Consider the following 220,961-nt stretch of genomic DNA (forward strand, 5'->3'; position numbering starts at 1 on the left):
GTTTGTTTCGGCTCATCTGGGAAACACCTGTCTGAGTTTCTTTAACTCAAGCTAGTCTTGTTACAGGACAGACTACTAAGAGGGTTTTTGTCCTTGCTTAGAGTGAAATAGGTTCAAATTTTCCTTTGTTGACTTCCTCTCATGACTTTGTTTTCAATAATAATGGGAGTCGTTTTTCTGTATCCAGGTTCACCTACTACTCTGTGATGATGTGCAGATTATCTGAGTGTGGAATAGTAATGTTTGTGTTTATCATAATAGTGCTGATTTTCTTACAGTTAGGAAAGAAAAAAGAGGAAGTCAAGGTTTGTGCTGGGCATCCTGTTTTAGTGCCTGATTTCCCAAATTATTCTGCATATTTGGTTGGCACTGTGTCTGAATATACTCAAAATATTTGCAAAATATTAACTGACATAAAATAACTAATGATTTATTCTAGACAACCTGTTTGCTCATTTCACAGGTATCTAAAAGAATAAACAAGTTTTTTGGTAGTTTTTTGTTCCTATTGTGTCAGGAAATAGAATAAAAGAAAAAAGAAACTTTTAGACTATTTCAATGCCAAATGTGTAAATAAAGAAAAGACTTGGTTTATAACATCTGAAGAAATTTTCTTTCTAATCTAGAAAGTCTTATTTAATCAAATTCAAATTTATTCCAATTTTATTTTGAAAAAACCCCACAACATTGAAGAAAAGACCTTTGTTTAGACACTTGAATTCAGATTGGAATAAAATATTCTTAGTTGTAATATCAGTTTTGTAATGTTGGCATAAAATATGATATCCCCCCCCCCCCTTTAAATTCAGTTGGAAGTCAAGCTTGCACTGTCAAGACAAATTCACTACCAAATATTGCAATCTTCTTTGTACTTTTCACCCAATTTTGTCAATTTTTTAGGTTCTTGTTAACGAAGAAAACTATTGCCTGAAACCGTGAAAATGAAATTTAAATTCAGAGGTGGAGTGATTGAGAAAGCTTGGCAGGCTTGTTATTCTTATTTAAGGTGGCAATAATTATATGCAACTTCAGCCACATAAAAATCTAAATCCCAAATGAATCCCTTTTTATTGCCATTTTCAGGGGACTACTTATCTCCTGCCTTCTGAGATGAATTGTTTTCAGAAAGTGCCTGTATTGGTCTGTTGATGTAACAAAAGTGTAGATAAAAGTTATCATCCAAAAAAAATATGCCTTCATGTTTATGAAGCCTAATGTAGGCAAGACTGCAGCACTCTATAATATGCTAAATTTAATTTGATGTGGTAACATGGGTGATAACGGTGAAGAAACATAACTTTCAATGCAGCTTGCAAGCCTGTGAGGAGCCATGGAGAGGTACTCAGGTTTCTGGCCTACTCAGAAGCCCTTGTTCTCATGATCTTCGCTGGGACGGTTATTAGTGCTAGCTTAAATCAAAGCTGTGGCTGTCTCCTTACTTCAGGTGTATGAAATATGTATTTGGGAGAAAGGATTTTTGAGAGGCTATCTGACGAGAAATTTTTGAAGTACACATTAATCCAAATATAGGTTTACAGAGTATTGTTTTGTATACAATTTTGATGAGCTTGCTTGTGTATTTAAATTGCAAAAATGTTAGTAAAACTGAACTTTAAACATATATTTAAAGAAAGGAATTGATAATCCTACATGACTTATGGGGTAAATGAAGAAAGATTCTGCCATCTCTTAAAGAGTGTTATGGTGAGTGATAACCTTAGAAATATACCTAGGGAAAATGAAAGGCTTGAAAAGAAATTTTGTATTCTGAAATTTTCTCTGATTCTCAGTATTTATCTATGAAAGAAGTGCTGTGACATAAATGCATAAAGAGGTTTTCTTCAGGATAGGGGAAAAACAAATTGACACAGGAATCACAATAAGAGGGATACCCAGCCATGAAATAACCAAAAGGAAGTAAAGAAAAAAAATTTTTAATAAATATTTATATAAAATCTCTAACTGTTTAAATAGGAGACATTAAGCAGTCAAGGAGGCAGGAGGGACATTGGCCTCAAAAGTTTTTGAATGATAAATCTAACATGCAGAGGAAAAAATTCTTTTTTTCTTTTCTTTTTCTTTTTTTTTTTTTTTAGCTTATTATTCCTGACAAACTGAAGGTCAAAGTAGAGACAGGGATAAATTACTCTGACAGGACAGTGACACGGTAAGAACTTTAATTTTCTTGCCCTGCATGGACAAAAAAATCGATAAGAAAATGAAAACTGTACAAATAATAGTTCACAGCATATAATTAAAATTTTGCCCCGAAACTTTGGCTCATGGGGTGCTTTATTCACATCTAAGAGTAGCAAAGAGTAGTGTGATGCTGCTTGAGGCACCCTACCTAGTGTTTGCATAGGAGGAACATGTGTCTGATGTCATTGGTTGCTAAACATGAAGAGCATGTGGACCTCTTTTTTTTGCATTAGCTCTGGTGTGTTATTTGAGGAATTTTGGTCATACTTAAATTTTTATTTTTACTTAGAAAGTAAAGAAGATTATTGTCTGCTGCTATCCAGCCTGGACAAAGGAATTGCCCTAATGCTTGTGGGGGTGAGGTATCCTGATAATGATGCTGCAGCATGTCATGGGTATAGCAGGGAAGAGTGGCCACTGCTATTGGTACAGGTAGGTTGTCTCAATGACTGGATAAAAGTATGCTTAAGCAACACTACTGACACCATTCTAAAGGCTTATCACAGAGCAGAAGCTGTCTTGAGACAAGCGTTGAACAAATGAGGCTGAATGCTATCCACATGCTAAAGATCGATGAGAAAGACACAAACTGTAAATCATCCCACTTTATGAAAAGTGTTTTTGGTTTTGTTTTTTTTTTTAAACACTTACTGTCCAAGGTGTTTGCTTTTTGTGGGAAAGGTTTTTCAATATATGTAACTACCTTTTCTCAGGGAAGAACAGCCACCATTAATACAAGCTTCTGCCAAAAAAATTTCTATGCCACTGAAAGCATTAAGATGATGTCTTCAGCTTCCCATATTTTTCCTCCTTGCCCTAACATGGTTATCACTTTGTTGGAAATTGGCAAAATGTAGTATATGCAGAGACTCATCTTTTCTCACTATTTTTTCTGATGCTTATATGTCAAACACTTAGACATGCTCTGTTACCAGAGTAAGGACCAGGTTCTGTATATGACCTCTATAATTCTAGCCCCAGACTTGACTCTCATGAAGCCAGTTCTCCAGGTACGATGATGATTGCACTTGATTGCATCCAAGAGTAGCAAGACCTTCTTAGTCTTATCTTGAAATGCTGCACAAGACCATTATGCAAGTTTGGCAGAATAAGTTAAATTGTTGAGGGTAATACAAAAAGAGTATGGGGCAAAAACAGCTGTGTGGTGAAAGGTGAGCCATGAGATTAGATATTGTTTGGACAAAATCAATAGAGTAATGTTATTGGAAAGAGGTGGAACCTTTTCTGGCTGTCAAGATGCCTGTTATAGCCATGTGGGAATTGTCTGGCACTGTTTTAGTACTTAATATGGTTTCATACAGCTTTATACATGAATGTGTATGAACAACAGAAATTAAAATAATGCACAGGAGGGCAATCAGAAAGATTCTGTAATGAGACTAGCTGAGTCTGGCATTCTCTGTACTTAATGAAAATTAAACTAAGAGAAGACTTGGACAGTAGAGATGGCTACCTGTAGGTAGCTATGGGTTTACCAGGGAGGAGGAAAGCCTGTCGTTTTCTACTTCTTTCCACAGATCACTTTCAAGGTTTGCAGTTGGCCGAGTTGTTTAATACTGAGGACATGTTTCTATCTTTGCCAAAATGAAATATAAAACTGTGGGAAGGAAAAGGTGTCCCAACAGTTCTCTGTGAAGAAATGCTGAAAGCTAATGTGTGCTCAGGAGGCAGGAAAGGATATTTCAGACAGCTTTTTAAAGGATTGATAATTTGCAGTAAACAATAATAGAACCATGTAGTGTTCTGTATTCAGAAAACCCCTTGCAAGTTTACTTGAAAAGAGAAATAGAAAAACCACTACACATCTTCAGGAGCAAAGCTGAAACTGTGAATAGTTCTGTATTACCCTTTAGGATGAGAGGCATATCTCTACTGTTGCAACTTTGCTATGGTCTCTCCAGTATCACATGCATTTTGCTATTTAAGAACACAAGGGAAATTGAAATAATATGATGTCATCAAGAATGCTTTTAGTCTTGTTAGTATTTCCCTTTCTATATATTGCAGATAACATCTTCTGTAAGGATGCTTGCTTCACAATACTGTGCTGTAGTTTAAATTGTGGTTAACTGCTGTAGGTTTCAGGAAAGGGACTTATGGGTAAGCTTCTGCATCTGCGATGCCTCCATGAGCAGAGATACTTTGGGGTCCATTTTATGACTCTTCAGAGTAGTAAGACTAATATTTCCTCAGATTGTCTTAAGAGCTTAACAGGTGCTAATTGTAATCTTGGTTTCATGAAGTCATTTTTTTGATTATACTGTTGGGAGGTACAAACTGGTAAGTTAAATTAGGAACTTTGTCACCATTTACTTTTCTTACTTGTCTGTTGGTGTCTGTGAGGAGCACATGGACATGTTTTGCTGTTATTCCATAGCTGTCCCCCCAAAATGTATGGAGAATAGATATGATATCATGTAGATAATCCATGGCATGTTCCTGGAATCTTGACCAGGGCATTATATTCTTTGTTCAAAAAGCTTTAAAGGTTTGGAGACCTTAAATTGTAACTGGTGATTACAAATGCTTGTAAACAAACAAAAATCAATCCAGCTTCTAATTGCCATTCTTTTGCAGGGAATGTGCCAAGGATGATGTTTTATTACAGGTAGAAGTTCAAACTATATGACTGTCATGGTTTCAGCCCAGCCGGTAACAAAGGACCATGCAGCCGCTCGCTCACTCCTCCGGCTCCCCCTCCAGTGGGATGGGGAGGAGAATCAGAAAGGAGAAAAGAAAACAAAAAGGGAACCATGTGGGTTGAGATAAGGACAATTTACTGGGACAACGCAAAACGAGAAGCTACAACAGCAGCAACGGTACTAATAAAAGAGTATACAAAACTAGTGATGCACAGTGCAACTGCTCACCACCTGGAACCTCACGCTCTGCCACTTCCCCCAGTGAAAGCCAAGCGCACCCCCCAGCCCGCTCCCCAGTTGTATAGTGAGCATGATGTCACATGGTATGGAATAGCTCCTTGGCTAGTTCAGCTGTCCCGGCTGTGCCCCCTCCCAGGTTCCTGTGAAAATTAACTCTATCCCAGCTGAACCCAGGACAATGACATAACAGTATTTTTTGTTTCACTTTTTCATGAAGAAAAAAAAATCACTAGAATGATCTGTGTATGAGCAAACTGCACAGGATTTGTCCATATGCTTTAGTGCTTTAGTCATCCTTTAAAGTATGCTATATTATTACTAAAGCTGGTGCAATCTGTTAGTATTGTGGAATTTTTTTCTTTTTTTACACACCCTATTGCACATTCTCTTTCCGTCTCAGACCTTGATGATGCTTCTCTCAGTAAGCCTATTTCATTGCCTGTGCTTTGGGAGGATCCTAGAAAGCTTCTGATATTTAGTGCAGTTCCAGCCTCTTCAATGCTCTTGAAACACCTTATGTTTGAAATTCTGTATGTTGTATCTTCTTTTAGGGCAGCTTTGAAGATACTGTGCCCCTTCTAGAGGGCCACTGCATCTTTTGGGCCTGGCACTTGGATATAGGGCTGGGAAAACAATAATTTTGCTGCACTGCAGGCTGTCCTGACGCTGCAGGAAGTTCTTCAGAAACTTTGCCCTAGATGGTAAAGAAGCATGATGGTTTTTTATCTTACAGACTGCTAGTAATGCTCGAAATGCCTCACTTAATCATCCTTTGGGTTTTCACTGAGACTTTGGTTTTCCTTTGCTTGGAGCAGCTGCCCATGAATCTCACTGAATTGGCACCACACAGCATGCTGCAATTGCTTTTGCAGGGCTGCCAATGCTCCAGCATGTGCCAAGCTTGCACCATGCCTCTTGAAAAGCACAAGAACATATTTCCAGGTTCTGTTTCCTACTGCATTTCTTTCAGTAAATAGGTAAGCTTTTCCCCAGAGCCTTACACCAGTGAGATCCATACTTTTTCCAGGCTAATGTCCAGGCATCAAAACTTGTTATCAGCTACAGCTATTCAGCATCAACCTTAGTGTGCCACACCTCTCTTCTCGAGACAAGTCTACTGTTCCCCTGCCATCCCATGGATTCTTTGCCTCCCCCATCTTAAAAGCCAAAACTGTCTTTGTTTCTCTGACTGTAATCTCTTGAATTATTTCACTCTTCCTGTTTTCCTGTGAACACATTTGTCTTTAGTGACTGTATTTCTTTATAACTGTTTCCTTATTGTTGCCTTGTATTTTAAGAGATGCCTTCATCATTATGAAGAGAGAAATTTTAGTGATAGGGGCCTCGTTGTCTACAAGATGAGACATAACAAACTAAAGCAACTAGAAACTGAATTCAGACAAATCTGGATTAGAAATTAGAAGCCACTTATTTATTATACTAGTAGGAATAGTTAACTATTAAAAATGCTTACAAAGGGGTTGTAGTGGATTTTCAGTGAGAATCTTAAAATCAGTATGGAGTAGTATTTGAAAAGTCTATAAAGTTTTTGTCTTCCTTCCTGAAACTCATCTTATTTTTTCCTGTTCAGGAGACAGTAAGACATCCTCCTTAATTAAAACAAGAATTGTTTTACATAGGTTAGGTATTGCCTTCTATACTGGACTAGCTAGGCTCCTTACTGTAATGAAGCAGAAGTCTTCCCCCCCTTCCCCCATTGCATAGCTCATTAGTATGATTCAGTATCAACTGTCTCTCACATTGGATCTTTATAGATTCTGCAGCAATCAATATATTGACAAATATACTTGATAAAAGCATTTAGATATTTGTCTATAAAGTTTGTAGACAATTTTTATAGAATAATTGTTTATAAATAAAAATAAGTATAAATAAGTATCTCTTTATTTAGACCACCTACAATATTAATCAGTTAGATGTTAGTGATCTCAAATCTCTATCTCCAATACATGCTCACACTGGCTTACCAGAGCAAGACAAGAGGGAAAAGACAGTAGGTTCAAAAAAGTGCTACCTTCTCCAGTTCATTGTTAGCCTGGGAGAATGAAGGACTCCTTTGTGTTGATGTTTGCTGGCATTAAGGTGGAACATTGGAAACTCAGTAACTGGAATGATATGGTTCAGCTAATGACAAAGGCTACTTTGTAAGGGTTTTTTTTCTTTAATAGCTCCTGAACTCTGTCATATGTTTTATGAAAACAGGAATTATGCAAGAATACATCTAGTGCCAAATCCATACTTATTAAAAAGTGCTTGATAGTCAAACAGATACATTTTAAAGGTCAGTTGGCTAGAATACACTCTAACATTTTTGTTGTCAAGTGACTTGAACAATGTTTTTTTAAAGGAGGAAAAGAATTAGTGCTGTTCCATTGCAACATCTAAAAAGGTTACACTATTCATCCCATATAAATACCCAGAAGCATATTAACACTGCTGATCTTGCATAGTTTTGGTTTTTTTTTTAAAGACCAGGTAATGCCAATGAAAAAAGCTACTATTGTGTACCAGAAATGGTATTTCCAGAGGGACTTCCAATCCTATTCATTATATCGTGAGATATCTGTAAAGGCAATCTCTTCTTTATCTGGATATAGCTTGAAGGGCCATTTTCTTGAATATGAAAAATGGACAGTCATGCAAAATTTTACATTGGACATAGGATAACTTTATTGATATTTATATATCTTGAAGTACTTACTTTGAATATGTAATAGCAAATCACAAAACAGTGATCAGTTTGTTGCCTTTTAATTTCAGTACATGTCCACTGGTTCTGGTTTTTTTGAGACAAAAATGTTTTCTGTTTTCCAAAGAGAGTTTATGTCACAATTTCTCTTAATCACTTTTTGTATGTAGGGTTCTCAGCACCTCTAAACACTTCAGTAATCCTTTCCCATTTCCCATTTATGCTCTATCCTCTTGGATACTGAATGACCAGAATCAAAGAGATGAGAAAATAAAGTGGTACTGTAACTTTCAGTTCTTACTCTGTTCTTTTCCAAAGGCAACTTAATATTCTTTCAGACCCTTACAGCTTATACATTTTGTGCCAATTATTCCATTAAGTTGTCACAATGTTAGCTTTTTAGGATACACAGATGTGATCGTGAGCTGGTTTTGTTTCCTGTCTGGCTGAACCTACAAAATGCAATTGGCACAGTAACATACCGCTCTCCATTGGGATGAAATGATTTGCTTGCTTTCCTTGCAGGGAAAATATGCTGGGAGGTCCTTGTGGGTTCTTTGCAAGCGCTTACCTGTGGCTTGTAATATACTGCATGGGCAATGCGGTCCCCAGTGAACCATCAACCACTTTGAACTCTAATATGAAATTAATCTGATAATTTGGATACTTTTCACAAATTACCACAAAATTTAATCTGATTCAGCAGTATCTATCAGAGTTTGCTCTGTAAATGTAGCTTTCTTAGAAACATAGAACAGTGAATTAAATTTCTTTTTTTTGGAAACTGTATATTTCAAAAATGGTCATAGTATTTACATTTTTTAAATATATGGCTTTGTTCCTGTTAGCTCAGGGGGTGGACACTGGTTGCCTAAGGCTACTCATTTGTCACTTCTTGACTAGTCAAACAAATCCATGTGACATGTGAATCTGTTTAAAAAATCTAGATCATACAGTTTTTCTGTGTGATTTCTATAGATTTCTTTTCTATGTGCTTTTTATAACCTGACCTTTCTTATATACCCCTTCCACTCCATCCCTCCCCACTGCCCTCTCATCCCCAGGATCTAGAAATGGTTTGTTAGTGACATAACTAAAATGACTGAAAAGCTACAGACTACTACTATATGCAACTTGATGTGTCTAGTCAACATAAATAATTATCTGGCTATTTACAAGTATTGTTCTGTTTCTGTACTAATGTTTGCAGCTTCATGGAAAGAAAACTGAAGAAATAATTAGTAGATGACAGAACATTAAGGCATTTCTCAGAATTGATTGGAAACATTTTGATTTTTTAAGAGCAAAAAATATAAATGCCTGAAGACAGGAAGGATATGTTGCTAGGCTTTTGAACATGTGTTCCAAATGTCAGTAGCTTTCATTGTGGCAGACAGTGGATTAAAAAGTATTATAAGTTCTGCACTTAATTTAAATGTTCAGTTTGATTGGTTATGTTAGTAAGGAGTCTTTTTACCTAGTCCCACAGATACTGTGGGTACTGTAGCTGAAGTGCTTGAGTCACTGCCTAAGGGTAGTTGAGTGGCATTCTGCGTAATGTATCCATTTATTTTTAAGTCTATAGTACTATTCTGTTTTCTCTTGCTACTGTACAAAACAGGCCACAGAAAGATCGTTGAGCATTTCAGTGATTACTGAAATTGATGTTTTGGTAGTATAATTAACATTCATAGAATACTATGAACGTTTCTCCTCATATTAAGACTGTAGGAATTACAGTAGCCTATATTATTTCTGTGTCTCTGTGTATGTAGCATAATGTTTCCTCTGTTAGGAGAAAAGATAAAGAATCAGTCTTTTGGTAACAAGACCATATGGCTGCTGCTTAGCTTATGTGCATAATCTTCAGGATATGTTACTCGCAGTTGCTTCATATAGTTCTCCAGTGTGGTGGGTTGACTTCGGCTAGATGCCAGGTGTCTACCAAGCTGCTCTATCAACTCACCCTCCTCAAATGGACTGGGGGAGAGAAAATATAATGAAAGGCTCATAGGTTGAGGTGAGGACAGGGAGATCACTCACCAGTTACTGTCATGGGCAAAACACTCATCTTGGGGAAATTAATTTATTTTCTAACCAATCAGAGTAGCATAAAGAAAAATAAAACCAAACCTTAAAACACCCTCCCCCCCCCTCTCCCTTCTTCCCAGGATCAACTCCACTCCTGGTTTTCTCTACCTCCTACCCCCCAGCAGCACAGGGGGACGGGTAATGGGGGTTGTGGTCAGTTCATCACACGTTGTCTCTGCCACTCCTTCCTCCTCAGGGGGAGGACTCCTCACTCTTCTGCTCCAGTGTGGGGTCCCTCCCACAGGAGACAGGGCTTCATGAACTTCTCCAAAGTAAGTCCTTCCCACAGGCTGTAGTTCTTCATGAACTACTCTGGCGTGTGTCCCTTCCACGGGCTGCAGTCCTTCAGGCACAGACTGCTCCAGCGTGGGTCCCCCATGGGGTCACAAGTCCTGCCAGAAAACCTGCTCCAGCGTGGGCTTCCCAGGGGGTCACAGCCTCCTTCAGGCATCCACCTGCTCCGATGTGGACCTCCCTGGGCTGCAGGGGGACAACCTGCCTCACCATGGTCTTCCCCACAGGCTGCAAGGGAATCTCTGCTCCAGCACCTGGAGCACCTCCTCCCCGTCCTTCTTCACTGACCTTGGTGTCTGCAGTGTTGTTTCTCTTATATATTCTCACTCCTCTCTCCCGGCTACAATTGCCCAGTCTTTTTCCCCCTTCTTAAATCTATTATCCTAGAGGCGCTACCACCATTGCTGATGAGCTCGGCCTTGGCCAGCAGTGGGTCCAGCTTGGAGCCATCTGGCAATGGCTTTATCAATCATAGGGGAAGCTTCTAGCAGCTTCTCACAGAAGCCACACCTGTAGCCACCTCCTGCTACCAAAACCTTGCCACACAAACCCAATACATCCAGAAATTTTAGGTCACCTAAAAGACTGCTTTAAGGCTTTGGCTTGTTTGCAACTTTACATGGGGTCTGATGTCTAGGCTGTTGCTCCTCGCCATTCACTGACTAAATATCTGTATGTGAATGACAGCTGCAGGACTCTGTTGAACTGCTTTTAAATCTTGGGCACTTGGTTTGACTCCGAAATATATTTTCAGCTTGGAGGTCAGGTCATTTTACATTGCCAATACAAAATTTATTGGCTACATCATTCTCAATTCCTTAGATATGTAGTGGGTTGAGAGGAATGTCTCAGTATGGAATGATTTAAAAAAAAATTCCAAAATTTTATTAGTATTGTGATAACTTATGAAAATAAAGATTTCTTCCTCTTCTCCAGCTGTTACAATACTGCAAGGAAAAATAACATCATTAAATTAGAATGCATACTTTGTCTTCTAGAATGTTTGATCTTTGCTTCAGAGATCTGGCACAGCATAATAAGCAACAATTTCATAGGAATTTGTCTCAAGCACATGAAGCGAAGAGATGTGCATAAGGAAATGGTAACAGTTCCAAACATGTCTTTTTTTTTTTTTTTTTTTTTTTTTGAGTGTGGTGGGTTGACCCTGGCTGGACGCCAGGTGCCCACCAAAGCCATTCTATCTCTCCCCCTCCTCAGCTGGACAGGGGAGAGAAAATATAACAAAGAGCTTGTGGGTCGAGATAAGGACAGGAGAGATCACTCACCAATTACCGTCATGGGCAAAACAGACTCAGCTTGGGGAAAATTAACTCAATCTATTACAAATCAACCAGAGTAGGGTAATGAGAAATAAAACCAAATCTCAGAACACCTTCCCTCCACCCCTCCCTTCTTCCCAGGGACAACTTCACTCCCAGATTCTCTGCCAACCGCCCCTAGTGGCACAAGGGGATGGGGAATAGGGTTTACGGTCAGTTCATCACACGTTATTTTCTGCCGCTTCATCCTCCTCAGGGGGAGGACTTATTGCACTCTTCCCCTGCTCCAGTGTGGGGTGCCTCCCACAGGAGACAGTCCTCCATGAACTTCTCCAACGTGGGTCCTTCCCACGGGCTGCAGTTCTTCACTAACTGCTGCAGCATGGGTCCTTTCCATGGCATACAGTCCTTCAGGAGCACACTGCTCCAGCGTGGGTCCCCCATGGGGTCATAAGTCCTGCCAGAAAACCTGCTCCGTGGGCTCCTCTCCACAGATTCGCAGGTTCTGCCAGGAGCCTGCTCCAGCATGGGCTTCCCATGGGGTCACAGCCTCCTTCGGGAACCCACCTGCTCCAGCGTGGGGTCCTCCACAGGCTGCAGGTGGATATCTGCTCCACTGTGGACCTCCCTGGGCTTCAGGGGGACAGCCTGCCTCACCATGGTCTTCACCACGGGCTGCAGGGGAATCTCTGCTCTGGCGCCTGGAGCACCTCCTCCCTGTCCTTCTTCACTGACCTTGGTGTCCGCAGGGCTGTTTCTCTTACACGTTCTCATTCCTCTCTCCAGCTGCCATTTCCGTCTGTCCCAACTTTTTCTCCCTTCTTAAAAATGTTATCACAGAGGCATTATCACTATCGCTGATTGGCTCGGCCTTGCCTGGCGGCGGGTCCGCCTTAGAGCCGGCTGGTATTGGCTCTCTTGAACACAGGGGAAGCTTCCAGCAGCTTCTTACAGAAGCCACCCCTGTAACCCCCCGGCTACCAAAACCTTGCCACACAAAGCCAATACATTGAGGAAGAAAAACTATTTACATATATTTACCTAGAAGAAAGAACTTGCAATGGAGATGCCATCTTAAACAGGTCAGCTGGATATATGGTCTTAAAGACCAAAGAATTATTTTAAGTGGCAGTTGATTCTTAAAAAAACACCTTAGGTTTTTTTAATGAATGTGTGTGAATTTATGGTCTTAAATTGAGTTGAATGCCTTGCATTAATTATGTGAAAATGAAAGGGTTTTCATCATGTGTCTCAACTTGTTTACTCTTTAACTTCCAATAACAGAGTCTGAACTAGTAATTTTTTCACTCATCCCACCATATAAAGGTCAAACTGGTGCCTGCTCTTTTGGTGTCTGCTGCCAAGTAGCTTATCATGCATTTGGATGTGAAATGGGGTTAAATGTTTAGCACCAGACTTAGACAACAGTTTCCCTTACTGCTAAAGCTTCAAATTTCGTTTAGGGCCTGATTACACAGGTGCCCTGAAGAATAATTTCTCCCTCTCAACCTGTGCTCAAATGCAAAGGTCAAGTTCTCATTGTATGTGACAATAAAACAAAACTAGTCATTATTCTGTCTCTCAAATGGGATGAACAGATTTCAGTTCCAACAATGACATAAGTAAATCTCAGAGAATATAACACTTTTCCAAGAGTTCAGCAAGTGCACTGTCTCTAAAAATGAACAACACCGAATCCAGGAATTTAATAATTTTTGATGAATTTAATAAACTTTAAAAATGAAGCTGTTCACATGGATGGTTGAAAAGCTGATAACATGAGGAAGACAATTATTAAGCCTACTCCATTGCCTGCCAAAGCAACTTATGCTAACAGGAAAAAATAATAAAAGTACTGAAAATTAATAACTACTAAAAGATCAGATTCAGCAACAATATTAACAATAATGATGTAGCTTTAAAATTACTTAATCCAGGCTTAAAAAGGGAAATAAATGGAATTACTGAAAGTGACCTTCAACTGGAAAGAAAAGTCCTTGTGTCCATGACTCATAATTCTGGTCTTCTAGTATACACAGAAAATTCTTAGACATACAGTGCAGTAAGAGGCTTTTCTGTTATTTCATTACTATAGGAGAAGGTGGAAGCTGTCCCCCTCTGAGATAAGGGGAAGAGAATGAGAATGGACAATGCTAGGAACCTCTTTCAGTTCTGCACAGAGTCCAACTCTGAGAGGTGACAGTTTTGTGACAGGTAGGACACTTGCTGTCAGTATAGGATATGTAGCAATTTACTGTCAAAAGAATATTATGACAGTGTAGAAGTTGGTGGTGTAGCCATACAGAGAATATTGGAAGGGTTTCCACATGAGAAATGAATAAACAGAACAGAAATCTTCAGCCCAGAGAATAGATGATGGAGGGGTAAAATTGATGTCTACACTATAATGAGAGAGAAAGAAGAATAGGGAACAATTATTCGTTGCATTTTCAAATACAAAAACTTGGAATCATCAAATGAACCTAAGGGGAGGTATCATGTTTGGAACTAAAGGATGTGGTTTTTATAGGCGTAGTTAAGCTGTGGACTTCTTTCTAGCAGATTGCTATAAATGCTGAAGGCTTAAGTGGGTTCAAAATGTGGCTGGATGAATTAATGGAAGGATTAATTGGGAGTTAATATAAGCCATGATGCCAACTTTGGTTCAGTGCATTGCTAATCCACAGCTTGCTGAGGTTTGCAAGTGCACTCTGGAGAGGTGTTTTTTACATATTTAGTCTTTCATTGGCATTGTCTGCTTGCTAGTGTGAGAGAGGATCCCAGACTCTATCAACCTTAGGTTTGACATGTGTGGCCATTCTTACCACATGGTTGTCCGTTGCTAGTGATGTTTCAGTGCAATGCAATTTCAAAGCCCTTACCTTCTCTAGTATAGAATAGACTAGACTATTTCAGTTGGAAGGGAGCTACAATGGTCATCTAGTCCAACTGCCTGACCGATTCAGGGCTGGCCAAAAGATAAAGTACGTTGTTAAGGGCATTGGCCAAATGCCTCTTAAACACTGACAGGCATGGGGCATCGACCACCTCTCCAGGAAGACTGTTCCAGTGTTTGACCACCCTCTCAGTAAAGAAATGCTTCCTAATGTCCAGTCTGAACCTTCCCTGGCACAGCTTTGAACCATTCCTATGCATCCTGTGACTGCCTAGCAGTCCCTCTCCACTTGCCCTCCTCGGGAAGCTGCAGAGAGCAATGAGGTCCCCCCTCAGCCTCCTTCTCTCCAAACTAGACAAGCCCGAAGTCCTCAGTTGCTCCTTACAGGACATGCCTTCCAGCTCTTTCACCAGCTTTGTTGCCCTCCTCTGGATCCATTCAAGGACTCAACATACTTCTTAAATTATGGGGCCCAGAACTGTACACGGAGTATTCAAGGTGATGATATTTATGAATTTATTAGAACTTGTTTATGAAGATAGAAAGATATGGCCTCTCTTTGGAACAAGGGTAAGAGGACACAGGATGTTCAAGTGTCCTCTCCAAACATTTTGTATTTTGTATAGAGTGGAAAACCTCTGAAGAAAAGGCTGTGGATGATGTATGTCTTGAGAGTGGATAGACTGTGACTTTAGAGAAGGATGAATTGGGCAGAAACATGGCTTAAACCATAACTCAGCTTCCAGGCTATTGCTTGCTATGAGATGAGCTACAGAGAAGAGAGGGTGAAAGCAAGAGCCAGCATGGTTTTCCCTGTCACAGGCTTTACAATTTGTTTGTGGTCTAGAGATGACACTGACAGTTCTTAAAAAACTATTTCATGTTCTTAAACAATTTCAGTTGGCATTTTGCAACCAAAAATGTGACCTGCCTTGCTTATAACTTGATTGCTTAATATTTCCCACCAGAAAGAAAACTCTTCCTCTTAAATCTCTTGTGCCCTTGTTCACAACAGTTGTTTGAGAAAAAGAATACCAGGACTGAAAGAACTGGTTTGTTTAGGGATTTTTTTTCTCTATGCAGTCAAATCCTATCTAGGTCTAGCTGAGCTACCCAAAGTATTAAATTGGCAGATTTTTTTCTGAGAAGAAGGAAAAAGGCAATATGCTAAAATAACTGCATGTATGAACTCAGCTGAGCTCACACTGCTGCTGCCAGAGTGACAGCTGCTGCTTCACTAAGAACATCTGAGATTGCCAGAGGGGGTGAGAGAGAAAATCGGGGCAAGAGTCCAGCCCTGCACAGATCCATCGCTACCATTGAACTTGTGGGGCTCCCAAAAAAGGTAAAGTGTACGCTGGGGTTTTTTTGCCTCTTCTCCCTTGTGATTGTAACTTTAATTTCTTCCTGACAGCTATGAACTTTTCCCTTCCCTCTCCCAGTGACTTGGTGGGGGGTCTCACAAAGTGCTTGGAGTTTTTTCTGGTGTTAATATCACTCTGCATGTATTTCCCGACTCATGGAACCTCTGGGAATTGCACTAGGCAGGAAACATGCTGCGTAAATCTTCTCCACTCTGTTTTGTACCTGATTCTATTTATAGGAGACCAAGATGCAACAAATAGTTTGGATATTTCTACTTTTCCCAACTGGGAGCAATAAAAGAAAAACCTGATGCTCCCAGGCTAGGATAGGGAGAGAGATAATGGGAGGGTTCATCCTTCAGTACTCATTCTCGCTCCTAGAGAGCCAGTGTTTGGTCCCAGTGATGCATCTGTGCCAGCAGGCTACCAAGTTCCTGGGCTTGTCAGTAATGTCTTTAGATGGTAGCTGTGTGCTTTAGTGCTTAGTCTGCTGTGTGGGTGGACAACTATCAGCTCCTCCCAGCCATCACTGAAGGTTTAGAGTGGCAGGTATAATGTATACTGTTTTTCTCAGTATAAACCTAGGAAGCTACATACATATCACCTTTCTTCCCCTCAAGAAAAGCCTCCCCTGCAAATCCTGTGCAAAATATTACACTGTTTCTGAAATCTAGTATTCAGAAGTTGGAAATGCCAGGTTGTATAGTTTTATAACTAGTTTCTCACGCAGTTGCTATCTGTTCTCAAAGGACTCCAAACTTCCTTGCTGCTGGGTCTGAATGCATCAATTTTTGTGTGCAACTGTAGAGCTGTCATTTTTAAACTTTCTAGTGCCTAGGTGCTCAATGCAAGCAAGTTCTTCTAATACAATCAGACTTTTCTGGGAGCAAGAAAATGGAAGCATTGTAGGGCTTCCCCAGCTCAGTATTTACTAGGTTTATTGACAGGGCTGCAAACACATTGGGTCTGCTAGCTGCTGAACTTCAGATGGCTGCTTTCTTAGCTGATCTGGCATGTGTCTGAGCATAAGATTTATTATTCTTTTAAAGACATGCTGTCTTAGGCTCTTGGAGACAGTTTCATCATACCTGACCAGATGTTAGCAGTTACTATGGAGAAAAGGAGCCCCTTCTTATGAAAATTAGTTCTCTGGATCATGGAGTTTCTCTTCCATCTCTTCATGTGAATTTCTTACCTCTGTGGGAGAGAGAATATGTGCAAGTGAAAGCATTTTTTTTTATATGTTTGTCTCCTGTGATCCCCTCCCTTGGATTAAGCTTCCTGTGTATCTGCGAAAGTCTATAAATTCTTCTATAGCTCTCTAGTTACTGAGACTCATAATGATGTCCCCATATCTTCTGCTGTTTCTGGAATAATTCTATTACCCTTCTCCCTTCATGGACCAGCCAGTGTGGGTGGACTGATTTCCCTTGGCTTCAGCATCTCCTTAGTCTAAATGCGACTCTGCTTTCCAGAGGACCAGTGAGACTTAACAATCTTTCATCATTGTTGGTCTGGGATATAGGTAATACAACTTTGAGAACATAAAGTTGATTCCATGTATGCAGGATGCTCAGTCATACAGTGGCAGTTTATATAACCTCACTGTATCATAGGTAGTCTATAAGCTGTAACTCGTTGCAGTAAATAGTTATGAAGATGGGTATCTGGTGGCTTAAATCCTGGAGTAAGGCTTGGAAGACTGGATTCCATTCCAGAGTCAGTTATCATGGGAAAAGCTCATTAATATTGTGTCTTGCTTGGCATGTGTTAAACTGAGAGGAATTCTACACTCTCATATTTTTTAATAAGTGCTGTATAGAGTGTGGGTTTTTCCTTTCTTTGTATGTGAAATGCATTCTAGATCTCAGTCAAACACTCCAGGCTTTATTAAAAGGCAAAGGATGCTAATAATAAAGCCTATCTTTTTTCTCCCCCCCCCCCTTTTTTTTTTCTTTTTTCCTGTTTTGTTTTGGTTTTGTTTTGGTTTGTTTTGGTTTGTTTTGTTTTGATGGTGGTTGGCATGTCTTCCACTAAGCATCCCATATAGCTCACTTTCAAATTTGGGATGCTGGGCTGAATTAATTTTCAGTCTGACTTAGTGCAACTGTTCTGTTAACAAAATCAATAATAGGTAGTTTTCTAGCTACTGAAATAAGAATATTTACCAATTTATCAAGTTGGCTTAGAAGTTCTTTGGGGTCTTGAAGCATCTCCATCCTGAGCACAATACAAGCACATGCATATAATACAGCATAATTTTGTGTGGGCTTACGTACTAAGGTGTGCAAATAACACAGTCAGGCTGTACAACACTGTTCTCCCTCCATGCAGAACTGATTAGCTACGAAAATAGCTTATAATGTTTTTATATTGAAGTTGTCAGTTAGCTGTGCATCTAGTAGTGAGTTTAGCACTGTCTGAGCTTGTTCATGTGCATGTGAACTAGCAGAACAGATGAATCCTTGGGTTCCTAAATGAATATATGTATATAGGATTTTTTTATCACCCCCCCCCCCAAAAAAAAAAAATCTGCTATGCATACATTGTGTTTCTTCAGCTTGGTTTCTGTAGCCACATAATGTAACCTCAACTAAGGGTTGTTCTTGTTTACTGTAAACAGGAGTTTCACATACTTTTACATATTGTTTTGCTGAAGAATTATATACCTACACGCTGGATGAGGTCCTTCTGCTTTTGATGTAGGATGTGTATTCATGAATCACATGTTCCATTCCTTGCATATTTTCCATGTTTCTTTGTGCACTGTTCAAAAGATTTCCTTCACAAAACTATCATACAGAGTACAATTATCTTTTACGATCTGGTATTTGTTGGCATTGCTGCTGTATAAAATAAAATCAGCATCTGGAGACATGAACACTTGTTTATTAAACTATTGTATGTTTGTTTATACCTCAAGTCATTCAACACGTAGTGCTTCTTTCCTAATATTATCAGAGAAACCTCATTCTTCATGTAATGTTCACTAGCGGATTATACCTGCTGATTAATCAGAGGAGTAAACAGTCAGAATTTCTCTTGTAGCCTGCCTGAGCATCTCTACTTCCATTGTTCATATCTGCTATTTTCAATGCTGTTCTAGTGTGTAGAATTTCCCTGCTGTTTTTAGAGCTGGATTTGATAGCAATATGCCTTTCTTTCCATATATTTTGTGTGTGTGTGTTGCAAGGGGTGATTTTGTAGTGCTGCTTATACTGTTAGTCCATACAGAGAAATGGGTAACAATCACCTCTGTATGAACTTCATGGATTGCAAGTAATACTAGGAAAGCTAAACACAAATACATTCTGCAGGATCAAGTAAATCTGCAGATGTTTCTGTTCATATATATATATGGTCATCTACAAGACACTCTTGGAACTGCAGGAATAAAGGAATGTGAAACCTTAAGGATGAGCAGCATAATCCACAATGGGGTTGAAAGTGTGTTGAGAAAATTGAAATATATTGGAATGTTACTTAATCTTGCATTCTTCTTTTGGACAACCTAATTGCCACTGACAAGAGTTAGCCCTTTTTTCACAGGTCCCAACTTAGCTAAGGAGAGATGAGGAAGGAAGTGCCCCCATTAGCACTTTCCCATAGAGCCAGCTGCAACTACCAAGTTGTCTCACTCATATGTAGGCTACGCCTGCCTCTTCCAATCAGTTAAACATTCACAGTCTACTATGCCCAGACACTTTCATGTATGAAAATGGGATTCCCCTTCAATCTGCCAGAAAGACTAACCTCCAGGCAGATAACTGCTGAAGTTCCTGCTTGATATGTTTTCCTTTTAAGCTGTATGCTATAGTGTTTAAAAAGCTTTCCACTAACAAAAGTATTTCAAATATTGACAAAGAGAAATCATCTGGGGGTGAACCATTTTAAAAAACCTCTGACTGGCAGAGGAATGCATTACTTTTAAGGTTGCTGACTTTATTAGTAGATGTGAAGTTGATAGCAATGTGGCAGACACAGAAACACAATAAATCAGGGAGTTCTGAAAGAGTGCCTAGTACAAAAAGAACAAATTACATGCAGAAAACTCCTATTATGGAGATGAATAATTTAACAAGATAGAAGAAAAATGAAATGCCAAGGATATGATATCTTAAGTACTGAAGGATTAATTGTATTGCTTTACTTCAGACATTCTAGTTATTCAGTGAAGGCTTTTCTTAACTGCTGATTTTGTTTCAGTAAATTACTTGGTTTTAAATTTAACTACAATAAACTGGCAATGGGATACTGTCCAGACTTATACAGCAAATAAAGGAATGGTACCAATTTATTATGGTACTGCAGTGGATTTTGTTTCCAAACATTGAATATGGGTGTCAGGCTATGTATAACTTCTGCACTAGTGGAAATAGTAGGAGTTAATGCTCTTTGTGATCTTGAGAAGGAAAACCAGAGACTGCCGCTGTTTGAGGGTATAGCTGAGAGTTGTGGTAGGTTTCTTTGTTGAAAGAACTAGAGCTAGCACCTTCACATTTTAATTGGGAAAGTCATAAAAAGAAGCAAAAGGTGTAAGTCATTGTATTTCTTTCTAGTATTTGTCAAATAGAATAGGGGCTGGTGACAAGGTTGCCAATATAGGATATAGGTAACTGAAGATTTTTGTGTTTTCAGATTTCTAGGTTAAATTTTATAATATTACCCCTTTTAAAACATATTTTTATATTTTATTTTTATGTATGCTATCACTTCTATTTGCCCCTTTGGTTAGCAAATGCTCTTCTTTGGAGGTGGCTGCTCTTCAGTCATTGCGGAGTTGAAGAATCTTTGAATAAAGTTATTCCTTTTATTTGTTGCTCAGAAATCGGTGGGACATTAAGAATTTCTTCTAATTAATGGAAACAAGGTAACTGAACATAACTTTGAGTATCTGTTATAAACTGTTGATTTTCAGCACATTGAGTTTTTTTTCTTTTTGCATAGTAATTTTCATTAAGAGCCATTTAAAAGGATGCAGTGCTGAAGTAGCTCATGATTACTACATGTAGTGACAGACTGGAGACCTGGGGAGGAGACTGCTTAGGTATGCAAAAAGCCCTGATTCATGAGATTAAAGGCTTCTGTTTCTCTAATTCAAGTAATAATACCCAGCAGGACAAGGTGGTCCAGATGGTCATCTGCAGCTACTAACTGTCTTCTGGGAAAGTATCTAAAGCTGCAAAATATCTGTAGAAGCTGTTGAATGTGGGTGTCATGACAGCAAATACCAAAGCAGGTTTTATGAAATACATTTTGCCAAGGGGATAGCAGAAATGATTAAGGCATAGATTACAAGAGGAAGGAGAAAAAGGAAGGTGTGTGAAGAATAACCATATGTCAAAATGTTTTAAAGATAAAGCAACCAAACCTACGTGATTTTCTTCCTTGTAAAATTCATGCTAAGTCACCCCACAGTATCTATGTTTTCATTCAATACTACTAGGATTTCTGTATAAACAGGCTAACAGCTCTTTTCAAAAACTGTAGCTTTCTTATGTATTAAAGTTTGTTTCTTACTTCTTATTTGAGTAAATAGAAATTTATCAACACGGAGAATTCAGTGGACATGTTTACAGGAAGATAGTTCTGTAAGGTCAAAATTTCTTACCTTGCCAGATTCCTGTGTATTTTTCACTACATGAAACTATAAATTTTATTTTATGAATTTTTATAAAATAAAGCAGAATTAAGAATAAAATGTTTTCTGTTAGTCTGAAGCACTTCAGAAGTGTTATTTAGCAGAAAACATCAAAGCACTGTTAGTTTCAAATTGGTCAAACCCACATTTCAAAACCATGGAATTTCCCAGGAAGGACAACTTTGGCTCCATATGCTCTAGTGTGTAAATCCTCGTCTGCTCCAGATTGTTTAAAGTGTTTCTTTTTTGGTCATTAATTGAAGACACACTTTCTTGTCCTCCTCTCATCTCTCTGATAAGTGATGGCCTTTTAAATCTTAAACCCTAGGACCATGCAGATGGCTTTCCAAGAAGGGCTGCTCATTAATGCACTGAACAGCCACCTGTGATCTGAAAAAGATATATCTTACTCTAATAAGATTTTATGGAAGGGTGTTTCACATTAAGCAGACACATTATATTTAAATTAAGAGTAGGAGAGCACTGAAACAATTGCATAGGAAATATAAATCCAGTTCGTGTAGCTTTCTGTCAGTAATGTGAAAAAAACCACTACTAAGGAGGATCGTGGTCTTCTGAAATCTTTTAGCTGATGCTACCAATGTTTCAGTGTAGTACTAGCCATCTGACTACAATGGAAAATTTTCCTGTTGATTGAAATTTATTCTGTTGTTTCAACAGCAAATCTGTGATTTTTCTTTCTTTTTTTTTTTCTCTCCTTGTTACATGCTTCCCTCTCTTTACACACAAGACAATCCTAGATAAGCAGATTAATATGTGGGATAGCTCCTCTTCATTGTTCTCTGCAGCACTTCCAGCTTTTCATAGCCAGTTGGACTTGTTAGGAGGAGCTAAGCGATTGGTTGTTTCCTGGGCTCTGTTTCATAAATTATAGCCCAGCATGCACGAGCATGATTCCTACAGTTGCAGTAATCCAGAGGCCTGTCAGTTCCTGACTTTATGCATGTTTATTCCTACTTATTTTCTAGTGTTGCACTGGAATTTCCTGTCTTAGATAGTTTGCAATTGCATCTTCAGGACTCTGTGAGTAATTTTGACTTTTTCTGCTCTGTTAATTACATACCATAATCAAGAATGCTTGTGTTTAGGAAGTAGTTCACTAGCAGCTAACATTTGAGATTCTGTGCTGTGTGAGATCAGGTACATTTAACTTTGTGGCTCTTCTCTTACTAGGGTTAAAATAGCTTCATAATGTTGCATGTGGTCAGTGCATTTGGGGTTCATTCATTTCTGAAACGGGCTGTGTTTGATCCCTATATTTTTTGTTCTTCTATAATAAAATATAGTGATGCTGCATTACATCTCATTTGTGCCTAATCAAGACATGTGGCATGTCTTACGTTTTCATACAATTTGTATATTGCATACTAGCAATTGTGGTAGAACTATTGAAGAAATGCACACAATTCTCAGCTTGCAGTATAATAAAGAACCCTCACTCCTTTCACACTCTCCCCCTGCATCTTCTCTAAATAAGAACAGGCATACCAGTAAAAAGCAGGAGAGTGTTAACGTCTAGTATTATAAACAACTGCAAAGATTAACTAACACCCTCTCCCCCCTGCCCCCCTTTTTTTATGGTGTTATGATGCTTTTCTTGATTTGTAGAGGTTGTTTTTATAGCAAGCGAAATGCCAGCAGGTGAGAGTTCACACGTTTATAAACAAATTCTACTTACAGTGAATTAGAAGCCAGTGGGAAATGCTGTTCACGATCTGCGGTTTAATCAGATGGAGTTATCACAGTGACTCCCTTGTTGGTTTCCTGAGATTGTCAGGTGTTACCTCTGCACAACTCTGGTTTAAAACAATAGAGCAGCCGATTGAAATCAGAAATTAGAAAGCTATTAAGCTAGTGCTCTACACCTCTCTAGTAAATGCTACAAGGTCATATTCATTGCTATAAATGCATTAGTTCATGCAAAGAACTTTCCACATTGCTTGTTTTTCCACTGGAAACATCGTTTCATTGTGTGGTGTAATTAAGCTAGCATTTGTGGGTAAATAGCTTGGGTTATACTAAGAAGTACATACTTTCTGCTAGCAGGATATAAGCCTGTGCTGTTTCTTATTAGCTTTCCTTCTTGAAGCCATATCTTTTCAGATGGATTTGTGTGAGTAAATGATTTTAAAATATGTTCTTCAGACAGCCGACTTGGTCTTTCTAATGAATATTATAGATTCTGGGGACATAAAATGTCCTTGTAAAACTTGTGTAAAAATCTTTTTTCGCTAGCAAAGAAATTATATTTTGAACCTGTAACAGAAAATAGAAATGTAATTTTAGCAATATTGCTGCTTGGATGTCTTACGTTGTAATGCATAGAACCATGCAAAATTAAAGTGACCATCACAAACTGAAGGTCAATAGTATGGTGATACCATCTAAAATATTTTTGTTAGATGTGGGTCAGCAAGGTAAACTGTTTAATTCCTCTAAATGGCTTTATGAAGTTAAGCAAAAAAGGGTTTTGCTCACACAGGTAATACCTGAGATAACTTTCGCTGGCTTTATCTTAGTGGTCAGGTATAGTAAATAGGTACACTATTATATATCTGATATAAAACCTAAAGCACAATGAAATCAATTTGACTGAGATGCTATGAATTAAGCGAGGCAGTGAATTATAGAATAAACTGTTAATTTCTATGATATTTCAGAAATAAGAAATCCAAAGTAGTTCTCTTTGATGTGAAAAGCTGGTTTCAGCATAGTTTCTCTGACATATGCGAAGCTCAAGGAAATAACTTGGTGAGACATTAAACTTGGAGAATATGGTATTGTGGTCTGAACAGCCATGTGACTTGTCATGTCTCATTTGAATGAAAGTTATCTCTGCTGTGATAATTTTTTTTAATCTAATCAGGTTATTTAGCTCTGAACGATGCTACTTTACTTTTCCTGTGCTGAACAACAAAGAGAGACTATGGAAAAAAACTTGCAAGTTTAAGTGAGTTTCTTCTGGCACTGTGTTTGCTGTGATCCTAAGGGGAGTAATGTGGAAAATTGGTCCTGTGCTGTAGCTGAGTACATGCACTGTTTCAATACTGTTAATACCAAGTTGCCAGGAACTGAAACTGTATTGATACAGAATTCTATAGGTGATATTTGGAATCTAACATACCGCAAGCAGTGCCTACAGGCTGGATCAAAGTCCTGTTGTGCTGGATGCTGTTCAAACAAGTAGTAAAAGGCAGTCCCTGCCCTTATGAGATTATAAACTAAACAGGATGGTAGGCACAGGATGGAAATATGCACAATTTAAACATAAAGTGGGCAAGTCAGAGCAGGTCAGCAGCCAAAGAAGGAATGAAATCCTGGAATATATCTGTAATATAATATTTTATTAGAGATATCTGTAGCAAAAAGCTATGGCAGTGAAGGTCCACATTAGGATACCTGTTTGATACCAGAAGCAGTATAGGTACATTGTGCCAAGGCTAATTAGGGCAGAATTAGCTTGCAGTGAGCATTTTACTGCTTCTTGTACACATGCTCCCCTAATTCATAGTTCAGTGCCTCCTTGGCTATGCTGATGCTACTTGAAAGAAACTTTTTGTCTCCTATTATGTTAAATAGCTATTCCAATATTTTACATCCACTTTAGGAAGTCTCTATAGGTGGTTTTTTCAGAACTCTTTGAAAAGGTTTTTCCAATTGTTTAGCAGACTCTTGGATTTGCATCCTTGTTTAAAACATACCAGAGGCTTTTCTCTAAAATGCAAGGGAGCTTAACCTTGCAGGGAAGACAGCCCATGTTACAGCTTTTATATAGCACCTACCTTGAGTCCTGCTGGCTGAGTTGTATGTATTGGTGTTTGGACAAAGCAGATAAAATTAATGTGTGACCGTCTGCTTAAGTGTAAGATTGATATGAAGAAATGCTTTATATAATTAGGAAGAGCTTATAAAAAGAACTAAAATTCCCTTTAAACTTGAATGTATGATGCTTTGCTAGTGAATTTTCAGTGTCAGTTCAGGTATCCATGTCAGCAACATAATTTATATAAAAACTGCAACATGTTTTGCAAAATATTTTTGTAAACATTTTGCTTGCAAATATTGAAACTATGTCTGCTCAGTACAGCACCAGAGTACTGGCTGCAGGTGTGTCCTGCTTTGTACCCATGTTATAGTCTCTTGATGAGCAGTTAATTGTAAGCCATTTGCAGCCGGTAAGAAGCATTTCTTCCATTGGTATCTCTGTGTGCCAGTTGTCTGAAGGAACCCCCATCCCAAAATACTAAGCAAAAAAAATGGGGGGGACACTCACAAAAAATTGTGCCCACCTTAGCTGCTGGACACATCTTAAGCCTGTACAAGAGGTGGGTTCTTCATGCAGACAACAGACAGGACTGGTCTTACAAAACCCAAAAAAGGTACAAGCATTGCTCAGTAGCCCATGCTTTTGCTTCTGCTAATAATTCATGGCAGCCCTGGGAATTAAGTACAGGTCAAAATTAGTAGAGGATCTGACAGGGCCTTCTGTTGCTGTTGCAATGTAATATTATTTGAAAAATGACATCAAGTCACTTTGAGTGTCGCACTGCTTATCTTGGAAATAAATATTTCCATATGCCTCAGTTTTACAGATCTAAAATACTTTGGCTTCACAGAAGATGTATCAATGTGACTGCATTGTTATGGTTTTATTTTATAATTTTTCATACAAAAAATATAGAACTTGTAAACTCTAAATTTCTGGTTATAAGAAAAGAAAAAGAATTTCACTTAGCCTAAGGTATACTGAACTTTCTTTTCTCTCATTTACAGTGGTCAGTTTAAATTTCTGAATTAACTGTGGACTATATAAAGATTATTCTGAAGCTTGAAAAATAAATAACTAGATTAAGATCAACAAAATTTTTTTTTTCTCCTGTTTAAATAGGAGGAGTTTTGCTTTCTTCCTGCTTGATCTTTAAAACAGCCTTGGGAAAAAACCAAAAAAAGTGTCATCACATCAGTACAATAAAGTATTGTATCTTCTTAAACCAGCATAAACATGTATCTGTGATATCTTTGTGTTCTGGTAGATCACTCAGCAGATTGAAAGGTGTGGAGTGTGGGGGGCAGAGAGAGAGATGAAAGAAAGAAATCTAGAAGAAAAAACAAGTGAGTTCCAATCACATTTGGAGATAGGAGGAAACCAAACGGAATAAGTGGAAATATTGAAGCTAAAATTAGCTGTTCAAATTAGTATCTTCAAAGTATGTTGAAAATGTTGGTTTATAATTTTAAACAAAGTGTGTGATGCAATTTGGCCCGGAGGGGAAAAGAAAAAGCCTCCAAGTGATATTATTAATGAAGCAGCTTTTGGCTTGCTTGTGTAATTTTGCCTTTGCAGTTACTTTCTGTAAATAGTTGTGCAATGAATGTACTGATATTAAAATGTATTTCAGAGATGCATGTGTGGATGTTTATAGCAGGTGAGCATTTATACTCGTATTTATGTGGAAAAGGCCTTAAGCAAAACCGGAACTGGTTGTTTACATGTATTTGCATTCTCAGGATCAAGGACAGGATTGCTTTGGTTTTGTTGTGTCAGGATTCGAATTTTGTGCATCTGAAAAAGTAGTATTCTGTTCCTGCATTCCAGCTTGCTTTCCTTGAATGAAAGTATAGTTACCCAAAGTGTAATACAGATGTATTTACATTTTCAGGCAGTTACACAAATATTCTCCCCAAGTAGCAAAGCTCCTGGCTTGTGCACAGAGAACACGCTGTTCCTTCAGGGGCTTCCTGGAACTTGCTGTTCTCTGTATGAGAAATAATGGTGTCTTTTGTATTAAATAATTTGCCAGCAAGTTTTACATGTCACAGTGATTTTTAGAGCTAGCAAAGCTCAGCCTTATTATAGCCTAGAATCTGAATTACAGCCCATGGATAGTCTATTAGCTTTCTTGATACATCATTTATCTCTCCAGTTCTGCCAAACAAATGCAGACCAAAACTTTTTGAATTTTCATGGTTGGAGGCTCTCAAGTAAGGACTGCAAGTATATAATTTGTAGGTTGCCAAACTAAAAAATGAAATTATTCCAATTCAGTAATGGATTTGAAAAGATGATAAAGGGAGAGAAACAGCTGTTTGTGTATTATCTGTATGGATGTAATGTGTGGATGACAAATATTTTCTTTGTGCTTGATAAGTGTCTGGAAGTGGTCTGAGGGCAAGTTAGGAGCTGAAGTGGAAGAAGGTGGAAGGTGGCTTTATGGCCTGTGACAGAAAAGGCTCTAGATGGACTAAAGGGACTCTGTTTGCTGTGTAAACCAAGCTGGCAAAGCTTGGAAGCTGTTTTATACTGTTTCACTGGAAAACCAGAATTTTGAGAACGTAAAGGATGTACATGTCATGAAATGTGATTAATCAAATCTATGTTTGTCTGTGGTTGTAGTTATCCCAAACAGCTCTCCTATATCTTAAGGTTTCTGGTTACTGTTAAAAAAAAATTGCAGTTGACTGCAGTACATGAATGTCTGACATAGTAGGGGAGAGGAATACAGATGATCTTGCAATGCTGAATTTCAATATGTGACTCAACGAGTTTCCAGTGATAGCTGTATTTCCCCTAGGGTCCAACATTTTTGCAAATGCAATTAAAAATAAAAAAAGATTTTGCTCATTCTATCTTAGAATTTTGAAAACGTAGGCCCTTACTTAGCATTAAGCTCCTTAATGTAGTTATTTTTACAGCATTAAAAAAAAAAGGTGTTTTACATGTGATTTTTATGATGATATACCCCCAAAACAGAGTTAATGTGTGGTTGTACATGTATAAAAATTTACATGCACAATTTAAAGTTGAATTTTGATGATGCTGATTTTCTGTCCTGTTTTTAAATCTTAAATATAAGATTTCATTCCATCTGAATAAAAACATTTTGAATTTTGTTTTAAAATCAACACTTAACAGTTAAGAAGTTGAAATGTAGTCTGTCTATTCTTTATCTTACTATCTAGGGATCTCATCCTCCATAAGCTCTTTCAGATCTGGGCATTGATATGAAGCGTAGTTTTGTTAATTTACAGCCAAAGAGTCTGCATTAATTTCTATCTTTCTGTCTCTTCTTTCCTGCCTCATGAGTAAAGTGATATAGAAGGGAAGATATATTTGCATGAGAATATGTTTTCTACTTTCTTTACTCTCAGTAATAAATATACCAACATAAATTTACTGTGGTGAGTAGATATTTATGTGTACAAACCATAATTTACACAGAGAAGAGCTATAAAATGCAAATTATACTTGAAACCACTCTTAAAAATTAAATCCAGTGCTGGATTTTTAATATTTGCACTTTTCAGAATCTGAATACTGTATGCAACTTCTGGACTCAGCTCATACAGAGGTTTGAACATCTGTGGCTCATCCATTTAAACAGATGGTAAGATCTGTGATGTCCCAGGCATTTGCAGTGCAATGTGGTGTCTGGCACAAATGTGTTTGTACATCCACCTATCTTTGACCATTAAAAAGACTGGCCTTGCTCCAGACTTTTGGTATATGCAATTTCTAGCAGTGTGCTGCCCTTGGACTTCAGGGATATAAAATCTGTTATTTGCTTCTATTATCTCCATATGGGTGCTTCCTATCAAGATATCTAATTATGAAGAGAGGGGAAGTTGTTAATCACTAACCTTTTTTATAATAGATTCCCATATAGTGGATATAGCACAGCATGTGTGTATACAGTAAACAAAACAATTAGCTGAGACCTGAAAAGACTGGTTATCAATGTGCTGTGCATTTAATTAAAATTAAAAAGTATAGAACCATCTACCTAATGCCCCACTAATCAACAATGGGGGTGTGTGTGTTATTTAAACATAAATCTTTCTGTTTGAAAAACATCTGTTGCTCTGAATAATCTGTTCAAGTTTATTTTGGATGAAGACAGCTACTCCTGATGACAAAACAAAGTTTGAGAACATAAACCCCAGTCATTACAGCCATTTCCTGAAGCCTTCTCACAGAAATAACACTAAGGCCCTTTATTCAAACATTCAGATTGAATTGCTTTGTTGTGTGCCTAGCTGTGGGAATACTGATGTATAGGATAACCTATGGGAAGAGGTAGTCATAATGCTGGTGTTCCCCCAAAAGTGCAATATGGACTCATCGAATGGCAGTCTTGTAGTAATATTTCTGTGAAAGAGGAATAATGAAAGATAGCATTTAAAATCCACAAGAAATGTAGCACTAGAAAGGAGCTACATCAGTGTAATAGGTTTATATGGCCTTTTATGTCTAGGTTTGGAGTGCAATTGGAAAATACAGCAATAGTAGAAAGGAAAAAAAGGCAGTTTTCTGTAGGGCGTTTAGCAACATTTGTTGGCGTACTTGGTAAGGTGGGAAAAAAATATGGTATGAAATAACCCTTTCAGGAGCCTTTAGTTGAAAAGCCAGGAAATGTCTTCTTTTGCAATGCATTGGACTGAGAGATTTGAAGGTGATGCTTTATGGCTTGAAGACTTGATTTTTCTGCAGGTCTTACACTAGCTTCTTTCTGAAATGCTACACTTACGTGCTGTTTTAAGGAAAGCAGAATTGCTTACTTTCGGATATCATTTCCTCTAGCTTCAGCTACTGACTCTTAATTCTATCTCTTAGTAAGTCTTACCACAGATTAAGAGGAAAATATCACCTTCAAAGTCTGTTAATAATGTGTGATAAAATCATTACAAATACTTCCCAGTCCTGGCTAAGATTCTAAGGTTTTTAATATAATCCCTGGTTTTAGATATTCTTGATCCGTCTAAACTAAATGGAACATTACTTCAAAAATTCCTCTCTTCATTGAGGATGCTTTTCATCCTCAGAAGGTTTTCATGGCTCATTGCAGTTTCCACTTTCAGAGATATTAAACAATTTACCATGTGTGTTGTATTAGTGTTAAGATAGCCTGTTTACTATGTGTGTTGTATTAGTGTTAAGATAGCCTGTTCTGGAAAGAACACATTTATTTTCTTCTGTACTTATTCTCCCTGGAATCTGCTCTTTCATGATCTTTCCTGACCACAGTTTGCTACAAGCTGACCACTAAAAGTTGTAACTGTACTTTCCTGATGGTAAGCAAAGTCTGTGTTGTTGTGATTTTTTTTTTTTTATTATTATTTTTAAACTGGTAGCTGTGTGCAAGACTGCAGTGTTGGAATCCTTAATAATGCAGAGATGAAGTTCACTATGAACTTGAGGGTATGCACCCACCCATGTTATGTAGCTCTAGGTCCCACGGCCCTAAAGCAGTTCAGACTTTATTTATTTATTTATTTATCTATCTATCTATCCACCCCCACATTCACCACCCTGGGGCAAAGTATCCAAAATGATGTTGAAATTATGCTTTCTTGCAGAAAATTTCCTGCAGGTGAAATTTTCATAGTATGAAACATGATACATCCAGTATGCTTCCGAGTCGGGCATGGTGGCGGTATTTAAGGGTAGAAAGCTAGCTTGGGACAGTGAAGGGTAGAGGGAGACAAACCTAGTGAAACTCTGTCTCTTCTTCCTACTGGGAACAGCCCCCACAATGTGCTACCCTTCAAGACTGTGCCAGCTAGCACACGTTGTCCCCCTGCGCTAGCTGGCACAGCCAGTACTGTCCCAAGAAACATGTTTGCAGTTCCCGTGGGGGAACAGTGGTGCAGGGTTCAAGCTTGCACCCCAGCCATGCTTTGTTTGGCTTTCAGGGGTACAGATCTATCCGCTGTGTTTACTCATTGTGCTACCGCTTCATCTTTTGTCTGGATAACTTCTCAGCCTGCTTCCTACACTGGCTGACCAGCTTGCTCGTTGGCTCTTTGCTTGCTGGGGAGGGCAGGTCCTCCCAAACCAACAGCCCTCCAGTTGCGTAATGAAGGGCAGCTCCCCGAAGAAAACCCTACAGGTGAGAGGAATTCCTTTCCCCAGAGCAGGGATTGCATGTGCTGTACCCCCCTCGGGATGTACGCTGCCTGGGGCACCTGCTGTGTACTTTGCACAGGGACTTGTATGTGCGGGCTGTGATGGCTTTGGGCACAGTCTGCAACCAACCTGAGTGATCCCAGGGTCGTGGCTCTGGACCAACCCCCTTTCCTGCTTCAGTTGCCTTACTCACAAATGCTCTGGGAGTTTTGTGCAGAAAGACTTAAGAAAACTTTGAGTTAAAAACACTGAATTGAGGCTTTGTCATGGGAAGCTGTATCTGGGCTCATCGAGGTGTTTATGATATATCAAGATAGCACAAAGGAACAGCACAAGCCATTTTAAAGTATACAAGAAGTTAAGCTAATGGATTTCAGTGGAATTACCTGCTTGAAACCAGACACTAATGTAGTCCCTTGCTGTCTTTGGTTAGTGATACATTTCAGACACCTAGAGTGAAAAGTTTAAAAAATGCAACTTTTCTCCACTTTTGTAGCTTGCGCTATTTTTATATTAAAGCCTGTAGTTTTTGCTGTTTGTCACAGGGATAATCCATGGGCAGTGCAGTGTGCAGGGATTTTTTTGAGCACTTTGTATTTGCTTAGTTTTTTATTGATTTACTTTACACCATCATATGTCTGACTATCCAATACTACACATGTACTTTAATTCTCCTGTGGGGAAAAAAAAAAATATCATGCTGCTTCAGGGAATTGGTTCATATGTGCATAAAATCAAAATTCCAAAATCTGCATTGATGGTTCCTTAGTAATCTGAAATAAGACAATTATGTTGCTTGAGAGAGTTAATCCATGGACAGGCTGTGAAAATTTAAATGCACACACACCTACACATACACACACTGCAACACCCTGCCCTGATATATAACCAGGTGAAATAAATCTGGCCCTGAAGCTATGATTGAATAATTGAAATTTACAGGTGCCACTTTGTGCACAAAGTCTTGCTGACACACATGCTAAATATTTTAAAGTGTCCTATACTCTGTGATGATCAGCTATGCACTAATGACTGAATTAAAGGACAGCTGAATTGAGAGGCAAATCATGTAATTACAATAGAATGACAATCTATAGTAATTTATTGGTTTTATTGTTATTCCTCTTTTTTCCCTAGTTGCTACTTAAACTCATTTTCTCATCATTCAGATTTGTAAGTGATCAACTGTCAGACAGTAATTTTGGAATTCAATTACGCTTTTATTAATAAAATTCAGTGAAATAGCTTATATAAGACCATATAAATCATCAAATTGCAAATAGCCTATTTTAAAAGCAGCATAGTGCTAAATGCATTTATAATATTAATCCATTAATGAAATTACATTTTAACTTGATAATTCTAAAAGCCCTAGATTTGAACAAAGCCAATTCCATGGCAAGACTTCACATGGCACTAGATTTGAAGAAAGCAGAAATATAAACCATCATTGAATTGTGACATGTTGTGCAGCTGGTCCCCACCGATTTCACTTTGAAATCAAAATTCAGGTCACAGAAAACATGTAACTGTAGCAAAATCTTAGGACTGCTGCTGCCAGTTACTCCTGTGCAGATGATTCAGCAAGAAAAAGGGAATGGATGTGGACAGTGGTTTCAGCTGCGTTTGCTGCCTTGGGCCAGTCCCTTTTAGGGACAGTAGAATTCTGGGTTCATTTTCAGGTTTTCTGGGGGATTATTTTTCAGCCTGGAGAAAAGAAGGCTCGGGGGAGACCTTATTGCTGCCTTTCGATATATAAAGGTGGCTTAAAAGAAAGATAGGGAGAGACTTTTTACCAGGGCCTGTAGTGACAGGACCAGGGGCAATGGTTTTAAACTGAAAGAGGGTAGGTTTAGACTGGATATAAGGAAGAAATTCTTTACCATGAGGGTGGTGAGGCACTGGAAGAGGTTGCCCAGAGAGGCTGTGGATGCCGCATCCCTGGAAGTGTTCAAGGCCAGGTTGGATGGGGCTTTGAGCAACCTGATCTAGTGGAAGGTGTCCCTGCCCATGGCAGGGGGGTTGGAACTAGATGATCTTTAAGGTCCTTGTCAACCCAAACCATTCTGAGATTCTATGATTAGAATCTGGTAGTTATAGCTGTCTCTGTGTCTCCACATATCTCTTCTCTTCCTGTACACTAATCCAGTCCTCACCTTTGGCAGCCTCTCCTATATTTTTCTGTGCCCACCTATGGTAGCTTTTCCTCTCTCCTAGCTAACTAGCCATATTGATTCCTGTTCCTACTTACTTTCCTCTGTTTTTCCTAACCTGTTAACCTCTCTGTCTCAGTCTTCCCCTTTTCTATCCAGATACTTTCACTCCCTGATATATTGCCATGGTTACTTATGCCTTAGTACTAGACTCGTGTAAAATCAGAATCAGTCTTGTAATAGTGAGGAGAGTTGTGGCACTTAAGGAAGCCTGTACTTGCTTTGTATTTGGGATGTCAGTCCATTATGACTCTCTGGCTGTAGACATGTCAATTGTTTATCCTTTTCAGTCTCCATGTACTCCACCATAACGTGATACCTGCAAGACATGAGACAGGACAGAATAGGATTGGTTGATCCAAGTCTTCTGAAAACTCAGCTGCAGAACTCGGCCCTGTAGTGCATGTGTCAGATGATTATTTTTTTCTCTTCCTCTCAGAGGTTTTATTATTTAGGAATATTTACAGGGATGGCTGAAAGCACATCCTTGGTGTGCTTCATTTATGCAAATTTTCCTTTCATTACCTTCTCCAGATTCACTGAACTCTGTGGCTAACTTGTGTCCCAAAAATTCAGTTGGAAGTAAATATCTGTTAAGGGAAATTTCACTCCGAACAAATGAAGTTTGGCAAAATTTATCAGTAGCTGAAAATAGGTTCATATGAGAAGAAGGGTAAAGGAATTTTATTTGAGAGGTGTAGCTGGAGGGTGGTTAACAGTCCTTATCCCACGAGCCTTGTGCGGTTGTATCCAGAAGGATGACAAGACAGGCATTGGTCTCTTCAGAGGGAAGCAGGGAAGGGGAGCTCCTGGTGCTGCTCAATGACACGATGGGGTTAGGCTAGGTAGTGGCCAGCTTCACAGTGATGAGCCATGGCAGCTGTGTCAGTATTTGCTGCCTTGCTTTATCCTGTAGCTGGGAGCTGATTTACACAGTCGCCCCTAAACCAGAACAGGCATGTGTTTGTTGTCGTCTGACAAAGCATATCTGTGTACCAGCATTAGCCTGGCTGGAGATGCAACTGACCATCTGGACCCTGAATTTCTAAAGGATTCTTTCCAAATCAGGCTTAGCATTCCCTTCTGCTCCATATTCATCTGGTTTTAATTCCGTTTCTTGGGAAATATGTTGCTGATACGTACAGGGTACAGGGCAGATTCTATACACCAGGAAATTTTTCACCTTTTGTACAAAGCCATTTTAGAGGGCAAATTGATATTATTTTTAATCTAAATGTTATTTTTAAGATTTGCTAGACAAGCTCAAATAAAAACATGGTTTTCCCAACTCAGATGTAAATTGAAAAGCATTTTTAAAAGCTTTGCACAAGATTTTCAGAGGAAATGGAAATATTAAATTCAGGTTTATGGCTTTAATTTCTCACAGCAAATTTTTTAAGGCAGTTTTGCAAATGTTATGTAAATTTTTATGTTATATAAATTATGTACATTTTATGTTAAGTACCACTAGTTTGATACTTGAATTAGTTTTGGTAAAAAAACACTAAGAAAAACTCCAAGATAATACTTTCTACTTCCTGCTTCAATACTGAGTGGATGGTGAAAGGAAACTGTACAGATAGTTTGGTTAAATGAAGACAAAGATAGTTCCTTAGATCCAGCCTCTCCTTTCCAAAGAAAAGTCAGGAATTAATCTCCCTCTTGAAATGTACGCCAGAGCTGCTGAAAGATATATTTTAAAGTGCATAGGGTTTTTTCAGCTGCTTAAGAGATCATCAGTTTTGTTGAACTGACCAATGCTTATGACACTATAAAGTTGTATCTGCAACTTAAAATTGGAAAATGTTTTAATCATATTCTATACCTAGCAATCCTCTTTTTCCTTTTAGTTACAATAGAGAGAATCACAGAGTAGTTGAGGCTGGATGGCACTTCTGGAGATCGTTTAGCCCAACTCCTTGCTCAAAGCATGGTCAACCCAAGCAGGTTGCCCAGGACCATGTCCAGTCAGGTAGCTCCTGTAATGTTTCTGAATACTTTATTTAATTTCTTTCACTATTTTTCTATTATCAAAGCATTTTAGCCATTTAAGTCAAGCAACATATGAAAGTGCCTATCATAGTCTGTTTGCGTAGGATAGACTCCCTTTGGTGGAAAAATATTTTTCCAGAAGATTTTTCCCTAAAAAACTTGTCCCTCTTTCACATAAGGAACACAAAAAGCTCTCAGGCTATGGAAACAGGCAAGTTTGAAAATTCTTTTAAAAGTAAATTTGAAAAAACAGAAGTGCCTCAGGGCTCACCCAGTTATCACAAACACACTGTCCCGAGAACAGCATTATGTCTACAAAATAGACAAGGTGATTTACAACAAATGACAGGGGGTCTTGACTCAGGCCAGCAAAAACTGGGGCAAACAGGAAAGAAAAAGAATGTGTATCCAAGTTTATCCCCAAACAGTTTGCAGATTAAAGGTTATTTTTATTAAGGCATGTACCTGTAGAAGGAGCAGACTTGCTATTTGTTAACAAAAAGACAAAAGCTCTGCAGATCTTTGTATGTATTTCTATCATAAAAATACACATTGCCATATTGAGAAGAATGCAGTGGCAAATACTTGGATATTTACCTATGGTGGAGTGTGAGTACTGCCTACCCCAGTTTGTTCTTTACTTGGCTTCTTCTTCCTTTATTGAATGTTTGTGTATTGCACAGATGTTGGCATTTCTAACTTTCAGATTAATCTCAATGTGCCCTTTGTCTAGATATTTGACTATGCGAAAGAATGGGGATCTAAAGGTAGGGATGCGTGGAATAAATCTCTTGTACAGTAGCAGGTAATCTAAATATATTAAAATATTCTTTATGTGATTACATTAAAAGTTACGGGTATTTAGAATCTGCTGTAGAGTAAAATAGGAAATCAAATTAAGGACTTTATTGAGCACGATGATCTTTCCAGATGTTTCTTTGTCATGAAAAGGACTCAATTGTTGGGAGCAAATCACTGTCCTGCAGGAATGCCTCATATCATCAGGTAGTCTCCTCTGAAGCCTGTGAGTTAATCCATAAATACTTGGTACTGTCTGTGCCCCAGCTGTGTTTTGCCAGAACGTTTTGCAGGAATTTTATGTGAGACCACTTGTGTTACCAGTGGGTGAAGAGCTAATGCCACAAGATGGAAAATGAAATAAATGTACTCTGTGGTGAGGTCAGCTCCTCAAAATGAAGAACAGCCTTTTTGTGACGGCCACATGCTAGGCAGTGTTTGGAAATCCTATATTGCAGGGATAAAGCGTAATTGACAGTGCATGATGCAAATGTGATTATAAAGAGGTGATTCTTCTGTTGACTGAGAACTGAATGTGGTTTTCGGGCTGTAAAATGCGACTAAAATGGCAATAGGTCCAGAAAGGAGAGCAATAGTCTATTTCTGAGAAAAGACTAGGATTACTCTGAGTACACACAGCAGCACTATATGTTGTACACATGCTATAGCTACGTGTATGGGGGCTTCTTCTGATGCTGTCCCTAAAGACTGTGTACAAGTAATTGTGATAAATTGCCAAAGGTGAGCACTTCAAGGTAGTGCTGCAGAGAGATCCACAAGAATATGTCAGTCATAACCTAAATAAATCTTGCAAGTAATAGTGTAAATCTGGTAGTAGAGAATACCCAATGCAATACATTCAAACTGGATAAGAGTATCTGTGAAGATGAAAGACACAGCATAAAGAAATGTAGGGATGCTTAGCCTGTAAGCAGAAGTTAATGATACAGGAAAAACTTTCAGAAAACAGTCAGTAAGCAAGAAACTGAGTATGACTTTCCAGAGTGCAGAAAAGACCCTGCAAATGCAATTCAGACTTCAAGTAGCATGTCTAGAGGTACAGTATGATGAAGCTGAGAGCAAATAACTCCTTTAAATATACCCCTGATGCGAAAAAACTTTATTTGTTTGCTTACTTGTTTGGGTTTTTCTTCTTCTTTTGACCAAGTCAGTGTGAGAAAATTAGAGGAAGCATAGAGTGAAAACAAAAATAGTCTCAAACTAATTGCACGCTAGAAATCAAAGATGACTCATAAGCTAATGGCAGCAATTCAGTTGCCAGTTTCAACATTTTTGAAGAAGGGATGACATTTGCACTAAAATATAGCTGTGGATTTTGTTGACCAAAAATGAGGATGAGGAACTTTGAGCAGTGGGAACTTGTGAGTTACTGTGTACAGTCTGTGTTCTCTGACTTTGCATTTCTTAGTTTAGCTACAGTTCATCCAGGAAATTTTATTATGAGTGGGGATGCCTGCCAAGATGGTGCCATGTAGGGTTAAACAAGAGAGCCTGGTATATAAAGCTGCTCAAGGAGAAGGGTTTGTGTTCTCTAATGTTTCATGTTGATTTATTTTCTCGGCTGGGGAAGTTTTTTAAACTTGGCTTCAGCTAAGTACCGACGGATGACTTCAAGCGCCTAAACATGGGCACCCACATAAGAAAATTTTAGGCTATCTTTTGGACACTTTAAGTTACCTGAAGATGAAAATTATGCAGGGAATTTATGCTCCTGTTTCCTTTGAAAAACCTATTAGTTGCCTATTTACACAGTTAGGTGCCTAGCTAAATTTTAAATGTGTTTTTATTATGACAGACATAATGGCTATGTATGTTGGGAAAAGACATGCAAGAAGCTGGATAGGAAAGGTGCACTTAAATTGAAGATGTTTATCTTCCTGACAGTTCAAGGTTTTTGTTATGCACCTTTCACAGGAAAATCCCTGAAATTTATTAATAATGCATCTTTAAGTGTGTCTGGCTTAGCTGGCATTGCTCACTGACTTTTTAGTATAACAGACATGAATAAGAACAGTTCAAGTAAACTTGGTAATCTGCAGAGAAAATTTGAAAAATATTAATTTACTTTCATGAGGTATCCTTCACATTCATTAGCCATATATTTATATGGCATGCAAATATCAATAACAAAATAATTTCTAACATGTAGCTGGCAAATTTACACTTATGCCTTGCCTCACAGTAACTTAAAATTACTGTTTTTCAGGGAATATGCTCAGGCTGTTTATAACCAAGTATGACCAATCTCACAAATTGATAGAATGTGTCTTCCAGACAACAAAGCATAATCTTATACTGTCAGTAGAAAATTAAAAAGGAAACCACTATTAAGAGGGAAAAAAATTTAATTAAAAAAAAATGAAATCTTTCTGAACAGAAAAGATTTATATTTATGACATAATCAACAAAAATAAGACTGTTCACTTACAAGGTTTGCTTCATTTAAGGTTACCTTGTGACTTGCAAGCAACTAATCTTCTTTAAGTGTCCTGTCCACATATCTATTTTATTAGTCCTAAGTTAACAAGGTAATTTGAGGTACACCGTGGTTAAATTATTTGACTGAGTTAACAAAATAACTTTGATTTATACAATACTCACTGGTTGTATATTTTAGGCTTCTTGAGGTTGTCTAGCAAAACAGTATTTGAGTCCTGTTGTATCTTTGTATTGTCATTTGAGGCCAATACTTGGGAAAATAAGCAAGCACACCCATATGGCATTAGAGTTCAGACTGGTTTCTCTCCCTTCATCCATACCAGGAGCGCAGGTCTTCTCTTTGCTCCCAGGTATAGCTGGGCATAAAACTGGTAGTGCAGCCAAAAAGTTCCCTTCTGTTCTAGGGGAGTCATATAGTAACATGACAATACCCAAAGGTTAAGGTGGACTAAATGAGATTGGTTATATTGAAATACAGTGGTAGAGATAAATCTGTGATACAAACTCGATGCACATAGAAGCACAACGTTTTTAAATGATAAAGAAATAAGAGCAAATGCAATCTTCTGGTGCAATGTAGAAAAATAGAAATCTGCATTTCTAATCTTAGATACTAGTAAGTTTTTCTCTCTCATGTCATCATTGCTTATGTCAATAGTGTCCTTTATTCACTGTAAAGCAGGCCAGGAAAAGATTTCAGATACTTTGTCAGTCTGATGTTATAAATATGTTTATTTGCTTTTACTACCTCTCCTGAGAGTAGTTTTGATCCTTATGACTTAAAATACACCATGGTTAGGGATTTTGTACTTTTCTGTCTGGTAAGTCCAGTGCAGACTGTACACGGCATTTGCAGGCATCTGATAAGAATCAAGGGAGATGCAGGATAGAAGACTGCTTTATTTAGAAGCTGTACATAAAAGGAAATGCCCTAAGAAAGTTGTTTAGTTGGAACAACATTTGTAAAGGGAAACACATTAGCTCATTTAAGAAAAGCACAAACCCTGAAAATATACATGTGTAGACACAGACATAGAAGCATGATTTTTAATTATGATCTCTCACATTGCCCATTTAAAAACTTGTATAAACTCACTTTTTTGCTTTAAACAGCATCCTTTCAGAAGCTAATGTTTAGTAGTCACAAATATCATTGTGAACACCTTCGATATCAATATAACCTCTTCCAATGCTGGTGGGTAAAAACAGGATTCTGTTTTAATTTGAACTGATTTATGTGAAGTGGCATGGCCCATGTACATGTGTGGGAATGCAGTAACGAAAGTTCCTGCTTCGATGTGATTCTGGTTTGGGGGAGTTTCTGGCATTCTGACTTCCAAGTCCAGTGTTCTTTAGGCCTGGAATGGCCACAGGGCAGAGTCCTGCAGTGGAAGCTGCAGACACTGAATTTGGCTTTCCAGTGGGGCTGAAGAAAAGGCTTTTTGCTGTCCTTCTCAATGCAGAATTGCAGTTTGGTTTTGTTACAGTCAGTTTCCAAGGCTTTTGTTCCACTGTGGTCAAACAATTCCTGGGTAAATTTTGCCTGGGTCTTGTATTATTTGACCCCTCTGCCTGAGCTGATTAGTTCTTGCCCCATTAGGCAGAGTTCAGGCAGAACTGCAGCCCTTTTCTCAGAACATCATTATCCATCTCTCTGGAAGGTTATGCGATTCATGAAGATGGTCATGACATGCTTCCATCCACCCCCACGGTGTCTACTGGGTAGTAAGGAGCTGTGGAGTTTGACAAATGATATAAATATATATCTTAAAGCAAAGCAGCTGTTCAGTTTCCTCCTCCCCCCTCACTGTGCAGCTCTGGGAGTGCAGTATTCCCATTGCTGTACTCCCACACTTCAGTTTTCAGTATCGTCTTGACCTCCAGTCCTCTCTTCTAAGGGTTAGTTTTTACTGTTTCTTTCTTATCTGGCGAAAAACATCAGCTGATGGCCTACTTCAGAACAGGCAAGAAGGGCAGTTGCCTCCCTTTTCCATGATGAGAGCAGGCACGTGATGGACATGGAAAGCAACCTGTAGTTCTTCAACGTGTCATCATGTGGTTAATATATTCCAGGCCAGCAGGAGACAAGCTGACCCTACTTAGAGAGCCTCTGAGACACTGTAGCACATTAGCATGCCCCTGTTGGCACGTGTCAGGTGGATTTTACTGGCTTGGGCACTGTCCTGTGAGCACGTGCAGGTACCTGTTGTCAAAGCTCCTGTCATGGGGAGCGCAGGGCAAGTTAACATAGAGTGATTTGCACCTCCTCATGGTACACAGATGCCCATCATTCCTCCAGAGTCTTTCTTAGGAAAAAAGTAATTATCTAGCTGCACTGGTTGTGAAAAAGCATTCAGAAACAAGGAGTGTGTAACCAACACAGAGATGTTTACAGGAGCCCATAAGGAATATGTAGTAGGATACTGTGATCTGTTTGGCCGTAAATATTTAACATCTCCCAAACTGTCTAGTGATTTGAGCACATATTCCTCATTTCCCATTTCCCCCACCCCACGTTGGTATTCTTTTTATCCTTTCAAGGACAAATTATGGGAAGCAAGTAGCATATAGCTTATCCTGATGTATTTATAAAGCAAGTGCTCTTCACTTCAGGAAGCACAGGGAATGGATACCAATAGGCAGTGGTCTGTATAGGCCCACTATATAGAAGTCCAGCATGTCTTCATTGTGTGTTGCTGTAATTAGCACATCTACTACTAAGCCTGTTTGGAGTATGGCTTTGTAACACTGTGTACACAAGCTCAGTTTGACTACAGGATCTGGGCAACACAGTGAATCGCTTCTTTGCCATTTCTGGTCTCAGTTTCCTCTGTGTGCTTGAGTGTTCCTGGGGATTCGCCTGCATGTTTTTTTGCAAGTTCTCTCTACCAAGGTTTTTCCTGGCTGCTCCTTTGGCTCCTTCCTGTGTGCTAGCTTCCTTCCAGCTTTGCTGGGATTCAAAGCTCCTGCTTACTAAGAATCATGTACCTCAATACCTTCCTGATTTTCTTAGTATTTTAGCCTTTAAAGCCACTTGTGTTAGCTGGGTTATTTTCCATTTGGGAATTTTCCATTCCTCTGACCCCGCCTCTTCTTCTTACCAACAAAATAGAGCAGAACAGGTTTCACCAAGATTAGACTTATATTTTACTTTAGGCCAAGAGTGTTTGTGTGCTAAGGGTCTTTAACAGTTGCCTGATTTGGAGTAGATATGCATAGGCTAGCATCCTTGTCTCCTAAATTCCGGGAATGTTTCTGGGAAAACACAGTCTTGAGAACAAGTAGGTAGAAATTACTCAGAATTGCTACATGAAGTCATCACTTTTTCGTAAACTCAATTCACATACTCCCATGCCTTTTGCATCTTTTTCTGTTCAAGGAGTTAAATTCAAGTAAACCAGTATTCTCCAGAAACTTTAAATATCACAAAAGTGAGCCACTGTAAAGAAATCTTAGAGAAAGTAAAACAATTGTCTTGTATATGTGTAAGTAAACGGTTTGGCATTTTGCTTCAGCAGCTCACATGAGCCAGAGTTAGTTTAGGTGCTCTGGGCAAGGATTATGTTGCTGTCTTCAGTCTGACCTGTGGCCACCCTTAGGTGGCTTTGGGAATGAATGCAAGTGAGCAGCAGTGTTTAGAAGCCTTTCTTCTAATTTCTACCATTACTTATTAAAGCCCCATTAGATGCATGTTTCTTTCCCATGTTCTGGAGAGCAAGGGGAGATCCTTAATGCTTGGTATACTGGTACGGGCATAATATTTGCAGCTTCCCTCAGCAGTGTATTTTGGCACAATAAGGACTTGAACTGGGTGGGATCTTGGTTTATATCTGCAAATCCACAGTTAGAAAAAAAATCGTATCTGTCCCACTATCTAATGAAAACAATACATTTCAGTGTTCTCAGTGAAACAAACTCTGGAAACTCATTTCAGCTGACATGAGATGTTTTGTTTCCATTTTGACGGTCATTCTGTGTTCTCTAAAACTAAAACATGAAGAATTCTGTTGAAATGGCAGATAGAAATGTTCCTTTTTTAAAAAGGTCAAAGCAATTCTTCAGCTATATCAAAATGTTTTTTATCTTTGTAAGTGCCTTTTTGAAGCAAACTTACTTTGAAATGAATAAATTTCCACATAGCCATTTTTCCTTGATAAAATATCTCATTGGAAAATTTTTAACTGTCTTTAGCTAGTACCTGGAGAAATGCTTCAGTAGTAGCTCATATTTCTTGGGCCTCTGGGTGAAAGCTGTTTTCAGCTCTCCCCACATTCTCCTCCGGTTTGTACTCCTGGTTCTTTCAGTAATAAGAATAATAAAGGTTTTTTTCTTCAGGTTCAGATTTTGATGCAGTTGTATGATGTGTTGCCAACAGTTTCATCCAGTCTGGGCTGAGACCTACAAGGACCCCAGGTGGGGTGTCCTCTGCACAAAACAGCGAAGCATGTCTGCCAGACAAGCACAACCACAGGCTGCGTGGATAACCAAGAAATTTTCTGTACAGCAGCAAACACAGCCAGAAGTTGAGAAACAAGGTTGGCAGGGGTCTTATGGCATTTTGATGAAGTGCAGAAGAAAAGCCAAGAATGATTGTTAAGCCTGGTGCCAAAGCAAGAAAAAGGCTTAGCCCCATGCACAAGAGGAAAGCGTAGGGTTAATTTGTAAATGGGTTGCCTATAAGAACAGTTTGTAGTGAAATTCACCATCTAAGCTGAGGATTTGAGGCGCATTCTGCAAAAGTGAGGAAACTGAGGCATGACAGCATCCAGTTTGGAAAAGTACTGTGATTCTTAATATCGAAGTCTCTTGGTGGAAATACACAGCAGGAAATGCAGGGAAAAAGGAACAGTAAAAATGGAACTGAGAGTAGTTATATGAAGATTCTGGAAAAAATAAAAAGACCTTTGGATAGGATGTTTTCTAATAGTCATTACATTAAGAGGTGAAGAAACTCTAAAAGAAACATAGTGATCTTAGCTTAATATTGCTAGTCTGGAATGCCAGGCCTGCAGGTCTCTCATTCCCTTATTTCTGAGTGATTGATTCTAATTCTTTTGATCAGCTGGAGTATCTCTAGTAGATGATTCAATTTGCCATGGTATAGTAGTAGAAGTAATAACTGTATCTATAAATATTTCTCATATTTAATTGAATTTGGAAATTACGGACATGGCTCTCTACAACTTTAAATTGGTAGTGTTAAAATGTAGCTGCAGATGTAACCTTAAATGTCTGGTTTGAAATTGCTTCATTATATGACTGAAAGGAACACACAGAGAAATGGCAGATGAAATTAATGCATATGAACAATCACCCCCACACATACTGATTCCCTATTTTAATTTCACTTTTCCTATGTGCTGATGAGATAGTCACTTTGTTTTGATGATCCTTGAAAGCTCATTAAGAACATTCATTAAGCTTCACAATATGCAGTGAAGTATAGCTGCTGCTGTTACATGCAGGGTACAGTTCAATAACCTTTTCAGACGACAACAATTTGATGGCAATCAGGAGTAGTACCCCAGAGACTGAATTACCAAAACATGATATAGATAAAAACAAACATCAGGATGTTTGGTGTCAGGCTGATGTATTGTCTGGGCTGGCAAGACTATCATATTTTAAGATGCTGAGAGTTAAACTTTGTCACAAAGGGATAGGAAACCAAATGAAAAGTACTGACGCTTCAGTTGTACTTGTGTGGATTGGTTAGTTTAATATTCTTCCCTGTTTTGGGTTTGTGTGGTGGCGTTTTGGTAGTGGGGGAGGGGCTGCAGGGGTGGCTCCTGTGAGAAGCTGCTAGAAGCTGCCCCAGCTACAAGTTGGACCTGCCTCTGCCAAGGCTGAACCCATCAGCAACGGTGGTAGTGCTCTGGGAGAACAGATTTAAGAAGGGAAGGCTGCAGTGGGGGAGGAAATTGGAATGTGAGAGAAACCCCTCTGGCAGACAGCAAGGTCAGTGAAGAAGGAGGGAGAGGAGGGGATGCCCCTGCAGCCCGTGGTGAGACGGCAGGCTGTGTCCCCCCAGCCCATGGAGGGGAGCGGGGGAGCAGATGCCCACCTGCAGCCTGGGGAGGACCCCATGCCAGAGCAGGGGGATGTCCCCGAAGATGCCCGTGACTCCATGGGAAAGCCCGCGCTGGAGCAGTCTGTGACTGAAGGACTGCAGCCTGTGGAAAGGACCCATGCCAGAGAAGTTTGTGAAGGACTGTCTCCTGTGGTAGGGACCCCACGCTGGAGCAGGGGAAGAGTGTGAGGAGTCCTCCTCCTGAGGAGTGGACAAGAGGCCTCATGGTGCTTGGCTGCTGGCTGGGTTTAAACCACGACATTCCCTCTCCTGCTGATTCTTTCCCATTACTTGAGTTCCTTTATGCATTTATTCTTTTATCAAGGTCTAAATTTTTTTTAACTACATTGTTTTCTGTCCCCTACTTCTCTCTCCTGGGAGGAAATCTTTCAGGCCCTTCTCTAATCTCTGCCCCAACTTCCTGAATTTCTAGTGACTTGTGGCACATCACTGCTGCCAGTGTCCTCAGATCCTTCCTGTGAGACTTGGGGTCTGTTGCATGGGACTGAAAATGTCTGCCTTGGGATAAAATGTTGCATTTCAATATATGACAGCTCATAAAACACTTGGAAAACAATAGGAGTAGGAGTTCACAAGCAGCTTCAGCTCTGCTGAGGGATGAAGCTCGTACAAAATTCTGTTAGAGTGAATTTCCTTGTTCCTGTGTGGAGGAAAAGCACGCTCATCCCTACATGAGGAATGTAAAACTTTCTGTAAAATATTAGCTGAGAATTAGCATCTGCAACTTTTCTTGCCCACAACAGATCCTTTCCTGTTTGCTTAATCTTGTCTCCCAGTCCATTGCTATCACTTTCTCACAAGGCATCAGTCTCTTTTCCCCATGATACTCACTCTGCTGTGGGAAATGTCCTCCTTTTGGTAGTTTCTATCCTTTTTCGGCACATTCTGCAACTGAGATGGTTCCTGTCTCTGCCATCCTTTACCATCCCTGCTCCCTCCCTCCCCCAAATGTGCTCACAGCTGTTTGCTTTCTCTGTTGCACATTTGGTTCTCTGACTCAGGTATCAATAAAACACCCTGCCATGGATGAATGAGAGCAAAACTGAGAAGTCTCTCAAAACGATTGCTTCTTAAGTGCTGCTTGCTTCATCATACCTATCTATCTCATCTGAAGGGTGTGAGAGCCTTGGTAAGGTTTTGAAGGGTGCATGGAGATTTGGGCAGTCCAGTGAGCCAGTGAGGAAGTCAGGAGGCAAAGGCGTTGGGACATGCTGTCTATTGTAGCCTAGAGGGACTCAGTGGGAGATTGTTCAGTTACTGTCCTTGGGCTGGGCAAGGAAGAAGGAAGTCCCCTCCTCCGTCGTCAACCCCGTGTCATCAGAACAGGGAATTGAATGAAATGGAGCCTTAAACAGGGATGTGGCCAAGTCCTACTCAGCATCAGCTGGGCACACAGTTTGCTGAGTCTTCTAGCTAAACTATGAGAAATGTCCCTTTCTGGCAGTAATGAGTAGAGGCCTAAAACATCAGTTAAGTTTTTTCTCTGATTTAGCCTTGCAGATCAGCTATTTGTTAATTGGGGTGGGTATATCTCACAGAATTGTTGCTGGGGCTAGGTTTCAGCTTTGAGCCAGCAGTGCACAGAACCTGAGGGCAAGTGAGTCACCCAAGGAAGAGGGAGCTGTTTCAGAGCTGGGCTTGAGCAGTTTAGGAGGAGATCATCACAGAAGTTCTGTATCGGAAGGGAGGAAACGGTTTCCTTAAGCCTTAACCTGAACAGACAAGCGGCATGATGCTACAAGCATTATTTTGAATATTATCAGACATTATCCAAGAGTACAGTGAATTAAAATGTTCCTGTGTTGCTGTGAATCAATGAATTAGAAAAAAACAATTATTTGGATTTCTTTGCAAGCATAATACTGATATTTAGTTGCTGCTAATTCATTTTTCAATTTGGACTAATAGGCATTTAACTTTTTAAAAAATTTAATCAGTCCCAGTTACAATGAAACTAACTTTTCTCAATTGTCAAAACAGGTTTAAAATTTTGGGTACTCAGCATGGCTTTTCAGGAGAATGAGAGATCATCAGAGTAACTTAAATTGGAAGTGAAACTGGGAAAATAAGGCTTTCCACCTTACAGAGAATTCCAGTATTCAACATGTTTATTATTTGGGAATACTCTGTTTCAGCTTCAGAACAATCCAAGACTTTAATATTGGGTCAATTCCATTTAAACCAGATTTTCCTGGCTGTTTGAGTTATTGTTTGGGTTTCCAGTTATTAGACTGCATCTTTATATGACCCCTACCTTGATATGGCCATTCTTTAATATAGCATGACAGTGTCAGAGAGGATTATGTTGCACCACAGAAGACACCATCCAGCAGAGAAGCCTGATTTGTCCCAGCTAGGCTAATCTAGCAAAATGAAGTATAACTTCAGTAAGCAATTCAGATGCCTGAATCTCTTCGAAATGCCTGTAGTGGCAAAGGTCAAAGGCCCATCTTTCCCCGTTATCCCTTCTCAGTTTTGGTGGGATAGGATGATTTTGGCGGAGAAGGATGTAGAAACAGAGCAAGCAGAGACAGTGCCTCCCCATAATGTTCTCCTAACTTCCAATGAACTCCAGGGTGTCCCTATGCTGAAATAGGTGTGGGATTTCCTGAACTGGGTGTGGTTTCCATGTGGGTAGGAGTCATACAGGTCAATTATTTGTATGAAAATATAAGCTTTGTCTTATCCACCTTGGTATAAACTTTGTCTTATCCACCTCCTTCACTGAAAGCACATCTTCTGCAGGCAACGAATCAGAAATTCAGTTTAATATTGGACTGTTTTAAAGAGAAATGTTCTGTGTCTTTGCAGTTGTTCAAAACATGCTGTGTTAGTTCAAGAACATCAGAACTAAATACCTATTTTCAGCTTCCCCCCCCCCCCCTTTTTTTTTTTAAAGTTGAATTTTGTGCTGGATGGCAACAGAAAGTCTGGTTTTGCAGCAATTGCATATTCTGAAAGAAGATCTCCCTTAAGGAAAATCTTTAGCTATCTCCCATCCTGTCCTTGGAAACACATTAAAAAAAGAGATGTTAGTGATTTTTCAATAGCCAATGCAAAGCTTCAAATAATAAATCAATAATCCTTTAGCAAGATCGAAGTAATTTGTTCTTTGCTAGGCTGGTTTGTCACAAACTGTTAGGAGGATTTATTTCCCTTTGGGACCATGACACTGCTGCCATGACAACAGTTATTCACAAAGCCAGATTCATCCCATGATATGTAAAATTATGGAAACTGTCTAGGATGTTACTGAGTATTATATCTTTTTTTCTTTTGTTAGTAATTTAACTTGGTGGGTGGATAATAATAGTAACACATTTTCAAAGCTTTCAGATGTCTATTTTGAGACTTTCTGTCCCATATGGAGGCTTTCTTACAGAAAGGTCCAAATCTAATACAAAACATGTTTTGCACATGATAAGCCCTTGGTAACATGCAACAGCATTAGCAGAGGCCCAGGTAATTCAACCAGATTGGTTTACATATGTGATCTTCATAGCTATATTTTATGACTCAAGGTCATCTTCTTTTACATTTTGGGCAGAAAGGGAATGTTAGCACGGTTCATTCACTACCATATGCTTGTTCTCAGACTATATAACAAATAGAGTCTATTTCCTAGGCATTACAAGGGGCTTTCAGCAGTAGAGAAATTTGTTTTGAGCTCAGGAAGCATTAAACCAGTTCTCATCCAAATTTTCTTTTTGTAGGAGAAATATTGCAAGTTTCAGGGCAAGCCTGATATCAGGTCGATAAGTAATGGTGGTTTTCTCAGCCCTTGCCATCAGATGTCTAACTTGTCAATGCAGAATTTGCATGATTCCCTTGCATTTCATCAGTTTTCATCTTCCATTTGATAATTTTTTTCCAAAAAGGAGGAGTAAGAGTTGGCATTCTTGGGACTATTTCTTAAGTAATTTAAAAAATAAAGCAAAGCAAAAAACCCCCTTCCCATTTCCAAAGACTTTTATAAGGATTAATTGAACCTACCAGTGACTTGTGCAGGGTAGACAAGTTGCAGCAACTGAATTATGGATTTTGTACTCTCCAGTTCCCACATATTGTCTGCCACAGTCATACGGAGAATCTTTAACTTTTTCCTTCCTCTATTCTTTATCAGGCTGTTTGGGGTCTGAGCAGGTAGCCGAGTGTAGGTTTGGGAGTGGTTATTTAGATGGTGGTAACACATGTTCCTGCACATCAGCTCTTCCTTACTGATGAGGGGAAAGACTCAGCTGAATGGTATTTTTTTTAAGCAAGGTGGTTTGGCCCATGTGCTATCAGTTAGACTACATCCAAATCAAACTAGTATTTGTGCTCTCTTGCTGCTCTGCTCAAAATCTCCCAATGGTACTTCAACAGGCTGCTGTTTGGACTGCGTGCTGCATGCCTGGGTTTTTAAACTCCCTCTGGTTTTTGGATCAGGCCCATAGCTATCGAACCTACAGTGACCACAGTCCCCTTGTCTTCTGCGAGTAGAGTCTGTCACATCCCTTCCTGAATTGGGACCTTCTGATTCAGTGGCAGTGACTGCTGTGCTATTCCTGAAAGATATCTCTATGAGGATAGGTGGTCCCACTGAGGTTGTTCTGGTGTGTGGTTTCAAGAACAGAAGATTGTTAAATCGAATCCAGACTTTGGACTGAAGAACAGTGATTCATTTTAGACACTTTAGATTTGTTTTAGATTGGGTAAAGCAGCAACATACATGTCTGCCATTCCTGGTAGCTTGTTAGTTCTTACTTCTGTGTGCCCTTTGGACTTTGAATCAGGATCCTTTCAAATTTTCAGGTCTCCCTTGGTGTGCTGAGCATCTCTAAATCATGTAATCCTTCTTTGACATCCTCAGTCCCTGAAATTTCCTCTTTTTATCCTCCATTTTTCTGGGTCCTCTTTCTATTTCCTAAATATGTAGACTTCAACCCTTCCAGGAAAATTCTACTTCTCTCCTCCCTCTGCTCCTTCCTGTCCTTACAGACAAGGCAGAACAAACCTGGTTTCATAGATTCCAGGTTTTCTGTTTTCCTGTGTTGTGGCCATCCCAATGGTAACCATTAGGACTGACCCTCTCTTCTCTCCATCTCGTAAAAATTTGCAGTCTCTGGTACCAGGTAGCAAAATTGTATATGTTATGCTATTGGCATTCAGTATTGCAATAATTTCCTTAAATCAACAAGATTTAATAAGCTTTTGTGAGATAAATTGCACAATCATTCTGGAGATCACAAAAAAAAGACCCTGGCTTTCATGTCAGTGCTTAGACCATATGATTCATCCCATTTTTTCTTAAATGCTTGCTGTGTCCTGACTTCTGCTTCCATGTATTGAAAGCTTCCCTTATGGGGTCATGCTGACAGTAAACTACTATGACATCTTCCATAATGCAGGGCTAGGATTGCTCTCAGTGAGAATTCCTGGACAGAAATCTGTCGCTATGTAGTGTGAATGCAATTGAAAACCAGTCTCAAATCTGAGTTGCAATTTTTTTTTTTTTTACTGTTAAAAACTTGTTTATGACTTTTGTACCTGACCCATTTTCTTGGATAACTGTACTCCTTTCTGTGCCTGACAGGTTGTCTTAAAGTGATTTTGATCTAACCTCTCTGTACACTGCCTGTGGTAGCACAGCAATCCATCATGACCCTCATCCTTTACAAAGCTGGCACAGCACTGGCAGCAGTAAAGGTTAGTGTTGAGACTTGCCTGCTGAAGAGGACAAAGTTGGACTTGCTGTTGGGAGTATAATTAAGTAATATTAAATAAAATACCCCCCCCCCAAATATTGTGTGCATGTATGACACTGTGCCCTTGTTCCCTTGCTGTATCTTTTGTACCATTTTCCCCCTTTACTTTGGAAGGGGTAAAAAAGGTTTATACTTCATTTAAATAAAAATTATTTTGCTACATTAGAAACTTTGGGGAAGTTCCCATTTTTCAACCAATTCTAGGTATAGCTAAATTCTTTGCTTGCTCAGTTACCATAACAACTTGGGATGGGACCTTTCTTTCTCAAATCCTTGACCTTGCTTCTTGTGGTATGTTCTAGCATAAGCCTGCATTTTCCATTGTGTGCACAAGCAGTTTTCTGACATTTTTGACTGGCTGAGTGAGCTGAAACTCTGGCAGCTGAGTTTAGGAGTACAGGGGCAGTGGATACAGACGGCTAACAACCTTTTTGCTTTACTGCAACACATAATGGTAATATAACTCAGCCTTCACTTGTTTGCATCTTTTCTAGGGGACCTTATTTGAATTCATTAATTTGCATTGAGCAGTGAATATTAAGCGTTGCCACTACTTAATACATGAAAAGTTGCCTTGTGTAAGCTCCATTTCTGTACTACTTAACTTTCAGCTGGGATTTTTTTTGCCTGCAGTATTGTCCATGTCTATTGTCTTCACATTACTAACATGAAAAGGCAGAGAACTGTTTTGTTTTTATTAAACTTTGTTAAAGAAGGAACTATTGTAAGAATTATTATTGATGGAAGAGAAATTGGATAAATAATAAAGGAATAAAAGAGTTTTAAAAACCTTTTTTTTTTTCCTCCCATCTGGACATAGCATTGTAATGATTTTGAGGCAAGAAAGAGAGAATACTTCTAAAACTCAGGAAAAATATGGAGTATAAAAATTTCACCCACACATAGCTGCAGGTATATTTTTGCTGGATTATGCATCAGTCCTATGATGTGGTACACACAGCTGCTTAAACTGAAGATAAGATGCAACTTGTCCTGAGCTAAGGTTAAGATCTTTGCCCATTGAAGTACCATTTGGGGTGTGTATCAAAACCCTGTGCTGATTGCTTAGATATTAAATACCAACAGTTTGTTATGACCATTCAAGCATACAGAAATTATTCTTCAGTTCAGTGCAAATGTGGGAAGGGTAAAAGTTTGTGATATTTCTTTCCAAGATAATGTTCTCTTGTGGTACAACTCTTTGCAATATGAGGCCAGAAGGACACTTCAGAGTGCAAACTCATTAGAGATCTGAAACTTAAATAATTTAATTTATAAATTGAAAACTTTGTTTTGCAGGGTTGTTAAATTGGAAGGGTCAATGATCACCAGATTAATTTGGCTTAAAAGGAAAAAAAGGAATCCTAGAACAGTGAAAGTAGCATAGAAGTAAAGCTGTACTCAGTTCCACTGGTTGATGTGCAATGGCTCTGATATATATGTTTCAGAAAATGTACAGGATCCTGTTTGCTTTTGAATTTAGCTTGGTAAGGACTGTGTTTTGTACTTCATCTCTGGTTTTTGTTTTCATCCAGTAGACCAATAAGTATGCTTTATAGATCAAAACACAGGAGCTGTCTGAAATGCAACATGAAATATGCCAATACTTGTATTAATGGATTTTTTACTGTGTTTCATGAGCCATCTTTAGTTGCTTTCTTTCATTAAGAAGTTTTATCGCCTAAGAGTTTATCACATTAAGAGTTTTATCACCTAAAAGGTGATAAAGGGATAACTCATAGGCATTTATGTGTGTTATCACTAATATAAAGTCCTTAGCATTGATAACGCTGTTTTGATTTCAATATGCAAACTGTTTTTACCATGTAGAATAGCAGCTTCTCCCTGTATCGTAGTTTTCATAGTACATTAAGTTGTGAAACAACTTTTTATTTTCCCACAACTGCTCAATTTTTCCTCTTATTTTTCATGATTTTTGGGAAAGCCCCAAATTACCCACTTATTATGCTAACTCATTTCAAGGTTTTATACTTACTTATGCTGTGTTTTTGTTTATGATTTTCTTCTCTGAATTGAGCACATTTGTACAAAATAGTTATTTTTGAAAATGTGTGCTGTCTGTGTGCTTGTTCTGTAAGTCAGCCAGTTTGAGGGAGAATTAATGTAAAAGTTGAATCAGAGCTGACAAACTCCAATTCCAAGTACTTCTCTCCGTTGCCTATTTCTGGGAATTTATTTTTTTTATCTACAAAGTAAAGCTATCCTGATGCCTGTCTAAAATTGGACAGTCACTCAAATACAAATACTGCTGAACATTTTAGTTGGGAAGATAGATTTATTAATCTCTAAATATTTTATTAAAAATGTTTTAATTGGATGGATGATTTTAAATTGTATTACTTTCATTACGCACTTCATCATAGCAATGGATTTCATTACCAGTTCACAGTGAAAAGTAGGTGCACAAGGGATGCATTAACCAAATTATGTGTGTAGGGAAGGTGTGTGCATTTTCTTTAAGAGAAAATAAAAGCTTGTAAACTGCCAGAGGAAATGAATTTATTTAATTCCCCATTTTTTTTTTAATTTAAGTCTCAGCTCAGATTCCCTTAAACATTTGAGTTGCTAAGATGCTGGTGTGTATTGGATTTTGAAAGAATAACATGGAAGATAGTCTGGGGAAAGTCCTTGTCCCAGATTGGTTATCTTCAGCTGCTCAGCTTGACAGAACCACATACAGCTTCAGAGCCATCAGAGTAACAAGTTTAATGAATAAGTAAATTTTTCTAATAGAACAGCTTTTTCCTCCTGGTGTTGGCTTCCCAGCTGCCACCTCTGTGTTACACCAAAGTCACTAAACAGCATCTGTCAGCCCAACTGTCTGCCACGTGCATCACACTGAACTCTTTGAAAATTATGTATAACAAGGAATTACTACTCTCAAGATTACTAGAGCAGCATGGAAGGTTTTTTCTGATGCTGAATTTATGTAATTTGTATAATTTTACAATTCAACAGCTGGATATAGAAACCTTCAAGCAATTCTGTTTGGAGGTAATTTTTTGACTACTCTCTTTTGTGTACATCCCATTCTTGTTTTCATGAAACAGCTTGTTACTGCTACTTATTCCTCTAAAAGAAATACTGTTTTGCTTTGGATCATTAGAATGGTAAGAGGGCAAAACAGCAGGAACAAATGAAATTCAGGCAATTCTGCTTAAGAAAAGAGGAAAAATGAATGAAAAATTTGTTAATCAACATGCAGTTAGCACATTCAGGTTGCAGAAGAAGCTTATGTTGAATACAAGGCACGTAGGACAAGGACTTGCTCAGGTGGAGTGACCACCTTCTTCTATTTTCATGACTTCAGGCTTGGCCTAAGCATAGTGCAATACTGGATGGCTCTTGGACTACTTGACAGGTGATTGCTTTTCTTCTGCTTGTCTGCCTTGGTTAAATGCACCTGTGGTTCACAGTCCTCCTGGCATAGTCCTGAGGATCAATGGTCAGGGGAACATGGGTATCTAGGACGTGCAAAAATTCTCTATTAGGTGCTTCTTAGTCACTAAAGATTACATTAAATATTTCTATTCTAGTGCAAATGGTTGTGAGGGATCAAGAGTTTAAATAAAAGAGCCATGAGGCACACACAGATGGATACAAACACAGCAGGCATAGTACAGGCAAATTGAAATGATTCTTAGATGTATCTGTAGTGTGTATTCCTTCCTGAGCATGCATTATTTGGGCTTCTGTCATTATTCTGCTGCTCGATGAAGAATTGCTGCTTGTGCTATTAAATTTGGTAGTTTAATTCCATGGTTTATGAAGGAGTGAGCAAAAAAGCAAATATGGTTTCATTTTAAGGTACTTTATTCATTGTTGGATGAATGTAATGAAGTGGAAGCTAATCCAATTAGGGATAGTGAAGTTATATTTTGAAACTGTCCCTGTTCAGCCTCTCAGTTTGTGTAGAATTTATTTATGACAGAAGTGGAAAAACTTCAGCTTTAGACTTGAAACATTTTATGAGGTGTCACCTCTTTAATGATAATGTCAACTTCTGAGGGAGAAAAAATCTTCCTTATATGTTCTCGAGTTTTAGTGGTGCAAGTGTATGGGTCACTGCTCCTTATACATATTCAGTTTTGAGCTCACTGCAAAAAATCAGATTAGTCCAACTGATTCTGAAAGGTGCTTTTGTGGAATCTGTTAAGAACTCCAGGGACAAAAATAGTCAATATTAATTTTTTCTGCTGTTCCCTTTTTATATTACTTTTTAACCATTTGTGCCTTCTCTTTTCTCTCCTGTGTCAGTGGTGCTACCTGTTAACCATAAATGTCTTGGTCACCCTAAAGCTACACCGAGTGCTGTTTTTGCCATTTGATGATGGCCTGAAGTGGATGCTTACAGAAGAGTATAAGAGGGCATGTATGGAACAATGCTTTCTCTGACACAGCCTCACAGCTTCTGGCATGGTGATATGCATTGCAAATTAAACTAGTGGTTTGAATTCCAAGTATCTGCTTTGTTTTGGGTTAATTCCAGAATGCCCAAACAAGGAAAATAACAAATGAATACATTTTTTCCAATTCTAAATATGAAAACAGTCTCCACCTCTTGATAAGTAAAGTATTGCTGCTTTGCAGGCACTATGAGGAAGTCCTTTAAATGTTGTCAATATCCTTTCACTTAATAGTTTGTTTCAGGAAGGTATTATCCTCAGGTGAACATAGGATTTTGCAATAAAAATGAACAACAAATGTAAATCTTTTTTTTTTTTTAATAGTAAAATGTGAGTTATGTTAGTGTTTCATGGGTTGCAGAATAACTTCCTAGGTGCTTCGTGTGATTAAAGTTTGGAATGCAGTATGAACAATGAGGTCTTTATTTCTGCTGGATGAAAATAAAGTTATTTGTTATACTATACCTATTAAAATATGGAATTTCATGCTGCTTATTAAGTAGTATCTGAGCTCATGCTACTTTTTCAGCACTTATATTTAGAATACAGTTAAACATATACAGTTTTGAGCTTTAGTATACATATTTCTTCACAAGACTTACAAGAAAACAACTAAGATGGACTGTGGATTTACAGTTTGATGAAATAATCTGTGTTCCAAACAGGTACGATAACAGCAATTGCTGAGACATGCTGCCGTAGTAGTATGCCTGTGGCATCTCGTCAATGGAAGGCAGTGTAATTGTTTTACATGTGTCCTAAAATTGTTCTTTCAATGTCATCGTTGTGGGCATATTTACTTGAAAATCAACAAAATTCCTGCTAAGGGCTGGAGTCCTTGTAGTGAATAGCCACAGGTCTGTTTTTTTCCATATGGATTTGTTAGTAGTTGGCTTAAAAATTGGTCCTGAAATCCGTGTATGTAGTATAAATGTACATGTTCTCATTTTTCATATACTTTTCTGTATCTCTGTAACAGCTTGGTTTGTCTGGACAAGTAGCGTGGATTATCTAAGCTTCATGATAAGCTTGCCTGCCCTTTGTGTAAACCTGATATTTAAATCGGGGATTTTGGTGATCAACTTTAACAAAGAATTCAGATGGCTAATCTCATAAAGAACTGTAAGATTCAGTGCCTAATTCCCCAGTTCTCTTTTTTTTATATAACTTCTAAGTCTCTGGTCCACCCATAAGTCTTTGGCAAAGAAACAGATTTTAAAGGGGTTTGTAATTTGATTGGAGTTCAGTCCTTCGTCTTCACTGCTCTTGAATGAAAACCAGTTTGTCTTTGTGCCTTTTACCTAATTTGTGTCAACTATAAAACCAGAGGGTGAGAAACTGGATTAAGGTGTTCTACACATTTCTCAGAGGCCACCAAACAGCTTTTATTTGATAGTGTAAAGGATGTGAAAAACTATGCAGAATTAGACCCTAAAGCCAAGTGATATATAACAAAATTGTCTTATTATGTGACCAATCATTTATCCATCTAGTTCTGCACTAAAAACAAACAACTCCCTCCTTGTCCCCAAAAAAGGATGACAATATAATTGCACAAGGAAAAAAGAGGTAGGACTGCAACTGGTATGTTCACACATACTAGCATTTAATATTGATTTGCTTTTAGCTGTCCTGCTATCACTTTATATGTCCAAGCTGTTTTAGTATTTATATTTACATACTTTTACTAAATTGTTATTTAAAGCAAATATTTAGTCTTCTATTTTTGAAGAAGGGTTAAGCTAAATTAAAATCATGGCTTGTTTTCTGAGACTCCTCGTTTAATTACTGCTGCATGTGAATATGGTAACCTTCCTCAGGCAGCTGATAGCTAATGTCATGGTAAAGCAGTCCTGAATTTTAATGAATGCCTCAGCATTGGAGTTTCAAGTCTACTGATGTTCCTCTTGTTTATCTAACCTGAAATTTGTCACACAAAAAAGTAAGCTGTAGGACATAGTTATCCTGGGGGAGATGATGTGGAATGAGAAACTTGCATGTGGCTGTGGTTTATGATGATGGTTTTCTGCCACAAACACAGGGTCTGTCCCAGTTTGCTACTGGCTGGCATGAGGGTTTCTCTGTGCCAGCAGGTGTGGCTCAGTAATTGCTGAAACCAACAGGAAACCTCCCAAATGAGTGGCAAGCCTATTTGTGTGAGAACTATTCAAACAGAGGAAGATAAATTTTAAGTGTCTATTTCTAAGCTGAAGTAAGTGCTCCAGAAGTAGTATTTCTGTACTTTAAAAGCAATACTCAGTGGGTGGCATCAAATCCTTCTCCTCCACAGGAGAACTTCAGTGGCAGCAATAACTCTGCTGTTTCCTCACTCTAATTTATCATTGTATCTTTGCTTTGCTGTTGAGAGGCTGCTGAAGTGGATCTACTTTCTTATCGCTCACAGTAAGTCCACATTTCTGCGATTTTGTGGACAAGCTGGGATTGGGCATAGTTTTGTGCTGTTAATACTTGCCTGAGGAAGTGCTGTCGAGACCATACTTTTATTTTTCCATAGCTGTTGACAGTGGAGGATTAAGAAGTCCTCCAAATGGTTTCTACCACCTGAGGATTCATCGTTTTCTTTTCCTGTAGAGAAGGCAAGTGTGCTCAGCAATAGGGGAGAACACAGAACTCAGGGCATCTCCTCATGTACTTTCAATGTTGAATGTATTTGACTAAATGCTCTAAAAAATGCTGAGAAGGAAATCCTAGTAGTCTATACTTCTGCTGAAAACAGTGAAGGATACTAACTGAATAACATAATCAAAGTTCATGCAGTAGGGCCTTCAGCCTGATGTCAGCCTACCACAAGCTGTTGCATGCTCCTTTAACAACCAACCTATAACAGACGCAAGCAATTAAATGTTACAGAGCGCTGAAATAGCAGCTGTTGTACTTCTACAAAATGGAGCATAAGGGTCCCAAAGTGAAAACAACTGTAGGTAAGGTAGCAAAATGTAGGTAGTATTGCTTTATATTTGATTGAATGAGAATTGCACAATTGCCTGCAGTTACAGTCACTTGGGTGAGGTGGGAAGAAAGTGCAGGCATTTCCCACTTCATTAAGACATCTCTGTGGTAGCAAAGTTAGCCTTGCTAACATGAGATAACAGAAGCAGGTGGAAGTCCCTTTTATTCCTAAAAGATTTTATAACTCATATGAAAATTTCTTCTGTATCTCAATTTTAGAGTTTACATGTGTTACCAATGATTTTATGTAATCTGTGACTATTCTGCTGTAATATAAAATAACTCAGTTAAACTAAGCTGATTCAGCATATCCAGGAGTTGTCTAGCTGGCACAGTGCTTCAGTATGTTTACTGTCATTGAAATGACTTTCAGCGCTTGTTTAAAATCTATGCTCCTATCTCTTCTTTCATCCCCTTTTTCCTGTCTTTTCATTAATATTTTCATGCTTTAAATGTGGGCTTGTTAGCTTGTTGATTGCAGGCCTTGTTTGCTTGCTCAGTGTTTGATGTCTGCAGCACTGTAGTGTTTCTGTATCCATTAGATCAAAAGTATTAAATATTGCCTATGAATACTGATTGGAAATATGCAGTGTCAAGTGCCCTCTTGACTTTTACAAAATCTGTGCTACTGTTCCTGAATATTCACTGTGATAACTATACCAGTCACTTGCTATTTTCTTCAGCTTTTTGCCTTTGATTAGCACGTATATTTTGCTACATTTAAAGAAAGTGTTCTGTATTGATATCATTACCTGGGCTGTGTATTTCCGAAGTATGTGGAAAAATGTATTGTTGGGGAATTTACAAAATTAAAAAGTGAGATGAGACTTTTTGGTAGCTTCACTGCAGTGCAGCCTCATTTTGGCTACAATTATTTTGAATTGTTATTAAATAAGTATATAAAACTCACAAAGGGTGTATTCCTTTTAAAAAATTACATGGCAGGTCAATAGAAAGAGAGAAAGTGACTTTTTGTTAACCATAGTATATGTCCAGAATGTTTCAGTATGTCATTACATCTTCTTTATTCAGTCTCTGTGGTGAACTTCCTACATTTGTATTGGAAAATGTCTCCAAAATCTTGACACTCTTTAAAATAAGTAACTACTTGGTGAAAAAGACTAAAGAACCCCAAGGGATTTTTGGCTCATTGTTGGAACTTCCAAAAGTCATGGCTGGACATTGTTTTGCTTTCTGGAAATGGCAGTATTTACTTTTACCAGAAAAAGCGTGGCTAGTTTTAAAGGTAATGATGTGAGGGAAGCAGGGAACTCGGGGGATGGGGTGGAGGGAACATGTTAGTTTCCAGGCAGCTAACATTCAAAGAAGTGACAAAGTCTGCAGAATAAACATAAATTTTGGGGGAGAAGAAGTGTAGTCTAGCATATAGACTTTAGAAAGTTATTGGTAACATCTTAGCTTTCTTGTGAGATGGTTTAGGTAAGTCAGTGTGAAGTTTTTCACTTTTTGGAAAAGCCAGTGAAGAAGAGAATGGCACCAATTCCAACTCGCTTCTCCTCAATGTGAAGAAGTCATCTTTCAGCCAATCTTTGCTGAGAAAATGGAGAAAGTACTAAGGTCTCTGAAATCAGAAAAGGCTGCAACTTTGAAAAGAAATGCTATTGATCCAGAAAATGCAGCTACAGTTGTATAGCTAACTATTAAAGAGCATTCCTTCTTGTTACCTGTTGTCCTACACCATTTCCAAGTTATTTTCACATTGACTGGTTGCAGAGTGAGCTCTTTCTGCCAGTGTCTGGCACCTGTGTTAGAAAACACCTTGCAAAAGAATGGTAAGTTTTGAAATTGACAATAAAATGAGATTTGTTGTCTACTCCTGACCAAGATGCCAAGAAGAATATTTCTATGGATTCTCCTGGTCATAGTAATTGAGACAAAACTGTATTTTGAGACAAACAATATTAAATAATGCAAAATAAGTTGAAAATGAGAAGGAACCACACAGTTGCATTTTGCCATGGTGCTTTAATTCTTGTCACATATTTATGAGTAACTTGTCCTCATAATTTTAAAGCCATTCAGGCATGGAGATGAGTAATGGATTTCTAAAAGATTGAAGATGGTAAACTGTCACATGGCAGCCACAATAAACTGTTGAAAACCTGGATACTTGTAACCTTTGATCATTTTTAATGGTGACAGCTTAGCATCTTATGTGGAAAATAATTAGTATGAATCTTTTGCAGTCAGGTGCCTAGCATCTGAATTTCTCCTCTTTGGTGAAACAAATGTTAGCTCTTCTTAAATGATTCCTTCAAGGAGAGTCTTAATTGGAATAAAGCACATTCATGGTCCTCTGCCCTACTGAACCAGACAGCAAGTTATCTGAGATTTCTCTTTTTATCTGCTCAGGAAGAAGACTTGCTGCTTCTTGGCTGCCTTCTCTGGCAGATTTGGGCTGAAATATGTCTCTTAATGATTGCAATATGCTAAGCTTTTGATAACTTGACTTGTCGTAACAGTTGATGAAAGAGCTGTGAATGGACACAAACCCATTAAAATAAGAAATGAGCTGTTTCATGAGCAAGCATGTATTTTCAGACAAGAAGTGCTGGAAATTGAAGGAAAATCTTTAAAAATGCCACAGATTTATCAGCTGCCTATCTGATAAATATGAAAGTAGCCTTCCTGGTATTTCTGAATAGTAAGAGTTGCCCAGATAAAGCTGGAAGTTTTTCACAGAACACTTTAAAATGGCTGCTTCTTAGAAGATATTTCAGTAGCTTCTTTTTACATTCTTTTTTTGGCTGGGTACAGAGAAATGCAAACCTTAATCTTGAATTTCTGAAACTGAAAATTTGTTGTTTTCTACTCATTCTTTTTCCTCCTGCTTATTTATCCATTGTGTTTTTCCATGCCAAGATAAAACAAAAATATAAGTGGAGAAAGACAGAGAAGCAGGAAAAACAGAAGTAGAGAATCCAATCTCCTGGATTATTTCCAACCTTTGAAAGAGTGAAAAGACCCATAACTGGTCTAATGAGGCAGCCCAGGCTGAGCAGCTGTAGAGCCCTGGTGGTGAAGATTTGGAAGGAGCTGTGTGCTTTCTCACTTTCATTCCAGTCTTGCTCCTTTGAGACCTCATGGATTCTTTGTTCTTCTCCTTTTTGTTAATAAATGCCCATTCTGATGAAATTTTTGTGTGTATGGGTATGGAGGATCTCAAATTTGGGGGAAAAAAATTCTGAGTATACCTAATGTTGTATTCATCTAAGAAGTGCATGTGATTGAAATAGACTCACTTTCTCGCTTGGCCTTTCTGATAATGAGCTAGCAGGTTGGTGAATGTCTGATTAGTTAATTGTTGCATAGGGATAATTCTCTGTTTGTGCCTGGCTGGCTTGCTTATAATTCTGTAGATAGAAAGAGACTTAGTCAGGTCAAAAATAGAAATACACCAGATCCTATGTTTTCTATATAAAACATAGTGTTTGGCCAGTGGTTAGGATGACTCTTTACTAATGTCACTGTTTGGGCCTGGATTTTTATTCATTTAATGTTGTTTTATCTCTCCTTTGTCTTTTTTTTTTTTTTTAAAGCCTCTAATTTATTTTTTCCTTTGTTATACAAAGGTGAAATAACATGCATTGTTTATAGTAATATTCATAGGATCATAGAATCATAGCATCATTTATGTTGGAAAAGACCTTCAAGATCATCGAGTACAGCCGTCAACCATGCCCACTAAACCATGTCCTGACGTGCCTTCCTTGTCTATGCGCTTTTTGAATACCTCCAGGGATGGTGAGTCCACCACTGCCCTGGGCAGCCTGGTCCAGTGCCTGACAACCCTCTCAGTAAAGAAATTTCTTCTAATACCCAACCTAAACCTCCCCTGCTGCAACTTGAGGCCATTTCCTCTCATCCTATCACTAGTTACTTGATAGAAGAGACCAACACCCACCTCACTACAACCCCCTTTCAGGTAGTTGTAGAGAGCGATAAGGTGTCCCCTCAGCCTCCTCTTCTCCAGACTAAACAACCCCAGTTCCCTTAGCTGCTCCTCATAGGACTTGTGCTCCAGGCCCCTCACCAACTTGGTTGCCCTTCTCTGGACATGCTCCAGCACCTCAATATCTTTCCTGTAGTGAGGGGCCCAAAACTGAACACAGTACTCGAGGTGCGGCCTCACCAGTGCCGAGTACAGGGGGACGACCACCTCCCTGTTCCTGCTGGCCACACTATTTCTGATGCAGGCCAGGATGCCGTTGGCCTTCTTGGCCACCTGGGCACACTGCTGGCTCATATTCAGCCGGCTGTCAACCAGCACGCCCAGGTCCTTTTCCGCTGGGCAGCTTTCCAGCCACTCTTCCCCCAGCCTGTAGCGCTGCATGGGGTTGCTGTGACTGAAGTGCAGGACCCGGCACTTGGCCTTGTTGAACTTCATATGATTGGCCTCGGCCCATCGATCCAGCCTGTCCAGATCCCTCTGTAGAGCCTTCCTACCCTCAAGCAGATCAACCCTCCCTCCCAACTTGGTGTTGTCAGCAAACTTGCTGAGGGTGCACTGGATCCCCTCGTCCAGATCATTGATAAAGATATTAAAGAGAACTGGCTCCAAAATTAAGCCCTGGGGAACACCACTTGTGACCCGCTGCCACCTGGATTTAACTCCATTCATCATAACCCTTTGGGCTCGTCCATCCAGCCAGTTTTTTACCCAGTGAAGAGTACGCTTGTCCAAGCCATGAGACGCCAGCTTCTCAAGGAGTATGCCATGAGAGACAGTGTCAAAGGCCTTGCTGAAGTCCAGGTAGACAACATCCACAGCCTTTCCCTCATCTACTAGGCAGGTCACCTGGTCATAGAAGGAGATCAGGTCGGTCAAGCAGGACCGGCCTTTCATGAACCCATGCTGGCTGGGCCTGATCCCCTGGCTGTCCTGCACATGCTGTGTGAACACGCTCAAGATTAACTGTTCCATAATCTTCCCAGGTACTGAGGTCAGGCTGACAGGCCTGTAGTTTACCAGATCCTCCCTCTGACCCTTCTTGTTAATTGGTGTCACATTGGCAAGCCTCCAGTCATCTGGGACCTCCTCCGTTGACCAGTATTGCTGATAAATGATGGAGAGTGGCTTGGCAAGCACCTCTGCCAGCTCCCTCAGTACTCAGTATTCATCTCTGGAAGCATATTTGCTTACAGACCATACATCTTTCTATATAAGTCCACTCAAAACCCTAATAAACACCTTTTTGCCTATGAACTCATCTGTTATTAAGGGGAAAAGAAATTTACTCCAACGAATGAGAGTAAATAACCAAAATAAGGGGGAGAGTGTTGTGTCTGCCTATAATGAGGGCTGTTTTGTTGGAATATCTTTATAAAGAGCAGTGATCTGTTCCTCCTTAGTCCCAAAATAGCTATGCATTTAGGAGTATACTCTTATAGGGGATTTAATACCAATTCTCCACATATTTTTTTGAAGAAAAACTAAGAACTTGCAGAAGTGCTCAGCTGCCTTTTACAGCAGCCTTTCCTGGCATCTAACTTAAGGTGAGGCATAGGGTATGCTCTGGATGAGATGACATACTAAGACAGAACAGACCATGGCTCTGTTATTGCTGATTTATTTTCTGTGGTGTAGTATGGCAGAAACCACCAAGAAAATTAAAGCTCCCTATGCAACCCCATGTACTGTCAAAGCTAAGCTTCTAGTGAGCTTCTCTGTCTGTAGGCTGAGAGGTTTGTAGACTGCAAATGCACACCCTTGGATCCAGTTATGCCAGCTGAAGACATCCCTTATGTGTTGCTCATCATCCTGTCTCCTGTACTGACCTACACGTCTGCTGCTGAATGAAGGGATTTTAAAACTGCTGCTTATATTCCTTCAGGCAAAGTCAGGTGAGAAAGATTAAACACCTGATGAAAGTAGTTCAAGTTATCTTAGTTGGCCTGGATTGTGCAAGTGCCCCATAACCCATCCCTTCCACTGACAAAGCCATTGGGATGTTGTGTTAGACGGATGGTAAAAAACAGCTGAGGGACAGGTAATACCTTCAGTTAGTACAGATATTTGCTAAGCTGGATGTTGATTCATTAGGAAACATTTAATGTTTCTTTAGGTTTATAGCATTTTCAACTTGTACTGTGTTCACATCTGGAGGGTATAATGTGTAATTTATGCTTACAAGTGCCATTTTGGGTATCTGCTTCAAGGTCCGTTTTAAATTGCCCCCCCCCCCCCCCAAAAAAAACCCCCAAACCTAACAAGTTGACACAACAGGCAATAATAGGAAGCAGTCCTTAATTTCTACAACATTGCCTTGCACAAATTTCACCATGCATTCTTGCTTGTCAATTCTCCACCCAATTCTGTTTTCTGGCATTTTTTTGCTGCTACTGTATTGATCCTATTCTGATTCTTAAACTATATAACTAGGATATTCATACTTTCAAAGAGTTCTGTCTTTGAACCCAGCTATGTCCATGTATCTCTGAAACATGAGCACCCCAATTTCATGCAGCTCTTACTATGTTAGGTTTTTGACACACCAGCCTTGTTTAGGAGACCGGCCCACTGCTTGTGATCATAGAATCATTGAATGGTTTGGGTCGGAAGACACCTTTAAAGGTCATCTCGTCCAACCCCCCTGCAATGAGCAGGGACATCTTCAACCAGATCAGGTTGCTCAGAGCCCTGTCCAACCTGACCTTGAATGTTTTGAGGGATGGAGCATCTACCACAATTCTGGGCAACCTGTTCCAGTGTTTCACCTCCCTCATCACAAAATATTTCTTCTGTCTATCTAACCTGAATCTACCCTTTTTCAGTTTAAAACCATTACCCATTGTTCTATTGCAACAGGCTCTACTAAAAAGTCTGTACCCATCTTTCTTGTAAGCCCCCTTTATGTACTGAAAGGCCACAATAAGGTCTTCTTGGACCCTTCCCTTCTCCAGGCTAAACAACCCTAACTCTCTCAGCCTTTCCTCCTAGGAGAGGTGTTCCATCCCTCTGATCATTTTTGTGGCCCTCCTCTGGACCTGCTCCAACAGGTCCATGTCTTTCCTGTACTGAGGACCCCAGAGCTGGATGCAGTACTCTAGGTGGGGTCTCACCAGAGCAGAGTAGAGGGGCAGAATCACCTCCCTTGACCTGCTGGCCACACTTCTTTTGATGCAGACCAGGATATGGTTGGCTCTCTGGGCTGCTGTTGTAGTTTAACCCCAGCCAGCAACTAAGTACCACACAGCTGCTCGCTTATTCCCCCCCTCACCCAGTGGGATAGGGGAGAGAATTGGAAAAAAAGTAAAACTCATGGGTTGAGATAAAGACAGTTTAATAGGACAGAAAGGAAGAAAATAATAATGATGATAATAATAAAAGAATTGGAATATACAAAACAAGTGATGCACAATGCAATTGTTCACCACTCGCCAAAAGATGCCCAGTTAGTTCCTGAGCAGCGATCTGCCACGTCTGGCCAACTGCCCCCATTTTATATACTAGACATGATGTCAAATGGTATGGAATAGCCCTTTGACCAGTTTGGGTCAGCTGTCCTGGCTGTGTCCCCTCCCAGATTCTTGTGCCGCTCCAGCCTTCTTGCTGGCTGGGCACGAGAAGCTGAAAGATCCTTGACTTAGTACAAACACCACTTAACAACAACTAAACACATCAGTGTGTTATCAACATTATTCTCATATTAAACCCAAAACATAACACTATGTCAGCTACTAGAAAGAAAATTAACTCTGTCCCAGCTGAAACCAGGACAGCTGCGAATGCACATTGATGGCTCATGTCCAGCTTTTCATCCACCAGTACCCCCAAGCCCTTCTCTGCAGGGCTGCTCTCAAGCCCTTCATCCCCCAGCCTGTACTGGTACTGGGGGTTGCCCTGACCCAGGTGCAGGACCTTGCACTTGGCCTTGTTGAACCTCCTGAAGTTCACATGGGCCCACTTCTCGAGCTTGTCCAGGTCCCTCTGGATGGCATCCTGTCCCTCAGGCATGTCAACCGCACCACTCAGCTTGGTGTCATCTGCAAACTTGCTGAGGGTGCACTAGATCCCAATGCGTGTCTATGGCATTGATGAAGACATTAAACAGTCCTGGTCCCAATATGGACCCCCGAGGGACACCACTTGTCACCGATCTCCATCTGGGCATTGAGCTGTTGACTGTTACACTCCGGATGCAACCATCCAGCCAATTCCTCATCCACCAAACAGTTCATCCATCAAATCCGTATCTCTCCAATTTGAAGAGAAGGATGTTGTGGGTGACCATGTCAAAGGCCTTACAGAAGTCCAGATAGATGACATTTGTAGCTGTTCCCTTGTCCACCGATGTAGTGACTCCATCACAGAACGCTTCTAGGTTGGTCAGGAAAGACTTGCCGTTGGTGAAGCCATGCTGGCTGCCTCGAATCACCTCCCTGTCCTCCATGTGCCTTAGCATAGCTTCTAGGAGGGTCTGTTCCATGGTCTTGCCGGGCACAGTGGTGAAGCTGACAGGTTGGTTGTTCCCAGGGTCCTCCTTTCTGCCCTTTTTAAAAATGAGTGCAATGTTCACCTTTTTCCAGTCACTGGGGACTTCACCTGACTGCCATGACTTTTCAAATATCATGGAGAGTGGCTTGGTAACTACATCAGCCAATTCCCTCAGGACTCTGGGATGCAATGATGGCTGTTGCTATTCAGCATAGTGTCTTTCAAACTCAGTCAAGCAGCTGCTTGTCCATGACCATTTCCTCTTCCTCTTAGAAATGTGATGGAGACTTGTGGAATAAAGGAGGCAAGGAGGGGAAATACTCTTTAAAAAGGCTTTTAATGTATAAAATGTACCCCTCAATATAGTGTCATTCACTGGACTGTTTGGGCTGTATGTTTTGTTTGCGAATGCCTTACCTAATTAGCAAGGATTTTCTGGCACAGTCTGAAAATACTAGCAACTGTAACAATTTTTACAAGGTTTTCAACATGCATTTGCAAGCAACAAGCACTTAATGCTGCTTAAATTACTAGTTAAACCACGTTTCTTTCTTTCTGAAGTGTCAAGGAAAAAAGATACTGCTTGAGGGGACCCATTTCTGACAATCACTGCCACCAATGAGTCAGTCTCTTAACACCAGATGGAGCTGCCGTTATGCAACCCCATGTGTCTATAGGTGAATGAAGGAGTAATCAGAACTCCTGTCCTGCAGGCCTCAAGGCAGGTGCCAGCTTGTCTGATGCATTCAGGCAGCCCTTTGGAAATGCTCTATCATGTGTAACAGCCATTTGCTTGCTACAGGAGTGGCGGTATTTAAAAAAAGTGTTTTCCCTCTAAATTGTTTTAAATTATATTGCTATAACTTGAAAAAAAAATAATCGAAGCTAGTTCAGAGTTTATTTTAGTGGGGGGAGGAGGGGGGAATCACTTTTCTCCTCCACCTTCCTCTCCTTTAAGAAAAAGAAATTTAGAAAGCTCTGGCTGTCATTCTCTATGCTTTTAGTGCAGAGTGGGGGTGGAAGTAAACAGCTGTTCTGAAGGGTAGAGGGGAATGGCCTTGCAATCTGAAACTGGTGGCTGAAGTGACAAAGCATTATAATAGTGCTGCATCTGTTACCTCCTGTCATGAAGACATAGAATTCCTGTTATGAACTCAGTTTTTTGTGTTCAGATAGGAAAACTAGCTCTGCTTCTGTGTGTCTCCAAGAAGCTGGAGGAAGAGGTTACACTTCTAGTTAAGGTGACAACCTTCGTTTTTCCTGGCTCAAGCCCAAATAATCTCTATGCAGGGTCTCATTTGGTGTGTGTAACTAAGGTTGGTATGACTCTCAAACTATTATTTTTCACAAACCACTTAACTTTGAGATTGTAAATACTATTATTTTTATGACAATTAACAGGGTAGCTGGACTATGGCAAAAATAATAATGTAAAAAGCTGCTATCTAAAGTGATTTTAATGTCCTAGGCCAAAGTTTGGATTTACTTTTGTGCCATCTCAGTGTGCCTAGATCATGATTCAGTTTAATTTTGTCAGACTGTCAGAAATCATGTTTTATTGAGTGTACTCCCAGGTGAAGGTGACTGAAGCAGCAGCAAATATCTGAGGAAACAGGCAGCTGGCAACAAGACCTGCTTCTTCCTCTATGTGGCTTTCTGGGCATGGAGAGGAGAGGTGGCTAGCACCAGGGTCCCTCTGTCTTAGCAGGTCACTAAGCCTTCTGCATCACGGAAATCCATTACACGTACTGATTCCTATCTAGTCCCTGAAAAACTCCTTAACTGAGGAACTGAAGCAACAGCAGTGGTAAAATTTTTTCATTTTAACAGTTGGGTGTAACCTATTTAAATGCTATGTGACCTTCATGTAAGTGAATCTTACCACTAAAATCCATGTCTCTGCTAGTATAAAAGGCTATCCCCCATTTCTTTAACCTGAAACTGATGACTGAATTTGATATGAATTCACAGATAATATTGATGCTACTGAAGGTTTTGCTGTTCACTGAAACTTGCTATTCACTGAAAGATTTCTCTTAGCCATGATGGTGAAGGTCACAAATCTTAACGTCAGAGCCTTGCAGATTGGAAATCCTACTATAAATGGATTTGTTTGTTCTTTCTAGTTCTCTTTTGCCTGGATTTGTTCTCTTTGGCTGTCACTGTGTTACTCAGATTTGAAAACATTCAAATTCAGAAGGAGCCTTAGACACCAGTTGGAAGTGGTTTCTACTTTGCACTGACATTTCTTTAGAGGTCAACCAATTCTTCCAAATACCCACGGATCTCTGAAAAGATGGTACAATTTCCTACTTTCCATTTATAGCTGCAAAACTGTGACATACATTGGTCTTGGGTTTTGTTATAGTGTAGGTATCTCTTCACTACTCCTCAACTGATAGATTCAAGAAAGAGCTAGAAGTAGAGACCTGTTTTAAGGGCAAGACTCTCACATCGTCTATAGTTATCTATGTAGAGTGCGTGTGTATTTGTCAGTGTCTGGTAGATAGAATTGTATTAGCTGGATGAATAGAAAGGAGTCATTGTTATAAATGCTTTCAGGTTGTGTCTATGTACCTTGCCTTATCAAGTCATTTTTAATACACTTGTTCCATAGTAGAGCTATTGAACTTGGTGCACTGTTTAGGGGATAGTAGCTCTTTATTTATTTGATTCAAAATCAACAGAAGCTTTGCTATGAAAGTATTAACGAACAATCCATTTCCTGAATAAGTTTTAGATTTTTCACTGGAGTCAACAACATTCAGTGTATTTTTGCTCACTTATTACTGTGGCTATGGGAGCAGTCAGCAACAAAATGTTTTTACTTGAGCCTTTCAACCTTTTAACTTGGCAGAATGGGATATAAAACCTTTACTATGATGGTGAGTGTCATGACCCAGACTGGACAGACCAGGGAGTCGTGTTTAATTCAAAATTCCCTCGGGCTAAATTAAGGTGAAATGACACCAAATGATCAGTTAAAGATTTTATTTATGACAGAAGCAAACTGAACTGGGGAGGCATGGTAGTAGGTGGCAGGGTTTCTCACAACAGGAATTGGCATAAGACTACTTCTGTAAACCATGTAACCGTATACATCAATTCAGGGAATAAGGAGATCCCTCCCATTGAGTCACGAGGTTCAGAGCAGACCCCCTTGCTTTCCAGACTCCTCCTCAGAGAAGGGTCTAGGGGCGGCTGAGTCTACTCTTAGTCTCAGACTTGGTCAATGGTTTATATCTTGAAACGGTTGAGGTGTAGGGATTGTGGAAAAGGAAAAGGAGAGAGAGAAAAAGGGAGAGAGAAAGATTTCACCTGTCCTGGGTGCAGCGTTGGTTCAGTCAGCCGAGGGGTCCAGTCAGCCGAGGGGTCCAGTCCCGGTGGGCTTGCGCACCCGGGGCTTCAGTTTGTGTCCTTTTATTATCCTTGCCCCTCCTTTGGGTGGGCACTCGAACTCGTCAGGTTAATGAGCAGTTTTAGAGCCTCTGGGATTGGGGTCGTTTGTGGAGTAACTTCTCCTTCCCTGCAGACACGGCCATTGTTTGATCTTTGTATCAGAACAACTTATCAGAACAGGGAGCTGCGCACCCTCCAGCGTGCCCTCCCCCTCCTGTTGCTGATGTCTGAGCTGATGGGCTTTTCACCTGAGTTCCTTGCTGTGCAGGGTTTGTCTTTAAGCAGAACTTGCCCCACCACAATGTTTGAGACATTAACTCTTTAGTCCCTCACAGTGAGTCAGATCAATAATATGCACATGTGACAGAAAAGGTGGCTCATACCATGTGAACTGCAAGGACGTTTGTAAGTCCGTGGATGGTTTTTAGCATATTCACTTTAACTCCATTAGCAACAGCAAAAGTGTGTAGTCTGTTGTGTTCTCCATCTGCACTCTACTGAGCCTGTAGTGGCAGAACAAAAGATTGCAAATTTCAGTGTCTACGTTTGCTGGGGAGATTTAACACACTTCAGAAATGATCTCCACAGGGTGTGTGTGCTTTTACATATAACCCTTCATTTCTACTAGGTGGAAATTGGAATTTAGTCTGAGCTTGAACTGCTCTATATTTCTCGGTTGCCTATTTCAAGTTATCTTTTTTCTTTTGACCACCCACGAGGCCTCTGGTGGTTTCTCTCTGGCAACTCCCTGCTGCTCCAAGGCACTCCAGGCTGTTATGTAGCAGACAGATATTGGCAGAGCGTGGGTGTAGAGCAGCAAGTGTGCTAATCAGCTGTGTGGCCTTTGTTATGTCAGAAGTGCCCTGTGCCCCCAAACACACATCCTGAAGTGTCCTAATCCAAAAAGAAAACAGAATATTTGGTGCAAGGGCAAGGAAGAAAGGAACATCTGGAAACACCATAATGAGCAATGTACTTTACTAAAATAGACTTCTATGAAAAAAACTCATCTAAGTAGAGTCTCTTCAGATATGCAGACTCTCTTCTTCCAGGGCTTTCCCTCACACCAGACAGCTAAAATGCTCAGAAAGCAAATGTGGCTTATATTAACATATCGTGTTTTTTCAAGAGTGAAAGAAGACTTGTTATCAGATAATCAGCTAATTCTCATACCAGAGATGTAATGAAGTTGGTGTGATCTGCATCATATTGAGGATGTGTGATTAAAATTCTGTTCTTATAAAGAATTGTATCAGATGATAGAAGCACGTATGTGAGTGCTCAAAGTCCAGGACAAAGCACCAAAAATGTACCAGTTGTGTTTCATAACTGAAGAGTCTGTGTTCCTTTTTGCTCTGTTTAAAGACATGTCTTTTCAATTCACCACAACTGTATACCCTATTTTCTACATATTTTCCTGTTGTGTAGGAAATAAAAAGTGATTACAGAAATTTCAGAGGAACTTCTAATCAGGGCAGAAATGGCTCAGCAAAAGATCATGCAATATACAGTTGTATAAAAACATCAGTTTCTTTAATACAACCTGATTCAATAGCTACAGAAAATCATTGCCATCTTAAAACTACTTGCAGGCCATGTTGAAATGAGTTGACAGTTTTACATTTCTGCTTTGCAGGTCTCTGTACTGAAAGCAGCAGTCTTCCAGCTGTTACCTTTGCTAACTATTTAATGAAAGACTAAGGACGGAATATGGAAGTGTCAATCTGTAGTCCCATGTGTACAAAAATACAGGTTTTCTTTTCAATGACTTTGGATATATGGCAACACCGCAGTGGATCTGAACCATTAATGGCATGTTTTACATGGACTGTGAATAGGACCCTTGACAGGATGAACATCTCTTAAGTATAGCTGGCATTCAGAGAACAAAAAAGCTAAATTTGTAATGTCTTTTTGGCACAAGAGCTTCTGGATAGACCTCAACCAACCACAAAGGCACGTAAATGAATAGCAACACAGCATACTCTGGAAAAGTGTAGGATACCATTTTTGACAAAGACGTCTGGAGTTTACCTGCCTCAGTAAAGGAGGCCAGCTTTCCTTCAGATGAAATAAATACTAATGGAGCTGCTAGCAGCTCCATTCACCCTCTGCTTGAAGCTATGGGGCCATTCCCTCACCGAAAAGTCTCTTTAAGCATCTCAGGTTTATCTGTAGTCAAATTTAGTAGCATGTATCATCAATGGGTATGGTGTGGGGAATGTTGCAGAAAGCTGCTAACAGCTGAACTGTGGCTGTTTCCCCAATGTCGCACCACAGATAAATCCAGAGCAGCCAAGCACATACATCACTAAAAAACTTCCTCTTTTTCAAAAGGTACGGCATTAGTACTACATAACGCAGGTTGCCAGGAGCAAAGCTTCAGTGGTAGAAACTGCAGGTGATTGGTGCAGCAGAGTTGCAAAGACTCTGTGGAGAGTGGCAGATTGTGCTGGCCTAGGTACTTCATTGCAAATATTTATTTAATTTTTTTTAATCCTCGTAATGAAAGATAAAGCCATTTCACGCAACACCCTCCAGAATAGTAATTTTTGTTGATTAAAACCAGGAAACTCCTCCCATACTTCTTGCAAGTTTTCCTGTAACAGAGATTGAAGATGGTAGCTCCTACTTAACTATCTCTGGCAACACTGGAGCAGCCTGGTGTATAAGTGATTCTGCAGGCTTAGCCTTGAATAGATTTTTGGACTGTGAATGCAAGATTCCTGTTAGCCTATCCATCCAGGACACTAAAGTCTGGGGTACTTTGTACACTGTGATCTATATTTAATTTGTTTATCTTTTCTGTTGCTGTTTCAGTCCTGAGTGTTTCAAAGCATAAAAACATAAAGTTCCTACTGGGAAAGTAATGGTGAAATGAAAGGTCAAACCTTTTAGTACAGTGGCAGGTAAACATGGAGTTTTGGCTGCCACCTTTAAACTTGTGGTAGATGTTATTTACGTTGTTAGGTACTCTGCTTCATCTCCACTTTCACTCTTTTCTGAGGCAGTTTTAGACTAGAAGGTATTCAAGGTATTTTAGTTATAACTGCTCCCTCTTGTGCTTACACTGCTCTGCTCTCTTCCACTGCATGGTCAGACAGGTTAGTCTCCTGGATATTGTACTGAAATGGAAGAGAAGCACTCAGGTGGACAGAGATTGGTGTGGGTGATTAAATGTCAGATGATGTGAATCAACATCCAGAGAACAGCATATATAGGCAATTCAGCCTCCCCAAGGACAGCTGACTCACTTCTGATGCCCTGCTCATCAGAAGGTTGGATTGAAAGCCAAGGCTGTTTGAACAGTCTGTGAGTTATGGCTAATGCTTGGACTGTAACAAGGAGGCTCTAATTAAGTGTGCAAACCCAGCCTGTTCCTGCGCAGCTCTGCTCAGCTGGCAGCCTCTTGGCAGGCCTTTGCTGAGTGAATTGCAGTGAGCTGTTTGAAAAATGAAGGGATGCTGTATGGAATGAAGGGTTAAATGCTGACTGTGTATGAACTAGAAAGAGTCTTCAGGTGCAGGCAGTAGAGTGGGAAGTGAGTGAACTGAAGCAATGGAATATGCAACACTCGGGAATTATGGGATGGTACCAGCCCATTATCTCAGTGCAACTCAATTGCATCTTCACTTAGCTAACATACTTAGCTGCCTCTTTGCTGAAAAGTGGATCATTTGGAGCTTGTATAACAGCAAAATATGGACTTTAACTTCTATCTACACTTGCGGAGGCTCAAAGAGCATATTCAATATACACATGATTATAATGCAAGCTTTAAGGACTGTTGCTATAACCAGTGTAGGAGCAGACGACCAGCCTTGAGTGTCAAAATAACCCTTAGCAGTCTCAGGAGCAAGGAAGCTATTACCACTTACTTAGAATCATAGAATCATAGAATCATTTCGGTTGGAAAAGACCTTCAAGATCATCAAGTCCAACCATTAACCATGCCCCCTAAACCATGCCCTGGAGTACCCTGTCCACTCGCTTTTTGAATATCTCCAGGGATGGTGACTCAACCACTTCCCTGGGCAGCCCATTCCAATGTTTGACAACCCTCTCAGTAAAAAAATTTTTCCTAATATCTAACCTAAATCTCCCTTGCCTCAACTTGAGGCCATTTCCTCTTGTCCTATCTCCAGCCACCTGACAGAAGAGACCAACACCCACCTCACTACAACCTCCTTTCAGGTAGCTGTAGAGAGCGATAAGGTCTCCCCTCAGCCTCCTCTTTTCTAGACTGAACAACCCCAGTTCCCTTAGCTGCTCCTCATAAGACTTGTACTCAAGGCCCCTCACCAACTTGGTTGCCCTTCTCTGGACACGCTCAAGCAGCTCAATGTCTTTCCTGTAGTGAGGGGCCCAAAACTGAACACAGTACTCGAGGTGCGGCCTCACCAGTGCCGAGTAAAGGGGAACAACCACCTCCCTGTTCCTGCTGGCCACACTGTTCCTGATACAGGCTAGGATGCCATTGGCCTTCTTGGCCACCTGGGCACACTGCTGGCTCATATTCAGCCGGCTGTCAACCAGCGCGCCCAGGTCTTTCTCTGCCGGGCAGCTTTCCAGCCACTCTTCCCCCAGCCTGTAGCGCTGCATGGGGTTGCCGTGACCTAAGTGCAGGACCCAGCACTTGGCCGTGTTAAACTTCATACAATTGGCCTCAGCCCATCGATCCAGCCTGTCCAGATCTCTCTGTAGAGCCTTCTTCTAGAGTACTTCAGAGGACAGAGTGCAGCAAGGATGCATGGGCTTAGCTGAGCGGTAGGAATGGAGTCACCTGGAAGTGACATAGTGTGGTTGGCTTTTTTGGTTGGGGTCATGACCCCCCGTCCCCCTGTCCCCCTCCTTTAGAGACAGGTTAAAGGACACCTCATTAGCTTGTAGCTGCTAAGAACAGTCATTTCAGCTTGCAGGTTGAGCTTTGCACAGTTAAGTTGTGGACCAGGGGAAGACAGGATAAATTTCAATATATTGTCCTTGCTTTTCAACTACTTTCTTGAGAGACTCTGCAATTGTATGTAATTGGGAGGTGAATAGAAACAACCCCCTTGTGTGTTAAGGTTGAACATGGTTCATTTCTCTCTCTGAATCTGTACTTAACACGTAGGGAACTTTATGTACTGGAGGTTGCACTGGGCAGTCACCTGCCCAGGATTTGACTAGCTCACAGCATTATGGTGGAGTCACTGGGCTGGAAGAGAATTTGTTGGCTTGTGCTGCTGCCCCATGGCACAGTTAAATATACCTATATTTCCACTCAAGGGAGATTTTTTTTAGGAGCCCTCCAAAGAAGGATGCCATGGTGTTTCCAAGCACTGTATCCCACTACATTGCATTCTGTGCTTAACTAAGTTGCCTTAGTATCAGATCTTTATCTTTCTTACTGAAATAAAGGCATTCAATTCAGTGCTCCAAAAATGGTCATAGTCTTGCAAAGAAGACATTCAACTATTTAAATTCCATTTATTTTAAACATTATTTGTGTTAAATATTGAGAGAAGAGTCTTGAAGTTACTTGTGAATCATTCACTGTTTTGATTGGTGATTTCCTTAGCAAGTTTGAATTATGCAACACTACAAAAGCCTTTTTTGCTTATGTCTATCAAATTTTGATGGATTTTTTTTTTATCCATAAATCAGTGTTTGGGAGTTTGGCCTTTTGTAACTGGAATTTAGGGTCCAGATAAACCAAAAGAAAATACATGGGTACAAAAGGCACTCTTGTTATTCCTGCTGCACAGAGGTGTTGAGTAGAGATAAGTGTCCCAGTTATTGTTCTGCTATTTAGATGATCATGGTAATGTCAGTGGACATGGCTGCTGTGGAAACCATTTTCCTTCTTTCCATTCTCTTTCTAATACCATATTTGTGAATCAATTCACTAATTCAACTGAAAATTAATTTGAATTGATGTATTCTGAATTCATTTAGAAGCCACAGTTATGCACACAAAATAGTATTTTACCAGCAATTGTCTTCAAGAACTGTAAAGAACTGTGCAAAGTCCTCAAATCTCTCTCTCAATTTTTTTTTTTTTAAATTGGGCTAAATGGATTTACAATTTGACAGTGCCAGAGATTCAGGATGTGAATTACTACCAAAACCTGTTGAGATCTTTGACTTACTTAGTAATTAACTTGATAGGATTATGAACCAAAACTTTTGAGATTTTTGATCTGCAAGTTTGTAAGAGAAACTGTTGAAAAAGGAATAAGCATGCCAGCAATAGTGGAAATATTTGTCTCAGTTTTTCACTGCTAGGTCCCTACACCGTTTTTGCATTTGGTTCTTTTCTGTCTTTTTTTATTGGTTAATTGTGCATTTTCCATGAAAGTAGGCTCATATCCTTTAATGTATTACATTACAGTTGTATTATATCATCCTTCCTTTCCACCCCCATGGTATTTTAAGCATAAGTGGGTAGGTACTTTTGCCTCTGAGGCAGGTACACAGCACAAAATTCATGTATAAATTTAACAATGTGAGTAAGTTACTGGCATTTTCAGCATTGCTTGCTTTCTCACATGGAATCATTACTTTTGATGTGTGATTTTTCACTTTTGTTTCCACTCTTAATGATACCCTGTCTTAAAGGTATATGTATCTGCTGCTCTTCATACTAATAACTCGTAGATGAAAGCTACAGCAGGGACATCATTGCTCTGGTAGCTCTGCGTTTCATTCTATTTTACATAGCAAAGTGACTCATTAACAGCAAATGTTGCTTTTATTAGACTGTGTAAACCAGAATATTTAAAACTATCTTTCACTTTTAGTCTGTCAGCAGATAAAAAGTTAGATCATGAAATTAGTGCTGCCATGTCTGTAGCATATCATATTAACATTTAAAAGAAAATTACTTATTTAACTCAAGTAAATAAGAAAACAAAGTAAAAGTAAAACCCAAATGTGTTTTCTAGATTCCTGTCCACTTTATATTACATTTTATTAAATGTGTTCTGCTTCTCTGTGGTTATTGCATACAAGCAATTGGATCTTTCTTCAAGTACACCTGACAGGGGAAAGAAAAGAAATTTCAAAAAGCACAACTAGTTCTGTTTCCCCAGGTGTGGTCTACAAAATTGTTGTACAAGTGCTACTTTGAAAACTGTGGTTTTTTACAATGTAGTTCAACTAATCTCACCTGTATGTTCTGTTTTTCAGTATGGTCTGTTTTTAGTAAGGTACAAATCTAGGTTTAAAAGAAAATGTTCCCCATATCTGTCTTCTTGGTCCATTCGTCAAATGGAAGAAGTGGTGCAGCATTTTTGAGCGCTAATGTCATTGCCAGAACTGTTCTTGCATTTGATGCATAGAAAAGTTCAAGCAATAAATAGCTCAATAAATGATTTATGATATCCTAGGAATATTGAGTTATACTAAAAAAGTCTGAATCTCAGCTGGACATCTGGCTAAAAATTCTGAAAATATGCCATGCCCATTTTTTGGAAGTAACTAGTATCCCAGGAGACAAGTTTTTTTATCAATAGAGTCCCACAGACACCTACAGACTGAAACAGGCAATTCCTGAAACTTCAAAAAGTGCTTATTCCTGCAAAACCTATTGAAATCAATGGAAGACACGCCTTGAAATTTTCAAAGCTCTCACTAGGTAATTTTTGCAACTGGCAAGTCTTTGAATATCTTTGATGTTAAAGTTTCACTCTTTTACTTGATGTGTATGTAATAACAGGCAGATAAATTAGAAATTCAAGGTAACTTTTTTTTTTAAAGGGGAACTTATTTAAGAGATGTAATAAAATTAGATAGTATTAAGATTGTGGTACTGGTGGACATTTAACAAAGCCACCAGAGAAATGACTATGCCTTTGTTTTTTTGCAAATGCTTATTACATAGCTGTTTAAAATCACTTGATAAAATGTCAGTGTTCTTTAAGGTCACTGCAGTCACTTCCAAGTGTGATGTCATGATTCATAGCATCTTGAGTAATGGTGTGTGAAAAAAGACTTTGCTTATATAAATGGAGGTAGGTGGTAAGATATAGTTCTTATTTCTGGACGAATGAGTACCTGAAATGTGCTTGGCTTTTTAAATTGTCAGAAGAAATAACCTCTCATCTTTATTTTTACTAGAAAACCAACTGCGCACTGACCAAAAGGGAATAGTGTATGATACTAATTTTATGGGGCAGAGAACATGGGGGGGGGGAGTATTTCTGCAGAAGTTTTGTTTTTAACAGATCAAACAAATGCATATGAAAATAGAGCAAAATTTTAATGCATTCTGTTTTAATGGAAACCCATCAAAAGCTCTGGCTAGCAATATTCAAAGTTGTAAGGGACCAGTGTTACTGGGGGGAGGTTGGTTTCCCTTTGTCTAAATATAACACAAGTTTCCTGTGTGTAAGCATAACCCATTGGGTAGTGAAAACTACCACACCCCATTTTAAGTATGTCTGATGCTGAAGCCCAGGTTAGACATCCAACCTTCCTACACAGCTGCAGAAAGGTAAGATGCTAAAGCCAGCTGAGAGCTCATCTGCCCCATCCCACCTTAGCCATCTTTTCCCTGTGCAGCAATTTTACTAGCCTGTCAGATGCATCAAGAGATCAGGCTGCAAACCAAAGCACTGCAATGATCTAGGTTAAAGCAGCCCTCTGCAAAAACATGGAGGAGGGGGGAGAGGAATCTTTAATCATTTCAGCAATCTGGTTTGAATTGTTGTCATGATGGTTCTGCTGTGTTAGCATAGCTGTGTGGAGAGAAACCCCAGTGACACACAGCTGGAAAGGTGGAGATAGGAGACCTTTAAAACTCCTTTCCTGTGGAAGCCAAAGTGTCTGGTATGTCCACCCTCTGACACTCTGTATGGGTCACTGAAAAAGCCAGTGGCTATATTGGTACCTTACATCGCTCAGTTATATCCCTCAGTCAGATACATGAAATAAAACAGTATGAATACTCTCTGTGCTACTGTTTTTTAATTACAAGAACAAGCTATATACAATAACACAGGAAATGAGGAATTTGTAATGCAAAACTTATTGCCCATTAATTCCTAGTCTTTGTGAAGATATTATAGAACACTTTAAAACTGAAAGAATTTATTAGATAGAAATAATGGCGACGTGTTGTCGTGGTTTAAGCCCAGCCACCAACTAAGCACCACGAGGCCGCTCACTCACTCCTCCGCCCTGGTGGGATGGGGAGGAGAAAATAAAAAGAAAAGCTTGTGGGTTGAGACAAGGACAGGGAGGGATCACTCACCAATTACGGTCACGGGCGAAAGACAGACTCAACTTGAGGAAAAAACAAAATTGATTTAATTTACTACCACTGAAATCAAAACAAGGATAATGGGAAGTAAAACTAAATCTTAAAAGCACCTTCCCCGTACCCTTTCCTCCTTCCCGGGCTCAACTCCACTCCTGATTTTCTCTACCTCCTACCCCTCAGCGGTGCAGGGGAACAGGGAATGGGGGTTGGGGTCAGTTCATGACACCTTGTCTCTGCCACTCCTTCCTCCACAGGGAGAGGACTCCTCACTCGTCCCCTGCTTCAGCGTGGGGTCCCTCCCACAGGAGACAGTCCTCCATGAACTTCTCCAAAGTGAGTCCTTCCCACTGGCTGCAGTTCATCATGAACTGCTCCAGCGTGGGTCCCCCATGGGGACACAAGTCCTGCCAGAAAACCTGCTCCAGCGTGGGCTCATCTCTCCACGGGGCCACAGGTCCTGCCAGGAGCCTGCTCCAGTGTGGGCTTCCCATGGGGTCACAGCCTCCTTCATGCATGTCCCTGCTCCAGCGTGGGGTCCTCCCTGGGCTGCAGGTGGATAACTGCTCCCCCGTGGACCTCCCTGGGCTGCAGGGGGACAGCCTGCCTCACCATGGTCTTCCCCATGGGCTGCAGGGGAATCCCTGCTCTGGCACCTGGAGCACCTCCTTCCCCTCCTTCTTCACTGACCTGGGTGTCTGCAGGGTTGTTCCTCTCACATATTCTCACTCCTGTCTCCAGCTGCAATTGCACAGGTTTTTTTTCCCCTTCTTAAATATTTTATCCCAGAGGCACTACCACTGTCCCTGACGGGCTCGGCCTTGGCCAGTGGCGGGTCTGTCTTGGAGCCGGGGAAGCTTCTAGCAGCTTCTCACAGGAGCCACCCCTGCAGCCCATCCCCAGCTACCAAAACCCCACCACAAAACCCCAATACATACGTATTTTTGCTTTTCTCCAGTTTAGACATCATAAGGTTTTTCCTTTCATGCCTATTTTTGTGTAATTGTTATATGATAAAATGAAAGGTTTTGAAAAAGCTAGATATTTTGAAAACCTAAAATGAGGTGTTACACATACTTTCAACACAAAATAAGTTGGGAAAGATATTAATAAAAGGCAGTAATTTTGCCAAGGGAAGACTTGCTCTTTCATCAGCTGCTCCACTGCTTAGCTCAGGCTAACTCTGCTCATGTTTTTCAATTCACCCAAGGAATAAGACAAATCTTAGACATGATTATGCTAAACCTATTCTGCTCAGATTCCTATCCTTGCAGAGAAGAATGAATAAAGAATTAAACGGAAGGCTTCTGGAATCATAGCATTGATTTTCATGAAAAACCAATATGATATCTGTCTTTATATTTAAATTATCCCCGTTTTTCTAAGAGGGAAACAAAAAGGTTAGGGCATTGTTACATAGCAGTTTTCTCACAAACTTTGAACAAAGTATTAAATTGCTGAGGTTCTGTAAAAAAGAAGGAAAACTGGAGATAAACCTTCAGTAATAGAGAAGCCCTGTTGTTCTTTTCAAGTGTCATTGTAATATATGGTGATCGAAATCTCTCTTCTCTTGCTAGCACAAACAGATTTAGAATTCTGTCTTCCTTCATAATTGTTTATTAAGGGATTCCTCTTTAGCCACTTTAGACATGTAATAGGGAATAAAAGGAATTGTGAAGATATTGCTGGTTTTGTCTGATCCCACAATTTTCCACTTAAACATTGAACTGGCTCTGACACCTTAGCAGGTGCATTTGCATTTGGCTTTATTCACTACCGGTTTACTATGCTATTTGTGAAGGCATTAGAATGAAAATAATTGCAAATTCAATTCCAACTCAAACATTTTCATCTCTGGCTGAACCTGGCTTTGCCTTTTGTTCATCTGTAGCAATTGTTGCTGCATTGTCTAGACTCAATTTACATTTTAATTGAGTTTTAAACCTTCTTAACAGATGATGATGTACCAAGAGATTGTGCAACCATTTCACTAATGGAGAGAAAACCACTTTTTACAATTTTTTTTAATATGGGAGATTCAGCCATAAGGAAAAATATGTTGCCAACAGAACAGAAGCTAAACTTTGATAGTATTTTGACGTGAAACAGACTATACTAGAAGAATCACAGGAGCCAGATGGTAAAAGTGATATTTCCCATAACTGCCAGCATTAGAAATCCAAGCACTAGTACCAGCTCTATAGCTACAGGACATACTTATTCCAAAGTCAGCTGAATTGCAAATGGAAAGGTAGTCTGAGTATTTAAATTTCCTTTTAAAATTAAAATTTCACTTACGTTACTCTTTCTGAAGTTTTAGTGTCATAACTGCCATAGATACAAAATAGCAACATTTAAGCTACCTAAAAGAGAAATTTTTCCTCTCTTTTCTTCATGGCACTCTGCTAGGCAACTGAAAACAGAAGTTTTAATGTTCACTTCATAGCTCTACAGGTGTTTCTTTTATGGGGAGAGTATGGGAAGAACATAATGAAATCTTTCATTATTTTGTTTCCACTGATAACCAGTTTGTATTTGTTCCTTTTTGGTAACTGACTAATTGCTTTGTACTTAGGTAAAAAGGAATTAACACCAAGCAATATTATTTAGAAGAGAAGATGTATTTTGTTTTCCTAGAATTCATGACTCAGTATACGAATACTGAATGCATTTGTAAGTGAAGAACCTCTATTCTCATTCTGACAATGTTCTTATTTCAAGTATCTGTCACTTTATCTAGTCAAATATGAACCAGACAAATGTGATCTTGCACCATTAAGGTTAAAAAAGTGCTTGATGCACTTTAGAAAGTTTAAAAATTCCAGATGAATGAAAAGCCTAAAGGAAAATGTAATACTTAAAATGAACTCTGTAATATTATAGGGCCTACTTTCTCTCATGCTTTAAAGCTACTATTCCCATAATTTCACTGATTTCTTTTGTCACCTTCTTTTAGGCATTGTATTTGAATTTTTTAAGGTGGTGATCTAATCCTTTTGTATCATCATGCTGTGTATGATGTGGGATTCAATAAATTTGAAGATAAAATTATTTCAGCATAGAGAGTGAAGTCAGAAATAATTCAAGGACCTTTTGAAATCAGTTATAGTTTTGCCTGTCTATTTAATAGATAAAACTTTACTTGTGATTTACTAGTGATATGTTAAGGGGTGGAGAGGGGAGGCAGGAAAGATAAGATTGATTGATAGATTGATTAATTGGTTGATTTTATTCCTTGTAAGTGTAATCCCCTGCAATGTATCTCCTGTATACTTAAGTATGTCATCCTATTGTAACTTTTTCACTGCAATTTCTGGAACTGTCTAGTTTGTTACTTCCAAACAAATGAGAAGACCGAAGTTTTAATGCCATTTTGGAAAATTAACTCTACCTGATGGTAATAGTCCTATGAATGCCATTTAAGCACAGAATATATATAAATAATTTTTGTAAAATATTCTGTATTTTTATACTTTAGTGAAGGACCAGTAGTTCTGAAATGGGAAACTAAAGAAGCTTGCATCAGTATAGCTTCAGTGTTTTAGCTGAGGCAGTTTACAAACTTAGCAAGATAGCAAATTTATTCTTGTGCTACACATTTATAAATTGAAGTACAGAGAAAAATTTTACTTTCTTTTGTACTCTCTCTAATACAGAGAAATGCCAGGGATTAATTCAGTTTCCTAAAATCCAGTTTTGACTACAGCAACAAACCAAGCTGCTTTCTAATTTTACAGTTAGAGTAGTTGCTAAGCCATCCTAAACTCATGGGCAGAGTCTGATTCAATTCTGTTGTTTTAATGAAATGCTGCTTATAATAGAAAATATAAGAAAAATCAGCTGCAATGTGATCAGCATTTTGTAATGTCCTCACTCATTAATCTTCTAAAGCAACATAACTGCATTAGAAAGATAAAATTAAGACGTATATTTTTCTTTCACTGTGTTACTGTGTTCCTTTCTAGCTCAGCTAACTCTCCTGCATAGATGTTATTTGTTTGCACGATCTAAATCAGATCTCACTCAATACCTAGATAATGTGCTGAAAGGAAAAATATATGCTTTAGTGAAGAAGTGAACCTGGAGGCATAAATAAAAGTGCTGATATCCTAGTGAGCTTCTTGGTTGTACTATTCCTGGCAAAGAGATGTTCTGTTTGAGATGTCTCTCCAATCTGTTCTTAAAGCTGCATCTCCCAGTCACTGCCTTCTATTGTCTTAGAATTTTACCTGATGCAAGCCATATCCTTCTGCCTGGGCCAAGAAAAACTCCTCAGCTGTTAGGTGGTAGCTGGTTCCTCTAATCCTACTGTTCTGTGCATGAGAACATGCGAAGTTAAGTAACTGTCCTTGGCGGTATGAGTTGCTTTCCAGAAGAACATTTTAGTTTGTTCCTCTGGGTCTCCTGGCAAAAACTTAAGAGTTTTTAGAGATGCAAGTTTTGCTAAGAGCTCTTAGAGAGTGGATTTCAGGTCAGCTGTTAATAACCAACAAATCTTACTGCCTTTTAAAGCACATTTACTGGGCTAATGATTCTACAGAATATAAGGGTTATTGTGAAGTTTGGTCTGGAGTTTATAAAATATTTACATTTATTGATTAAAAGTTGCAGCTGTACAATGAGTAGAAGCTTGTATCCATACTAAATAGCAGCAGTACTAAAAGGTAAAGACGTGAGCATTATGTATTTGCAATATGCATTGTGTATGAACAACATACTTTTAAATGCTAGAAGGGACCATTAGGGTCATATAATTGGACCCTCATAACACGAACTCTAGTAGTCCACAGTAAGCCTTGCACTGGACCCAGAACATACAGAAAGTCATCCAGCCTGGAATAAAAACTTCAACTAACATAAAATCAAATGTGTCACTTAATAAATATTCTAATGGTTACTTAACCTTCTTGTAGTTATTACTTGTATTTATCTAATGTCAGTTGTATCCTTCAACTGGTTAGGTTCCCTAACACATCTCTAAACATAGATTCAGTAGCAACACTCTTATGTTAAGCATGATGAGAAGATGGGAGTAGGGTTAAAATATAAGTAAGGAACAAAGGAGTCAGCTGGTAGTCAGCTCAGGCACACTGCATCACAGCAGTGCTTTGTGCTTAAGTGGTCTGCTTAAATTTAAACACTTTTTTCTGCTTTAAAAAGGTTGCTGACTTGCTGAAGAGTATCTATTTAGATTCAGGGAGTCAATTCTTCCCAGTTCTCCCTAATATGAGAAGATTGCTTTGAGTACCACTTAGGTGTCCCAACAGATACACAGCAGTGGAATGCAAATTTAGTTTGGAATATCGAGTGTACAGTTAAATCATATAGTCTATGCATAGCTGATCTGAATAAACCTCCTTTGCACATTTTCTGGGGCTGAAGTTGATAGTCAAGATGGTGAGTGCCTCCAGCTAGCATTGACTCATTTGCCTTTCCAAACACCTGGTGACTTTTGCACTACCTACTCTGAAGAATCTTGACTATTAGCCTTTGGAACACAGTTTACTAACTCACATTTAAATATGATGCATTTGCCAGCTTGTGTAGCACACCAGAAATAAAGAAGGCATTTACTATTGTTCTGAGGCTCTCACTCCAAAGCACAAGGTCAGCAACTGTACTAATGTTTTCTTTCGACAAAAAGGAAGAAATTTTTTACAATGAGGGTGGTGAAACACTGGAACAGGTTGCCCAGAATGGTGGTGGATGCCCCATCCCTCGAAACATTCAAGGTCAGGTTGGACAGGGCTCTGAGCAACCTGATCTAGTTGAAGATGTCCCTGCTCATTGCAGGGGGTTTGCACAAGATGACCTTTAAAGGTCTCTTCCGACCCAAGCCATTCTATGATGCTATGATTCTATGGAAGTGGTTCCTAAATAGGCATTAATAAATGAGGGAAAGTTTTAAAAACTTCAATAAATAATGCTTATACCAATTCAAAAAGTGGAGACTGAGCTTCAGGAAAAAAGGCAGAGGAAGCCTCAACAATCATTTCCTTTCTTGTTTCATATGTGCAGTTGTTTTGTTTTGTTTTTACCACCTTGCCTAGCTGTTACAGCTGGTGGTACTTCTGTGGTAACTGGTCCAGCCTGATACAGTATGCTTCACTAGAAAAACAGGGAGGTGTTCAGATATTCCCAATTCATAAATAAAAGTTAAATAGTTCATATAGCATTTTTCTTTTGAAATGTAGCTGCCTGTAAAGCATGGGTAATCATGGATGAAGACTTTTCAAAGGGAAAGGCTTGTTACTTTACCTTGGAGCACAATAATTTTTGCTTTTACAAGACTGGCCTGGGAACAGTGCTCTAAATCCAAACACTACCCTCTTAGTTAAATTATTAACTGGAGGGCTGTCTGTCCTCCACTTTCCTCTTTTGCCTCTTGCTGTTTCAGGTATTCTTTTCAGTTCCTTCAAGTACTTATTTTTGTTGGAAAAAGTTTTACTCAAATAGCAAAGGCATTAGGAGTAAAGCTATTTTTCTACAAAAAATGAATGTCTTTTTATATCTTTATAGGCTACTTGACTAACCCTCCCTTTCAGGATGCCAGGCCATTTATGGCTCTTGGTTTAAAATGAGACATTTCTGTAAATGAAGAGAAGACAGCTCAAATGATAAGGCAGAAACCTCTCAGTTTTTCTTGGTTGTAGATTCTATCTCATTTCCCACAGTCCCCAGCTTTTCATTTTTTCCCAGTGTTTCCCTGAAAAGGTATGGGTTCACTGTGTTAGTATCTGGGTCATTTGATCATTCCATGAACTTAAAAACCAGTATGATACATGGATTCCTGTTGTGCTTTTGAATAGTCATTACTATGAGCTGAAGCTGCCATTTATTTTGCAATATTGAACAACGCAGTTGGCTTCTTTATCAATTAACCATACTATCAATGCTAACACTTATATTATGATAATGGGTAAAGACCTGGGAGCAGACTAGAGATTGAAAATGGATAAAATGAGGTGTTAGGAACACCAAGGGATTTCTTCAAATGATATTCTTAAACACTAATAAAACTGTAGCTGTGTATGCTTCTCATCTACAGGTGGTAGTGCCCAACGTAGAATGAAGACCACATTTTGTCTGTGCTTATCTGTGAGTATACTAAGGTTACTGATTGAGGTCACTGGGTTTTTTTTATGTAGACTTTCTCAAATAATATTTCTTTCCCAGATTTTGATGGAAATAATACAAGCAGTGTCCTTCTAGTCTCAAGAATCCATGGTAAATTGCAATGGAGTTCTATTAATAATTAGCCTGCTGATTTCTCTTTTTATGGGGAACTCTGTGATTTCAGGTAGAATTTCCAATTTATTTGGATGATGTGAGAGTTTATTTTAGCTGTGCAGTGAATATTCTCAATTTAGTTATTTATTTAATTTCTTCTAAGGAAGAATAATAGGCACAACATTTTATAACTATGAGATGTAGCTTGTATAAAGGATAGCTCTGCTATCTTAACTAGTTTTGTAACCATTCTAGGTGGTATCTAAGCAATTTGGCTATGTCTGGTTGGCTGCATACAAAATGTTTTAGTGTTATGTGGCAAGTGGTAACCCTATCATTTTAGGAACAGTCTTAAACTGGAAAATGTTGCAGGCCTTTATAGTGTCATCCTTTCACGAGCAAGACTTAAATGGAAGGCAGAGAATGAACACCTACACAGCTGCTTTACATGTTTATTTCCAAAAATACTTTTTAAAATCTGTCAATGCCTTAAGAATTCACATTCTGTTTGAGTTTAAGCTGCACTTTACTTGACGCTTTGTCAATACACTGATACTGTTTGGGAGTCATCTTATTTTTCTCAGCTGAAAACTCAATTGCCTTTTAAATGATTTTATAGTTGGCATGAAATGTTCCATGAAGCACAGGAATGAAAATGAGTGCAAACATTTCATGCTTTAATGGTTGCAACTGCAGTCCGTGCAGCAGTCTGGAGCTTCAAAAATAACCTGTGACTAATCACTATGTGACCAGATCATTGTACTCTGAGATCCCCAGTGAGACTGTTTGTGAGATACCCTGACATACGTCTTGCTGGTTTACCAAGTGAGAATTTGTGGTTTGTTTCTATATGCACAGTGGTGTGCAGTGTTTTTTATTGCTGAAAGAGGCCCTAAAAGTGTCAGTAAGGGATGTGGGGAGCAGTGCAGTGAACCTCTCATTGTGGGACTGCACAGAGGGATGGGAACAAAGAACAGGGAAGGACGGTAGCTCCTGTGACCCTTCCCTTTCTCTTTATCTTCTGCCAAATATATTGCATTTTGGGGGAGGAAGGAGGTGAATGGAAACCTGTCAGGCTTGCAATAAATATACTGTGTTTTACTGTTATTTTTCAATAGTCCTTTTGATTTTTATTAAACATGTTTTAAACTGCTCTGTGATTACATGTCAAGTCAGAGTTCTTTAGTTTCACACAAATAGAATTAAACCCTTTTTTCTTTAATCAGTCAACTGCTTGCTTTTTTCCTGTGTATTGTGACAGCATATTGAAGAAAAATTAGAAAAATATAATAGATTTTGGTTGAGCATGGCACCTTCCAAAAATGATGTAACCCTTAAACTGAGTGTTGCCCTTTAAAAAATAGAATGATTTATGCCTGATATAAAAGGTTGCTGCTTAAAACTTTCTAATAAATGACACTTATCATGCTAGTGATGAGTCAGTCAATTTTTGTTTTTTCTTGGGAGGTCATGTTGTTGTATAATTTGAGTCTTTCAGTTTAAGCCTGTCAAAGCTAAATTTAATCGTAGAGTTGCTGAAATACATTTTTCCTACAGTCCTTCTGTAGATCATTTGCAAACCTGGCTTGTGTGTGTTTTAGTCTCCTACTAATGAAAGGAAAAGAAGCAGCACTAGCAGCAAGGAGAATGACTGCTCCCATGTTTGGGTCATGGACTCCAAGGCTTCATTTTGCTCTGTCTGTGATGGAAACTCTGCAGTCAAAGGCCACCTATTCTGGAGTACTGATGTGAGGAAGTCTCTGTCACTTTGTCCTTTTTCTGACTTGACCCATTTCTCAGAATCTCTCTCCAACCTGTGCTGTTTCCTTCCAGTTCTCGAGCTTCTACATCTCTTCAGCTGCATGTACAGATGAGAAATCTCACCATCACTGTTCAACTTTTTTGCTGGTAGGAGACTTTCTGTATACTTAACCTGCTGCACAAGCAGGTTTCACTGCTTACAGTATCAATCAGGTAACACAAACTTGCTCTGCAGCTAAGTAATGGGCAAAACAGGAGAAGAAAATAGAAGACTAAGGTTTTTGTGCTTAGCCCAAGGTCCATGATAGACATTTCTGACAATTATTCATTTTTAAGAAGTTACTGACTTGTGTAGGAAATCTAACTGCTTTTCAAGTAGTGCCTTTAGTACTGTCCTAATACAAAGTTACAGAAGAATTCAGAGCTTTTACTGCATCAATAAAAGTATTATTTTTAGATGACAGAAGTGTGAAACTGAGAGACATAAACTCTCTGGTTAGGTGTTTTGCATTTATCTCTACTCTTAGAATGAAAAATTCTTGCTTTTCAGGCCTTGGCTCATGTAACTTGCGGCTGCTTTGTGTAGAAGTACTTGGAGAATGCTCTAGATACAGGACATATTACATTCATGTATTGTGAGATGTTTTTTCTTTGATAAGTTCAATATAAGACAATTCTGCCTATAAAATAATTTCTCAGCCGTGTAAGATTTTCTTACTAAAACAACTCAGGTCTGATCCTTTATTTATTTATTTGCAGTGTTTGGACTCTTGCTATAACTGACTATCTTACACAGCTCTAAAAAGGAGGGCCAATGATTTAAGCTTGAAGGTCATGTCCCAAAAATAAAATGGGGAAAAAACATAAAGGAATATCAACTTTGAACCTGGTGCTATAGAATAAAATTCAAATAGATAATAAGCAGTTGTATTATCCTATTAATTATTTGAATATAAATGGATTTTCACAAAGGAGAGGTATACCTTTTTTATGCCACTGTTTAGGTAGATTCCAATGGCATAACAAAATTACCACCCCTTTAAAACAGTTATGAGCTCTGATAGAAAATCAGCAGCCATATGAACTTATTTTTTCAAAATAGCCTCTAGGATTGGATTTATAAAAAGGCCAATGCTAGAATAACCTTCCTACTCAATTGATCTTTCAATTTGCGGGTCGTGCAAACTGTTACTGGAGTGCTGTGTTGAGTTATGGAGACTGAAGTTCAAGAATGATGAAAAATTAGAAAATGCTCAGGCAATATGACTTGTAATGAAAGGACTCAAGGAGGTCAATCAAACTGATTAGAGAGGTCTGAAAGTCAGACAGGATTAAATGGCTGAACATTGAAGCAAGACAAATTCAGATGATTGAGGAGCATTATTTCTTTTTTTAAATTTGAGTGTAGTCAATCACAGAACTAGTTGTTAAGATTGCCATGGAGTCTTCATAGTAGCAACATTTTTAATCAACCTTGGATGTTTCAAGAATACAACTTCTCATTCAAATGATAATTAAATCTGGGCAATCATTTAGTCTGGATTATGCAGGCAATCAATCTGATCACAGTGATTATTTCAAATTTTGCAATTGATGTAAGCCATTTTAAATTAGAAGTAGAGAAAGGGGGAATATATTGGAGTGCTGTTAGAAGATTTCATGTGTATAAAATTTTTTTATAGTCTTGGATAGACTTTCCAATTAAGTGCATAGGGTTGATGCTGAAACCATTTTGAAATTTTTGTTACATTGCACCACATATTCTTTTAATAAAAGAACCTCTAAGGTTTGCAAGGGTTTTTGAGTGCACAGGTTTAAGATAGTGCAGTATTTTCTGCTCTTTGGAGGTAAATGAAAAGCAGTTTGCTTCAGAAGTTCTTGCTTGCTTGCTGACATTTAGTAAGGCTGTGAGCAATTAATCTAAAAACATATTGAGCCATATATGTCACCCATATTAGCTGCTCTCTACTGTGGGACATGAGTGTTCATGTGGTCATATGTTAACACTCAACAACTGTTTTTCAAAATAAAAGTGTGATTTTGGCATTTATCCAAAGTTAGAATTTCTCATACTGATTTATACTCAAATTTATCAGCAAACCAAACAGAGCAGAATGAAGACTCAGTTTGACAGGTTTCATGTTAGAAAGGAGAACTTTTTCTTTTGTAATTCTTCAGTCACAATGTATTGTGTGGTTTGGGGTTTTTCTTTTGTCTGCTGTCTTAATTGGTTCACAAGGTGCTCAATATTTTATAGGCCTGCACTGCTTTGTTGGTCTTCTAAGGATGCATACAACCATAAAGGGGTTTTTTTGTGTGTGTGATCTTGCAGGTGCGTTTCACCTATTTCTGTCAGCATAAGAGTTCCATTTCCACTCATTAACTTGGTATTGTTCTTTTATTTTCTGGTTTTGATCTGTCTGCTCTTACAGCTACAAGTAAATGTTTAACAACTTCAGTATTAGTTTCTGAATTGTTGGCTTATTTTTGTCACCACCCCTTGAAATTTACCAAGCTGAGAGAAACAGATAGGCTTTCCTATTTGCTTTTGATAGACTCCATCAGATTAACACTTTTCTTACAATGAGTGAGTGTGTGTCGCTTGCCATTCTTAAGGTGGTACATTGCTGATTTTATCTCTTCATTTCAATAATTAGAAAATTCTTATAAAGAGAGAAGATCAAAGATAGATGCAGTGTCATGAAAAATATTAAAAGTTTCTTCAAAGGCAAATATCAAATAGTCAGTGCATTTTACTTTTCTTTACTCTTCATCAAGCAAGTACACCTTTTTTTCTAGGGAGTGAAAGACATGTTGTATTCCAAAAGCCTTTCAGCCAAACAAATTTAATGACTTGCCATTACTAGTATTTTCTACCTCTCTTACTCCCGCTGCTATATTATTCTTACCAATAGATTTAGAGAGAACATTTTTACAGTATAGTATCTTTACATTCCAATAGCCTACAATACAGCATGACATTTATTTATCAGTCTGAATTGTATAGAAAAGAATAGTGATTATCTGAATCTTTGGCTGACTGTAGAAAAATGTTCATGAAACATTTACTTTACCACACATTTTTTCCTTTTTTATCAAAATATTCAGTTACTCTTCTTGTTCTATCTCCTATTAGCTCATACCTAAGAAGAAGTAAAAATAACTTACTTCAGTTCTACTCCAAGAAATAACTTTTTTGTAATCATGATATAGGTTTGTGTGTTTATCATTCCATTTTTTTCTAGCCAGTTTTTGATATAACTGGGAAATATACTATAAGTATAGCCAATACACCGGTATGCTAAAATAAAGCCAGGGTAATTTTTTCTTTTTTCTTCAGCAGAGGTGAAGTCTTTCCAATTGAAATTTAGCAGTTATTTTTATAATCTATAAATTGAAATGGATGACATGTTTTATTCACCTGTGTGCTGTAAAATGATATACATTGTAGCAAAATAAACACTTATAACATGGAATGTAAAAAGGGCCCTATTCTAGTACATGTGCTTATTCTTGCTTTGAAGTTAAAATGTATTTATATGAAAAGCATGAATATACCTGAAAGTAGTTTTCTAGCTGATGTAGTTTTTACAGGTTTCAGGTGACAAGGACATTACTTTGGTTCATGGTGTCCCTGAACTGGAAGTCGTTGGAGTCTGGGAGATTATGCAAGGAAAACATCATCTGTGCTCTTGCCGTGTTCTTCTGCTCTTCCACGGGTATCTGGTGTTTGCCACTGTGAAAAACAAAAAGATTGCATTACATGGACTTTTAATCTGATGATGTCATGGTCATTGTACTTTTAAATTTTGACTTCTGTATCAGTTAGTTTAGTTATAGGCATGCTTCACCAAAAAAAAAAAAAAAATTGTGGATAAACAACTTTATGTAAAAGTTTTCATGCTAACCCTATTTATAACGGGCATTCATCACCTCTTCCATGCATTACCCTAAGATGCAGGATACAGTTAAATGTCAGACTCCGGATTTTAGGGAGGTAGCATAAGATATTACCACCCTTTCTTATGGTTACTACACCACTAACTGGTGTAAATAGTAACACAGTAACAGCTCCTTCTCCTTTCAGGGCAAAGTAAAACAACTGGCACAGCTTTCAGTGCTGACTGGCTGCCATTTGTTTTACTTTGCTCCAGATTAGGAACGTGTAGATGGCCACTACTTACCTGTCGTAGGGTTTTGTGAACCCAACTAAAAGCTCTAGGCTGCAAAACAGTTTCCATTCACTCCACAAGTGTGTGTCTACCTCTGCCATAAACAACCTTCCCAGTAGCTTGGCTTTCTCTTGTCATTGTCAGAACCTTTAACGCAATCTCGCATGCATGGTGGAATGGTTTGCTGTCCAGCCTCATGATGGTAACAATCAATATAACCTCTGTCTGCGCGTGTCCATGAGAAAGTAATATTGGCTGGCATTTCTTTTGGCTGGTGATAGATAGGTTGCTAGATAAAGGCCTTGTGTACAGACAGATGTAAATTAATTTAGTTAAAGCAGCTCAGACAATTTGAGCAACTTCTGTATAGATGCTCTTGATTCCTTAGCTTAGCTAAACTCTATTTCTAGCTGACTTTAGTAAATCTCCATTTAAACTTAGTCATTATTAATCATGTGAAAATAGATTAATTACCTGAATTTAAATACATTTATTTAAATTAACTACTTGAAACTTCTTCAACCAGTCAATGTGAGGACCAAAGCTGGCTGTGGATTGGACGCGACCCACATTTTTCCCAATTAAAATAAAGACACAATAGTAATGGTCAGGCTGTGCTATAGAATGAGCTATAAAGTACTTTAGGAAGATATGCATCTGCATTTTCATGGTTTGAGCATTTTTTTGAATGAGATTTGCATTTGAAAGCATCCATCTGTGAATAATTTCTGGTCTTCCTCCTTGCCTGAACTCTGGCCATAATCATTTGACTGTGATACTATTACTGTTTCCAGACCAGTTAGTGATGCCTGAAAGAAGTTTTTGGTATGCAGTGGGGAAGCTGGCCTGATTAGACAAACTGTATGGTGACAAAGATCTTGATTTCAAACTCAAATATCTTTTGTGATATAAAACAAAAGTAGTATAACACAAGGGCCAAAAAAAAAGGGAAGTCATGCAGAAAGTCTAAATGGAATAGGATTTGAGTTGCATTTTACTTTTAAAGGAGCATCTGCAGGGTGTGGGGTGGGGTTTTTTTGAAAAGCATGAGAAAAATCTTTTTAAAAGATGCCCGAAAACACAAGGGGAATGAATGTGTATTAGTCATCTCCAGCAGGATTTCTGTCCTGAGCAGTAACTGGTTAGTGTCCTGGGTATAGTAGCCACCTTTCCACTCAGTGAGGGGACAAAGAACCACCTCTTTGTCCTATAGGCACTTAATCAGTGGAGGCCACTGCCTTACATATCTGCCTGCAGAATGGATTAAGTAAAAGATGGGTTGCGGAAGCTGAGAAATTATTTTGACTGCCAAAGAAGTAAAGGGGCCTGTGTTTTTGAGGAAAGGCAGGAGAGAACAGCAGAGCACAGGGTTAGAAAGAGATATGGACATAGCAAAGTAGCATTTGTAATGTGGTCCCAGATTAAGCACAGAGTGCTAAATAAGGGGTGGAAAAAGATTTCCAGGCCCTTTTTATAGTGGGGAGTTAGATCTCTAAGGAAAAGTACTGAGTTTTACTTATTTCTGATGCGCTAAAAGAAGGTGGTCTCTCACCTCTCCCTCCCTCAGGAATAGTTGGGAATGCAGCAGGGAAAGAAACCTGATGCTGTTATAAGTTTTCTTTTTCTTCATTGATATAATCTGTGAATTTTTGGCTACCTCATCTGTGCAAACGTGGTAATCGTAGTTTGCAGATAGAAAACATATAAAATGGTTTGCAACATTTTTGTCATTAAATGTATCATCAAAGCACTTATTAACACTCTTACCATTTCTGAGAAGTGGCATTTTAGATAAGCATTTCAGTACATATTCAAGAAGTTGCAATAGTTTTTGTGAGAGAAGGAGGAAAGAAATAAATTTTTTTCCACTTTTCCCTGATGTGTTAATTCATAAGCTATTTTTCTAGTTTTTCAACCATCTTGTGTTGTACCTGCAGTAACACTTGCTGTACTTTGTATCTGATCAGATTTCTTACTCTTATGCTACAGAATCCCTGAAGATCCACTAAGAGACGACATTGGCAAAGAAATAAATAAGTTTCTCTTTCATTTTCTCTGTTTATCATGCACTGTACATAGTAGAGCTATGTCTTTGACTTGCTCATATACTTTCAGCTTGTTTAATCTCAGCAGAGAATTGACATGGTTAACTGACTCCAACCTGTGGGTCCAAGAGAAGGTGCAAAGAACTTTTCTCTATTTGCTTCTGATTTCTCAAAAATCACTAATTCAGCTATCCTGTTCTTCATAGCACAGGTTGAACATAGGTGCAAGGGTAGATGTTTCTACTGTCATTCAATTCTGCAGATATGAGAACAGCCCCTTTGAAGAAACTTGATTTTGAATGACAGCTGCTAGCTGTCATTAAAATTTAGCAGTTCTAGGAGCTTATCCTGTTATACAGCTGTAAGCCAGATGTGGAAACGCTGCTTTGATAGGTCCCAGACAGGAGTTTACTATAGAGCAAAGGGAAACTGAACAAGTTGGGGGATAAAAATTATTTTTGGAATCCACTTTAAAAAATTCTTCAGGGTTTAAAGGACAATCTGTGAAATCCTTACCATTAAGGCCATTGTCCACTTGTTATAGTCTTGTCTGTCTTTGCCTATTACTTTTTTCCTTTTAGTCAGCCTGGATGTTAATACAGAAAGAATGACAAACAAGCAAGAGGAGCTGAAAGTCTTAATGCACAATTGACCTTACAACTTAATTGAAGTAACAGAGATTTGTGGAATAACTTATCTGACTGTAATACTACTATAAAAGGAGGGACAGAAAAGAGGGAAGATGTATGTTGCTCTATAAATCAAAGATGTGTATACTTGGTCTGGAATTCAGAATGCAGAAGGAATGGGATCTGCTGAAAGTCCGTAGATGATATTTAAAGGAGAAAAAATCATAGGCACTATTGTGTTGATGCTGCATGGGATGCCACCAAACTTAGAAGGACAGGTAGACAGTGCTTTCTGTGAGGAACTACAGACTAAATCAAAGCATTGGATACTGCAGTGGGAAGGATTTCCCAGAAATCTTTTGGGGAAGGAATACAACAAGATATTAACTGTCTATCAGATTCCTGATGATTTTTTTACAGCTTCTTGGTATAGAAAACTAAAATACAGCTCAGATGGATACTGTCTAAGTAGTGGGATTTCCCTGAGGATGTGAAAACGGAGGGCAAATTCCTGAAGCTGATGAAAAGAAGGGAAAGTCAGAGAACAACAAAAACAAACAAATGAACATCGAGAAGCCAGCCTCCAGACTTCAGTGCAGTAAGCAAGTTGGTAGATTAAATTTCTTGAAAAGCAAGCTTAGAAAAAATTAAGCTATGGCAGTTTAACAAACAAATGGGAACAGCAGCAAAGATATAAACTAATAGTAGGTTTAGTGAATGGCAACATGAATATAAATGAAGCTATCTATGCTGTCCCCCAAATGTCAAACATCACATAGGGATGCTGCAGTGTAACCTGATGTTGCACAGGAAAGGATGGCAGAGCTTTAGGAAGCGATGGACACATGGTATTTACATTTCGGAAAAATAATTCTCTGTCCTTTAAAAGTACTTGACAATGTTGAAGCCACTTTACTGTGAGCTTTTCTGTGTAATTTGGTTTTTTCTGTACCAAGATATACATATTCATATACTTTAAATTTAAAGGTCAGAAATATTTATAATGCTTTTCTGGGATTTAAGTATGCATGTAATTTGAAATCTGTCCATATATTGCAACAGTTAGAGAATGTTTCCCTTTGGTTGCAATCTCTCCTTTGTATACCTTTGGGTTTTTTTTCTTTTATTGTACATAATAGAGTTGAATTCAAATTTACCACCTAAGTAATTTCTTGAAATGATGAGGACTTGCGAAGAAAGTGGACAAAAAAGCCCCAAATTTCTAACTTTATTTTAAGTTAGCAAGTTAATGAGACAGTATTAGATTTCTGGTTTCCAGTAATATCTTCCTATAATATAACAAACATCTTGTTTATAATATCTGGTTGGAGGATGGGTATGTAAATTTTGAGGAGAAAAAGAAACAGAGAAAAACCTTTTCCTATCTAGTATATAGGGGTTCATGTTTAACATTTCTTATACTGCAGAAGTGCCATTTTGATAATTTTTATTCCTTTTGCTTTTAACTTATTAACATGGTGACTTTATGGCCTAGGAAGAAATAGACATATGAATATTTTTGTCTGGATTGTTAGGGTGCATATGCCACATAAACTGTGTATTTTGTGACAGAAGTAGCATACTGAAAGGATTTAAAGTAAACCTTGGTTCCTAGGCTTTTATATCTAAATATACATAATTATCCATTCAGAAGTTCTGATCAATGCAGATTCTCTTATTTAGTTGGGAAAAGATTTTCTTCTGGATTATATGGCATCAGATGCTTTCTCACCTTCATGTGTTTTGCTTGAGCTGTGAATTAAATCCCTTCTGGATGTAAGTATTGCTGATTTTTATGGCCTCTTTTTAAGTATTTCATGAAGTCATAGTCACACAAATTATCTTAGTCACATTCTAATTAAATAGTGTGAGATCTGTGTTTGCATTTCAGAATTCTGTCTCCCACTCATGATAAATATAGCAAAATGTGTGTATTTTTGCACAGGCAAATGTATGTGTGTATGTCTATATATGAAAACATGTAAAAATATGACATGCCTCTCAGATCTCTTTCTAGACTGAGCTCTCAAAAAAAAAAGCAGTAGGATTCAAAACTAGGTTTTGGTTAAATCTGTGGATTCTAGTGGTTAACTTGGCAATCCAATTTAAAAAAAAAAGCTGTAGATCTTTGTTACACTGCCTGGGCTAACAATTTAATGCTTGATAGTGGAAAAAATAGGCATGCAGAATTGGTTTTGTAAGATGATGATTTATTGCCTGACATGAAGACTGCTTAGAAAAGCAGGATTTTTAGTGCACTGCTCACGTAACGATTACTGTAACAGTGGTTTGCAACACAGTCTGAGACAGAGCTTGATGTTTAAGGAGAAATTTAAAGAAAGAAAAAATCTTATTATTGTGAATGGTAGAAGAACAACAAAAAAAAAAGATTATTCCTTGAAGAAAAAAGTAACCTAGAAATTAATATGAAATCCAAGACTTACAGATTTAAAGTTCAGTTTTGCAACTGTACCAGGATGATTTCATCCAGTACTGAGCAACAGACATCTAATGAATAATGTTAAAGATGTGCAATTAAGCTTGTTTACTTTCTAAAGATCCACTTATTGACACTGTATGTACTTAGGTTACTAGAACTAGAAAATAAATGTAGGTCTGTGCCTGGTGTAGACTTGTTGTCATTATTTCCTATTATTTCATTATCCAGCCATCAAATGACAGTTTTGGAGACTTTACCCACAAATATGCTTGCATTTCCTATGTACAGTTCAGCAGTATTTTAAATTCATCATCATAATCCTAAAGTAATGGCTTTAAACTGAAAGGGGTAGGTTTAGATTAGAAATAAGAAAGAAGTGTTTTATGATGAGGGTGGTGAGGCACTGGAAGAGGTTGCCCAGAGAGGCTGTGGATGCCCCATCCCTGGAAGTGTTCAAGGCCAGGTTGGATGGGGCTTTGAGCAACCTGGTCTAGTGGGAGATGCCCCTGCCTATGGCAGGGGCATTGGAACTAGGTGATGTCTAAGGTCCTTGTCGACCCAAACCATTCTATGATTCTAAAGAACCTGCTAAGATAAACTCATGCCATTTCTCTCACCTGAGACAAATGCACACTTCTGAAATGCCAAGGACACACTGAATAGCAAGTTCTTTGTTTGCCAGCCATGCAGTGCAGCAGGCTTAACCAGTGGTAAAAAGTCCTGGCTCAGTTGGCCAGGCCATGAAGTCTGTGTGTGATCATCCTGGTTATTGCTGTAGCCAAAGCTCAGATGTGAACATAATCAGTTCAAAAGTAGAAACTTACAAAAATACCAGCACCATCATATAATTTAACGGTATCTCTACTGTCAAATCCGGGGAAGAAGTTTAAGCCCTCAAGATGTAGGTGCCAGAAGTTCTCGTGCAGTAAGCCAGTGTGTGTACACATGCTGAATGTCAGTTTCTTTCTAAAAATTACAATGTGTATTCTTATGTTGCAGAAGAATTAAGGGAATTTCTTTCTCTCACTGAAGGTTCAACAGGATAACGCTAAGTTACTCCAGACTCAGAATTTATCTAGAATACATAATATCTTGCTATTTGAAACATTTGCTTAACTGCTATTCTTTGGTATCCCCTGATGATATTGCTACTGAATTTGGTCTAATCTAAAACATAAGCAGAAAGTAATGGGGGACTCTAAGGACAGAGCACCAATTTTCTCCTCCTTTAGACACTTGATTATAGTAATTTCTGCAGCTTCAGAAGAGAGATCCACCTCAGAATCCATGAAACGTGCATCACACATTATGTAGAGCACTCCCTTGTGAACTGGAAGATGTATATTCAAGGCCCTCTCCCAAAGTGGGCAGGGGGTAAAGCTCAGCCCAGAGCATCTCCCAGAGCTCTGGGAGCACTTAGACTTTTATAATAATGAAGATAACTAGAAAAGACCATGGGGTCTTCCATTTGAGAGGAAGTATCATCTTCTGTGTTAATCCAAAGTTCTGGAAAGGTTTTTCTCTCTGGGAGATGCATTGTCTTTCAAATTAACTCTAGCTTGACTTTTTTTTCTTGGGTAATTTGGTTGGCTACTTAGTTGCAGATCATATTTTTAATTTTCTTAACATGTACTGTATAGGAAGTCTGGGCATACAACTTGTGGTTAAGAAGGATTTTTCAATGCTGAAATTAAGGACCTTGAAGTCCTCTTGCAAATTAACACAGCATGCATTTTCTTGATACTCCTTCCTTCTTTGATAACAAGTAGGCAACTTGTGGGCCTCTTTTTGCTTTAATTTTGATGATGGCGTTGATTTCTCATGGCTTCTGTGATTATTTTGGTATACCTTATACATGGAATTGTTTTCCATTCCCAGAATCAAAACTCCAGAAGAAGCAGTCAGGACTTTTAACTAAGAAACACAGCAAAACCGACTCCTCTATGTTTCTCAATTGCTCTCTTTCCTCTACCAGACAAAAAGAGGGAGACAAATCCAATCAAATAAAAGGTGTTTTAGTCTTTCCTGGGCTGGCACAGATAAAGCTTTAGATGTGTATTTTCTGTATCCAAAATCAAATGCTTGTCCTGGAGTTTGTCTTGAGCTAAGAGAAATCTTATCTGCAGTAGTGGAGATGATAAAAGTTAAGATATCATGAAGCCAGTGCTGTATCTGTGTAGCTGTATCTGTGAAAGCTGCTGTCCAGCTCGTTATAAAAAGGTAGGAAAATCCAAAATACTAGACTAGACTTTGGAAATAGACATAAATTTCTTCTTGGATTTCTCATTTGTGAGTTTGGGTTGGTTTTTTTCCTTTTTCTTTTGCACTTCATCCAAATACTTTTTTTTGGTGTAGCAAATGGATTACTGTGTATTCAGAAAGCTGTATTTTAGCTACACTGTGAAGATTCTTCTGTTTCTCTTTTAGATCATATTAACTCCTCTTCCATAAGGAAGTTGTCTTCCATTGACAGACTGTAAACACAATAAAAAGTAAATTAAATTTGTTATGTAATAAAAATCTAGTATTTCTGTAAAAAATTATGTATATTTTTGAAATATTGAATAGCAGTTTAAACAAATTGATTTTTAACTCCAATCTCCTTCAATTAAATTCAGCAAGAGGAAGAAAAACACAAACCCGTATTTTGTACACCTTCTCAGTCTAATCTTGTAGAATAATAACCTTCCAAATTCAGGTTTGTGAAGCCTGAGCACAGCTCATTTTCAGTCACATCAAGTAATTTCAGAGTAACATGCTTCTCATTTTTGGTATAATTTAAATAAATGATGTAAGATCATCAGAAGATACATGTGTATCTTATTTTATGAAAGCCAAGATCCTTGTCACTACTATTTTTATGTTTCAAGTTCACAAACTAGGGATTAGCTATTTGACCTTGACAGTCATTGGCATATGACAGGAATATAAAACAGGAGATTTCTCTGGACCAAACATATCCAAGAGTCTGTCTAGTGTACAAGGTCCCCTAACTATTTATTTTACTATTAGACAAAATAGTATTAAAATCATAGCCAACAAGGTTGTTCTCTCAATTTATTTTTAGATTTGTCAGCTTTGATTTTACTCCATCGCTTCTGTGGCAAAATCCTACACAGATATGGGGTTGAAAATTATCACACTTAAAGGTTTTATTTCTAGGTTTTTACAAATCTCTTAATCTGTTCCCAGCTCTCACCTGTATGAAGAATTCGTACTTGCAAACATCTGCCTTAAGTGGTACAACTGTTAGCCTTGCATAGCAAGTTTTAAGGGTTTGTCACTTGGATCACACAGCTCTCGCTAAACAGTCATTTGTATGCAGTGTGTTATATGTTTTGACATGGAGCCAAATTCTAAGTTCAAGTGCCTTGCTACCACTTCAGTCTGGACCTGTTCCTCTGGAAATGCCCTGAAGTGAATAGAATAAATTTGAGTAGCTTGGGGTGCAGGGATTAATTTTTAATAAACTTGAACTATAAAAAATAAGTAATATATGCACTAGCAAATGTGCACAGAAGGAGGGAAATTATGATGGATTTTAGAAAAGCATAGAATGTGAAGAAATTATAGTACTGTGAGGCACAGGTGAATGTTAGTGCTGCCTGTAAAAGAAACAAAAAACAGCATACAGAAGGGGACACTGAGTGGCTCTGTAAAGTCATAATGTGAACCAATGGCATGGGTGGAAGATGGAAAGCAAACAATTACTGATGCCTTATAGCAGTTAAAACATTCGAAAGGGGATAGCATATGCTGACTTTTATACAGACAATATGCTATTTTTAAATTAAGGTATCAAATGTGAGTTTTGTGTGCTAGAACTGTATCAGTAAATTCTAACAGATGTAGTTATAGAAAGAAAAGAAAAGGTGGCTGTGTATTCTGAAATGCTGTTATTGCTATCCTTTATTCAAATGAGTAGATGATGAGATGGGGAAAGTGTGAACACTTCCAGAAAAAGATTTCAAAAGTTGTATAAGTAATACTCCATCTCTGCTGTGGTATTCTCTCAAGTGCTTCCCATATTGCATGCAGAACTGCAAGAAGAAGCAGAGGGCCAAAGTTTCATCATGTGGATGGGAAAATAGTACAAGAATGAAGGATTTATGCTTCTAGAATAGAAGAATTCTTTTCAGAGAGATAGACTTAATTTGAACCTCAAAGGAAGCAGGTATCAAATGAAGAGGTTGTACTAAGGTTTTAAACCCTCTGACGTTGAGTTATAGCTGAGGTTTTAAATTCAAGAGTGAGGGAAGTCAGGTAGTTCTGAAAGAGCATGTTTCAAAATGATGCATTCCCCTAGGACATTTTTGCATCTCCAAAGAAAAGTAGAGCTAGAAAATTTTTATCAAATAGGAAATTTGAAGGGACAGAACAAACAGTGTCTTTATTATTATACACAGTAAAGAAAAAGGACACACTTCTATAATTTTTTTTTGTACAAGTAGTTGAAGCCCAAGAAAAACAATCAGAAGAATATGAATATATAGTTTGAAGTTTTTTAGAAAGTAAAAGAAAGCTGACACAGTAAAACAGTAGGATAAAGACAGTCCTTGAAAAAACATCCTTCAAAATGTTAAAATTTTGCCCAAATGAGGAAAATAGAAAACATTATAAAATCTGAGAAGTTACATATAAAATTGCAATGAGGAAGACCAAAAAAGGGCAATAGGAACAAAGGTATGAAGGTATAAAAATCTACTGAGAAACCTCTTCCAGATCATGAAGTCAGCTAGAAAGATTGGAGGGACATAACTAGGATTAAAAGAACATTTAGCAAAGGCTTAGTACGGAGATTTTGTGAAGCCTCTTATGACAGACTTTTTTCTTGGAAGAGATATCAAATGATCTGCCCCAGATTTAGGTAATAGTAGAAGACCTTACAAAATAAACAGGTAAAGGGGACAAGGACAATTGACAGAACAGTTCTAAAGGAGCCCAGGAATTAAATAGAAGAATTACTCTGAAATGTGAGCTTGCCAGGAAGCCGAGCTTTGTGCTGTTCTATATGCTAAAAATGATTCGAAAAAAAAAAAAAAAAGGTGATACTAAGCTATTCATGGCATTAAAGACAACTATGTAAAATTTCAAAACTGCAGAATGTGACAAAATAGCAGATGAAATCTAAAATGAAATGCAAAGTGATGCACACAGTGGGAGGGGGGCAAGCTTAAACTTGCATGACGGGCTCTGACTGAATATTGCTGTGTAGAAATGAGGTCTTTGGGCAAAAGTAAACAGTTATATGAATATGTTAGCTTGATGCTCAGAGGTCTAGGAGGAAGCTGAAATGTTAGGAAATGTGTGGAAAACAGCAGAAAACGAAGGAGAGACTGTCATTATGCTGGTGTGTACGGGCTAGGACCACCTGCATGTTGACCAGTCTGGGAGGTTCTGGTCAGACATCTTGAAGTGTACCCATTTTTGTTACATAACTGTAGTATCCATTCAGTGCTAGGAGGATATGCACATGCTTGAGAACTTGCAGTGTATTACAGCTATTTTAAGTCAGTTAAAAAGACTGCATCATTAAAGCATCATTAAAAAGAAAGCATCCTTAGAACAGTCATTATCCAACAGGCAGAAACCTGGGGCTAGCAGTGCCTGACCTCAGTGCTACTCACTGTTGTGCGTAGCATCAGGACACGCACAGTATTCTCTTGCACGTGAACTATTCAAAGAGTTTGTGAAAGAAGGAAGCCTCTCCAGGTACGGTGGGATGGAGCAGGTTCAGAAGAATGACAGGGATGATTCAGGATGAGAAATCATTAGACTGACCAGGACAGGTTAGGCTATGAAAGAGACGTCTGAGGGAGAATGATGGCTGTCCCTCAGGGGTGTTCCCGATACATCGTGGGTGCAGTCCCCTCGTGAAAGTGTCCCTGCTCTGGTGCAGAATTCCCATGGGCCGCCGTCTCCGCAGAGAAACCCTTTGGGGCGAAGTGCCTCCTTTCTCCAGCCACGTCTCCTGCAGCACCTCCAGCCACCCTCGGAGCTGGCATGGTGGCCGCCTCTGACCAGCTGAGCCCTGGGGCCTGCAGGGCTGCTGGCGGCAGTTACAGAACTGGCCGGAGCCGGCTGCGGCTGCCTCAGGCAAGCACATGGCTGCCTCCCACACAAGGCACTGCTGGTGCTCCGGCCTCTTAAACCCTGCTGTTTACACCCAATAGCCTACATTAAAACGGTAGGTGAGCGGTGACAGGGCGGGGGAGTGAGTGGTGGCAGGGAACTACAATGGCCTCTGCTGTTCTGTTCACAGGGTAGCTCCCAGCCTGGTTTGGCTCCGGCCCTCTGGTGCACTCCCGGACAGCTGTGGTAGTTTGGGAGCCAGGGCAGGCAGAGTATTCTCCCCGTCGTACACGGTACACATGCTGCCATACTGGTTTTGAGGATAAATTTATTGTTTTGGATGCAGGCTAGCAGGCCTTGGTGCCAGACAATGCTCCCAGGTATGTCTAGTTTGTCAAGCCAGACATAGACGGATGCAACCCAGTATCAAACATGTATTTCACTTGATACAGTGCCTGGGACTGAGTCAGCCCAAGTCTGTGGCTGTGAGTCCTCAGTGCTAACGCATAAAAGTGACAAATAAAATACTAGCAATTCACCTGTAAGTTTATAAGTGCAGTTATCAAATATATAGTCATAAGGGAAGTATATTTAGTGGAAATATTCTTACCCAAAATTGCCTTTTCATGCCCCCTCCCCTGACTCAATGCCTGACCGAGTTCCCCAGCTTCCACATCCCTGTCTTTCTGTTCTAAAGCATTTTTCTGGTGTAAGCACTGGACGCTTACTTCTTGGTGGATGGATGTTATTTAAAAAAAAAAAGACAAAGAAAAAAGGCACTGAGTGGACTTTAGTGTCCCCCTAGAGGTCATGCTTTATTCTGCTAAAATCACATTCTTCGTCTCCAGAAAATCAGGCTTGATAACTTTATCCAAAGAAAGAAATATATAATCTAGCAGTAGGAATATCTTTGCATTCCTCTATGTTTTATAACCTGCTACAGTAATTTTACTCCAATTTTTTTGTTAAAAACCCAGCATGCTGCTGGCCAATATTATCCAATACATAGCTGTGATTAATGACATTTCTAGTAGCGAGTCCTCAAAACTGTGACTTCAATACTTGCATTGTATCAATACAGTAATATACCTTCTCAAAGAAATTCTGAAAATAGAAGGTTTCTCCTTCTTGCATAGGCTGCAAAAGTTTCCTGAAAAGTTGTTCTCATAACCTGCATTTCATGCATTTCAAATTGTTGGAGAAAGTATATAGAAAAGTAATTCTTCAGTATTGCTTAATTTTGTTTGCTAGCATCTTAGGAATTTGCCTCTCCCCCAGGAAAAGGGTACAGTACTTAATCAAGGGTTGACAGTAAAAATATTCATGTTAGCTGGATTTGTGATTAATGCTTGCAGAGTCATTCTTGTTAAAGAGAATAATGGTAAATACTATTTCCCTTGGAAAAATTAAAGAAAAATGGCTGAAAATACAGTTTTCTGCAAGTGTAACAAGAGTTTGTGTCTATTCTACTGAAATTAAATTTTGACATTACCTGGATTAATGACAAAATTCCCATTTTTTCCACTGGAGAGATTGTTTACATATCATTCCTGCTAACAGAAAAGGTTATTGTAGGAACAGGAAATTCCCAAAAAGCACTAAAATACAAAACATTTATGAATTAATTTGGTCTATTTACCATGTTTAAATGCTATTTTTATGCACTCTTCAGAGTTGTTAATATTGTATACAATACATTTCTACAGGGAACTCCCTTGTAGTTCCAAACCACTTTGCTTTTATAGTATTGTTTTTAAACTTTGGAAAATATAAGGAAAGTAGAAATGATTAGCTTTTCAGTTTTTCAGTTTAATAATATAAGCAAGTTTTTCTCTCTCTCTTTTTTTTTTTTTTTTTTTTGACTGATGTAGCATTGAAATTTTTTTGGTACAACATTCATGTTGTTGCTTGCTCTGCATTTAGCCAAATGTAAAGAATGTGGAATGTTCACACTCATGCTAGTTATGCTTTTTTAAAAGCAGTGTAAATGTATATAAACAGAGATGTTATATACGTTCTGTTTGATATTATCGTATTTCATATAAGTTCCACTGTTCTAAAATAAATTAAAATACCTGAGATTTTGGCAAAGTCCTTCAGTTTTCAGCATCAGTTTCTGGATATTTGTTTTCTGTAGAATGATGGAACTTATTTGCTTTAGACATTACCTTGCACTTTATTATTTAAATTGGTTTCTCTCTGTTCTGAAGAAATCCATGGTTTTGAAAAATGCCTACAATGTGAAGCAGAATATATAGAAAATAAGTCATATTGAATGAAAGGAGGTAAAAGCTAGTCTAGCTAGGCAAGTTTGACTGATTTCTGGTTTATGCTTTACCAGACGGTTAAGGAACTAAATGGCCAGTAGCATGATAATAGGAATACATTTGGCCTTGAATATTCAGGTATTTATTTGCACAGATCTCTCTTAATTATAAATTTCTCATATCTCAGTAATAGCCTATACGTACAAGCTGGTTTTTCCTACTCAATCATAACTAGAGAAATACAGTGTCTTGCTTAGCATAGGAGGGATGAATAAAAATTGAGCATGTACTCTGGAAGAAGATGGATCTAAATGCATTCTTATTTTGGGACATCTTTCTTCCTCATGCTCTTGCCTTTCTTTCATATCTGCTCCAGTTGTCTAGGTCTTTAACAGCCTGTTGCTTTTGCAAATTTCATCAGTGTGGCTTAACAGATTCATTGGAGTGGCTTTGCCTTTTTGTTTCAGCTTTTTTTCTTTTGTATGCTCTTGTGCTGGGGAAGAACAATGTCCCTAAACAGCAGTTCCAACTGAAATTAAACAAGCTGACATTAAAGTGTTCCAGAATCAGTCCTGGCCACTGAATGAGTCATACACTGCAGAGAAAAGCTCAGGCCTTTTGGATTTTTATCCTCAGTTGTAAAAGGACTGTGCTTTGCTTGTCTCTGAGATTACAATCTGTAAACAACATAGTTTTTCAGAGCAGTGCCAGGTTTCTTCCAGCAGATCAGAGAGACATGCAGATCATTCAAGAGATCTCTAATCCTGTATGATGATGTGCTTTTTTCCCTATCTTTTTAATTGAAAGAATTTTGGCTACCTTATCAGCCCAGAACTGCTCAGAAATAGAGACATGTCAGAGATAAACAGTATGAGTTCTTCATCTCACTCACGCATATGGATGTTGGGTGGCAACAGGGAGTAAGCCATATCTTAAGTCCTTGTTACACCTTTTATAGAAAGATTTTATGCAGTGATTGGCAACCTAAATCACTGTTTAAAATCTTTCTAGATCATTCATGTTTCCAAATGATAAAGTGTAACATTTGTATTGTTGTCAATCAGAAAGGAGAAAAAACTTAAGCTTAGAGCTGTATTTTATTAAACACAGCTCTGTTGCAGACACAGGTGCCTTTAGAGTTAGTTTTAGTAAAATAATAATTAGTACCATAATCTTGCTAGCTGCCAGCAGTCTGCTCCCCAAAATCACTTCATTCTGAATTCATATATTGAAACCCCTTTGCTCAGGCTTTAGATAAGTACCTAAGGTAAACAAACTTGAACTATATATGTAAGAGTGAGCAAGCACAATATGTAGGCATGCAGAGTGTTAACTCCTCATGGAAGACAATGTCTTCACCTTAATTTCTGTTTGTTAAATGCCTGGTAGAGGGTGGATGAGCAGCTGTTGTACCCAAGCATTAAACACTCCAGGTTTTTGATGGCCAAGTCATAAATGTTAAAACAACTTAGGAATTTCCTGACTAGTTCAATGTATGCCTATGCAAATTTTAGTGAATGTTCTTGAAAAATAAATAAAATTAAAGAATGTAAGGCTATCTGGCAAGCAGAAAGAGTGCAAGTCTATCAATTTGTGCAGCAAGGATTATTTTGCAGTGTTCTATAGCTCTTTTTAAAGAAAACATGCTTCTTCTGTGAAGAGGCAGACATATATACAAACATACAACAATAATATCCTAGATGTTATAAGAACTTCTCTTACTTTTAAAATCTTCTGATCTACCCTGGAATCTGCTCAAGCAGTCTGGCCAAATTTTTTGTTGTTTTTAATTTCTCCTCTTTGTATATTGCTCTGGTTTTGTTTTTTTTTTTTGTAAACTTCTTAGAATATCCTGAAATGAATGATAGTGTTTTGCTTTGTGTGAATATGCTGTTTTACTCAATGGACCTCCACTCCATGCAAATATCTTGAAAGAGTAGCGGAAACATACAGCTAGAAACAGAACACAAATGGGAAGTTGTTTTTATTTATTTTGTCATCTCTTAATCTCCTATTCAGAAAAATAAGAATGTTTTGTAATTGAGCTATCAGCTTAGTAGGAGCATTTGCATTTTAATTGTCCTCTATTGTTTAAAAGCTAAGCAATATCAGAAAAATCTTTAATTTAAAGTAACTAGCTTTTTTGTCCATCTTTGCTATGTTTGACAGTTTCTATATGAATAGTAATTACTAAGGCTTAATGACTAAGGTGGTGAAATAAAAGTGTATATATATGGCTCTGCTTGAAGTCCACAACGCATACCTTCTGTTTGCACTATTTCTTTGGCTAATATTTTGGTCATAGCTGTCATGTTCAACAGGAATAAGGTTCATAGTGCTTTGAATGAAAACTTGGGTAGCTTTAAAGGTTTGAAAGCAGGGCATCTGAATGATTCATGTCCCATGTTATAATAAACTGCACCAGTCCGGCTGCCGGAAGCACATCTGGGCTAGGTCAATGAGGTCTCCTCTTGTGATATCATGTAATGATTCTAGATATTACATCCACAGAAAAATAGTGATCAGGAAATGTTCTTCAGTCTTTTTGATCAAATGCATATTGGGCAAGAAGTAGTATCTTCAAACTTCATCCTAGCAATGACTAGCCTTTGTTTTTCTCTTCTATTCTATGATTTTAAGAGCTCTGCTATCCTGCTTTCTGGCCGTGGTATGGACTTGTACATTACGGATGTTGGTACAAACATGACTGAAAGTGTTTAAGACAGAAAGTCTCTTAATATGTGAAAGAAATAATTGACCCCCCTTTAATGTGCTACTACTGCTTTCCTAAATTAAAGCCATAAACTTGTACCTTGGTTTCATACATAGTCTCAGATATTTTATGTGACTTCTGTGAATTTTGTCGAAATGCATTAACTAGTTTAATTAGCTAAGTATATTTTTCTCTTGTGTGTATTTTGAGCATTGCTGGAATGGATTGAGCAATGATTTATGTACTTTTGTGTCCATTTCATCCTGTAGCTGTTTTAAATAGAAAAAGTAATGTGAAGGTACTCCTTTGTGGATACTGATTTCTATGTAGAGATGACAAGTGAAAGATTTGTCACTGAAAATTCTTTTTTATTTCCACAAAACTTGGATAGATATGGCTTTTATGTATACCTGTATATATATTCAAATATGTTAGATACAGTGTATGACTATTATATGAATAATTTACAATAAGATAGTTTTCTAGGAATGCGAATTCTCTTAGGAAAAGCCTATAACAATATCCCAGAAATGGATTAAGATCTTGTGGGTTTTTTTCAATGCAGTCTCCACTACTTGCCTCCTATGTGCTTCTAAATCTAGTGATGTGATTCTTAGGTTTCTTACATGAAGACTCTATCACCTATGTGCAGAAAAAATATGCGTATGGCCTTTGCTTCTTTTAGAGGATTCCAGGGAATGCTGGAATAAGATCTTTATCTTTCCATGCGCTCTCTTTAGATATTCAATCAGTCCCAACATTTTTCCTATCCAGTTTCCACAGCATGGACATGATGAATTTCTGTCCAGGACCTTCACAACCGGTGTACCCTCGGTTGGCAAATCTCCACCGGTAGCCAGGATAGGTGTTGATGGCAATGGAGGAAATTGAGCCATGGCTCCTGGGAGTGAGGATTCCTCCCCCTCCTCACTCTCTGCCTCCATTGAGCATGGGCTGATGGTAATGTCCCTGTGACCCAGAGAGGTAGGCACCTCATACATCTCTGGCAGCCTGGCCAAACTGTCATTCTGGGTGGGAGGATGACACCATTCCAAACCATCAGTCTCTGAGTCAGTAAATTCCAGTCCACTCAAATCAATTTCCTCTTCCACCAGTCTCTTGTGGTCTCTGACGTTTCTGATGACCACTTCATCTTGCAAGTCCAATGGACTTGTTTGTGTGGCCACTAAGACAAATGTAATCCACAATGGCTGACCCGTACTGTCAATTACAATATGAGGGTATACATAGGCCAGACAGCACTACCCTCAAGAACTTCCAGACCAGGCCCAACTACATACCTGTGGGCACAGGCTCTGGGCAAAAGTACAAAATCAATGCCAGAATTTGTTTCACCTTTGTAAATAACTATTGAGTGGTCAGTGAAGCCACTTGATAGGGAGGAAGCAACTATAACTCCATCACACTGGGGCGGAGGGTAACTTGGTTACCCTGAAGGGCATCCAGCAGGATCATGAGAAGGTGTAGCCTCTGCAGCTCTGATTGCAAATTAGATCCTCTGTTTCATTGTTGTAAAACTGCCAACAACAATATTAGTATATAAGATATCTAAATATGAAAAAAAATTAGCTGTTTCCTCAACAGTTGGCTTTGCTTCTCTGTTACTGGATGTTGCCTATAAATAATTAAATACATAAATAATCAACACATATTTATTATTTATCTGAAGGATGTGGCAAAGTTTTAAACAAATCAAAAGATCAAGTAGTGTGCTGAAGACTTGCTCATGCATTGAGATGAGTGGGGTTCTTAGGAGGGAAAACTAGACTTTTAGCTCTGTCACAGGTCATGATGTTCTCCTGTGGTGCAGGAAACTACACCTGTACATGTGTATAACTGTGTGAATATATGTGGCTCTTAGTATCAAACTGATGTTTAAGAGTTCATTTTCTGGTTTGGCAGAGGTGGGCTTTGGAGGGTCTCAAAAACTTAGTCATTTTAAAACTGTACTTTACGCTAGCAAAACTATGCTTGTGTGGATGATGCCTAACCTAGGAAAATATTTCTTGTACCCATACAAGTTGTATCAGTGATGTGTCTGCCCATGAGGGAAATAAGCCATATCTGTAATTTTTCCTGCTATGATTAATTATATATTAGGAGATTTTACTAGAACAGATCTGTTGGTCAGAAATTGCGCTTTACCTCACCTTTGGCTGACAGATCTAAGGAAAAAAAATGTGTGCAGAGATGTAGGTGGCCCAAATGAGAATATAAATCTTTCAGCTGCCTGATTCTGGAGCATATGAATTTCCCTTTAACTCTGCTCTTCCTTGATTACTGCTATGCACTTACCCAGAGGCTGATGAATGCTGCTTTTCAAAGCTGCCATGCTGTGCCATCATCAGTTGCTAGCGCTTTTGCTTAGTTATTATTATAATACAAAGACCAATTTGTCAAACTCTGACAACTGTATGAAAGTACCCAACTGCTGGTTTAAGCATCCTTGGCACCTGGATTTGAAAATTACTCTAGCTGACCTTCTTCCCCTAAATTCAGCATAAGTCTGCTGGTCTGAATAGTATATAAGTTAACAGATTCCCTCAGGTTGAGAAACTGGCTAAAAAATACCCAGTAAGGCTTATTTCATTACTGCAAACAATACTGCAGATACCTAGTTAAATAACTGTAGCAAAAAGCCCTGCCTCAGAAGTCTGTAACCTTCCTTAATTGTTTGGGTTGGCATGCATTTGTTATTGACTGGAAAGAATTCACTGTTCATGGATATGCTTGTTGTATGGTTCAGGGTAACTGTATGTGTTGAATGATTTAGTGATACATGAAACATCTGCTCTACTGGATCTTAGAATGTTTGCAATTTTTATACACTGAAGCAGTGGCTTATGCCTGGCTGTTGTACAACTTGCAAGACCTTGATGCTAACGAGATAAATTAATTTCCTTTCAGTATAACAGCTGGTATTTGGATGGTCAAGGGATAAAACCTCTCCTTTGAAACTTGCAGAACTCTTCTGATTTAGTCATAGAGTCACCATGAACAAGAATACCTGTAGTCTACATGGGACGAGCAAAAGTGTGAGTAGAAGGTTTTCTTTTCCTTCCTTCTATTTTTATTACCAGTATTCTTCCATACTACTTATGTGTTGTAGTAGCCTTTCAAATACCACTTTCTGAGTAGGATAGCAACTGTGTTAAAATCTTTGTTAGTTGTACCCTATTGTAACTCTAACCTAAATAAATATGTATGTGTGAGTTGCACACACAGAGATAAGATTATTGAATAGTACTAGGTTTTTGAGTGATTTTTTGTAATTGAGACATTTGTTTTTCAGTGTGTATTTTACACAGAGTTATTAAAAATGAGTTTTTTCTTGAGCATTCATTAAAATGTAACCTTACATATTATCTACAATGTACTTAGTCATAAATGCATGCCCCTGCATAATGCATTGTTGAAATGTTGGCTGTGTAATGTTCCAGGAAACCAGTGTGAAAATATATGCATAGATTTGGATGAGTCTTAATTTTATTTGTTTTCTGGTCTTTGTGGTGTTTTTTTGTCCTATGTGTATGTGTCTCCCAGTATCCAAGACTATTACTGAAACAGAAAGGTTTGGATGCTGCTGTAGTCTTTTCTGTCTTCCAGATTCTCATGGAACAACATTAATGTGTGGTATTAGATACCAATGACTCTGCCTTACAGGCACAGATAAGAACTGAATGTTCCTTTCTAATACGCTACTGCTATGTTTAAGCTTTTGAATATGCCTCTTCTAACAAAGAAGGACACTTTATTTAAGTTCTTTGATAAATGGTAAGTTCTTTGATAAGTGGTAAGGAAAGTTCCACTGTGCATCTACAAGGACACTGCATCTAAAAGGACAGAAGATACAGTTATATTTCCTTGTTTTCTGAGGGGCTCCCAGCTTGTATGTAAACAGAGTTCACTTGAGAAATATTCCAAATCAGTCTCGATCCAGATTATTTTAACTACCCATGAGTATCTTCCACCTTGCCCTGTAATGATACTGGGACTGCTGTCTCTGCTTTGTTGCCAATAATGCCTTGATGTGTCTGCTTCCTTCTCCCCTTTGCTGCTTCAGTTTTCTAATCCAACACAGTTGGTTGTTGGACCAAGAGGATGAGCTTAGTTGATTTTATCCCGAATTACTCAAGTTTCTTCCTGTTGTCTCAGGTGTGGAAAGGCAGCACAGACATCTCTGACCAGGCCTGGTGTGGAGCTTCCTGAATCTGGCAGGCTGTATCTACTTGAGCTCCTGGGTGTTGGGAGCTGTTGCTCTTTTTGGCTTATTCTTAAGAATTTCTATTTTTAAAAAAAGTTCTCTCTATGTAGATAACATTTTCTTTCCTGTAATTTTACTGTACGTGCTATCAGCATATGTATGTAGAGCCACAGGGGGAAAGGGACAGAAGTATGCTAAATTCATCATGGTGCCACGGTTTGATATATGGATCAAATACACAGCCTGATAATGCCTCAAAAAACTGAAGACAGGTATTCAGAGTGCTTAATGAAGCTTCACTGTTGCTGTTGTCTGACCTGCTGAGGAATTATGTGAAGCATGAGGCTGCCCATAAAATTTTTAAAAGACTGCAAACCATAAAATTTTAATGTTAGATGATCTAATGAGATTTGGTCAATCTGGGGGGAAAGACCAGCATTGTTTCAGTTTAAGTTAACTGAATGATTTTTTGTCAAATCTATTCATCTTTATTAATTAAAAGTATTTTCATATTTTAGTACAAACTTCCTAGTATATATTTGTCAAAATAAGTTCTAAAAGTTCAATAAACATATTGAACATGTCGGTCCCTGAATGAGAATTCTTTAACCAACAAAATAAACTTAATTATTTTTACTGTTAAATCCTAGGACATCTTGCTGTGTGAACTTAATCATAACCACCTGCAGCTATTTTTCTTTAAACTGGGTATATAAAATATTTCCTACTGTTTGTTTGCTGTTTTCAAGTTGCAAAATATGTAATCCCCAGAAATTGTTTTAAGCCATGTGGTAGTATGCTCTTTAAATAATTCCTTGACTACTGCTTGTAGGGGAATAATGGCACTACTTGAATAAAAGTGACTTTGGAGAAATGTCTCATTACACTTGCTGAGTACAGCCAAAGGTTTTATATCATATGATGGTGACATCAAATCTTCCATCTTCCTACATGTCTGTCAATTTGAATTTGCATTGTCAAAGTTATCCATGGTCTGCCAGACAAGGCATTTAATCAAAAGACCACCTAATCAATATGTAAAAATGTCACCAGTGAACTGAATAATCTTAAAAAGAAAAGTGGAATATGGCTTTTATTTTTATTTCATGGGATGTTGTCACATAGCTTTCAAAGAGGCTTTTATGTTTCTAGGAAGTGTGGCAAATGAAGTCTTGGTTCAGTGGTTTCAAATGTCACTGAACATAATTTATCTAATATAGAAGATGAACCTGCAGATGTGTGCAAACATTTTGTTTTTTTCACCAAATGTATGTCTAACTGTGCATCATGAACTAGTTGAAGCTTACCTTAACAGTGTAGAATAATAGAAACTTCAGATAGAAAAGACATTTTTAATTTTCCATTTTTTTCTGACAATACGATGTCTAGTACTGTTTTAAAAAAATCATTTGCAAGTGATCTTAACACTGAAAATATGTTGTTAATATTTATTTTTATTCTTCCTCTAATAGATTTTTATTCCATTGCTTGTACTTCATGTCCTCAGACAGCACAATATGTATAATCCTGCTAGTCCTCCACCCTCTCCCTGGCTGGTTTGCACAGTATTGCTATTCATTCTTCTGTTGGTAGCCTATGGAGTTGCATATAAGTGTGTTTTGTAATAAAGGTTTATATAATAGTCTGCTATTTCCTTCACTCTTGCTCACAGTATTCAGTGAGGATGTCTGCATTTTTGTCCTTTCAGTCTATGTGTACTATTTGTCTAGCCCCTCTTAGTCAGTTTTCTTAGGTAGCTTTTTGTTTGTTTAAACGGTTTCCTCATAAATAAATTACTCCTTTCCTGAAATGCCTATTTTTCTGGTGTCTTGAACTGCTTAGAATATTCTAGGTGATTTATTGCTTTAACTTCCATGACTTACCATCTGGTACTTCTGAAAATACAGCTAAATGTTGTTCTTTCCCTCCCTCCTTCCCTCTAATTTGGTTCTCTCCCCACCGCTTACGTTACTTCTAGGATGCTATGAGGGTTTTAGTTAGTACTGATCTGCTATGGAAAGAGACTTTTTTGAATATTTTTATAATAAAACACTGAACTTTATTATTCATGTTTTAGAAGGGCTTCATATTATTTTCATAACTGGATGAACAAGCCAGTGTATTTCTACACACAGCTTTACAAATTTCAGCATAATTTGTTCTTTATCAAAACCCATGATGAAATACATTACTAATTGGTATTTTTAAAATCAAACTTTCAGCCTATTTTCAGTTAAATCAGCACAGCTTTACTGGTGATTAATACACCATCAATAGTAAATAACTTTTCAATAGAATATTATAATAACTAGATTTCTATGGGAGTATACTGGGGGCATATTTGGTCAGCTAAATGAAGTAAGATTCTACTTTCAGGTGATGAGAGTGCTAGTGTATGTGGGAAAAGAATGAAGTCTGAATGTTACACTGTGTGGGTGTTCATCTTGGAACATTGTGTCAGAAGTGAGCCAACTCTTGTGAAATCAGAAAGTAGTTATATTGCAAGAAAATGAACCAACCAAGAGGATATGTTTAGCAACTGGGCCTGCTTAAACTGTGTAATTTCAACAGCTTCAACAGCAACAAAAAAAAGGAAGAGGGGGCAGAAAACAAAATCAGAGCTTCAACAGTATTTGGTCAGCCTTTTAGCTTAAGAATATCTGTAAAAGCCTAGAAGTGTGAGACTGTTTTGAATTCATAAATGTATTACATGTAAAAGGTGTATTTTCAACAACTGTAATTTCTGGATAAACAACAGATCACTAGTAGGAGACAAAATGGCTGTCTCATTCTACGATCAAAACTTTAAAAGCAAAGTTGTGACTACTGATGGGATCAGATGATTCCGGACCTCAAAAGGGAATGCTCAGAGAGATTGGAGCAAAGCTTCTGAGAGCTTAGCTGCATGAAGAAGTTGCGGGGGGAGTGAGGGGTGGGGGGCTGGACTCATGCGAATGCAAAGCAGGTATGGAGCACCCATAGAGATGAAATGCAAAGGAAGGGGGAGAGCTATTTGCAAACAGCTGACTCACTGAGATGTTTTCATCCAAAGTACTTAAGCCTAGATTGTCATAACCTTTGCTTATGACGGGGGGGAGTGAAGAGGAAGTTAAAGACTTCCTTTATTCCTATGCTCATTTCTGCTTAGATTATGACTCACAAAGACAAGAGCCAGGGGCTCTTTGTCCACCACTCCTTCTGTAAGCAAATGGTCAGGGAGAGGGAATGTCATCGTGTCTGTCCCAGCCAAATCCAGTACACTCCTCTGCTCACCAGCTAGAATAGCTATTCAGCAATAGGGGAAGATACTCTACATCAAAGAGTAGAGTGATGTAGTTCTCCACAGAAAGTGTGAAGGAATTGCAAGTAAGTTCAGTTCCAGGCCCTTTTCTGTCACAGTGCAGTTCTGTCAGACAGCAGTCCTTCCTTCAGGTCAATAGTTCTAAGTAACCAACTCATCAACAGAAATGGGAGAAGCTTGCAGTGTTCCAGAAGCACTTTTCATAATAAATTTGCATTGCTTCCAAACAAATTGATTTTTCTTTCATTGCCAGTGGCTAGGACCATTTGTTAGCTTATAGAAGGATATTTAGAGTGAGATTGCTTGGACTAACCATTCTTTATTAATGGGAAGCAGTTACATTATGTATTCTTTGCCTTCTTCCACCCCTCCATCTGTAATACAGCCTTTGCAAAGGAAACAAGGGATAGAAAAGGCAGAGGTGGGACATTGCTAAAGGGAAAATTGAAGCCCATTCAGTAGTGCTACTTTTCCCTTAAAGTCAGTTACTGTTGTTGCCTGGCAGAACAGACATTTTAAGCAGCAAGTTCCCTTAAGCAAAGCAGCAGCTGATGCATAGGAAATGCCTGAAGAGAGAGTAAGTAACGTGTGGAGCAACTTTAACCCTTACTGCATGTTTTCTAACATTCATTCTACAGAGGTTAGTAACTTATGTCTATGGTGAGAGTCCAGTCTGAGAAAGAATAGCTGGATTTGACCTATAATAAATTAATTCCTTTAATAGTCAATTACTATTGATTAAATTGTTTTGGATTAATTTACTATATTCACATGTGTACATTTGACTATACACTTTTAACTGTGGAATTATCTTTTGGAGAGAGAGAAAGGGTTATATAGCAGGAAGATACTGGTATATTCCTGACAAAGCAGTTGCAAATGTGTTCCTTTCCTCCCACTCATTCTGGATTTCTTCCTTTCTGTCTTCCACCCTCTCCAGCCTTTCATGGATGTTCTGACTGATGTTTCCAGCCATCCTATTCTGATCAGATCTCAAAATCTGTTCTCCATGTTTTTCTTCCTCCTGCCTCTGACATTTCTGACATTAATGCACATGCTTTTGTCATCATTCTCTTTTTTTCATGACTCATCTCCTGGTTCAGCTCCTGCCTACCTTCTTAACTAAGTTCCAGCCTTTTTGAAGCAAGTCTTACCTCCTTATCTCAGACTTGGCCAGTACTTAGAAGTTTGCGACTTATAACTGCACCATTTTGGAACATGGAAATACTCCTACCTGTATGCTAACGGACATAATGAACGTAACCTGCAATTCAAATGTCACCCATAATTATGCAGATTTAAAAATAATCTGTAGGCCAATAACATTTATTTAGTTTAAATTACATCAACAGAAGAATTCTCTTCATGGTTTGAATGGGTCTGACAGAGAATTATACAGCTCAGCTACACTAGCAAACCCTTGAAGTGTAGCTGAGTGTTTATGTTTTGGAGTTCTTGCACATTTGTGTCACTGGCATCCTCTGTCCCAGTTCTTCCTATCTCCAGGGATAATTGTCTACATGTGAGGCTGTATCTTCCTAGCAATACAGATTACTCTTATACTTCTGAATCTTTCCACCCAGTGCTGGAACTCAGGCCGTTTTTGAGAGGCACTGTGGATCGTTCAGGCCCTGTTTCATGGGAAGGTCTGGGATGTCTCAGCTATTTGTATCAGAATTACACCTACTTCTGTGTTTTACTGCTTACTAATTGCCCCAAACCAGTTCTTGTTCTCTGAAACCAGCTCCACCTCTCTGTTTTTTCTGTTTGAGGGAAACTACTCTCACCTTTGTAATCATTTACTGCAGTGGTAAAAATAAAACTAAATGAACCTGAAGGTCCCACTCAATGACTGTAAGAGAATATACTTACCTTTAAGAGTGTAAACTTAACCAAAAAAACAGATGAAAGCGTTAGGAAAGGAAAGGAAACAGTAAATTGAGGGCCTGGAGTAAATGAATTAGGAAGAAAAACTGTAAAGATCAGGATTTTACACATTGCACTTCACACTGAAGAAGGCTGGTGGTCAGGACGGGAGTACAAAAAAAGCATGAAGGTGGTGGATAGTGTAATTAAAGCATAGTAGCATTAGAGATTCAGACAACATGGTCTCTCCCTATTTTTCTTTCCCACTTATTTATTACTGTATATTTCTTATCCATGACTCAGTTTCTCCACACTGTTTTCTCGTCTTTAAATATGAAGGTTGTCTTTCAGGCTCTTCAGTTGGCGATTGCTGCATCTTTTGATTCCTTCTTTCAGACCAAATTTTGAAATGGTGCCTAGGAGAAGGCTGACTGATGCTGATAAAATGAGGGACACATAAGGGGAATGAGCATGTGACTGATGCACAGTATATATGGAGGGAAATGCAATATTGTGTAATTCCTTTCCTAAAGTACATTCCTTTCCTACTTATCTTTCACTTGTCATTTTAAATTGCAGGTTGTTACGGTTAATATGTGTGGATTGTCCAGCTCATAGTTCACAAACAAGTTTCACCATGTCTAGTGCACACTGGGGACTCATGGGGGTTTACAAAAGTGACCCAGCCTTGGATTGCCTTGAGGCCCTGTCTCTCTGCAGAGACAACTCACGGGGAGCTGTGTAGACAGCTTAGCCCTGGGTTGTCTAATAAGCCCTAAACTAAACAGGATGGTGGCTGTGCCATTCAAAGAACCAAAACCTGAACTGAGCCTTGAAATCCCTTACAAATAGTATGCCCTGAGTCTCAATCCAACCACTATTCAGTTTTGTGAGCAAGCAAGGTAAAAAAAAAAGGGGTTCAGCTTCAGTTTCAAATGACAACCTTGTGTATTCAATCAATCACAGACCAACAAAGGAAAGATAAGGGGAAACTCCACTCAGATATACATAATCCATTTAGGCATATATCATAATCCACTCAGACATAGTCATACACACCATTCCACAAGTCAGGGGCTAAAAACTCTAGGATTCAGGTTGGAAATGGGGGAGTCACTTCTCCAACTATACAGTTGGCTTGTGAAGGAAACCCTTCCCCCCCTTGATTGGGACGCTGGTCGAGGTAACTTCCCTGGGATTGAAAGCCCTTACCTGGAGGGGTAAGTGAATACTGTTTATGCTTTAAGTTTGTAAACACATGTGTTCTTGAGGTTGTCTGTGAATCGCTTGTGGTTTTAATAATGTACTACTCTTGCCTTAAAAAATTGCAATAGTGCATTCCTCCATTGTATCTGTAAAACCTGCAATAGTGGCGTGTTAAGTCTGTAAGTGAAGTTCAAGTAAATCATTTGCTTGAACTTTGCAGTTAAGTCTGTGAGCGAAGTTCAAGTCGTTTGCTTGAACCTTGCAGTTAAGTCCTTTTCCGTCACATTACAATATCTCTGTGTCTGTCAGAGTGCCTGCAATGGCCAAACCAACTGGTTCTCCAGCATGATGAGGTTCTTGGCATACTTGCAATATAAATATTAAATAGTTTTAATAGAAATATACAAATGTCAACCATTTGGAAGTACGATACATATAAATGCTAAGAATACTGAAGAGTAGTAAGAAGCAGTTACATGGAGGATGTTTGTAGCGGAACAAATATTGTAGTCACTGGCAAAATAATTTGCTAGATATTTTTGTGGAAAATGGAAATGGTTTCATACATATTTTTATAGAAAAACACAGATAATTCCCTGGCAAGGATTACTCTTCGTTGGTGTTGTGGTTTAAGCCCAGCTGGCAACAAAGCACCATGAGACCGCTCACTCACTCCTCCCCCCAACCCCCAGTGGGATGGGGAGGAGAATCAGAAAGGAGAAAGGAAAAAAAAAAAAGAAGGTAGAACCTTGTGGGTTGAGATAAGGACAGTTTACTGGGTCAACACAAGGAGAGAAGTTACAATAATAATACTCATAAAAGAATACATAAAACGAGTGATGCTGTGATGGGTTAACCCTGGCTGAACGCCAGGTGCCCACCAAAGCCGTTCTATCACTCCCCCTCCTTCTCAGCTGGACAGGGGAGAGAAAATATAACAAAGAGCTTGTGGGTCGAGATAAGGATAGGAGAGATCACTCACCAATTACCGTCACGGGCAAAACAGACTCAGTTTGGGGAAAATTAACTCAATTTATTACAAATCAACTGGAGTAGGGTAATGAGAAATAAAACCAAATCTCAGAACACCTTCCCTCCACCCCTCCCTTCTTCCCGGGCACAACTTCACTCCCGGATTCTCTACCAACCCCCCAGCGGCACAGGGGGACGGGGATGGGGTTTACAGTCAGTTCATCACACGTTATTTTCTGCCGCTTCATCCTCCTCAGGGGCAGGACTCATCACACTCTTCCCCTGCTCCAGTGTGGGGTCCCACTCACAGGAGACAGTCCTCCACGAACTTCTCCAACATGGGTCCTTCCCACGGGCTGCAGTTCTTCATGAACTGTTCCAGCATGGGTCCTTTCCATGGTGTGCAGTCCTTCAAGCACAGACTGCTCCAACGTGGGTCCCCCATGGGGTCACAAGTCCTGCTAGAAAACCTGTTCCATGCGCTCCTCTCTCCACAGATCCGCAGGTCCTGCCAGGAGCCTGCTCCAGCACGGGATTCCCACGGGGTCACAGCCTCCTTCGGGAACCCACCTGCTCCGGCGTGGGGTCCTCCACGGGCTGCAGGTGGATATCTGCTCCACCGTGGACCTCCATGGACTGCAGGGGGACAGCCTGCTTCACCATGGTCTTCACCACGGGCTGCAGGAGAATATCTGCTCCGGCGCCTGGAGCATCTCCTCCTCCTCCTTCTTCACTGACCTTGGTGTCTGCAGGGTTGTTTCTCTTACATGTTCTCACTCCTCTCTCCGGCTGCCAATTACCGTCTGTCCCAACTTTTTTTCCTTCTTAAAAATGTTATCACAGAGGCATTACCACTACCGCTGATTGGCTCGGCCTTGGCCAGCGGCGGGTCCATCTTAGAGCCGACTGGTATGGGCTCTCGAACACAGGGGAAGCTTCCAGCAGCTTCTTACAGAAGCCACCCCTGTAACCCCCCCGGCTACCAAAACCTTGCCACACAAAGCCAATACAGATGCACAGTGCAATTGCTCACCACCTGTAACCTGTCACTCTGCTACTTCCCCTGCTTTGATACTGCCTCCACCCCGCAGCCCGCTCCCCAGTTATATACTGAGCATGACGTCACATGGTATGGAACACCCCCTTGGCTAGTTTGGGTCAGCTGTCCTGGCTGTGCTCCCTCCCAGCTTCCTGTGAAAATTAACTTTATCCCAACCGAACCCAGGACATTATCCACCCCTTATTCTATACCATCTACATCATGCCCAGATCCTACACTTTCCAATTAATCACCACCACTTTCCCTGTCTTTGACATATATATATATATGTGTATATATATGTGTGTGTATATATATATATGTATATATATATATGTATATATACACCCACCCACACAAATATCATTCCCATAGTCTATGGGCCATCCCTCTAATGTGTTTGTTCATTTTATTTAATCCATGACTTTGGGGCTCCATCTGTCATAACAGTCCTTTAGGGTAGGAGAGGTGGTGTGTGGTGTTGGATTGTTGCATGCTGCCTTCAGAACTTGCGGCTGGTGTATTTGGCACAAACCATACCCACGGTCTGTGGGTTGAAGATGTCGATCTTGAGGAAGTCTCTGGGCACCAGTTCATGTTTCATCACTGCTGCACTTCACTTGGTTTCAAAGCCCATCCTTCAGTCATTTGGGTAATTCTTACTGTAATACCGTTGTATGGCATATAGCCACTATAGATGTAATGACGTACAGTGGCAGGGTTATTTAGCAATTAACATCATACAGTCTAATTCACTGGCTATTCTCTCCCCAAATCAAATCTCCTTGAGGTACAAATTGGATTTCCCCATCCTTCCACATCACCCACCAAGTGCATCCAGGTCCTTGAGCAAAAGCAATCCCACGGGTGGGTTTGTGTCTGCCCAAGGCAGGACTAATCCACTGTCTTCCCTTACATATTCTTCATGTGTACTACAGGGACTTTATCTCCTTCTACAGTATGTGGAAATTTTGTTTGGGCAGGGTCAGCCCGATTGGCAGATCCTCTAGAATTAACTAACCAGGTGGTTTTTGCTAAATGTGTGTCCCAGTGTTTGACAGTTCCACCCCCCATTGCTCTCGGTGTATTTTTTAGCAGTCCATTGTATCATTTGATTTTCCCAGAGGCTGGTGCATGATAGGGGATGTGATACACCCACTCAATGCCCGCTGGTCTTTGGCCCAGGTGTCTATGAGGTTCTTTCAGAAATGAGTCCCGTTGTCTGACTCAATTCTTTCTGGGGTGCCGTGTTGCCATAAGACTTGCTTTTCATGGCCCAGGATAGTGTTCTGGGCAGTGGCATGACACATGAGATATGTTTCCAGCCATCCAGTGGTTGTTTCCACCATTGTAAGCACATGGCACTTGCCTTGGTGGGTTTGTGGGACTGTGATATAGTCAATCTGCCAGGCCTCCCCATATTTATATTTCAGCCATCACCCTCCATACCACAGGGGCTTTAACAGCTTGGCTTGCTTAATTGCAGCACATGTTTCACATTCATGGATAACCTGTGCGATGGTGTCCATGGTCAAGTCCACGCCTCGATCACGAGCCCATCTATATGTTGCATCTCTTCCTTACTGGCCTGAGGTATCATGGGCCCACTGAGCTATAAATAATTCACCCTTATGTTGCCAGTCCAGGTCCACCTGAGCCACTTCAATCTTGGCAGCCTGATCCACCTGCTGGTTGTTTTGATGTTCTTCAGTTGCCTGACTCGGGTATGTGAGTATCTATGTGATGTACTTTTACAACCAGATTCTCTAGGCCGGCAGCAGTATCTTGCCACAATGGAGCAGCCCAGATGGGTTTGCCTCTATGCTGCCAGTTGCTCTGCTTCCATTGCTGTAACCACACCCACAGGGCATTTGCCACCATCCATGAGTCAGTATAGAGATAGAGCACTGGCCAGTTTTCTCTTGCAGCAATATCTAAAGCCAGCTAGATAGCTTTCACTTCCGCAAATTGACTCAATTCACCTCTCTTTCAGTGGTTTCTGTGACTTGTCATGTAGGACTGCATACAGCAGCCTTCCACCTCCGATGCTTTCCCACAGTGTGACAGGACCCATCAGTAAACAGGGCATATCGCCTCTCATTTTCTGACAGTTTATTATACAGTGGGGTTTCTTCAGCACATGTCACCTCCTCCTCTGGTGATATTCAGAAATCTTTGCCTTCTGGCCAGTCCGTGATCACTTCTAAAATTCCTATGTGAGCTCGTTGTGTGATCAGTGCAACCCACTTACTCCACATGGCATCAGTTGCATGATGTATAGAGGAGACCCTCCCTTTGAACATCCAGCCTAGCACTGGCAGTCGGGGTGCTAAGAGGAGCTGTGCTTCAGTACCAACCACTTCCGAGGCAGCTCAAACTCTTTCATATGCTGCCAGTATCTCTTTTTCAGTTGGAGTATAGTGAGCCTCAGATCCTCTGTATCCCTGACTCCAAAACCCCAGGGGTCGGCCTCAGGTCTCCCCAGGTGCTTCTGCCAGAGACTCCAGGTTGGGCCATTCTCCCTGGCTGTGGTATAGAGCACATTTTTAACATCTTGTCCTGCCCAAACTGACCCAAGGGCTACTGCAGGAACAATCTCCCGCTTAATTTGTTCAAAGGCTTGTCATTGTTCGGGACTGTTGCGGTTTAACCCCAGCCAGCAACTAAGCACCAAGCAGCTGCTCACTCACTCCCCCCCCCCAAGTAGGATGGGGGAGAAAAACGGGGAAAAGAAGTAAAATTCATGGGTTGAGATAAGAACAGTTTAACAGAACAGAAAAGAAGAAACTAATAATGATAATGATAACACTAACAAAATGACAACAGTAATAATAAAAGGATTGGAATATACAAATGATGCACAGTGCAATTGCTCACCACCCACTGATTGATGCCCAATTAGTCCCTGAGTGGCGATCCCCCACCCCCACTCCCCCCCAGTTTCTATACTAGATGTGACATCACACGGTATGGAATACCCCGTTGGCCACTTTGGGTCAGCTGCCCTGGCTGTGTCCTGTGCCAACTTCTTGTGCCCCTCCAGCTTTCTTGCTGGCTGGGCATGAGAAGCTGAAAAATCCTTGACTTTAGACTAAACACTATTTAGCAACAACTGAAAACATCAGTGTTATCAACATTTTTCTCGTACTGAACTCAGAACATAGCACTGTACCAGCTACTAGGAAGACAATTAACTCTATCCCAGCTGAAACCAGGACAGGGGCCGCATTTGAAATCATTTTTCTTCCAGGTCACTTGACAGGGAGGGCTTACAATCAGACTGTAATTTGGAATATGCATTCTCCAGACCCCCAAAATACCTAAGAAGGCCTGTGTTTCCTTTTTATTAGTCACTGGAGACATAGCTGCTATTTTGTTGATCACATCCATCAGGATCTGAAAATGTCCATCTTGCCATTTTATTCCTAAAAACTGGGTCTCCTGTACAGGTCTCTTGACCTTTGTTTTATGGCAAAACCAGCCCTCAGAAGGATTTGGATTATTTTCTTCCATTTCTCAAAAACTTCTTCTTCTGTGTTGCCCCATACAATGATGTCATCAATGTATTGCAGGTGTTCTGGAGCTTCACCCTTCTCCAGTGCAGCCTGGATCACTCCATGGCAAATGATGGACCTGTGTTTCCATCCCCGGGGCAGGCAATTCCAGGTGTACTGGATGCCCCTCCAAGTGAAAGCAAACTGTGGCCTTCACTCTGCTGCCGAAGGGATTGAGAAAAACACATTAGCAGTATCGATTGTGGCGTACCGCTTGGCTGCCTTTGATTCCAGTTCGTATTGAAGTTCTAACATATCTGGCACACTCAGCAGTGGTGTGACTTCATTCAGGCCACGATAGTCGACTGTTAGTCTCCACTCTCCGTTAGATTTCCACACTGGCCATATTAAAGTCTCACACTGGGACTATTAAAGGGTGAGTGAGGTTTGCTGATCACTCCTTGGATCTCCAGTCGACAAATTGGCTTATGGGTGGCAATGAGGGAGTCTCGGTTCATGCAATATTGCTGCTGGTGCGCTGTTGTGGTAGCAATTGGCGCCTGTTGTTCTTCAATCCTGAGCAACCCCGCAACCAAAGGGTCTGAGGGTCTTCAGAGAGACTGGGCAAGGTGGACAGCTGTTCAGTTTCCTCCATCTCCAATGCAGCTATACCACAGGCCCACAGGTACCCTTTTGGGTCCTTGAAATACCCTCTCCTGAGGTAGCCTATGCCGAGGATGCACGGGGCCTCTGCGCCAGTCACTATGAGGTGTTTATGCCACTCATTCCCGGTTAGACTCACTTCAGCTTCCAATACAGTTAGCTGCTGGGATCCCCCTGTCACTCCAGAAATAGAGATGGGTTCTGCCCCTTTATAGCTTGATGGCTTTAGGGTACATTGTGCACCAATGTCCACTAGAGCCTTATACTCCTGTGGGTCTGATGTGCCAGGCTATCGAATCCACAGCATCCAGTAGACCCAGTTGTCCCTTTCCTCCACCTGGCTGGAGGCAGGGCCCCTCTAATCCTGGCCACAGTATTTTTTACTCACTTTTTGTAAACATGAATCGGAAGTCCCTTCAAGAGGATCAGAAATGAGATCAGCCCTTCTACTCTGTCTGGGGAACTGCCCACTGGCAACTGGAGCAGCATTTTTCCAGGAGGAATCCTCTTTTCTGATTGCTTTTTCTCACAACTCATGTACTCGTGCATCTAGGGTCGAGGTGGGTTCTCCATCCCACTTCCTCATGTGGTTTCCATGGTCACGCAAGTAAAACCACAGGGTACCCCATCGCATGTACATTCTATCATCTCCTCTCTCCTGAGCAGAGAGGAACACTTACTCCTAATAGCTGAGATCTGGGCCCGCACAGGTGGGGAGAAGGATATATCCACTTTGAATTGCTGGAACTCCTGGGACAGGTCCTCTACAGCTGAGACACAGGCCTGTAGGGAGGAAGAGAGACTTCCTTCATATTGCTGGAGTTGGACAGCCACTTCATCCACTGTTTGTCCATTGTCTTCTTTCCAGGACATTAGTGCCAGTGAGTTGGCATACGATGGTGGTGCTCTTCGTAGAAACTTCTGCCACATGGGTTCTATGCATTGGACTTCCTCTGGAACTGTGGGTGACTACTCATTTTCCGGATTATTTATAAATCACCTCTAGCACGGCTAATTCCCTCAGGTACTGGATACCTCTCTCTATGGTGGTCCACTTGCCTAGGTGACATGTAACATCTTCCTTGAAGGGGTATCTTTCCTTCACACCTGACAGAAGTTGCCTTCAGGGGCTGAAGACTTATGTCTTTTTCCCAATCGCCTTGTCAATGTCCCCTTCCCTAGGCAGGGATCCTAGCTGCTTGGCTTCCCTACTCTCTAGTTCCGAACTATTAGCCCCATTATCCCAACATCGGAGCAGCCAAGTAACAATGTGCTTGCCCGGATGGCGACCAAAATCCTTTTGCATCTCGCTCAACTCATGGATAGGGATCAGGTGATTATCTCAGGTTCTGCCTCTTCTTCCTGTTCTTCTGATGACCCAGGTTCCCCTTCATCACTCACTAAGTGAACTGATTTCTTTGTGCATTTCTTCTTCTGTATAGGGGTGACATACAGGCACAGGCTGGTTCGGCTACAGTGCCTGTCGCTGGGGTTTGAGTAGCTGCAGTGCCTGTTGCCGGGGTTTGAGTAGCCACAGTGCCTGTCACTGGGATTTGAGTAGCCTCAGTGACTGTTTCCTGGTTTGGGGTAGCCACAGTGCCTGTCGCCTGGTTTGGGATAGCCACAGTGCCTGTGGCCAGGGTTGGGGCAGCCACAGTGCCTGTCAGTCTGTTTTCCCTCCTTTCAACCTGAGGGTGCTGCATAACATCAAGCAGTGTTTGGTAGATATTGGCCAAGGCCCAGCACAGTGCAGTAAGTTGTGCCTCTTTGGAACAGCCACAGCATTTTCCTTTTAAATATGCTATCACTTTATCGGGGTCCTGTAGTTGTTCGGGAGTGAAGCTCCAAACATTGGAGGTGAAAAGTTCTCTAGATACCTGCCCATATTCTCCCACATGCCATGCCACCCATGACAATCCAGCCTTGGGGCAGATCTCTGGGTGGTATTCTTAAGAAACATTTTTATAGCCCTAAACAAGACCTGAAACACATTCAGGAGACATAGCAATAGCAACATGCTGGCTTGTGCAACCCAAGGATATTAAAAATTCTTAAAGCTGTTGTAATTAGCCTGAAGGAGAAAGGGGAGGTGAACGAATCGGAGAAGGTACCCCCCCCCCGACTTCCCCATAGATTTGGTGCGATTACCAACAAATTCCGATAGAAGGCGCCCGAGGTACGGGAATGACAACAATGCCACATACAACTACTGACTCAACCTCATGACCAGTGATGTAATCATTTCATAAGTCGGCATTACCCAGTATAGCAAAAAATCCCGATCCCTCTCCCAGAGGTGATAAACATCACCGCAGTGCATGTAAGAACTTGCATAATACCACCATGTGAACAAATGAACAAACATTGCGACCAGTGACTATTTAACTAATATAAAAAATGGGTATAACAAATTTGTTTTAACATGCTCTGGCCAGATTTGTCATTATCTCAACCCTTCTTGCCCCACGTTGGGAGCCAAAAAGGACTGTTGTGGTTTAAGCCCAGCTGGCAGCAAAGCACCATGAGACCACTTGCTCACTCGTCCCCCCAACCCCCAGTTGCATGGGGAGGAGAATCAGAAAGGAGAAAGAAAAAAAAAAAAAAAAGGTAGAACCTTGTGGGTTGAGATAAGGACAGTTTACTGGGACAACACAAGGAGAGAAGTTACAATAATAATACTAATAAAAGAATATGTAAAACGAGTGATGCACAGTGCAATTGCTCACCACCTGCAACCTGTCATTCTGCCGCTTTCCCTGCTGTGATACTGCCTCCACCCCGTAGCCCGCTCCCCAGTTATATCCTGAGCATGACGTCACATGGCATGGAATACCCCCTTGGCTAGTTTGGGTCAGCTGTCCTGGCTGTGCTCCCTCCCAGCTTCCTGTGAAAACTAACTTTATCCCAACCAAACCAAGGGCATTTGGCCACTGACAGCAACAGGAGACATAAGGAATTTGAAACAGAATGAGAGTAACAGTTGAGTACTATTAAAGTTTGAGTAGGCTGACAAGAGCACTAAATTTCAGAATTAAGACTGCCCCTGAACTCCTAGATTGTGCTCTTGTTATTGGAGTTTTACAATTTATATTGTGTTCCTTTAGCAGTGGCTTTCAGAAAAAGCTGTGACTGTATGTGCAAAATGAGCTTTTTTTTCTTATATGCTATAAACTTTTTTTCCTTATGACACTTGCTATACACATCACCTTCTACCTGTGTATACATACATGTCTGCACACACAAATACACAGCCTAGAAATGCAGAAAGCATATGCTGTGAATGTACATCAGGAAGCTTTAATGAAAAAAAAACAACGATCAGGTTTCCTTAAATGAATACATAATTCCATTCAGAAAAATTTCAAATATAGTCCTGAAAACAGCTAATAGCAAACTTGTTTTTCTAGAAAATATTGGATTTCTCTCACCTAGTGCACTGCATTCAGAGTAACTTGAGTCTGGTTACCTTACATAGCATCTCACATGGAACAATGCAAACTTTCCTCCTGCCAGCCTATGAACAGGGGAAGCTGCATGGTCTGTAGCCCCTGGGCAGATGCTTCTGGTGGCTTGAGGTTGGGAAACATAGTAATATCCATCAAAGTGCTGATTAAGTCTTCAGGTTCTTGCCTATTTCCTTCAGCATTGCAGCATCTGGGAAAATCTGGTTTGTCCATTATTTCCCCCCCCCCCCCCCCCTCCTTTTTAACTTTGATATGATTTGGACAAAAATCCAGCTTCAAAAAAGGAAGAAAATGTCCAAGTTCTGGGGAAGTTCTGCTTTTCATTAAATTCCTTTAACAATTATAATTTGCAAACTGGTTACTGGAATCTTTCTATCTTATCTGTATTGAATTAACACTAATTTACCCAGTATCAATTCTTTAGAGCTAAATCAAGCTGCCTGTGAATTTTAAAGCACTTGACAATATCATTCTCTCATTTTTGGTCTCAGTGAAAAAGGGTTTTCATCAGGTTTCAGAGAACATGTCTTTTGATAGATCTTCAATACAGTGTGAGAACACACCTAACAAAAAGAGACAAGCAGCATTATCTTTAGCCAAGCCTGTGCAGCAAAAGACCTCTTAAAGTGCTGGTCTCTCCCTTCAGAGCTCAGGCTAGGTTGATGTAAATGTTTTGATTTTCAAAGTGGATCTAGGAGACAAACCATTTCCAAGGTTTTTGATGAAACTTTTGGGCTGGTTGCAGCTCATGCTTTGGAGATGGATCTTGAATAATATTCCCCAAACCCAAATGAGACCCTGTGAGGTGTTTGTTCCATGTCCCTGTATGGAGAGAGATCACAGGGAACAAAATTGTGCAGTTTGTCCTTCTATATTGCACTTCTGTTATTTGTACTTTTCACATTTACATACACAGAATAACCAGAAATTTTCCAGCTCCTCCCTTTGTCTCTTCATAGAACCAATTAAAATTGTCCCAGCCCACCATGCTTTCAATAAGCCCTAACAAAAATAGCTTATTATTTTGATGTCTCCAAAAGACCGTTTGTGGGTTACCTGCCTCTGCCTTGTCATTCCACAGCTGGAAGAATAAAAGTGGCCTAAACTTGGTCTAGGGTTAGCACTCCTACCTCAGATCCTGCATTCTAGACAGCTATTTGTTTTTCAGATCTATCTGCTTTTCTTACTGCTCCGTACTCTGCTTCTATTCTCATTTCCCCTTTATTTTTAAATTCAGGATACTCTACCAACAGGCTCAATTACTAGTGACTTCACCTTTTCTTTTTCAGAGCAGAAAATAATGGAAGTTTTTAAAGTTGATGGAATTTCACTACGATATGTGGCCCTCCTGAATACCAGGCTTTCTTTGGTACAACTTTTGAGCTTTGCAGTTGCTCTAGGTTCCTAGCTGTTAGCTTGCACCTATGCTTTTCAGACTTGCTTATAGTTATTTCATGGTCCTACCTACTGGTTTAGAACATTATTTGGATCTCTCATAGGATGTTAGACCAGTCATCTTCCTTTCCTATGTAAGATCCAGAAAGGTAATGAAGTAATTATGCAATGTCCAAAATAAACTGTTACAATGTGTAAACTGAGCCAATTTCTGTTAGCTGTCTTACCAGATCATATAACATCATCTTAATCGAGGCATTTTGCTGTAAAATGTAATAATAAAAATAAAAATAAAATAAATAAAAAAATTAGGGCTCACCTGAAAAAGCCAATGCCGCAATATCAAAGTGACACTTAGGTAGCTTGCATGCTCTTAAATAAATGCAAACTACAACTGATTGCAACATGATTTTTAAAAATGAACTAACATACTCAATATTTTTGGCTAAGGGATTGAGAAAAATATCAATTTTTTAACGAGATGGGGGATATATTTTTCAGTGTATATGCCGTGTTTCTTCTGATAAATTTTGAATTACCATGTCTTGAGAAAACTGACTTCAAAACATAAGTGAACTGTGGAAAATACTTAGAGGCAATACTGCCCAATTTCTCCATTAGGTATATAAATTATTGAGTTTTTAACATATGAAGTTTGAAACTTAGACAAAGGCTATCACACTTTTGTCTACATACTTTTCACTGCATGTGCTTTATAAATAATGTCACTTAATAGCCAAATTCCATCTCTTACTGGGGCAGAACATTGCATATCTTGATTTCCCAGCAGGAATCTATATCTACATTGCATGACACATGCTGAGACCTAGATCTTGCTAAGTAACAATAGTGTGAATGGCAATGTAAGAGCAAATGAACTAGGGTGGGAGGAGAAGACTTTGTACATGGATAGTAAGAAGAAATTGTAATCAAATTTTTATATATCTACAAGCCTCTACTTCTGGCCTCTTCTTTGGTTGCTTTGCTTCAGGAAATAAAATGCTAGAAGTGTTCGTGGTACCTTTAAAAACATCCTTCTGGAAACAATTTTCAGCTGTTAGTATCTTCATAAGAAACCAGCTCAATGGCACAATCTAGACAGTAAATGCTCAAGTCTCAAGGGTTTCACTATGCAGTTTTCAAAATACAGCAATCATCTCCGTTCAAATACTCTTACTTAATGATCCTCTCTTGATAGAGCAAATTAGGCTTTCTGTGTTCGTCTCTTGAAATGGCAGCTCCTCTGTCCCTGGAAGAGGTTGTTTTAGGAAAGATAAAAGAGAAACTACATTGGAAAATGAGATGAGATAAAGCAGTGAATAATAAAGCTTTGTAGAGAATGCGTGGTTTTCTAATAAGACCTGTGTGAGGGGGTGTGGAGGGGACCATCACAAAACCAGCATGATGTTGTGGCTGTACTTGGATCTTTCTCCAAGTTTCTTTGCAGGCTGTTCTGGCATCTCACTCTACATGTTATCTAGCAATTCACTCCTTTTGCATACAGAATCAGTTTAAAACACCAAATACCACCCTAAACTGGAGTCTGGAGACAGCTACAGTTTTCCTCTGGTGTCTATGCTGTTCCATTTCCCTTCCACACTCTGAATGTTTGCTTATTTTTCTTCAAACTACATTCTCCTCAGGGCAAAATATGATACTTTTAATACTTTAAATTCTATGTTGCAAGGCTGAAAATTACTTTTATATCAAATGAGTACCCACACTGTCATGGAGATTAGCAGGGTTCTCCTGAAGGAGAGGCACTACTGTTTGCCATAAACTATTGAGCTGTAAGCATCATAAAACTGCTGTCTCATGTAAACTTTTATTACTCCTCTTTTTTTTTCTCTCCTACATCATCATACAGTACTGTGTCTTACCTACCTTTAAGCAAAACTAAACTGGTATAAAGGAAAGACAACAATGATACCTGTTACTTTTCCATTTAATTACTCCTATAGTTCCGTCCGTTTTGGGATCACTTCAGACCGAAAAATCTCAGGTCATAAAATTATATAAAAATAACTGTCTTGAATTTCCTTTTTGTGTTTTCTCTTGGTAGAATCAAAAGTTACTAGGTTACTATCAAGATTGCAAGATTTAAAAAAAAAAATTACTATCTAGATTGCTGGGTAATAGGAGCATATAGAAAATAATTGGAACACTTTGACAACTTTTGAATAGGTTATAACAGCTTTGATAAATACTTCTATTGAAAGCGCTTCATATTTTCAAAACTCTTCTCTGGTTTCATTGGTTGTGCAGTACCTTGTGTAATGATGCAGTCTCAGCTAACCATTTATATTTCCTTAATCAGGCACCGGATCAGAAGTCTGATCAAAACTGTTGCTATTTTACAAGCATCTGCTATTTTCATGATTGCTTCCTACTTTTCATCTGCACTTTGGTACAAAGATTTAATTAAAGTAAAGTAGTTAAAATAACCAACAACAGATGTGATCTGCTCAACTACAAGTCAGCACTTTGAGATTCCTCTGTGGATGAAGAGAAATTAAAATAATTATGTTTCTGTAATTTATTTCAATTACTTTGTTTACCAAGATTAGTTAATCACTGTTGTCTAGCACCCTTTCAATAGCTAATAACATGGAAATTCTTAACAGTTACCTACAGCATTTGCAAAAGGTATTTTGGAGATGTGAAATTCCTGTCTTTTTCTAATTCCCTACTGACAATGTTCTCTACTGTTTCTTTCATTCCTGTTTTGTTCCATTAAATAATCCACAATGCTATGCTCTTGGATGAGTTGTCAGCTGCAGAGGTAGAGACTGGAACCTCTAAAGCTTATATATTGTCATGGCAAGCTCATCAATCTCAAATGAGCTGCAGAGGGAGTGAAGTGTGACTTGCATAATTCCCTGGGAAAGTAAACTGCCATGTTTTGATTGTTTCAATTACAAGAAACTAACTGTGGCTGAGTATGTCTTAAATCTTCACCTGTTTTCTTCAGCTATAGGATTTTATATTTGTAGAAAAGTGTGTGCATGTGGAAAAGGAAAGAGAAACTGAGAAATTTTTTTCCCCTAGAAATTTTTCCCCTAGTTAAAATTAAATATATGCCAATTAATTAGCTTGTGCTGACCATAACGTCACTTGCTGAGTTGCTGTCTAATGGACTTTATCAGTCAGCAGAATAGTCAAGATAAAATGGGATGCAAATTAGGGAATAAATTTATTTGATATTTCCACCCTAATCATGCCTTCCCCTCCCTCTCCCCCATGTTCACAAGTAATAAGTTTCTGTTCATTTTTCCTTTGGTTAACCATATGTTCTTATTCTGTTTCTCACTGCATAACAATTCCTTCTACTGCTCCAGTTTCTCTTTGTGGCTCTATTTGAAGTTTAACCTCTCCTCTGGTTGTTTCTCCATGAGCAATCCCTCTAAATGGTAAGTGCAAAGTAATTAAAAAAAAAAGTCCACTGTATTATTCTAAGATTGAATCAATGAATAGAGAAGTAATAGAGAAGCCACAGTAAAAGTAGTGAGTCTGGGAGAAAGAACATTATTTTGGCTCCAAGAGCATTGAAAACTATCTGTGATGCATAAACTGAAAGAATAAATATGATACAATTCATCCATCAGAGTATCAGTAAGGAAAAACAAACAAAAAAATTAATAGTGCAGTAAAGTAAATATCATATGGTTGAGAATATCAAAATACTGCTTTCACAGAGCTGAATGATATTCTTTCCCCTGAAACAACTACTCCCTCAGGAAAAGCATCTATTGGCTTTACGATGTGCTTTGAAGGTCTGGCAAAAGAAAACCCTCAGGCTTTGGTAGACCGCAAGTTAAAATGTGTTTAAAACTGATTTATTGCTTTTGCCAAGGGTCTGGTAAGGTACCTTAGCTAGCATTTTACAGAAGAGAAAGGGAGCAATTTGTGACAGGAAAAGGTACCCTTTATGTGGCCTTGAAAACCCCTATGCAGCTTTGCACTGGTGTCTTTGCTGGGACTGATGAAGTTTTAGAAACCCAGAATCTTCATTCTAAAAGGCCAAAAATACCATCTTCCTAATTGTTGCTGCCTGGTTCAGGTTAGCAGAAGACATAGAATTGAATGCCCAACATACTTTGATAGGGTGGATATAAACTTGATGCAAAAAGAATGGTCTCGCTTCCACACTTACCTTTTGTTGTTTAGCTTTTTTAATTGCTGTGCTCTACCTAAAATGAGTTCCTGCATGCTGGCTTTCAGTCAAATGCAGTCTCAGCCAAAGAAGTTGACATGATGGGACAACGTGCAGCTACTAAAGGAAATATGTAGAACAGATGACCATGTCTAAACCAATGATAATACTGTCCACACAGTCTTATCTTTTCCCCTACCAGCCTTATGTATGAGTCAGTAAGAAGGGGAGAATCGTGGTGCAAGTTAAATTTTAAAACTGTTGTGGGATGTCTTCTGGGGTTTTTGAGAGCTGATATATAAGCAAAACTGTCTCTTCAGCCAGGGACTGCAGACTTGTTAATGACATGCTGTCAATATTTTGAAGACAGTTGATAGACCAAAAAGAAAACAGCTGCATTACAAGGAGAATAAGCATCACAGTCTTAGAATCTTGTTCAGTCTGAAAAGCCTGAAGGAGACATGAAAGCTAGAGAAGTTGCTGGGGTTGTTTCAGTGTACTCAATATCCTCTCCTTACTTCCAAGAACAGGAGTGGGGAAGGGAAAGGAAAAAATGCTGGTATGGCGACTCTTGAAGCATCCTAGAGTGAACAACAATTTGCTAACACGCTCTTAATTCCAATATATTGGTGTGTAGTCAAGGCTGTGCATCAAGGATACTGGCAACTAATTCAAGCATTGGCACTCCATTCTGCCTTTTTCTGTTGTCCTGGTTTCAGCTGGGATAGAGTTAATTGTCTTCCTAGTAGCTGGTACAGTGCTATGTTCTGAGTTCAGTACGAGAAAAATGTTGATAACACTGATGTTTTCAGTTGTTGCTAAATAGTGTTTAGTCTAAAGTCAAGGATTTTTCAGCTTCTCATGCCCAGCCAGCAAGAAAGCTGGAGGGGCACAAGAAGTTGGCACAGGACACAGCCAGGGCAGCTGACCCAAAGTGGCCAACGGGGTATTCCATACCGTGTGATGTCACATCTAGTATAGAAACTGGGGGGGAGTGGGGGTGGGGGATCGCCACTCAGGGACTAATTGGGCATCAATCAGTGGGTGGTGAGCAATTGCACTGTGCATCATTTGTATATTCCAATCCTTTTATTATTACTGTTGTCATTTTGTTAGTGTTATCATTATCATTATTAGTTTCTTCTTTTCTGTTCTGTTAAACCGTTCTTATCTCAACTCACGAGTTTTACTTCTTTTCCCGATTTTCTCCCCCATCCCACTGGGGCGGGGGGGGGGGGATGAGTGAGCGGCTGCGTGGTGCTTAGTTGCTGGCTGGGCTTAAACCACAACATCTGTCCATGACCCACCACCTTCCCACCCACCCCTCCAATCCTTCTGGGGCTTTAAAATAGTCAGTCATGTCACAAAAGTGTTTTTGGAGAGGAAATGATCAGGGGAAGGAAGTGTGCAGTTTGTCCTAGTTAGGTTGGAGAGGAAAAGTTTGGGTGTAACAACTCAGGTGAAAAGTTTGGGGTTACAACTCAGAGGAATAGCTAATAAAAACTTGCTTACACAAATCTCAGCAAAACAATGTTTTTGTTCTTCTCTATACAGCAGTCTATCACAGACGTCCAGCGTCATTAAGAAACAAAATCTACTTCTGATGTAAGAATTCCTTTCTGGGTGCTATAGAAACAAAAGTACATTCATGACATCACCAAGGCAACACAGAAATAACATTGTAAGCATCCTTTCTTTAGGGGTGTGAGAAACTCCGAGATTATGGACTGGACAGTAGCAGTGCCGGATGTGTTTGAAGATGCGTGTTGTTTAGTTGGTGGTCAGAGATTACAAGGCTGCCACATGGGATGATTTATTGGCTGGTTAGTATACAGGAGCAGGGAATGACAAGACTCAAACAACAAACTGTATTTCTAACCATTTCTTTCATTCATGAAGCACTAAAAAGTGCAAGTTTTTCAAAGTACCAGAACAGAATCTAGGAAGCTGTCTCTTCAGCAAAGCCAGTAAAGGTAAGATATATGGCTTAATATAGTATTTGAGAAACAGAAGAGTGGGGGAAAATGTTTTTAAAGTTGGGACTTCGTATTGGAACATAAATACAAAATAAACTGCCATAAAGTTTATTACATGAAAACAACAATCTAAATAACAAAAAATTCCTTTATAAGCGCAGGACATCTGGAGTTGAGGCTGTTTGTTGACATTCCTCTGCTGGAGTAAAGAAGTGGAATTTTTCCTCTTGCTGTGTAATATTTTCAGGGAACTTTGCCTCAACATTTTCAACTGTACATAAATGGATACATGAGATTTTCTAAGAGTTTAATTTCTGGAAGCTTATGTACTATTGTTAAAGAAGTCTTAAATTTTGGAAAAGGACAATATTTTTAGTTATGGGACTGAGTTTGTATAGTGCCAGTTTCACAGTAGGTGAAAATGTTGTCAATATAGGGAATGCTTGTGTGGACAGAGGTAAGCAATTTATTCTGAGCTTTGCAATAAGGCATTACAAATTTGTGTCCAGATCTTGCACATTTATATCTCTCAAACCTATCCAAATGGCTAACAATGACCTCTTCCCCCTCATCTCTCCACAGTACTTTGATTTTTTTAAAAATGTGTTTTATAACGGCAAATCTCTAGAAAAAATAAATTTGTGATGTTATTGTATGAAATGGGTTCAATGGATATAAAATGGATTATATTTGTAAGCACTTTCATTTATTAGCTGTGAGAAATTGCATGTTAGCAGTTGATTGCCTGATTCTCAGGCACTTGTTATGTCTATACAGCACTCTATGTAGTGCCAGAAATCTGCTTCTCTGTGCTCATTCAGTGCTTCTGGAGACTCAGAGCTCAAGCACTAAATTTATGTTTTAAGAGCTGCAGAAAATTTTATAAGTGGACACAAGTGTGGATTCTGTTGAAGTTCAACAGCAGGCACATCTGTACATATCCCTACAGTCACAATCTTTTTTTCATGCCATTGCAATTTCACAATGCCAGCCATAGAAGCTTATAATTTAAAAATATAATATTTCTGTGTTAAAAGATCTATGCATGACCAATGAGATTTGTGGCATGATGAAGAATGGAAAGCAGTGAGGGGAATGTCTAGCATTTTAAGTGAATCCACAATTTAGATGAAGAGGCTTATCTTTTGGCATCATAACACCATTTTTATACAGATTATTTTAGGGGAAAACAAATTAAATCACTCAATTTGATTTTTTTGAAAGGAAATGCCTTATGGAAGTTTTGCTGAAGATGCTTAGAGTAAATTCTATTTGCTGCTTTGAAACAAAGGGATGCTGAATTTAAACAGGTACAAAATGGGCAGTTATGATCCCATAATTCAGGTCTCATTTTATTGTCTTTTTTTAAACAGAAGAAGAATCTAGGATGATAGTGGCAACAGTATGTCCCAATTCTGTCCTCTTTGCAGTGAGTTTTCAATTTTTAAATTTTTTAATATTTGCAGAAAGGAACCTATTGTGGAAGTTATTTGGAAATTTGGGTTCGGAGCAGGCCTTCCTTGTGTCCTGCACTTCTGCAGGTCTTAGGATAAATTGCTGATACGCCATTGCCAAATTGAGCACATGCTGCCACTCTCCCTGCTTGACCAGCTTTTATTAAAGGTGACAGGTAATGCAGTCTGAAAATAATCGAGGCCTTAAATTGACACAGGAGGGCACTTCAGCTGTCATGCAAATGAAAGCTGTTGACATTTAGCTGTGTTTTCTTTTTCTTTGTTTCATTATTTAATTAATGTGAACTTTGGAAGTGGAGGAAAAAGTTCCTATTCTCACTGTGACATATGGTGAAAACGAAATTTCAGTTTTCCTCCTTTTTCTTTTCATTAAGACCCAGATCTGTAAAATAACTGGAAAATTACCTGGAAATGGTAAACTACTTTTAGAAAAGAAGATATTGAATTGAAGATGGTATGTATCTGTGCTTATAGAAGTCTTAAAAATGATAGAAAAGAATATTCATCAGTTAAATGGTACAATTACGGTTGTCTATGAGAAACTGCAGCAATGGTTAGATTTTTATAAACCCTATGCTAGACTGAATAGACGGGACTACCAATCTCTCCCCTTTCACTGCTGGGATGAAAAGCATAAGGATGTTATTGCTTGTGTAAGAAATGGACAGTCTGTAACTCTTGAATCTCATTTGATTTGCAAACCTTACTAAAGAGATAAGTTTAATTTGTAGTTTGACTCTGACAATTTATTCATTGATGCTAAATCACCCATTAAACAGCATGCATTTACTCCTGCTGCATGCACTGCATGTGCTGCAGTTGATTATATACTTTTGCTATAAAGTTTTATTATACAAATACTGTTATGAGGCAGCTTAATTTAATATAAATACGCGTTAGTTAACTCTTGAGTCTTACTCTTTTGCCTCATAAATATGAATCTGTATAGGTCTAAAAAAGGCTTCCCTAGGAAATCTGTTAATGTGGCTCACATTTTGGATTTAAAAGTCCACTGACATATGTTTCAATCAAAAGATCACTTTGGAGAAGTAGCCATACTCCAGTTAAAACTGTGCATTATTCTTTAACTCAGTATAAGGCTTAAGACTGGCCAGTAGTATTCAGTTAAATGTTTCATTTACAGCTGTCAGATAGCTGAGGACTTTTTGTCCACCTGAAATCTGAGAAAGACTTGGTTTAAAACCTGACCACTTGAAATCTGTGGGGTAATGTAATCTGTTCTCTTGGACTGCCTTCTCCAAAGAGCAGTCAAGAGCTTACAAGGGATTACGAACACCAGTGAGTAACAAAAATGGAAAACGCATGTGTGCAATATATTTACTATACATATTGTCATTGGTAAATTTATACTGCAACTTGAAAGCAAATTATACTTCAAAAACAGCCTATTCATATCAGAGTAGAAATTGGCTGTTGTAGAGATGTACAATTGTCAAAATACACAGATAATATAAAACTTCCTACAAAGCAATATCTAAACTGAGTTTATGTGGAATGCATGTATTACTAATTTGAGGTGAACTGAATTCCTAAGGACCTGTAATTACAAATTCTTGGGTTTGAGATAAGCCTTGGAATTTTCAAGTTAACCTTGTATTCGAACATGTTGAAATAGGGTAGTACATAGTAGTAGCATGCAAAAAGTGCTATGATGTACTGTCATCCATATGAAAAACATTGAAAAGACATACATACACATTTTTTAAGTAAGTTGAATCTAAACTTTGTGTATAGGTCATAAAACATCTGAATCAGGAAGATGTCCTCTTATTAATGCTTTTATGCAAGAAAAGTTTAAGGTTTCAGCTGAATCAGATAATTTTCAATTATGAAGAATAGTGTTGAGTAGAAAAAAACCCATAATACTGTATTTTAAACACTGAAAGAAAAAATTATTTTAGAGTAAAATTCCTAGAATAAATTAAGAAATGTTAAAATGTATAAAAAGGCAGAATCATACTGCTACTTTCCTATCATATTCTGCTTCCTTGTGATGTCTGCCAAATAGACCTGTCCAATGTGTGTTTTTTGTTCTTAAAAAAAAAAAGAAAATAGATAGCTTTGCTTGTTGTGCCTGAAAGTTTGTCCCAAATTATTGCTGTTTTAAAAGGGTTATTACTGGTTTCCTGTCATTTAGTGTGGGGGCAGTATGGTGTCTGACAGTTTACTGAACATGTTTTAAAGGAGAAAAAAATAAATATGGAGTTAAAAAGAAAATAATATTAAAATGCATCGCTGTTTTGCAATAGAATGCTCTAAGCTGCTCTCTTTATTCCCTAATTAATTTTCTAGATAAGAAAATGCAATCAATGTAATCTAGCCAGACTTTACTGAAACATTTGATATGATGTCCCATAGTTAGTGTGGAGAAGGCAGTGATCAGTTTAAGAACTACAAGTTGGACAAAGAATTATCTAAAGGACAGGCAGCAGGTTCTAATGGAGTGATACCTATAAGTTTGGTGGGAGGTTACACAAAGATTTAATCTGTGGTTTGGTTGACCTGATTTATTTCAACTCATAAGGCATCATCGATAAATGGAAGACTATGATTATTTCCTGTGAAGATGTTAGTGGCCTAGTGGACTACCTGAAATAGGAAGAAATTTAATAACTTGAAATAAAAAGTCACGCATATAGGGGACTTAATAACAAATATTTCTGCTATAAGTTGGAGGCTTATCGACTTCAAAGTACAGAAGACAAGACAGACCTCAGTCTCTTAGTAGATCACAGACTTACCTATAGTTAACAATGTGAGGTTGCTGTGAAAAAGAAAAATGGGATTCTAGAATGCATAAAGCAAACTTTTTCCACTAGTGAAATGAATACTGTTGGCTTGTATAATGGAAAACCATCCAGCTGGAATATAGCATACACTTCTTATTACTCAAGTTTGAGAAAGGTTTATCCATAACGGGAGAAGTATGATGTGGACCAGTGATATGATGTCATGCTGCTGAATCCTCTTAAAGAGGAAATAAAATGTAATAGCAATGAAGATATACAGTCTGGGAACCAGGAAGGATTAAGGTCTTGCTTAAACTGAAGGAAGTATCAGTACAAAAATAAAAAGAATGGAGTAGCCAGGAAGAAATTTAGGCTGAATATAAGATGTCTGTCAGGGAAGGGAGATTTCACAGCAGACTTTCAACTAGGTGTGTTGGAACAATTGATTTTGTTTACTTTGTGAAAGGAATTGTATGGCTGTAGTGTTAGTAGAAGGCTTAATTTGATCACAGAGCAAGATTAACAGAATCCTTAACAGTAGGACAAAATTGAGGAGCCTTTTCTAGTTTGTGGTTCTGTTACTGGATTCACAGTTAGGCCTTCCAGACACACAGGATATGTAGTTTATAAGCTTCTTAATATAGTTTCATTTGACAACACGACAAGCTAGCTGCTATTTCTGTTGAAGTAATTTACCTAAATGATGGAATTTTCTTTATGGCTCCCATGAACAGATGAAGAAGTAATGAAGGCAGAACTTTTAAGTATCAAAGCAGAGTTGCTTGGGATACGGTTGCTTTTGGGATGCGAAGGGTGCCATTAGCAGTCATACCAGAGGTACTCTTCAGATGCCCAGGTTGGGAGCTTGTCTTTCCCACTGACTGGGCAATCTCCAGGGCAATTCAGAGTATCTAAGATGGGAGTGTGCCCTTTTCTTTGCTGAATAGGTAAGGAATCTATGCTCCTCACTTAAGTCACATTCCTACATTCAGACAATGAAAATGCATTACTTGCTCCTCACTTCTGTGTTAGAAAATTGTGTTCCTCTTTCCTGTCTACTTCCTGACGTAGATTCTTTCCACTTGTGTCTTTATTTCCAAGTGGTTTTGAAGCTACTGGGAAAAGGGAAGAAGAGGAAAATAAATGTTGTTAGGGCAGTATTGGATTATTTTTTTGCCTACTTGAACACTTAATTTTCCAGAAAAGTCTGCACACTTAGATTTTAAATGCTGTGGAGAAAACTGTATTGGCCAAATATGTCTGCTTTTATATCATTCTGTGCAGCTCTTCTAACACTGTCAACCTTTTGAGGAGTCAGTATCTTGAAACTAGACAAACTGTGAGATTGTGTCTTCATTCTGAAAAAAAAAATCTTCTTAACCCAATGAATTTAAACTAAGAATACAGTTTATGAGGGGAGTAAACACATATGTATACATGCTTTGTTTTTTTAGGATATTCAGTTCTGCCTGTAATGAAATTTGTTGATTGATTCACCTTTGGACTTGACTCCTAGTATATGATTTACTTCCTCTGCTGGAATTTGTATTTTGTTTTACATGGCAACTCCTTTCAGTATTGTTTGGCCTGAAATCGTGCAATGACTGATGCAACAGAAGATTTTGTGGAGCTCTTAAGACTGCATTGTCTGTAGTATTCAAAGGTAGTTTGGACAACATCTTTGGTAAAATAAGAAGATATGGCTCTTCCTTATTTCAAAAGAGATATTTTTGACATACCTTTCAATCAAGTGAAAACAGGGCAATGTAATAAAATCTTTCTCTTCAGGGTAAGAGATTTATTTTCTAGTGTATTTTACCTCTGGCAGATTTCTCATGTTTCTGTCTACTGAGTTATTCAACTTTTTTCACCACTCAGGACAAAAATAAAAACAAAAGCCCCACCCCCTTAAACCCAAATCAAAACAACACCCCCCCACCCCCACCCCCCACCCCAGGTTATGCAGATACTTTATAGCTTTTGGCTCTGGCCTGAGTAATTTTTTTCTTTTCTTTCCACTTCATCTTTGAACCTCCCTTTTCCACCAAAGTTCAGTATATTCCCATATTTGAACTAAATCTTGAGCCAGCAACTTCTAGAATTGCTTTCAGTTGATGAAAATAAAGCATATTACAGGAAGAATAATCACATCCTAATTTGAAATGAATTCAGGTAGCTTTTTATGCTCCTAAAATTCAAAATGTCAATGGCCAGCTCAGTAAACATAACCACTGTGGCAATTACATATCATTCATGGACACTACAAAATATAGTGATTTCTCCCTAGCTACAAATGTTCCTCCAGATTTGTCTTTCATTGTGTCTGTACTATTTTCTTGCTTCATTTTTCACATTTCATTAGGTCTTCAGGATTTATTATCTAAAATAAAATCACAGAATTAATGGCATCCATCATAAATACAGACATGTCAGTTATAAAACAGTTATAGTACATTCATATTTTGGGTCTTGACTTTTGAAATTAAAATACTTTAACTTGCAGCTGTTAGCTTCAAGGTCTGTTTCTTGTTAGTAAGCCATACAAACAGCAAAATTTCTCCGAGATGGAGAATTATGGTCTTCAATTTTTTTATTTTGTTCTGTTTGTGTTTGTCAGGGTGACTTATCTTTGTTTCCTCCCCCTTCCCAATTGAAATGGCTTAAATACATGAATGTAGATTCTGGAGTCAGCTGATGCAAAATATGAGACAGGACATTTGGAACAATTTTTAATGATCAGCAAAGTGTACGCAGGAGAAGTTAAGTACCAAATGAGTGATGTACTGCTGCAGATAGTCAGGAAGTGCACTAGTGGAGGGGCTTTGGGGAGATTTTAGGAGCACTTTGAACATAGCAAGTAACATTAATCCCTAGCGTTCAAGACTACTAAATTCAGCTTTCCTAACTCATGAAGGAGGTTTCTTGCCCATCAGAACCATTATTTGTAATGCCTCATGAACCTTGATCGTATTTTTGACAAATCATCACTTGCCTGCAGAGCTGATGCTTTGGGTCTCTGGACAGCATAGGTGGGTTTATCAGAGGCAGATTATAAAATCATGGTGTTTAAAACTGTGAAGAGCTTTGTTTGATACACATTGTGTAAGCAAGCTCTGGATGGAGAGATGGGCTATCATTATATAGAATTAATAAGGAGAAGAACTGATCTGAAAAATTGGAATCTATGCTTCCCATCAATGGTGGGTATGTGTTACCAGAAACTGTTAGTTAAAAAAGCGTTAATGTAACAGCTGTGTCAGGTGAGAACAAGGGTTTACTTACCCAAATATCACATCTCCTAAGCATTCATGAGGAAGCTTCAGTGGATTACTTTTCTGTGGATGGATATGCCAAGTCTCCTTGAACCCACATAAAATTTCATTATCTGCAAAAGTCTCAGCAAGAGTTCCACAATTCAGCCAGCTGTGTGCCTGTTCCTTTGTCTGTTTTGAACCTTGCTCCTGCCATCTTCATTTGATGTAATTTTTGTGTTTATTTTGGAGAACTACAGATATTGATAAAGATGAGTGAATTCAGTGGCTCTTGGTGGAAAGAGTGGAGGTTTTGACTGGATATGAAGAAAACATTTTTCATTGAAGACCAACTTAGCATTGGCAAGTTGCACAGAGAGGTTGTTCAGTCTCCATCTTTGGAGGATGACCCAACAAGACCTAACTGGACAAAGCTCTGAGCATGTTAGTCTGAATTCAGTATTGACCACGCTTTGAACAGGAAGCTGGAATAGACATAACCAAAGGTTCCTCCCAAGCTCTAATCATTCTTGGATCAGTCTGATCTATCTCTTCATGCTGCTTCTTAATGTGGTTATTATTGTTATTTTATTTAGCAACTCTTTGCAAAGAAGCTTTTCCACACATTTAGTCACCCTTCTTACTGACCTCTGAACCTCTCTGAAGTTTATAAAGTTCTTTTTGAAATGGGGATAGGCCAGAACTACATGCAGTGTTTCAAGATGTGCCTGAACACTTATTTATACAGTGGTATCATGCTGTGCTATGTTTCATTTCCTATTCCATTCCTAATAATGTCAAAAATCTGCTTTTTTTTTAACCACTGAGCAGTGAGGTTATGTTTCCATGGAGTCTTAACTTCACAGTCTCCTGAGTGGTAATGATAAGTTCAGAGCTCTTGATTTATATATGAAGTTAGAAATTTTTTTTTCATGTGCATTACTTTACTTTTTTCTATATTAAATTTCACCTGCTGTTTTATTGTCTGATCACTCAGTCCTGTGCTTGTGTTCTGCTCTTCTTCACAGTTAGCTGTTACTTTTACTACTGTGACCTAGTATCATCATCAAACTTTGTCATCTCATTGCTCAGTCTTCTTTCTATAAGTTGTTTAGGACTTCATTGAATAGCAAGGACCTCAATGCACATTCCCATGGAACTCCAATGATAATCTTCTTCCAAGGCAGAGCCTGACCATTTGCTTCTATCTTTTGTTTCTTTTGTTTTAACTAATTACTTATTTATGAAAATACCTTTTCATATTTCATTATCTTCCTATATGGCAGAAAACCTTCTCCAAGCCCAAGCAGGTTATTAGAGAAATAAGAACTGTGTGCCCTCCTTCAAAGAATTTAATTAGATTTGTGTGGCATGATTTCCCTTTAGAAAAGCTTAAGTAGCTGTTTTCAAGAACAAATTTCTTGAGATACCAGCTTCTTATTTTAATTTCACTTTATATTGTATATGTAGACTTAATTAACATGACTTTTCACATTTGACTGACTGATGTTACATTTTCCATTGATTTCCATCTACTTGTATTTCTTGCAATCTGACAAACAAGCAAGGAGTAAAAGGAGATGAATATTTCAAAATTAAGTCCCCAGTCTATGAAGAGTTCAGTGATGCAGAAGGGCTCTTTTTGCTTAGAGCAGATAGACATATGAAACTCTGTGGGACTGTGCTGTAAGAAGTCAAATGAATAAATTCTTTGCTCAGCGTTAATAATACATTAAGAATGAAACCTGTACACGTGTTAGTATGATAACACTGCCTTGGAGGAACACCCTTTTTATTTCATTCCTGTTTATTTCTAAAATCAAAACTTCAATTCAGATTTAAAACTTTTTCAGACACTTTCCCCTGGCAATTTCAATAGATAGCTCTGTGTATTCTAGTGAGCAGATACCTGAATGCATGTCTTCAAGGTCCGTGTATTGAACCTCACTCTGACCTTAGCTGCAACCCTTTCCTTAATACAACTCCCTGCTGCTGATTTATAGATGCTTTCTTTTTATTATGCTTAATGTTGATTGTGACTGGATTAGGAACTTTTCACCAAGAATGATTTTCTGAGGCACAGAACTTGAATACAGTCATGGAAAAATAGCAGTTTATGAAAGTAATAAGAACAGCATGATCTGGATTAGCAGAAGTTTCTTTAACTGTTCTTTTAAAATAACTTTCTAATTTTTATTTTCTTATTATAAGTGTAGCTCTAGAATTTGACTATATAGAGCATAACGTAAAACTAGATTCCAGTCACCTGGCAGGCTCCTGCTCGCAGGAATAAACACCTTTGTTTACCATTAAGTGCTAATTCCTAAGATAATGCTATTATACAGAATATGGCAATGGAATGCATTTGTAGAGAATTGTTGCGCTAAATTAAGTTTAGAATTGTTAACACAATATGCATTTTCCACAGTGTGCTAAAGACACAGGACTTTTTCTTTTGACTAAAGAGCAGTTCTCCAGTGGTAAGAATACTAAGTAACAAAATCAAATTATAGACTATTTAAAAGATGTGTGCTAACTGAACATGGATTCCTTCCTCATGAAGCAGAACTGTCTGTCTTGAGCATTATGAAATAAAAAAGCAAATTAAACTCCTTGCTGAAATTATTGCAGCAGGCTGAAGCCTGTGCCTGGAATCTGTTATACTGTAAATCCCCATAATGTGGAAAATTATAGTGAAAATCCCCCCAATTTTTAAATTATTCCAGTAAGTCAGCATAGCCATGAACAAGCAGAATTAATTCATAAGATGAAATCATAAATAATCATAGATTATTTGTCATACCTTTTTGGCTGGGAAATCCTCTTGTGAATGTGGTACGTCACATACAGAGAAGCAATGGCCCCTTCCTAATATTGGCAGGAAATCCTCTAAATGATTCAAAATAAGTCTTATACCAATGTCATTGATACTGCAGTGCATGACTATAAACCAAACACTTTCTTAAAACAATTCCTGAAGTGTGCATGAACACTGACTCTGTATGCTAGCATTTCCCTCATGTAGATAAATTATTGCAGCAATGTTTTAAAAGGACTTGCCAGTCTAATCTTTCATGTATACTGTTCTTCCTGACAAATAGATAGAGGGACTGAGAAATTTCTGCTAAGAATTTGTTTCTCTTGTCTTTGGCCTTCTGCCTTCAAAACATCAGATGAGTTCAATTCATTTCTGTTTTACAGAAACAGTTAATTTACAATTAGTATTTGATTAAAGTTCTGACTAGGTTGAAAGGAAATGGAACTTCTGTCACTTGTTTCAATGGGAGGACCTTAAATGATGTGTATCATTCTGTAGTGTTCCACAGTACATGTTGGAGTTCTGGATCTTAGATTCGTTACCCAGGGCAGAGATTTGGGAAATAATTAATTAGCTTACTGGGCTTACTCTTCAGTTATTCACTGCAAACTGGTAAATGATTTATCAGGTCCTACAGTTCAGTTTTGGAGATATGATTTACCCCTGGTGGTAAATATCACCAGAATTTAGCTAAAAATTCTTTAATGTCAGCATGAAGCCCTTTTCTGACTAAAAGAGGAGGAATCTTCCCCATTCCCCTGAAGTGCCACTACATAAGAGGTACAATGCCCTGGGGCTGGAATGAAAAGAGAGTGAGTAATGGGCAAGACCCAAGAAAGGCTAACTGTGCAAAGTTGGTCCAACCACCTACCCGCATTAGAACCAGTGCCACCAGAAAAGTATGTAGGCTGTTTGTAATTGGAGACTCCTTGCTGAGAGACACCAAAGCACCCATTTATTGCCCAGACAGTATCTCTAGAGAAGTTTGCTGCCTGCCAGGAGCTCACATCTGTGATGTCATGGATAGGCTGCCGAGCCTGGTAAAGCCTGTGGACTATCACCCATTTCTACTATTCCAAGTAAGATCGAATGATGCTGCAATGAGGCAACACAGAAATATCAAAAGACACTTTAAGGGATTGGGAGTACAGGTGGTAATCTCCTGTATCCTCCAAGTCGGAGAAGGCGGTTCGAGAAAAAGGAGATGAATTGAACAGGTGAATGGCTGGCTGCAGAGCTGGTACCATGCTCAAGGTCTCGGCTTCTACGATCTTGGACATATCTTTGAGAAACTGGGCCTGTTGACAGGTGATGGGGCTCAACTGACCAATTGTGAGCAAGAGTGTCCTGGGCAATAAGCTGGCTGGATTTATAAACAAAGCTTTAAACTAGATTTAGTGGGGGAAAGGGATGCTGTTCTAAGCACTGAAGAAGGGTTGCTGAAGTATTGGGAAGCAACAGGGAAAGCCCTGTGGACTGCTTCAAGGGAATTAGGGTGAGCTCCTCTAAAAAGGGGATGTGGCTGATAGCCCAGCTGAAGTGCTTCTGTACCAATGCACACAGCATGGGAAACAAACAGGAGGAGCTGGTAGCCTCTGCCCAGATGGAAAACTATGACCTGATTGCTATCACAGAAACTTGGTGGGATGAATTGCATGATTGGAGTGCTGTGATTGATGGCTATAAAGTATTCAGAAGGGACAGGCAAGGAAGGAGAGGTGGGGGGAGTTGCCCTCCATGCCAAAAATGAGATTGATTGCACAGACTTCAACCACCCAGACATCTGCTGGAAAAGTGGCGCAGTGAAATCCAAGCAGTCCAGGAAACTACTGGAGGGCATTGAGGTCAACTTCCTAGTACAGGTGATGGAGAGACCAACCAGAGGAGAGGCACTGCTGGACCTGTTGCTCACTAATGCGGAAGAATTTATGGGAGAGGTCAAGATTGGAGGTAGCCTGGGCTGCAGTGATCATGCCCTTGTGGAATTCTCAATCTTGAGGGGTACAGGGTGGGTAAAAAGTAGAGTCAGGACCCTGAACCTCAGAGGGTTGGTGGGGAATGTGAAGCTCAAGGGCAGCCTTGGCTGCAGTGACCATGAAATGGTGGAGTTCAAGATCCTTAGGGCAGCGAGGAGGGTGCACAGCAAGCTCACTACCCTGCATTTCAGGAGAGCAGACTTTTGCCTCTTCAGGGATCTGCTTGGTAGAGTACCATGGGATAAAGCCCCGGAGGGAAGAGGGGCCCAAGAATGCTGGTTAATATTCAAGGGTCACCTCCTCCAAGCTCAGGAGCGATGCATCCCAACAAAGAGGAAGTCCAGCGCTGTTTAACATCTTTGCCGGCAACATGGACAGTGGGATTGAGTGCACCTCAGCAAGTTTGATGACAACACCAAGCTGTGTGGTGCGGTCAACACGCTGAAGGGAAGGGATGCCATCCGGAGGGACCTTGACGGGCTTGAGAAGTGGGCCCGTGTGAACCTCATGATGTTCCACAAGTCCAAGCGCAAGGTCCTCCACGTGGGTTGGGGCAATCCGAAGCACAGACTAGACAATGAAGGGATTGAGAGCAACCCTGTGGAGAAGGACTTGGGGATATTGGTGGATGAAAAGCTGGACATGACCTGGCAATGTGTGCTCACAGCCCAGAAAGCCAACCATATGCTGGGCTGCATCAAAAGAAGCATTGCCAGCAGGTCAAGGGAGGTGATTCTCCCCCTCTACTCTGCTCTGGTGAGACCCCACCTGGAGTACTGCATCCACAGCGTGGAAGTCCTCAATACAGGAAAGACATGGACCTGTTGGAACGGGTCCAGAGGAGGGCCAAAAAAATGATCAGAGGGCTGGAGCACCTCTCCTGTGAGGACAGGCTGAGAAAGTTGGGATTGTTTAGCCTGGAGAAGAGAAGGCTCCAGGGAGACCTTATAGCAGCCTTCCAGTACTTAAAGGTGGCCTACAGGAAAGGTGGGGAGGGAGTCTTCAACAGGGAATGTAGTGATATGACGAGAGGTAACAGTTTTAAACTGAAAGAGTGTAGATTTAGATTAGATATTAGGAAGAAATTCTTTACTGTGAGGGTGGTGAAACACTGGAACAGGTTGCCCAAAGAGGTGGTAGATACCCCATCCCTGGAAGTGTTCAAGGCCAGGTTGGATGGGGCTTTGAGCAACCTGGTCTAGTGGAAGGTGTCCCTGCCCATGGCAGGGGGGTTGGAACTAAATAATCTGTAAGGTCCCTTCCAACCCAAACCATTCTATGATCCTAAAGATCCTTCTCTCTAAACAGACATAAAAATGCAAGCATTGATACCATTCTATTTTAATTATTTTAATTCCCTTTTTTAGTTTCTTTATCTCAAATGTGAGGCACACTTGGTTTGGTTTGGTTTGATTTGGTTTCGTTTGATTTGGTTCTTCTTTTTTTTATTCCCTCAAGTTGTCATTAAATAGCGCTGTGCCAATATATGTTACGGCAGATTATGATGTTTTTCCTCCTTTTGCTAGAAAGAACAAGAAGTGCAGTATGGCTGTTGTTGCTCTAACTGCAAGTTTCCTGCTTGATGGGAGCATTTGATATTTACTGGGTCACTGCACTGTGTTGCATTGCAATACTATTGTTCTGGCTGGAGCAGCTATTTCAGGGCTGTACTCAATTTTAGGAAAAAGGCTGAAACTAGGAAAAATGTAGGATAAATCAAAGTGTAGCAGTCCTGTACATAATTTACCATCTGATTCTTCATTGTATTCAAATTCAGCACAAAATGCAATTGTGAATCCTTTTTTCCTATTTGTTGCACTTCCTAATGGTCTCTGAGAAGGATCTGCAGTATCAATAATCAGTTTTTCACTTTAAACATAAGTAGAATGGCATAGCATATATGCTACTGTGAACCATTCTTGGTGTGTAAGAACATGTTTGATAGTGAATGTTACATAGTTTATCCTGCCCCTTTATCAAATCCTTTTCTAAACTCAGTGAAACAGATTCTGTACTCCCCACCTTTATGCCAATACAATTTCCTACAACTTTAGAGTTCTCCTTGTTCTGAGGACAGAATCTGGCCCTTATTCTTCATAGCTACTAATTTCAATTGTGCCAGTAATCAAAGGTCTGCATAATGACACTTATTTAGTGATATTACACACACATAGATGAAGTTGGCTGATCAGCCAGCTTGTGTAATTCCAACCACTAGTGATTTTCCTCAATGCCATTATTAGTACTTGATAGGATTGTTAGACCAGAGTTCTTTAAAAACAAACAAAAATACCCATGTTCAGCATGCAAAAGTTTTTAAAATTAACCATTATTTACTTATTTTGTAATTAATCTGACATATGTACTGGTTATGTAGCAGAACGACTTTAAACAGACCAACACTGTCTTACAGAGTTTATAAAGTAATTTTTCCATAACACAATGAATGAGAGTAAGAAATAAAAAGAGAAAAGGATACACACATAAACATGTACAAGAACTGTAGGTTTAATTATTAGGTTCCAAAGTTTGAGAGTACCTTTCCAACAAGTAACATTTTTACCCTGACATTGTTGGGGTAATACATCAGGAAATGTAAAGCTAAACAAAAGCGCTAAGAAACCTTTACAAACAGATATTACAATGAAGGTTCTGCAGTTTATGGACTGTGGTCAAAAATCACTTTAGATGAATGCAGGAGGTTTTATTTCTAAAAATGTTAGTTTTAATTGGACCTGAATATAATTTTGGAAAGTGAGCTGGTATAGAGCTCTTGAGAATTTTTTTTGAAGAAACACCTTTAATTGTCTGTTTGCAGGCTGGCTTTTGCTTCAGACTTCTTATTTGATATCTAGCCATTAGCTAACTTGCCTTTTCATACTTCTGTCACATCTATGACTATTCATCTAGATAGGGCAGTAGGCACTTGCTTCTTTAAGCACAGGTGCAAAGAAATATATAGTACTAAATTCACACCACCATTGTCAGTCCGTTGCATTTCAGAGTTACTGCCCAGGATAACATAATACCTTGAGTTTAGGTTTAAGGCAATCTAATAGGTCAGGGTCACTAAATTTTCGTTTCCTGTATCTATTACTGACATCAGAGTACTTCACTGTTCAGAGCTGCTGTTACATCTTTTGCTAACCTGGTGTTACACTTAATCTAGAAAAGCTGTTTTAACATTGTGGAATGTGTCTTGTTACAACATTAGAATAAATGTATGGTAGGAATAGGAAATTATGTTCAACTTTTATTTGAATTTCTGAAATATGCCAGATCAAGCTTTGGGCTTACCCAGTACAAGAGGGATGAGGACAAACTGGAGAGAGTCCAGCAGAAGAAGGGCTACCAGTGTGGTCAGGGACCGGAGCAAATGACATTCAAAGGGGAGGTTGAGGTAAATGGGCTGGTTTGGCCTGGAGAATAGAAGGCTCAAGCATGGGGGGGAACTAATTTCAGTCTTCCACAACCTACAGGGTGGTTGTAGAGAAGAGAGAGACAGATTCTTCTCAGAGGTGCACAGTGAAAGGTCGAGAGGCAGCAATCATAAATTGTACCAAGGGATAGCTCATTGGGCAAAAGGGACAAATTCTTCCTGTGAGGGTGGTCCAGCACAGGCAAGAGCTGTGCATGGAGCCTGGGCGATCTTCCAAAACAGTGTGCCACAATTCCGCCTGAACAACCAGACTCAGCTTTGAAGACAGCCCTGCTGGGAAAAGGATGTCAATATAGATAGCTTGCAGAGGTGCTTTCCAACTTTTTTTTTTCCTTAGGGATCTATGTTTTCATTTGCTTGTTTTTCTGTACTGCTGTGATCTGTTAAAGGGTACTTTAGCACTTTTGACTACAGTGTAAGAGCATCACTTGAACGTGTTCTTGCCGAGTGCTGAGTTCTTGACAATAGTACCAAACTCTTTAAATATTTTTATTTGTTAATTATTTGCATGCATGATTATTTATAGGATGGTAGGCACAACTTTTAAAATCTTTCATGGAACTGATAATTCTTTGGGTGTTATAACACCACAAGTGTTACGCTACTATTCAGTTGTTTAATAAAAGGGTGCTTCTGGGACTATGGGTGGGAGGCTAGGGGGTGTGCGTCTGTCTCACCCCTTAGTCCCCTTCAGCTGATCTGAAGTCACCATGCAGAATTTCATTGTGGAGGCTGTACTTGAATAACTGTCTTGTCTCTTAAGGCTTGTGATCATTCCCCTCCCCACCCCACTGCCGCAAGTGGTAGCTAGGTATTGCTAGCTGCCACTTGGGAGAGCAATCAACAGATGAACTGCCACTGGACACAAAGAAGAGAGAACAAGCAGTGCAGGGTGAGGGCAGCATGGTATCTTCCCATGATATCTCAACTGCTGGTTCAGACCACACTGCCTCAGTGCTGAGCAAGGGGACATAGCATCTATGTCTTAGTACATAGGATAGTACCCAGAAAACAGGTCTGGATGGGGATTGTATAGGAATGTGAAAGCACAATATAGTTTTAGGAAAGTTACCACCATGCTCTCTAAAACAAAGCAAAAGAAAACCAACCTCATGTTAGACGAGAGTGACTCATCCAACATCTATTTTAAAACCCCTTCAGCTGGTTAGCAGCATTATAGAGGGTAAGATCCAGGTGTATCCATTGACCCTGGCATAGAAGAGAGTAAGAAGGGAAAGGCAGACAACCAGTCTGCAGGCGCAGAAATATCCCAGGATGGGTTCTTCTGATGCAGCCAAATTCTTCTTGGAGTTCCCATCTATGGCATAGCCCTGTTCCCCAACTGTTGCACCATTGATATATAGGGCTGCATCTACCCTGAAAATGACAGTTCTTGTTCTAGGAGCTTTTGATAGAAATTACAGAAATGCAGAAAAAACTACAGCATAAAATGGACTGTGAAGTCTGAGGAGAATAAGATTTGTTCTTGTCTTATGCATGTATACTGAACTTTTACCATAAGTCGGCACTTCAGAAACTCTCTAAGACTCCATTTTGGAGTTTTAGAAAGCAGGCATTTTTATTCATATCCCAGCGCTGGATGCACAGGGGATCGTTCCGCCTATCATGCATACCAATTCTTTCAACAGTTGAGATTATATACAAAATGGATATACATATTCATGATTTTTCCTGGAAATAATTAACATATTCATCGGAATTCCAGGAACTCATTAATACATGTAAATGTCCTTGGCGCAAGTGCATTCGAGATCTTTGGTGGTCTTCAGGGGTCCTCTGGTGGTCTTCAATAGTCTTCCTTACTTGTCCACTAGTTGACCCTTTTCTAGTGATTCTGCGCAGTGGAACACTTTACATGTTTGATACAACTTATCCTGAAGAATGTTCGTTAGGAACTCTGCTATCTATCTTTTCTTGATTTACATTCTTTTGTCACAAACCATATTGACACTCCAAGCTAAGTTATCTGAAAAGGGCCTAAGGTTTTTTATCTTAGGTGATTTGCAAGGTCAGCCAGAAGTAATTTTCTCTGGTATCTTACACATTTTGCAACATACAGGATTTCTTATCCACCACTAGTCAGTATAACAAAGCCACTGTGTTCTTTTCTTAACACAAGATTTAAAACATCTTGTATCAGAACTCTCAAGGACAAGATAAGAAATGATTGTCAATATATGCCATTAGAAAGAATACAATAAATTTGCAATCTTATAAAATTGAACAAATTATGGAAGAATCTTTCTTTTAATAAAGTTGCATTTCAACAGTTGTTAGTTTCCAATCTATTTCTTAGCAGCATTTTGAAGAGATTTCAGGATTATTTTAAGTTATTCAATGGTAGCCCAAAATGGCAGGGCTTGTGCTGGAATGCTGTTTTCATGTTTGGTGAAGCCTCAAGGACTTAAGCTTTTCCGTCTAGTGCTGGAAGGCAGTTCAATATAGCCCTTAATACCCGGGAGAGAGTGAGGAGATGAGGGAAAGAACTTTCTCTTTCTCCCTTATCACCACTAAAAAAAGGTAGTCTCTAATGTTTTCACAGATCAATTCAGCAATTTACTTCTTTTACTAACACATTCTATGTGACTGAAGATTGTTAAGATAGGTCTAATAACACCTGATATTCTTAGAGGACTATCTGATGAAGAGACTTTCAGCTCCAATTCACTAGCATGTATCCAGTCAAGGCAGAGTTCTGGTGTGAAAGTTGTTGCCTTCTGACAAACGTAAATTTTCAAACTGAGCTGAACTGATCATTGTGGATTAGTGTCTAGTGCACAATTTCTGTGTAACAACACTTGAAACTATGTTGGAAAGAGAATGTTGCTTCTACTTTACAGACAAAGAAGCGGGCGGGTAATCAATTGCTTGGAGATTCAGTTGCCATCTTAGAAGCAGAATCCAGGTCCTATTTGAAATGTATTACACTATTGTCGTGGTTTAAGCCCAGCCGGTAACAAAGCACCACACAGCTGCTCGCTCACTCCTCCCCTCCCTGGCCATGGTGGGATGAGGAGAAAATATAAAGAAAAGCTCATGGGTCAAGATAAGGACTGGGAAGGATCACTCACCGATTATGGTCACGGGCAAAAAACAGGCTCAACCTGGGGAAGAAACAAAATCAATTTAATTTACTACAAATCAAATCAAAATAAGGATAATGGGAAGTAAACGCAAACCTTAGAACACCCCCCCGCCCCCCCTCCCTCCTTCCTGCCTCAACTCCACTCCTGGTTCTCTCTCCCTCCTCCCCTGGTGGCGCAGGGGAACAGGGGATGGGGGTTGTGGTCAGTCCATCACACAGTGTCTCTGCTGCTCCTTCGTCCTCAGGGGGAGGACTCCTCACTCTTCCCCTGCCCCAGTGTGGGGTCCCTCCCACAGGAGACAGTCCTCCATGAACTTCTCCAACATGAGTCCTTTCCGTGGGCTGCAGTTCCTCACAAACTTCCCTGGCGTGGGTCCTTTCTGCGGGCTTCAGTTCTTCCTGAACTTTCCTGGCGTGGGTCCTTTCCACGGGCTGATCTTCAGTCACAGACTGCTCCAGTGCAGGCTTTCCCATGGAGTCACGGCCATCTTCGGGGACATCCCCTTGCTCCGGCATGAGCTTCTCCAGAGGCTGCAGGTGGGCATCTGCTCCCCCGCTCCCCTCCATGGGCTGCAGGGGGACAGCCTGCTGTCTCACCATGGGTTGCAGGGGCATCCCCTCCTCCTCCTCCTTCTTCACTGATCTCAGTATCTGCATAGGTATTCCTTTCACATTCCAATCCTACTACTCACTACAGGTTTCCCCTCTTAAATCTGTTCTCCCAGAGGTGCTACCACTGTCACTGATTGGGTCGGCCTCAGACAAAGGCAGGTCCAACTTGGAGCCAGGGAAGCTTCCAGCAGCTTCTCACAGGAGCCACCCCTGTGGCCCCTCCCCTGCTACCAAAAAAACCATGCCACACAAACCCAAAACAGCTATCTAGATCAGTTTGCCTTCCTTGCACATAAAGACCCCAAATCTGTATAAATCATAGCAGGTTTTACAAAAGTTCCTCCAGCAGTGGTGATATGTTACTTCTTTCCCTAGAGCACTAGTGGTAATGGGAAACTTAACTTGGGTGTTTTGATTTTTGTTTTGTGATTTCTTTGTTTCCTTGCAAATTGAAACCATCTATATTTGGGGAAGTATAATGAAAAAAATAAAACTAGGAAGTGCAGAGTTGCCAAATCCTGAATGGAATCATAGTGTTCTTGAATAGCAGCACAAGTGTCCTTAAAAAGGCAAAACATAAATGAAGGACAATTTGTACTCTACAATAATGGAATTTTGCTTCTAGTGGTTAATAGATTTTTAAAAGTAATTTTTGTGGTTATTGCATTTATGTTTGTCATAGGTGTGTGTATGCATGTAGCCTTTTTAATATTATTTAGATCCTCAAGTTAGAGGAATGCACACAGTATACAACACAGTAGACATCATGAAATGCATACTGAATATTGCAAGTATGCCTAGTGTCTTTCCCTGGATTAGTTATCATAGAAGTGTATAAATGAAAAATTACTACATTGGTTATTGCTAAAGGAATAGAAGTAGGATACTGCTGTTAATATTATGTAGGCAAAGCTGAAATAACCTGTACGGTACTTATAGAGGAATCCTGTTGCTATCCAAACGCTGATGAGTCACTAGTGGTTGTGGTTGTTGTCTGCTTTTAAGAATGATGACTACCTTATCGGAACAAAAGTACTTGTTTTCTCGAAGTGGTGCTAATAGCCATGGATGGGGAGATTGCATTTCTGTACATGACTGTTAAATCTGTCTTTCTTGCATATGTACAATATCATTAAAACAGTAGATTAATATAGCTGAATTTATTTTCATAATTTCTTCTGGCTTAGCCTGAAATGAGGTTGTGAGGTCTTCTTGTTTCCTGGAACTTGTCTTTTAACACAGTTCCCATATGATCACTTTTGAGGGGAGTCTTTTTGGGGCATACTTATGGTGAGTAATGTCCTACTAAGGACTTCTGTCCTGATACAGTCCAACACAGAGATTTCTGTAGAGAAGAATCAAATGAAATCAAAGTTGTCACCACAGTCAGCACCACAGTTTACCTAGGAGAACTCTGTTCTTACAAGCAGGGGAAGCAAGATATGTACATTGTGCCTGCAAAGTTGACTTTGACCTGGCTCAGCAGCTGTCCTATCATAATACTATTTGGTGGGATATCTAGAATGGAAGATGAGTGGCTGATTTAATAAGAAAATTTTTGAAAGACTAAGCTGAAAGAAGAAAAGGAAGAGCAGAAGAAACAAAGGATTGGGAGCTGTGGAGGACATGGATCAGTAAGAGATATTGTTGGCAGTTCCACCTCTATGGGAAAGCCTTTCAGCCAATAGAAGGAAAGCCGTGACTAGAAACGTGTAGCTGGGAAACCCAGATGATGAAGAAAGGTAACCAAAACCCCACTGGAACATTCCTAATGCAACAGAACATCATGCAAGCCAAATGAAGATTTGTCTAGTCCAGCAGAGAAAAATAAACTACCTGAAGTGTTCAGAAATTTTGCTCTTGTATTGGTTCTTTTGCTTGCTCATGCAGCATTCATAGAGAGTGAATACATCACTGCTTACTTCACTAAGAATCAGATAGGTTAGCACTTCAGTGGACTGCTAATTCTTCTATTGCTCCCTTTACATGAGAATTCAAGAGGTAAATAAAACTTGACATAGGAAAGAAGTCACCAAAGCATACTACAATTTTTAACTATTGCTATTAAGCATTATTATGAAAGAGTTCTGTACACACAAATAGGTGGTGTTATAAAATACAATTCTGTTATTGTCACAGACCTCAATTTGCAAGGTTCAGTCAATGTCTTTGGTGTAGTTCCTTGGCTCGAATAATATTCTAGTCATAATACAGGTTTATGTAGGATCACACCACAGAAGACCTAATATTTGCTGACAAAAAGAAGAAAATTTGATGTAATCTAGTAAGGTAGTTGCCTTATGAACACTGACGGCAACATTGCTAACAAATATCTGTATTCAAGTTAATTTTTTTTTAATCCCATTGTGAAGAAGGGCAATATGAAGTGAATTGCAAATAATTACAGTAAGGAGTGATGACAGGGCCAGTAACTGAAGCATCTACTCACAAATTAAATTGACTCTAGACATTAATATGGACAAAACTTCAATATCCTGTTGTCATGCTTCTGATTTTCCAAGAATAAGGAACCTAAGCCAATGTCAGAAAAATAGTAAGTGGGTAAAGGAAAAATGGCAATTAAGACAGTTAAGATGTCATGGAACAGAGACCTATTAAAGTAGTAATATTTTAATGTGAAGTGTATGGACACGATCCTACCTCTTGTCTGTTATGCTGAAACCATCATGGAAGATTATCAAACAGATTTCAGTGCAGCCCTTCTGAATAACTGTTGGTTCAAAGAGATACAGTGATAGATACAGACCACTGCTAGCTGCAACAGTGTGCTATTAACATTATTTTTCAACAGTTTGGCCAAGAATCAGATAGAAGTGGCTGACAGCTGTGATAATGACTTTTCCAGAAACGTAGCTAGAAGCTCTACTATTATTCAATTTAATGACCCCAACTTTTTGAATTTTCAGTGAAATGAAAGAAATGGTAACTGCCAATTAATTATTTAGTCATAAAAGTTCTTTTCTAGACTAATAATGCGTAATTCTCTTCTAGTGTTAATGACTTATTAAAGAAGAACTTCACTGAAACATTTTATTCTGAAGCAGGTCCACAACAAGACCTCTCAAGAGTAGCATTTAAATAATGATGGAGTTGACCCACCAGGTTCAGATCCAGAAGCAGATACAAACTTTTCTGATAATTAAGGTAGTTGACTTCAGGTTTTTCTATCTACAGTAAGAAAAATGAAGCACAGTTTTAAGACTCAGAAATCAGTTTCCACAGGATGTGGAACACTTTTAAAGTCTAAGCTTCAGACCAGGCTTATCTTCCAAAGCATGACTTGGAGGAGGAGCTATCACAATGCATTGATAAATAATAATGAATAATTTGAAATAAAATAAGGATGACATGGAAAGCTTGCCTATACCAAATGAAAATATCCTTTCATTTTACAGCTTCATCTGGGATTAGAAATTCAAATATGAACATCTATGCAAAAGCTTGTTTAAGATTTTCAGTATAAGCTGAAATCAGAAATAATATGCATTTCTAGCCTGACTGGATTTCCCAAAGAGTTCTGATGTTCAGAATGTTAGAGATCGCCCAGGCTCCATGCACAGCTCTTGCCAGTGCTGGACCACCCTCACAGGAAGAATTTGTCCCTTTTGCCCAATGAGCTATCCCTTGGTGCAATTTATGATTGCTGCCTCTTGACCTTTCACTGTGCACCTCTGAGAAGAATCTGTCTCTCTCTTCTCTACAACCACCCTGTAGGTTGTGGAAGACTGAAATTAGTTCCCCCCCATGCTTGAGCCTTCTATTCTCCAGGCCAAACCAGCCCATTTACCTCAGCCTCCCCTTTGAATGTCATTTGCTCCAGTCCCTGACCGCACTGGTGGCCCTTCCTCTGCTGGACTCTCTCCAGTTTGTCCTCATCCCTCTTGTACTGGGTAAGCTCAAAGCTGGATCCAGCACATTCACATCCAGCCTCATGAGTGCTGAGAAGAGCAAAATAGTCACTTCCCCTTACTGCTGGCTGTGCTTTTGCAGCCTGCTAAGTGTTTGAAGTTAATTCCAAGATGCATCCATACCTATTGAATTTCATGAGGATTCTGTTGAAATGGCCCTTGTGAAATCTGGATTTCCGCTTTTCCTTCTATGATTGATTTGCCTTTAAAGGACCTATGGGCTTGATTTTCTAATTTTTATTTAGGCTTGATGGGTCTATGTAAGTCTTACAAAATATGGTTTCTTTATGCAGTTTTTTTGCAATTAGGACACTTGCCAAATGTTTCATCTCTACTTAGATGTTTTCACAAAAATGTTAAAAGTATGTATTTCAAGTACCTATACTCTAGTCATATTTTGTTGACACTAGTCAAGAATTTTTAAAATTGTATGGTAGAGAAGGGGTGAGAGAAAGGGTGTGCACAGAACCAGACACACACATGTATATACAGGCAGCATAATACTTATTTTGAGCTTTTTTTTCTTTTTAAACACTATGATTTACTGCCAAAATTGTAGGTAACCCCACTAGAAAAGTAAACTGGAGATACTGGAATGCGGCAGGGGAAAAATAAAAGATGTTAATGTAGTGTTTAATGGTACTTTTTTCTTATATTTCTATTTTCAACAAACAAAATATATATGCATTTTTGTTTTTTTATTCTGAATGCTCCTTCTGGCATATTTTTCATGTTTTCCATAAGATAATGTGCATTGAAAATGCTCTAGGTGGAGAAAATATGTTATCTATTTGCTCATGCTTACAAAAACATTGGCTTCTTTATATTGTGTATATTTGTTGTTTATTTTAGGGCTCGTCAGGAATGTGGAGTTCTTCATACTATTGTAACCAATATATAAAATAATAAAACAGGAGACAAAAATATCTTTGGCCTCTGTCAAAATAACCTAAGGAAAAATTGAGTACGTATTCAAATGATACTGATCATTTTTGCAAGCATGACAAATATTTGTCCCATATTATGATAATTACCATAGTAATGTGCAAAGTTTGTCACAGAAGGTAATCCAAATAGGCAGTCTAGAATATTATTCTGTTTTCCAGGCTTTGTAAGAAAAAAAAGGGGGATAAAGCAAAGCTAGATACAAGTTATTCGATTTCTTTCTTTCAGTTAATAACGTCTGGAATTATGACAATTATAGCAATTGTGAAAACCTATTTCTAGCTTTTGAAATGCACTCCTAGTTTTGCTTTGTCCTATAATTAATTCCTAATTTGATATTGTAGCATCATTTTTACTGCAAGATAGATCTTTCAGTTTTTCTTCAGCTTGAAAAGGAGAACAGTGAAATCACTAACTTGCTAATACAATTAAGTTTCTATGTATATACTCAGTTAAGAGTGTACCAAAAAGAGAAAGTCATAAAATTCTCACCTTTCTATGTATATACTCAGTTAAGAGTGTACCAAAAAGAGAAAGTCATAAAATTCTCACCTACTTCTTTTATAATAGGGAACCGAGACTTTTAATTTTTTTATGCTGAATGACGAGTTTAACTTTTTAGTGACTAAATACATGTCAAGGGTTTTTCTGTGATTTTTAGAAATTTTATCGGAGCAACGGAGAGGGAAGAAGTAAAACATTCAGAAAAACCTGAAGGTTCCTTTTTAGAGTCTTTAAAGTAGTTAGCAGTGGCCTGCAACTTTACTTAAGGTTATTGTTGTTTATAGTTTTAGTTGTCCTGGCTAATGTGTACTGTACAATGGGACACGGATGCTGAGATGTTGTGCAGCTGTTTATATGATTAGAAAAAAACCTCAATTGCCTAAAGTTGATTAAAAAAGAAGTTTACATCCTGACTTCCAATTAACATCATTGCCAGAAAATTAAAAGCCATCTGGTCTGCAAGGCCTGACTGGAATTCTTACATTTGAATTGCCTTATCATGCTGCACAAATTAATTTTTCATTTCTTTCAGTCCCTTCCTGGAGAAAATTAAAAAAGAAGGCTTGCCTCCATTTCAGAAGCCTTGTTTCAGTAGACACTGAAACAACTTACCCTTTATTGGAAAAGTATCTTCCCATGTTCTTAAAGAACACGGTTACTTTGTGCCTGTGCAAAAATGAAACAGATCTCCATGTCTGTGTGAGTAGGAAACAAGATATACTTAGGACATTATTTACAGCAAAATGAAAATAACAATTTAAAAGATAGTAAAGATTAAACATTTCCCATAAGGAACTGTAACATGTTTTGTAGTCACCATACCCACAGTTCAAGTTATGAATACAAATGCTGACTATGAACTCCTCCTGAATTGAACACCAGTCCAACGTTTTTTCACAAGAATGACTCAGTGTGTAATTTTGTATACTGAGTAACTTGAAAAATGCAATCTATTTTAAGGGAATTTGTAAGATGGAAAAGCACAGAATTTTTGTGTTAGGCCAGTTGCCAACATGCTCCCAGTGGTAGGATTTTACTGCACTTATTTGAGAATGGCCATGTCTTTCTTGTAGTGGGGAGCCCAAAACATGACACAGCACTGCAGATGTGCTTTCCCTAGGGATGAGTAGAAGGAAAGGATCACTTCCTTGACAAACTGACAGCGCAATTCTTAATGCTGCCCAGCGTGGTCTTGGCCTGATCCTCCTCCACTGAGGGTAAGTCCTGTTTGTTCTAGACTTCCTCTCTGTTCTGAGGGTCCTGGGTTTCCTGAAGGCCAGTCTCACCAGTAAAGAGCAAGGCAAAGAAACATTTTGAGTATTTTGGTGTTTTCCCTGTCCTTTGTCATCGGGTCTCCTGACCCATACAGCAGACAGACCCCCATTTTCACTAGCCTTCCTTTCACTGCTGATGTACCTGTAGAAGCTTTTCCTGTTGCCCTACACATCCCTCACCAGATTCAACTGCAGATGGGCTTTGCTCTCCTAACGTCACCCCTGCATGCTCAGACAGTATCTCTATATTTACCTGGGTCACTTGCCCCTGCCTTCTCCTCTTGTATGCTTCCTCTTAATATTCGAGCTTCATCAGGAGTTCTTTCTTCATCCATGCAGGCCTCCTGCAACGTCTACTTGATTTCCCCTTTGTTGGTATGCACTGTTCCTGAGCTTGGAGAAGGTGATCCTTGGAAATCAACCGACTCTCCTGGACCCCTCTTCTCACCAGGGCTGTATCCCATTCCTAGCAGATCCCTTAACAGGCCAAAGTGTGCTCTCTGGAAGTCCAGGACCATGATCCTGCTATCTGTCTTTTCCCTCGTCTCATGATCCTGAACTCCACCTACCTCATAGTCTTTGCAGCTAAGGCTGTTGCCAACATTCAATTCCTCTACAGGTCTTCCTTTTTGGTTAACTATCAGGTCCAGCTGAGAGCCTCTCCTTGTTGGTGCCTCGATTGCCTGTGCCAGGAGTTGTCATCAAAGCACTCCAGAAACCTTCTAGGTTGCATGTGCCTTGCTGTGGTGTCCTTCCAGCAGATATCAAGATGGTTGAAGTCCCCCATGAGGACTAGGACCTGCAAATGTGAGGCTTCTTCCAGTTTATCTACTTGTCTACTACCTCTTGCTGATCAGGACGTCGGAAGCAGGCCCCTACCACAACACTGCTGATGTTGGTCTGCCCACTAACCCCAACACATAAGCTCTCAGCTGGCTCATCACCTTACCCTACACAGAGCTCTGTGCTATTCTAGTTGCTTTTCAGCCACCTTTGAGAGGGAAAGTAAGTTAAAAAGAATTTCTGTATCACTGTTATAAAGACCTACTTAATGAAAGATTTTTGGTGAAAGTTAAACATAGAATCATAGAATCACAGAGTCATAGAATAGTTTGGGTTGGAAGGGACCTCCAAAGATTATCTAGTTCAACCCACCTGCAAGGATTCTATTCTGATTGTATGATCCTGTAATCTTCAACTAGATGAGGTTGCTCAGAGCCCCGTCCAACCTGACCCTGAGTGTTTCCAGGGATGGGGCATCTACCACCTCTCTGGGCAACCTGTTCCAGTGTTTCACCACCCTCATCATAAAAAAATTTCTTCTTTGTCTGAATCTACCCTCTTTCAGTTTAAAACCATTACCCTTCACCCTGTCACAACATGCCCTACTAAAAAGTCTGTCCCCATCATTCTTGTAAGCCCCCTTTAATTACTGAAAGGCTGCTGTAAAGTCTCCCCCAAGCCTTCTCTTCTCCAGGCTGAACAACCCCAACTCTCTCAGCCTTTCCTCATAGGAGAGGTGTTCCAGCCCTCTGATCATTTTTGTGGCCCTCCTCTGGACCGGCTCCGTGACTCCCAAGCTGCGGACGCAGTACTGCAGGTTGTGTCTCACGAGAGCAGAGTAGTGGGGCAGAATCAGCTCCCTCGAGCTGCTGGCCATGCTTCTTTTAATGCAGCCCAGGACACGGTTGGGTTTTCTGGCTCACATTGCTGTGTCATGTCCAGCTTTTCATCCACCAATATCCCCAAGTCCTTCTCCACAGGGCTGCTCTCAATCCCTTCATTGCCAGCCTGTACTGAGACTGGAGGTTGCCCTGACCCAGGTGCAGGACCTTGCACTTGGCCTTGTTGAACCTCCTGAGGTTCACATGGACCCACTTCTCCAGCTTGTACAGGTCCCTCTGGATGGCAACCTGTCCCTCAGGCATGTCAACCGCACCACTCAGCTTGGTGTCATCTGCGAACTTGCTGAGGGTGCACTCAATCCTACTGTCTGTGGCATTGATGAAGATGTTAAACTGTCCTGGTCCCAATACAGATCCCTGAAGGACACCACTCATCACTGATGTCCATCCAGACATTGAGCTGTTGACCACTACCCTCTGGATGCGACCATCCAACCAATTCCTCATCCACCAAAGAGTCCATCCATCAAATCTTTCCAATTTAGAGAGAAGGAAGTTGTTGGGGACCGTGTCAAAGGCCTTACAGAAGTCCAGATAGATGACATCCATAGCTCTTCCCTTGTCCACTGATGTAGTCACTCCATCACAGAAGGCCACTAGGTTGGTTAGGCAGGACTTGCCCTTGGTGGCTGCCTCAAATCATCTCCCTGTCCTCCATGTGCCTTAGCATAGCTTCTAGGAGGATCTGTTCCATTATCTTCCCAGGCACAGAGGTGAAGCTGACAGTTTGGTAGTTCCCAGGGTCCTCCTTTCTGCCGTTTTTAAAAATGGGTGCAATGTTCACATTTTTCCAGTCACTGGGGACTTCACCTGACTGCCATGACTTTTCAAATATCATGGAGAGTGGCTGGGCAACTACATCAGCCAATTCCCTCTGGACTCTGGGATGCATCTTGTCAGGTCCCATAGACTTCCATATGTTCAGGTTCCTCAGGTGGTCACGAACCTGATCTTCTCTCACTGTGGGAGGGACTTTGCTCCCCCAGTCCCTGTCTTGCAGTCCATCCACTCGAGAGATGCGGGAAGAGAGATTGCTAATGAAGACTGAGGCAAAAAAGTTGTTGAGTACCTCAGCCTTCTCCTCGTCTGTTGTTACCAGTTTGCCAGTTGTACTCATCATGGGGGTATGCTTTCTTTGACCTGCCTTTTCTGGTTGACATACCTATAGAAGCCCTTCTTATTATTCTTTGTGTCCCTTGCAAGTTCAGTTCCATTTGCACCTTGGCCTTCCTGACCCCATCCCTACACAAGCTGGTAGTGTCCCTCTACTCTTCCCAGGATAGCTGTCCCTGCTTCCACTGCCTGTGCATTTCCTTCTTGCCCTTTAGTTTGACCGGCAAGTCTTGAATTATCCACGCCAGTCTCTTGCCTTTCTTTCCTGATTTCTTACACGTGGGGGCCGAGAGCTCTTGTAGTCTATGGGAAGTGTCCGTTAAGATCTGCCAGCTGTGTTATGGTCCCTTGTCCTTGAGGGCAGTTTCCCAGTGGGTCCTATTGACTAACTCCTTGAACAGCTGGAAGTTTGCTTTCCTAAAATTCAGGGTCTTAGCTTTACTCTTCACCTGTCCCCTATCCCTCAGGACTGAAAACTCCACCAGTGCATGATCACTGCAGCCCAGGCTGCCTTCAGTCTTGATGTCACCAGTTAGCTCACTTGTGTTGGTGACCATCAGGTCCAGTATCGCATCCCCTCTGGTAGGGTTGTCTATTGCCTGGCTTAAGAAGTTATCCTTGATGCGTTCCAGGAGTCTCCTGGATTGCCTACAGCTCACCACGCTACTTCTCCAGTAGAAGTCAGGGTAGTTGAAGTCCCCCAGCAGGATGAGAGCCTGCGAGCACGATGGCTTCTGTAGCTGGAGTAAAAAGTCTTTATCAATAGGCTCCCCTTGATCGGGCAGCCTGTGGTAGACACCAACCACAAGGTTCCCTTTGTTGCCTCAGTCTCTAATTCTTACCCACAAGCTTTCAACCTGCTTGTGCCTATTCTTCAGAGACAGCACTTCACAATCTATCCATTTCTTGACATAGAGGGCAACGCCTCCACACCTCCTTCCTCATTTGTCCCTTCTGAACAGCCTGTAGCCATTGATAGCCGCACTCCAGTCATGGGATTCGTCCCACCAGGTTTCAGTAGTGGCAACCAGGTCATAGCTTTCTAGCAGCACGGTGGCTTCCAACGCCTCCTGTTTGTTGCCTATTACTGCATGCATTGTTGTAGAGGCACTTCAGCTGGGCTGTCACCTGTGTCACCTTTTTAGAGGAACACACCTTAATTCCTTTGAGGTATTTCACTGGTGTTCCCCAGAGTTGGCTCCTATTACCTCAGGAGGCCCTGACTCATCTCTGTAAGACTTCAGGTGTGCTGCAGTGTACCCAGCACAATGATTAGTTCTAAAAAATTTAAATTATTAGTTCTAAGGTATAACAGTTTATAAGGAACCATGGTTAAAACTGCTAAATTTTGCATTGAAGCAGTTTGTGCACCAACACAAGTTCCTTTCTGCTGACATGTCAGTGTTGTGAGTAGCAACCTCAGCAAACAGGATGGAAAGGGAAGTAATACTTTTAACTGCTGGCAGCTATTTCTTCTTTGGATACCTGCCCAAGTGTTTTTTAAACTTGTTAAAGATATGTAGCCAGCTCTGTCTTCTGATTTGTCACCACACTGCCTGCCTTAGCCTGAGCCTTGAGGTTTTTAGAGCAACTACTATAAACTCAATATATTCTGCAACTGAAGGAAGGCTGAACAAATGTAAACCTTGTTTCATAGCAAGTATTCATAGCATTTCTCTAGGAAGAAGTTCATTTAAGTATTTCAGATTTTGGGATGTCCTTTTTTCCCCTTTCTGCTTCAGATAGATGTAAACTTTGCTGTTTAAAAAGAGGAGTTTCTCAGGGAATGCCCCTGATCCTAACCAATGATGCTAAAGCTTTTGTGGTGTTAACTTTTTCTGAAAGATTGTTCACCTGGGGATGATTTTTAATGGATACATTTTCAGTAATTAATAGGGGAAATGATGATGGGGCTCATGAAATATACCAGTGGAATGAACCTGTGTGTTGTGCATTGTGTTTGTCTTTAAAACCTATTATTAAATATTTTTGGGTAATATTCTTCAATTTGTCATGTTTTCAGATAGGAAAAGATCAAATGTTGTCTCTTTTTGCCAAAACATGAAAAATTCTTTCAGCAGCAATTAGTTGTTAATGTATAATAAAAATATATTAAGTATATATATGAAAACATTATTTCATTCATTATTATATGACCTTAGCTTTTACATTTCTAAATATTTTCTTTGCAAGATAGGCAGGAAGAAGAATCCGTATATTGCAATTGTTCATAAATACGTGCTTCTACTCCACTAAATCTCCCTACAAATGTCAGAATTCTTTGCCACACATATGCTCTTTTAAGGGTATAGTTGCAATTTTTGTCCCTCTGTTCCTCATTTCTAACGTGGGGACAATCAAAGATCCATACAACGCAATGGAATTTTGAACATAATTATATTCAAGTATGAAATTGTGACACAACAGTAACAGGAAAGTTTATGAGTAGTTTACTTAGGTTGTACAGGTAGGAAAAAGGAAAGAGAATGCAGAAATTAATGACTTCAAATAGGACATACATTGGTTGGAGCATGAATGAAAAGCTAATATATATTGTGTTACAAATCAAATTATCTCATTTACTGTAATAAGTATATGAATTGCATGCTGTTCATGTATGTTATTTGTGATCTTTCAGTAATAAAATTTTGTGAAAATGGAACATTTTATAAAATCATATGTTTATGAATTGTCAGCTGAATAGGCTAGTTATGATTGACCACCAAAGACATGAAGTACAGCTCACCATATAAAGGAAGATTTTTCTGCTAGGAATTTCCTGTGCAGAAGCTGATTCAATAACAGTAATCATTAAGAGCTAAATTCTGCATTCAATTACCTCTATGCCCAGATGCTATTCCCACTAGAATTATTACACACCTGCATATATATGTACAAATACAACATAAACTTGATTGCATTATTTAATTTGGATGTTGCTAAAGAAAATTTACTAGCTATGAATCCAACAGAATGCATTTCACATCCTTGGAATGAAGCCAAGATAATATCACAGCAGACCTTCAGCAGGTAGAGTGGATGTAAGGTGAGGAGTATGAACTTTGGTTAGCTTCTTTTTTCCAAGCCTGCAAACTGGTGGTCCAGTTTTACCTCTGCTTCTTTGGAAACAGGAAGAGTAACTTCTGCAACTCGTTACATTACTGTATGATGTTGCATCAATGCACATTAGTTGGGGGCCAAGGAATGATGAGCTCACACACACCACTTCTCTGAGAAATAAATGAGTAATGCTAAAAATCAGATTAACAACCCTCCCCAATTTTCTGTAGTAAGTAAAATTAAAGCAATTCTTATAACCAAACTATACTACATGGATTGGAGTCTAAATTGTATCAGTTGCTAGCACTCACTCATTTGAAGAGAGAACAGAAGCTAAATTCAGTTGTTGTCATAGCCATGGGAATGTGGCCAAATATATATTGTGGACCCTCTTGCTGGAACAGAATGTGTTTTCTGAAGAAGCAGAAAGTATGGCTTCTTTGGAGCTGTTTTAACAGGGAAAATAATAAAAAAAAAGAGCGCCCAAGTCTGCAGAATCAATGTGAAGACTGGGGAATGTGAAATCTTTCTGCCTTTCCCATCAAATAGGAATTGTGAATGAGTGTCCTCTGATGTACCACTTTGGAGAGAGGTCTTCGTCCATGGATGTGCTTGGGAAAGTGAAGCATAAATTTGTTGATTTTATCAAATATGTTGTGCTGCTTAAGCTGGTATTGATTCTCTTCAGAATAACAAAATAAACTAAGATTTTGCCTAGCTCATTTGACTTCAGAGGAGTAACTCTAAAGATTAATTTGGCCCTCTGATTTCATTACTTTGTCCTTCTCTGAAATTTGTGCTCCACCTGAATTAATGCTTTATTGGGCCTTCATAAAATTTCAGTGCTACCTTGGATGTCATTTTTCCATTAGAGTAATTTTATTTCCAATATCCACTTGGCTCTCTTCCACTGAGAGCCCAGCTGCCTTGGACTGCACTCAGTTCTTCCAGAATTTGGTGCCATATAGAGGAACTCCATTTTCTAACTGCTTTAGACACCTTTCTTCACTGTACTGTATTTAGTATTCTGGGTTACCCTTGATCATATCCACAATCCTAAGTATACTGGTCTAAAAGCTTGTCTAGAACAGAGGCTAAGATTCTGCAAATGTTGCTTCTGAAATATTTGAGGTAGACAAGTATATTTTCTGCTTGTACAACTATGCACTTTTCCTATTGTAAGGGCACCGACTTTCAAAAAAGTTTTATTTAAAGACAGTTGCTTATTTTAAAACTATTGTCTTTGTAGCTTTGGTAATCGAAGAAAAGGAAATTTCAGTGTGATCTCCTCTGATGCTCAGGAAGCATAGGAAGATAAGGGTTATAAATACACTTTTGTAACATCAAGCCATAACAGGAGGAGCAAATAAAATAAAGAAATCTCAAAACAGTGTGAATTCAAGCGTGCAGGACCTATGTGTGTATGCTCAGATGTATTATTCTGCAGGTGGTATTATCTTGTGGGAGGGCCAGAGTTCACGATCTTTGTGCAGAGAGGAAAAACATCTTTTCCCAATAGTGGAGTCTGAGGGCATCATGATAAGCATTACATTCACGGTTTTTTTATCTCCATCGTGCTCTGGGTTGCCTGCATAAGGGACAATAGGCTTTGCTGTAAGTACTTTCCATTCTTGAAGTTGTGCAATTCCAAAGGGCTCAGGAAACACATACTTAGAAAACAAACTGACAGAAATGCCTACTATCTTGGCAAAGCAGCAAAAAATGAAGGCATTTACTGTGAAGACATACAACAGTTCTTTTCAGTTCATGTTGTATAGAAGCCAAGGACCTGCACCTTGCTTTGTCTTCTACTAACATTTGGCAAAGAAAATCTGTACTCACTGGAAATGAAAGTAGGCAATCTCTCTACTTTAGTCTCTTCAGTGCTTTGTGGCAACTGTCTGCCGTTTCTTTTTCATGCATGACTCCTAGCATGATAGAAATTTGAGCAGCAGCTTTGCTTAAAGTTGTGAGTGGGGGTGGGAATGGGTGCCCTTTGCGCTCATTTGCAGGTATTCAAGCCTGATTTCCCCTGGCCTTCAGGCCGATGTGTGGGCCTTCTGCTTTTGAACTGGCAGGTGAAGGTCTTGTTAGAATGAAGAAAGCAGAATAATTCTTGACCAAAGCACTGTATTCATGCCTTACAGGTAAATTGCTGTTTAATGGGTTACTTGACATGCTAGTTCTACAAGTTTTCGTTTTCCAGGAGGAGAGATACTGAGCACGTACCTTACTACTGGTTACTGAAAACATTATCAGGTCTCTATTTACTGTTTCATGAAAACAGTTTTGAGATTATTTTTTTACTGCTGCATTTGCTAGATTATTAAATTGTTTAAACAGATGCAAATCCTGCTGTGTGATATATTATTTTAATTTATGCAATTGCCTGTGTTAGAAAAATAATCATAGCCTTTACCTTTCTAATTCTGCAAGAAGTGGCTATTTGTAATGTTTTAGTCAGCATAGTCACATTTTTAATTGAAAATCTGATCACATTTTTAATTCTTTAATGAATAATTAATTAAAATTGTAAGTGTTGTGCTTTTTTGCTGTGTTTAACAGCAATTGTGCTGGACCTACTAAACAAAAATTGAATCAATCTGTCACTGCACCTGCTCAAACAGATTTTATTAAGAAGATGAAGTTCAGTACCTTTTTATGAATGACCTTGAAAATAATATTTTGAATAAACATGCATTATAAAAATGGCACAAAGATTTTCACACTTGAGTTCTATTTTCAGCTTTAATGGATGCCTTGCAAGGAGAAGAATAACGATTTGGAGTAGGAAAGTATAAATAGGAGGTTTAGTTTTTGCATGTAACTTGCATGTACATACTTGCTGCAGATGTTAAGACTTCAGGATAAAAAGCCAAAATTATAAAAGTGATAATTAGTAAAAACTCAGGAAGCAAGAAAACGGAGATGAGGGAAAACTTTAAAAGACGCATACAAAGAGCTTTAAGGATTGGTTGACGAGAATTACTAAGTATCAGTGATTATATAATGCATTTTGACTGCTCCAGTCTTAAGCCATGCATAGTCTTTGCGCTGGGCTTTATATCAAAAAATGCTGAAATCATATCCTTAGCCTATTGCACCCATGTCAAGCCTGTCTGAAATCTTGTTTTCAAGAATTCTTTACACTCCCATCTTAACAATATCCTATAGGTGTACAAACCTAAGGATGGCTAATAGACTTAGCTGCAGTGACTATGGAATCATGGAATCATAGAACACTTCGGGTTAGAAGGGACCTTAAAGATCACGTAGTTCCAACCCCCCTGCCATGGGCAGGGACACCTTCCACTAGACAGGGCTGCTCAAAGCCCCATCCAACCTGGCCTTGAACACTTCCAGGGATGGGACATCCACAGCCTCTCTGGGCAACCTCTTCCAGTGTCTCACCAGCCTCACAGTGAAGAACTTCTTCCTTACATCTAACCTAAATCTACCCTCTTTCAGATTAAAACCATTACCCTTCATCCTGTCACAACAGGCACTACTAAAAAGTCTGTCTCCATCTTTCTTGTAAGACCTGCTATAAGGTCTCCCCAGAGCCTTCTCTTCTCTAGGCTAAAGAACCCCAACTGTCTCAGACTGTCTTCACAGGGGAGGTGCTCCAGCCCCTGATCATCTTCGTGGCCCTCCTCTGGATTTGCTCCAATAGGTCTATGTCCTGTTATAACTTGAGTAGATACGAAGTAGAGAGGGAGTGGTTAAAAAAGTCCAATGCTTAAATGCTAGATGGGAAAGAGAATGACCAGCCACTTCTCTCACCATGTCAGCAACACTTAACTGGGGTTAGGTATGGATTGAACTGCTCCCTCAAGGAACATGATGCCAGCTGGAAGACTACGGTTTTAATCAGCTACTAATGATTCACTTGTGGTCCCTAAATTAAGTTATTACCCAGTAGGATGTATCAGATATTTAACAATCTTGTAATGAAACTCAGTAATAATGCAATAGTACAGAGAAGAGAATTCATACAAGGTGTAGCTCCTGTAGAGAAGAGAGGCCCAAGTGGCTCTCATTGATTCATGTACTGTGGTGTCCCATGGGGAAGAGATTACAGAGAAAACTTTCCACCTTGACTATGGTGGTTAATGCTAGATAGTTCAACCAGGTCCAAATTTTGAAACTTTTATCTGTGTAACATTTTGGCCAATTATTGTACGCTTTCTAATGCTTCTATGTTAAGAAGGTGTAGAGAAAATCTCTTAAAGAGTTCAGCTCAAGTCAATGGTAGGGCAGACATAGGAGTTGAATAAGCAGTGCATGAAAAAACTTGCCAAACAGTGAAATGCCATTTGCATAAAGAACCAGACATATGCGACTTTTATTTGTCTAAGGAGCTTATTTTTCATAGTGTGTCTCAGATTTTGTCTTCTGAGCAATAATATACTGGTCAAAATCCATTCCTGTGTTGTCAGCCAGAAATTCTTTGTATAGGATAAAATAAATGTTATCACTGATAAGAAAAGCATGGCTGTGAGGTGGGCTTTCAGGCACTTCAAAACTTTCTCTTGTAGAATCTTTTCTAGATCCCCGTGATGCCAATGTGCCATAAATGGTAATATCAAATTGTGTGCTGACACTCTCTTTCTAGCTGCATTTAAAGTACAAGGTCAATTGCAGAAAACCTACTTGAATGCAGACTTTTTGTCAGTATGTACAAAGGAGGATATGTGATGGCCTCATACCAGAAATCATTAACAAACTGGTTTGTGGTCAGTCTGATCCGCATAGCCTCATGTGCAGCAGATGCCAATGTTGTAGGAAGTAAAATTGGAACACATGGTTAATATGTGTTTGGATGGGGAGGAAGTGCTTAACTGTGAGAAAAAATTAACTTGAGTTTAGAACTGGACTGAAGACATCTGTATGTAAACTTTCTGTGAGAGAAGGCAGGCCTGGCACTGGGTAAGAGTATTTCTTGGTTTTGGTTTTGATGTTTTGGGGTTTTTTATTTTTTTGTTTCTTTTGGTTTCATTTGGTATTTTTACCTGTGGCTTTCTAATGTCTGGAGTGGAAAGCTGTATGTGCTGCTTTTATGGAAAGGGTGGTAGTGTTGTCCCAAAGCAGGATTCTTCATCTGGCGTGCAAAAAGCCGATAACACACAGAGCCGAGATACTTGTTTATTTCATGTCTGCATAGAGATGGGTGCTAGGTGGTAACTCCGCAAAGCTAGCACACACTTGAAATATAAACCAGGTTTCATACATATATCAGGATCAAGGAAAAAGTGGTAACAAAATAGATGATTTGTTGCAAACAATTTATATAACAAAAGTACTTAAATGCATGTCTAGATAATTACCTAACTCATTGTATTAAGGTGGTCTTACATTTACATACTCATTATGCACAAGTGGGTGTCATTTTTAATATTAGAATCAAGCTAAGTTAGCTAAGGACACACTTTTTTCTTGACACGACTCCAGAACTGGGCACTTGTGATATAAATCAGAAGTAAGGCAATAGCATTGACAGAACCTTATTGTTTCACATCCTTGCTTCAGTGGATTTACTGTAGGGACCTTCCATTCTTGTTCCTGTGGTTTCAATAACAGATTGTCCTTCTGACATCAAATTCCCCCCTTTAAGAATTATGGATATGTTTCACATTTCCCATATGTCTCACCTTTAGATTCTGTCATGGTTTCAGCCCAGCTGGCAACAAAGCACCACAAAGCAGCTCGCTCACTCCTCCCCACCCCTCCTCGGTGGGATGAGGAGGAGAAAATATAAGGAAAAACTCATGGGTTGAGACAAGGTTGGGGTGGGATCACTCACCACTTATGGTCACAGGCAAAAGACAGGCTCAACTTGGGGAAAAAACCAAAATCAATTTAATTTACTAACGATTAAATCAAAACAAGGATTAAGAGAAGTAAAACCCAATCTTAAAACACCTTCCCCACAACCCTCCCTCCTTCCTAGCTCAACTCCACTCCTGATTTCCTCTCCCTCCTCCCCGCCAGCAGCGCAGGGTGACGGGCAATGGGGATGTTGTCAGTTCATCACACATTGTCTCTGCTGCTCCTTCGTCCTCAGGGGGAGGACTCCTCACTCTTCCCCTGCTCCAGCGTGGGGTGCCTCCCACAGGAGACAGTCCTCCATGAACTTGTCCAGCGTAAGTCCTTTCCACAGGCTGCAGTCCTTCAGTCACAGACTGCTCCAGTGCAGGCTTTCCCATGGAGTCACAGCCATCTTTGGGGGCATCCCCCTGCTCTGGCGTGGGCTCCTCCCCAGGCTGCAGGTGGGCATCTGCTCCCCCGCTCCCCTCCATGGGCTCTGGGGACACAGCCTGCTGTCTCACCACGGGCTGCAGGGGCATCCCCTCCTCCCCCGCTCCTCATCCCCCTCCTTCTTCACCGACCTCGCTGTCTGCAGAGGGGTTTACTCTCACATTCCAATCTCCTTCCCTGATGCATGTTTCCCCTCTTAAATACATTCTCGCAGAGGCGCTACCACTGTTGCTGATGGGCTTGGCCTTGGCCAGATATAAGTCCGACTTGGAGCCAGGGAAGATTCTAGCAGCTTCTCACAGGAGTGACCCTTGCAGCCCCTCTCCCACTACTAAAACCCTGCCACACAAACCCACAACACATTCCTTTTTTTCTATATTTTTAAAAAAAGATATCATCCTATAATGTAGTCACCATTATCTGCTGAGGTTTTCTGATTTTCATTGTTTGCTTATACAAGTCTGTACATAGAGGCAAACACTGAATCACATAGTGGCATAATACTAGGACTGTTATTATCATGATGATTATCACAAAGAGTTGTTTTAGCCAATTTAGCTTGGGTAACCAAGAAGTTAATCAGGAAAAATCTATAGCTTCTCTTTCATGGAACTGGGATGCTATATTTTTTAATTTCTGAACATTTTCCTCTATCAATTGGGAGTTATTTGTTAAATTGAAGCAACACATTCCCTTAAATTCTTTGCATCTGTGATTAGGCTTTAAAAGGAAATAGTCAATTGCTGCCCTATTTTCCAGGTTTGCTTTTCTTATTTGAACCATTTCTGGACAAGCATAGTTGACTTCATAACCTGGAAAAGAACAAAAAGTATGTAACCCTTCATTTTATGACACAATTGCATGACAATATAGTCTTTAATTGTCCTGACAAGATGGCTCACCACTCATCGTTAGCTTCCGGCAGAGAAGCTGTCTTGACCTGCGTGTAGTGGATCTAAAAGCTGATTTTCTCCACCTTCACTGCTGTGTAGACAGTCAACAGGACAATGTAAGGTCCTTTCCGCTTTTCTTTCAATGGTTCATCTTTTCAAGTATGAATGTAAACTGAGTTTCCAGGTTGAAAGTTATATACTGGTGAATCCAGGGGCAAAGCTGTTTGCTGATTGAGATACCTGTGCAAAGACAATAATGCGCAAGAGAGGCAATAAATATTTTCTTAACATTCCCTACCTTTTAATATGCATTTGATCATTCTGAATTTCTATGCTATTGACTGGATACAGTTTCCCAGATAGTATTTCAAAAGGACTCACCCCTTCCCTAACTAGGGGAGTGATTCTAACGCTCATCAAGGTTATTGGTAAGACATCTACCCATTTGAACTGAGTTTCCTCACACAGTTTTGAAATTTGCCTTCTAAGGGTTTGGTTCGTCTTTTCCACTTGACTGAGGTCTCTAATCTAGGAATTATTTCTTTTAATAGTATTTTAATGACCTCTGTAGCTCGATTGGTGTGACAAGGGAAAGCCTCAGGCCAACCTGAAAAGGTATCAACTAAAACGAGTAGATACCTGTACCATCTACACTTTGGTAACTCAGAGAAATCTATTTGCCAGTGCTCCCCAGGAGTTATTCCCCTCTTCACTTTACCAGTGGGTGGTCGTCTTTGTATTTTGGGATTATTGACACAGCAAATTTGATATCTTTTTACTATTCTATTAGCAGTTCCCAGCATTTTTGCTCCCTGTGGCATATCTTTTAATACTATTTATCATGGCATCTGTTCCTGTATGAGTTTCTTCATGTAATCTTTTAAGGAGAACTTCCATCATTTTGGGTGTGATGAGAACCTGTTGACCTGAAGTCATCCACCATCCTTCAGCACTTTTTGAGCATTTTAACCTTTCTACCAGTTGATTTTTCTTCTCGGAATATTGAGGGGCTTTATGTTAGTTCTTTTATCAGGTACCAAAGCTCCAGTTACTTGATCATACAGTGCCGCTTTTTTGGCTGTCATTTTGACCTTTCTATTTCCCTGGATTGTTTCTCCTTGTCCTCTTTGGTGGTCTCTGCAATGAATTATGGCTACCTCTTTTGGTTTTGAAACTGCATGTAACAATTTCAAGATTTCTTGCCCATTTCAATGTTTCTTCTGGTCCCTTCATAGTATGATATAATGGTTTAGTTATTAATCCAAAGTTCAGGATCCAAATACAACAAAATTCAGGCATCTTCAAAAACCCCCTTAATTGTTTTTTTTAATTTTTGGTACTGCAATCCTGCATATAGTCTCTTTTCTTTCTATTCCAGGTTGTCTTTGTCCTTTTGATCCTTCAAAGCCCAGATATTGAACTTTTTCCTTTGCTATCTGTGCCTTTTTCTTGGAAACTCTGTATCTTGCCAATCCCAGATAGTTTAACAAGCTGATTGTTGCCTTCAAACAACTTTCCTCAGTGTTAGCTTCTATTAGTATGTCATCAACATGTTGTAACAAGGTCACATACTAATTGTTACCTTGCTATTGTTCCAATTCTTTTGCCAATATGTTACCAAACAGGGTAGGGCTGTTTCTAAATCCTCGTGGCAGTACAGTCCAATGCAGCTGCACTTTTCTGCCTGTTGTGGGGCTCTCCCATTCAAAGGTGAAAATTGTTTGGCTTGGTTTGTCCACTGGGATATAAAAGAGGGCATCTTTTAGATCCAAGATAGTAAAATAAGTGTTTGATTTATCGCTTTCACATCCTGTACCAGTCTGTATTCCTGACAATGAGGCTTCTTTACAGGTAAAATAGGAGTACTAAATTCTGATTGACATTCTCTGTGCAATCCATACTGCATAAAACCTTTTATCAAAGCTCTAATCCTTTGCATGCTTCCAGCCTAACAGGGTACTGAGTTACCCTTATTGGGCCTGGCCCTGTTTTGAGCTTGATTTTGATCGTGATCACATTCTTGACTTTACCTGGCATCTTTGAGTCCCATACCAGAGGAATTACAGCATCCAATACCATGTCCAGAACATTATCTTCAGGTTCTTCTGATATTTCATTCATCAGTAAACAGAGTTGAGCCCTCCATGCTGTTTCTTGAGGAATGTGCAGCTGTACAGAATTCTCAGAGAAGGTTATTTGAGCATTAAGCTTGCATAACAAATTCCCTCCCAAGAGTGGAAGGGGGCATTCAGGCATATATAGAAACTCATGAGTTAATTTAATGTCTCCAATCACATATTCCATAGGTTGTAAAAATGGCCTCAAAGTTCTTTTTCCCATTGCCCCAATAATCAGTACCACAGTCTTACTAAGAGGTCCCTTACAACTTGTTACCACTGAATGAGTAGCTCCACTCTCTGTTAAAAAAATCAATTGTTTCATTCCCCAGCTTTATTAGGACTAAGGGATCCACCGGGGATGCTTCAGTGTTCTCTCAGGTCCTCTTCATTTGGTCTTCATTCATTATCTGAGCTCTCTAATACCATCACAGTAACATCCTTGTCTGGCTCCTTTTTCCCCTTGTTGGGGCATTCATTCTTCCAATGCCCTTCTTGCTTGTAAATGGCACATTGTTTCAGACCTAAGGAAGGACCCCTTCATGCCCCCAGCTTTTTGCCTTTATCCCCATGGCCTCAGCCTCCTCCCCTTCTTCCTTTCCCTCCTTTTCTCTATCTACTATTGCTGCCCCTAACAAAGAGGTTTTTAATTTCATTTTCGCTTGTTCTCTCTTTTCTTTCTTCTCCTCTCTGTTATTATACACTTTATAGGCAGTTTCAATTAATTGTGAAATAGACATTCATTCTGCCCTGTCCACCTTTTGCAGCTTCTTTTCTTATGTTTTGGGAGGACTGACCCATAAACAGCATATTAAACAGATTTCGATTGACTTCTTTCTCTGGATTGAAATCCATCCACTTCTTAGCTACCTTACAAAGCCTTTCATAAAAGGCTGAGGGGTTTTCATCAGGCTCTTTTCTCACTTCATATAGTTTGGACAAATTTTTATCTTTAGGGACCCCATGTTGTATTCCATATAATATCAACTGTTGATACTGCTTCAATTTAGTTTTTCCAAATCCAGTATTTGGGTCTCATCCCAGATCCTCCCTTACAGGTAAGTATGGAAAGGATCTTCCTGCCTATTTCTTTTTCCTTGTTCCTCTTTTGCCTTATCTAGCACCATTCTTTTTTCCTCTGCAGTAAATAAATGTGTTCAATAAAGCTTGCATGTCTCCCCAGTTAGGGTTATGAGTAATACAATAGTTTCTAAAAGCTCGTACATCCCTTCAGGATTTTCTCGATATGAACCAACTGTTCACATGACTGTTTCCAATTTAACAAATCAGAGGTAGTAAATGGAACAAAAACTAGTACAAAAACTAGTAAACACTCTGGCCCCACTGCTTGCCTTTAAGGTACTTGTATTACTGGCTGAGTTTGTCCTTGTGTTCAGCTTGAAATAGGACTAAAATTTTAATTCCCCATTTGTCCCCTTTTTCTACTCATTCCTTTATTATCCTTATCTTTTTCCTTATAGGTTTCTGTATTATAAGGAGGTGGAGGAGGTGGAACCCAAACCTGTATATCTTCTTTTTCATTCTCCCAGCAACATATAACTCCTTTTTTTTTTTCTTTCTCCTCTATATATGGCCTCAGTGTATGGCCCCCCAAATTATACTTCTTCTGAATATTGGGGTTTCTATGCAAAGTCATGAAGGCATCAACATGTGGAACTTCATCCCATTTTCCCAATCATTGACAAAACAACATCAATTGCAATATTGTATTAAATTGTAAAGATCCATTTTCTGGCCACCACTCCTCATTATCCAATTTATAATTTGGCCACCATTGATTACAATATCTTTTCATTTTATCTTTAGTCATCGGATCTCCCCCAAACTTATTCCAGTTTTTCAAAACATAACCTAAACAGCTACAGAGAGGAATCGTGGATTGGCCTGATCCCATTTTTGCTAAGTATCCAGATTGTTAGTTATTTGCTGGCTCTGAACCCCCTGGTCAGTAATTCCTTCCACGGTTCTACCCCCCTGGTCAGTAATTCCTCTTGTGCACACCTGGCTCTGACCCTACTGGTCAATTAAAGCAACCTTTGCCGAGCATCTACGTGCAACTTTTTCCCCTTGTGATCACTTGGCTCAAACCCTGATTTGTCAGTAAAGGCAATCTTTTCCCCTGTTGCCAAGCGTCTACATGTGACTTTTTGTAACATTCCATGGAAGCAATTAAACTAATTTAAATTACTTTTAATACTCACCAGTCCTGGAATTTCCCCCCCTTTCACTCTTTGGCATTGCACCTTTGAGTCGCTTGCTGCCCTGACTTTGGAGACAACCTGGAGGAGTCCCTGGTCAATAGGTTGGTGTGTGCTGGAGATCTGTCTGGTCTGGTCCACTGTTGGGGATGGCAAGGTGATCCAGGCAAGGCCTTATGGCTGCCCCATCTGGGTCACCAAAATGTTGTCCTGAAGCAGGGTTCTTCATCTGGTGTGCAAAAAGCCGATAACACACAGAGCCGAGATACTTGTTTATTTCATGTCTGCATAGAGATGGGTGCTAGGTGGTAACTCCGCAAAGCTAGCACACACTTGAAATATAAACCGGGTTTCATACATATATCAGGATCAAGGAAAAAGTGGTAACAAAATAGATGATTTGTTGCAAACAATTTATATAACAAAAGTACTTAAATGCATGTCTAGATAATTACCTAACTCATTGTATTAAGGTGGTCTTACATTTACATACTCATTATGCACAAGTGGGTGTCATTTTTAATATTAGAATCAAGCTAAGTTAGCTAAGGACACACTTTTTTCTTGACACGACTCCAGAACTGGGCACTTGTGATATAAATCAGAAGTAAGGCAATAGCATTGACAGAACCTTATTGTTTCACATCCTTGCTTCAGTGGATTCAATGTAGGGACCTTCCATTCTTGTTCCTATGGTTTCTATAACAGATTGTTCTTACAACATCAGTAGCCAGACCAAGAAACTGCTTTTGCATCTGACCAGCCACGTGGCTGTGGTTTCTATGTTCCTGTGTTCCTCAGGGAATAACAGGGCAACACGGTCCCTCTGTTCTACCAGATGATGTCAGCCTCAAGAAACCACTTTTCACATTCCTTTCCAAGCAGCTGTGGCCTTCACCAAACCTGTAGATCCTCTTCTTCTTATTCTCCTCTGGTCTTATTCTTCTTTGTGGCTCTTCTTGTGGTCAGTGCAAGATTGAAAAATATCACTGGAAATAGCTACCCTAAACTAGAAACTACTTTTAAAAAGCAAAGAGAAAAGAAGGAAGGAAGGAAAGAAGGAAAGAAAGAGAGAAAGAAAGAAAGAAAGAAAAAGAAGGAAAGAAAGAGAGAAGGAAAGAAAGAAAAAGAAAGAAAGAAGGAAAAAAGAGAACACTATACTTTGATTTTAGATTAGATTCACATGAATCTTGGGAAGAGGGTAGAATTGTGTATGTAAGAAAGACACCAATGTTATAATCTTAGTAGAGTCCAGCTCTAAGGCAGGTGATAGAAGAAAACTGCATTATTTAAAGTCAGGCTCCATTACTTATAAAAGCATATGCTGCATAGAGTCTGTAGCTTTACTGGAGAACAACATAGAAAAACAGAGGCAGGGTGGAATACTTGCATTTTATTTGGAGTACTCATTACTATACATTCACATATTCTGCAGTTAAAGACCAAAAGGCAGTTCCTTCTCCCCTGCAAGCATACACTTAAAATAAGTATTTTATTTAATGATGAAACTGTGTCCATCAAAACGATAATGTAGTTTCTGGCTGTGAAGTAGCATGTGGATTGTTTGTGGTTTTATATGCTATACCAAAGGAGTTGCAGCACTTAAAAATCAAGGGGCTAGTTTTGCCAAGAATACCAATAAAATAGTAGTAACTAATTATTAATATCATTACTGTTTTGTATTTGAACAGGGGTTTGTTTTGCACAAAAGCTAAGAGTAGCTTTTTCACATGTCCATTCTAAATTCTTTGGTTTTTTCATCAGTTTTTTCACTGATTCTATCTTTTCTGTGAACTTGTAGTAGCTCTTAGAAAGTAGAGATAGAGACCACTTTCTTTCATCAGCAGTTGCTGCTTCTTTAACAAGCACTTTTGAGGAAATAACTGTAAAGAAAAGCTATGGCAGTAGAAATCACTGATTTTTCCCCCCAGTTTTTGTGTTCATCCAAATCAAAAAAGGTTTAGTGTTACATGCTGAAGTTATAGAACCCTACTCTCAGCTTTGGACTGGTATTCCCTCAACCTTAGGCTTTTCATATAAACTTTTTTCCTTTGAAGTAGGTAATTAGTTAAAAACTATATGTCTTGTTGGTTAGTAAATGGTTTTGTCATTCACCACTTCCAAAGAAAACTCCAAGAGAATCCAAGGCAAAAGTTGGAATAAATTTTCAAATTTTTCACTGGAGACTTAAGGTTACCTTTGGACTAAGTCCTTGCAGTACATGGACTTAAATAGAAAAGGCAGAATCCTGCATCTGCTCCTTGAATTAGAATATAACAGAATGGAATAGTTTACTTGGAAGGGAGCCACAATGATCATCTTGTCCAACTGCCTGACCACTTCAGGCCTGACCAAAAGCTAAAGCATGTGATTAAGGGCATTGTCTAAATGCCTTTTAAACACTGACAGGCTTGGGGCATCAACCACTTCTCTAGGAAGACTGTTCCAGTGTTTGACCACCCTCTTGGCATAGAAATGCTTCCTAATGTCCGGTCAAAACCTCCCCTGGCACAGCTTTGAACCATTCCTATGCGTCCTGCGACTGGGTAGCCGGGAGAAGAGCTCAGCACCTCCCTCTCCACTTCCCCTCCTCAGGAAGCTGCAGAGAGCAATGAGGTCACCTCTCAGCCTCCTTCTCTCCAAACTAGACAAGCCCAAAGTCCTCAGCCGCTCCTCATAGGACATTCCTTCCAGGCCTTTCACCAGCTTCACTTCACTAGAACTGAAGAGAGTCTTGTAGGACCAATTTCTCTTTAACAGTACAAATATTGATACATCACCTTATATGTTTTGTCTGGCCCTAAGAACTTTTTAATAAATTTTTTCTTGGATCACAGTCTTTGAACATCAGCATAAGAGTACAAGGTGTTATGGTACAGGTTAGGATAACCCAGTGGTGGTTTGAGCATCCTGGTGGGTAATTGGGTGACTGAGAGTATATGAGAACCTCATTATCCCATGCATGAAGAGAGGAAAAAGAGGTTGCTGTGTAAAATGTGTCTGTCTATTGTGACCTATGCCTAAACTGCAACACATAAATCCAATGCTTCTTATGATACATGGAAAGTGATATAGGCACTATGCAGGCAGATATTGAGGGGAATTCTGTTTCCTTCTCTGTGCTGTAAAGATCTTTGCACAAGGGACCTGAAAACTAAGAAGGGAAAATGTGCATAGGACAGAAATGAAGCTCTGTAGCATATGTATGTACGTTAATTTGACCAAAATTGTATGGTGTATGTAATGCAGACGTTGTCTTACAGAGCTAAGGAATATATTTTGTATGCATTATGATGGTTTTGCATCAAGCAAAGCCCTTTTATTTGCAGAGGTTAGCTTCTATCAATAAGTGTAAGTTGTAAATTATCACTGTAAAGCTTGTTCTTTTTCAGTCACAAATGTAACAAGTAATACATTTACAGATTATTTATTTAGAAATAGCCTAACACTGAGAATGTATAGGAACCTCATTATCTTGTGCATGAGGGGAGGAAAAACAGGTTACATAGAGACTTGAGAAGCAAATATTTTTAGTCAAATGTTGTGTATCCAATCCAAATCTTAAATTTCAAGGTCTTGAGAGTGAAAGTGAAAACATAGACTCTAACTTACTTCTTGCAGTGTTAGCATTGCTAATGATATAGTTCTCTATGAGGGGCGTCAAAACAGAGAATGAAATAACATGCCAAATAAACTCTAATGCTCAGATATGAAGCAAATGTTCAGCACACTGGGGCTTTGTGTTTGATCCAGTTTCTTATTATTGTTTTAGCAAGGCTATTATTTTCTGTGGGAATTTGTATTATTTTTTTGCCAGCTTCATGGGAACTTACAGGAAACCTGTGATAAATCAGTAGGCTGACACAGTTATTCTATAAAATGTCATTTTGTTCCAGTTCATTAATGTTGGAATACTTGTTAAATGATGTAGTTAGTGTCAAAGGATTTCATATACATTTATAAATTCCTGTGGACCTATCTTCACAACAGGAGACTCCTTAGATAGAACTATCTGATATTTTCCTAAGGCACTTTAATACATCTGAAATGATGGTTACTTTTAAAGTATATTTTCCTTCAGTATTTCATTAGTTTAGGTTTACTGAAGTACTTAGGGAGCTTAGAGGATTCTAAATGATAACATGATCATCTAAGAAAAGGCATTGGGGCATTGCTGAGAATAACTTAATTAACATTTTTCCCTCCTCTTATTGTGGCCAACACCAGGAAATGAACGCTCAGAGTGGATTGAGGTAAAAATTTTTTAGTGAAATAGTTTGGCAAAAGGTAGCAAGATTGCAGTAAAATTGTGCAAAGGACACGTTAACTCTGTCAAAACTTCTGCTGGAAATTTGGCAAGCCAGCGGACTCTCCAGGACTGTTTCCTGCCTGGGTTCCATGGTAGTCTAATCCAGTGAGCCAGTCTACAATTTTAACACTGTTTATGATTCCTGTGAAGATAGAATACTTGAAAAATTATGTTCTATGGAAATTCTTAGCTTTTAAAAAAGCTGTCTAAATTTAAAAGCAATTAGAAACACAAAATTTATCATGGGCTGGTAATTGTGGCCACACAGACCTACTTAAAAATATTGAGATTAAGATTATGTAAATCAGTGATTCAAAATGGAGAGATTTGCTGGGATTTTGACCATGAGCTATCATGTGAAATATTGATTACCTCATCTCCTAAATCATATCAAAGAGTTGGGGCTGAATTAGAAAAGGATAATGAACAGAGACTCAGTCAGGAAAAAGTCAGGATTTTGGTATTAAATAAACAACAGTTCATGATGAAAAAACAGGGTGGAAGAAAAATTGAGAAAGATACAAAACTTCATGTCTCTGGGTTTAAGACATTTTTTGATTTGGATTAGGTAAAACTTGGTAAGGATCAGATTTCTTCCAATCTGATAATTAGAAGGGTTTTTTTCTACCTGCTTCCGATATATTTTTTGCTGCCCACTGCCTGAGACTGCAATAAAGCTGGTCTAGTATGGAAATTACACCAAGTCATTTCTTTGGCAAAAGTAGTGTAGATTATCTTAACGAAGATGACATTTGCCACATATGTTTTGTTTTGGTTTTGTTTTCCATTTTTCCTCTATGTGTGTATGTAGATGTGTGAATTACAGACAATCAGAATCACCAGTGAGGGGGAGTTTACAAATATATGAGAGCTGCAGTCAAACTCTTAAAGCTATGCAATGGGAAAATTATATGATGATGTCACAATGTTTTTCAATTAATTTTTAATTTAAATAATCCTCTCACCTTTAAGTCTCAGATGAGCCTAGAAAAAATACCTTGCTATTATTTGAACACATACTTCCTCTTGGTTTAGCTAATAACTGAAATGGCTTTTGCTGTACTGCTGCTACTGTGAAGACCTAAGCTATGACAGAGCTACAGGATTTATGCTTCAAACTATGTTTAAAGAAGGTAGAATCACAGAATCATAGATCATTTAGGTTGGAAAAGACATTTAAGATCATGGAGTCCAACCATAAACCTAACACTGCCAAGTCCACCACTATACCATGTCCCTAAGTGCCACACCTACGTGTCTTTTAAATACCTCCAGGGATGGTGTCGTGGTTTAGGCCCAGCCGGCAACTAAGCACCATGAGGCCACTCACTCATTCCTCCTCCCCGGTGGGATGGGGAGGAGAAAATATAACAAAAGACTGCTGGGTTGAGACAAGGACAGAGAGGGATCACTCACCACTTATGGTCAGGGGCAAAAAACAGGCTCAACTTGGGGAAAAAAAAAAAATCCATTTAATTTTTTACCAATCAAATCAGAAGAGGATAATGAGAACTAAAACCAAATCTTAAAACACCCTCCCTCCACTCCTCCATTCTTCCCAGGCTCAACTCCACTCCTGAATTCTGTACCTCCTCCCCTCCAGCAGTGCAGGGGGACAAGGAATGAGGGTTGTGGTCAGTCCATCACACATTGTCTCTGCCGCTCCTTCCTCCTCAGGGGGAGGACTCCTCACTCTTCCACTGCTCCAGCGTGGTGTCCCTCCCACAGGAGACAGTCCTTCACAAAGTTCTCCAACATGAGTCCATCTAACAGGCTGCATTTCTTCATTAACTTCTCCGGCATGCATCCCTCCCACAGGAGACAGTTCTTCACAAACTGCTCCAGTGTGGGTCCTTTCCATGGACTGCAGTCCTTCAGGCACAGACTGCTCTAGCGCGGGCTTTCCCATGGAGTCACGGCCACCTTTGGGGGCATCCCCCTGCTCCAGCATGGGGTTCCCCCTCGGCTGCAGGTGGGCATCTGCTTCCCCACTCCCCTCCGTGGGCTGCAGGGGGACAGCCTGCCATCTCACCATGGGCTGCAGGGGCATCCCCTCCTCCCCCGCTCCTCCTCCCCCTCCTTCTGCACTGGCCTTGCTGTCTGCAGAGGGGTCTCTCCCATTCCAATATCCTCCCCCACTGCAGGTTCCCCTTCTTAAATACATTCTCCCAGAGGTGCTACCACCGTCGCTGATGGGCTCGGCCTTGGCCAGAGGTGGGTCTGACTTGGAGCCAGGGAAGCTTCTAGCAGCTTCTTACAGGAGCCACCCCTGTAGCCCCTCCACCACCACCAAAACCCTGCCACACAAACCCACAACAGATGTTGACTCAACCACTTCCCTGGGCAGCCTGGTCCAATGTCTGATAACACTTGTGATGAAGAAATTTTTCCTAATACCCAATCTAAACCTCCCCTGGTGCAACTTGAGGCTATTTCCTCTTGTTCTATCGCTTGTTACTTGGGAGAAGACACCAACACCCACCTCACTACAACCTCCTTTCAGGTAGTTGTAGAGAGCCAATAAGGTCTCCCCTCAGCCTCCTTTTCTCCAGACTAAACAACCCTAGTTCTGTCAGCCGCTCCTCGTAAGACTTGTTCTCTAGACCATTCACCAGCTTTGTTGCTCTTCTCTGGACACGTTCCAGCACCTCAGTGTCTTTTTGTAGTGAGGGGCCCAAAACTGAGGGGCCCCAAACTGAACACAGTACTCGAGGTGCGGCCTCACCGGTGCTGAATACAGGGGAACAACCACCTCCCTGCTCCTGCTGGCCACACTGTTCCTGATGCAGGCCAGGATGCCGTTGGCCTTCTTGGCCACCTGGGCACACTGCTGGCTCATATTCAGACAGCTGTTGACCAACACCCCCAGGTCCTTTTCCACCAGGCAGCTTTCCAGCCACTATTCCCCAAGCCTGTAGCATTGCATGGGGCTGTTGTGAGCGAAGTGCAGGACCCAGCACTTAGACTTGTTAAAGGTAGATACTCTTTTCCTAGTACATTTGAAACTTTAAACTTTTTTCTCCTGTCGGTCACAAGCATTACAGAAAAACCAGCAACAGCTGTTACAGGAATAACTCTGATTTGGTTCTAAAGATTTTTCCTGTAGTAAGGTATTGCTGCTAGGTTTATAGAGTATATCATAAGTGATGAAAGTACATATAGTTAGACAAATGCTAAGAAATGGGAGGGTTTGAAAGAGAATAAAGGGATGTGAAATTAAAGAATTGAAATTGCACAGTGATGTAGCAAATTTATACTTTCAAGAATAAATGGAAAAAAATTGTATATAAAGAAGAATGTTAGATGTAGGTTCTTACTCACAATGGGACAATCAGCTTTTGTTTGAGTCTTATATTTATAGGAAATAATTGTTTTAACTTAAAAATCAGTAACCATTACTGGTTTTTATTCTCAAGAAAGTCTAAAAATGAAAATTCATCATGTTTTAACCTCTTCTTCACAAAATTGCCACCAATAACATAAATATGCTGATGTATCTAAAACAATGAATGTTTATTATAATGTGAAATTATCAATACAGCACTTAGAGATACTTCTGGGAGTCCCATATTGTTATAATTTAGATGGGAGCAGTATGAAATACACTGAAGTATTCGAACAAAATTAACAAGAAGACCACCCTGAACAAATTAAATTATAATTTAAAAATATTTTCCATATGTAGAGAAGGTGAAGGAAAGATTCAGACTATAATGAATTAACTGTTGTGCAGGAAAGAAAATAAAGGTTATTATGTCTCATTCTCTTCCTAGAAACAGTGTTGCACTAGTCAGTTTGAAAGCAAGCAAAGAGCAAGCGTGAAGAATTTGGATAAAATAATAAATAAAGTCATAAATTGTATAATCCCGAAAGAGTCAAATGGTGAAGAGAGAAACTTTTCACAAAAGATAAGAGTGAAAATATTGTCTGGAATGTCAGAAATTTCAAACACCGTCAGGAAGCTGTAATTTTGCTAATTTTAAGGATTCACTGATATGTGAAAAAATAATTTTGGGTGTATAAGTTTTACTCCCACAAGAATACTTACTGTGGGAACTGGGGAAAAAAAAATTAGCATGTCTCCAAAACTATGCAGATGGAGAAGGAGTGTCATTGATTTTTACAGGAGACAGGGCACAGGGCACGAAAATGGAATATATCTGTATATTCTCTTATATGTTATTTAACCAGGCTCAGGAAATGCAAGTTTATGGGGTTTGGGGCGTTTTTTTGCATGTAAAGAGCAGTGTTCAACAAGTAGACAAAAGGAGAATGAAAGGTGCTTGCACACTCTAGCAGTTTTAGAACAGAACAAACTGTTCTCCATGAAAAAGTCAAAAGATGAATGTTTATACAGAAGAAACAGCAGGATCTCCTAGTGGTAAGGGTATGTTGTGAGTACTCCTGCATCCTAAATGCATTCAAAATATGAATGCTGGTGCATGATTTGGCTTTTATAAATAAACAACAATAACTTTTGACATTAGTGATTTTAAGTAATACCTTGAATGTCACAGGCTAGCTAAAAACTAATAAAACATTGGTAGTTTAATCATGAAAATGGAAAAAAATCAATTAGAAATAATGTAAAATATGAATTAAGATGAAATTGGATGTCAAGGGTAAATTTCTAATAAAGAACCTCAATATTAAAAAAGTAAATAAATGAGAATGACTGATAGCTGAAGGTGAGTCTTCTGTTGTGTTGCTTTGGAGTTCAGAATATCAAGACAGTGCATAATGTGAAGAAAGCGATTTGTGGTAGAGAGAAATTGTACAGATTTCCAGCAGGGGTCGGCTGATACATTTTAGGTTGAGGGGACCTCAGAAGCAAAATACAAATTAGAAACAAAAAGAAGTGTGACATACGCATGGGTGCCTAAGAAGATGGGTTATTAGAATTTTTATGCAACCCCAAAGAACTGAATGAGGTTATTCAGAAAGTAACTATAAATGATCTTTAAAAAGCACAGTACTTTTGCCAGGGGATGCTGAGAGATATAAAAGCATTTTTGCAGTCTAGTGTAAAATATTAAAGTATTATAACCTAAAATGATGATAAACTTTATTACCTTGATATGTCAGAGCAGCAGTATTGTATGGAGTCATATTAAGCTGAGTCACCTAGTGTTACATATAAAAGCTGACCCTGTTTTTAACTAGAGGATTCATGGGGCTCTGCTCTGATACTCCCCTACATGCTTATATATCAGTAGCATAACAGTTTCCATAGAGGGTACCTCTTTATTACACATGGAGAAATCCCTGCTCTTCTATCCCATGCCTTTGCCAGGCCTGAGTAACCAGGCAAGGTTCAAAGGCACTGAAGAGACACCAGAAGGGAGTGATTCCCCACCACTAGTCAGACTGCCCTGATAAAATGCTGCCATCCCCATGCTGCAGAAAACTCATGCACTGATGTGTCATATTTGCTACTTTTTCTTTCTTTCCCATCCCTGTTTTGGCCTATAACAACTGCAGCATGGCAAGGTAGAGACTGAGCTTACCAGGGCCTGCAAATATGTATGCTGGTCCAGCTTGTTCCATCTGGACAGTGATGACAGTTGCAGTTTTGCTGAGACTGTGCAATGTTCTTTCTGCTGCCATAGTAGAAGTAAGTGGCTGGATTTGCCCACCATACTGACATCCAGTGAAGCACTCACTGTGTCATTGTTTCATTCCCACTTACAAACATTATGGATGATCAGCTCCTACAGTGCATTATAGTATGAACAAATCTCTGTGGTTTTTAATACCAAACTCAATATGTTAGAACTACAAAGCAGCATGCTTTTTGGACCACTGTACGACAAATTAAGAAAATGATCAGATTTGCTTGCCTCTCTTAGAAGATTGATTCTAATGAGCAGTATAGCTCATTCTTCCTTATGGAATTCTACTAAAAAAAAAAAAAGTAATCTTTTTTTGTTTGGGGTTTTTTTTCTGGTACAAACTACTACTGCGGGGAGTAGTTGCTGAATCATCATCTCTAGTGAGTCTTGCTGTAGTTGCTGTTGCTGTATTTAACATTTTGTAGACAATAAGAAACTACCCCTCCCTTCCTGGGTCTTTTGCATACAAGTTCAAAACTGGTTAACATACTCTGCAGCAGATCATGTCCTGCATTGTAACACTTCCTTTTCATTGTGTCCTGGTTTCAGCTGGGATAGAGTTAACAGTCTTCCTAGTAGCTGGTATGATGCTATGTTTTGAGTTCGGTATGAGAAGAATGTTGATAACACTGATGTCTTCAGTTGTTGCTCAGTAGTGTTTAGTCTAAAGTCAAGGATTTTTCAGCTTCTCATGCCCAGCCAGCGAGAAAGCTGGAGGGGCACAAGAAGTTGGCACAGGACACAGCCAGGGCAGCTGACCCAGACTGGCCAACGGTGTATTCCATACCATGTGACGTCCCATCTAGTATAGGAACGGGGAAGTGGGGGCAGGGATTCGCCGCTCGGGGGACTGGCTGGGTGTCGGTCGGCGGGTGGTGAGCAATTGCACTGCGCATCATTCGTACATTCCAATCCTTTCATTATTGCTGTTGTCATTTTATTAGTGTTATCATTATCCTTATTAGTTTCTTCTTTTCTGTTCTATTAAACCGTTCTTATCTCAACCTACGGGTTTTGTTTCTTTTCCCGATTTTCTCCCCCATCACACTGGGTGGGGGGGAGTGAGTGAGCGGCTGCGTGGTGTTTAGTTGCTGGCTGGGGTTAAACCACGACACATTGTTGTAGATGCTGACTTTATCAGTTTGTGTATTCAAGGTCCTGTAAAACGTACATGGTGAGATTTAGTTTACTTTTACCATTAGAAAAGAAAACAATTTGTGAAGACTGAAACTTTTCATACAAATGTAGGGGAGAACTAGTGAGTCATTCACTGAGGACTACCCTGGATACAGAACTGGATTTCTGGTTAAAATAATTCAATTCCTTACTCTTCTCTCCTCTCCAAATGAATTGTGCTGTTCTGTTTTATATTTAATTTGAACAAGTACTAGCCAGTAACTTGTCTTCATAGATGAAGAGAGTCTCTTCCCATCCACCTTGCAAGTAATTAGTTGTAGGTAATGATCTGTTTCAACGGAATAAACTGAGAAAGACCTAACAAATGTTTGCAGATAACACCAAGCTGAGTGGTGCGGTTGACATGCCTGAGGGACAGGTTGCCATCCAGAGGGACCTGTACAAGCTGGAGAAGTGGGTCCATGTGAACCTCAGGAGGTTCAACAAGGCCAAGTGCAAGGTCCTGCACCTGGGTCAGGGCAACCCCCAGTCTCAATACAGGCTGGCAATGAAGGGATTGAGAGCAGCCCTGTGGAGAAGGACTTGGGGATATTGGTGGATGAAAAGCTGGACATGACACAGCAATGTGAGCCAGAAAACCCAACCGTGTCCTGGGCTGCATTAAAAGAAGCATGGCCAGCAGCTCGAGGGAGCTGATTCTGCCCCACTACTCTGCTCTCGTGAGACACAACCTGCAGTACTGCGTCCGCAGCTTGGGAGTCACGGAGCCGGTCCAGAGGAGGGCCACAAAAATGATCAGAGGGCTGGAACACCTCTCCTGTGAGGAAAGGCTGAGAGAGTTGGGGTTGTTCAGCCTGGAGAAGAGAAGGCTTGGGGGAGATTTTACAGCAGCCTTTCAGTAATTAAAGGGGGCTTACAAGAATGATGGGGACAGACTTTTTAGTAGGGCATGTTGTGACAGGGTGAAGGGTAATGGTTTTAAACTGAAAGAGGGTAGATTCAGACAAAGAAGAAATTTTTTTATGATGAGGGTGGTGAAACACTGGAACAGGTTGCCCAGAGAGGTGGTAGATGCCCCATCCCTGGAAACACTCAGGGTCAGGTTGGACGGGGCTCTGAGCAACCTCATCTAGTTGAAGATTACAGGATCATACAATCAGAATAGAATCCTTGCAGGTGGGTTGAACTAGATAATCTTTGGAGGTCCCTTCCAACCCAAACTATTCTATGACTCTGTGATTCTATGATTCTATGTTTAACTTTCACCAAAAATCTTTCATTAAGTAGGTCTTTATAACAGTGATACAGAAATTCTTTTTAACTTACTTTCCCTCTCAAAGGTGGCTGAAAAGCAACTAGAATAGCACAGAGCTCTGTGTAGGGTAAGGTGATGAGCCAGCTGAGAGCTTATGTGTTGGGGTTAGTGGGCAGACCAACATCAGCAGTGTTGTGGTAGGGGCCTGCTTCCGACGTCCTGATCAGCAAGAGGTAGTAGACAAGTAGATAAACTGGAAGAAGCCTCACATTTGCAGGTCCTAGTCCTCATGGGGGACTTCAACCATCTTGATATCTGCTGGAAGGACACCACAGCAAGGCACATGCAACCTAGAAGGTTTCTGGAGTGCTTTGATGACAACTCCTGGCACAGGCAATCGAGGCACCAACAAGGAGAGGCTCTCAGCTGGACCTGATAGTTAACCAAAAAGGAAGACCTGTAGAGGAATTGAATGTTGGCAACAGCCTTAGCTGCAAAGACTATGAGGTAGGTGGAGTTCAGGATCATGAGACGAGGGAAAAGACAGATAGCAGGATCATGGTCCTGGACTTCCAGAGAGCACACTTTGGCCTGTTAAGGGATCTGCTAGGAATGGGATACAGCCCTGGTGAGAAGAGGGGTCCAGGAGAGTCGGTTGATTTCCAAGGATCACCTTCTCCAAGCTCAGGAACAGTGCATACCAACAAAGGGGAAATCAAGTAGACGTTGCAGGAGGCCTGCATGGATGAAGAAAGAACTCCTGATGAAGCTCGAATATTAAGAGGAAGCATACAAGAGGAGAAGGCAGGGGCAAGTGACCCAGGTAAATATAGAGATACTGTCTGAGCATGCAGGGGTGACGTTAGGAGAGCAAAGCCCATCTGCAGTTGAATCTGGTGAGGGATGTGTAGGGCAACAGGAAAAGCTTCTACAGGTACATCAGCAGTGAAAGGAAGGCTAGTGAAAATGGGGGTCTGTCTGCTGTATGGGTCAGGAGACCCGATGACAAAGGACAGGGAAAACACCAAAATACTCAAAATGTTTCTTTGCCTTGCTCTTTACTGGTGAGACTGGCCTTCAGGAAACCCAGGACCCTCAGAACAGAGAGGAAGTCTGGAACAAACAGGACTTACCCTCAGTGGAGGAGGATCAGGCCAAGACCACGCTGGGCAGCATTAAGAATTGCGCTGTCAGTTTGTCAAGGAAGTGATCCTTTCCTTCTACTCATCCCTAGGGAAAGCACATCTGCAGTGCTGTGTCATGTTTTGGGCTCCCCACTACAAGAAAGACATTGCCATTCTTGAATGAGTGCAGTGAAGATTCATGAAAATGGTTAAGGAAATGGAGCATGTGACATACAGGGGGACGCTGAGAGCTGGCATTGTTTAGCCTGGAGAAGGCTCAAGGGTGATGTTATCAAGTGTATAAAAGCCTCTTGGAGACGGTAGTATAATGCAACCAGATTCTTCTCAGTAGTGCCCAGTGACATGACAAGAAGCAGTGGGCACATATTAAAAGACAAGAAATTTCATCTGAAGACAATAAAATACTTTTTTTTTTTAACTAAGAGAGTGGTCAGACACTCAACCAAGATGCCCAGAGACCCTGTGCAGTCTCCTTCTGTTGATATATCCAGAACCTGACTGGATACTCTCCTGGGCAACATACTATCTGAACTTGCTTGAACAGAGGGTCTGAACTAGATGATCTCCAGAGATCTCTTCCAAGCTCAGTGATTAGGTGATTCTCTGATGTGAACCTAAGAGAGCTTGGTTCATTTGCTTTCCAGGAGTTTGTACTGTGTCCTGAACTACTTGACTATGAGGAGAAATGTGGGAGAAAACATGTATCGCAAACTCTGCTTTTTATGAAAATGTTGAAAGAACTTTGTTTCTATATGACACAGAATAGGAACATCTCTGAAGTTGAACAGTTTGGCAGGGTAGAAAAACAATTTCCTACTCAACTCTGCTGACATACATTTTTCTTGGAAGAAAGTGCACTTGTGCAATGTTACATCAAATGTCAATATGAAGTCCTTGTTATGGAACTGGTTTTTACTGAGTTTTTAGCTTGAGTTATAATTGAATTAAGTCAAGCAATAATAATCATATGGTGAAGCATGAACAGAGAGATGTAGCAGCCCTATCTGTCTCCTCTGTAAAATTACAATCTTGAATGTTATTAACACTTGGATTTCTGTCCATACCCTGGCAGCTCAACTGAACTGAGTTTAAATCATTATTCAACTCAGGTTGGACATTTTTATGTGTAGATGGGAGTGCCAGAATTAAACTGGATTTAAACTGTACCTTGATTGCAATGAAGACAAGCATTTGTGGAGAGAAGATGGTTATAGGAATAAATTTTTACTCTCGGGTTTATTCAGAAGCATGTATTTGCATGGATATTTGGATTTCTACTCCACAGTGCAATTGGCTTTAGACTTTCATTCTTTCTCTTTCTTTCATTTTTCATTTTTCTGTCTTCTCTGTTTTAAGTATTTAGATATGACAGTGCCTTTTTAATTATCAAATATGTCTTTTGCAGAACTCTCCATATACTTCTACTGACAGTAGGTTCTGTAAGACTTTTTGATCAGCTGCTAGGATTTGGTTAATAATCCCTGTGTTTTTTGGTTTGTGGGTTTGGGGGTTTTTTAAGTAAAACATGGCTTACTAACATTTATAGTAGGACCATCCTAAAAATCTGATTTCATTGTGTTGTGTGTACTCTTTGTTTTACTTACCTTCATCAAGCTATGTTTTTACAATTATACGCAATAAAATATTTTTCCTCTTTATCGCTTAATAGAATATAAACATCTAACTTGAGCTGAATGGTCTTACTACCTAGTGTTTCAGCAAATTTCCAACCTGTTTCTTCCTGTCAGATTGCTGATAATTCTGTAGGAAATAAATTGTAAATTATTTCCCTGTCTGTCTTCCTACACCAGCATTATTCAAAGTCTTCCCTAAATACAATTGTAGACATTCTATTTCCCTATTGACCTAAGGATACGAAATAGAACTTCTTGACTTTGCGGTGCCTCTCCTTTAAGAGATTAGTGTGAACCTATAGGTGCAAAGATTCTTTGTCAGGGACTGTTCTCAAACATCTTTAACTGGTGACTTCAGAGATACCTGTTTGCAAGGTAATGTGCTGAAAAATAAGAGGTATTTCTTCATTTGCTGGAAAAAAAAAAAAAAAAAGATTTAAACTGCTTAAAGGTAATAATTCCACTGAATTGGTCTTAAGATTCTATGCTTTGCCTAGCAGTTTGACAAGTACTGACAGATGCACATGGGAAATATAAAAGAATTACACATTAATTGTATGCAAGGGCTTTTTAGTGATCTATTTAAACTCAGAATAGAGATCTTGGACATTATTGTGGGTATTTCTCTGCAAAAATCAACTCAATAATCAGCAGCAGTCAACAAGTCAAATAGAATATTAGGGATTATCCAGAAAGGCATAGAGAACAATGTAACTACCAGGCATCTGTTTAAAAGCAAAAGTGAGGGGGTTTTGACAGAAAATATACTTAAATTGTAGAACTAAAAATTACAAAATGTAAAAGGAAAGTATAAAAATAGGTTCAAAATAAGGCACATAGATTAATGGAATTAACCATGAATTTCTATTGATGCCTATTAAGTGCAACAGTCCAAAAGAAACCCCTGCCTCAGGAAACCTTAAAGTTGTTGATTGAAAGAAAATAGAAGCTATCAAAGTGCAAGGTGGATTGCTTTTACTCTTGACCTTTTTCTAACACAGTTTCCCTAGGCATCTCCTTCAAACTGTCATCAGAGAGGATACTGGGCTAGGTGTGGTATTAATATGAACCTGTATGGCCATCTCTCCTTGGGTCAAACAGGATAAAGAAACTGTTGTGACAGCAAATTTATTTGTTTTACTGTAGAACTTAAACTGGATGTATAACAGTGCTCTCAAATACTTATTTATTCTGAATACAGACTTCCTGGTGTGGATTGCTTACTATTGGTGGTAAACAGAACACCTTAATAAAACTGAAGCCATGTCTAGTAAAAAAGTAATATTTCAAAGCCTCGTTCATGCAGTAGTTTGATCTTAGTGAACAAAAAGGATATGGCTTCTGTACCTTGGGATGCAATTTCAAAGGACATTATGAAGTAATCAGAAGTTTCCTTCACGTAATTCTTGTTAGTGTGAAATGCAGAAACACCTTTCTCTTCTAATTTTTCTTGATAAAGTGAACTGTGTAATAACATACACTTAAAGGTAGAGTCATGCCTCAAAATTGTATAGTCAAGTTTAGTATTGTCCTGCTTATGAAGTTTCTAAGAACAACTTGAAATGCAAGACGTATGTCCCAGCAAGTAGGATGAAGTGGTTTTCCCTTTTAGACAATAGATGGATTCCTTCAAGGCAGCTCTGGTCCCCGATCATAAAAAGGTTGTAATAAAACAATACCTTAGAAAACAGCACTTGAAAAAATCAGTTTTGATATATAGAAGCTTCGTGCTCAAATTTCTTTACGTATAGTTTAACTTTTTTCAGGAATACTTGTTAAAGTACAGCATGGAATAATGTCTAGTTGTGTTATTATAGAAGATTATTTTCTTTTATTTTGTCTTGTGTTATTTTATTTAGTTCAACTACCTCTGGTAGGTTTTTCTCTAAGAAAATTAAAAATTTCAAGGAAGCTAATTCTACACATCATCTGCTTATCTAAACTTTGTTGTTTCTTGTTTTTTACAGTCTGCTAAAATTTATAAAATTCTAAAATTTTATTAAAGTAAATTTTAATTTGCAAGTTCCTAAAGCAGCATAATAGCAAGGGTAGGTGTAGCTGAGGTGGATTATATCTAGATCAGATTCTATTGTTTCTTCCTGTTGGTGCAACCAGAGGTCTCTATTAGAGGTGGTAATTCATTCTGTTGTACGGTTTTTCAGTATTACTTTTTTCTATAACTTTTCTTTTAAATGATAGGATATTTTATTTCATTTCACTCCTATCTGACTAAAGTTTATTTTCCCTACAAGTTAGGCAGCTTATTATGTTACTCAGCTCCATTCACAGAGAGAGCATAAACAAACAGGTTAATCCAGAAACCAGCCTATGAACAACCTATAGTCTCACAACACTAAAAAAGAGCATTTTGGAAGTGTGATACTGCTTTCTACAGACTTTTTACAAGTAGTGGGTTATATGTCATCTGTGTACAAAGAGGATTAACAGAATTATTTTCTTCAACTCAACAAAGTTTTGCTTAGGTAAGTCACAAAACATATTCCAGTAAAACTCACTTCCAGAAAAGAATCTGTAGCTTTTGTACATGAAATGTTCCTTTTGTCCAGGGAGCTAAGTTTCTAAGCTTGTGCTGCATGTAACAGATAACCATGGAACTAGCTTCATTTATCCTTTCTTGCTGGAGTGAAAATTTCTTTTACACATTTTTTCTTCAGCCAGACTGCCACAGAACATGCTGGTTTTTTGTCCTGGTGATGGAAATCTTCGCAAAGATTATCAGTTGTGGCAACAGAAAAGTTGGGTCAACAGAAAGAGCATCTTTGAGGAAATTTTGAGGAGAGATTCAAAATGTGTGAATGTCCTGAAAAACTCAGTCATGCAATTTTTGCATGTTAGCAAGGGTGGAAGAAACAAACAAAGGTGGTGTCTGTAGTCAAAAAAAGACAAAATTTACTTCACTGACATTGAGGATAACATGTTTTACTTTGCATTTGTGAGAACATAAGAGTACATATGTAACCATTTGCTCTGTTTGATGAACAGTACTTTGTTGAATCATAGTAGCAATGTTACAATGTGCCTACCTTCTCTTTTTTCCTGACACCTTTTCTGCCTTTTGTATGTTTATGTCTTTATTGTAAAAACAAAAGAGAAAAATGTAATAATTGCTGTAAAGTCCCTGATGGAGATAGTGTATTTGTAATTTTTAACTCTGTGTCTCCTTTGTGTCTATCTTCTGTAGATCTACAGAAACATAAAAGCATAGAAAATTTTCACCAGCTTGATGTAAAATACTTCTTCAGCAGAGTCTGTGATGATCTGCAGAATGCACATATAAGGAATGAATTTGTTGAACATGCTCACTCATTTCTATAGCTACTTATGTTTCTGCAGAAGACTAGTGTTCTATAAGTTTACTTCTAGTTTGTGCAAAAGTTCTTTACTTCTGTCTGTTATGTACAGGAACATCAGAGATAAAATATGAGGTATGTGACATATATGCATGGACAAATTTGTAGGATCTAGTGTTAACTTTTAGTAATGATTGTTTGGCTATTTTGTATTTATTAGTCTTGATCTGTAAATATCCTCTTCTGTATTTTTGTCTAGTTATTAGGTCTGTAGAATGTATTGTTGGTCAATGAATCTACCAGTTCTTAAGAAATCTTCATTTTTTAATCTTTTTTTTATTCAAAACCAAAGATATGTAGAGTTAAAGGAAAAGGAATTATATTTGAAACAAAACAACTTGGCATACTTTTTCTATATGATAGCAATGTAATAGCTGCATGGTTGGAAGACTATAATCCAGAAATATTGATATGAAAAATTAAAGTGTCCAAAACTTTTTTCTAAGAGAGGTTGTGTAAGAAAGACAAAAACCTTTATCTTCTCCAAGGTAGAAAGGAAGACTCAGTCCTATAGTTTACCAGACTTCGTAAACTAACTCCTTGGAAATGTACTAAAGATGTCTTTAAATTCTGGGATAACAGTGTATAAGCACAAGGTAAATACCTTTTTACAGTTACACATCCGTGAAGTTAAAGAATCTGGAATGGAAGACTCTCTTGGGTCCTGGAGCCTGAAGTTTACTAGAGAATGATCAGATTTTCTCTGATATTCATCTTGCTCAGTGATTAATATCTGATACCTGCTCAGTGTTCAACCAAAATGGATTTGATTTTGCAAACTTGGCAATATCTAAGACTGAAAAATGTCAAAACATATAATGGAAATATAGAGAGGCCAAATCTGTATTTTAGTGCGTGTACCCAAGTGATCATATGAGCTGCTAAATAACTATGATTTTTGGAGTTGAAAAGTAGGAGGTAAAGACTTGTGGGAAAAGCTCTATTCTCAGAGTTGTATCTGGCACAGCATTAAAAAAGATAAATTTCCCTTTTAGGAAGCAAATGGCATAGAAGGACTTCTGTCCGCTATTTTTCTATGTCCATGTGATACAATCAAGCTCCACTATCAGGGTTCCCCAGCATTTTGTAATGTGCTTGGAATGTCATGGCCTTATTTCAGGACATATATTGGAAAAAACTTAGTAATGAATAGTCTTATTTCCAGAAGTTGGACAAGATCAATAAAAGGACTTCATTCCAGCACTTCTGGTAATCAAGTTACTTGTTGAAATGTCCAAAGAGGGATTCAGGAGCTAAAAGAAAAATATTGACATGAATTTTTTGTCAGCTTCCTCTTGTATGCCCCTGTCAGAAAGGTGCATTTACAGCAGTAAGTAAAGTATCTATTTCAAAGCTTTCATTTATCCTGAAAGATTTGACGTCTGTGGTGCCACATAACTTTTTCCACTATGAAAAGGAATGGAGGAAGCATTTTTCCATTTTAGGAACTCTACTTTTTGCATGGTGTCCATCTCAGCTTTCTTCCCATGCAGAGGGCAGTCTACCTGAGTTCAGTTAGCTGGAGAACTCCAGGTAACAGTAAACAAGCTGATTTTTTTACAACAACAGATACCAAACAATTAGGGCTAGTATGGGTGAGCCGTTGTTTCTTGATTTTTCAACTGCCATTGAGAGGCTAAGTCTTGTACTACCATTTTTGGAACATTTGGACAAGTATGTCAGCAGCTGCCTGACACATGTTTTTAGCTTAGTTACTGAATTCCATAGGATTTGAGATTATTACTGAAGGAGGACCTCCTATGTAACCGACAGTGCATCATGAAGCTGAAATCAGTGTACTTCTGCCTTACTGAAGCCCACAAAACCTAAGTCTGTATACCTACATTTTTTCATTATACGTGCAGCAGAGAATGCAGTACTCTTGGCATAATCTACTATATGAACTGATCTGAAATTCAAAACTGTTTATATCATCACCATGACTTTGAATAACTTGCTTCAGTTATTTTTTTCCCTTGCTTTTGGCATGATTTTTTTTTTTTTTCATTGCTGAGCATCTGCCTAACCGCAGGCATCCTTTCAAAAAACTTGTACTGTCAGACAAATAGTCTCTAGAGATAAAAAAGAGGAGTTTGTAGGAAAATTTCTGATTGAAGAAGTGCAGGCCCAGGAAAGCTGTCTAATACATCAAACACCTGGGCTGAGATTTCAGAAATGCACACACAGTCCTGAGGCTGGAGCCTTGGATTTTGTACCTCTGGGATAGACCTACCCTACCTTTTCCCAAGTAACAAGTGATAGGACAAGAGGAAATGGGCTCAAGTTGTGCCAGGGGAAGTTTAGATTGAATATTAGGAAAAATTTCTTCACCAAAAGGGTTATCAAGCATTGGAACAGGCTGCCCAGGGAATTGGTTGAGTCACCATCCCTGGAGGTATTTAAAAGATGTAGATATGTAGATGGGGTGCTTAAGGACATGGTTTAGTTGTGGACTTGGCAGTGTTAATGGTTGGACTCGATGATCTTAAGGGTCTTTTCCAACTGAAATGATTCTATGATTCTGTGATTCTAAGAATAAAGCTCAGGACCAGGAAGTGCTTACTGAGCTAGAGCTCAGTTCTCTGCTAAATTAAAAAACCTCATGGAAATGGGGCTGGGAACCTGAAAATCCTGTAGCAAGTTCCCAGGGTATCTGCCTCAGAGACAATCGTATTCATATAGCATTATTTTTGCCATCAGTTTCATGTCAGTGCTTTACAAAACTCTGTTGTATGTACAACCAAAATGCCAATGATTTGTTTGAGAAGATCTGTTTTCTGTAAAGTCAGATTCACTGGATCATTCTTACATCTTTATAGTAATAGGATTTATTTCTTTTTGTGATGTTGGTAGGCTCACTCTTCTATTAGAATTTGGGTCATCTAATTTGTCCTCTTTGTCTTTTCAGACTTCCCTTGTTTTCCAGAATTTGTTATTGTTAGAAGAGCTAAAGGACTCTCTGCCAACTTTTTTAGGGTTTTTCTGTGGAAATCATTTGATCTGTTGAATGAAAACTTTTTTTCTTAGAAAACTTCCCATATTAATGGCCTGGAAAGTATTTCCTTTTCATTTGCTTTGAATAAATAATTTTCATCCTTCTAAATGCAGAACAGAAACAAACATGGGTATTTCTTGCACCATTAACAATTCCACCATCTCCATCTAATTAACTATACTATCACTAAGAATTGTTCATGTTCTTATGTACATTAATACTTCTTAACTTGTGCTGAGATACATAATCACATTTTAAATGGTGTAATTATTTTAAAACACTTGAAGAATGGTATAGCAAAAAAATTTATTCTGGACATGTTTTAGAGTTATTTTTCCACTAAAAATATTTGCGTTGTAGACAAAAGAAGGAAAGAATTGCCTGACTGTATAAAAGTTCATTTTATTTAACTATGAGATTAAGAGTATGGATCATCATTGTTTTCTCTTTTTCTGTAGTGCAAATAATGAGGAACAATGAATCTAGTTACAGTGAAACAGAACCTTGAAATGGTCTGTGAATAATATAGGCTCATTTATTTTTTTATAAAAATTAAAGAATCCAAAAGCAAGAACATTTTACTGGTTTGATAGTTTCCTTGGGTTATACTTTCAAAGTATTAAAATGGTTATTGGTGAGGAAGAAGTGGAGAATATGTAGGAATGGAAAGTAGAGAATTGCCTGAAAGAAGGATAGTGTATTTAGTCTAGATCTAAAATAGCTATGCTAATAAACAGTGCTAGTGGATCTCAAACACATAACAGCTAGATGGGAATAATTATATCAGTTCTTCAGGTACAGAAGCTAAGGCATGGTGATGGTGAAATTATTTCCAGTGTAACAATGAACATCCATAGTGAAGCGGAGAAGAAAGTCCAGATATTAGTACTCTCAAGCCAGCACCTATTCTTTGTGTGCTGTAAATGTATTACTGGCATTTAAAACAGTCAGTACCCACTCACTGTCTGTTTAGGTGAACTGTTTGAACACTTTAAGTTATCATGAATACTACTATGTCAGCTTCTAGTAAAGCGTAAAATAATAATTATTCTAAGTAGAAGTATAAAACAAATATTTGGGCAGTTTACTCAAAATATTTTGGTGCAAATGAGAGAATTATTTTGTAGGGAAGAAAGTAGAATTATTAGAGATTATTATTTTCTGACTCAAATGAACGACAAAGCTGAGTCAAGAAGTTGTTCTGTAGGTGGGCTAGAAACAACCCCATCATTCATTAGGAGAAATTTTTTGCTTCATGTCAAACATCAAAAATGAATTTTCATTGTGTTTTCTGGCTCTTTGGTACTCAGTATGCCTCTGGGCTGCAGATAAACAAACCGGGGTGATTATTTTTACCTATTTTTCAGCTACCTTCTAGTCTAATTCATTGTGTGGGCATAATGTATATTGTTACATGGTAATGCAAGAACACACACAGAGGTTCAGAAGCTGTACTTTTTTTCCCCAATTAGTATTCTTTTAAAGAGCACTGTGCTGGCATGTCAAAGTCGTTAAAAGTATGACTGCAGTGTTGGGTTTTTTTAAGCACTTGGAAGTCTCCCTATTTGTTCTTGGAAGAGAATGGATAAACTTTAGCATGTCAGTAGTCATTTGATCCACGTCACAAGATTGAGCAGCAGATGGAGGGGATGGGAGGGTGTGTCAGGGTGGGTTGGTTATGGATGATTCAAGAACTGGGACTGCACAACTGCTTTGTTAGAGATGCATACTGTGATACTTCTAAAAAATGTTTTTCAAAGAAACTCTAAGGAAGGTAAGAAATAGATAATCTTGTTAAGTCTGTCAAGAGGCCTGCAGAGAAATGGCAACAAAAACCAATCTGTATTTCCATGTCAAAACTCTTTACTTTTTGACTTCTTTTTTTCTTCTTTTATTTTCTAGCAAGCTTGTGATATGTGGCTGACTTTTGTTCCTTAGATTACAATCATTTATTGTTGCACAAAAATCTATGCCTACTAATGAACAATTACTGATAAGAACTAAGAAACATACCTGCTAATTAGAGGGCTAGCAAACGATCTCATGAGCATTAAGTTAGCCAGCAAATGATTCATCATATTAGCAGAGGGATTTAAGGAAGAAATGGAATAAGAAGGCAGACACTTTAAATGACCTAGCCTGGAGTCTGCTCTATACAAAAAGAGCTGAAGTAGGTTAATTGGTATCTAAAAGGATATTGTGTTCTAAAATTCAATTAATTGGTTACAGGGCAGGGATTAACAGTCTTCCAGACCTCTAATGTAAAAAAGAAAGCCTAAAATGTTCTATTTAACTGATTTCATTAACGGACACCTAACAGGAACTTCCTTCCTCTTGTGTACATTCTCAGAGATCAGAAATGTCAGGAGCAGAATTATTTCTTGGAGTTGCTTTTTTTTATTAGCAATTATGATGTTGGGTCACTTTATGTAGCAAATGAGATACCTGCTGTTTCAAAGCTTAGTTGTCATTCTTGGTGGTTTTGTGGTAATGACAGCACTGGCTTTTGTTATGTTTGCCCAACAATTTCATCATGGAATACTGGTATAAATTGTTTACGATTGAGGAAAGCCTTAATTGTGACCTTGGATAACATTATCTATACTGGTTGTCTGTCTTAGGATAATTATTTTCACAACTCTAACTCAAGATGCTTCAGCTGTTAACAAGAATAAGGCTTTGTCACTGGTTAAACGATGATAGTAAACTTTCAAATAACTTAGCATTCTCATACTTCAGACTGCAGATACATCTGTTGCCATCTTTGTGAAAATTTGCACAGGGACAGTCAGAATATAAAACTTTGCACACACACACGCACAGAAAAGGTATATTCTTCAGTTCTGTTTTGTACTGGAAAGCAGGCCCTCAGCATGTGTCATGGTTACTTGGGAAGACAATTGCCATAACCCCAAATGCCCTCAATCTTCTTCCTCCTTTTCCTGAGCTTTTATTGCTGAGCACAACATCATATGGTGATGAATACCCCTTTGGTCAATTGGGGTCAGCTGTTCTGGTTGTGTCTTGTCACAACTTCTTGTGTATGCCCAGCCTGCCACCTGGGAGTGCAGCACGAGAAACAGAGAAGGCCTGGATGCTGTGCGAGCACTGTTCAGCAACAGCTAAAACATGGGTGTATTATCAACACTGTTTTGGTCACAAATCCTAAACATCACACCTTATGGGCTGCTATGAAGGAAATTAATTCCATCCCAGCCAGACCCAGTACAGATGCCAAAGCAATTTACAGAAATCAGTTGTCTGCCTTCTTCCCCTGCCCTCCCATGGCTCTTGGAGGCCTTCTGCTGATGTTAAGAAAATAAAATGAAAATAATTATCTAATTCAAGAAATGGACAGAAGCAAAAGGGAGGACAAGAGAAGAAAATTGAATAGGGAAGAGAATTTTGATAGATTTTGAGGAATTAGAGGAAAAACTGAGTTTAGGTTTGAAAAGTAATGTGTTTGTGTGGAGAACACATGGTAGTGAAATATCTAGGACCATGTACCACCTTTATTACTGCAGATATGATCAGCAACACTACCACAGCAAGATGCTTCTGAGCCTCTCTGGCTACTTCTCTGTGGAGAGTGGGGTACACAGGACATGGCATGTAAACTTTCTCACAAAGAAGAAACTACATTCTGTGCATTCCCTGCAACCTTTAGAATGGGCATTTCTGCTATGTAAAGCTGTGATATCCCTTGCAAAATGTAACATTGACGATGTATGGCAACATGTTTCAGGGTCTGGAGGAGAAGGAAGGGACAGTCTTGGAGTAAGGGAGAAAGAATAACCTGTGTTCCCTAAAATATTTAGCCTGAAACAGATTCCAGGACTCTGACAGAAAACAAAACCAATAATTCCTAAATCTCATGTTTTCCTATGTACTGAATATCGGGAGAATTCACTGGAAAAGTGCTTATTTTGCATTGACTACAGATCTAAATAGATCACTAGCTAACAACTTGCTGCTTCTATTTAAATATTTGTCTGCGTGTCATTGTTTTTTGTAGTCAATCTAAAGTTTCCACTTAGCTGAGGAATGAAGTGTGTGTCAATGTCACTCCCCATGATGGAAATGTGCCATCTATTTTCTGAAAGAAAATTAAGTGGTGCATGCCAAATTTGTCACAAAAAACACTACAGCAGAAAGTCAAGCACTCAAAAATCAGCCAGTGCCAGAATTACCTATTTTTCTGTGTGTCCTTATGCTTGTACTATGATATATAATATATATAGTAGGATAAACTTTAATGTGATGATCACATATTCTCTTAGACATGACCTTGTAGGCTAAAGCTGCTTGTAGGATCAGTAAGGACTGTGTAGCAATGGTTACTATAGTCTTCTTCCCATTTCTTGCAGAACTTGAAAGATATTTAGCAAATGCTTTGGAAGATTTGGAGTGAAATAATGGTCTGAAAGTTAAGATAATAGACTCTTACCTTAGAGAAAACTTACTTCTATAAAACTGGGTCACAGAACATAGAGCTACTATATAACATTAAACAAACTGCTTAAAGAAGGCTTTTTGTCCAGTTACTGTTTTCCTTATTTTCTGAATGTCCAGTATGAGCTAGTAGTGTTGCAAACATGTTGAGCTAAATTCTTGCAAATTAAAGTCAGAGGAAAATACGCTTGGTGATGTTACGGGAAGCTAATGTGAAGTATTCTGAAATTTGTGTTTCCCAAATTGGTCAAGCAAAATTAGAGGCTGTTTTTCAGTTTATCTCATTGTGTCTCTGACTCTTGGCTATAAAGATGGGATAATGCCATCCTTGTATCTTCAGTAGATTTTACAGAGTTAAATTAATGCCTGAGAAGCTCATAGCTAGTGAGATGATAAGCACCTACGAAAAACCTATGTGGAATGTCAGGCAGCAGGCAAGAACTAAGCATCACACAGCCACTGTCACTTGCTCCCTGCCCCTTGGGATGGGGGGGAGAATCAGAAGGGTAAAAGTGAGAAAGAAACTCATGGGTTGAGATAAAAACAGTTTAATAATTAAAAAGAAGCTTAAAAGCAATTGTAAGGAAAAGAAAAAAAAAACAAAAACAAACCACAAAAAGAGGAAAAGAAAACCCAAGAAAAACAAGTGATGCAAATGAAAACAATTGCTCACCACTAATTGACTGCTGCCCAGCTAGTCCCCAAGCCGTGGCCCCTCCACCAACCTCCCCCCCAGTTCTATTGTTAAGCATGTCATAGGGTATGAAATATCCCTTTGGTCAGTTGGTGTCAGCTGTCCCAACTGTGTCCTCTCCCAACTTCTTGTGCACCCCCAGCCTACTTGCTGGCAGGGCAGTGTGAAGAGCAGAAAAGGCCTTGACACTGTGTAAGCACTGCTCAGCAGTAACTAAGACATCAATGTGTTATCGACACTGCTTTCAGCACAAATCCAAAGCAGCCCCATACAAGCTGCTGTAAAGAAATGTATCTCTATCCCAGCCAAAACCAGTACATTCTTCACCCCTTATTCCATACCATTTACATCATGCTCAGGTCCCACACTATCGCAACATGTCCTCATTAACTACCCCTTTCCCCCTAAAATGTCTGTAAAATGTCCATAAATATGTTCACTAAGTTAACTTTGTGTATGACTTTGGGCTCCATCTGTTATGGTGGTCACTCACGAAAGCAGAGGTGGTATGTCATATAGACTTAATGGGCACCAAAACCAGCTCAAGTCAGGTCACTGCTGCACTTGCATTGCTTCTTGTAAGGTTTGTCCTTCATTGATTCAGGTGGTTTCTACTGTAGTATTTCCTATAACACACAACTCAAATTATGGGTTACAACCATTTAAAGGCATATCCATTACAGTCTCTACTCCTGGCCCCTGTGGGCTAGGCCATAAGGTTTAACATTGCAATGAATTTCTCCTCTTGCCTCTAGCCTGGCTGGCAGGAAGAGGTTCCTGCCATAATACTTTAGATATATGGCAGCCACAGCAGTGGTGACATACAGCATCATGTAACATTGCCATCATACACCCTAAAACATGGATTATTTTCACCCAGGATTATATCACCTTGAAGTACACATCGGACCTCCCCATCCTTAGTGTATTACCCACCAAGTGCACCCAGGTTCTTGAGCAAAAACAATCACACAAATAGGTTTGCCCTTTCCTGAGAAAGGAATAACCCAGACTGTTTTTCCCAGCCATTTCCTTATATGTACTACAGTGAACTTATCTCCTTCCAAAGTGCATGGGGTTATGATTGGGCAGGGCCAGGGTGACTGGCAGACCTTCTAGTGTTAACTAGCTAAGTGGTTTCTGCTAAATTTGTATCCCAATGCTTGAATGTCCCAGCACCCACTGCTCTCAGTGTAGTTTTTAACAGTCCATTGTATCATCCAATTTTCCTGGAGACTGGTGTATGACAGGGGGTGTGATACACCCAGTCAATGCCATGCTTCTTGGCCCAGGTGTTTATGAGGTTATTTTGGAAATCATAGAATCATTTAGGTTAGAAAAGACCCTTAAGATCATCAAGTCCAACCATTAATACAACACTGCCAAGTCCACCACTAAACCACTTCCCTAAGTGCCACATCTACATGTCTTTCAAATAACTCCAGGGATGGTCACTCAACCACTTCCCTGGGCAGCCTGGTCCAATGCTTGATAACGCTTTCAGTGAAGAAATTTTTCCTAATACCCAATCTAAACCTCCCCTGGTGCAACTTGAGACTATCTCCTCTTGTTCTATCGCTTGTTACTTGGGAGAAGACACCAACACCCACCTCACTACAACCTCCTTTCAGGTAGTTGTAGAGAGCCAATAAGGTCTCCCCTCAGCCTCCTTTTCTCCAGACTAAACAACCCTAGTTCTGTCAGCCGCTCCTCGTAAGACTTGTTCTCTAGACCATTCACCAGCTTTGTTGCTCTTCTCTGGACACGTTCCAGCACCTCAGTGTCTTTTTGTAGTGAGGGGCCCAAAACTGAACACAGTACTCGAGGTGCGGCCTCACTAGTGCTGAATACAGGGGAACAACCACCTCCCTGCTCCTGCTGGCCACACTATTTCTGATACAGGCCAGGATGCCGTTGGCTTCTTGGCCACCTGGGCACACTGCTGGCTCATATTCAGACAGCTGTTGACCAACACCCTCAAGTCCTTTTCCACCAGGCAGCTTTCCAGCCACTCTTCCCCAAGCCTGTATAGCATTGCATGGGGTTGCTGTGACCCAAGTGCAGGACCCTGTAAATTCTGGCTGGGCTTTGGCCCTTCTAATTTTCTCCCTGGATAACCACATAACATCTTTGTAGTCCTCCTGCGTTGCCTGTCGTTTCTTCCAAACGTCATAAACTTTCTTTTTTTCCTGAGTTCCAGCCAAAGCTCTCTGTTCAGCCAGGCCAGTCTTCCTCCCTGCTGGCTCATCTTTCTGCACGTAGGAACGGCCTGCTCCTGACTATTTAAGACTTCCTTCTTGAAGAATGTCCAGCCTTCCTGGACTACTTTGCCCTTCAGAACTGCCTCCCAAGGGACTCTGTCAACTAGGCTTCTAAATAGGCTGAAGGCTGCCCTCCAGAAGTCTAAGGTAGCAGTTCTGTTAACCACATTCCTTAATTCCCCAAGAATTGAAAACTCTATCATTTCATGACTGATGTGCCCAAGACAGCCTCTGACCATCACATTGCCCATGAGTCCTTCTCTGTTTGCAAACAACACATCTGGTGGATCGCCTTCTTTAGCTGGCTTACACACCAACTGTCAGGTAGTTATCTTCCACACACTCCAGGAACCTCCTAGACTGTCCTCTCCACTGTACTGTATTTCCAGCAGACATCTGGTAAGTTGAAGTCCACCATGAGAAGAAGGGATGGTGATTGTGAGACTTCTCCCATCTGTTTGTAGAATATTTCATCTGCCTCTTCATCCTGGTTGGGTGTTCTATAACAGACTCCCCCCATGATATCTGCCTTGTTGGTCTTTCCCCTGATTCTTACCCATAAACACTCAACCCTTTCATCATCATCGTCAAGCTCTAGACAGTCAAAACACTCCCTAACATACACGGCTACCCCACAGTCTCTCATTCCTTGCTATCCCTCATGAAGAGTTTATAGCCAGCCATTGCAGCACTCCAGTTGTGTGTCATCCCACCATGTTTCTGTGATTGCAAATAAATCACAGTTTTCCAGCTGCACAATGACTTCCAACTCCTTCTGAGTCTTGTTGTCTGATTCAGTTCTTTCAGGGATGCTGTTTTGCCATAAAACTTGCTTCTCAAGGCTCAAGATAGTATCCCAGGCAGTGGCATGGGTCATAGGCTATGTTTCCAACATTCCAGTAGTTGCTTCTACCATTGTAAGCACATGGTGCTTGCTATGGCAGGTTCGTGGTAGTGTGATATAATCATTCTGCCAGGCTTTCCCATATTGATATTTCAACCATTGTCCTCTATACCAAAAAGGCTTCAGCTGCTTGGCTTATTTGATTATGGCACATGTTTTACATTCATGGATAACCTGTGCAAGGGCATCAATGATGAAGTCCACCCCTCGATCATGAGCCCATTTGTATATTGCATCCCTTCCTAGATGTCCTGATGTTTCATAGGCCCATTGAGCTAAAGATAGCTCACCCTTATGTTCCCAGTCCAGACCCACCTGAGCCACTTCAATTCTAGCAGCCTGGTCCACCTGCTCATTGTTTCAATGTTCTTTAGTGGCACTGCTCTTGGGTATGTGAGCATCTACACGACATACTTTTACAACCAGGTGCTTCACCTGGGCAGCAATATCTTGCACAGTGGGGCAGCCTAGATGGGTTTACCTCTGTGCTGCCCGTTGATCTGCTTTCATTGCTGTAACCACCCCCACAGGGCATTTGCCACTATCCATGAGTCAGTATAGAAATTTTTCTCATTCAGCAATATCTAAAGCCAGCTGGATGGCTTTACATTCTGCAGACTGACTTGATTCACCTTTTCCTTCAGCAGTTTCTGCAACTTGTCATGTAGGACTCCACACAGCAGCTTTCCACCGTCAATGTTTCCTCACAACATGACAGCACATCTGTAAACAGCACATATTGATTTTGATTTTCTGGTAATTTATTATACAGTGGGGCCTCTTCAGCACACATCAACTCCTCTGGTGACACTCCGAAGTTTTGGCCCTCTGACCAGTCCATGATCACTTCCAGAATTCCTGGGCAGTCGGGGTTTCCCATTCAGGCCTGTTGCGTTATCAGTGTGACCCACTTACTCCATGTAGCATCAGCTGCATGATGTGTAGAGGGGACCCTCCATTTGAACATTCAGCACATGCAGTCGATGTGCCAAAAGGAGCTGTGCTTCAGTACAAACTACTTCTGAAGTGGCTCAAAGTCCTTCATATGCTGGTAATATATCTTTTTCAGTTGGAGTGTGATGGGCTTCAGATCCTGTATATCCCCAGCTCAAAACCCTGGAGGTCTCTCCAGGTACTTTCTGCTGGAGGCTCCAGGTACGACCATGGTCCCTGGTTGCAGTGTAAAGCATGGTTTTCACATCTTGTCCTGGTCAGACTAGCCCAAGGGCTACTGCATGAACTATATCCTGTTTAATTTGTTCAAAGGCTTGCTACTGCTGCTCAGGGCCCCATTCAAAATCATTCTTCTTCTGGGTTACTCAATAGAAGGGTCTTACAATCAGACTGCAACCTGGAATATGTATTCTCCAAAAGCCCACAACACCTAAGAAAGCTTGTGTTTATTTTTTTAGTTGGTGGAGACATAGCTGTTATTTTATCGATCACATCTATTGGAATATGATGATGCCCATCTTGCAATTTTATTCCTAAAACCTGGATTTCCTGTGCAGGTCCCTTGACCTTTGTTTTATGGCAAAACCAGCTTTCAAAAGAATCTGTGTTACTCTTCTCCCCTTCTCAAACACTTCCTCCCTGTGTTGCCCCACACAATGATGTCATCAATATAATGCAGGTGTTTGGGAGCTTCACCCTGTTCCAGTGCAGTCTGGATCAGTCCATGGCAAATGGTAGGGCTGTGTTTCCACTCCTGGGGCAGTCACTTCCAGGTGTACTGGATACCCCTCCAAGTGAAAACAAACTGTGGCCTGCACTCTGCTGCCAAAGGGATTGAGAAAAATGCATTGGTGATATCAACTGTTGTATACCATTTGGTTGCCTTTGACTTCAGTTCATGCTGGAGTTCTAGCATGTCTGGTATGGCAGCACTCAGTGGCAGCATGACTTCATTCAGGCCAAAGTACTCTAGTGTTAGCCTCCACTCTCTGTTAGATTTTTGCACTGGCTGTATGGGACTATTAAAGGGTGAATGAGTTTTAGTGATCACTCCTTGACTCTCCAGTCGCCGGATCAGCTTGTGGATGGGAATGAGGGAGTCTTGATTGGTGCGATATCGTCACCAGTGCACTGTCATGGTAGCAATTGGTACCTGCTGTTCTTTAACCCGCAGCAAGCCCACAACAGAAGGATCCTCTGAGAGACCAGGCAAGCTAGACAGCTGTTTAATCTTCTCCTTACTCAAGGCAGCTGTACCAAAAGCCCACTGGTACCATTTCGGGTGTTTGAAGTACCATCTCCTGAGGTAGTCTATGCCAAGGATACATGGACCCTCCAGACCAGTCACAGTAAGATGCTTTTGCACTCTTTCTGATAGGTTTACCTCAGCTTCCAAAGAGACAGTTCTTGGTATCCTGTCACTCCAGAAGTACAGATGTATTCTGACCCTTTGTAAATTGATGGTGTTAGAGTACACCGTGCACCAGTGTCCACCAGAGCTTTATACTCCTATGGGTCTGATGTGCCATGTCTTCGAACCCACATAGTCCAGTAAACCTGGTTGTCCTTTTTTTCTGCCTGGCCAAAGGCAGGGCCCCTCTTTTCCTGGTCAGAGTCTGCATTACTTGATTTTTGTGACTGCAAATGAGAAGTCTCTTCATCAAGGTCAAAAGTACAATCAACCCTTCTGCTCTGCCCAGCAGACACTGGGGCAGTAATTTTCCTGGATGGATGCCTTCTGGCTGCTGATTTTTCTTGCAGTTCCTGTACCTGAGCTTCTAGTCTCCAGGTGTGTTCACCATCCCACTTCCTTAAGTCTTCTTCCCTGGTCACGCAGATAGAAGCACAGGGTGGCACATAGTGTGAACCACTGATATTCTCTACCTTGAACAGAAAAAGGCTGACTCTTAATAGCTGAGACATTGGTCAGCGTGGGTAAGGAAGACCTATCTTCTTGGATTGCTGGGACAATATTGGGTCAGTTTCTCCACAACTGAGATGCAGGCCCATAGGGAGGAAGTGAGATTCTCTGTCAGTCTGTCTGCAGATGACACCTCCGTGTCTGTCTAGCTCATTACCTCCAGGATGTTTGCATATGATGTTGGTGCACTTTGTACAAACTTTCACCACATGGACTGTGTGCACTGATTTTCATCCAAGTTTTTGGATACCAGGTTGCCATCCACGTTTCTATAGATCACCTCCACCACAGCTAACTGCCTCAGATACTGGATAGCTCCCACAATGGTGGTCCATTTTCTTTGGGAATTTGGACAATCTTCTTTAAAGGGACACCTGTCCTTCACACTCAACAGGAATCATAGAATCATAGAATGTTTTGGGTTGGAAGGGACCTTAAAGGTCATCTAGTTCCAAGCCCCCTGCCATGGGCAGGGACACCTTCCTCTAGACCAGGTTGCTCAAAGCCCCATCCAATCTGGCCTTGGACACTTCCAGGGATGAGGGGTCCACAGCCTTTCTGGGCAACCTCTTCCAGTGCCTCACCACCCTCAGAGTGAAGAACTTCTTCCTTACGTCTAATCTAAATCTACCCTCTTTCAGTTTAAAGCCATTGCCCCTTGCCCTATCACTACATGCCCTTGTAAAAAGTCCCTCTGGCTTTCTTGTAGGCCTCCTTTAGGTACTGGAAGGATGCTCTAAGTTCGCCCCAGAGCCTTCTCTTCTCCAGGCTGAACAACCCCAACTCTCTGAGCCTTTCCTCACAGGAGAGGTTCTCCAGCCCCCTGATCACCTTCGTGGCTCTCCTCTGGACTCGCTCCAACAGGTCCATGTCCTTATGTTGGGGGCCCCAGAGCTGAACACAGTACTCCAGGTGGGGTCTCACGAGAGCAGAATAGTGGAGGAGAATCACCTCTGTCAACCTGCTGGTCACACTTCTTCTGATGCAGCCCAGGATACAGTTGGCTTTCTGGGCTGCAAATGCACATTGCTGCATCATGTTGGGCTTCTTATGAACCAATACTCTCAAGTCCTTCTCTGCAGGGCTGCTCTCAATCCACTCATTGCCCAGCCTGTATTTGTGCTTGGGAATCACCTCCAAAGACTGAGGACTCCTGCCCCTTTTACAACCCTTTTTTAAGGGCCTTATCCCTAGCAAAGGCTCACAACTGCTGGGCTTCCTTACTGTCTAATTCCTGACTATTGGTCCCTATATCCCAGCATCGTAGTAACCAGCTGAGAATTTGCTCACCTGGTTGATGGCTGAAACCTTTTCACATATATCCTAGCTCACTTAGGGATAGGCATCAGGTGTTTTCTGTTTCATCTATGATTACAGTCCCTTCCTCCTCCTGTTCCTGTGACCGCTCTGCTGCAGAACAGACCGCCTCTTCTGATTCTTTCTCCTGCTCCCTCTTAGGAGAAGCTTCTTCATGTCCTTCTAAATGAGTTGACTTCTGCTTCCATTGTTTCTTTTTAATTATAATAATTGTGTGTGCAAGCCAGGACTTGTGCAATTTGTAGTAAATAAAGCATATAGTCACAGTCAACAATGAAGGTAAATAAAATATTAAATAGCTACTCATTAGTTGAGAAGTGTCAATTTTGTGCAATGAATAAGGCAAGGATCTTCTTGAAATACATCTATATTGATCATGTGATCAACAACTGTTTTGTAATGTGTGAATATAAGTACATTGAATTGAGGTAGCACACATGGCTGTTAAAAATCTGCCATTTTCTAATATTTAGGTGTATTATTCTGCGATCTTCTTAGTGTTGTTTTTGTCGATTTGGGTTTATGTTGCATAAGCATGCCATATGAGAGTAACTATTTTTTTCCTTTGAGTTTTTTGGTCTTAAACAGTGTTCATAAGGGCTCATTTGTGCCCTTATTTAGTTTTTTATAGTTTTAAATTTAAACCTTTGGCCGTAATTTAAAGTATTTTTACAAAATAATGTAACTGTGTACTCTATTCTAAAAGGAGGAAATAGTTATTATTAGTACTACAGTTTTAATTATGGTGCAGACAGATTTTCCTCTCTGTTGCTGTATGACATTCAGTTCTGTCCAAAATTAAGTCATTCTTGTGCTCTGTCTTAACTACTTGAAAAAGCCTTACTTATGAAAAAGGCTACAGTGGTCATAGCTGCTGACAGTTGTACTTTTGATCTGTTGTTTGGTAAGTGCAGAGCTTGTTGGATATCGTGGCTATCTTTTACTCAGTGAAAGAAGCAATTAAAAGTGCTGTATAGAGCATCTATCAACTACTAACAGAAGAGACTAATCAAGGTAGTGATATTGTGGGAAAAACCTATGAAAGTACTAACATGGTGAAAGTAAGAAGATTTTGTGGCAACTGACTAAAATCTAGGTTGCAAGATAATGGGAAGTCACAATAAGAACTGGAGACAAGCAGAGGCAGCCAGGGAAGTACCTTCAGTATAAGTCTGTGAGAAAGCCAAGGAAGAGGTCTTGATTATATAGAGAAATAGGTGAAAAGAAAGATTTATAAATTAAAAGGAAGAAAAAAATTACTGAGTTCAGGGAAATGGATTATGTTGGTGTTGGGGTTTTGGGGGGTGAATTATAAGGTCACCTTATGCTCCTAATAAAAGATAACCAAAATTTGGGCTTTGAGGACACTAAGGTTGAAGGGCAATGAGGCTTTACTTGTAAGTAAGCATAAAACCTATCACCTCACAGACGAAAAAAGCAGTCTAACCTAGTTAGTAGGCACAATTTGATGTAAATAATCCTCTAATTAGCACACTTCAGTTCTTGTAACCAAACATAAAGGCTGTTTTTCTGGTCTTGAAAGAGATTTCTTTTCTATTTGATATACATTAAAAAGACATTCAATTGAAACATTTTAAAGGATATAATCCTAAACTGTCCTAGTTTCAGCTGGGATAGAGTTAACTGTCTTCCTAGTAGCTGGTACGGTGCTTTTGAGTTCAGTATGTGAAGAATGTTGATAACACTGATGTTTTCAGTTGTTGCTCAGTAGTGTTTAGACTAATGTCAAGGATTTTTCAGCTTCTCGTGCCCAGCCAGCGAGAAAGCTGGAGGGGCACAAGGAGTTGGCACAGGACACAGCCAGGGCACCTGACCCAAACTGGCCAACGGTGTATTCTATACCATGTGATGTCTCATTTAGTGTAGGAACTGGGAAGTGGGGGCGGGGGATCGCCGCTCGGGGGACTAGCTGGGTGTCATTCGGCTGGTGGTGAGCAATTGCACTGCGCATCATTTGTACATTCCAATCCTTTCATTATTGCTGTTGTCATTTTATTAGTGTTAACATTATCATTATCAGTTTCTTCTTTTCTGTTCTATTAAACCGTTCTTATCTCAACCCACGGGTTTTGCTTCTTCTTCCCGATTTTCTCCCCCATCCCACTGGGTGGGGGGGGGAAGTGAGTGAGCGGCTGTGTGGTGCTTAGTTGCTGGCTGGGGTTAAACCATGACATAAACTGAGATGAACATTCCAGCAGTCAGAAGGACAATATGAAAAAAAAAAAAAAATTGTGCAGTGCAAGTTCATGTAAGCAAATATGAGTTATCACCTGTTGCTTCTGTGAACTGGTATGCAGACAGCATCATGTATGCCTTTTGAATGAATGAAGATATTTTGCATACCGTTTAGAAAAGTTGAAGTATGATGGTAAAGTAATTCCTTGGCAGCATCTCAAGTGGTGGCAGGACTTCTTTAACTAAATAGATTTTGCCATATTTTATTAGAAAATTGTGGGGTTTTTCTATGCTTTTTCATCAACGACTTGCCAAGGTCATCATGTAGTGACTGTGATGTGTACATTAGAAGCTGACTTTAGAATTGGGTTCTTTGAGTGACTGGCAGTCAAGGACAATATAAAAACTTTCACTGGTTGTTTCAATTAATCTTTTACCATAAAATTTTTATTTCATAAATTTGATCATTGGTTTGTGTCACAGTTTGCCTTCATCCCCTTCCTTTTTCAAAGGCAGGCTTCTTATGGGTTATCGACATGGAGAAACTTTCGTTATCTTCCTCAGTGTTATGAGTCTGTATTTTGCTTGATTAGTCATAAGATCACATACAGTTAAAATGGCTTTACAAGAAACTCTTAACTGGTCTGTCCTGCATCTGTATACCCACCATAATGTTTTTATATTTCTTTCTGACTTTAGTTCAGAAACCATAATTTTTCAGTAGATTATAAATATATAAAATATGTAAATTCACTGATTCCTAAGAATTTTGAAATTATTATATTATTTTCATATCCATGTTAAAGAAAGAGGAAAACCTATAAATACCAAATAAACCAAGAATCTTTGTTCCTACTTAACCATCCTTATGTTGACAGTTCAATGTATATACTGCCCTAATAAAATTATTAGGCATTCCACATTCTTTCTTTTTATCACAAAGGTGGTATTATGACATATCATGATACACTACCTTAATATCTATTTTATATATGTGTACAACGTATCTAGCTCACATTCATGTGTTACTGCTGTGGCTATTGAAACTGAAAGGTCTTTTATGTGCTGATGCTGTGTAGCTTGATTTCTGTACTTCAGTAAATGCTTTAGAGGCAGCAGGAAGATGGCCAACACCAGGTCTTTTGCTTTTCATATATTTCTTGCATTTCTGAAAATTCAGAGCTTTTACAACTGATTTTGATGTCCCATTGTTTGCTGTTTACCTTTATCCATCTGGTAATTAGGAGCTCATAAAAGTATCATCTTTACCCTCATGTAACTTCATGCTGTGCAATTTAAGTTTTCTATCTTTGTTTCTATCAAACTGGTGGGTAGTTTTCTTGTCTTTCATATAGTGATACCATTTTAAGTATATCTACATTCAGATGCATGACCTGTTCCATATTCTCCACAGAGCTACAAAAATATGAGCTTCTTGGCCTCTATTTGACTTTCTAATAGTCCTCATAATAAGACAGAGTCTGGATCCAAAGAAAAATGTCCTTTGTCCTCAGCATGCTCTTCCTTATCCTTGTATATACATATGTTTATGTAGTCTCTTTTGGGTCTCTCTTTGAAGCCCTTTGCATCATCAAATGTCTCTTACTCTGTGTCACTCTTTCCCCTAATAACTTTTAAAGCTCTCAGAGCTTCAAAAGTAATCTTATTTATTTACTTATATTCTGGATTTCTCAGTCATTCTGTCTGAGAAAGATAGATTGCAATTTGTTTGATCCCTCTCCACATCCCCCCCCTTTCCCCCCTCCCCCCTTTATCGTGGCAAATCTGTCTTAACAGACCACAACCTTAAAAAACAGTGGTTTGAATTCCAGTCAGGAGACCTGGGCTGGATGAAAAGACTGCTAGGTGGGCAGAAAACTAGTTCCACTGCTGCGATCAAAGTGTAGAGACTGATGGCTCAACATCTGGCTGGCAGCGGTAATAAGCACATCACCGTGAGGGGTTGATACTAGAGCCCATGTTGAAGTGCAGAGTTCAGCAGCCAGACAGGATAACCTGAAGCACCGGCACAGGCTGGCAAGTGACTGACTGGGTCACAGCCCTGCTGGAAAGGACCTGGGGGCTTCAGTGGGCTGCAGGGTGGATAGCAGCCAAACAGCGCACCCTTCATCATAAATAAAACAAACTACGTGCCAAACTGACTGTAGCTAGTGGATCGGGGGAATGCATTACTACATTACAGCTAGATTAAGAAAAATAGCTAAATTATTAATTTAGATTTTGTGATTAAAAACTTAATTAGAAATAGTTTGCTCACAGCAAGTGATCAAGCTCCAAGTATAAATGGAACTTATTAATAATACTGTGCTGAGTGGACCCTGGCTGGATGCCAGGTGCCCACCAAAGCCGTTCTATCACTCCCCTTCTCAGCTGGACGGGGGAGAGAAAAGATAATGAAAGGATCATGGGTCAAGATAATGGCAGGGTGAGTTCATCCAGCAATTACTGTCACAGGTAAAACAGACTCGACTTGGGGAATTTAGTTTAATTTATTACCAATCAAATCAGAGTAGGATAATGAGAAGTAAAAACTAAATCTTAAAACACCTTCCTCCCACCCCTCCCTTCTTCCCAGGCTTCGCTACACTCCCAGTTTTCTCTGCCTTCTACCCCCAGCAGCACAGGGGGACAGGGAAGGGGGGTTGTGGTCAGTTCAACACACATTGTCTCTGTCGCTCCTTCCTCCTCAGGGGGAGGACTCCTCACTCTCCCCCTGCTCCAGTGTGGGGTCCCTCCCACAGGAGACAGTCCTCCATGAACTTCTCTAACGTAAGTCCTTCCCACGGGCTGCAGTTCTTCACGAACTGCTCCAGCATGGGTCCCTTCCACAGGCTGCAGTCCTTCAGGCACAGACTGCTCCAGTGTGGGTCCCCCACGGGGTCACAAGTCCTGCCAGAAAGCCTGCTCCAGCATGGGCTCCTCTCTCCATGGGTCTGCAGGTCCTGCCAGGACCCTGCTCCAGCACGGGCTTCCCACGCCGTCACAGCCTCCTCTGGGCATCCACCTGCTCCGGTGTGGGGTCCTCCACAGGCTGCAGGTGGATATCTGCTCCACCGTGGACTTCCATGGGCTGCAGGGGGACAGCCTGCCTCACCATGGTCTTCACCATGGACTGCAGGGGAATCTCAGTTCCAGCGCCTGGAGCACCTCCTCCCCCTCCTTCTTCACTGACCTTGGTGTCCACAGGTTTGTTTCTCTCACATATTGTCACTCCTCTCTCCGGCTGCCATTTCTGTCTGTCCCAGCAACTTTTTTTCCTTCTTAAATATGTTATCACAGAGGCACTATCACTGTTGCTAATTGTCTTGGCCTTGGCCAGTGGCTGGTCCAACTTGTAGCCAGCTGGCGTTGGCTCTGTCGGACATGGGGGAAGCTTCGAGCAGCTACTCACAGAAGCCACCCCTGTAACCTCCCCTGCTAGAAAAACCTGGCCGTGTAAATAAAATACAATTACTTATCAGGAAAGGTGTTGCATTAATGGCTCCCCCTGTACGCACAGAATAAATACATTGCCATGCAAGTTTTTCTTGCAGGTGTGCATCAGTACTCATGAGACATTTCAAACTGAAGGCAATGTCTTTACTGTTAAGTGGAGGTGTGATTGTAAATTGTGGGCATAACCTAGCTTGCTTTATTTTGTACACCATGTATACCATAATATACATGTCAACTCTAGTTTGGCAGAGGTAAATACTTGGTGTACCAGTCTCAAGTATTGTATTGGGACTATGAAACTATTGACACCTGACCTAGGTGGAATAATATATAGCTATATATGCTGTATTCCTAATTCTTAGTTTAGATGTAGAAAATATTTATACTTGCTCAGAACTTGGGTTTCTTCACTGGAAAGTAATCAAGGCAATAGGTGCAGACAGTGGTATCTGTGCTGGGGAAATTATCAAGTAATGGTAAAAGACTTTGTGTAAGACATGGAGAAAAAAGCCAATTTCTTCTTGTTATTACAGCAGGCTTCTGAGAATAACAGTGCTCTCAGAAAAGTAATTCTTTGAGCAGTTTCTTTCAATGGTGAGCTGTTTATTAAAAGTTCTGAAAACTTTCTGAAGAAATTTTTTCCCCTTTAAATCAGTATCAGTCAGATTTCTTTCCTGGATTGTATGCCATTCTTCCATGACCCAGACAATATTACTAGTGGTTTAGATGATTAAATTAAAAATAATATTTACACTTAAGATTTCATTAGGGCCTGACCTTCAGAGGTTCTAATTATTGACTGTTTCTAAGCACTACAGTGGTTGTTTTAAGTCCTCATCACTTACTATTAACATGAAATCACTGTGAGCAAGAGAAAGACAGAGTTGGGACAGCTGACAGAATTTACGGTGAACTTTATCCTGTCTTCAATCGAGAGGTGTGTAGTTGTAAATCTCTGACCACTGCTTTTATTTTATTTTATTTTATTATTGGTATTTGGACTCTTACTTCTTCCAAAAGATAGATAACTTGTAGGGAAGCAGGCATATTGTGGGAAAGAAATTTATCTAACGCAGAGCACTTCTGTCCCCTGTACAGGTATGAGTACATATTTTAGACAGCAGTGTGTTAATCTTGTCGTAAAATAGCTTTCTGTTTGCTTTTAAAACCCCAAATTATCTAAACCCTAGAAAATTTTTACTGCATTTGTCATTCTTTTTCATTTTCTCAATAATTATAGTGAAATATAAATAATACTTATAAGAAACTAGCTTATGGAAAGGAAATAAAAGAGTTATCAAATTAACTTTATAGGTATTTTCTTATATGATGGGTATTTTTTTACCTTGATCACAGGTTTCAGAAGAAGGTCTGCATCACAGCACTGAGGATGAAGAGTCTTTCCAGGGAATGGAGCCCTATCTTGTGCGGAGATTATCCTCCCGTTACATCCAGCTTCCGCCCCTGGCTTTCAGGCAGTTAGAACAGGCAGAGTGGGATAAAAAGAATGATGCCGAAACTATCCCAAGGCCCACGACTCTTCCACTGAGGATTCCTCCTCTGATTGCCATTACATCTGCTGAGTCCAGTAGGTAAGGTCCAGCAATTCCTTCTTGATTTGACATTTTCAGTGGCAGGTGAAAGACGGCAGATGCTGCTTCTAGGACAGAAGTTATTTCTTTTCTAAATCCTCTAAATAAGTGAAAAAGAAGAATAAAACATTAATATGTAAATTTGTGGCT

The 220,961-nt window shown here is 39.5% G+C and overlaps 1 long non-coding RNA gene across 1 annotated transcript; it reads left to right on the forward strand.

The window, feature by feature from the left end:
* The first annotated feature begins 22,263 nt into the window (after window positions 1-22,263).
* Window positions 22,264-220,708, forward strand: LOC128136315 (uncharacterized). The gene is made up of 3 exons (XR_008233328.1): window positions 22,264-22,422; window positions 111,357-111,484; window positions 220,576-220,708. It is a non-coding gene; the product is annotated as an uncharacterized LOC128136315 (long non-coding RNA).
* The last annotated feature ends 253 nt before the right edge of the window (window positions 220,709-220,961 follow it).

This window comes from Harpia harpyja, chromosome Z (assembly GCF_026419915.1).
Source record: "Harpia harpyja isolate bHarHar1 chromosome Z, bHarHar1 primary haplotype, whole genome shotgun sequence".
NCBI lineage: Eukaryota > Metazoa > Chordata > Aves > Accipitriformes > Accipitridae > Harpia > Harpia harpyja.